Genomic DNA, 288358 nt, shown 5'->3' with positions numbered 1-288358 from the left:
CATCGCAAGACCTCTGCAACTCCCTCGCCTCCTACTTCCACAACAAGATCACAGACATACACAGCAGCTTCAACAACCAACCAACGCACACCACGACCGACCAGCCACCCCCCCCCACCACCACCCTCCACGCCTGGACCCCGATCAGCACCGAAGACACCATCCGCACGATGAACTCAATCCACTCCGGATCACCAACCGACCCCTGCCCTCACCACATCTTCAACAAGGCCGACGCTGTCATCGCACCCCACCTGCGAGACATCATCAACACTTCCTTCGACACCGCCATCTTCCCCGAGAGCTGGAAACACGCCGAACTCAGCGCTCTACTCAAGAAACCAACAGCGGACCCCACCGACCTCAAGAATTACCGCCCCATCTCGCTTCTCCCGTTTCCAGCCAAAGTCATCGAGAAGACCGTCAACAAGCAGATGGCCGCCTTCCTCGAGACGAACGGATCCCTCGACCCCTCACAGTCCGGCTTCCGAGCCAAACACAGCACCGAGACCGCCCTCATCGCCGCCACCGATGACATCCGAGCCCTGATGGACAATGGAGAAACAGCGGCCCTCATCCTCCTAGACCTCTCCGCGGCATTCGACACGGTCTGCCACCGCACCCTAGTACGGCGCCTCAGCAACATCGGCATCCAGGACAAGGCGCTGGAATGGATCATCTCCTTCCTCGACGGAAGAACACAGCGAGTCCGCCTACCACCGTACAAGTCAGAGGCCTCCGAAGTCATCTGCGGCGTCCCCCAAGGATCATCCCTGAGCCCCACCCTCTTCAACGTCTACATGAGCCCCCTCGCGGCCATCGTACGCAAACACCACCTCAGCATCATCTCCTACGCCGACGACACCCAGCTGATCCTCTCCCTGACCAACAACCCCGCCGCCGCCAGAGCCAACCTACACGAAGGGATGAAAGAGGTAGCCGAGTGGATGACGACCAGCCGCCTGAAACTGAACTCGGACAAGACGGAGGTCCTCATCCTGGGCTCCTCTCCCTCCGCCTGGGACGACTCCTGGTGGCCTCCCGCCCTGGGCACCGCACCCAAACCGACAGACCATGCACGAAACCTGGGCTTCATCCTGGACTCCTCCCTCTCCATGACCAGGCAAGTCAGCAGCGTCTCCTCGGCGTGCTTCAACATCCTACGCATGCTACGGAAGATCTTCTGGTGGATCCCCACAGAGACCAGGAAGACCGTCACCCAGGCCCTCGTCACCAGCCGACTGGACTACGGCAACGCCCTCTACGCCGGGACCACCGCCAAGCTCCAGAAGAGACTCCAGCGGATCCAAAACGCCTCAGCCAGACTCATCCTCGACATCCCACGATCCAGCCACATCTCCGGACATCTGAGAGACCTTCACTGGCTCCCCATCAACAAGAGAATCACCTTCCGCCTCCTCACCCACGCACACAAAGCCCTACACGACCAAGGCCCGAGCTACCTCAACAGCCGAGTCAACTTCTACGCTCCCAAACGCCACCTCCGATCAGCCAACCACGCCCTCGCCGCCGTCCCCCGCATCCGAAGAGCGACTACAGGAGGAAGGTCCTTCTCCTACCTGGCCGCCAAGACCTGGAACTGCCTCCCGTCCGACCTGCGCCTGACCCAAGACCACCTCTCCTTCAGGAAGAAGCTGAAGACCTGGCTGTTCGAGCAGTAGCGGCACCCCCCCCCCCCCCCCCAGCGCCTTGAGACCCTATGGGTATGTAGCGCGCTTTATAAGTGTCACTGATTGATTGATTGATTGAGGGTGCTATAGTTCCTCCTTTACCGAATGTTCAATTGCCGGTTGCTGGACAACCTGGTATTCCTGCTCCTGGTCCCCTGAACCAAGCTCCTGTACCACCTGTGGTCAATGTGAATGTTCCTTCAGCACCCCCTCTTCCTGGGGTGCCGGCTTCTTTGCCTATACCTGTATCGCTTATACCTACTGTTTCACAAGCTACCTTACTTGATACTCCTACTGTTCCTATTCTATCTGTTCTAACTGCGACTGTGTTTTCTACATCTGCTAGTATTATGACTCCGCTTTCTGTTCGTCGGAGAATCACTTATTCTGTCTCTAATATTCTGTCTCCTTTCTATAAAACTTTAATTAAGACTCCTGTCTCTGAGTCTGTACAGAGACGTAGTCAGCTTCCAAGCACTGAGGAACGAGGAATCTTAGATTCCACGGCTCTCAGAATACTAGGACAGCCATGGACAGAGAGAGGGAGTAGTATCAGTTCCAGTGGATCAGAGTTGGCCTTATGTCGCAGTAGCAACATCAGGTGTAGTCGAACCGTTTCTGTTGGATACTGGTGCCGCAAAAAGTTCTATCATTCATGCGAAACTCCCTGACGCACCTTTGTCTGGCTTAACAAATGTTTCTGTAGGTTTTTCAGGCGCCCCTGTTTACAATCCAGTATCTGGTCCTTTGCCTATTTCTGTTGGACCGTGTCAATTGAAAGCACCCTTGATTTTGACGACAGGTTGTAATGAAAATCTGCTTGGTTTAGACTTGTTAAAACGCCTATATGCGACATTGTACTGTTCTCCGTCAGGAGTACAGCTTACATTGGGTAAAAAAATCACCTCTCCGATGTACTTGTCAATGGATGCACTCCCGCCAGAGCTGCGTTCACTCCCTGATACTCTTTGGGCGACTGGTCCTAACGATGTAGGCCTTTTGGAAATACCACCATATGTAGTCACTTTGAAAGCTATTGTTAAATTTCCACAAATTCCACAATACAAGATCTCTAGTGAAGGTGAACGTGCGCTTTTATTGATTGTGCAAGACTTGATTAAGAAAGGTGTAGTTGAAGAAACTAGAGGTAATGTCTGTAACAGTCCTGTATTACCAATTCTGAAACGTACTGATCCTTCAAAGCCTCCAGTGTATAGGTTTGTTATCGATCTAAGAGAGGTTAATAAGATTGTGGTTCCGCAGTTTCCTGTGGTTCCAGACATCACTGCATTGTTAACGTTGATTCCTGCTACAGCTACATGGTTTTCAGTTATCGACTTGAAGAATGCCTTTTTCAGCATTCCAATAGCCGAGGAAAGCAGGGATATTTTCGGCTTCTCTCTAGGAGGTCGAAGCTTCAGGTTTAAACTGCTCCACAAGGCTATTGTGAGAGTCCATCCATTTACAGTCAGGCATTAAAAAGTCAGTTAGATTCCTTTGTGCTTCCTCCTGGTTCTGCTCTAGTACAGTATGTAGACGATCTTTTGGTGGCTGCCGATGACAAGGAAACTTGCAAAACAGCTACAATTTCGTTATTGCATCATTTGTCTAATTTGAATCATAAGGTGTCACCTTCGAAAATGCAATACTGCTGCCAAGAAGTAACCTACCTAGGTCATCTCTTGTCAAAGGAGGGAAGGAAGTTGACCCCAGAAAGAATAAAAGAAATTACACAGATGAGTGTTCCCCGCACACAGAGAGAAGTACGTGCCTTTTTAGGTATTACCTCATACTGTAGGCAGTGGATCCCAAATTTTTCTCTTTTAGCAAAACCATTGGTAGCTTTGACTGGGAAAGGTGTTCCGAGTCCGGTGCCATGGTCTGCTGAATGTCAGGAGAGTTTTTCTGAGTTACGAAATGCACTGTGTTCAGCTCCTGTGTTGGGTACACCAGATTACAGTAAACCATTCACGCTCTATGTTCACGAGAGAGAAGGTTGTGCGTTGAGTGTTCTGACACAGAGATTTGGTGATAAACAACGCCCTTGTGCGTATTTTTCATCAACATTAGATCCGGTAGCTAGAGCATTGCCTAGTTGTTTGAGAGCTACAGCGGCAGCTGCAGCTTCCATTCGACAATCTGCTGGTTTGGTGATGAACAACATGCTAGTGGTCATGGTTCCTCATGCTGTGGACACACTCATGAACCGAACCAAGACGCAACACCTTACTAGTGCTAGATTATCAGGTTATGAGCTGACATTATTAGCGAGTCATATTCAAATCAAAAGATGCAATGTATTGAATCCAGCAACATTGTTGCCGACTAATCAAGAGTCGAGTGATTCTGAACCCCATGATTGTTGTTTCAGAACCGAGGAAGAGACTAAAGGACGAATTGATTTGAAAGACACTCCATTGTCAGATCCAGATGGCACGTTGTATGTTGATGGATCATGCTTTAAATTGGAGAATGGTGATGTGACTGCTGCCTATGCAGTAACGACTTTGAGTACGATTGTGGAGACTGCAAGAGTGAGTCAGAATTCTGCCCAAGCTGCAGAATTAATTGCTCTAACGAGAGCGTGTGTTTTAGCAAAGGGAAAGAGAGTAAATGTGTTCACAGATAGTCAGTACGCATTTGGCGTGGCCCATAGTTTTGGCCGTTTGTGGAGAGAAAGAGGTTTCATTACGTCCCATGGGACTAAGATTCAACATGGTCAACTAGTTAACGACTTGTTGGAATCTCTAACCTTGCCGACTGAAGTTGCGATTGTGAAATGCAGTGCTCATAAAGCAATCACGGATGATGTTGGTCGTGGGAATGCTTTTGCTGATGAAACCGCTAAACAGACAGCTAGAAATATGATGAGTAGGATGTATGTTGCAACGTCTGCAAGATGGATTTCCGAGTCTGGAATGTGCGAGGATACAGTGGAAAGTGTGAAAGAGATTCAAAAAGAGGCAACCGAGGAGGAAAAGCGTGCATGGAAAGAGAGTACGGGTAAACTAGACTCGAGTGGATGTTGGATTGATTTGTCGGAGCAACAGCGTTGGATGTTGCCTGATGCGTACGTGCTTGCAGTGGTAACAATGGCACATGGACTAGCACACATTAGTTCTAAAGGAATTTGCAAGATGCTGGCTCCAGTTTGGAAGAATGATGGGATTAGTAAGTGTGCAGAGAGAGTGGTGAAAAATTGTATGGTATGCCTGATGCATAATCCTGGCAAGGGAGTCCCAACTCCTACTGGTCACTTCGCTCCTCCCTCTTGTCCCTTTGAAGTGATTCAGTTAGATTTCATTCACATGGATCGTTGCAACAACCTAAAATACGTCCTGGTGGTAGTTTGTGCTTTCTCCAGATGGATCGAAGCATATCCACTAAAGGACAACACTGCCCTATCAACTGCCAAAATCCTTCTTAAAGAATACTTCCCTAGGTATGGAATGCCACGGATTGTATGGTCAGATAACGGAAGTGAGTTTGTAGGGAAAGTTATGCAGAGTGTGTGTGCCGGTTTAGGGATCAAGCAAAAATTCCACAGTACAAGCCATCCCCAGTCTGCTGGTTTAGTTGAGGGTTACAATGGCACCCTCAAGCTGAAACTTGCTAAAATACAAGCATCCACGGGTTTGTCCTGGCCAGACGCGCTACCCTTGGCTTTGTTATCAACAAGAGCGACTGTACATTCTAGAGTAGGGCTTAGTCCTTACGAAATAGTCTTTGGTCGTCCCGCGAATATTTGGGGAGTGCCAAGGCCGAAAGAATTCTGTTCTCTGGAATATCCAATGTTGATTGATTACCTTTACGACTTGACTGCTAAATTGAGTCTTATTCACCAACAGGTTTTCGACGCATTGCCAAAGCCACCGGAGAGTCCAGGCCATCAGCTGAAACCTGGCGACCACGTTGTGGTACGGAACTTTGCGAGGACGAAGAACCTTCAACCCAGATTTGTTGGCCCCTATCAAGTACTACTAGCAACGAGAACTGCTATCCGAGTGGCTGGACGCAAGAACTGGATCCATACAACGCACATCAAACGTGTGCCTCTGCCGCTTCCTTATGACAACTGGGTGAAGAAGGGAATTGGTGCCTCTGAGTTTGAACGAACGCCCAGGTTTATCCCTTTCAGCGATGCCGAATTGATAACTGACACATCAAACTCTAGCTCTCCTCCTGAAACTACTTCTTTGACTTCTGAACACCTGCCCTCTACATCAGAAGAAACTTTGCCTTCTGCGAACTTGAACATTGTAACCTCTGCTGATGAGACATTGTTTCCAGATCAAACAGCTCCTGCAAAACTGAGATACAATTTACGGTCTCACAATATGGACAAATAAAGCAGGAAACTGCCTATTGTAATATTTGAATTTTGACACTTTTGCCTTCAGCCAGGAAGTTTGCTATTGTTTCTATTGTTTTAAAATTGCCTTGCCGTCTGGGTAGCCGTAGGGTCGTGGCTGTGTGCCTAGTTGAATCTGCGGGGGTCAGACACAAGGTCGATCTTTCTGTTAGTTCTGGGAACTCCCAGGGCTGATAGAGGCATTTTCATCTACGTACACATCATCAGTGGTCGCGAGCGGATTGTAGAAGATGGAGCTTTCTGAGCTGCAACGAGAAAATGTGATTTATGTTCGCAGAAATAGACTGTACAGAATTCTCCACAGCAAATGCTTTTTAATGCAATGTGCTATTACATTTTTAATTGTTTTGATAACATTGGTGGGTGGAATCGTCTTTAGTGTAAATTTGATTTTTATGCCAGTAACTACAGTACCTCCCCTTGATCCTGCTACTTCCACTGTTTCTTCTATGCACTCTTTTCACTCGTTTCCTGAACACGAACAAGCTTGACGCTCAGAATTCATTAATAACACTTTTGTACAGCTCTTGCACCAACACCAACTGGTAGTTAACACTACAGACTGCTGGGTGTGTGGCTTGATACCCCACACTATGGATAAAGGCATTCCCTACCTGGTTTTGCCTTTTAGCTATAATGGATCATTCCAGGCCCTTCAGACCATTTTTGCTTATGCCCTCGAAACCTATCCTCCGCGTCCACCACGTTCCACTAAATATAACTCTGCCAACAAAGCTTTAGTTCAGGGAATTATTGACATGATTAGAGACGTCAATAATACTCCATCTTACCCTAGAGATGAATTACGGGTATATTTGAGTTGGAACTCTTCAGAGTATCGCCTTAGTTTGGGAGAAAGCAAGCGTAAAAGCTCAACTCCAATCTGGGTCGTGCCTCACCGAGGTCAGGTCTGTTTGCAAGGAAATGGGAGAAATCCGAGAGCTCAGCTGGGGAGGAGTGAATGCATTGAGACCTATGTGTTTCCGTCTAACTCTTCCCCTGCCTTCCTTACTGCTAGGGGTACCTACTTCATCTGTCAAGACAGAGCATATACGTGGTTGCCTGCTGACTTTTCAGGCTCATGTTATATTGCTCGATTGTTGCCTCCAACATACACTGCTTCGTCTGATTATCACAAGACCAGAGTAGCAAGAGGTGTTTTCAGCAAGGAAGATACCGCTGGTCAGGAAGCTGGAGACTTCTTCAAAGGTTTCCTTCCGTTCTGGGGGCCTATGGCCAATAGTAGAAACATACGTCAACTAACACGGGTAGTTGAATCTACTATTACCGAAACTGCTGGTGCCCTTAGCAACTTGACAGCTGAGCTTCAGGCGGATCGACTCATGACGTTGCAGAACCGTATGGTTCTAGATGTAATACTTGCAGACCCAGGTGGGGTATGCAGAATGATCCATTCGAGCTGCTGTGTCTTTATTCCCAATAATGCTCCAACTGTTTATGAGGCGATCTCTAAGCTACACAAGATTTCCGACTCTATTCATGTAGACAAGGGAAACTGGTCCTTCATGGAGTGGTTTTGGACTCTGATATCAGCGTGGGGATGGAAGGTTCTGATGGTCATTGGTGTCATCCTAGTATTCCTGTTCTCGTGTTGCCTGATTATCCAGTGTGGTCCCGCTCTGTGTAGTCTTTGTGCTGCAACCTGCTTTAGAAAACCACCTGCGTTTGGAGAAAAGGCGCGAGAAAGGATGATGATACAACAGCATGTCACTGACCTGATGAGCATAGAACTAGATTCTGACATAGACTGAGTAATTGCCTATGTAAGGGCAAAAGGAGGGTCTGAGGTTCCGTGACGATTTGAACCCGTGTTTTCAACATTGTCTTAAATACATAATTTTGGTATCAGTGAACCGCAAATGGTCCATTTAGCATATCCTGGTGTTTTCGCTGTGCTACGAGCAAGAGTACTCCCGTTACAAACACATTTCTGATATACCCATGGCATCCATCTTAGATCATGGTAGCCATTTTGTGTTTCTTGCCCTCACATAGACAATGGACACGCAATGACCTCTGATTTCTTCATTTCGATTAAGGACACGTAAGCTTAGCCAGAGATTCACCTCTCTAGTGACACGTGCACCTTAGAGCAGAACACGCTGTGGCTACGTGACTCGACAAAGGCTGCCTCCTCTGCCTAAGGCCAATCCTGCTATACTGGTTCTCGTGTTCATTGGCCTGATCATGATTAGGCGGCCGAAGCTGGTAGCCTTGCCCATTTACAACCCACAAACATCTCTTATCCTGCTTTTCTATCTCCTACACCTGGCCCTGTTTCTTTCTTTCTGGACCTTTATTAGGGGGAGGTAACGAAATTTACGATGAGGCGGTCCGGCTCTTGAATGAAATGTTGACACGGGATTGTGATGAAATAGTGGGAACCCCTCTTCGTAATGTTTGACACCAGATATTATCGACGATTCCTGTGCAACGCCAAATATTTATTGTTTAGGACACAAAGGTTTGAGAATGTACCAGCATGTAAAGAATTTGCCTGAAGGCCAATATTTAGTATATAAGGAGCAACCCTTCTTGTACAAATCGAACTGGCTCCTGGTTACTGCCCGTGTGTAGTTTCTGTGACTTCTGTGTCCCTGCAGTAATAAACCTTTGGTCTTTGACGCCACCATCGAGAAGCCCGTGTTTCTGTTTATTTGTGCACCGAGACAGGTAGAACTCCGGGGTCTTCGGGTGTTATCCCTGACACCTCTGGACAGAACCAAAAAGTCCAGAACTCACCAGTGCATGTTAAACCGATGCGGGAGGCGGCGCCTTTGTATGTTCCTCCTAAAGGAGGGGGTACTAGTTCAGATAGAGGGTCTCCTGATGCTCAAGGGTATTTCATTTATAACTGGGTTTATACTCCTTGGAATGGAGCTGATGTTATGGCATTAAAGGCGGCATTACCTGATCCACAAAATAATCCCGCAGCCTTTTATGAGGAAGTTGAGGGGGCCCTAAATTCCTGTGCTATGACCCTAGCGGATATTGATTTGTTTTTCGGGCTTATATTACCCCCAGATATGTGGAGATCTATACGAAAGGTAGATGACCTTCAGACATTTAAAATTAAATGGGTGGATCTTAAGGATGAAGATAGAGAAAGGAAACCTGCACAGAAACCGCCCAGTCGATTTTAGACCTTCCTGCTGCTATTTTGACTAAATTAAAAACGCTCATCCCCCCTAAAAAGATTGATTGGACTATGTTAGCATCATGTAAACAGAAAGTAGATGAATCAGTTTCACATTTCTTTACACGAATTGAGGAAACTTTCCATGATTTTAGCGGCCAGTTGCTTACGGACGACACGGGTCGACATATTTTTGTTGATAAATATGTTTCGAATTTATTACCGGGAGTAGCAGCTCGATTGAAAGCGAGTGAAAGCTCTTGGACGACTTTGTCGCCAGCATCCCTCCTGACGATGGCTCAGTATTACGAGCGTCAGGAACTAGAAGCGAAAGGTAGTGAGGAAAAGAAATCTAAAGATTTAAAAACGAAGGTTATGTTAGCGCAAGTGTATGGGCCACCTCGTAGAGGTAATGATAGAGGTGGCAGAAGTTTCCTGGCTTCTTCCTCCTCGGGCCATACTGATGTGGCCCGGGATCAATGTGCATATTGTAGGCAGGGAGGCCATTGGGCGAATGAGTGTCCATTGTTGCGTTCACAGCGGCAAGAGCGGGGGCAGGGATTCACGAGGGGTAGAGGAGGTTCTTCAGGCCCTTGGGGCAATAAGAATGATCGAGTTAGGTTTGATGCTAGTATGCGACCGCGAGATGGGTCCAATGTCTTTGATCGACGAAATCAATACCAAATGTCTGATTACGTACCTCCTGAACAGCATGATTCACAGTATGCATAGGATTGCGTAGGATGGGGTAAGGAATCAGTTGAACTGCCAGTAGATCAGAGGGTTCCTTATGTTACAGCCCATGTTTAGGGTTCTACTGATCGGTTCCTGGTAGATACAGGGGCTACTCGTAGAGCTTTCTCTAAAAAATTGGTTCAGAGGGCTCCCCTGTCTGGCTTAACAATTACCTCAATAGGGTGCGATGGAACGCCTTCTGTTAGCCCACTATCACAACCTCTTGCACTTTATGTAGATCAGTTTGCTGCACCATGTCCATTTTTGCTTTCCACGAACACGCCGGATAACATTGTGGGCCTGGATATGCTCAAGCATTTTCAGGCTACGATACGGTGCTCCCCTGAAGGAGTACGTGTCATCTTAAATGACAATTATCTGACAATGGAGAGGGTGTACACGATTAAAGAAGATGCTGCACTGGCCTCTTTACCTCATACTTTGTGGGCCACTTCGGATACTGATGTGGGACGGATGATGATTCCTCCGGTGCACATTAGTGTAAAGGATGGAGCGATATTGCCGCGCCTGCGTCAGTTCCCAATCTCACAGGAGGGGGAGGAGGCGCTAATACAGATAGTGCACGATCTGCTTAAAGTAGGGGTTGTTGAAGAAGTCCTATACAATGTGTGTAACAGTCCTATACTAACGATTTTGAAGAAGGATACTGACACTAGGATTTATCGATTTATTATCGATTTGAGGGAGGTTAATAAGATAGTGATACCTCAATACCCAGTGGTTTCTGACATTACAACACTTCTTACTTTGGTTCCGCCAACTGCAACAACGCTCTCAGTTATAGACTTGAAGAACGCTTTCTTTTCCTATTCATCCTGACTGCCGATATCTTTTCGGCTCCACCTTCAATAACAGATCGTACAGATTTTGTAGAGTTCCTCAAGGCTATACTGAGAGTCTGAGCATTTATAGTCAAGCGTTGAAAAGACAATTGGATTCCTTTGTTTTACCCGAAGGTGTGGCGCTTATACAATATGTTGATGACATCTTGTTGGTAGCCGACACCCCTGAAGAATGTGAGGACTGTTCGTTGTCTTTGCTCACCTTTTTGGCATCTCACAATCACAAAATATCAAGAAAGAAACTGCAATATTGTAGACCAAAGGTAACCTATTTAGGTCACCTTTTGTCTAAGGAGGTGCGTGCACTTACACCAGATCGTATTCAAGCTATTTTAGACACAACAGCACCCTCCACGCAGAAAGATGTTCGAGCTTTTCTGGGTCTCGCCTCCTTTTGTAGACAATTGATATTAGGGTTTTTGTACATAGTTAAACCACTGTTAGCCCTTTTGACAAAAGATACTCCAGTTCCCCTTCCCTGGACAGATGAATGTGAGAATGCTTTTCAACAATTACGTCAGGCCCTTTGCTCAGCACCAGTGTTAGGCACCCCTGATTACACAAAGCCCTTTACATTGTATGTGCATGAGAGAGATGGATGCGCGTTATCAGTATTAGTGCAGATGCACTGCGATAAACAGCGCCCTTTGGCATACTTTTCGGGAATGCTTGATTCTTTTGCTCGAGCACTGCCAGGTTGTCTTCGCTCAGTTGCAGCAACAGCTGTGTCAATACGCCAGAGTGAAGGGATTGTGTTATCTCAAAAGTTGTTGGTGTTGGCCCCTCATGCTGTGGATGCCCTTTTGAATCAGACAAAGACGTAGCATTTAACCAGTGCTCGTCTGACAGGATATGAGCTGACGCTGTTGGCTCCTCAAATTACATTGAAGAGATGTGCAACACTGAATCCAGCCACGTTGTTGTCTTTCCCAGCAACTCAGCCTGAGGCGCAAGAGACACATGACTGTGTCTTTGTGACTGAGGAACACACAAAGGATCGTATTGACTTGAAAGATACGCCCTTTACAGATCTGGATGGAGAGCTGTGGGTGGATGGGTCTTGCTTGAAGTTACCAGACGGGGCTACCTCAGCAGCATATGCAATTACTACGCTACACACAATAGTGGAGACAGCACGCATACCGCAGAAATCAGCACAAGCAGCAGAACTGATAGCGTTGACACAAGCTTGTGAGCTTAGTGCAGGGTTATGCGTGAATGTATATACGGACAGCCGCTATGCTTTCGGAGTAGTGCACTATTTTCGCCTGCTCTGGAATTAAGGGGCTTTTTGACATCACATGGAGCGCAGATAATGTATGGAGAATTAGTACCAAATCTCTTGACTGCACTCACCTATCCTAAAAAGATAGCTATAGTGAAATGCAGCACACACAAGAAAGTGAAAGATAAAGTGGGACAAGAAAACGCTTTTGAAGATCGAGTTGCGCGTGAAACTGCGATGCAGCCTGGCTCCACTCCAATGTATGTCGTGAAGTCACAAGCTGAGCAGTGGCATGATGCCATGGAAAAGGTGTTAGAGATTCAAAAGACTGCTACTGAGAAAGAACGAGAGCAATGGTCCAAAGATGGAGAATTGGACGATGAAGGCTGCTGGAGGAATAAGCAGATGAATAGGTGGAAATTACCCACAGCCTTCGTACAACCTATGGTTCAGATGGCACATGGGCTAGCACATGTTGGAGCTTCGGCAATTGTGAAATTGCTTACGCAAGTTTGGGAGCATCCAGAGATTGCTAGCACGGCAAAGAGAATAGTACAGATCTGTATGATTTGCCTTAAGTATAATCCAGGAAAAGGAACACGAACTCCAGCCGGAGGATTTGCAACACCAACTGCACCTTTTGAAGTATTGCAAATGGATTATATTCAGCTGGAATGCTGCAATAATCTGAAGTATGTCCTGGTTGTGGTTTGTGCATTTAGTAAATGGATTGAAGCATACCCTACAAAGGACAATACTGCAATGACTACTGCTAAGGTGCTGCTGAAGGAATTCTTTCCACGTTTCGGTGTTTGCAGATTTTTGTGGAGTGACAACGGGCCCCATTTTGTGGCGGACGTTGTTAAGTATGTCCTAAAAGAATTATGCATTGTGCAAAAGTTGCATGCCGTGTTCCACCCGCAATCAGCAGGATTGGTGGAAAAGTACAATGGCACGTTGAAGTTAAAAATAGCGAAAATAAAGGCCTCTACTTCTCTGACTTGGCCAGATGCTTTGCCTTTGGCATTATTGTCTATCAGATCAGTACCGCATTCTCGGACGGGCCTAACGCCCTATGAGATTGTTTTCGGGTGCCCCATGAACATGTGGGGGGTGCCCAAACCGAGCCCTGTGTATGATGTACCTTGTGTTTTAATGAATGACTATTTGACACAATTAACTGATAGCTTGGTTTCCATTCATCAACAGGTTCGAGAAGCACTTCCGGATCGGTCCACAGGAGAAGGCCATAACCTCCGGCCTGATGACTTTGTTCTGGTGACGTCCTTCGAGAGATCGAGTAGTCTGGAGCCGAGGTGGTGCGGTCCCGAACAGGTCCTCCTCGCGACCAGAACGGCAGTGCGGTTGACCAATCAAAAAAATGTAATCCATTCCATTCATTGCCAGAAAGTACAACCTGACCTGGTGGTGCCTGCTGTATTGACCGGCCATCGAGATATCCTGACTACGGAAAGAGGCCGTGCTGTGGTACCAGACGAATCTGAGGAGTTCTTCCCAGACCAGACGACCCCTGGATCAAGAAGATATAATCTGCGACCAAGAAAAGAATCTGCAATTGTGTGAGAAGTTGTCAGAACGGTCCCTAGGTCAGTGAAACGGAGAGCCGATGAGGCAAGGGGGGATCAGCCTTGCATTAGTGTAGTGACACCCGTCTTGGCCCGCTGGTGAAGAAAACAACGGCTACCTAGGGGTAAGAGTTCTGACAACATTTTAGTTTCAGGAAGATACTGTGTACATTTGTTCGAATGGATAAGAAGAAGATTTTTGGTTCTGTAGGGTTCATTATCATCATAGCAGTTATCGCTACAGTCATGTGGTTTGTGGAAGATAAAGCTCCTGCTCGTGAGCTGTATGTTGTTTCCACTCCAGTCCCTAATGAGCACTTTTTCTATACACTCCCATATCAAGAGCTGAAACATCGACAGTCGTATTTGAATAACACTTTCATCCAGATGTTGCATCATACCCACGTTGCTACAAATGCTACAGATTGTTGGATATTTGGGATGATGCCAGCACATCAAAAGAAAGGGGGAACACCGTTCATACCTCTTCCTTTCTCTCATAATGGCTCTTGTAGAGCATGGTACACTTTGCTTTTTGCTACGAGAAAGCCTACAGTAGGAAGATTGCTTTTTAGACTGAATAAAGAATATCATCAAGTTAAAGAAGGCTATCCACAAGCCAACGGAACTATATGGGAGTGGGAAGAGTATCGACCGGACAATGAATCGACACCTTATATTTTCACGAACACTAGAGACGCTGTTGGACAAGAGAAGTTTGTGATTTCAATGGCCCAAGCACAAGCAGATTTATGTGTACAGAGTGTAGGCCATATTCCTGTAGGTGTTAGTGATTGTATTTTCTATATTGAACATTGATGGCCTTAATAATAGGATTTTCCTCGCCTCTCATAACACCTATTTTGTATGCGGAAACAAAGGCTATTATCGATTACCAGCTGGATGGTCTGGAGTATGTTATGTATCATTTTTATTGGCACCTGCATCATATCACAAAGACTTGAAATTATTGAATAATGTGACTGTAAATAGATTCAAACGAACTTTGTCTGGAGATGATATTGACCAGACTGATACTAGTTTGTAGCAGTATATAGATTTCAATTTAGGATTGTTTTTCTTTGTGGGAGCTGCTCTGAATAGCAGAAAGATACAACGATTTACAAGAGTAGTTGAAGCTGTTACCAATCAAACTGCTGCAGCCCTTGGGAATCTTACAGAAGAGCTGCAAATTATCAGGATTGTTGCATTACAGAAACAAATGGTCCTAGACGTCATGTTAGCGGATAGAGGTGGAGCTTGTAGGATTATCGGAAGCAGCTGCTGTGTCTTTATCCCTGAACACACTCCTTCTGTATATAAAGCTATTAACAAACTACATTCAATTGCAGCTGATATACATGTCGAAAACGGATCTTGGACCTTTTCTGGGTGGTTTTGGTCTTTGATTTCTACATGGGGTTGGAAAGTTCTTACTGGACTATGTATAATTGTTGCCATATTATTCACGTGTTGTGTATGTATTCAATGTAGTACAATGATATGTTCTTTGTGTGTTTCATTTTGTGTGCCTAATAAACAATCTGTCGCAGAGGCTACCCATAAGAAAACTATAACTAGGGAGATAGCTGACATGATGAACATCGATATAAACGATGAGTATTTAGAATATCCAAGGAAACTGAATGTCTTCAGCAAATGCTGAAAGGGTCGTCTGTTGTAAATAAAACAGCGATAGTGTTAAGCATTCACTGAAGACATACTATCGTGTCTTTGTCTGTGTTTTCTTGCTCATACTTGAAATACTGCCAGACTCCATTTTGTTTTTTGACGTCCATCTTGTATGATATACATTGCCATGTGCTCGCCACGAGACGAGTCCTACCTCCCTGATCGTCACCCCTGAAGTTTGCCCAGCAACAGGCTATAAATAGTTCTTTGTGCGACTAGCGCATGCCCAGTAGGAGTCGCATTTGTTTTTGATTAGCATAGATTGGAATGTGCATTTGGCGGGTTTCAAGAACCGTTAACTCCACCCATGTATCGATCATGTTCAAGAAATGTCCATATATGGTTGTAAATCATGCTTTGAGCTGTAACCGCCTACTTATGAGCCCCTTCTTTTGTGTATAAAAGGGGACCACATGTCTGAGTTCTTTGTGCTACCTTGTACAATACTGTAGAGTGTTGTGTGAGCTGTAGTACCACCTTTAAAGATTAATTAAACTATGTCTTTGTATTTCCAGTTTCCGTGCCAATTTCTTTTGTAGTCTGAGGACTTCGTGCACAGAAGGTTGAACCCTTTGCTTTCGCAGGCCCTGCTGAGGCTTGAACTCATCACTTCCTGGGCGACGCGCGCGGGTGTGCACCTGGCTAAGCTCAGGCAAAGGGCGGGCAGTCTGAGGCCGTCCGAGGTGGATAGAGGCCATGCTGGGCCCCCTTTCTTTGAGGTACATTACCTGATTCCTCCAGCTTTTTATGTATTGGTAGTGTATATCCAATTATTAGTATGGTGCTGCGATCAGGGAAGGGGAGAAAGGTTACTATATCTACCCCGGGGGGGCTGTCACTGGGACCATGGATTTATTTGCCGGGCTGCGAAAATTTTGGAGAAAGAAATAGCAGATACAGAAAAGCGTTTGTCCCTTGAACTGGTGACGGGCAGGCTCTCCTCGCTGGGCGCTATTGGTGCATCTGTCTCCTCCGTATCTGGGTTGGCAGACCTGGGAACAGCTATAAGTTCGTCATGTAGCCCGAAGCCGCTAGAATCTGGCGCAATTGAATATACCCTAGAGAATACAATATACAGTACACCCATAAGTGGTTCCACACGGTCATCGATTAGCTTTATAACATCCTAATCTCGTCCCACCACCAACGAATACCCAAAATGTAGTAAATAAAACTATCAAAAGGAAACGGGGAGGGAGCCCCCCCCAATGGGGAAACCTGCCAAAATATCTAAAAACTGTTGTCTAACTCCTATCCCTAGTTTATTAAAATACATCTGTGAGGCTTTCAGCCCCTTTTAATATGGTTTCTGAACATACAGGCTAGAGCGACCTTTTAGGAAAAATTGAAATTCTGATGAAATCTTTAAAGCTGCCCCTACTGGAGCGAACACGGATCATTAACTGTAAACTGGATCAGCTCAAAAAGGAAGTGGCAGCTAATAATAATACATAAAAAAAAATGGTTACTAGAACGGAAACAATTGTATCCCCTTACACCAGACTTCTTCAAACTGTGGGGCGCGACCCCAAAGGGGGGCCGTGGAGCCCTGGGAAGAGGGTCGCGCATTCCCCAGCCTTTCAAAAACATTTAATTTGGTTTTGTAAAAGGAGTGCGGTCGATCGTTTGCTTCTGCCGAGTCTGCTGAATCTCCTGTTCCGTGAAAGACGTTTGTGTCAGGGTGCCTGGCCACCTGAAAGATATGCAAATATGCCCAGGGCCAGCTCTAGGGCGGTGTTATCAGTGCCACCCACCGGGCGCTGACTTGGGTTGGGGGCGCTATGTTAATTAAAAAGCACCCGAGATCACCTTCCTTGTCCCAGCAATTTTAAAGCATCAATAAAAATGTCAAAGTGATTCATGTTCTTCCTGGAGAGAGCTTTGTCTGGTAGTAGAAGTTTTGACTCATCGTAATATGCCTACTGCAATGAACGTGTTGCATTCAGATCACAAAGTGCATATACTATAAATAGGTCAATGGGTTATCGTTTTTGTCAGAGAGATTCTTTTGTTGCTTCCAGTTTACAAACTAAAATACTAATACAGACCAGTAAGCTATTTACTGTCATCAAAGTGCCACATACAAACTGCAAGAAAAATATTAAAGCTATGTTTTGTTTTGCGTAGTCTTTCCTTATTCAGATATTGCAAAAACATTTGCGTAGAAACCAATTCTTAATATTAAACAATGGTGTTACATTTCAAATTCTGAATTCATGCTTTTCCAGACCAAAGACCCTTAAACTATACTACATACCTGTATGGATGACATGTGACTCCTACACCTGGATGTCCTCTGTCCAATTTAACATTTCCTGTACACTGATTTACACACGTATGGCTGTCTCCATTCACTGTATGTGTGATGTAAAGTGTTCTGACATTTTAAACAGGTATGAGTGGCACCATAAAACTAAACAAATCAGGGGTTTATAGAGACTTGGGGGGGGATTGTGAAATGATGGTAGTGAGGAAATCCGTGGCGGAGATGGTCTTTGAGGGGGCGATAACTAACATTGTTGCACAGGGCACCACCAGTGCTAAAGCCGGTCCTGGTGCCCCATTATTTAATCTGAAACTGTAAAGGGTGCTTGAGACCGATGAATCACTCCAACCTTTGTGGTGACAAAGTTGTTTTTTTGAGTGGTAGTGCAAAGAAAAAACAACTGGGCTGTGAAGTGTTTGCTTTTAATCATAACTGTTCTTACACAGCCCTTGGAACCCCTAAGGAGGAGTTGAGCGGACAGTTATTTAAAAAAGAAATTGCATTACATAAGCCCTGGGATTCCTGAAATTAAATTTTGGATGAACCATTTTATTTAAAACTATTTATACATTTTGTGTCAGTCTATATTTTTTGCTGTGTGTAATGCAATGCAAGTATAAAATAATGACACATACTCACAGCGCTTTCTGTCACATGCTGTGATCATGTAGCACTAAAAATACACTATTCTCCACTGCACCAACCAAGATTTAATTCGGTGTCTCTCTGGTTACACACAGATCACTGCAGTGCATTAACTAATAGAGGTTTTATAAGGTACTGCAGTGCATTTCCCACTGAGTAACATCTTTTGACATTTATTTTTTATTTACACTGCCCATTATTGTATATGTATGTACCTGATGGTGAAAGACCTAAACAAAACATACAGAATATTTTGGGGATTATTTATGAGAGGCGCGCGCCACCAGAGCACCAGTTTACTTTACGCTCTGTGGGCGCGAGCGTCTCAACCATACCTATGAGCGGCCCAAAGTCACGCTGCATGGCTTTGCATGGCCGCATAGATCTGGAATAAGACAAAGCAGGGCAAGTTGCTGCCTTGCCTAGCACTGCATCAAGGAGGTGTTCCATGTGCGCTGCATGTGTGTTCCCATGCAACACCCATGTATTTTGATGCTGCCCCATATTTTTAAAATCACTTAAACCTGGGGCAACACTAAAAGGAAGGAAGGTGCCCTTCCTGCCCAAAAACAATCTGCCTTTATTGATGCTAGACAGGGGCGTAACGGCTGGGGTTCGTCAGCAGCATGGAAGGGGTTAAATGAAGCCCTTTGTTTTTAGCGACACCTTTGTCCACGCCCCCACGCTCCCTGACCTTTGGTTTGCCAAACACTGTTTAATATTATTTCCCCTCTGTAAAAATCATTTTGTGTGGTAATTGGGGGGCGTTTACGGTTGTCGATGATGAGGAGTACCAGGTTCTAGAAATTTTTATCAGGAGGGGGTCCTTACTCCTAAAAAAGTTTGACAAGTGGGTCTCATCATCAAAAAGTTCGAAGACCTCTGCCTTACACTGAGCCCTTAGAAAACGGCATCAGTACAGATACCCAACCTGAGATAGTAGTCACTAATACCCAGCCAGCGAGAAAAGATGTAACTGGTCCCAAGCCTAGATTCAAGTTAGAATCCCGCGGGGGCTGTGACAGAGATCCAGCTATACCTAAGGCCCCCTTGAAAGCAAAGGAAATTCCGCCTAAGGAAAATGACAGACAGACTAATAACCAGGCAGGGAAAGTTTCATATCCGGATCTCCCGCCGGAAGCATAGCCCTTGGTAGTAGTTCTTACGGGCGTCCCGGCTTTAAAAGAGGAAGTTTATGAATCTTTTGCCTCATTAAAGAACAAAGTGGTAAGCTGGCTTAGTGTGAACAGACCGCTCCCCCCCTTTACATCAAGTGAGAATATTATGGTGAAGGGGACCCCCTGGGTGTGAAAAACGGCCAAATCGATTAACGGTGACTGTATCCTTGTAACCTTTAGAGATCCGAGGGCAGTCACCCACATTTGTGCATGGGAAAATCTTAAGACAGATACAATCATCCAGCCACTTCCCCTAAACTTTTTCTACCCACAAAATTATGACAGAGAACTGACAAGAGGCCCAGGGGAATGGTCTACAGTAGTAAGGAGGAAAAATGACAGGGGGCCCTTGGGTAATAAGGCCCTTTCGTATCCTATTGATGACTGCGCTAGCTATAATCGATTTAATTGTCTAGAAGCAGTAGACTGACTGACCAAGTTCCAGGATGAGCTCGTGAATAATTGTCCCCAGTTCAAGGCGTCAGGTTCACCCCCTAATTATATAGAGTCACCACAGCAAGTGGAGCCCACACTGATAGATCATGCATGGGGGGGGAACAATAGCGGCCCACCCTGCGATGGAAACATGACTTGGGGCGTAGCTACCACTATACTTGATGGACACGGAGGTATTTTGTTTAATACAAACCAACCAAGCCTGCCGGAGAGTCCCTCAATAAGCGTTGATGAAGCCCCCGTTCACAGTACCGAAATAAGTGATAGATGGTTTAATCTTGCCTATTGGAATATGGCCGGCTGGAATAACAAACAAGATAGCTTGGGCTGGAAAGACTTTATGATTAATCATGATATATTATGTTTTCAAGAGACTTGGCAGGTGAATGATATTAATTATGATGGTTTTGTATCTTATAATTTACCAGCCCAGGCCTCGAACATGTGTAGAGCCAAAGGTGGCCTGGTTATCCTACTCTCTGTCAAACTCCCAGTAATGGTTATTTTGCATTTAAATGTTGGTTGTCATTCACAAATTGTGTGGTTGTACCATAAGAATGGATGTAATACATTGTTGATTAAACACTACAATAATGTGTTTGATTCATCCGGCTGCCTGGTGGTAAAGGAACTAGAGAAGGCTTTGGATAAGATTTGTAAGGATTACTGTGTGAACTTCTCAATCATCTGGGGCGGGGATTTTAACATCAATACGTGTACACTATCAGGGACCAAGGTTTGTGGGTAGAAGAATGATAGTGGGGATGGCATTATTCACTTTTCTCACAATGCGTATGGGAAATCATTGAACCTGGTTCTAGCTAGGTTTGTTTTAATTATACTCCAGCCTGCTAAAGACAGCAAGGGCAACTTTGTCCCTACCTTTACGGGGAGGAACTCGGCCGCGATCATTGACCACCTGTTGATCTCTAATGATATTAGCCTCTTTTGTGATGCCCCAGTTGTAAGGGATTTAGCTCTAAGCGACCACAACTTTATTACACTTGTGATCACTTTTTAGAGCCTTAAGCCTTTGCCTAATACTTGTATCATCAACGACATAGTGTCATGTAGACCCAACGGCCATAGGATAAAATGGAGGGGAGATAACTCAGAAAAACCTTTGGTTAAAATTGTGTCGGCTTGCCTCCCGGATCTACAAGATTGCCTGGATGAGAACTCCTCCACTCAGGGAATCTTATCCAGTTTTAATAGGATAAATATTGTAATTAATAATATCCTGACAGCCACCAAGCATGGTAATAACAAACCTATGAACGGTTGGTTCGACCACGCATGCACTGAGTCCCTGAGGAAATTAAAGACAGCATTATCTAGAAGACCAAGGGATAGATCGATTGTCTCAAACTTACGGGCATCTTATAATGAACACCTAAAGATTAGGAAGAGAGAACTACGGGAAGAAGCCTGGGATAGTTTGACTAGAGCAGTTGAGATGTCGGATAGTAAACTCTTTTGAGAAGTGGTTAATCACCCTCTTTTTAAGAGTGAGGACATTCCGGTACTCACTGCCCAGGTCAGCAACGGAAGTTGGATGTCACACTTTGGAAGTATATTTAACTCAGAAGGAATGGCAATCCCAATCGCTAGGAACACTGAACCCTTGCCGGTCACCCAATGGATATTACAGTACAAGAAGTCGAGGTGGCGATCAGGTGTAGTAAGGGCGGGAAGGCGCCCGGTACGGATGGGGTATTGATCGATCTGTATACGACCGACTCAAAATTATGGGGGCCTGTACTGGTTAAAGTTTTGAACGCTGCAGTGGCCGAAAGCATCCTGCTTTCTTGGGGGGAATCGGTGATTATACCTATATACAAAAAGGGAGTTAGGTCAGACTGAAAGAATTATAGACTTATCTCTCTCCTAGATTCTTCCCTCAAGCCAATGAGCCTGGTGTTGCTGGCTAGGCTAGAGGAATGGGCGGAGAGTAACGGAATCCTAGCCTGTTCCCAGTTTGGGTTTAGAAAAGGATTAGGGACGATCGAACAGTGCATAAACTTAGACCTCGTAATAGGGAAGTATACGTGCGCCAAGCAGGGTTCGCTCTTTCTCTGTTTTGCTGATCTAAGCAGCGCGTTCGATCTAGTCTATCATGCCCTACTATGGCCGACATTACTTGAACTGGGTGCACCCTCGGAGATTATTTATTTCCTGGATAGATTATATTCCAATTTATCGGCCCGTATTAGATTTGGCCGGGGCGGGAGTGTACTGATAGTATTGGTGTTAACCTAGGCATAAGGCAAGGGTGCGTTTTGGCACAGCTCCTTTTCTCTCTTTTTATTAATGCCGTTGAGGCTGAGCTTAGGTTAGTTAGCTCCGACGCACCACAAGTAGACGGGCAGGCCATTCCTGTTCTGCTTTATGCCGATGACTCGGTACTTATATCTAGAACCCCCCGAGGCTTGCAGAGATTAATGGATAGGTAAGCTATGTTCATAAAAGCACGCAAACTCAAGAATAATTACAAGAAAACTTTTATTATGATTTGTGGAAGTAAGCCGAGGAAGTCTTGTTCCTCTTTTATCGATGGGCAAAGGATTGAAGTTGTCAACAAATTTTGTTACTTAGGTATAACCTTCAGTAATAATGGCCTGTGGACACAAGAAATATCGAACGTCAAAGCTAAGATGTCCAACAGCGCACATGGAGTCTTTAAGTTTGCAACAAAGCTTGGACAACGTCGTATATACAACATGTTGCAAATACATCCACTAAGATGCACCCCCATAACTTTGAGGCCCTGCAAACGGAAGAGAATTGTTTTCTGAAAAGACTACTGTGTTTACCCCAATCAGCTTCTACACCGATAATACATAATGAGCTAGGGATAGAATATTTGTCCGACTTAATTAGTTTAAGACCTCTGATGGTTTGGAGAACAATTTGGTGTAGAGAAGAAACTAGCTTTACGAGAGACATTATTAATGATTGTCTTCATTTAGACAAGAGGCTCTCGATCCCTTGTATTAATTACGTCGTGACCACAGTAGGAGTATTATTTAATATGGATATTTTGGCCGACCCAGCCAGTCTCTCTGACATCCCTAAAAAGGAGTTAAAATCTTTGTTTTTAGGGAAAAAGGCGGAAGCACTTAGGGAGGCAAATATGTTGTTCACAGTTCCCTAGTACTATTATTCTAATATCGAGACCACTGGTTTTCAGACCTACCTAACTGCGGTCACTCGGCCGTCTCACTGGTACATCTTACCTGGCTAAGACTGGGTATTGCCCATCACCTGGTGGCATTTCCGCATATAAAAATCCATCCCTCTGTACCGTGTACATATGATGGGATTACAAAACAAATCACTGTCCACTTTTTATTTATCTGTGATTTTTATTTGCATCTTCGTGTATTTTATCTAAAACCATTGTTTAAAAAAAGGGCAATAACCACTGTAAAATCAGCTACGCGACTGCTCTTCTCTCTTAATGATCATGAAATTTGTTTTCGTACTGCGGTTTTTATTTCGAAAGCCATTTCTGTGAAGAAAAGTATGCTTTTTTAAACTTATCTCTGAATTATGCAGCTTTAATTTTAACCTGTTGAGTGGAATCTGTAGTAGCGATATATGAATGTTTATTGTCTGCTTTATCTTGTGCTTTTATGATTGTTGTTTTCAATTAATCAAATAAAGCTTTGAAATTTGAAAACTGCTAAATGTGTGAGGGGAGCATTTTCTTTTTTATTTTCATAAAGAAAATCCTGTTTCTGACTTTTCTTTTTTAAATAATTTTAGCAGGTGGCAACTCCATCAGAGTGAAAGAGTAATTTACTCAATCTCTGAGATAGAGAAACGAGGCACCCGCCAACTTTTAAATTAGGTCCTTTGATATCTGAGCAAATCTATTCTTTCTTTGCCTCATTAAAACTTTATTTGGTGACACACTGTTCTCGGTTTCCACAAGTTTAATTCACTTCTTAGCTTAGCTTTAGGGTATTTTCCTTTAGGGGAAAATTAAACTTATTCACATACAGATTATGTTTTATTGCTTATCTATTTGCCTATTATTCCAATGTTTTGATTGACCACTAGTCTGATGTGCAACCATTGACTCCAGCTTTAGAATGCTACTCCCATATATTTCGTTTTTTTGTTCCTACAACTGTTTTCCACACACCCTATAATGTGAAGCGCTCTAAAACCCCATTGGGTCTTGTTCGTGCTATAAAGAAATAAATAAAATGAATTCAATTTCCTTATGACAAATTTAAATAATAGCCTATTTATTCACAGTTTTTCATCACTTTTACTTATGATCATTGATGTATGACCAATATAAATTTGTAATTTTGCTTATTACTGTGGAGAATAATGTACATCACTGTCATTGATATACTGTAGATGAGTTGATGTTAAGCCTCAATTCGAGATCAAGGTCCATCTGCTCAAGTGCAGCCTGTACTTGAATTTGCACCAACGAATTGCACAGTGCAAACCCCATCCCGCTACTTCAAATTACGGTCACCTTAGGGGGCCAAGTATAATAATGCCTTGTTTGATCTCCCATTTCCTTTTGCATATAACACTTTAGGAACTTTTTTTCACATCGTTTTGTGAAGTCTAATGTGGTGTGCTTCATACATGGTTTCATTATGCATAGCTCACTTGAAAGTGTACAATTGGAGAATCCATAAATTGGTTATGTCAAAGTGAATCCTAATTGAATGTGTTTTGTATTATTTTCAAAATATCTCCAGGGAACAAATGTTATCCCACTGCTTGAATCTGTGCTTCATGACAAGTCTCAGTTTGAGAAACCGGAAGAGTTTAACCCTCAGCATTTTCTTGACCCTGAAGGAAAGTTTCTAAGGAAAGATGCATTATTGAATTTTGGAGCAGGAAACTTTTCTCTGTTTACTATTTCATATCTTTTAAGCCAAAATTTTAATTTGTTCTTTAAATAATATAGTGGGTGCCACGAAACCTGCAAAAAGCAACATTATTCTAGACATAAGAGACAGTAAGTTGAAACAAAATCAACGATAGTCAAGGTAATATGTGTATGTTCACATTAATTTACCATCCTTAGAGGGTTTGCTGTTGACTTCAGGGTACAGACAATTTAGTGGTCATAGAAAACCTACTTGAGTCTAAATTTGAATAGCACATAGGGGCGAATATCAACTACTTTTTCAGGCTTTACATGTCTCTTACTCTTGAGTTAAATGCATTTTTCCTTGTTCCATGCATACGGAAATTGTGTCTCACAATGCCTGGAACACATGAATTAAGCATGCCTAATGTACATGTATTGTGTATCATGTGAATGGAAAGTAAAAGAGTACAAGTATCAGATGGGAGAATGAAGATGTGTAATGCTGCAAATAAGCGAGACCCAGATGCGCTATTCCTTACATGTAATGAATATATTTTAAACACATAGGAAATAGTATATGTAACATTAGCCCCCGCATTCCCGAGCTCCATGGGCACCTTCAGCACAGCATAGCACGACACGGATCTCAGACCAACAATCCCAAATCTAAATTAGGTTTTACATGGTCTCATCCCCATACAATATGTATGGGATATATACATTTAAATTTCATCCTAGCTGGAATAAAATCCAATTAAAAAATGTTGATGCGCCGCAGGGGCATGGCCAGCCAGCTAACATGGTGGACGCGGACTGTTAGCGCTCCGACTCACGACCCCTAATTCTCCTGTCATTTCTCCTTCCCAGGTGCCCTGCACGTTCACATCAAGCGGGACTGGGAGGTACTGGAGAGAGAACTCGGCTCTTGAGGCTAAGGCGCGAAAAGTGCTCCGAGAGCTAACGGTTGCCACCGGAGCCTGAGGCGGCACTGTGACAATGTTGGGGGTCCCAAGGATCTAACCCTGTGTTGTGCCGGCGGTGTATGGCATCCTGACGAGGCTGTAAAGGTGGTGCTTTGTGGAGGACTGGCAGGCATCATGGTCCCCTGCTGCCTACGGCCGCCAACCGGAGCTGAGAGGTGTAGCGAGGCTCGGGGCAGGAGGCGGATGCATTGTAGTGTAGTTCCTAGTTTCCCACTAGGCCCTGCGCATTGGAATAACATAAACAGTAGTATCGACGTAGAAGTGCGGATCTTCCAGGCCTCTACTGACTATGCTAAACTTAATTGGGTGTGTTACCAACTAGCTCAGAGGTCACTGGAAACTTTCTTCTCTGCATAGGAAGTGATCAGCTTCCCTGGCACAGACAAGAAGGGATTCAGCTTTCCAACAACCGTGCAACATGACAACTTTGCTCCTCAGATCAAGAGTCAATCTCTAGGGTCGTGTGAAACAATAGACATGTATTTCACTCAGTCAGGTTAGTGCAGTTTGTAAATGTAAATGTAAATGTAAATGTTTTGGCATTTATATAGCGCACTACTTACCCGTAGGGTCCCAAGGCGCTTCGACCGCTGCGAAACCCTTCCTGGCTTCCCTGAGAGATGGTCCCTTAATGGGTATCTCCAGGGTGAGACCAGGCATCCCCGGCGGTCTGGTGGGGCCGTTAGTGAAGATGAGGCAAGCTAATGCCCAGAGTTGCAGAGTGTGATCGCTGATCAGAGTGGGCACCGAGTCGAGAGAATTATCGAGTCCGCTGACCCTGGTCCAGAAACCTGCCGCGCCGGGAATCGAACCCTGGTCCGGGCCGTCCTCTGCTCTCGGGTCTGCCGCCTCTAACCAGTGAGCCACACTACTTCACTTTACTTTCACGAGATGTAGAGAATAGAGAGACGGGCGTTTGTCAATAAAAGGTTAACATTTATTGAACAGTCTTTCTTCTCATACAAGAGAAATGTATTGCCACAATTGCAAGACTTGTTATGATAAAAAGTACGTACAGTAAGATAAGTATTGCAAGATAACACTGTAAAAGCATTGATATGGTTTCTTAGCCATACAATGGTTTAAAAGTAATAAAACATATATACATTCATATATACATTAGGCTAAAATACTCAACTGGTGCTTCTAACTACACCTACCCCGGTGTGCCTGACCTAAGCCTAATACTTGGGAGGGGAGTAAGTAAGTAGCTTCAGTTTAAGTTGGTTTTGCCAATGTTTGCTTCATGAATTCTCAATAAGGGTTTAGTCGACACCATACCTCTGAATAGAATGATGGAGGTCTGGTATCTCCTTCAGGGGGAACTCGGTATCCCAGTCACCCGCGAGGGCAGACTAGAAACGCTGGAGCTGGATTTCTCTGCACGAGAAAGGCAGCGTCTCTTCTTCAGCGCGTCGAGGAGAAGGAGGGGGGACAGCGTCCGCGGGCAGCTTGGGATCTGCTGGGCTCTTCGCAGAGGGACGGCTGTTCAGCTCCTAGTTTCACCACACCATCGTTCGCGCTTTAGCTGCGATAATGGTATCAGCAGCTTCAGGCGACGGGCAGCAGGCTGCAGCAATAGGGTGCTAGCTTTAGCTAACAACGGGGGCAGCAGCAGACAGCTAGCAACAGGCAATTGCTTAAGGCAACGTTGGTAATATTTATACCTGAAAGATGCCTGGTTTGACGTAAGTTTGCTGGACATAAGACGTCAATTAAAGATGTCACTAGGAAGTGATAGCTATCAGTTGCTCATTAGAGTTCCATTACTAATCAAAACACAGCAAGCGGGGATTTCCAGGTTTGCTGAGTTTTTATCTTTTTGAAGAACTCGGAGTGTTAATCTAGGAATCTCAGATAGTGACTTCTGCTCTGTCATTGCACTAATTGGTTGCAAAGGAAGTGGCAGAGAACTATTCTGGAATGTGGCTCTGTTCGTGTGAGGCCAGAGATGACTTTCTGAATATCGCACTTGAACGGTTATGCCAATATAGGGAATAAATGGATTTATAGCCGAATAGGTGCATAAGGTCACAGTATCGATCAGGAACCTAGATAAACACGCAACACCCACTCCACGGGTTCATGTCCATCAAATTACTAAAACTAGAGCAATAAGATGCATGTGTAACATTGCCCACCCCAAAATACATAAATGCATTCGAAATAGGCATATATTGTAATACGTGAAGTTTAGGTACTGTACGTTTTTTGAAGCATAGAAATCATTCAAAAATTATTGCATATGAAATCAATGAACGATTATGCAAAAAGAATTACACATGAAATATCTCTGAAACAGAAGAAGGGCGAGATAAATCATCACATATAAATGCATTGCAATAAATGTGCTAGAGGCTCATGTAAGTTATTATGTCTCTAGATGTGTGTAGAAATAGAAGTTTGAAGCTTCTGTTCTCTAAGAATAGTTTTTACGTTAAGCAAAGAATTGATCGTGCCAAAAAAGGGTCAATATTAAAAAATGTCCAATTCAAAAGAATTAATGCTTGAACGGGGAAATAGAGTTCCAACACTTTTAGCAGTTTTTGTTATCAAAACTGAAGGCGGAATTCAGAGTTCATGGGAACGCTGTGTGTCGGAAAGCTTCTCCAAAGTTATTGTTTCTGTTCGGGTGAGAACATCATATCAGACAGGCTCTCAAAGAATTGGTCTACAAAATCAAGTGACAGTTCAACCAAATTCGATAGTGCTGTAACTTGGCAGGTGTGAGAATGATTGCTGTCATCATAGTCGGGATCAGCAATGCTCACAGAAGGTCGTACCTGGGTGATGTTGCTTTTGTCACTTGCTCCACTGTTACCACCTAGTCGTAGCACAGGAGTCTCAACGAATGCCGTCATCAGGATTGGTAGCCACTGGGGACAACACAATGCATGAGCCTTTATCGGACTGAGCAAAGTATCGACGTCCATTGGTACTGCTGATGGAAGTAAAAGACAGATGTCCAACACGCACTCATCTCCGCATAGCATACATCGTAGTACCGGTAAGCTACAGTTCTGCCATATAGGTCTGAATGAAAGGAACCAGGTCATGTTTAGATCTTTCAGCCTGGCCAATCCAAGGACGTTAGTTATCCTGTCCCGGTAGCGCATTGCTAGGATTGTCTCTTCCATTCCCATGGGAGCTATGTCTGAGTTTCGGCTTGCCATAACGAAGCAGGACGGTCAAAAATAAAATCCCTGCTACAAGTCCCAAAAATAAGGGTATGCCGCCAAAAACAGAGTGTACAAAATTAGGAACGAATCCCAAAATTGCTTGAAAGGGTGTTAGCAGTCTCGTAAAAATCGACTTAAATATGCCTGGGATGCCGGTGGCACTAGACATGTTAAGGAGTTGGCTAAGCATGTCTACGAAATGCACGGGGCAATTTTTTGATAAAAGTTCATGAACTTCAGTAGCTGTCCTTGCAACTAGAAGATCATACGTCTCTTTTGATGACGTTATGGGCACTGTTGTCTGCAAAAGCACAGACTTCATTTTGCCTAAAGTATCAATTCGTATAGAATAGAGATTCAGACGAGGCCAGATGAGAGTCTCTGTGTCTACAGGCCCGCTCGGAAACAATGCCTGCATACAGCATTTGACCATGGATGTTACTCTTACTAGATAACTTTTCCCTGGCACTAGGCCACAACATCTGTGATCCGTTCTAAGAATGTAACTCCCGTTAGCAAGTTGCATAAAGAAGGGCTCTATCTGAGTTGCAGGTGTGACTAGCTGGTGGCATGAAAGGTTGTTAGAATTTCCATCACATGCTCCGTGTAAATGAATACCCTGACACAAAAGTATACCGCTTAGTGAATGTTTACAATTTTCACCACTAAGAAATACATTTTTGTCGCTATCACTATAGCAAGAATGTGTGTATGGTAATTCCCATTCAGATTTTACATATCCTTTACCCAATTGTTCATACTGGCCAGTAGGTATGTATTCAAGGCACTTTTTAAATCGGAAAGTTGTTATCGGAATTGTGATAATTCCGTGTATTATCCATTCAATGACAGGACTTTCTGACATTGTCAATGATAATCTCTCAAGTTTTTCGATGCTCAGGATTGTATAGTCTGCTCCTTTCTGTGCCAAACTGATCTGTTTATCAGTAAGGTTAATAATGGAAAATAATGACGTTGTGTTGATTAAACGCCAAGGCACATAGCCTGAACGAAGATTTTGCAGCGTCCAGCCTAATTGTATAATAGAACGTAATTGCGACTGGCCATGTTGTAACATTAGCAAGTCTCTGTCTATCACATCAAAGGCAGAGGATACAATATTGTCCAACGAATATATTCTGGAAGACAGAGTCATTAACCCATTGTCCACTACAGAAAGTGATTTCTCCAAATTAAAACGATCAATTTCTCGTATTTTTTCAGCTGTTTCAATTTGTTTGACTTTCCAAGCCTCGTTGTAAGCAGCATAGATACTGGTCACTATGAAACGCTTTTGACGCTGTTTGCGTGGTCCGAGAATGAAATCGCGCAAATCAGCACCATCTTTTAGTAAAGACAAGTGTTGCTTAATTTCAGCCAGTGTGGATGATGTTAGCCATTCAAGGCAGAGTTTCCCTACACTGTATGTTGTTATTATCCCTGGATGTTGTCTCTGTGAGTATCTAGGGTCTAGTCTGGTCATTTTTAACCCCTGTGTTTTATTCAGGAATCTATCTTGACAGCTGTTTGTGTCAGTAGGCCAGATTAACCACTTTTTCCAATCAGGATGTGTTCTGTTAAAATGTAAAATTTGTGACACGTCTAACTCAATATCTGCAGTTGCATTTTCAGGTATTGGCTTTGGAATAGACGGTGTTTTAAGGTCTTTGATCTTAGCTAGGCCAAGACAGGATGTTTGGCGTATTGTGTCATTTAAAAACATCATTTGTTCTGGTATCATGCAGGTTCTGAATAGTGCTTCAATGCCTTGTACCTGCCAATCTTTTGTACCCCAAATGGTTTTCGTTTCAATATTATTTTTCCAATAATCAAAACCAAATGTCATCATTTTGTCATAAAATGCTTCTGAATATATCAATTTAGAATTTGTCAGCATTGTTTTCATTCCTGTTTTATCTAACAGTTTGTAATAAAACGTTTCTGCATTACTGGTGTTAAACCCTGAGAAGTATTTGAATTTCTCAAAAAATACTTTAGAACTGCTTTTAGGTGGTGTAGCACAATGTTCCCATTGATTATACATAAAAACATTTCTAGGCTGTGCAGATTTATGCAAGTAATGATCGCCATAATGTGTGTAGCAGAATAATTGCTCATAACTAGATGAACCTTGTAAATAATCATGATCTGTGAATCTAGCTGACATTACTAAATCAGACATCATGTCATTAATACTGTTAAAGTCCCAATCATCAGAGCATGTACTAGGTTTTACAAAGTCACTTAAGGAAACCTTCAGTTGATGAGGATACTTCAGGATTTCGACCGGACCATAGATCTCATAGTCTGTTTTCTCCCATACTACCCCACCAGGTATTGGAATTGCTGTGACATTTACTGTTGACAGTTCTCTTTTCTTCACGTGGGATGATCTGTGTGGTTTCAGGACTAGGTTGATGTTCTGACTTGCTGTGTCCATTGTACTATATTTTCCCTCAATGAATTTTCCCAAACAAAGTACCATGATGAGCCAAAGCAGGAGAAAAAATACACCTAGACCGAACCAGAACTCTAACCAAGGTGAAACAAGGTAGATTTTCTTCAGTTGATTAAAGAGTTCCGTTGCTTTTTCTTTAAAAGTCTTTTTTGTTTCTGGCATCACTTCGGGGTCGTTTTGATCTTCAGAGAAGTTGTCGAAGTTGATGAAATAACCAGAGGCAGTTCTGTCAATTGATGGGATTGTTCTTTCAATCTGTCTTTCGGTAGCATTTTCTGATGCCACATTATTGTAGACTGGTGTTTCTTGACGAACCGTTTCAATCTGTGTCTCAAGAGGCATGAGTTCCATGGCATTATTGCATAGTCCTTCGCTGTGCACTGCAGGCTGATCGAATGTGATTAGTCTTTCAGTTTGAACCTCTTGGATTGTTGCAATTTTGGGTATTCTGTTGTTTCTTGGGAGTCCACTGGGCCTACTGTTGATTATAGGCCACATGCTTGTGGTTTTACCAGGTCAATGGACACGACTCTGTTCTCCTTTTTACCAGCAAGGGGCGGTAGTACCACTGATCTTGTTCCAGTGACTGCCAAGACAGGTACTGCTTTTCTGTAAGAAGGCCCAAATTCCTTCTTCACCGCGATCTTTTCTCTGACTAGATCCCCAATCTTCGGAATCCAGACAGGCCTTGCTGGGGCTGTTGCTTGTGGTGCCTCGTCAGTGGTAGATGGCTGTTGCTTTAACTTTATGTTGCTTAAGGATTTTCTTGTTTCATTCAGTTCCTGTAAAACAGCCAAACGATCTTTGATGTCAAAGTTTGTTGTTTTTTCTTGTACCACTGACATCTGACTATCGAGGTCCTGAATGTTCATTCTAATTCCGAACAATAGTTCGTATGGGCTGAAACCTTTTGGAGAATTTCTTGGCAAGTTATTAAGACTAGTCTGGACACTTATTAAATGTTTGACCCACCCAGCGCCTGAACCTAATACCTTCGCGGTTATAGATCGCTTTATGTCCCGGTTTTTTCTTTCTACCACACTATTCCCTTCGGGGTGCGACGGACAAGAATACCGCAACCCAATTCCCATGCTGGCCATGGCCTCCTTATAAGCTCGAGAGCTAAAAGCAGGACCCTTGTCAGAATGGAACGTGGTAATTGCGTATGTGCCGATAAAGACTCGCAAATCTTTTATAACCGTTCTAGCGTCAGCCGAGCGCTGGAGGCCTCATTTTTTAAGTGTGTTTAGCCTTAAATGATTAATAGGACGCAGGATGGGGTGTAGGCAGCGTTACGCTCTTTCTGATTGGTAGCCGGTAGCATGGTTCACCACTGCGATCCCTGTTGCAGTTTTCACAGTTGCTTGCATATATTTGGTGTTCTACACTCATTCCAGGCCACCAGTATACTGATTGTAATTCAGTCAATGATTCCCTGATCTCTCTGTGCCTAGGACCCAAACCCATATGTGCGTCTGCTATTAAAAATATTCTCCTGTTCGTGTTTGGAATTACTCTGTCCCCCACTCCAGGGATTCGAGCAAAAGGAACGGAGTTTGCATCGATTAGGTATGCATAATTGAGTGGATAGTTCACGGGTAGTGCTGCACAGTCGCCTTTTACGGTCGTCTTTACTGCCAGCATGGTTTCCCCGTCTATGTATTTTTCTGTACGCTTTCTTGTGGCTACGGAAGCCGGGTTAGTTGCTTCCGCTGTGGCTGTATTAGCCAATGAATTCCCTGCAACGTGAACGCCATCACGTTGAAGACTGTGTGCGTGAATCACGTGAGTCTTTTGTAGTTCTTTGTGTAAAAGAGCTACCTGTTTCCAGAGCATTTTATGCTTTATTGTGGCACCTGTGTCATCTTTGTAGTCGTTTTCAATCCACCTCTGCAGTTTATTATTGTAAGAGTTGACGCAAAAATGAGAATCGCACACGATAAGTGTCGGGAATTCACGTTCTGCATTTTCGAGCGCCATCTTTAAACATCTGATTTCAGTTCTCTGAACCGAACAGTTTCTTACAGATTCAGTTTTTGTTACTTTCGGTCTGAATTTACCGCACAGCCAACGACCTTTAATGATCGCACATGCTGCATCGTAGGATTTTCTCTCTACGTTGAAATGCTGTACATATCCATCTGTGTAGATTATACAGGCGTATTGTGGGAGAGGCAGAAGTTCGATTGGCAGAGGATATTCTTCTTCATATTCTAAATCATTCAGTTCTTCAAATTGCGGGGCGAAATAGTATTTCACATCTTCCGCTCCTAGAGAATCTACACACTGTATCCATTTCGGATGCAGTGACACTGTAGGCAGGTTTCCTGGGCTGAATAGCGTCTCGAAGGCGGATTCCGCTGTGAGGATATTAATCCTTTTACCATGTGCTAGTTCTCGTTCATTTGCTAATGCGATTTGCACTGCTTTCACAGTTCTTTCTGTGAGACTGAATGTTTTTTCTACTTGTGTGTACAAGTGTGATTTAATTGAAATTGGTACCTTTTCACCCTCATTAGAGGTCAGGTATGTGAATCCGCATCTTCCTGGGATGACTCGGATTACAAGATCACGTGTGTTGTCACGTGTATCTAATTTAGTTTTTGCTAACTTGTCTGTTTGCAGTGATCTCAAAATTTCTGTGTGTTTTTGAGTCCAATTGATTTGTTTAAAATCAGGTTTAATTAGTTCATAGAGAGGTTTAACCCTCTCTGCGTAATTTAGATTGTTTTTTTTTTTTTTTTTAACATATTTATTAATTTTTCACAATTTTTCGACATATTCCAACATATGTATTACAGCACATACCAATTTCTCAGGTGGTTATATAGTACATATACATTTCACTGTTTTATACAAATTTTCATATCATAAGCAGATATCATAAACCAAAAAACCATCCTCTAATACAAATCAAATCAAGCTTCTGTTTCACTATTCTGGATTTATCCTGCTAGTCTTCCACTTCGTGATTGGTTGCCATATTTTTTTGCCTAAGGCCTTGGCCCTTTTACCTTTCCTGTCGTATATTGCCTTTTCTAAATTATATATAGTAAGGAGGCTAGCAATCCAATCTGCAAATATTGGAGGAGTCTTATTCAGCCAATTCCTTGCTATACAAATTCGGAACACTGCTATTGAAACAAAAATAAACTCTACTGGCGCGGCTTCCATCATGTCGACCACCCCTAAAATGATTAATTCATCTAGAAGCTTAATCTTGATCCTAAGCGTTTTATCAAAAAATTCTTCAATCGCCATTTTTAAAGTAAATAATTGTGGGCACTGCGAAAACATATGTACAATATCTGCTCCGCTCGCATTACATCGTGGGCAAGTTATTCCTGTTGTTCCGCCCCACTGGGCAATTCTAGCCGGTGTATGGTAAAGTGAAAATACTGTTTTGTAGTGTTAAGATTGGAGGGTTGCTGAGCATAGCACCGTTCTACCCAGATCTAGTGACTCCTGAAAGCGTAATTTAGATTGTAAGTTCTTCCGAAATTCGGAAAACCTAGTATGGATTGTAAATTCTTCAGCGTTTTTGGGGCTTGGAGTACAGCGCACTTCTCTAAGAAGTTGTCCGCTAGGCTTTTCCATTCACTTGATAATTCGTACCCTAAAAATAGTACTGTCAGATGGGCAATTCGAGACTTTTTAAAGTTGAATTTGTAACCCTCTGCTGCGAACCCAAGTATAATGGTGTTCACTCTTTTCAAGTGAGTATCCAAGTCGTCGTCTGTGAGATAGATATCATCTACGTAAGATAATGCCTCATCATCATATATTTGTAGTAACTCTGTTACCCTAGCTGAGAATAGTCCTGGGCTGTTCTTGAACCCCTGTGGGAGTCGACAGAATTTTTACTGCGACCCAAATGCTGAGAAAGCGGTCAAATATCTGCTTTCTGGTGCAATGTTTTGACAAAAGAAACCATTAGATATGTCTAATGTCGTTTTATATTTTTTCCTAACTATGTTATTCATTAGGGCTGCACTATGCGAGTTTTGTACTGCAAATGTTTTACAACATGCATTAAGGTGTCTGTAGTCCAAAACTAGACGATATGAATTGTCTGGCTTGGAGACAGGAAACAAAGGATTGTTCATTTGAGAGGTGCATGTTTCAATCACCCCCTGGTATTCAAGTTGATCTAAGATCTCCCTGATCTGTTTTTTAGCTTCTTGCTTAATGGGATACTGCCGTTGGGCAGTTGGTTCACTTTTTAATTGGATTTTGTGAGGAGGAGAGTCCTCATCCCATCCTACATGATTTTTATACAATGCCGGTGCCTGGGCTACTGCCCATTTCCTTGCATATGTATATTTTTTGTGAATCGGAATGTGATTCGAGAAGGCTGGCATAATCACTTCTTCGCCACGAGGGCACTCCCTGACAAACTCTGGGGGCCAATCTCTTTCAGCTAACAGAATATCATAGCCTTTTGGAAGTTTATCCCAAAATAGACCTCTTATTTTCCTAGTCTTATCACCCTCTATACGCAATGTTATTTTGTATATTTTATGGGGCTCGCTAAGTCTGGTGTCGGCAGTTTCAACCTGAATGTATTCATTCGTGTCCACTGTCTCCAGATGACTCATCAAGATCTTGCGCGCTATACTGATTTCTGCTGCACTGTCCAACATTGTCAATGCCCACTCCCCGTTTTTCAATTGTGTCCTCAGTATTCTCGGCATGTTCGATTACTCTAATACTGGCTACCTTCTTTTTTGAAAATTGAGATTTTTTACTCTGAGCAGGTTCCTTGTCTTTGGACTTGGTGTGCTCTCCTGGGTCTGACCGTCCTCTTCTTTCCGATTTCTGTGGAAAAGATCGAGAGGGACGTGTATCAATACTTTGATATCTATCAGGTTTTTTCAGATTATCCCTATTTCTAAGGTTATATCTTTTTTCAGAGGGCTCCCTCTGGGGAGACTGGTGTTCTCGAGTCGGAGTTCTTTCCCTCCGTCGAGGAGACCTTCCTCTGGACTGGAAAACTTTTTCCTTGGGACTGGATTGTTTATTTCCATCCCAGCTCTTTTTAGGAGTGTTTGAATTATTTTTAATAAATAATTTTTCAGGATTTTCGAGCAGTTGGGGCTTAACCGGTTTTCCACCCAAGCTGTCTCTACCTAATTCTTCATAGCATTTTTCTATGATTTTGGCAAGCTCAATTGGATATTTTATATCTGTTTCCTTCAACTTCTGGCGAATCGCCACAGATGCTGCTTCTCCCTTTATGTTGGCTAATAGTATAGCCAAGACCTACTTGAAGTCTTTCAGTAATTTCATACCAAGATTTAAAGCGGGCTCTGGACCGTATTCATTTTGAATCTGTTTTAGCATTTCTGGTATTACCGCCATAGACGGAACACCGTGTGTTTTTGTGTAAATAGAAGCAAAGACTGTACCCCAAGTGTCGCAGTCCTCCACATGTGGTGCGTTTCCCATAGGAAGGCAGATGGTCAAGATTCTGTGTTTCTCTATAGGGGTAGTATCACGAAATACTGCCTCTATTTGAGTGATTTTCTGTGCTAACCAGAAAGGAATTTGTTCCCGTTTTACGGGTGTTTTACCAAGACATGACTGTATGTTCTGTGGTGTAATTTTATTAGTGTTCCCCTGATGAGGGGTCAGCTGTGGTGTATTAACAGCTGGCTGGACTGTGTCAGTCCGCATTACATATTGGACTAATTGCCTATGTATTTTTATTAATGTTTTTAGCTGCACTAACAGCTCTTCTCTAGACATTTTTGCAATGTCAGGATGTGGTGTGTAGCTGGCTAGAACCGGCCACGTTGCTCCTGGTCTACCCAGTGGACCGAGCCTGGTTATGTGATCATTATGTTTTAGGGCGCCATTAAACCAGAGCAGGTGCTCTTGGAATTTTAGTGGGATTTCAGTCTCCTCGAAAGGAGCCTACTCTTCCGGAGGTTCCTCTATTTTGTAATAGTGAAACTCTTTTGTTGTAGCATTTGCTGCTGCAAAGTTTATCCATGAATAGAATACCTCTGTCTGCCGATATTCGTGAGCCTCTATCACGAAAATTACTGTACCACCTTGTGGTGTCAGTCCGTTTTCTATAAGTTTTAAAGTTATAGATTTTCTTAAGTGGACCGGGATGATAATTGCATCCAGGTCAGGCTGTAGGAGACTCGTGTCTTCCTCTATTAGTAGGGCTGCCAGCCTAGCTGCTTCCCTTTCTTCTTCACTGTCTGACATTTTATAAATGCAGGCTTTGCAGCGTAGGTCTCCAAGGAGACAAAGATTAGGTGCACAATATTTTGGAACACTGTATCCTTCAACGTTGAATAAACCAGAGCTTTACATGGGAATCTCTTCCTACTGAGTTCGGGCGGATTTTAACCTTTCACCCACTCCGGACGTCTATTGGAGTATTTACGGGAGAAAGGGGTGTGAAATATGCACGACTGAGTTACTCTAACGTCTTGCGTTAGTTTATCGCCTTACCAAACGTTGGGCGCCATGTAGTGTAGTTCCTAGTTTCCCACTAGGCCCTGCGCATTGGAATAACATAAACAGTAGTATCGACGTAGAAGTGCGGATCTTCCAGGCCTCTACTGACTATGCTAAACTTAATTGGGTGTATTACCAACTAGCTCAGAGGTCACTGGAAACTTTCTTCTCTGCATATGAAGTGATCAGCTTCCCTGGCACAGACAAGAAGGGATTCAGCTTTCCAAAAACCGTGCAACATGACAACTTTGCTCCTCAGATCAAGAGTCAATCTCTAGGGTCGTGTGAAACAATAGACATGTATTTCACTCAGTCAGGTTAGTGCAGTTTACTTTCACGAGATGTAGAGAATAGAGAGACGGGCGTTTGTCAATAAAAGGTTAACATTTATTGAACAGTCTTTCTTCTCATACAAGAGAAATGTATTGCCACAATTGCAAGACTTGTTATGATAAAAAGTACGTACAGTAAGATAAGTATTGCAAGATAATACTGTAAAAGCATTGATATGGTTTCTTAGCCATACAATGGTTTAAAAGTAATAAAACATATATACATTCATATATACATTAGGCTAAAATACTCAACTGGTGCTTCTAACTACACCTACCCCGGTGTGCCTGACCTAAGCCTAATACTTGGGAGGGGAGTAAGTAAGTAGCTTCAGTTTAAGTTGGTTTTGCCAAGGTTTGCTTCAAGAATTCTCAATAAGGGTTTAGTCAACACCATACCTCTGAATAGAATGATGTAGGTCTGGTATCTCCTTCAGGGGGAACTCGGTATCCCAGTCACCCGCGAGGGCAGACTAGAAAAGCTGGAGCTGGATTTCTCTGCATGAGAAAGGCAGCGTCTCTTCTTCAGCGCGTCGAGGAGAAGGAGGGGGGACAGCGTCCGCGGGCAGCTTGGGATCTGCTGGGCTCTTCGCAGAGGGACGGCTGTTCAGCTCCTAGTTTCACCACACCATCGTTCGCGCTTTAGCTGCGATAATGGTATCAGCAGCTTCAGGCGACGGGCAGCAGGCTGCAGCAATAGGGTGCTAGCTTTAGCTAACAACGGGGGCAGCAGCAGACAGCAGCAACAGGCAATTGCTTAAGGCAACGTTGGTAATATTTATACCTGAAAGGTGCCTGGTTTGACGTAAGTTTGCTGGACATAAGACGTCAATTAAAGATGTCACTAGGAAGTGATAGCTATCAGTTGCTCATTAGAGTTCCATTACTAATCAAAAGACAGCAAGCGGGGATTTCCAGGTTTGCTGAGTTTTTATCTTGTTGAAGAACTCGGAGTGTTAATCTAGGAATCTCAGATAGTGACTTCTGCTCTGTCATTGCACTAATTGGTTGCAAAGGAAGTGGCAGAGAACTATTCTGGAGTGTGGCTCTGTTCGTGTGAGGCCAGAGATGACTTTCTGAATATCGCACTTGAACGGTTATGCCAATATAGGGAATAAATGGATTTATAGCCGAATAGGGGCATAAGGTCACAGTATCGATCAGGAACCTAGATAAACACGCAACAGCATGAAGACAGCGGGACACATGTGGAGATGACCTGATCTACGGCCTGAGTCGACTGATGTGGACGCAGCTGAGTGGCCTGGGAGCCGCCAGGGGGCCAAAAGCTAGAGAGCTGTGCATCGCAGACCGGGCCTGGAAAGTGAGCCTGGTGCCTCCGAAGGCGGAGGCTGCTCCTGACACCCGAGGCGAGGGCTCTGGGGGGACTGGCCCTGTGCTGCCCAGGAGCTGAGGCCTGATAAACATTGCGGGCCCATCCTGGACTCTGAGGTGAGGCCCGAGGTCTGGGGCAGGAGGAAGACCCGTGACCACAGCGAGGTACCGGGAGAAGCATCCTGATCTGTGACCTGAGAAGCCCTGCTGAGAGAAGTGAGACTCGGTGGGACGGCTGTCAACTACCTGCCAGTGGGGTGCACACCCCTGGGCGTGAAATGGTAATCTGGTTGGGGAAGAGAGCTTTGGTGCCCCCGGGAGTGACCGCTAATCCTGCAGCCTGAGGCCACACCGTAAGTCTGCTAAGGGAGGACCGGAGTCCGGGCCCTGAGCTGGCTTGGTGCAGTGCTGTGGCCCTGGCGGAACCACGCAGAGGGTGAGCCCCTGTAGCCAGTGCCGACTTGGAGTCCTGTGAGGGCTGGCACAATCAGCGGACAATGTGCTGAGGACCAAGGTGAAATGCCTGGCCGTGTGTAATTCGGGAAAGCCATGAGAAAATGTTCCCAACGTGCAGGCTCACGCACTATGTGAGCAGGACATGAAGAGCGGAGCAGGAGTTTGTCCCCCAAGCTGGTAAGTTAGAGAGGTGCCACGCTGCGCCTGGAGTGCTAGTTAAGGTGCAGTCTTTCAGAACATGGGGAATCGCAAAATAGTTGTGTCTGGAGGGCCCAGAGGCGATGGGGGAATGCAAGTCGGCAGGGCCTGAGAAGCCGTTAGCTACATTGCGATTTGGGTGGCATTTTGAGGGCAGCGCCATTTTGAGCAGGATCGCAGTTGGAGAAGTGTGCCCCTGGCATGAGAGTCGCACAAACTATAGAGGAAATCCTGGACGATTAGAGGTGCCATAGATGAGCTGTGCCCAAAACTCCTGCGAACCCACAGCGATTGTCGGCCAAGTGGGGCTGAACTGAATCTGCCAGGGAGGTGCAAGCAGCGGTGTGGCGCCGTGGCATGTAAGGAAAGTGGGACAATCCCTGAGTTGCAAAGGGAAGGTGTGCTGCTGGCACGTCGGATTTTACCCTTTTCCATACCGATCATCGTAATTAGCCAAGTCTGTTACCTTGCAAAGCCAGACACTTCATGAGATCCAACCTGTGGTCCAAAATCACACTATAGCGCTCCAAGATATGATTGACCGAGTCCATGTGCTTGAAGACTGCATAGAAGATGCGGAAGGGCGATCCCGGCGCAACAATGTCCATGTGGTGGGCGTTCCAGAGGGTGAGGAGGGCAGACACCCAGAGAAGTATGTCAAGGGCTGGTTGTGTGACCTCCTGCCCCAGGGGGTGCTGTCTCAGCTCTTTGTGGTGTAAGGGGCACACAGAATGCCAGCAAAGAAGCTGAGGCCGGGAGTTCGATCTCGCCTGTTTCTTTTCAAACTCCTTAACTATCTGGACAGAGATGTGGTGCTCCGTGAAACCAGGAAATTGAACAACCTGACTGTGGGAAATGGTTGGGTAATGTTCTTCCCGGACTACACAGAAGGAGTGCAGAGACAGAGAAGTACCTATATGGCAGTGAAGCATCAACTTAGTGAGCAGGAGTTGCCTTACTCCCTGCTGTTCCTGTCCCGCCTCAGACTGATCTTGAAGTGGGGTACCGTCGGAAGTGTGGGACTGGCTGGAGGAGTCAGGGCAGTGTACAGGAACAAGGCCCCAAGCTCGGAGGACGGCAGCCAGCTGGAAAGAAGATCAAGGCGACGCAGACAGAGGGGGGCATACCGAGACATGAGGCCGGGCCCAGTGGTGCCCACTCCTTATTCACTTTTATTCCTGTGTGTCTTTCTTTGTTTTGCAACTTTTACCAAAACAAAACTCTAATCACATAATCACAGCAAGTTCATCAGCAGCACTGTCTTCATCTTATATTCCTTATTGATTTGAAGGTGCCGCAGTCTGCATTCCTAGGGTTCACAAGTTCACAACTCAATCATGCTCCTTTGTACTCCTCCTCCAGACTCCCCCTATCCATTTCCCTGAAGGCAGTGGGAAGGATTACCACGAGTCCCCTCAAGTGGGACTGAAATTACAGACTGACTACATGCTTGCTGATTGCTGACAGAGTTACTTCTGACATTGACAGGAGAGGCTGCCCTGTGGGCCCTCACTTTCCGAAGAAGATGCGGACAAAAAGTAGAACATGTAATTAATAATTGAGAAGATGGAATGCACTGGACAGCACTGGCTGTCTGGCTCTGATGAAAACAATTGCCGTTTGTTTTTTGTGCATGAAATGATGATTCATATGTCTTGTCTTAGTTATTATCTAATCTTTCACACAGTAATTGTAACTCATGTCAATGCACAACTCTTTTTTTTACCTTGTTTAATTAAAATTGTACTTCAAATTCAGGGGCCACTATATTGCATTTCACAAAATATGCAAAATGTCCTTGGAGCGGACTACTTGCCAATATACAATGAAGATTGATTAAATAATATATCTTTTTTCTTTACAGTCGCTCACTGGGATGGATGGATCATCAACGTCGATTTACGGAAGAACTATGGCCAATCCGTTAGTGCCAAACAGGTAAACCAGTCTACAACAACTACTACAGCAGGACTACATGTCTGTCTATTTGTGATATGTAGTGGTCGAGGGCGAGGCAGTGTACTGTTGTTGTTATGCCAGGCAGAGTCCACTCCAGACAGCAGTTCATGTAAAATTGGGGCTATGTGGCTTGCTGCATACAATTAGATATGCTTTGTCTGTCTGACAAAGAGCCTAGGTATGCTACATCAGGTTGCTTCACTCAGTGGTGCCTGCTTGACCCTCTGCATGGCACTGCCTCAAGCTTGGGCCAAACATCCGTTATGTTTGCAAAATTTGTTGTTATTCGGTATTGCGCAAATCTCGCAAAAGTACGGAAAAATCGCAAAATCTTGAGCGGGATGGATTTTTGTCCCATGCTTGTGGCAGGGCCATGCAGACGGTTAAGGCAGGCACCACTGAGTGAAGCATCCTCCTGATGTAGCATACCTAGGCTCTTTGACACAGACAGACAAAGCATATCTACGGCTTAGGGTTCAGTGCGTTTTACTAGGGTTTTTGGGTTCAAGTTGGTATGGTTCACGCTGATTCTAGGGCTCTGGCCCTATGCAGGCTCGTTCATAATGATGTTTAGCAATGTTTTAGGGGGGTTTGGTGTTCTTTGGGCCCGTGTGTTTGGGTGAAAACTAAGTGAAAACTAGTCGTAGACCTTCTTCTTCTTCTTCTTCTTCTTCAAAGAGCGCAGTGGTTCGATTTTGTTCTGCCTTGTTTAAATTCTTGTGAATCGCTGGAACAAGTGACTGTATAGGTAAGTTTCAAGAGGATCAAAGTAGTGGAAGTGCTGAAAATAGCAATGTTTTGTGAACAGCGCAATTTGCCATGTTTTGAATATACCAGTATTGCTTGTATTTGGGGGGCTGTTTGGTGGTGTTCTAGATTTGTTGGGGAGGGTGTGGGGGTCTGGAGCACTGCTGGGATAGCATAATTTTCATTGGAAGTGATATGAAGAAAATCCATGGTGGGAAAGAGGAGTTAGGGCCTAGCTGCAGAGCGCCTTTGGACCGGTGTTGACTGGTTGGCTGAAAACGTTCTAAGTATGAGTTATTGCATTTTTGCTTTTTGCCTGTTTAGGGGTGTTCTGCTTTTTTGCGGGTGGCTGCAGGGGTCTGGGGGCATAGCTCAGAAGGTCTAATATCGGAATCAAGTGTTTTGGACCAAATCCATGGTGAAAAAGTTTTTGCGTTTTTGCTTACTTGCCTGTCTTTGGGTGCTGTTTGGGGGGCTTCCAGGTTTTTTTGTGGGTGGGTTTTTGGGTCTGGGACCACTGCTGGCACAGTCTAATGTTGATTGAATTTGTTTTTCAGGAAATCCATGGTGGAAAAGGGGAGTTAGGGCCTAGCTGCACAGCGTATTTGGACTGAATTGAAGGTAGTAGGCCCATTTTTGCTTTTTGCCTGTTTGGGGGTGTTCTGCTTTTTTTGAGGGTGGCTGCAGGGGTCTGAGGGCATAGCTCGGAAGGTCTAATATCGGAATCAAGTGTTTTGGACCAATTCCATGGTGAAAACGTTTTTGCGTTTCTGCTCACTTGCCTGTCTTTCGGTGCTGTTTGGGGGGCTTCCAGGTTTTTGTGGGTGGTTTTGGGGCATGGGAGCACTGCTGGCACAGTCTAATGTTGATTGCATTTGTTTTTCAGGAAATCCATGGTGGAAAAGGGGAGTTAGGGCCTAGCTGCACAGCATATTTGGACTGAATTTAAGGTAGTAGGCCCATTTTTGCTTTTTGCCTGTTTGCCACGCTGGGTATGGATACTTTTGATTGCAAGAGGTTTGAAGAAAATCCATGGTGGCAAAAGGGAGTTAGGGCCTAGCTGCAGAGGGCGCACATCGTGATCTGGGAAATATGCAGAAATATGTCAAAGTGCCCATTTTTCCATTTTTGCTTTTTGGCTGTTTTGGGGGGTTAAACTTGTTTTCGCCTGGGTTGACAGGTCTGGGAGCATTGCTGTCAAGGTCTTATACCGGAAAAAAGTGGTTTGGAGAAAATCGGAGGTGAAAATGTTTTTCCATTTTCAGGAATTTCGCTCACTTTAGCGTTTTCGGGCCTAGCTGCAGAGCCCGCACGGAGTGATTTTGGAAGTAGGGCAAAATATTTTTAAGTCCCTATTTTTGTACCTTTGCTTCTCGCCTATTTGGGGGTGTTAAACTTGTTTCCACCTGGGTTGACGGGTCTGGGGGCATTGCTGTGAAGGTCTAAAACTTGATAAAAGTGGTTTGGACAAACTTTGGAGAAAATCGGAGGTGAAAAAGTTTTTCCATTTTCAGGAATTTTGCTCACTTTAGCGTTTTCGGGGGGCTGTTTGCGGGGGCTCCTGGTGTTTTTGGGTGGGTTTTGGGGTCTTGGAGCAACGCTGGGTATGGATACTTTTCATTGCAAGAGGTTTGACGGAAATCCATGGTGGCAAAGGGGAGTTAGGGCCTAGTTGAAGAAAGCATTTGACACTATTTTAAACTTAGGGTTAGGGTTAGCAGTATTGCATGTGATTGGGGGTGTTCGAGATTTTGGCAACTAGGTTCTGGGGTCTACTCTTTGAGCACTTGTCGAGATATGTCTAATTTTGGTTGCAAGTGGTTTGAAGAAAATCCCTGGTGGGAAAGGGAGGATTTGAGCCTACTTTACTTTCAAAGTACGCTTTGTCTCCATTTTCCACTAGGCCTCAGACAGGTAGCAGTATTGCACGTTTTTTGTGGTCTGATTGGGGGTCTTCTACATTTTAGCGTTGGTGTTTAAGGGTCTGGGAGCACTGCTGGGAAGGTCTAATTTTGTTCTAAAATCGTAGTTTACACTAAACTTAGCTTGAGGGGAAAGATCTGCAAAATTCGCCTATACTTATTTATCCTTCAAAAGGAGACTCAGAGTACGCCCTTTCAAAACTATTGTACTGTCGATTCTGAAACTGAAAGTGTGACTTTTTGCACTACACAGCATACGTACCGTATATTTTTTTCTCAGTGGTGTTTTAATATCACTTCCTGTTTTTGCATCAACATTTACAGGGCGGCCTTCACCCTGTGTTATGGATTACATCCCCGTGCCATTGCTAATAACAACTTTATTGATCACCAGTTAGATCCCAATGCCATTGCTAATGCCACTTTATTGATCATTTGTCACATCCCAGTGCCAATGTCAATACCCACCGACAATTCTAGGTTAAAGAGTTTAATGCTAGGAATGTTCACTTCATCGATGATAACGGCCAGTTTAGGAAATTTTAAGTCTAACTTTTGGGGATTGATCACCGGATACATCCCAGGGAAATTACTAAAGCCACTTTATTGATCACTGGTTATATCCCCATGCCATAGCTAATACCAACTTTATTGATCACTGGTTACATCCCAGTGCAATTACTAATGCTACTTTATTGATCACCGGTTACACCCCAGTGCCATAGCTAATGCCACTTTATTGATCACCAGATTACACCCCAGTGCCATTGCTAATACCCACTTTATTGATCACTGGTCACATGCCAGTGCCATTGCTAATACCCACTTGATTGATTGCAGGTAACATCTAAGTGAATTTGCTAATGCCACTTTATTGATCACAGGTTACATCCTAGTGCCATTGTTAATGCAGTTTATTGATTACCTGTTACATCCCAGTTCCCTTGCTAATGCCCACTTTACTATTCACCGGTTACATCCCAGTGCAATTGCTAATAGCCACTTTATTGATCACCGGTTACATCCCAGTTCCATTGCTATTACCCACTTTATTGATCACCGGTTACATGCCAGTGCCATTGCTAATACCCACTTTATTGATCACCGGTAACATCCCAGTGTCAATGCCAATGCCCACTTTACTGATCACAGGTCACTTTATAGCTAATACCCAATATATTGATCACCGGTTACATCCCACTGACTTTGCTAATATTGCTAATACTTGTTTATTGATCACTGGTTACATCCCAGTGCCATTTCTAATGCCACTTTATTGATCTCCGGTTATATCCCAGTGCCAATGCTAATGCCCACTTTTTTGATCACCAGTTACGTCCCAGTGCTATTGCTAATTCCACTTTAGTGATCAACGGTTACATTCCAGTGCTATTGCCACTTTATTGATCAACGGTTGTATCCCAGTGCATTGCTAAGCCACTTTATTGATCACCAGTTTCATCCCAGTACAATTGATAATACCGACTTTATTGATCATGGGTGTCATGCCAGTGCTATTGCTAATGTCACCTAATTGATCACAAGTTACATACCAGTGTCATTGCTAATACCGATTTATTGATCACTGGTTACATCCCAGTGCCATTGCTAATGCCACTTTAGTGATCAACGGTTACCTCCCATTGCAATTGCTAATACCCACTTTATTTATCATTTGTTACATCCCAGTACAAATACTAATGCCCACTTAATTGATCACCGGTTACATCCCAGGGCCATTGCTAATACCCACTTTATTGATCACCGGTTACATCCCAGTACCATTTGTAATACCCACATTATCGATCATCTGTTACATCCCTGTGCCATTGCTAATATCCACTTTATTGATCACCGTTTACATCTCAGTGTGATTGCTAATAGCCACTTTATTGATCACGGTAACATCCCAGTGCCATTGCTAATGCCATTTAATTGATCACTGGTTACATCCCAGTGACATTGCTAATGCTGACTTTATTGACCACCGGTAACATCCCAGTGCCTTGCTAATGCCACTTTATTGATCAACCGTTACATCCCAGTGCCATTGCTAATGCCACTTTATTGATCACCAGTTTCATCCCAGTACCATTGATAATGCCCACTTTATTGATCACGGGTGACATGCCAGTGCTATTGCTAATGTCACCTTATTGATCACCAATTACATCCCAGTGCCATTGCTAATACCGACTTATTGATCACTGGTTACATCCCAGTGCCATTGCTGATGCCACTTTATTGATCACTGGTTATCTCCCATTTACATTGCTAATGCCACTTTATTGATCAACGGTTACATCCCAGTGCCATTGCTTATACCCTCTTTATTGATCATGGTTACATCCCAGTGGCATTGCTAATACCCACTTTATTGATCACCAGTTACATCTCAGTGCCATTCCTATCAGACACTTTATTGATCACCAGTAACATCCCAGTGCCATTTCTAATGCCACTTAATTGATTACTGGTTACATCCCAGTGCCATTGCTAATGCCACTTTATTGATTACCGGTTACCTCCCAGTGGCATTGCTAATGCCACTTTATTGATCACGGGTTACATGCCAGTGCTATTGCTAATGTCACCTAATTGATTACCAGTTACATCCCAGTGTAATTGCTAATACCGACTTATTGATCACCGGTTACATCCCAGTACCATTTGTAATACCTACTTTATTAATCAAAAGTTACATCCCAGTGCCATTGCTAATATCCACTTTATTGATCACCGTTTACATCTCAGTGCCATTGCTAATGCCACTTAATTGATCACTGGTTACATCCCAGTGCCATTGCTAATGCTGACTTTATTGACCACCGGTAACATCCCAGTGCCTTGCTAATGCCACTTTATTGATCAACCGTTACTTCCCAGTGCATTGCTAAAGCCACTTTATTGATCACCAGTTTCATTCCAGTACCATTGCTAATACCCATTTTACTGATCACGGGTTACATGCCAGTGTTGTTGCTAATGTCACCTGATTGATCACCAGTTACATCCCGGTGTTATTGCTAATACCGACTTATTGATGCCTCGATACATCTCAGTGCCATTGCTAATACCCACATTATCGATCACCGGTTACATCACAGTGCCATTTATAATGCCACTTTATTGATCTCCAGTTACATCCCAATGCCAATGCTAATGCCTCCTTTATTGATCACCAGTTACCTCCCAGTACCATTGCTAATGCCATGTTAGTGATCAACAGTACATTCCAGTGCCACTTTATTGATCACCGGTTACCTCCCATTGCAATTGCTAACACCCACTTTATTTATCATTTGTTACATCCCAGTACTATTACTAATGCCCACTTTATTGATCACCAGTTACATCCCAGTGCCATTGCTAATAGCCACTTTATTGATCACCAGTAACATCCCAGTGCCATTGCTAATGCAAATTTATTGACCACAGGTTACATCCCAGTACCATTGCTAATGCCACTTTATTGATCAACCGTTACATCCCAGTGCATTGCTAAAGCCACTTTATTGATCACCAGTTTCATCCCAGTACCATTGCTAATACCCACTTTATTGATCACAGGTTACATGCCAGTGCTATTGCTAAGGTCACCTAATTGATCTCCAGTTACATTCCAGTGTCATTGCTAATACCGACTTATTGATCACTGGTTACATCCCAGTTCCATTGGTAATACCCATTTTATTTATTACTGGTTACATCCCAGTGCCATTGCTAATGCCAGTTTATTGATCAATGGCTACATCCCAGTGCCATTGTTAATACCCACTTTATTGATAACCAGTTACATCCCAGTCCAATTGCTAATGCCACTTTATTGATCACCGCTTACATCCCAGTGCCATTCCTAATACCCATTGGTTACATCCCAGTGCCATTGCTAATGCCAACTTTATGGATCATTGTTGACATCCCAGTGCCATTGCTAATGCCACTTTATTGATCATCAGTTTCATCCGAGTGCCATTGGAAATGCCACTTTATTGATAGTAGGTTACATCCCAGTGCCAATGCTAATACCCACTTTATTGATCACTTGTTACATCCGAGTGCCATTGCTAATGCCACTTCATTGATCACCGGTTACATCCCAGTGCTATTGCTAATCCCCACTTTATTGATCACTGATTACATCCCAGTGCCATTGCTAAAGCCACTTTATTGATCACCGGTTACAACCTATTGCCATTGCTCATGCCACTTTATTGATCACCGGTTGCATCCCAGTGCCATTGCCAATACCACTTTATTGATCACCGGTTTCATCCCAATGCCTTTGCTAATACCCACTTTATTGATCACCGGTTACATCCGAATGCCTTTGCTAACGCCACTTTATTGATCACCGGTTACATCCCAGTGCCATTGCTAGTCCCCACTTTATTGATCACCAGTTACATACCAGTGCCATTGCTAATGCCACTTTATTGATCACCGGTTACATCCCAATGCCATTGCTAATGCCACTTTATTGATCACCGGTTACATCCCAGTGCCATTGAAAAAGCCACTTTATTGATCACCAGTTACATCCCAATGTTATTGCGAATGCCACTTTATTGATCACCGGTTTCATCCCAATGCCTTTGCTAATTCCAGTTTATTGATCACCGGTTACATCCTAGTGTCATTGCTATTCCCCACTTTATTGATCACCGGTTACATCCCACTGCCTTTGCTAATGCCACTTTATTGATCACCGGTTATATCACATTGCCATTGCTAGTCCCCACTTTATTGATCACCGGTTACAAACCAGTGCCATTGCTAATACCAACTTTATTGATCATCGCTTACATCCTAGTGCCTTTGCTAATGCCAGTTTATTGATCATCGGTTACATCCCAGTGACATTGCTAATACCAACTTTCTTGATCATCGCTTACATCCCAGTGCCATTGCTAATGCCTCTTTATTGATCACTGATTACATCCCAGTGCCATTGCTAAAGCCACTTTATTGATCACCGGTTACATCCCATTGCTATTGCTAATGCCATTTTATTGATCACCGGTTGCATCCCAGTGCCATTGCCAATACCACTTTATTGATCACTGGTTACATCCGAATGCCTTTGCTAATACCCACTGTATTGATCATCGGTTCCATCCCAGTGCCATTGCTAATTCCTCTTTATTGATCACCGGTTAAATTCCAGTGCCATTGCTAATCCCCACTTTATGGATCACCAGTCATATCCCAGTGCCATTGCTAATGCCATATCATTGATCATCGGTTTGCATCCCAGTGCCAATACTAATACCCACTTTGTTGATCACCGGTTACATCGCAGTGCCATTGCTAACGCACATTTATTGATCAATGGTTACATCCCAATTCCATTGCTATTGCCCCGTTATTGATCACCGGTTATATACCATTGCCATGCTAATGCCACTTTGATCACCAGTTACATACCAGTGCAATTGCCAATGCCACTTTATTGATTACTGGTTACATCCCAGTGCCATTGCTGTTACCACTTTATTGATCACCGGTTGCATCCCAGTGCCATTGCCACTTTATTGATCCTCGCTTACAAACCAGTGTCATTGCTAATGCCACTTTATTGATCATCAGTTACATCCCAATGCCATTGTAAATACCCACTTTATTGATCATCGGTTACATCCCAGTGCCATTGCTAATGCCAATTTATTGATCACAGGTTACATCCCAGTCCAATTGCTAATGCCACTTTATTGATCACGGGTTACATCCCAGTGCAATTGCTAATGCCACTTTATTGATCACCGGTTACATCCCAATGCCATTGCTAATCCCCACTTTATTGATCACTGGTTACATCCCAGTGACATTGCTAATGCCACTTTATTGATCACCGGTTACATCCCAGTGCCATTGATAATGCCACTTTATTGAACCTTGGTTACATCCCAGTGCCATTGATAATACCCACTTTATTGATCACCAGTTTCATCCCAGTGCCATTGTTAATGCCACTTTATTGATCATTGGGTACATCCCAGTGCCATTGCTAATGCCAGTTTATTGATTACCGGTTATATCCCAAAGCCATTGCTAATGTCACTTTATTGTTCATTGGTTACATCCCAGTGCCATTGATAATGCCACTTTATTGAACCTTGGTTACATCCCAGTGCCATTGATAATACCGACTTCATTGATCACCGGTTACATCCCAGTGCCATGACTAATTCCCAGTTTATTGATCACTGGCTACATCCCAGTGCCATTGCTAATGCCACTTTATTGATCACCGGTTACATCCCAATGCCATTGCTAATGCCACTTTATTGATCACCGGTTACATCCCAGTGCCATTGAAAAAGCCACTTTATTGATCACCAGTTACATCCCAATGTTATTGCGAATGCCACTTTATTGATCACCGGTTTCATCCCAATGCCTTTGCTAATTCCAGTTTATTGATCACCGGTTACATCCTAGTGTCATTGCTATTCCCCACTTTATTGATCACCGGTTACATCCCACTGCCTTTGCTAATGCCACTTTATTGATCACCGGTTATATCACATTGCCATTGCTAGTCCCCACTTTATTGATCACCGGTTACAAACCAGTGCCATTGCTAATACCAACTTTATTGATCATCGCTTACATCCTAGTGCCTTTGCTAATGCCAGTTTATTGATCATCGGTTACATCCCAGTGACATTGCTAATACCAACTTTCTTGATCATCGCTTACATCCCAGTGCCATTGCTAATGCCTCTTTATTGATCACTGATTACATCCCAGTGCCATTGCTAAAGCCACTTTATTGATCACCGGTTACATCCCATTGCTATTGCTAATGCCATTTTATTGATCACCGGTTGCATCCCAGTGCCATTGCCAATACCACTTTATTGATCACTGGTTACATCCGAATGCCTTTGCTAATACCCACTGTATTGATCATCGGTTCCATCCCAGTGCCATTGCTAATTCCTCTTTATTGATCACCGGTTAAATTCCAGTGCCATTGCTAATCCCCACTTTATGGATCACCAGTCATATCCCAGTGCCATTGCTAATGCCATATCATTGATCATCGGTTTGCATCCCAGTGCCAATACTAATACCCACTTTGTTGATCACCGGTTACATCGCAGTGCCATTGCTAACGCACATTTATTGATCAATGGTTACATCCCAATTCCATTGCTATTGCCCCGTTATTGATCACCGGTTATATACCATTGCCATGCTAATGCCACTTTGATCACCAGTTACATACCAGTGCAATTGCCAATGCCACTTTATTGATTACTGGTTACATCCCAGTGCCATTGCTGTTACCACTTTATTGATCACCGGTTGCATCCCAGTGCCATTGCCACTTTATTGATCCTCGCTTACAAACCAGTGTCATTGCTAATGCCACTCTATTGATCATCAGTTACATCCCAATGCCATTGTAAATACCCACTTTATTGATCATCGGTTACATCCCAGTGCCATTGCTAATGCCAATTTATTGATCACAGGTTACATCCCAGTCCAATTGCTAATGCCACTTTATTGATCACGGGTTACATCCCAGTGCAATTGCTAATGCCACTTTATTGATCACCGGTTACATCCCAATGCCATTGCTAATCCCCACTTTATTGATCACTGGTTACATCCCAGTGACATTGCTAATGCCACTTTATTGATCACCGGTTACATCCCAGTGCCATTGATAATGCCACTTTATTGAACCTTGGTTACATCCCAGTGCCATTGATAATACCCACTTTATTGATCACCAGTTTCATCCCAGTGCCATTGTTAATGCCACTTTATTGATCATTGGGTACATCCCAGTGCCATTGCTAATGCCAGTTTATTGATTACCGGTTATATCCCAAAGCCATTGCTAATGTCACTTTATTGTTCATTGGTTACATCCCAGTGCCATTGATAATGCCACTTTATTGAACCTTGGTTACATCCCAGTGCCATTGATAATACCGACTTCATTGATCACCGGTTACATCCCAGTGCCATGACTAATTCCCAGTTTATTGATCACTGGCTACATCCCAGTGCCATTGCTAATGCCACTTTATTGATCCTCGGTTACATCCCAGTGTCATTACCAATACCCAGCTTATTGATCACCGGTTACATCCCAGTGCCATTGATAATGCCACTTAATTTATTACAAGTTACATCCCAGTGCCATTGCTAATAGCCACTTTATTGATCACCGGTTACATCCCAGTGCCATTGATAATACTGACTTTATTGATCACCGGTTACATCCCAGTGCCATTGCTAAAGCCACTTTATTGATCATTGGTTACATCCCAGTGCCATTGCTAATTCCCACTTTATTGATCATTGGTTACATCCCAGTGCCAGTGCTACTACCCACTTTATTGATCACCAGTTATATTGCATTGCCATTGCTAATGCCACTTTATTGATCACCTATTACATCCCTGTACCATTGCTAATGCTACTTTATTGATCACTGGTTACATCCCAGTGCCATTGCTAATGTCACTTTATTGATTATCAGTTACATCTTAGTGCCGTTGCTAATACCCACTTTATTGATTACCTGTTACTTCCCAATGCCATTGCTAATGTCACTTTATTGATTACCGGTAACATCCCAGTGCCATTGTCAATACCCACTTTATTGATAATTGGTTACATCCCAGTGCCATTGCTAATTCCCACTTTATTGATCACTGGTTACATCCCAGTGCCATTGCTAATGTCACTTTATTGATTATCAGTTACATCCCAGTGCCATTGCTAATGTCACTTTATTGATTACCGGTTACATCCCAGTGCCATTGCTAATGCCACTTTATTGGTTACCAGTTACATCCCAATGTCATTGCTAATGCCACTTCATTGAACTCCGGTTACATCCCTGTGCCATTGTTAATGCCCACTTTATTGATCACCGGTTAAAACCTAGCGGCGTTGCTAATACCCACTTCATTGATCACCGGTTACATCCCAGTGGCATTGCTAATACCCACTTTAATGATCACCGGTTACATTCCAGTGCCGTTGCTAATACCCACTTTATTGATCACCAGTTACATCCCAGTGCCATTGCTAATACCCACTTGCCCATGATCATGCCCTTCAGGGTTCGGTTGAATCTCTCAACCAACCTGTTTCCTTGGGGATGGTAAGGCGTGGTGAACTTGTAGGTTGCACCACACTCTTGCCAAAGGGACTTCATATACTTGGATATGAAGTTGGTCCCCCTGTCGCTCACCACCTCTAGAGGGAATCCTACTCGTGAGAAAATTCCCATCAGTGCACGCCCCACCACGGGGGCCTTCACTGTCCTCAGAGGGATGGCTTCAGGGTACCGGGTGGCATGATCCACCAAGACCAGGATGAACCTGTTGTCCATGGCTGTCTTGGGGTCCAGAGGCCCAACAATGTCAATACCCACTCATTGGAATGGCGTACCGACCACAGGGAAGGGTTGGAGGGGAGCCTTGTTCTTCCCTCCGCTCTTGCCACTTGCCTGGCAAGTTGGACAGGTCCTACAATGAGCATCTGAGCTCTTGTGCATTTGGGGCCTGTAAAAGTGGGTGACAAGCCTGTCATAGGTCTTGTCCATCCCCAAATGTCCTGCTAAAGGCACATCGTGAGCCATTCCCAGTAGGAAGGCTCTGAACTTCTGGGGTACCACCAGCACACGGGCTGACCCAGGTTTAGCAGCCTTAGGCTCTGAATACAGGAGGTCATTCTCCCAGTACACATAATGTGTTTTGGCCTGAACACCATTGGCCTGTTCTGCAGCCTGCTGCCGCATACCCACGAGAGAAGGGCATTCTTTCTGCTCCCTGCAGAATTCCTCCCTGGAAGGGCCTCCTTCTTGCTGCCAATGGGTCAGCTCAGGCAGGTCCCCCAGTTCAGCAATCTGTTCCCCAGTAGGCTCCAGGGCATCCCCCTCAAGGTCTGCTTCCTCCTGGACCGTGGGAACTTCAGGGGCCGGTTTCCCGCGCCCCCTGTGCCTTCTCCCTAAGGCCGGTTCCTAGGCCTCTCCTTCAGGCCCCAGGATCTCTTGATCACCCCTACTGGCTGCCATTGACCGGGTGGTCACGCACGCCCAGTCAGGCAGACCCACCATCCTCAGGTGAGTCGTCTTCTCCACCTTTTCCCAAGGGGAGTGCTCCAAGTCATTCCCTAGCAAACAGTCTACAGGCATGGCCGTTCTCACACAAACCTGCAGAGTACCAGAGACCCCCCCCACTCGAAGGGAACTTGAGCCATCGGACACTGACTCTCTGAATTATCAGCATTGATAACCCTACAGTAGGCATGGGGTACAACCTGCTCTTGAGACACCAGGTGCTGCCTCACTGCAGTCACACTGGCTCCTGTATCTCTAAGAGCCTCAGCTTCCTTACCATTGATGGTCACCACCTGCCCATATTTCTTAGTGTTAGAGGGCAGGTAGTTTGTAGGGACCATCTCACTGTCTCCTAGTGAGACTAGGGTCATCTGAACAGGATCTCCACCCCCCGGGGCCATCACTTCTTCTCCTAAGTGAACACTGGTCACTTGACGGGGCGGAGCACCAGTGGGTGCTGGCTTTCCAAACAGGCGACACTTGGGGTCACTGGATATGTGCCCCGGGTCACCACATTTGAAACAATTGAAGGGCCCCTTTGGAACAGGTCTACCTGTCGGGCCCCATTCTGCTTTGGGGGTGGGGGAGGCTGAGAACCTTTCTGCTGGTCCCCTTGGGGATTACTTTGGGGGCCTTTTTGGAACCCTTTCTGTTTTCCCTTGTCCCCCCCACTCTTCTGCTGGGGACCCTGCCCACCCTTGGCGGAGTCTCCCACTGGACCCTTGTGGACCCTGGTGCTGAGCCAGCGGTCCGCCTCCTCAGCAAGCTTCCTCGGGTTGGATAGCTTGCTATCTATCAGGTGCTGGCGTAACTCAGGAAAACAGTGATCAGACAAGTGCTCCCATGCAATTAAATCAAAGAGACCTTGAAAATCATTCACTTTGTTACCCTTCACCCAACCATCCAGTGCTCTGCAAAACAAAGTCACATACTCCACATACGTATTCCCAGGCCGCTTAGTACACCCCCTAAACTTCTGTCTATACATTACAGGGGTAAGCCCATACCTGTTCATTAAAGCTTCTTTCATGTGGGAATAGGATCTCTGGTTTTCAATGGGCAAATCTAGCAGGGTGTCCCGCCCTTCGCTAAGGAACCTTCCCCACAACCCCGCTCCCCAATCCTTGTCAGGGACCCAGTGGGAGGACATGGCTACCTCATATGCCCTAAACCACTGTCCTATGTCATCCCCCTTAAAGAACTCTTTTACTACATCTTTGGGGATGTGCACTCTTGACTCTACCTGCACCGGCGTTGTGCTGCCACCAGAGGGAGGATGATCCAAGCCTTTCTCTTTTAGACTCATCTCCCTCATTTTCACCTCATAATCCATTTGGTGTTTTCGCTCTTCCAGAGCCAGTCTTTTGCTCTCAAGCTCCAGTTGGCTCTTTACTTTTAATTCTGCCAGCTTCATTTCATGATCCCTGGTTTCCTTCCTGTCTGCCAGCTCCTCTGGCGACAGGCCTCTGCCAAAGCTATGCACGCTGTCTGGTTTTTCAAGATCCACCAGATCCCCAGGTGCATTCTGATCCTCAGGTGCCTCCCTAGATTCAATCCAGGCTTTCAGGGCCTTGTAGAACTCTGGTTTGTTCCTGCACCCTGTGTGTGGAACTTTGAGTTTCTTGCAGAAAAAACTCAGTTGCTTTTTTGTGTAGTCATCCAGCTTGGATGCATCCCATTCAAGCTTCGACGCACCAGAGACTATGGATTCTCCTCCATCAACGCTGTTGGTGCCAGGCATGATTTCAACACTAGGGATCTTCTCTTGGCAAAATTAAAAACAAAGTCTGTGGCTAAGTTACTGGACTGAAATCACTATGCAATGGTCAGTGGCTAAGGTAAAACACTGCAAATGTAAATTCGTGATCCTCACCGCTGCGTCCAAGGTAGGAAGGGGGAGTCTCTAGTTGGCGCAGTGCAGCACTGGCGACAAGCAGGGACTCTCTCTTCCTCGTCAGGGCTGAGGGCTACCTTCAAGACAACCTCTGCTTACCCTCTAGGTAGTGTGGCTTAAGCAGTCTCAGGCTAATCTCTGGGGCACATAGAGTTAAACATTTGCAATATTACACCCTCACAACCAACCCACCACACAATGACATCAAACTGTATTTGTAAAAATATATATTCTTTATATAAATTTCAAGCAGGCTTGTAAATACAGTTGTCAAACTTTCAATAGCGGTTCCAGTTTACTTGGTTTCAAGTTGTCATAGTTCTTTCTAGCAATAAGCAATCTTTTGGGCCTTCTGCCCAGGTTCAGCAAGGTTCAGTGTTTTGTAGCGCCTCAATGTGCTTTCCGCTGTCTCCGCTCGCTTCAGAGGGGAGATCGGGCCCGGCCGGCCAAAGCTCACGCTTCCCGCGTGGGCCTCGAGGACCAAGAGCAGAGCGAGCCTCGGTTTCAGAGGCAGCTCGCGTTGGGAGCAGATAGCGCGGTGCGAGCTCGGGTTGCAGGACGCTCGCACCGTGAGGACACAGCACAGTACCTTTCAAATTCTTGTGTAGCGGGTGGCTTCAAGGGGAGCTGTCCCACGTCGCGTTGCTTCTCCGGGGTCGATGCGCGCTGCGGCTCTCATCCGGGGCGGCGGTGCTTGGTGGCGGCAGGGTCCTTCCTTTGGCGTTCGCTCCGACCCTGGAGGCGGCGGCTGTGTGGTGGCGGCAAGTGGCAGTACGGTCCCCAAGTGCGGGACGTACCCAGCCAAAGTGCCGGTTGCAGCTGTGCGCTCACAGCCGAGCTGTCGGGCAGGGTGCCGACCAGAGGGGGGTTATCACAGGGCGGCTGTCCGTCTTTGCAGGTGGATTGACGGCGCGAGGCACAGTCAATTTGGGTGCTTGGACCGGACGGGTCCTCCTTCACATTGCTCTCGGGGCTCCCGGTACACAGGCAGTCACGGTGCTCGGACCAGCGGCGGCTGGGCCTCACGTTGCTCTTGCTGTTGCTTTGGCCCCGGTCACGGTGTTTGGGGGGATATCGATGCCCTGGATTACGGGGAGCGTGGCAGGGATGCCCAACGCTCCCAGACTCCTCAGTCAGCGCTGCAGCGACAAGCAGCACACACAGTAGCTTTCTTCAGGGTGTAGCGCCCACTGGTCCTGGGGCGCTGGTCAGGGGGCAAGTTCAGCAGCAAGCCCTTGGAGATCTTTCAGCAGAGTTTGGCACAAAGTTCAATAAAAGCAAAAGTCTCTTGGTAGTCTTTTCTTTCCTCTCCTTCTGCAGCAAGGCACCAGACACAGGCCAGAGACAGCACTCCTCCTTGTCCTTCTAGGTCCTTCTCTTCGGGCAGAGTTTCTTCTGTAGCACAAACAGGATCTCATTTACAAGGAGCAGGGCTCCTACTTTTATACCCAGTTTCTTTTGTTCTTACAGGCCAGGGGGGCCTTTGCATAACTGTTCTCAGTCCCTGAGCACTTGTGGTGGGTACTTCTGCTTCTGCATTCAGTGTGAGGGCAGGCACATCAGCCGCTCCCCACGGGGGCGGAGCCGGCATTGTGAAGACAGGGGCAGCTTGAGCACTTTGTTGACAAGCTTCGGTCCTTCCTGGTCCAGGTGCAGGCTGAGTCATCAGTCGCTCCCAAGGAGGGCGGAGCCAGTATTGTGGAGGCAGAGCACAGCCTGATGCATCATTCAGGGGAAACTCCCACCTCCCACTAAGGTGTCATCTTGCTATTCACAACCAGTCAACTCCCAGCCCTGTCACTCACACACCCAGACAGTCAGATACACACAAGAGCAGAGGCGGGCTGAAATGGTTAGACAAGCAAATGCTAACTTTCTAAAAGTAGCATTTGCAAACCCAGGATATTAAAATAAACTTTACTAAAAGAAGTATTTTATTATTCTGAGTTCAGGCACACTAAACATGACTCTCTACCATGTTCCCTGAGCCTGCTGGGATTATAGAGTGTAATAATTCCAGCAGCCCATTCTGGCCTAAGGGGAGCAGGTAGCCTTGCAATAGTGAAAAACGAATTTGGATGTAATTCACTACTAGGACATGCCACACACATCAGGGCTTGTCCTACCTTACACTTACAATGCACCCTGCCCGTAGGTCTACCATAGGGGTGACTAATATGCAGTTAAGGGAAGGTTTAGGGGCTGGCAAGTGGGTGCACGTGCCCAGCCAGCATGACAGTACCAGACTGCACGCAGGTTCTGCAATGGCAGACCCTAGACACATTTTAAGGCTGCTTCTGTGGGTGGCGCAACCAGCGCTGCAGGCCCACTAGCAGTATTGGCATTCACAAGCCCTGGCACTCCTGGTGCACTTTACTAGGGACTAACAGTAAATCCAATGAACCAATCATGGACATCAATCACATGTACAATTTTCAGAAGGGAGCACTTGCACTGCGGCACGGGTTGGCCGTGGCGCAGTGCCCTGAGTAGCGGAAAACCAGCAAAACATCTGAGGCACACCAGCAAAAAGTGGAAGGGAAACTCACGCCAAGGTGCCAGGTCTAACACCACTTCATTGAACTCCGGTTACATCCCTGTGCCATTGCTAATGCCCACTTTATTGATCACCGGTTAAAACCCAGCGGCGTTGCTAATACCCACTTTATTGATCACCGGTTACATTCCAGTGCCGTTGCTAATACCCACTTTATAGATCACCAGTTACATCCCAATGCCATTGCTAATGCCCACTTTATTGATCACCGGTTAAAACCCAGCAGCGTTGCTAATACCCACTTTATTGATCACCGGTTACATCCCAGTGCCATTGCTAATACCCACTTTAATGATCACCGGTTACATTCCAGTGCCGTTGCTAATACCCACTTTATAGATCACCAGTTACATCCCAATGCCATTGCTAATACCCACTTTATTGATCACCAATTTTATCCCAGTGCCATTGCTAATGCCACTTTATTGATTGTGTTGATTATTAAGTCATGCCACTTTATTGATCACCTGTTACATCCCAGTGCCATTGCTAATGCCACTTTATTGATCACCGGTTACATCCCAGTGCCATTGCTAATGCCACTTTGTTGATTGTGTTGATTAGTTATTAATTTCATCTCCCTCTGGGATAGATTTAGGAAATGAGAACTGTATTCGCATTGTCATTGCTATGAATTTGTCTCAAATTATTAATATTAGTCTATGATGAGATATGGCATTGAGTTTGCATTGAATGTTATTTAATATTCAAGGCAGTGGTATTTGACTGCGTGAATAAAATAGTTAGAACTGTATTTCAAGCAATACATTAAAAAAAATAAAAATAAAAAACAGATGTGTCCCTGTGAGATCTGCTTAGTTCAGTATAGAGTGGCCTTTTTCACAAATTGAAGTTTGTCTGGAGTCTGTGTCTCCCCCCTAGCATTCCATTGGTACAGCAGGTGCAGTGGCACCGGGAACAGATCCCTACATTGCTGTTGTATTTCACAGTTAAAACAGAGGTCAAGGTCCCCATTTCCTTTCTTGCTCCTGGGCACGGGACACACTGGCTTGGGGGTCTAGCTTCCATTGGTGCAGCGAGTGCAGTTGTACCAGGGCCCAGAGGCCCTGGTTACTGCTGTATTTCACAGTTCAAGCAGTGTTTAGGTGCCTCATTTCTTTTCTTGCTCCTGGGCCCAGGACACACTGGCGTGGGGGTCGAGTATAGCTTCCATTAGTGCAGCAGGTGCAGTGGCACCGGGCCCAGAAGCCCTGGTGACTGCTCTAATTCACAGTTTAAGCAGTGTTCAGGGTTCCTTTCTCCTGGGCCCAGGACACACTCTCTACGTCACTGCTGCTGGACACGAGGTTCCGATGGTGAATATTCCATAGGAGGCCTCGAGTTTACTCAGGTTGGGGCAACCTCTGACCTCTGCTCCCACTTTCATCTTTTAATCTCAGCGAGATGTTCGTGTTGAAATCAGGTCACTCTCGGTTTCGGAAAGACTGAAAGACACATTGGTTTAACTTGCTTTTAGATAAAGCTGTTTGTTTTTATTGAATAGAATTGCCCTTTTCAGCAGCTTCAAGTGTTTTGACTTTATCGTGACTTCAAAATATCATGAAAAAGAAACAATTTATCACACACCCTTGTTTAGCCTTTGTGTGATTACTGCAGATAAGCATGTATTTGGTACCCAAGGCAGATTAAAGGATATATTTTCTCTGTAAAAGTGGCGGTGTAGGTGTAGAGGTGCTTCTTTGTGTCGGCGTTGTAGAAAGACACCAGCCCCCCCTCGTAGTCTACGAAGAGGCCCACATTGGACAGCACACCAGAAAAACGGTGCTGTCTGTCAGGTCCATCGATAACAGTATACTCTGCCAACCCCTGGATGAGGACCCAGAAGCCGTCTTTGGGGGCAAAAAAGTCATGTACCGTTGTGCTCACTGATGCGCTGGCGACCCCCAGCCTCCATTGGTCCTGCACAATAAATTCATACGGGAACCTCACTGCCGTGTCTATGTTCACCACCCAGTACCACCTCCCAGAGGTGATCCCTGTGGACCCCCGGACACAGCGGCCCATGGCCAGGTTGCGGAGATCCTTCCCGTTACTGCTGATGAGGAAGGTCCTGTTTGCAGCCTTCGGATCCACCGACAGGGGCGCTGCGGAGACAGAGAACATCATCAGGCCACTCACACAACTTGTCAACACTTCCAATAATGTGCAGAATTTACAGGCAGAGAAAAATATATTAAAAACTAAGGGGTTGAATTTCAAGCCTCTTGCACCATCGATGCGTCACTTTTAATGTGGGAAAAAGTAACACTAGCGGCGCAAGAGGCTTGTAAATAAGGCTATAAAAGCACCTGACAATGACTGGTCCCGCACATTAACTGATATCTTCAACATTTGAAGTGTGGGAGAGGGACAAACCTCTTCAGATGAGCGCAGAGCACTGGTGTAGCAGGTGCAGTGGCACCAGGTCCGACCTTCAAAACTGCACCTGCGCTAGTACAGTTTGACCAGCAGCACACCTATCAATGATTCAGAAGGTGCAGTGGCACCGGGCCAGACTGGCGATGCCGCACTTGTACTAGTACAGTGCAAGTGACAGCGTACCTTTCAATGATTCAACGGGCACAGTGGCACCAGACCCAGCTGGCCGCGCTTGTGCAGTGTGAGCAGAGGTGTAGGTCTCAATGGTGCAGAAGGTGCAGAGGCCCTGGGCCTGACCAGCGATGCCACACCTGAACTAGTACAGCGTGAGCAGAGGCGTACCTATCAATGAATCAGTGGGTGTCGTGGCACCGGGCCGGACCAGCGATGCCACCCTTGCACTAGTACTGTGTGAGCAGAGGCATACCTATCATTCAATCAGCAGGTGCAGTGGCACGGGGCCCAGCTGGCTACGCTTGTGCAGTTTGAACAGAGGTGTAGGTCTCAATGGTGCAGCCAGTGTACGATGGCAGGGCAGGGCCAGTGCGCCACTGCTGCCAATGATTGACAGCAGTGAGGAGTGGCCACGTAAGTTTGAACTGAGCATGTTAGCTTGGCTGGCAACATTGCTACGGCCAAACTGACATGTGCGATTCAAACATCTCCAACCCGGCTGTCTTGGAGAGTTGGGTTGGAGAGCTGACACAGGCCTACAGTGCCTTTTGGAGCATAGAACCAGCCTGCTCCAGCCAATCAAGACGCCTTACTCATGCTGCTTAACAGCATGAGAACAGTGTCTTGATTGGATGAGAGAGTTGCCTGTGGGCTTCGCGCTCTGAGGACATGCTACAGAACACAAGGACGTTCTTCAGAAGATCAAGAGGTAGTGTAAGGTAAGTGATTTGTTTAATGTGTATATTTATAATAATATGCATATTATTGCGTATATTAGCCCCTTTGCTGCTGCACAAATTCCACCTTGGTGTGAGAGGGGGCAGGGTTGGGCATGGCACTCATGACTGCTCCCGGCCGTCATAAATTATGGTGGGCATGTGCTCATGATGGCCGGGAGCCGTCATAACTCCACCCACTGAGTAATTCTCCTGCACAGGCAGGGAATTACCAGCGCATGGGCGGAGCGGCAACGTTCTGACATCTCCCGGCCGTCATGAGCACACGCCTACTGTGACACATGACGGCCGGGAGCCTTCATGAGCACTGAAGGATTTAGTATGTGTATTTGTTATGTTTATATTTTTTGCACCCCTCCAATGTGATTTGTCACCAACTGCCCATGAGTGGCGGCTGGTCCAGCCAGTAGCTCTCCAGATTAGTGTGGTAATGTGCGGGCAGATGTACCTCAAGTCTCATGTTACTGTCATGTGAGGGATCGTGTGTTTAGTGGCTAGGAACCCGCCTCAAGCCGCTGCACGCACAGTCTCACCTGATCTCATATTCTGAGATGGTGTCTATCCGCCGTTCTTTCTTCAGTGCAGAGAAAGGCCAAAATAACTAGTTAAGCGGTAAGAAACACTTTTTAAAGATGCCATGGATAAAAAGATGCCCCCCCTTCTGGCCTTTAGACTAGTCTCTCTAGACATGGAGTTTGTAATATAGCTCTTCAGTGTAACAAGTCTCACTTGTTACCTATCTTTTTGCAAACTGTACCTGGCAGGGAGGGGAATAAAGATTTATATTCAAGGATGCGAAAAAACGTATAGATGTACCTCTGAAGTCTGTTGGGTCAAAAACACGACTCTCTGCAAAGATAAAAAAGAAACATAACAAGATATTATTATTTTTTACATTGTTCCTTGATTATTTGCTGGTAATCTTAACATTAATCAGCTGTATTTTTAAGGTCTCCTGAACCACTGACCTTCTCGGAAGGCTTCCAGGGAAGCATTACCGTATTTACCACCCTGTCCACCCGAGATCGAAAAGGAAAAATACACTTCCAGTGGTGTAATGAGACCATAGGCCCCCCCTGCAAGGTTCTGTGAGGGGCCACACATACAAATACTTGGTCACCCGTCTGTGCCCCACCGAACAAAGGAAGCATTACTATATTTACCATATTTACCTCCCACATCTACCTCTCATAACTTCGACAATGAAAGCGAGCACACTACCAAGTTATTTATTAATTCCTTAGAGATGTCCTTCATACTAAGTGGCTTATTTATGACAGGCTAACATCACCTTTTTCTGGCGCTCCTGTGACGCAGGCCTCTCAATCATATCTATGAGGCGATTCTGCAGGGTTAACGTGGCCTCATAGATATGGAGTAAGACGAAGCTGTGCCGGCCGCTACCTTGCCTTACTCTGAACCAAGGAGGCCTTCCATGGCCGTCACAGTGGGTCACAAGGCACCCATGGATTTTGACGCTGCTCCAGATTTACTTAAACACATAACCCTGCACCACACTGCAAGCACGCCTACCTTGGCACTGTGGAGCCAGCACAGGGGAAAAGGCCACAAATGCACAGCATTTCATAAATAAAGTGAAGTCCTGCCCTTTCACATTGGTGTAGGGCAGTGCAGCAAGAAGATGTGCAGCACTGCCCTGCACCAATTCCTTATAAATGAGGCCCTCAGTGGACAAAAATCTTTTGGGTTTTATTAAAAGTCCCCTCGTCCACCAACCTAGTTGGTTGCATGCTTCAATATTGGAATCCCACCGGAGGCGCCTAGCGTATCGAGGGTGCTTCAACGCCTGATCACAGTGGAGCGTTTTTCTTTTTTCTGGGGAGGTTGGTTATCTCACAAAAGGAAAGGGGGAATTTAATTTTTCTTTGGGTTACCCAGCGATGTGATATATTTTTTATAGTTGCAACCTTTGAAAAGTGTTGAAAGCAGTCGTGTATGTGTTCCGAGAAACTCTCACTCCTCAATGAGGATCTATATGTTTTAGCAATAAAGTCTTCCGACATGCTTAGGGGCTTAATTGCAAGCACAGTGCACCATCAGAACATACCTTTAACGGCGTTCCAGTGGCAAATGACCCTGTAGATATGGTGTGAGGCAACGTAGCACAAGTCACTGCTTTGTCTGACACTGTGAAAGGTAGGCATGCCATGGGAATTACGTTTTTACGTCTTTTTTATTAAACATAAACAGGCTTCAGTTCAATACCCGTATACAAGTGGCATTTAAGGAGAGATAGACGAGACAAGTTCACAGTTCTTAAAATGTATCCTGTGGGCGATCCCCACCATGAGACACCCACACTCCTCCACCACAAACCCTAGCATCCTGTCTCCCACATAAACACATATCAGTTCACAGGGCTTGCTTCAAAGTTCTCTATATTCGGCCCATGCACTCCAGATCTATTCCCCTTTACGAGGGCAGCCCTTTTACTCTGGTAGATAACCCGCTCCGCCCCACAACACCAGTCCAGGTCTCTTTTCCAGGCTGTAAGAGTAGGGGCTGTCTCTGCTCCCTTTACTCAGGCAATGTTTCTCTTGGCTACCCCACCCGCAAGGGCCAGCCAGGTCTTAGCCCACTGCAGCCACGTCGTTTCTCCAGTCACCCCCAGGATGAGCCACCTTGGGTCAAGTGGGTCACTCTCGCCCACCACAATTCCCAGATTTACAACATGCTTTAAACTAGGGTGTGTGTCAAAAGCCGCGCCGCACCAAGGGGGGTGTAAGGGTTTTGTGAAGGAAGGTGTCTCTTCCTCTACAAAAACAACTTGATTTCAACACAGACATCCTTGCACCATGACAGTCATTGTGCACCAGCTCTGCAAAAGAGGACATGAATGTGCTGTAACTCAAAACTCTGAGCAGCTTCTGCAAGCTTCTCTCACCCAGAACATTGACGCTATGAGCAGCACCCGTACAAGTCTCTCACTTAACAGACACCGCAGGAGGAGAAGGAGCACTGTAAACACCCCTCACAATCGGGATGCACCATGGAAACCAGGCAGCAATGACACCCACCTTTCAAGAGAGGAGTAGTACAGGTGCTATCTTTAAGAGCCCCTCTCACCAAAACAGGTGGATGCCACAGCAGCAGAGTAACCTTAATTCTGTAAACAGGTGATCCATGTTCAGTGTGAAGGAATAAATGTGCACAGCTGCCAAATGCAACACGTCCAGTGTGATTCTCAGCCCGTCTTGGATTTTTATCCAAAAGCTTGAGTCCTATCCATGTAGGAAAACCCCCCTTGATGACATGGCCATCCCCACTGTTTGCATGCTATTTGATTTTGACTGAAAGTGCAGTGGGTCCCTGCTAATCAGGTCCCCAGTGCCAGATCTCTTTCCCAAAACTGTACAGTTATTTTCCTCAATTGGCAAAACCATTTGTACTTTCTGTGAGTTCCAGTAAATAATACCCCAGACACCTGGGGCATGAGGTACTAAAGAAGGGGTTCTCAGCGATGCAGCACCAATTTTGCCATCTTAAGGGACCAATCAGCAAATGCACACCAAACAACCATTTGCAGGTTGCGTGTTTTGGGACATACAAAAGTAAAAACATAACATGACACACATCCCTCTGTGCCATATCCCCTAACACTGAATTTTGTATTTGTAATTCACCCCTACAGCAGGCCTTACAATCCTACGGCACACTGTTTTTTATTACATGTGAGAGAATACATGCATGAGCAGATATGTCTCTCTGCTGTTCAGCTCCATTAATGCCATCACAAGTGATCAGGGAAGCCATTTTAGAATGTGCTGGAAACTGGTAAAAAGGAATTCCCCAACTACACGATGGCTTCACTGACAATAGGGTTGATTGGTGTCAAACATCTTGCATTAACAAAAACACTTTGATTCCAGTGTTGGATTTATTAATACACGCACCCAGAGGGCACCTTAGAGGTGGCCCTGAAAAGCCACCAGCCCCTGGTGTTTTGTCTGACTGGTTTCTTCCACCAGAGATGAGTGTCTGGCCCCCAAGCATGAGAGACTTTTCTCTCAGAAGTTCAGAAATAAAACTTGCTTGGGAAAGGGCATTTACGTTACGCCCCTCTGCCACAGGATGGCCTGCTGATTAGCGTTCCCAAGCAGATGAACTTCAAATAAGATACCACTTTTGAAATGTGAAACCTGGCTTCCTTCACAGGAGATGAAGCCTACAGTTGTTGTCTAGATGCCTTTATCAACTGAATAGGGGCGAAAAATTAGCTCGTCAGGTAGACTTGCAAACCCCCAGGTTAGTGCAATCCCTAAGCTGGTCTAATATGAGGTGGACATGATTTTTCAGATTTGGCCATCTTTGTGTTGGCAAACTTAGGAACTCTGGGACATGGTTATGCCCACTTCCCACAACAAGTGGTCATATAGGGGTTGTAATTCGCCCAATGGTCATTAGCCCATTGGCTACCACCTTACACTCCCTTGAGACTCCCTTAACATCTGAGTATCAGGAGACCATGGCACCAGATAATCAGATCCTACTGACTTGAAAGAAGATGGGCTTTAAGAGTTGCAAACAGCAAGAAATGAAGATACAATAACTGACTTGGTGACAACCCTACAGGCCTGCCTGCTGACTTGGAGAACTGTGCCAAAAGACGACTTGTCCTGCAGCTGCTGTGTCTCCAGAACCTGGAAGACCTGCCAGTACTTCATCCAGGAACCACGACCTCCTGTGAAGAAGCAAACCTTCCCTGCATCCTGCAGGCACCCAGAAAGAACTGAGAGGACTCCGAGATCGCAAAAACCGTACCCCAAAGGACACCACTGCGCCAATTGCTCTGACTCCATGGGTCAGAGTGGTCTGCCAACCCTCGTGAAACAGAGTCCACTATGTTTCTTCCCTTGTGAACTCTCCCATGTAAGTCACTTTACTGTACCTGAATGCCGTACTTGTCCTTTCTCCCATTGATATGATATTATAATATAAAAATTATTTAAACAGCGCACGTACACCAACGGTTTCTTGAAGCTTACAAGGATGGACTGAGAACACAGCAGTGAGGTGGGGAAAATTAATTGTATGATTGGGAGAATAGCTAGGTCTTAAGTGCCCTCCTGAATATGGGGTAGGAAGGGATGAAACAGAGATTTGGGGGAAGAGAGTTCCATAAAAGAGGGGCCTTCAAGGAAAATTTCAGACCACCATGCTTCTTACGTCTGAAGGTGCATGTGGACAAAAGGCTTGAGCAGGAAGAACGGAGAACCCGAGACGGAATATAGCGATGGATACAAGAAGCAATAAAGGCCGGGCCTTGAAGAGAAAGAGCCTTGTGGATCAGGCCGCTCAATTTAAAAAGGCTGCGCTGGGCCACAGGGAGCCAATGAAGGCTCTTAAGGGGGGGCTTAGTGTGACTAGACTTTGACTGTCCAAAGATGAGTCTGACTGCTTGTTTCTGAATAAGTTGAAGTTGATGGGATTGCATCTTCTGGAAATTGCACTGTGTCAACTTTTTGAATACACAAGAATTTCTATTGAAAAATGTACTTACCTCCCTGGTTCTGGTGCCTAAATATATATAAAGGCACTTGTTATTTTTATAAATTGGTGTGGATCTCCTTATTGAGTTGTATGAATCATTTATTGACTATTGTGTGTTTTTGCATATGTCTTACACTCCTCCCTGATCAGCCTTAGGCTGTTCGACACTTTACCCTCGAGAAGATCACCTTGGAATTGCTGGAGCAAGCCTTGACCACTCATAAGAGAACCTCTGGACTCTTTGCACGATATATCTCATTTTGATGCAGCGTAGATTTCACTGGGTCACTTTTATGGGGCTTCCTTGCGATTGAACGCCCACCCTGCACACATTAAACCTGTAGGTGTAAAAAGGGGTGTGGCCTTAGATCACCTCTCTGCAACGCAGTCCTGTGGCTCTTACTGGAGATACCTGGTGGGCTAGTTGGTCCCCAGGGACCCTCAGGATTGAAGGGGACTTAATCCCCCAACTTAAAACGCGACAGGATGCGTTTGCACATTTGTCAAATCAAGCCACGCCCCCACCGTGCACCACTGTGCAAACACATGCGCAAGTTATAGTGAGTCCAACTAACTATAACGTGGGAATTTCAATGGTTTTATGTCAGTAAAATTTCCAGCTAACGATAACTGGTGTGAAACCTATGGTTTTTTCACTGAATTTAATTGGTTTTTTAAATGCTAATTCCTAACTATAACTGGTGTGAAACCTCTGTTTTTTTCAGGGAATTTCATAGGTTTTTGCCCTGGTGCGCTCCCGGTGTGCGCCCCAGTGTGCGCACCAGAAAGCGCACTTTTCCGGCGCGCCCCGGGGCACGCACCGGTGAGCGTCCCGTTAGCGCTATTGCTGCAAACAAAAACATCATCGTGACGTATTGCGTAGCCACGTCACCGTGATTCGCATGGCGTAAGCGCACCCGGAAGCACTCACACTTTTTTTTGCTCCTGTTGAGCAGTTTTGCATTCCCTGTTTTTGTTTTTGTTCTGAAAAAAACATTAAAAAAAACAGTTCTTTTTAGAACTACCTCCAGTTCTCAAAAAAGAGCTATATTCTCATCAAATTCAAAATGAGTAACTGAAGTGGAGTGCAGTGAGAGAGGAGAGGAAATGAAAATGAGTGAGAAAGCAAAGAAAGGGACGAGAGGGGAAGGGAATTGTAGGCCCATTTGACAGAACGTCTATTGTTACTACGTACGGTATTGTCTGGGATTGCTTTATGTGTGTCATCTTTAGTTTCCATCCCCGATAGGATAGTACTAGAAAAGCTTATTTCAAGAGGGCGATGGTCACTATCTGATCTAGTTTTGACCACCATGTCTATGGCATATGGCCAAAGATCCAGGGAAACAATAATGTAATCAATTTTGCTCTGGCAGTTTTGTCTGTGGAAGGTGGAGGCGTTAGGGCTGTCAGATGGTTAGCGGCCATTGCACGCCCTCATACCGTGACTTACCAATACCCTAGTAACTTGAAGAGCTAAGTTTGTTCCAGCAACTACCCCACTACTAGATAAGGATGGTATACCATTTGCAAGGTCCTCATCCTCGTACAGTTTGTCAATCCCTGTTATGGGTTCAAAGTTACAGTTCATATCCCCACATATGATCCTACTTGATCCTGGATCCAGATCATCTAAAATTGATTCTAGTTTATCAATGCAGGGTGACTCCTTGTAAGAAGGGCAGGGCCTGTTGTACACATTAAATAAGTATATCTCCCGTTTATCGTTAGGAGTCATTTTCAATCCAAGTATGTCTAAGGAGGCGATACTTAGTTTACTAATGGTAATGTTAATGGCCACCTTAACCCATATTATTAACCCTCCAGAGGGACGGCCTCATACGGATGGAACTGCGTCCAGCTGGAAAGTTTTGTATCCTACCCTATGGACCGATTTTGTCGCCCAGGATTCCTGCAAGATGCAAAAGTCACAGCTATTCATGTAGTCGTTCCAGTCGGGATCACTTATTTTTGAGCCCACTCCTGCCACATTCCAAGAAACAAGCTTGATCCTAGGGGGACAGGAGGTTAAGTTATTTCCAACGAGTGAAGGCAGATTGCATATTGTACTATCTGCTCCTACGTTGTTATGGTTACATACACCTCTCTCTGTTGAGTTTGATGGGCCCACTTTGGCCATCAATCCCTTGACATACTCTAAGTCAGGGCTAATCGAACTGTTATCCCCGTGTGGGCAGGGTGATGGCAACCATCGAGCACAACTATCATAACAATACCCAGGTGAGTTACTATTATGAGGAACCACCGGACCAGAAGGGGAGTGTGTGGGTTGAGAAACCTTGTCAAGTGCTCTAAGTCAATCCACTGCCTGTAGTTCACTGACCCTATTATAACATGGTATGAAGGGTGGTACAAACTGAGGGCCCATCCATCCTCCATATTGCTGTGGTCCACCATCTGGAAATCTCCTGGCTCTACGTTGAACCAGGGTCCAGCCATCATCCCTCTCCTCTCCCCAGTTGTTGTAATTCAAATCCCTATACATCTCATGCCCCCTCCCGCCCCTACCATGATTACTGCTTCTGGTCCAGCTCCATCTATTATCAGGCTGTTCCGTTGGCGTATAAAAATACGCCAAGGGACTTGCCACAATTGATGATCCTTCGTTTCTAGGAGTTCCCAAAAGAATATGGTCCACATAGCTACGATCTTCAAAGGTTATAACCACACAGTCCCCCTGCACTCTTTTCCTATTGTAGCCTACCCAGGGAGCTCTCTCGACCATTAGGATATTACTACTTCTTGTTGACGGTAGAGGATGATTGGAATTAAGCCAATAAAACACCTTATTTTTGAGCGCCCCATATGGTTCCGAAGTTGAGGAGCCCAATTCTGGGACCCCCGTCAGTATCACCACATAAGCACATGCCTCTGTGGGTAAATTAATGTTCCTGCGCTTTTCCGTCTTGTCTAATTGAGTTTGATCTGCATTAATAGTTGGTGTATTAATACAGACTGGATTTTTTGCAGTTATCTCAGTTACCGTGGGGAAATTTACACTGGCTTTAGTTACTTCTGGGCAGATTATGCTTGGCACAGGTGGTTTAGGTGCTACCTTTTTACCTTCTACTTCGTTTTTTTGTGTGTCTGCGGTGTAGTGTTGGGGGCAGGTGCACAAATTATTTTTTTTGCTTGACTGGTGTAATGAGTTTTTAAGTCTTTCTGTAGGTTAAGTAATTGATTTTCCATCCCTCTTAGCCTCTCCTCTAAGGGAAGAAGTAGAGTTTTAAGTAATGACGTTAGAGATGACATGAAAAGGTCCTCTTTATCCGTTGTCGTACCTACACTATTGGCTATCGAGTTATCAGGTGGTAGATCAGCTATCAGATCAGCTATAGAGTCATCGAGGTTTGTGTCATCTAACATACATAAGGGTAGGGTTTTCCGTTCTGCCCCCTCTATCTCTGACTCCTGCACGTAAGTATTCGAAGTCTCCCCTTTAGTACCTACATCATTCCTATTAGTACTCTCTATCAAATTCCCTTTTTTAGCAGGGCAGTTATTTTTATGAATTTGCTTACTTTTCTTTTTAGGAATTGCTCCTTCCCTTTTTCCTCTTGTTTGTTGGTTGCTGCTGTCATTCTGCATGACTAGTAGTGGAACAGTAGTAATATTTTCTGTAATATTTCCAGAGTTTACCGGCACCTGTGGATCAATAAGACTCAGGTCCTTGAAGTCAGATTGTCTTGTGAACCTCAGCAATTGTCTGTAGGAGGTTGGAGTGGTTAGCATTATTTAGAGTACATTCTGGAGTGCGCGCTGCAGCGATATGTCCCATTGAAGACCTCTTGGCTAATGCAAGGTCCTGTGAGACCCTTCTCTCCATAAGAACGATTCCCTGGTCTATCAGGGTGTTTGTGCGAACTATAAAATCATCAAGTGTTCCTGTCAATTTTGTGCCACTTGCTGCTGCCTTACTGATTGTTTCACGGGAAACCATTTCTGTATCCTATGTATTTCCCCAGAACAAAGCAATGAAGAAAGAAATAAATAGCTGTTATGTACACAACATCCGGGGGAATGGTTAAGAATAGTAAAGGGTCCGTTTGGTGGGTAGCAGAAGTGTATCTGTGAACAGGTAGCAATTATCAATAAATCAAACAAATAACAGCATAAGGTTGTATTACTATGGAGCTAAACACTATGTAAATAATAAGCTCTAAACACTTAACAATATATCCAAAAGGGGACAGGTTACGTTTAGCAAAATCAGCAGCTTACGGTGTAGGAGTTTGTTAAATCAGTAGTATTGGACAGAATCTCTGGCCCAGACCAGACTCCTCAGGCCTCTGAGGGCCTAAGTGGGCCCGCCCTTTGCCCGGGCTTAGCCTGGCGCTCCTGCAACGCGGGTAATTGCGCCGATTTCTAAGTGCCTCCTGGCGCCTTGTCCCGGGATGCGGCTTCCGGCCGCAAGGTCTGTTGGTGCTTGTGGTCCTCAGCCCCGAGTCTCACCCCCGCTCGGCGGCCGCACTAGTGATGGAAAGGGCGGCGGCGGGGGGTGAGCAACAGCGCCAACACAAAGAGACAGGTCCGCGGGAAAATTGCTTTCACGGCAGGTACAGGTCACAGGGTCCTCCGAAAGTCAAAGCGTCACTTACCCATGCAGTCAGTAAGATATGTTTAATCACTCACTTATAGAGTCAGTCAAGCACCTACTAAATCATCCATTCAGACACTCATACACCCACACATTCTTCAATACACCTTTCCCTATTTACATTAAACATATTTAAACTTTACAGAAACAATCAGTCACTGGATGATGTCATCAGTGATGTCATTTGAGATGTCATCAGTGATGTCACTGACCGTGTCATGAGTGATGTAATATGTGACGTCATCATCAATGCATTGTAGGGGCGCGAGTTATATTTACCTGAACTAACTATTACGGGAGAATTTCTCTGGTTTTGCACAAGTGAAATATCCAACTAAGTATAACTTTCCATAAAACCTATGTTTTTTCAATGAATTTCTAAGGTTTTGTAAATTCTAATTTCTAACTATAACGTGCCTGAAAGCTATGTTTTTTAAGAGAATTTTAAAGGTTTTTAAATGCTAGTTTCTAACTATTGAGGTAATTGGAATTTTTATGGTCAGTTATGTCCCCTAACGAGTACCCCATCGTCTCCATGTACGAGTTAAAGTGCATGTAACTTCCCTCCGCAACCGAATTTGAAGATGCAAATACATTTGCGTCCAACGTTAACATGTCCTCTATCAGATCCACCATGAATGGATTGATAATTCAGTTCCTAAGTATGCCGTGCCACCGTCTTTACATGGTGCACTTTCACGTTTTCCTGGCTCTGCCGAGTTAGGACCTGATTCCTGCCATTGAACCACTTTTCCCGTCTCTGTCTCCGAAATCTGCAATGTGGAGATGAAATGCATCCATGACCTCTGCCTTACTTCCTGCCAAGCGAGCGGTGCCCGGCTCGGCCTGCTCTGCCTGCCAAAAACAGTATTTTGCCTTCAAGTTATCAGCGTAGCCAGCTCAGCCTCCTCGAAAACACATTCCTGTCTAGTAAAATAAGTAAACAGCTCCCCGGCTGCAGAGTAAAGGGTAAAGCCTTCCTGTCCTCCTCATGAAATTCATTGCTCCCGTTACCATGGTAGGCCCTGGCTTCGCGCATCTGCACCTAGACACGCATACATTCAGTGTAGCATAGCCTCTGCCCGAAAGACCTTTTCCTCCAGTATAAACATCCTCCAAACACAAGATATCAGGTATGTTTTAGGAACAGGTCGATCTGACATGCCAGACTTATGTCTCTTCTACTAGTGTTAAAAGTCAGACTCTTAGCTTTCTCCAGACGCACGTCAATCACACGTCATATTAGCTGCGCGCGCATCCTGGCCATAGGATTCAGCTGACTCTGCAAGAATTCACTAAGCATCCACCCACTTATGACACTTTTCTGTGACATTTCTAGTTCACGCCTCTGTGCACACCCATGGTCACGCCTTTTTGCTACGCACGTGTGTTCTTATCATATACATTTCACTAGTCACGCCTACTGTATGAAATGCTATTGTGTCATTTTACTATATATGCCATGTACTGTGAATAAATCGATGACATCTTTCCTGACATCTTCCCTTGCATACCCGAACCCTTGTATTGATGGAATAGATCTCCATTGACTCGAGTCATTTCTGAATTAAAGCCCTTTAAGACTCAGACACCCCGGACTCTGCCTTTCATTTTATTGAGCTATTCTTGTACTTGTAATTATATGGAAAAATGATACGGTAAAATATTTACCACAGAATTTGGCGACCGAATAGGGACCCCTCCCCCACCCCACGCGCCGGTGATGCGTCGCAGGCCTAGCCCCCTGCCACGGCCGTGACGGACCCCAAGCGCATCTGCAGGATTTCCTGTATCTCCCTCAGGCCCACGGAGGTGACGGAGACTGCGGTCGACATCCAGACGAGGCGGTGAGGAGTGCGGAGGATCCCGACCAGAGCCCAGCCGAGAGAGCAGCGTCCGAGGTGTCGAGAGGCCCACCTGTAGTGTCGAGGCGCATGCGTAGCAGAAGCAGTGACGTCAGTCCAGTCCAGTCGAGTTTCCGAGGCCTTCCGTTCCGTGCTTCCCGGTGAGTACCGTTGCTGGGGACGCATCAAGACGGGTGCATTAATTTGTATCCGGTCAAGACGGGTTTGGGTACACAGACCCGGTCTGCACTGTTTTAGCAGTGTATCTGTACTGTTTAGCAGTATATCAAGTAATTCTTGTATTTAACGGTTCAATTTAGTCCTCGTTATTGAATTTGTGGGTAGTCAATATATGTTCGAAATATTTCAATGTGTTTAATGTCGTGGTATGAGTGACTGTTTGTATATTATATTGTGTTCATTGTTTTCGTGTGGCAGCAATGCCTTTGTTCTCCAAGTTACGACAGATAGGGACTAGGAAAGGGATTCTTGAAGAAGCAGTTCCCATCCCACCCAGGGACACTCATGGGCATTTTATGTACCACAAGCACGGCTTAGATGCCATATTATATCTAGATTTGTGGGTGGATTACACGAAGGACTTGTCTGAGAATCAGAGATGGCCTGTTACAGGGACATGGGATGCCGATTGCATCATGTGAGTAGAAGAAGCGTTATGTAAAAAGAAAGCTAGACAATCACAGAAAGATGCCATTGAATTGTGGCGTGAAGAATCACATAGACGGACAGAGAAAGCGTTCAGAAAAGCAGAGAAAAGTAGAGAGGATTCCGAAAAAGCCAAAGAAAAAGAACTAATAGAAGAAGGAGAACAAGTTAAAATGGAACAACACGACAGACAGAGTAATGCCATTGTGACAGGACTGTATCCAGTCCGGGCCGAGGGCCTGCCCAAGGCGACCCCGGAAATACCGAAAGACCTGCCCCCTCCATTGGTTCCGACTAAATTACGTCATAAGACCGCAGCGGACATTTTCCTTTCTTCCTATTTAGACGATGTAGCTCCCGCATATACTAATGCACCTGCCCATGTACCCGTACCACCTGCTGACGTTAACCTACCCCACGATCATCTACCCCCAGGTCCGCAACAGCAAACTCCACCTGCACCACATCCTGCACCTGTCCCCGCACCACTTCCCGCACCTGTTGTCACTTCCCCTGTAGTTCTCCCTGGTGGTATTCATCCACTTAATCCTTTTGTTCAGGGTCCAATCCCGCCACAAATACCGACCCTACAGTCAGGTTATGCACAAGCCTCCGCCTCAGGAGGTGCTAGAGGAGGTTTTCGTACCCCGCCACAGTTACAACGTATGACAATGAGAGATTTTGCAATGTCGCGAACACCTAAAGGAGCCCCAGCCGAAAAACTTCAAGAACAGCTTACTGATTGCAGATATGATACAGTGCCAGGAAAAACAGGGCCCATGTTATTAGCATCCCTACGTTTAAGACGTGTTACCGATTATTTAGTTTTACTGCCAGAAATGCCAGAACATCTAGACAATATGTATCATTTTATTAGAACAGGAGAAAGACCGGAGTGTGTTGGTGAAGCCATGTCACGTCAGAAAGTTGAGACTCAAGGCTTAATAATGCGATTTTTGGTTAATTGTCTGATAAGAGAACAAGATCAGGCCGGTTTTCCAGAAGGAGAAATGAATAGATTGATCAGATGGAGTCAGAATATTGCAGAGGGTAAACATGACAAAGAGAAATGTGTGCATGCTATGGTTAGAAAAATCCGTTCAGAAATAATAGCAATACATGTCCGCCAAGAGTCCGATAGGCAACTCGAGTCAGACGTCGAGAAAACCTCAGATGAGCAAGAACAACCAGAGATTACAGCAGAAACCTCGCAATTACCAAATAGAGACATGATAGCATACGTAGGTAGAGAGAAACTCCCTAGACCATCTCCCCTTGATCGGCCCTTTGACAGACCCATTCGTTTAGAAAACAAGAAACGCTACCTATGTCCGATACCAGAGCGATATTCCCTTGAACATGTATTCCAGAATACTGAAAAGTTACTGAAAGACAGAGTAGGTTATCAAGAACTGAATACCTTACGAGAACAGGAACTAGCCCGGTCCGCAGGACAGTGGGCCGGGGATGACAGCATATACAAAGACGATTCAGTAGTGCACACATTTTTAAGTCTCACTCCAGAAGAACAGCGACTAGCTGGTATATACATGACCCAACACCTTATCATACAGTATGAAAACCAAGCATCTGATCCAGGTCTGTTATACAGTCTGTTGCAAGACTTACTCCTGAGAAGATGGAGAGGCCTAGGTACCGATTTAATCGAAACGATTTTAGAACAACGTCACAAATATAGAACTTTCTTGACTCCACACCTTGTTTCCGTTCCACCCCCAGTCAGGCAGCCATTTAACTTAGACAAACAGAATCCTTTACGTGAAGTACATCCAGTCAGGAAAGCCGATGATACCCTTGAACGCGTGTTCGTTTACACGCCCATAACTAAAATGGAAATATTAGAAATGAAGAAAATAGTACCCAGTCACGATAAAGACCCTGCAGGATTCCACTGTGAAATAAAAGATATGTTACTCATAGGTGACTACACCTATCCCGACATTATGAAAATATTGAAAGTGTTATTGCCTGCCGGTATTTACGAGAAACTCAAAGAAAAAGAATGGGAGGTGGGAGACAAAAAGATTGATTGGGCTGCATTAGAAAACGAAGAAACTGGTCGAACCCCAGGTGTAGGCCTTGGGGAGAAAACTAAAGCATTACCAGGTTTATTAGTACAGGTTTTGCCTAGACTGTTAGCAACTAAAAAGGAGGATTGGGATGCAATCTCAGCCTGCAAACAGAAACCCGACGAAGACACTAGTGATTTTTATTCCAGATTGGAGAAATGTTTTATTATTAATAGTGGCCTGAAAACAAGTAGCGAGTCATACCCACATCTTTTTGTGTCAAAATTAGTCGAGAATTCTCTGCCTCAGGTTAAGAACCGTGTTTTGAAAGTCGAGAGTACATGGCAAGCCAATACGCCATCCCAAATGTTACAAATGTTACAATATCACCAGAACAGAATTAGAGAGGAACATGATCACGAACAGAGACGTATGAAAGACACGAAAATGAAAATGTTAGTTGCTCAGTCAGTTCCAGCAGATGGTCAGAAGAAAGGCGCGACACATTCAAATAATTCAGCGGCTCCCGTTAAAGGGACATGCAACTATTGTAAACAGCCAGGTCACTATGTAAACGATTGCGCAGTTTTGAAACACAATATCTCCACAGGTAAAACCAAAGAGAGACCACGTCCGCCCAGACAGGATCAGGTCCAGCAACATGTTCCACAAAATGTACAACCTATGCATGTTCCACAGCAGGCCGTAGCGGTACTACAGCCCCAACCCATTGCCGCGACTCAGCATGTCACACAACAGATGTACCAGTATGCCCAGTCTGATTACCCCGATTATCAGCAATACACATGAAACAGCCTAGAGAGGGTGGTTGGCTTGCCCCTTATAGAGGTTCCTGTAGATCAAGAGGGTCCTTATGTACATAGTCAGGTATTAGGGAAAGATAGAAAGTTTTTGATTGACACAGGGGCAAGCCGAACAACCATCAGTCATGAAGAGGTTCCAGGGGCACCCCTCTCAGGCTCACAGAATGTTTCCCTTAGATTTTCAGGAAAGCCTATTGTTAATGAAGTATCGAAACCAGTACCCCTTGCAGTTGGTCCATTGTCCTGAACTACTGATTTATTGCTCACAAAATCATGTCCAGAAAACTTGCTTGGCATAAAAACCCTGAAAGCTCTAGGAGCTGTAATATGTTGTTCTCCGGAAGGAGTCAGGCTGTTCCTTCGTGACTTCAAGGGCCATTATGTGTTGAGAGATTTTGATCCCAGGTTACAGAATGTTCCTGCACATTTATGGGCGAAATGGCCCCACTGATGTAGGTTGTATGCACATTACACCGTACCGTGTCACACTCAAGCCAGGAGTTATACTACCACGTATCCGACAATACAAGTTACCATCAGATGCTGTAGTGGCTTTACTGAAAATCATTGACGAGCTCATTGCACAAGGAGTGGTTGTAGAAACCGACTCCTATTCTGTTTAAATGGCCGGAGCTTCAAATTTGCACGCGCACCTCAAGGATTCACAGAAAGCCCCAGCATCTACAGCCAAGCATTGAAACGACAACTTTACGATATTCACATGCCTCCCACTACTGCCCTATTACAGTACGTCGATGATCTCTTGATCACCGCCCGAAGTGAACCAGAATGTGAACAAGCATCACTTACAGTATTGTTTTTCCTGGCGGACAAGGGACACAAGGTGTCTCCTTCAAAGCTACAATTCTGCGCCCAGCAAGTTGTGTACCTTGGGCACTTGCTGTCCAAAGAGGGGAGACAGCTGACACCAGATCGTATACAATTAATTGCACATCTGCCACAACCCAAGACACAGAAAGAAGTACGAGCCTTTATTGGATTCACTTCTTATTGTAGACAATGGATTCCCCAGTATGCATTTCTAGCTAAACCTCTCATACAGCTTACGACACAAGAGGCAGCGTCCTCGACTGTCCTCCCATGGACTCAGGAACATACACAAGCTTTTGACGAATTAAAGAAAGCCTTTTGTCAAGCACCTGTTTTAGCTACACCATGTTACAGCAAACCTTTTACACTTTTTGTCACAGAACGCGATGGCACAGCGTTGTCGGTTCTCACTCAGCTTCAAGCAGACAAACACAGACCGTGTGCTTATTTTTCGAGCACATTAGACCCAGTAGCCCAGGCCTTGCCTGCGTGCTTGAAATCAGTTGCTGCGACAGCTCTAGCAATCAGACAAAGTGATTCCATTGTATTGGGACACCAAATGACAGTACAGGTTCCACACTCTGTGGAAGTTCTCCTAAACCGAACACAGACCCAACACTTGACTATAGCACGACCGACAGGTTATGAACTGACATTATTCCAACCACACATAGAAATCAGACGTTGTAATACACTGAATCCTGCTACACTTTTACCGTCAAGCACAACAGATCCTACTCCACATGACTGCGTAGATGTAGTTGACACAGTTACGAAACCCAGACAAGACTTGACAGATGTCACATTACCCGATCCAGACCTGACACTTTATGTGGATGGTTCATGCATGAGAACAAGTACAGGAGAGCTAGTGGCCGCATAGTGAAGTAGTGTGGCTCACTGGTTAGAGGCGGCAGACCCGAGAGCAGAGGACGGCCCGGGACCAGGGTTCGATTCCCGGCGCGGCAGGTTTCTGGACCAGGGTCAGCGGACTCGATAATTCTCTCGCCTCGGTGCCCACTCTGATCAGCGATCACACTCGGCAACTCTGGGCATTAGCTTGCCTCATCTTCACCAACGGCCCCACCAGACCGCCGGGGATGCCTGGTCTCACCCTGGAGATACCCATTAAGGGACCATCTCTCAGGGAAGCCAGGAAGGGTTTCGCAGCGGTCGAAGTGCCTTGGGACCCTACGGGTAAGTAGTGCGCTATATAAATGCCAATACATTTACATTTACATTTACATTTACATATGCAGTGACCACTGAAACTGAAGTCATAGAAACACATCGCATTGACACCCTGTCAGCCCAAGCAGCAGAGCTCATTGCTCTGACCCAAGCCTGCATACGAGCCAAGAACCTTAAAGTAAACATATACACAGATTCACGTTATGCATTCGGAGTCGTTCACGACTTCGGTGTCCTCTGGCAAGAGAGAGGTTTTCTGACCTCTCACGGAGCCAAAATCCAGCACGGTCCCCTCATTCAAGCACTGTTAGAAGCAATACATTTGCCTACAGCCATAGCCATCATGAAGTGCAAGGCACATACGAAAGTAACAGACAAGATTTCCCAGGGTAACGACTTTGCAGATCAGACAGCGAAATATACAGCACAGACTCATACACAGACGACTGATATGACAAAGACTGATGTATCATCACTGACACACAGCATGACAGTCAGGGACCCCGCACTAGATGTCATTGACATACAGACACATGCTACTCCAGACGAGATCAAGAAATGGGCTGAACAAGGAGGGGTCCAGACAGATCAAGGTTGGATGACGAGGGGAAAAACCACATGGTTCCTCCCCGACTCTATGGTTCAAGTTATCATCAACACTGCACATAGCCCAGCACATTTAGGTGAAAAAGCCATGTTAGACAGTTTACAGAATCTCTGGTTCAACAAGCATTTACGAGCAGCAGCAAAACAGAAAGTGCGTACCTGCATGATCTGTTGTCAGTTCAATCCAGGAAAAGGGATTCCCGTAGAGCAAGGTGGATTTCATCCTCCTGACTATCCTTTTGAAGTCCTCCAGATGGATTATATCCAGATGGACAGATGCCGAGGTTTCAAGTATGTCCTCGTAGTTGTAAGTGCCCTATCCCGATGGACAGAAGCATATCCCGTCCCAGATTACACTGCCCCGACCACTGCCAGGCAGCTGGTTCGTGAATTTTTCCCTCAATACGGTTTGCCCCGTGTTGTGTATTCAGACAACGGTCAGCCATTCTCGTCTGAACTGATGAAGCAGATCTCGCTTCTATTGGGGTACCAGTGGAAGTTTCACTGTGTCCGGCATCCAGAGGCAGCAGGTCTCGTGGAGCGCCACAATCAGACTCTGAAAACTCGCCTTGCAAAAGTGTGTAAAGAGAAAGGCGTAGATTGGATAGTAGCATTACCAGTTGCACTGTTTTATATGAGAATGGTAGCCCATTCTAGGACAGGGCTATCCCCGTATGAGGTGGTCTTCGGTAGACCTCCTAATATGTGGGGGACGCCTCTGCCGAGAAAAATCACCGATGTCGAAAGTACTATGCTGACAGATTACCTTGCTTCCTTGATGTCTGCACTACAATCTTGTCGTTCACAGGTTGCTGCAGCCTTCCCAGACAACACCGAGGTGAAGCCACATGCACTGGTCCCGGGGGATACTGTTGTTGTTCGGAACTTCGATAGGACGAGTCCTTTGGAGCCCCGCTGGAAGGAGCCGAAGATTGCAGTAAAGCTAGAGGGGAGGAAGGGCTGGGTACACTCCAGTCACGTGAAGAAATTTCATGGACTTCCGCCAAACCCTGACTCCCAGAACTCTCAAGTACCAGAGACAGATACCAAACTCCCTTTTCGAGAGAAAACTCCCCAAGAGGAGTACAGACAAAAACTGAGGTCTAGTAAGTCAGACAGTTTAATTGTTTAAGTCCCCCTCGGGTGAAGCGGTTAGGCAGTTTCTGACAATGTTCAAGTTAGACCCAAATAGAGAGAGAGATAGACAGGAGATCATGAAAAGAAATCATTACTGTAAAAATCTCCGTAGTAGGTGCATCTGCACCCTGATTATTATGTTTTTCCTGAGTCTTACGTTAATTGGCATCAGCTTGATGTTGTACCTGTATTTTCCGATTGCACATTCTTTTTCTAATGACACTGCAGAACACACGTTTAGTGAACTACCTCCACACGAACTGTCTTATCGACTTGTGCTGCGCAACAATACATTCATTCGTATGTTACACCATTCTCACCAGATCAACAATGCTACTAACTGTTGGATATGTGGCCGACTCCCACCCTATCAGAACTACAAGGGAGCTCTGCCCCTCTTTCCTTACCCGTTTACACACAATGGTTCCTGTGGTGCATGGTTTAGTTTAATTAATTCTGTAGATGCTGATTCCATAGTTTTCCAGGGCAATTGGGTATGGGGAAATCTGAACACAGTTATGAATAAGGCATGTTTCCCAGACAAGGAGGGTCTTCCCCAAAGGACAGGGACCGACCTAGAAAACGAAGTGTATGGATTAGGCAATTTTACACTCAACCTCATGATTCTAAATGTTCAGTCAGAAACTAGTCCGGACTTGCCATCTATGTCAGTATTACCAGTCAAAGGTGAATTATGTGTCAAAAAGAATGGTTCAGTACACCTAGGTCATAGTGAATGTACTACTGTGATCGAATTCAGTGATAAAGGCAAGTCTACATTCAAAGCTTCCCGACATTCCTACTTCATTTGTGGTCATACAGCTTATGTACGTTTACCTCTAGACTGGGATGGTACCTGTTACATTGCATTCTTATTGCCACCAGTTTTTCTAGCCCCATCTGATTATCACAGAAATTCCCGCCTCAATCTAGTTAGGCACAAAAGAGACCTCCCATTAGTTGATTTTACTGAAACCGCATGGGAACAATATACTGATTTCAATAAAGGATTCTTTCCCTATTTAGGCACAGTGTCCAATAGTAAATTGATACGTAAATTAACCAGAATTCTCGAAGCAGTAGTGAATGAGACTACTTCAGCTTTGGGCAACTTAACAGAAGAGCAGTCTGCTATGAGACTTGTTGTTCTTCAGAACCGCCTTGTCCTTGACGTCATCCTGGCCGATAGGGGCGGGGCTTGTAGAGTCATCGGATCCAGTTGTTGCGTGTTTATTCCTAATAACGCGCCTTCGGTCTATAAGGCCATCACCAGACTTCACGAAATTGCCCATCAGATACACCAGAACCCAGGCTCCTGGACTTGGTCCGGTTGGCTCTGGGGTGTAGTAACAGCCTGGGGATGGAAGCTATTGTCATTCCTAGGGATTATATTGGCTATTGTATTCAGTTGCTGTTTATGTCTTCAATGTGGGCCAGCGATTTGCGGCTTGTGCACCACAGCTTGTATTCCCCACTCAAGTTCACGTTCCCATTCCCGATTAAAGAAAGAAGAACAAATGATGTTATACGAACAAATAGATGGTCTCATGAAAATAGATATATCCTAATGGGTCCATAGGGGACAAGGAGGGAATGAGGTAATTGGAATTTTTATGGTCAGTTATGTCCCCTAACGAGTACCCCATCGTCTCCATGTATGAGTTAAAGTGCATGTAACTTCCCTCCGCAACCGAATTTGAAGACGCAAATACATTTGCGTCCAACGTTAACATGTCCTCTATCAGATCCACCATGAATGGATTGATAATTCAGTTCCTAAGTATGCCTTGCCACCGTCTTTACATGGTGCACTTTCACGTTTTCCTGGCTCTGCCGAGTTAGGCCCTGATTCCTGCCATTGAACCACTTTTCCCGTCTCTGTCTCCGAAATCTGCAACGTGGAGATGAAATGCATCCATGACCTCTGCCTTACTTCCTGCCAAGCGAGCGGTGCCCGGCTCGGCCTGCCCTGCCTGCCAAAAACAGTATTTTGCCTTCAAGTTATCAGCGTAGCCAGCTCAGCCTCCTCGAAAACACATTCCTGTCTAGTAAAATAAGTAAACAGCTCCCCGGCTGCAGAGTAAAGGGTAAAGCCTTCCTGTCCTCCTCATGAAATTCATTGCTCCCGTTACCATGGTAGGCCCTGGCTTCGCGCATCTGCACCTAGACACGCATACATTCAGTGTAGCATAGCCTCTGCCCGAAAGACCTTTTCCTCCAGTATAAACATCCTCCAAACACAAGATATCAGGTATGTTTTAGGAACAGGTCGATCTGACATGCCAGACTTATGTCTCTTCTACTAGTGTTAAAAGTCAGACTCTTAGCTTTCTCCAGACGCACGTCAATCACACGTCATATTAGCTGCGCGCGCATCCTGGCCATAGGTTTCAGCTGACTCTGCAAGAATTCACTAAGCATCCACCCACTTATGACACTTTTCTGTGACGTTTCTAGTTCACGCCTCTGTGCACACCCATGGTCACGCCTTTTTGCTACGCACGTGTGTTCTTATCATATACATTTCACTAGTCACGCCTACTGTATGAAATGCTATTGTGTCATTTTACTATATATGCCATGTACTGTGAATAAATCGTTGACATCTTTCCTGACATCTTCCCTTGCATACCCGAACCCTTGTATTGATGGAATAGATCTCCATTGACTCGAGTCATTTCTGAATTAAAGCCCTTTAAGACTCAGACACCCCGGACTCTGCCTTTCATTTTATTGAGCTATTCTTGTACTTGTAATTATATGGAAAAATGATACGGTAAAATATTTACCACACTATGCCTACAGAGGTAGGACATGTGAAGAAAGTAGAAAAAACACACAGAAAGAAGCAAAACAAATGCAGAAAGAAGCAACAGAAGTCCACAAAGACGAAGAAAAGTGCAGGAAGAAGCAAGACATGTGCAGAAAGAACCAACAGAGGAGCAGAAAGAGGCCTTGCTGCAAAATCATCCTGTACCCACATCTTTTTCAGATGGGTACTGGTGGTAACTGACTCTGACTAACCAGGCCTAGGGCCAGTGCTATGCTAAAAGACACTTAAATAAAGTGAAAACACCTACATACACTAGGGAACACTATGCGTTGGGGTATCCCTGTGATTAGCATGACCTCGTCTGTAAGGCCCTAGTACATAATAGTGGAACCGATAAAGGCTTGGGTCTAGTTGTAACCTGGCCTAGACCCCTCTAACTGGATAAACGACAATAGTTGGCCAGGTACCTATATTCAAAAAATTCGCATTAACACCACACCTGGTCAATAATCCCAAGTTGGCAACGTTTCTTTCAAAACATTCTTTACTTATTTACATTTTTTTTATCTATTTAAAAAATGTGCGAGCAAGAGACATTGTTGTCAAAAAAACATTCAACACCATTAACACATATTACAAACAGTAAACACATGAATAAATGAAATACAATCGGCCAATTGGCGTTGCTGCCAGAAGGAGAACGCAGAAGTAATAGCGAGTTTAGCTGTATCCTTGTTTCAGATCAATTGTTGAATGACGCCGGACATCGAAAACCAGAGCTCACACTGCGACACCTTGTCCCTTTAACTTGACGATACCAGGATTAAAAGCACAGCGCCCCCGTCTGCGATATTATCGCGATCAACCAATGAGAGAGGGATCCCCATCTCAAAGCCAAAACTGCAGCTATAGGGTCCCCAGCCTCCTCTGTGAAGAAGCTACACCAATACAGAAAGGAAGAAATAAAGATTTACAGGCCACCTCCAGTCGCTGTCCTGAGGATAACCTACCAAATGTTATAAGAGTTCGAAACGCGTTGACCCCACGCTGGAATAAGAATTTTCATGGGTGCTGCAGAAAAAAAGTCTAAATCATTTGTTCTTGCTAATGCGACCCTGATATAAATAACATTTTTCCAGTGTGGCTGAGAGGCATGCCCATTAAAAGTACCAATTGGCTGCTTGCCTGTTTATAATATACTAGGACTGGTGCCCCATAAATGCAATAGTTGGAGGCATCTTCTTTTTTCCCCCCTCGTGTCTATTTATGGTGTCTATATGAATGTTTTTCATTTAATGTCTTTCACTTGATGGTTATATGATTCTATTTAATTTATTCATGTGTTTACTGTTTGTAATATGTGCTAATGGTGTTGAATGTTGAATGTCTCTAGCTCGCACTTTTTTTGAATAGATAAAAAATGCAAATAAGTAAAGAATCTTTTGAAAGAAATTTTGCCAACTTGGGATTAATGACCATGTGTTATGTTAATGCGAATTTTTTGAATATAGGTAACTAGCACATAATAGGGCAGGGGGATTAAAACTACCTCTCAAAACGCGCTATGGGGTGTTTTAAGTTGGGGAATTAATTCCCCTTCAATCCTAAGGGCCCTCTGGGGGCCAACTAGCACACTAGGTACCTCCAGTAAGCACCAGAAGCCTGCGTTGCAGAGAGATGTAAAAAGAGGCCTGGCCTCAGGGCTTGTTTGCACACATGTCACTTCAGGGCCCTCCCCCTTCCCACACCACTGTGCAAACGCACCCCGTGGTGTGTTATAAGTTGGGGTATTAAGTCCCCTTGAATCCTGATGGCCCCTAGGGTCCAAATAGCTCACCAGGTACCTCCAGTAAGTGCCACAGAGCTGCATGACAGGTAGGCATTCCTGATATTCACTACATGTCAGAACATCGATAACGCGGCTTTGCGATATCAACAAGGATGCCCCATTCCCACGTTGCGACTGTGAAAGTCGCACAAAGAGCCAATTAACGCTGGTTCCTTACGCCAGATTATTTTGCTGACTTACCCATATTGCCCTATGGGGGTGGATTATCATGCTGAATCACCCAAGGCATATCAACAAGGACTACCCTATCGCTGAAATGTTATTGCTGGATTACCAGCGATGTTGCAGCATTTCGCCGCTATCACTGGATATTTTATCGCTTTGGAGATAGCTATTGTTGATAACGCGCTACCTCAGCGATAATATCCAGTGATAGCGGGTGATAACTTCAATCGCGCTAAGCGCAATTAGTGATATTTATCGTGGTGCCTTATAGATATGCCCCCAAGTTCTTTACATCGACCCGAAACCGGTCCCAGGATGCTTGTTTCTGGTTCAGGGAAAACCTGGCTTGGCAGTTCGGTCTGGACTGTTCCATGAGGCACAGAGTCAAGGCTGATTTGCATATAGCTGGGTCTGAACTGAGGTGGCGGAGTGAGTTAAAGAATGATGTTGGATTCAACGTAGATCTGTGTCTGGGGTTGAGTGTCTGAAAAGTGTCATCACTCCATCCATCATCTCCTTGTGTTTGCACATGTGTGACGCAAACCTCCATGTCAGTTTTTTTAAAGCAATGCAAAGCCACTTTGTGTGGCTCTGAGTGGCTTAAAACATCAGGAGTAGTGAAACACAGCACAAATCGCTGCATTATATTACTCAGCCCTGAGTTGGCATTCCTTGGGCATTACGTGGGTGCTCCCCCTCTTTGTATGTGTGTTGCAGAATGCAGGACACATAGAAAGAGGAATATGCCTCCCAGCACCTCCCTGCACAAAAACAATTCTGAGAGGCGTTTTCATCTTTCGATATGTGCTGCAGAATGCAAAAAATATTTCTCTTCATTCTACCTGCTCTGGAAGGTTTAAATTAGGTAAAAATCTATGGCTGCTGCGTGGGGAAAAAAACACTTCAATTAACGCTTCTTTCTTCCATGATGTCTTTAGCATCATCTTTATATATCTTTTCTCATGACTATGATTGAGTTATTGTATGAAAAACATGCCTAGAGCCTGCTGTTGCTTTTCAATATAGAATTAAAAAACAATCTAAGTTTGAAAAGAAAAAACTAATCTGTTCCAACTCTTGGTTGTGCCTTGAGATGGACACGTCTTTACCTTATAACCTGCACATACTGAAGGGACAGAAGTGACAGGGTCTGATGCTAGATGTAAGTTATCTGCATATAGGGTTATTGCACTAGTTCTCCTTCTACTTGTGTTGCCTTCAAAGACTTTGCAATCTCTGAAGGCAATCTCTGAAGGACATCGCTGGACTCTCCAGCCCTTAATAAATCCAATTCAGTTTGAAAAATTACTTTTCTGCATCAAGTAAGATGAATATTTTCTTGTTTCATTCATTTTCTCATGATTTCTGATAGTAATGCGTTGTTGTTATGACTTGTGCATTTTTTGAATAATCCAACTCTACTGTTTTAATTAGTTTGTGGCTATTGATGGAGTTGAAGGATTGCTGTTGGCTTCTATTACCTGTGCACTGCACTCCACCATCCCACCTGAACGGGCAGCTGTTGACTCCCCAGGCAGCGCGTGGACAATCGAAGAGAGACTTTTCTGCTCCAGTGCACCTGACGTCACTCATCCACACGGGGAAGACGCCACTTCCAAATATGTCATTTCTTGTTTCTGCACTGGATGCTGATCCACAGTTGAGCTGTCTACAGACCACCTCAGCATCCTTCCTGTCCCAGTCGTTATCACAGACCGTCCCCCAGCGATTCTCGTGTTTGATCTCCACTCTCCCACGGCAGGCGTCCCCGGAATTCACCAACCGGACAGAATCAGCTCCCCCTGTGAGCAAAGGACCAGAAGGAACAGGTTAGATTCATTGCAAAGGAATCTAATGTGTGAGAACAATTGTTGTCAATTCTTTTGAATATTCATGTGCCCCCATTGTTATCTCTTTGTGTCTACTGTGGCTTGTGTGCTACCAGATCACACTCAAAAGCTAGTGCTCATAATCAACTCTGAACTCTTTCAGGCTAGCCAGCTGACTTCAGGATGTGTCTATTAACATTTGGGATAGTTTATGATGACTCGTTGACTGACCTGGTGACCAAAACTTGACACAGCCATAGACAGCACAAAATATGTGTGTCCTTTTGGGGGAACTCTTCTTGATGAACCCCCAGATTGATCACCTCCCTACAAACATGTTTAAGAAAAGCACCTCCCTCTCTCCCTCATCAGACCTGCCAGTAGTTCTAGGTGAATCATTAAAATCCAGCACAGAATGTGAAATTGAGTGTATCTGGTGGCCTCAACTCAACTCAGAAATGACAGATTTATGAGGATTCAGAGGGTGGGTTGAGTGATGTTCATGCAAAGGGGTATAAGAACTCAGCTGAGATGGTGGAGTCCACCCTCTGCTATCACAAGCGGTGAACCACCCACCTTATCTAGAGCTCAGTGCCTGCCTGGCAGGGAGAACTGGGCAGCAAGAGGCTCCACCAGATCAGGGGATGCCTCCATGCTGACATGGCCACAGTGCTTCATTCAACCCTCTCAGCATATATTCAGTGCTCACATCTACACTCCCAACGGAGAGTTTATATGGGGCCTTGTTTGTACTCTATCCCTGGGAATGCTAAATTAGTAAAAGTTGCCCCACCTTAGATGGGACGGGGTATCCCTGAAATGTTTTACTTTTAATGTAACTTGGGGCAGGAACCAGCTGTTTATTAGCACCTTACTGCATGTACAGGCTCTTAAACATGGTCGCCATTTTGGTTAATATTAATTAAGTGACATTTTGCTTTTGTGTGAGTCTGCCTTAAGTTCATGAAGGGGCAGATTTACAAGCCCCTTGCAACACATTTACGCTACCGTTGTGACTTATTTATAATGTGACGCATCTAGGGAGATGCGTCACGTTGTAAAGCCCTGCACCACATTAAACCTGCGTCAGGCCACCATATCCTCTGTTTTGACTTACATCTTCAACACTCAGTATGTGATACCACGTCCTGTTTTTTACTTTGGCCTTGAGGTCCATTCACCAATCACTTTCCCCACATCCCTGGAGTCACTTCATGTTTAGTTCCCACTTTCTTCCAAATGAGATCTCCCACTTACTTAGCACCCTGAACCTGTGGTGCGACTCCTCTGGGTCACACCGTTTCACAGTGTGCGCCAATTGTGATATGCTTTACCAAATACACTCATATTTTATGAGTCCTGTTTCGGTCATTTCCAGCCCTGAAGAAGTCTAGGGTTTACACCCCAAAGACGAAACACGTGTTGGCTGGACTTTGTGATGTTTCCGTAATAAAAAGGGAACAAAAGAGCATTTGCATTGAGACTAGACTTGTTTGGCTTTCTACTTTGGATCAGATTTTCCAAACCACACGAACGTGTGTGCACAGCATTTGACCGCTTTGCATTTCGGACCTTGTGGTTCTCATTGGAGGGTTTTAGGGGTTTCTCCCTCACCTGTTGCACCGTTTCACCTCTGTACTAATTGACGAATAATGACACGCCGCAGGTGCTGTAATTTAGTGTGTTAATTAATACCCCCTTCTGGTTACATAAATTCTAATTACACCAGAGTAACCAGACTAATTTCAGTAATTACGCATTACCCTGTGATGCAAAATTATCCAAATTATGCTATTACTCTTGATTTGGGAAAGAATTCCTGCTGCAGAAGCAAAGGAACAACAAACTAAGAAAGAGCGAGTAGTTGTTGGCTACAGCTCTACGTGCCCTGTAGCATATTAGCACAAAATGCATTCTTTACCTCCTCTCCTGAGGGGAAGCCTCTTTGTCACTTGGTGGCCTCACTTCAGGGCTATACTGTGATTCTTCTTCCTCTTCTTCTTTTGCTGTCCTCTTGTGGTTTGCTCTGAGGTGGATTCATTGCACATTCTCCTAAATTCTGTATGACTGCCCTTCCTGGTATGTCATCCAGCATCGGAGTCCAGATGGCCATTTGTTCAATGCTCCCCTTTGGACTCAAGTCAAGTCCAGACCTCACTTGGGGTGGTGAAGTATCTAGTGATACTGCCATCCAGTATGTGGAGCTTGGCCAAGAGCGTCAATGAAAAGCGTAAGTTTAGTTGTTGTCATCTTTCTTGAACTCCAGGGACAATTTGTGTCTCTTTCTGGTCCTCAGTCCAGCCGCAGACCACGCAGGTAAGAGCGGTGGGGCCCTGTAGAGGGATTTTCAACGAGCGACGACCAGGGAAAATTAAATAAATAATTAATTTTCCCTCATCATCGTCCATTCAAATCCCTCCAGGTCGCACCACTCTGACCTGCACGGGCCGCACCTGCCTCAGTCATTAAATCACTAGGTATGCGCACTTTGTACTTCTCAACAGTCCAAGAGCCCTTGCTGTGAGAGACCTGGAGGATTTTGTTTCTATTCTGGTACTTAAACAGCTGCGCAACCCCTGGTTTGAGAGTGGCCTAGGTTTCCCCAGGCAGTGGGGATTATCTAGAGACCCTGCATGCTTGCTCTATGGAGAAGAAGCTGGATTGATTACTGGCTGGCACTGTTGCGGTGCCTTTTTCCAGGTAAAAATCTGTGCTGGGGACATCTACTCTCTCCGGTACCCTGACTTGCGTGCATTATTTCTACAAAAGCGACCATCCGATCGCCTGCTATATCCTTTTTCAGCACCTGAGTTTGTGTCTGCATGACTTGCACTGAAGGTCTCATGGTTGCTATTGCAGATTCATTGATTGCCACTTGATGTTCCGACTATTTTCTGTGATCCACTCTTACTAACCCTAGTTCCAGGGCCACAGCATCTATTTTTTGCTCCAACGTAGACTTAACATCCAATAAGGCTTGCAGGATAGTCTCAAATCTGCAATGTGTTCCTTAAGGAAACTGCATCAGTAGTTGTGGGGGAGTAATTCACCTCCATCACAACCGGATCACTGTCCCCATGTGCCCACCTCTTCTGGACGCTTAGGCTTGCCGATGATTTCTCAGAAACCCAAGGTGGCAATCAATTGACCGTTCTCAAATCAGACCTCCAAATATGGAGGGGGCAGCTATGGTCAGTGCTCTCTCTCTAAAACCAGTATGAATGAATTGACAATCCCAATTAGCAAAGACTTTACCCCTGTTATAAGTTCCTAGTATATCATTCCAGTGGTACCCATGGCATGGGTGGTAAAGGGGTCCCTAGTGCTTCCATTACTGTTGTGCCAACCTGAGTGACCCAAGTAAACTACCTACAGCAGGCCTGCCACTAGAGACCACAGGAGCAGTGTAAACTACTCCATTTCGACTTTGACCTCACCATGTGTGGCAAAATCAATGCACTGCTTTTAATGAACGTCAGTCACCCGTAAGGAAGCCCCTGGAGCCCAGGAGGAGGGGTGCATTATATTAACGTTTTGGGCATGTAAATGCAAGTACATATGTCCCTATAGTGGCCTTTACCATTAAAGCACACTATAAGTGATGATAGGCAGTCCAGGGCATAACATGGACTTGCACCCTGGCAGACCTGGGGCTGGTAGATCCATCATGATACTGCCTAAAACTGGTTAGTTTGGTTACCATCTGAACCCTGACCCCTGACATTATTATCCTGTGAAGGGCGATTCAGCGTACACGCAGGTGGTTAGCTTAGATATTGCCCAACTGGTTGCTCCAGTTCCTCTGTGCTCTGGATGGCTTGCTTCTGTCAAGACAGAATACTGACCTCCTTCAAGACAGTCTGATAACTCCCAGAAGTCAGGAGCATAGGCCTCAGCAGGAATGAGGTCACACATCCTCCCTCCCTGATAGACCTGTGAAGTGGCACCTCAAGGCGGTGAGCTTCAAAGGCTGCCCAGCCTCTGATGTACATCCAGTCTTTCTCCCAGAGGAGTAAACGGCTCTCCTACTGCCCCAGGAACATTTGCACCTGGGCAGTTGGGAAAGTTAGATATCCTTCAAGTGTACATCCCGGGAAGGATACCCACATCTCTACGGTGGGCCGCCTGGCTTTACCATGACGAAGAGCTCTGCCATTTTTAAAAGTGGTAGAAATAGTGGTTTCTGGTTGGAAATGTGACTACAAGCCCAGATATAATCATCTCAGGTGTGGATTACCTGCAAGGGCTAGCAGCCCATTGGCCACTAGTTCTTATATCCCTAACCTCTCCTAAATCTAGGATTTAAGTGACCCCCCAATACCAGAACCTCAAATATGACCCAACTACATCAAAGAGGACACCTGAAGAGACCCATGTTGACGTCAACAGGACTTTTAACAGATACTCTGTCCCTGAAGAAACACACCTGGAAGTACCTCACCAAGACTTGTCCTAAGCAATCTCTTGGATCCCCTGAGGAATTGGAACCCCTGTGAGCACCGGAAGCTCCCTCAGACGCCTTTGAACAAGGGGCTCTAGTCCCCTGCAAACTTCAGGAAAATCAACTCTCTGGATCAGAAAAATGGCTGGCCATCAGGCCCTCAGAGGTGTTGCACAAATCCAGATAGTCTAGTGCATTGTGGGAACTATAGTCCTGCCTTTCCCAAAGTTTTAGACAGTTACTGTGTTCCCCTGGACCACAGGACATCAAAGTAAACATGTGCTCTAGGCTTGTTCCTTGCCAGTTACTCGATGCTGCACCAAGAGGGAACTCCATCATACATTCGTCTGACATCAGCAGTGGCCCCACAATTTATTTTTACATCTTGTTCTCAGCAGCAATGTCAAAGTGGTAAAGGGAGCTCTCAAGGGGCCCCTGTTCAGCACCAAGGACAGCCAGGACACCTCTGCACCGTGGCCCTAGGGGCCAGGGAAAACGGAACCGACTGTTGTGGCTTTACCCAGTAAGGGTTCCAAGCAGCTCGACCAATTTTCTCTAGTGGCTTTTCCCATTGACAGCATAGATGAAGTTTTACTGTGTTATTTTGCACTGATTTTTATTGCTTCTAAAATCCATAACTCTTGCATGTATGCCATCCAAGTTTAAAAAAATATAAATTAAGATAAAACATATAATTTATTTTACTTTTTTTTAATCTGATTTCTATCGAGTCATATCAATGACTTATTGTCCATGTTGATACTCTGAAATGCTTAACACTTGTTCCTCCAGTAACTCCTAACTGCTCTTTGCCACACTACCAGGACCGAACCCACCCACCAACCCCACCGACACAGACGCCGCCGCCCAAAACTTCAGACAGTGGATCGACGACTGCGCCAACACCCTCGCCCCGATCAAGAATCCCTGAACTATGCGCAGGAAGACAGGACCTCGGTGTATAGGGGTGTACCAACCTATAACCTTAGTACCCAAAATCCCCAAACCGACTAGTTTCTTATTCTCATGCGAAAGTCATAAACAGAGTCTTGAAAAAATAAAGTCATGTAGTAACGTGTGCAAAAGCAGCATCATGGTAGCGAAGCCATGTAAAAAGACTCTTTTAATACAACATTTCCGTGGAACACAAATATTGGTCACAATCCTTCCGTAGTTTTTTTTTTTTAACTACCCCTTGGTCCTTCTTCTTGATCCCAGTTTAAACAATATGAGATGGCTCCGCCCTTTTCCCTCTGCAAGATGCCAACACTTCTCTGACTATTTCTTTTGTTTTAACGGAAATACTCCCCCTCTTCCCTGTATCCTCCCTCTTCCCTCAGTCGACACCCTGCAAGTGATAAGCTTACAGAGATGCCAAAGAAAAAGAAGGTGAGATGGAGGAAGGGAAGGAAGAAAGGAAGGAAGTAAGGAAGGACGGAAGGAAGGAAGGAAGGAAGGAAGGAAGGAAGGAGGGAAGGAAGGAAGGAAGGAAAGAAGGAAGGAAGGAAGGAAGGAAGGAAGGAAGAAACGATGGAAGGAAGGAAGGAAGGAAGGAAGGAAGGAAGGAAGGAAGGAAGGAAGGAAGAAGGGATGGAGGGAGGGAAGGAGGGAAGGAGGAAAGGGCGGAGGGAGGGATGGAGGTAGGGTTGAAGGGTAGGAAGGAGGGAAGTGTGGTTTGAGGGAAGTGCGGAGGAAAGGATGGAGGGAATGACAAAGAGAGGGTAGGAAAGAAGTGCATAGGGAGGGAAGTGTGGAGGGAAGGCTGGATGGAGGTAGGGAAGGATGGAGAGACGGATGGAGGGTAGGAAGGAGGAAAGGGTGGAAGGAAGGATGGAGGGAAGGACAAAGAGAGGGTAGGAAGGAAGTGCGGAGGGAGGGAGGTGTAGAGGGAAGGCTGGAGGGAGGGGGAGAAGGGTGGAGGGAAGGATGGAAGGAGGGATGGAGGGTGGGAAGTAGGGAAGGTCTGAGGGAGGGAAGGGCAGTGGGAAGGATGGAGGGAAAACAGAGCAAAAGGTGGGAAGGACAGAGGGAGGATTAGAAGGACGTAGGAAAGGAGGGAGGAAATGACTGGGATGGGAGGGTCAGAGGGAAGGATGGAGAGAGGGATGGAGGGCAGGAGGGAAGGATGGAGACAAGGATAGAAGGAAGGAGAAAGAGAATAAGGGAGGGTGGGAAGGATGGAAGGGTACAGGAAAGGCAGGATGGAGGAAGGGAAGGATGGAGGAAGGAGGAAGGGAATGAGAGAGGGTAGAAGGGATGGACACAGGTAAGGATGGAGGGAAGGACAGAGGGTCAGAAGGGAGGCGGGATGGATGGTGGGAAGGTGAAGGGAATGAGGGAGGGAGGGAGGATGAGGGAAGGAAGAAGGGAGGGAAGGACAGAGGGAAGGATAGAGGCAAGAATGGAGACAAGGATGCAATGAAAGAGGAAGAGAATGAGGGAGGGCAGGAGGGAAGGATGGGGAAGGATGGGAGGGCAGAGGGAAGGCAGGATGGAGGGCTGAAAGATGGAGAGAAGGAGAAAGGGAATAAGTGAGGGTGGGAGGGATGGACACAGGTAAGGATGGAGGGAAGGAGGGTGGGAAGGAGGGAGGGAAGGATGGAGGGAAAGAGGTTAAAGGGAAGGACAAAGGAAAGGATGGAGGATGGGAAGGAGGGAGGGAAGGATGTGGAAGGAGGAACGGAATGAGCGAGGGTGGGAGGGATGGACATAGGTAAGGATGAGGGAAGGACAGAGGTTCACAGGGAAGGCAGGATAGAGGGGGGAAGAATAGAGGGAAAGATGAATGGAATGAGCAAGGGCGAGAGGGATGGAGGGAGGGAGGATGGAGGGAAGGACAGAATGAAGGACGGAGGCTGGAAAGGAGGGAGGGGGACTGTGATTGGGAAGGCTAGAGTGCAGGGTAGTGGACATTGTCACTAAGTCTTAGGATCATTGCTAAGTGCTTAAAATTAAAAAAACGACTCAGTGGATGGTGCAGACTAGACTCAGGCAAGAAAAATCATAATGTCTGCTTCTAGGTGGCTCGACAGCGGGCAGGGATTGGCTTGTGAAACTCTCCTTCTCCCGAAGGAGTCATAACCATTGGGAAGATGCAAAGAGCAGAAACAAGCAGCAAGCACACAGGCAGGAAGGGGGGTTGCAAGTTCCCCCTTGGCTCCAGAGTGCATAATTATCTGCTTGAAAATATTTCATGAAGGGTCTTAAGGGTTCATCCGGACCCACCTGATGAAGTGCTTGCCATCAGAGGTCACTATTGTATTTTGACAGAAGTGAATAATGTCTTCATTATGCAATGAAGCTTGTTTTTACACTCAGCTTACACTTCTTACCTGCACAGGTAACTCCAGCATTCCTCCCAGTTGGACAGGTATTAACATTCCAGCCTCGCTGTGCACATTTCCACAGGGCAGACTCATCTCCTTGGCATTGGACATTACTCATCAGAACTGGCAGAGGGCTGATCCCGAATGATGAATTGTACTGATAGCTTTGTACAGCTCCACATCCAAGCTGTCTGCAGACCACCGACGCGTCCTTCTGATCCCAGGCGTCATCACAGACTTTACCCCACACACCATTGTGTCTGACCTCCACTCTTCCAGCACAGAGAGAGGGGCCGTTCACCAACCGGACCTGATCAGGACCTGGGAAGAGATTAAAAAGGCATTGGAAAGGAATGCCAACAAAAGGAACTAAGAAAATATAACGTCTTTTTGATAAATAATAAGGTAGTTTCAGTGACAAATGACGTGCTGTGGTAACAAACATGTGAACGTTCTCTTTCCAGTCTCTCAGCAGATGTGTTGACCGCATCTTCCACTACTCCTTCCCCACATGGATGTAATTGGCCAATGGGATCTAAGCCATGTGAGAGAGTCCATGATCGATACATTGGGCGCCTCGTTGGACACAGCTGCACTCATCAGCTTTTTACCACGGTGGCCACAGTAATACAACCCTTCCGACACGTACATTGGTAGTCGGTCAGAGATTATTCCATTTAAACCCTCACACTTCTAAGACATCTCAACCGTGAGGTTCTAAAATATGTCCATACGGCCCTGAGAATAAACCTTTCTGATTGACTTTGAATGTGGAGTCAAGTAGGCTTTACCAGAGTGTAAGTGTTTGCTGTCCTGCCTCTATCTTGTCTTTCAATCTTTACTCAATCCTTGGTGAATGTGAGTTCTTCAGTCCTTGATACCTGTTATAAGCAGATGAGACTTATCATCAACAGGAGACTCTCACTGTGATGATTCACCCTCGATCAGCAATAAATATCATGAGACACACATCTCACCTCTCTCTCCTGCCTCAAGGCTGTTGCTGTATGATGCAACACAACTATATAAGACAAGATTCTGATTTATTTATTTATAAGTTCTAAAGCATACATATGTGTGTTTTTTTATCACTAGGACTACTGTAGGTGCATGGGAAGGTACAGTAAGAATAAAGGTATTGTTTTTAACTTTAATGCTGATCAGGAGTGTGGGGGAGGTGATGGTGGCTAGCCTCTGAGGATCCCAGAATCATTTAGGTATGATCTGGGGAATTTTGTGATGTGAAAATTTCAAGGAATACTTAAGATGATGCCATTATACTTCCTCATGTAAACGAGACGTCAATTTGGGTAAAAAATGCTCTGCTGCAAGCATGAAAATAATGTGTTTAATGTGTGGTAACAATGTTAGTGTCCTGAATGCAAGTAACATTTCTTAAATGTGGTCACCAATAAAATTACATATATTAATGATAAATATTAGGTAGTAAACAGATTTTAAAAAACCTCATAAAATCTCTGATGACATCTCAAAAGACTTCACTGATGGCATCACTGATAAAATCATTGAGGGTACGTATTTTTAAGAGATTATGAGTGTTAACCACAATATACTAACTATTACAAAAGTTAGATAAGTTATACTTCCTCTAAGATATGTGATATGAATGCCTGCATGACTGCCTGTGTCAGTATTAAATGGGTGTCTGAGCGGGTGTGTGAGTGGGTACAAGAGTGGCTCTATGGGTGAGTGAGTAGGTTTATGACAAGGCTCTCTGGGTGCATGGGCATTTGTGTGAGTGGTTGTAATAATAATAATAATACTGAGCTTATATAGCACCTGGTTACACTAGCCAGTGTGTCCCCACGCTTCCAGTGGACCAAGTACTCCCAACCAAACTACTGACCCCAGAGCACACTAAACCCTAGGGAACAGCAGAGTTTTGAGCTCCATCCTGAAGGCTGACTCCACAGGTTCCATACGGAGCCTGAGAGGAAGAGTATTCCAGGTCCGCGCCGCCAAATATCGGAAAAATCTGCCTCCTATTCTCGCCCTTCTGATCTTGGGGACCTGTAGCAGAGCGGCACCCTGCGACCTCAGTAGTCTAGTGGGCTCATACGGTGTTAACAGGCTGTGCAGGAAGCTGGACCAGTTCCCTGAACAATTTTGTGACTAATGCATAGGGCCTTAAACTCGATCTGCTCTTTGATAGGCAGCCAGTGTAGTGCCCCCAGTGCCTGTTTTGTAGAGCTTCTCCTAGGGATCATCAGTATCAGGCGTGCAGCAGCATTCTGTATGTACTGCAGTCTCTGGAGACACCTCGTGCTTGCTCCTAGAGAGAGGGCATTCCCATAGTCCAGCCTGGAGGTCACCAAGGCATGGACCAGGGCCCTCCTAGCTGACATAGGGAGCATGTTGAGTGTTTTCCTCAGACTGCGAAGAATGCCAAAGCAGGTGCCTGCCACACGTATAGGTGTATGGGTGGGCGTCTGTGTGGTTGTATGGGTGTGTGAATGGATTTGGGGGTGTGAGTAGCTCTATGGGTGTGTAAGTAGGTATGTGTGGCTGTATGGGTATATATGTGTATGTTTGAGTGGCCAAATGGGTGTATGAGTGGGTGTACAAGTATGTGAGTAAGTGTGTCAGTGACTCTATGGGTGAGTGATTGGCTTTGTGAGTGTAGTAGTAGTAGTAGTAGTAGTAAAAGTATGTTTATTAGACCATTGGTCTCCAAACAAAATACATATTGCAATAAATAGTTTAAAACATGTATAAAAAATGCCACAAATACTTTAAAAGAGACAAATGTTCATACAGCACTACACCCAATATTGAAATCAGCAATACGGTGAAGCTTTAACTTAGGGATAGCGTTCCACCCTAGACACAATTTTCTAGAGCGTGTCCTACTATTTCTTCATGCCAATTTCTATCCAACTATATTTGGATCCAACAGAGTCCTTTTTACCGCCTACATATATTTTGCCATGGCGATTGCTATATCAAGATTTGGCATGTCGGTAAGTAGGTTAATTGCTAAGAGGCGCTCAGTTATACCATATTTTAAAAACGAGGGTCGCAAAAAACAGTTTCCGCCGTGACACCCATTTTTGACAGTCTAGTAAGATATGTAGATTATCACACTTGGTACCTAATCCACAGCGGCATTTACCATCCGGTTGTACCAATTCTGCTTTTCTGTTTCTCTGAGATACCCAACAGTTAATCCCTATTCTCCATCGGAGTACCTCGGCTCTTAATCCAGCATTAGGTAGTGTATCCAAATAGGGATACCAGGTATCATTCTCCCAGCTATTTATCATATAATGGACTGACACTTTCTTTTTCAAATATATCATATCATTTTGCCTGGATATTTCTCTTTCTGTTGTTCTATGTTCCGCATTTGAGGCTTCAACCGACAGTGTCGCCTGGTCAAATTTTACATTTAAGTTTTTACACAGTGCACACAATTTCATTCTGAGCCTGCTGGCCCAATTTAATTTGCTGTGCAAGATCTCCTCTTTACACCATTGTGACACTTTTGTGACTTCCTCGGATCCCAATCTTTTCCAAAATCTTAAAAGGGCCACTTGTACCTGTATGTTCCATGAGGTCACGCCTAATTCCAAGCAGATTGCCTAAATCATGGAGGAGCCGGATAGTGACATCAAAGGTTTTACACATTTCCCCTCCTCAATGTCCCAATTATTCTTCCCGCTCAAATATAGAACTTCGGCTCCATACTGCACTTGTGGGGGTATCATTGCCTTATAGGCTTTCAGTAATGGTCTATCAGCCTGATTCATCATTCTCCCGTTTTGCGAGCCCCTAATAGCGATTCATAGCGAATCGCTATTAAGGACTCGCAAAACGGGATTCATGTAGAAATTGCATAAAGAAATGCGATTCCTACATAATCCTTATTTGCGATTAGCAAATTGCTAATCGCAAATAAGGAATAACTCACCATTCATTCCTATGTGCCAAAAGGCCCATAGGAATGAATGGGGAGTATTCCTTATTTGCGATTAGCAATTAGCTAATCGCAAATGAGATAGCGATTTGAAGGGTGACAGGGGTGTCCAAAGGATACCCTGTAGCACCCCTCAAATGAAATTTTACATAGGTGTTGCACACACACATGTCCAAAGGACATGTGTGTGTGTAACATGCAACTCAGAAAAATGCATTTAAAAGCATTTTTCTGAGTTTTCGCAATTTACCACGAGGTCTGACCTCGCGGTAAATTGCGGCCAGAAATTGCGAATTCGCAAAACAAAATTGGATGATGAATTGCATTTAAGGAATCTCAAATAGAGATTCCTTAAATGTAATTCCTCGCAAAATTGCGAGATCGCAATTAGCGATTTTTATATTTGGGATGCTGAATCCCAAATGCAAAAATCGCACACGCAAAGGGCCAGATTCTCAGAATCTGGCCCTTTGCGAGCGCAATTTTGTTTGATGAATCGGGCGGTATGTGACATATCCCCGTAAACTTGGCTAAATATCCTTAGGCCGCACCCTGATGTATGGGCTTTGTCAGTCTGGGCTACTAAATGGATATCCCATTTTAAAGACTTTTCAAACCAAATACCAAGGTATCTGTATTCATTCACAATTTCTAGTTTAGTAGTTTCCAGATACTAATTTAAATTCAGGGTTTTCTTCCCAAAACATAGAATTTTAGTTTTATCCATATTTACCGTCAGGCGTTTACCCAAGCAATATTTGTTGAAGGAGCTAACTTCCTTTGCAATCCGATTTCTGTTAGGTCAAAGATGACCAAATCATCGGCATACAGCAGACAGGACAGATGTTTCCCATGCATTTTGGTGTTAGCACTTCTACTCACTTCTAGAATAGATGGGAGATCAGCCAGGTATATTGCAAATAATAAGGGGGCTAACACACATCCCTGTCTTAGGCCATTCTTAATCAATATTTTAGGAGTCAAGGCTCCGTCTACATCTTTAATGACTTGCGCCCAGTTATGTTTATGTAACTCCTGGATAATTTTCAAGAGCCCCTCGGGATATTAAGTTTTCTTAGGGACTCCCTCAGGCAATTCCTGTCTACTAAGTCGAATGCCGCGCGGAAGTCTACGAAACAGCAGCATAACTTCCCCTGCTTTTCCACAGACTTCCTCGCAACCGCCCACAGTGCGAAGCAGTGATCGATCGTGGAGTGCCCCTTCTTGAAGCCTCCTTGCTCCACTAGCACGATCGACCACCGCTCCGCCCAGTCATTCAAACTGCCCAAAACTATTTTGGAGAATACCTTTTCATCCAGCAAATTAATGAGTCTATAATTTGTGGGCGCTTTTCTATCGCCCTTCTTGTGGATCGGTCTGATTACTGCTCCCCTCCACTTTTCGGGGATCATGCCTGACTCCAATATAGCCAGAAACATGTAGGAGAAAAATTGCGCCCACCAATCTTGCTGGGATTTTATAATAATTGCTGGCAGGTTATCAGGACCTGCAGCACAGGTTAGGTTTAAGTTTCTTATGATTGAATATACCTTTTCTGTTGTAAACAAAGGTTTTAAATCTACTACCGCCTCCATCCAAGGACCAATATCCCCACCTTCTTCTTCAGCGTATGTTCCATATAACTCACCTAGATATTCTTCCCAAGCCGCTTCCTCTACTACACAGGGCATAGCCCCGTTAGTCTGTCCGGATGCTTCCTTTATCAAATTCCAAAACGTACGCAAATTTTTAGATTCAAAAGTTTCCAGCATTTCTATTTGAATACCCTCTTCAGGTTTCTAACTAACATTTTATAATCCTTCCTCATTTCACTTAGATTTTTATGCCTTATTGGATCCTATTTTTTCCTCAGGGTTCATTCTTCTCTTCTTATTTCTCTTTTCTTATGTAGACACTCCTCATTTTACCAACTTGGCTGTTTACCTTGCTTTGATTGTTTAGTAGTGGTATATGAGTTCCTGCTTTTTAGGTCTACCTTAAGGCACTGCGCCGTTTCTTTTATCTTTTTCTCTAACCACTGCACTTTCTTAGTCCTAGCATCTTCCAAACCCACTTTATGTTGGAATCCTGTGTGAGTGGCAATATGGAGGAGTGAGTAGTTGTGCAAGAACTTGCTTTTTGAGTGGGTATTGGAGATGTTGTATATGGGTATGAGTGGGTGTTTGAGTGGTTCTGTGGCTGATATCATCTGTGATGTTATCAGTGATGTTAATTTAGAAACCATCAGCAATATCACTGACAATGTTATGAGTGATTTAATATGTCAGGTCATAAACAGTGCACTGTTGGGGCATACGTTATAGTTTGCTCAGTTAACTATAACTGCTGAATTGAAATAGTTTCGTACAAGTGAAGTCTGAGCCTAACTTTAATGTCCCAGTAATCTTTGCTTTTTTTAGTGAATTTCTATGTTTTTTTAATGTGATTTCCTAACTATAATGTCCTGTAACCTTTGGTAGTTTAAGTGAATTTCTAAGGTTCAAAAATAAAAGAAATCCTAGCTGTAACTTGTTACCTTTGAGACGGATTATGCGAGTGAGCGCATGACTGTCTTAATGGATCGGTCGTTGGGGTGAGATTGTCTGAGTTGGTCTGTTAGTGGGTGTGTGAGTGTCAATCAACCGTTTGGGAGGTTTGAAGCGCACTACTCACCCATGAGGGTCTCAAGGCACTAGGGGTGCAGCTCCAGATCAGCCAAAGAGCCAGGTCTCGAGGCTCTTTATGAAGGTGTACAGAGTAGAGGAGCATCTGATGCCGACTGGAAGCTCGCTCCAAGCTTTGGCTATGATGTAGGAGAAGGCTTTTCAACCCGCTCTGATTCTGCGAATGTGTGGGGTTACTGCCAGGGAGAGGTTGGTGGAGCAGAGGTTCCTTGTGGCTGTTCAGAAGGAGGCTCTTTGATTTAGGCACTTGGGTCTGTTGTTGTGGAGGGATTTGTAGGTGTAGGTGAGTAGCTTGAAGGTTAGTCTCTTCTTGAAGGAGAGCCTGTGGAGTTCTTCTAGGTGTTTATTGATGTTGTCATGTCGTGGGATTCTGAGGTCGAGTCTGGCTACGGTGTTCTGGATGGTCTGAAGTTTGCGTAGCATGGATTTGTTGATTCCAACTTAGAGGTCGTTTCTGTAGTCAAATCTGCTAGTTATGAGTGTGTGGGTAACAGTCTTTCTGGCATCAAGGGGGATCCACTTAAAAGTATTGCAGAGGATGTTGAGTGAGGAGTCTAGTACGATGCTGAGGTTTCGAGCATGGTCAGAGGGTGTATTGGGTGCCGAGTGCTGAGGGACATCAGGAATTGTTCTATGCAGCTGTGAAAATTTGGCAGAGATCGCTGTTATTATGTAGCTAAAGCCATCTTACTTCTGGCAGCCATCTTACTGGCCAGGTGCTTGCCATGTGCTTTTTTCCCTCTTCACTGTTGCTTGCCCTTGTGATGTGCTCAAGAACTGGCTATACTTAGCCCCTGCTACTCTGCACATGCTCAAAAGAGTCTGTAGCTGCCCTTGCACCTGCTCTAGTCTGTAACTGTCAGGTTGTTTTTACAAAAGTCAGCAACTCATTGCTCTTCCTTCTTTGTTGACAGTGCATTCTCTGTATGACCATCTATGTATGTAACTTTCCTATGTGTGCTTGTACCTCCTTCCTTTGAGCTGCTGTGTGGGTATAAGAGACTCACAGTTCTTCTACTCCTTGTGCTACTTCATACACTGCAGAAGGGTGTTGTGCGAATGTAGTTCTACCTCATGAGGTTAATAAAATATCTTTTTACTATTTCAGTTCCATTCCAACTTCTATTTTCTGGTATGAGGACTTGTGTGCAGAGAAGAGCAAACCCCTAACTCTGGTAGGCCTTGCTGTTGTAATTTGGCAGCGGCTAGATTAAGCATTAGCAGAAGACATGCTGTATTCAGCAACTATTGTAACATTGTGCAGACTCCATTTTGTATTTGTGGCAGCCATTTAGTCTGCCACATTTTGCCATGTGCTCATCATGTGCTCTGTCCTACCTTCCTGTTAACTGCTCTTGAAATTTGCCCAGAGACAAGATAAATTTAGACCTTTCCTGTTCTGCACATGCTCAGTTGAGCTTGGAGCTGTTGGCAATTTATATCTGTCAGGATGTGTTTACTAGAAACTGGACACTGTTAGCTCCTCCTACTTGTCGACCCTGCATTTTCTGTATGACCTTATATGTACCTAAACCCAACACTCTGTGTTTGTACCGCCTTCTTTTGAGCCCCTGTGTGGGTATAAAAGGACCATGCTCTTTCCATTCAGTGTGCTACTTCATACAGTTGCCGAAGGGTGCTGTGTGTATATAGTACCACCTCTTGAGGTTAATAAACTCTGTTTTTTCTATTCCAGTTTCTGTGCCAACTTCTTCTTATTTGTCTGAGGACTCTGTGCAGAGAAGGGAGAACCCCTAGCACTGGTAGGCCCTGCTGAGGCTCACCACTACATTGCTGAGGTCCACCTCTACAGATTGGCGCCCAACCAGTGGAGCTCATTGGCGACTCAGATGCCCAAAATAGTGGTCGAAACGGAGGATTGGAATCTTGCTACGCACAGTAACTGCCCGAGGAGACCCGCTTCTTGGCACCCACAGCATTTTTTCCTCTCTAGCTGATCTGACCCTCCAGACGGTGCCGGTCCTCGACTGAGATCCCTTTCGGTGTTCGCCGTGAAGAGACCATTTGGTCGTCGATTCAGAACTTGGCACTTGGAATCTGTAGACTTTTGCTTGGTAAGGTCGTTTGATGCGACAGTTTGTCTATGGAAGGTAGCCAATATTTGAAATTTGTTTGGATATATATAAATTGCAATTTAAATAGGCAGGTAATGAGGGGATTTTTCTCCAACCTTTGAATAATTGGTAACGGCGCATATTGTGTTAAGTGCCACTGCTGTATAGTATTGTATATGGTACAATATTTTTGGCATGCCTGTAAACTCAAGTCTGATAAGATTGGGCTGAATGAAGACATTCCTTGGATGTCACTCTAAAGATAGTGGACAGAGAGTATACTTGTTTTCTAACTCTTTAAGACTCTTGTAGCCTGAGACCTGATTATGACATCACGGCAAAAGTTTGTATGTGTAGAGCCACTCATGAGGAATACCATGACAGTAGTTTCATAGGATGAGACATAGATCACATAGCGTAAAGAAATTAAACTATATAAGCTATGACATTTGGAGCGTAATTGCTCTTGAAAGGGTTTACTTTTATCAAATCCCTGATCCTGCTTGATATTAAAGAGTTCCGTAATGACATGAACGTGAACTTTGACTTATGATCATCAACTATACGGAGATCATTTCCGAACTTAACAAAGGGGTTAAAACAGACCTGGGTCTGCGGGAAGCACAGGTAGGATGCACTTTGGGCAGAACACAATACCCCAGCACTGCATGTGCTATGCAGTTTAGCTTTAAGCGCGATGGCCTGACTGTAACAACATGACATCCTTTTCTTTCAATAACAGACCCGGTGACTGTGACGCATCGCAAGCCCAATAAAATCAGTAACTATACGGGATTCATGTCCGAACCTAACAAAGGGGTTAAAAAGAAAAAATAAACTTGGATCTGGGAAAAGTACACGTATGGTGCGCTTTGGGCATAACGCAAGATCCCTGCATTGCATGTGTTATGCAGCTTAGCTGGAAATGAGTCGCTGCTGCCTGACCGTAACAAATTGACATTTCTTACATTTTTAATAGACCCGGTGACAGCGAGTCTGTTGATATTCCGTGAGTCCAATACAGCCCACTGAATAGAGTGCATCATATTTCCCATAGTTGTTTGATATCGCAGGTTTGTGTTGCTAAGAAATCAAACAACAATGTTAGCACCGATTGCGCTGTATACTGATCTAACGGGGCCATGGACTACAATTCCCAGAGGCCCTGGGCGTCGCATGCCTCTGAGGCGACGCTGAAGCAATGGAAACCAAAGATAACGCTTCCCTGCACGCCGCGTTGGTACCTCGCACAACAGCCAGAGGGACACCCGGGGTACCGACAGACAGGTGAGTGCGGGAAGCAAGCCGGACAGCAAACCGTGGTTTGTGTGGGTTAACTCAGCTTTGCCTCTTCTATTAGCCACTAGTTACCAATAACCACGCTAGTGCAAAAACGCCGTAAACCCCTGACGATGCTGGCAATGTGGACATTAGAACTACCATTGTCCAGGTTCCTGCTAGTATATCTAGTTTTGCCTGTAATATCTAGCTCTTAAGCTATTAGCGACCGCTTTTGGTTAACAGGAAAGTCATACTCCCCAGACGATATTGCAATTATAGGCACCGGAATAACTATCGGTGTCCACTCGTCCTTAGCTCGCTGGGCCGACATTCTTTTGCGAGCCATTTACATATGGAGATGCCACATTTTTGTATAACGGCTCAAATATGTATACTTGAGCACACTGGCTGGCACATACATAAGGTTGAACAGTTTAACTTAGCGGTTGAAAATATTTGCTTTTAATAAGAAAAAGTCAACTATTCGGCGCTTGGAATGCCATCTTACCGCACAATTGCTTTCTACCTAACAAGGGTTGAGATGCTTCTTTGACATGAATAGTATTGGCATTATTTGAGTGGTTGAACAATTGATGGTTGTGTGATGACAGTAGCGACACGCTTGTATGTCATAACTCCCATTTCATCTATGTTTGCTATATAGAGCGGTGCTCCGTTTACCTGCGCTGCAGCCAGGTGAGGTGGGGCTTTTCTCTCCTGCCACTTAGGTAAGTGAGCGTCTATACTTGATGTATTGTAGGCTAATGTGATCTATCTATCAATTGAAGATACAAACACATTGGTTATAAATAAGATTACTGTTTTTATAAGATATTTTCTAAAAAACGGTGATCTAATCATGATTATCTATATTGTGCTTTTTTTCTATGTATGTGTTTCTTTGGGAATGGTCTGACATCCAGTTGAATCATGAAGTCAGGAGAAGGATGATATCACTAAGACTCAGGTGACATTTTACCTTTTTAATATGTTCACTAAGCAGTAGCGTTAATGGTACTGAGGAAGCAGCAAGATACCAGCTGGATCTAGTCAGTCTGCAGAAACATGTCGACCTTCCATTCTTTATAGTGGTTATTTGTTTAGGCCACTTCGCACTTTTTATTAGGTTTGGATTTAAGAGGAGTATATTAAATTTTCTTTCCCCTTCTCTACCCAATTTTATCGTTGTCCACACTTCACTTATTGACTCACTTTATTTATCACATTTATTGCACTGCTTTCCAGTTTCCTTCGGTTACAGCACTTTAAATTTAAATCACTGGGTCCCAAAAGTTAGTCTAGGCTTTTACATCTGCCAGTCTGCTGTGGGTATACTACTCTACCTTCATGGTGTGAAGGATCCAAGATGATGAAGGGCAGATTGGAGTGGTGACTGATGGGAATCTTTTCACAAAGAAGGGATACCCTAGGCATGACTTTATCAGCACACATTATTAGTTAAGCTTCTCCTTCACCTTTACATAGTTAATAGCCTTTTTTGCTCTTTTGTTGACTTCTTGCTACTCTTTGTTAGTTTAACTGTTTACGTAGGGATATTAGCATTGGTAGGTCATTAAACTTTCCCTGGGACCCTTTCCTCCCCTGTTGTGTTTATGCCTGTTTCAAGCACACTTCGTAGAATGTGTTGCTTCTTTGGAGGTACCAATGTGAATATCGAGCGGAATCTGCTGGCACCCCACGATGGGACACCTGATAGGGACATGTATATTAAAAATGGTATTTCTTCTATAATGTACATGTAATGTAAATATACTAGCATGGATCCTGAGTTGCGGTGGCCTATACATGGGACATTTGATCTTAGAAAAATTCAGTATGTGGAACAATGTTATGTTTAAGCGCAAAAGTAGACAAGATATGAATGTGGGAAAAAGAAGCTTGTGAACAAGTGAGAAGAGAGCAAGATTTGATAGAACAAGAACAATGCAAAAATATCCATGTGAAAGCGCTGGAACAAAAAAATAAAGAAATGAAGGCGATTAAAGAGAGCGAGGATAGGAGCGCCGTTTACAGGTAAATGACTAATACCCTATCCAACGCCCCCTTTACCCTCTACTAGAGAATGATTCAATTTTGTTAGATCGTTCCCTGGCTCCATATACTTTTCCCTCTGCCCCTGAAGTTGATTCTGATGATGACACTTCTCCTTTAGATCAGGATAACTTAGGATTGAATGCTCAGTGAGAGACTCGTTCTTTTCTGACGGCTGATCGTGCATCCACTCTTAGATCTGTTGCCCGTAAAGCCGCCTGTGATATTAATTCTGCTTCAGATCTTGTAGCCGATGTACAACAATGGCAGTATAGAGAGCAGTTATATTTTGTAGAAATGTTTACCACATAAGTAATTGCATGTTTAGAAAGCATTCCACAGAGTTAGAGCTTGTTGATATAACAAGCGATAATAAACAATTGCGCTGCGGTATTTTTCTCCCTTCTCAGGTGGCTGACTTAATTAGTTGTTTGGTTAAACTACGAGCTGATGCACTCTGTTTGCGGGAGGAGAAAAAGTGTGCTGCTGCAGCTGAACAAAAAATTCAGACCACAGTGCTGCGGGATGACGCTTCAGGGACAGATAGGATTATTGTGGTTCATGCGAAACCCATGCTGGAAGCCGCTCTTTGTATGTCCCTCCTAGGGGCACCGGAACAGATGATAATAAAAATTCCACTGATGCGAAGTGTTATTTTATCTATTATTGGTTCTTTACTCGTTGGAGTAGAGCAGACATTAAGGCTCTTAAAGCTGCTTTGCCTGACCCGCGTAAAAATACGGCCACTTTTCTATGAAGAAGTTGAAGGATCCATTAGCTCTTGTACCATGACTTTATCTGATATTGATATGTTTTTTGGGCTTATTTTACCCCCTGATATGTGGAGATCTATTCATAAAGTCGATGATTATACAACTTTTGGGGCTGTTTGCTAGGAACTAGAAAGGATTGCTGCAGAAAGGGAAACCGCACAGAAACCACAACAAGAAATGTTATACCTTTCAAAAGCTATACTAGTTAAATTGAAAACTATCATTCCTCCTAAAAAGATAGATTAGACTATGTTAGCATCCTGCAAGCAAAAGGCAGATGAATCGGTCTCCGTCATTTCTTCACACATTGTGAGGAGGCATTCCACGACTTTAGTGACCAGTCATTGACAGATGACACATTCAGGCATCTGTTTACCGATAAATTTGGCACAAACATGTTGCCAGGAATAGCTAGTCGCCTAAAAGCCAGCGAGAGTTCATGAACCACGTCTTCCCCCAGTCTCTTTTTCGACTATGGGCTAGGATTATGAACATCATGAATTAGAAGCTAAGCGCAATGAGGATAAAAATAAGAAGGAGCTGAAAATAAAGGTTATGATTGCTCAGGTTTATGGCCCATCTAATGGAAGTGGTGGTAGAGGCGGAAGTGCAGTGTTTCGCCTAGGCACACCCTCTTTTTCCCGAGCGACATTGTCTTCTGATCAGTGCGCTTACTGCATGGAGACTGGACATTGGGTTTTTTAATATCCTCATTTGTGTACTCGGCAGTATCAGCGTGGTCTGGGACAAATGAGAAACCGCCCGGGGAATCCAGGACATAGGGGAGGTATGGATGATCGTGCTAGATTTGAGACTGTTGGGCATCCTTCAAATTCTTTGAATACATTTGATAGGCGTAACCAATATTAAATATCTGATTATTTGAATTTGGATTTGAAGGACTTTGCTTATCCATAGGAATGCCTTGGATGGGGTGAGGAATCAGTTGAAGTCCCAGTAGATCAGAAGGGTACCTATGTTCAAGCACATTTTTGGGGTTTTACTGATCGATTTCTGGTTGATACAGGAGCTACTTGTAGCGCCTTGTCTAAACAATTGGTTCCAAGAGCTCCCCTCTCTGGCTTAACCATTACATCAATAGGTTTCGATGGGACACCTTCCCTTAGCCTGCTGTCACAGCCACTTGCATTCCATGTTGATAAATTTTCGGCTCCATGTCCGTTTTTGCTTTCCCCTAACACACCAGCCAATATTGTGGGTCTTGATAGGCTCAAGTATTTTAGGGCTACAATACGTTGTTCCCCAGAAGGGGTGCATGTTATTTTGAATGATAACAATCCGGTGACTGAGAAGTCCTGCCTCATTAGAGAGGATATTGCTTTGGCTTCACTCCCTAGTACTTTGAGGGCTACTTCAGACACTGAAGTGGGGCAAATGGTTATTCCACCAGTGCATATTCATGTAAAGGAGGGACCTTCTTTGCCTCGATTGCCTTAACACAGAATTTCTCGAGAAGGTGAAGAAGCAATTGTTCGCATTGTTCATGATCCGATTGAAGTGGAGGTTGTGGAAGAAGTCCCTTACAATATTTGCAATAGCTCTATCCTTCCTGTTCTGAAGAAAGACACAGATATTAAAATCTACAGGTTTATCATTGATTTACCAGAAGTGGTGCCTCAATATGCAGTAGTCTCTGACATCACAACACTCCTTACCTTGGTTCCTCCAACTGCTACCATATTCAAAGTGATTGATTTTAAGAATGCTTTCTTTTCCATCCCTATTCATCCTGACAGCCGCTATTTGTTGGGCTTCACTTTGAATAACCAATCCTTTAGATTCTGTAGAGCTCCCCAAGAGTATACACATATACATGACCAAGTGGAGACTACCCACAGCCTATTTACAACCTGTGATTCATATGGCACATGGGCCGGCACATGTTGGAGCCTCCTCGATAACGAAATTGCTTACGCAAGTTTGGAAGCACCCAGAAATTGCCGGCACAGCTAAAAAGATAGTGAAGTCCTGCTTGATTTGTCTCCAGTACAAGCCTGGAAAAGGGACACAAACTCCTATAGGAGGGTGTACTACACCAACTCACCTTTTAAAGTTTTTCAAATGGATTACAGCCCACTCGGGGTGAAAATTGCAAAAAACACAGTTGATGGACAGAATGCAGAACAATGTCTTACATTCACCCCAGTACAAATATCTGGGCCTAAATCCATCATTTTTTTGCACTCCAAACCACCCTACGTCAGACAAGGTCTATATGCAAATCACATAAACAAAAAGATTCTATCAAAAAAAGTGCAAGTGTTAAATTTATGGGTTTTTTAAAAGTTTTTTTTTAAATAAAAGGTGTAGAAAAAGGCTCTTCCTCAGATTGGTGAGATGAAGGCACTATGTGCTTTTTAAAATATCTCTCACACACTAAGAATCCCTTAGTGTCATGCTTCATCATGGGGTTCTTCCCGTCCCTCTACGGGGCAGGGCGTGCTACGACCTACGAGCTACGCGGGAGCACTATTTTGGTGATGAAAGACTATGTGTTAGTGCACTGTGAATGGAATTGGTGAAGTGTAGGGACCTTGTGATGTGAATAAAAATGTTAAAAATTCCCTGGCTAGTGGAAAAAATTATTTTATTTGCTTCCCTGGCTGGGAATGTTAAAAAGGGGTTGTGAGGTAGGGCTTGACCCTGTGCCTCATGGGAACAGTCCAACCCGAACTACCAAGCCATGTCTTTCCTAGACCGGAATCAAGCATCCGAGGACCGGTATCTGGCTATCAGCCTTCTTCAGCCTGGATAGCTTGACTCCAGTGATGTGGAGAGCCTGGGACTCACATCTGAGCATACCCAGCCCACTCGGGGTGAAAATTGCAGCACTGGTTGTGCCACCCACAGAAGCAACCTGTAAAAGTGTATCTAAGGTCTGCCATTGCAGAGCCTGTGTGCAGTCTGGTACTGCCATGCTGACTGGGCAAGTGCACCCACTTGCCAGCCCCTAAACCTTCCCTTTTCTTCATATCAGATACCCCTATGGTAGGCCCAAGGGCAGGGTGCATTGTAAGTATAATATAGGACATGCCCTGGTGTGTGTGGCATATCCTAATCGTAAATTACAGCCATTTTCATTTTTCACTATTGCTAGGCTACCTGTTCTCCATAGGCCAAAATGGACAGTTAGATTATTACATTTTATAATCCTAACTGACTCAAGGAACATGGTAGAAATTCGAGTTTAGTATGCTTGAACACAGAATGATCAAATACATCTTTTATTGAAGTTGGCTTTAACATTCTGTGTTTGAAAACACCAATTATAGAAAGTAGGTATTTTCTCGTCTAACAATCCAAGCCTGCCTCTGCTAGGTTGTGTATTCCTTTTCTGGAGTTTGAGTGACAGGGCTGGGGGATTCCAGGAGACAGGGTGAGTCCACCCAGTGGTGAATAGAGAGATCTGTATCTAGATGGGAGGGAGGAGTTGCACCTGGGACCTGAATAGGACTCTGTCTGCCGCCCACTTTGCTGGCTTCACCCCCTGTAGTATGTCTGATGCCTCTGCCCTGCACTGTGAAAGGAGAGACGGAATCATGTCAACAGCGTGCTCCAGGGCTGTGCCTTCCCTCCACAATGCCGGCTCCACCTCCTGTGAGGTGTCTGATGTTTCTGCCCTGCAGTTTGAAAGAAAAGAAGGAGTCAAGTAAACAGAGTGCTCCAGAACTGGTTTGAACTAGGCAAAGGCCCCTCTTCCCTCAGAGGACAAAGTATTTTGAGGTATAAATATTGGGACCCTGATCCCAAACAAATTAGATCACTTTTGGACTGCATAAAGAAACATTTGCTGAGGAGAGGAACCTTAAGAAACTGAGGAGAGACTATCCCTAAGCTGAAGTGCTCCTTAGGGGATTGGCCTGCAGTGGTTGCCTGACTGCCAAAGAGAGGAGAAAGGGACTTTGAGTACTTTGAGTATACAAAACCTGTGTGGTGTTGTTCTATAGTGTTGTCACTTGATTACTGTATGCAAATGCTTTAGCGCCATGAAACCGCTGGGTGAACGTGCGCTCTAGAAATATTTTTAAATTCAAATTCAATTCACTGCCTCTGAGCTAAGCCTGTCTGCACGTGCCAAGCTACCAAGGGGGTGATCAGGAGTTATTTTAGGAGTGTACCCCCTTACCCTGACTAGAGGCAAGGGGCCCTATTTGTCACAAGTACCTACCTGTGCCGGTATACACCTGTTACAACGCATTTGTTACAACGCAATACTGTTACAACGCGACTTTTACAACGCATACCATTACAACGCATTGCGCTGGGGGGCGCTCTAGGATAGGAAATAAGTATAATTTACTATCCAACACCTTCCCTAGGGTCCTCGGGGACTGGAGTTTAGAATAGTAAATTATACTTACCACTATCCAGCACCTCAAAGCGCTATGCGTTGTAATGGTATGCGTTGTAATGGTCGCGTTGTAACAGTAGGTAGTTGTAATGGTATGCGTTGTAACATGGTACATCCACCTGTGCCTATTAGAGACCCCCAAATCTAACAGGAAAAATGCCAGCTCATCAGAAAAATTGAGGAACACCTTTCATTCCTCTTCCCTTCTCCCATAACAGTTCTTGTCAAGTCTGCTTTGCACTGGTATTGGCTTCTCAAGTGGCTAATATTACTGAAATGGGTGTAGGGAGATTAAACTACCTTCTTAATAAAGCATGTTATCCGGATGAAGAAGATGACTTGCAAGCTGCAGAAACTATATGGGAAATGGAGAAGTACAGACAAGGAAATGCTTCTGCACAATATTTTTACCCAAATTCCCGAACTGCTAAGGGTAATGGACCTCCTGTTATAGCTGCCACTAGAGCCCGAGCAGATTTATGTGTGAGTAGTGAGGGGAAAATTCCAGTGGGAAGAAGCAAATGTACCCTGGTTTTGAACATTGCTGGCACCAACAACAGTAGTTTCGCTTCTTCACATAAAGCGTATTTTATCTGTTGAAATATGGTCTGGAGTCTGCTATGTTTCCTTTTTATTGCCACCTGTATTTCTGGCGCCTGCATCATATCACAAGGATTATCAACTGTTTAATGACATTTCTAACAACAGATACAAAATAATAAGTAATGATTAGGTGGATCAGACTGACACCGCACTGCAGCAATATTTTGATTTTAATTTGGGGCTGTTCTTTGTTGGTGCTGCTTTCAACAGTAGGAAAATCAGACGTTTGACTTGTGTCGCAGAAGCTGTAACCAACCAGACAGCTATGGCACTTGGAAGCATCACAGAGGAACTACAGATTGCGAGGATCGTGGCGCTCCAAAACTGTATGGTCTTGGACGTGGTTCTGGCTGATCGAGGAGGTGCATGTTGCATCATCCGAAGTAGTTGTTGCTTGTACATTCCAGATCATGCCCATTCAGTTTTTGATGCAATATCCAAGCTACACAAAATAACTGCTGAGATTCACCCTGCTACTGGCACATGGACTTTGGCCAGCTGGTTTTGGACATTGATCTCTACCTGGGGCTGGAAACTATTGACAGTGCTGTGTATATTACTTGCAATTCTACTGACATGCTGCCTATGTATACAATGTGGTTCAATGCTTTGCCCCATCTGTATCACCGCTTGTACAACTACTACCAGACGTGATGTTAAGCAAATTAATGCCTATTGTGTACTACATAAAGAGATTGACGAAATGATGAGAATGAACATAAATGATGTATAACTCCTCTAGATTATAGATGTCTTCTGCTAACGCTAAAAGGGTTGTCTGTGGAAATTAGGCAGAAATTGCTGTTAGCGTTTAGCTGAAGCCATCTTGCTTCCGGCAGCCATCTTACTGGCCAGGTGCTCGCCATGTGCTTTTTTTCCCTCTTCACTGTTGCTTGCCCTTGTGATGTGCTCAAGAACTGGCTATACTTAGCACCTGCTACTCTGCACATGCTCAGAAGAGTCTGTAGCTGCCCATGCACCTGCTCTAAGCTGTAACTTTAGGGTTGTATTTACCGAAGTCAGCAACTCATTGTTCCTCCTTCTTTGTTGACTGTGCATTCTCTGTATGAGCATCTACGTATGTAATTCTCCTATGTGCGCTGTATCGCCTTCTTTTGAGCTCCTTCGCTGGGAGTGTAGTGTTTGCTTTTGCTTGGTGAGAGCTGTCAAAGCCCCATCCAAGCAAAAGCGAACTGCTATATATATGTTAGGTAAGAACGCTTTTAGGTATTAGGGAGGGTGTAGGTTTTTTGTTGAAATGCAATTTTTCAGGGTGTGGGTGGGTATGGGTTTTTGGGTGGCAATTGATTTGTTTTGGTTTGGCAAGGGATTTTATTTTATTTATTTCTGTTTAAGCTATGTATAGCGCTAACAAGACCCAAAGGTATTGGAGTGTTTTACCGGCTATGAGACTACGTCTACTCGAAATGAACATAAGGGAATCTGTGTGGGTGGGGTCAGTTATAAAAATGGTAAAAAACAAAAGCATACATCATGAAGGTATTAGAAGATAGTCTCCCAGGATATATACCAATATAGCATTAAGGTAATGTCTTTAAGATAGATGATAGACAAGTTAAAACTGCCTCTGAAGATCAGGTTGAAGTGGGTTTAAAGTTGTATTTCAGATTATGTGGGTGTTGGAATAGTTGTTCAGCAGCAGAGATTTAAGGTCCCTCTTTGAAGCAGCAGAAAGGGAGGTCACAGCAGAGATTTTTGGGGAGCAAATTCCAGATCCTAGAGCATTGCCTGAGAAGGAGTGTGCCTGGGAGGATTTCCTATTTAGTTTGGGAGGTATGAAAAGAAGAGAGTTGTAGCTTCTCAGTGCCCAGTCTCTTCTTGCTCTAGAAAGTTTGGTTTAAAGGTATTTGAATTTTTTGTATAAAGGGCTTTGTGAGTGATACAAGAGCTGTGTTGAAGAAGTATCTTCCTTCAGTGGGAAGCCAGTTGAGACTCTTGAGGCCTGGTGAGATGAGATCAAATAATGTGGTGCCTGTGAGGAGTCTGGCAGCCACATTGAGGACTGCTCTTAGAGGGGCAAGGTGGCTTTCAGGGTTCCTATGATGATGGCGTTGCTCTAGTCAAGTTTTGAGAAGACTTGTGATTGTGCTACCATTTTAAGATCATCAGAGGGAATGAACGGTTTGATTATGTTGAGATGTTTCAATTTGTTCAGATGTTTCAGTATGAAGAGAGCTCCTTTGGCTGAGTTGTTGAGGTGCTGCTTCTTTGGCATGTTTTTGTCCAAAGTGATATCCAAGGACTTTACAGAGTTTGATATTGAGAGAGAACAGTTTAGAGCATTCAGATTTCTGAGCCATTCTTAAATTAGTAAGGGTTTGTTTTAGGGGACAAGTGTAGTAGTTCTGTCTTTTGGGGGTTGAGCTTTATATTATTGTACTTGAGTCAGGTTTGTATCTTACTTGGTATGTCAGTCAGTCAGTCAAAACACTTTTATTCGATTATTTAAAATCATAAAAAGACACAAGTACTAACAATTCATATCATATATACAGTTAACAATAAACGCCACAGTTTAAAATCCTATAAATTCATCTAATACAGGGGAACACATCATGAGACTACAAATAAAATCTCCATTTAAGAAGGATAAGATCATACAAGGTTATTCAGGGCACATAAACTCTTAGTCTTAATCCGCACCGCAGCCACTAAAAAACGTACAACATGGAATATGTCGCGAGCACTTCTTAGCATCTGCAGATGGATGAGGGAAGGCATAGCCTGTATAAAACCCGCCTCCCTCAAAATAGGTAACAAAAATGTTTTCCGAATGTCTGAGTAGTGCTCGCAGAACATAATAAAATGTGTCCAGTGCAGAAAAGTTATCACACTTACAGGGGTTAGAATTTTCTGGTTTACCCCGTGTTGGGAAAAAACCCAGTGTTAAGTGGATTACATTGAAACAAAATCTAATCAAAAGATACCTATGGAAAGGTATAGTTACTATTTTTAAATAAGGCTCAAGTGCAGGAGAAGTTACTAATACATAATTAGCTTTTAAAGAGGTTTTTTCAATTTGTGCTCCTCCCTTTCCCGTGCTACCATATTTAAAAAACTAGTTTTAGTCCAACTCACATCCTCTCTTTTAATACAATCCAGGAAAGAATAAAGCTCAGGGGGCCCTAGTCTTGTAAACATGGTTTTGATATAGGCCAACCAAGGAATCTTGCTGGCTTTATCCAGGGATAAATAATCCTCTAAGATCCAATGATTCAGAGTAATTTCCTGGTTAAGCCAGGTCTTTAGCCAGCAAGTCAATTCTGCAATTTTCAATAGGTCTGTCACGTAACCCAGCCCCAATTCAGTGTGAATTGAGAAAGTCGGGGTGGACTGGGGCACTGATAAAAGAGATCTTAAAAACTTATTTTCCGCAACTTGAATCCTGTCTTGCGATATATGGCCCCCAAATAGCGGAGCCATATGTAGCTATTGCTAGGCATTTAGACCATTTTGCAAATCCCATAAGGGCCGAGGTAGACCTAGCTACCATGTTACTTTTACACTTCTGCTGTGGGCCCCACGTACCTCTTTCGTCGAAAAGGACCCCTGGATATGTAAAGATGGACACCATCTTGACCACAGCACCACTACAAAAAGAGGATTTCAGTTTCAATTTTCTACTTTTCTCCCCTACAATCATAACAAGTGATTTTTTGTGTTTATTTTCAAATCCAAGGATGCCATAAAATTGCCAAAAGAGTCCAGAAGCTTTTGTAATCCTTGCCCAATAGGACTGCATCGTCCGCGTATAGGAGAACCGGAATTACAGTATCTCCCACACGCGGAACATCCAAAGAGGCCTCGCCTAAAGATATCTCCAGGGCATTTATATATAGTGTAAAGAGTAGGGGGGCCAAAATTCACCCTTGTCTGACCCCCTTCTCTGTGCTAAAGTGACTGGTGCAGCTACCCTCCTGTGTAACCCTAACTGACCGACGCTAAAAGACCCCGATGTAGGTCGGCTAAATAATTAACCAGAGGAGGATCAATACCCAAATCCAGTCAAATTTGCCATAGCTTTGACCTGTTAACCAGGTCAAAAGCTGTGGAGAGGTCCATAAAACCCATATATAGGGACCCCTCCTTGGCTATTGTATATTTACTTATTAAAAGTTGTAGGTTCAGGCACTGATCAAGAGCACTTCTCTTCGGTCTAAACCCATAGTGGAGGTTAGAGAGGACCCCTCTGCCATCCAACCACTCCATAAGTTTGTGCAAGATGACTCTGCCCAAGATTTTAACTGCTGAGTCTATCAAGGACATTGGTCTATAGCAAGAGGGGTCCCCTCTCTGCCCCTTTTTAAAAACCGGGATAATGGTTGATGTAGCCCATGATGCGGGGAACCCATTTGATCTTGACACGTTATAGACATTTGTCAGGATCTTAGCCCAAAATTTGGGAGCACTCTTATACAAATCCGCCGGCACCCCATCCGGGCCCGGCACCCCATCCGGGCCTGGCACCCCATCCAGGCCCGGCACTTTGTTCTTTGACATCTCTAAAATTGCTCTTTCTACGTCAGACGCCTCAAAAGTTATAGAGGAGACTGACTGCATAGGAGGTATGTCAACTAAAGAGGTCTTCTGGCCCTGTTTGCCATAAATGGCCCTAAAATGTGCTAACCACTGTTCATCTGGAATATTACATTCCAGATTATTCTCTGACCCAGAGAAAAAATTATGGTTAACAGTTGACCAACATTTATCACCGTCCCGCAGGACTTCATCTGATAAAAGTTTGTTCCAGGCTTCATCTTTAATCTGCTGTTTACTTTGTAGGATAGCTTGTTTATTCCATTTTCTTAAACTGGCGATCCGTTCCCTGTTTCTTGGTTTTACTTTCAGGGCTTGAAGCAAGGAGGACTGTGCCCGGGAACAGCTACTGTCAAACCATCTTTCACCTTGACAGAGTCTAGATTTGGTTTTAACCTTCAAATCATTTGTTATCTGGCTACATATGGCATCAAAAGCGTCAAATATCTTCAAACTTGGTGCGGAATTATCTAAGCATATGGCTACGTTGGTTTCAACCTTGGTTAACAGGTCCTGTGGGAAGGTTTCCGGGACCACCTTTGACCATTGAAGCCTCCTCCACTGCTCTTTTGTAATCAGGTGACTGACTCCCAGAATCAAACTTTCCTTGAAACCCAGAGCAGCCCCTGAATCCACCTCTAAAATCACAGGGTTATGATCACTAAAAACGGACACTACAACCTTATATGACAAAATCCTAGATAAAACAAAAGGTGACTAAAAGATATAATCGATAACAGTACCCGTGTCTTTCCCTTTAAATGTGGGGACCCTCACCTCACCATCATCACACCCTGATTCAAAGAGAATAATGGTGGCCAAAAAATTCTCCAAGGTCTCACCTTGTTTCGTATGTTCAAAGTGTGGAGTCACAGAATAGGGGGGCCCTTGCTTTTCTTCTATGTTACAATCCCAACTACAGGGGTGAATATTAAAATCGCCCATCAGAATGACATCGAATGTAGTGTTTTGTTTCAGTCTATATTCCAATAAAAAATCCTCCATGGAAACTAAATGTTGATTAATAAAATCACTCTCATCTGATTTATAAAAATTAATAAATAACGTTTTTAATGTTTTAGACACGGAGGACTCAACTATTATCAATTACAAGATCCTGACTCCAGCTGCCTAAATGTACCATTCAATTTAAGTGAAAAAAGGAGAACTAGACCTCCCTTTGCCCTACCTGCCAGCCCTGGGACTGCAGGTATGCTGAATTGACTATACCCATCTAGAAAAAAATTATTTGTAATGTCCCATGTTTCCTGTAAGGCTATTATATCATACAAATTTAAAAATGCCACCCAGTTCTCATCATCCCTCTTTGACATTATTCCTGCAATATTCCAACTAAGAGTCTTCCAGGGGGTAACTTGGTTATGCTCAATCGCTCTCTCCCTTGGGGGCTGAATTGTGTCTTCTAGTCAGTCATTCTCCTCCAAATGGGATATGGGAGAAAAGTAGTTAGTCAATCCATAACCTGAGGACTTAGGAACCCAGAATGTATTTGTGGAACCACTTCTAGGCCATCGGAGCTCTGACAAAACTGACCTACAAGTTGAGGAGAAACAGAACTTTGGGCAGTACTAGGAGTCAGCTTCCGCTTCCATATCGGCAAGGATGGGAATGTAGAGCGTGCATTTCTCTGTACATCTAGAGGTGGATAAAAATAACCCAGAGGCATTGGTCTAATTCCAATATTCGTTAGGTCAGATGCGTCCCGTCTATTGAAATTTACAACAATACAATCCCCTTCCATACACTTAGGGCGATGTCCAATCCATCCTACCCTTCTAGCCATGATGATACTTGAGGAGATATCTATGTCCCCCCTAGAGTACTGCCTGCGCCAATTTCTGGACTGTCTTAAAAGCTCCTGTGTAGACTCTGTGCAGTTTTCTTCGAGTGGAGGTACTCCTATAAGTACGACCACCAAGGGGACTGCTTCAGGAGGGAGATGCAACCTAATCTCACAGGGCTTTAGTGACTTCTTATTAGGATTAGGGCACCTTATAAATTTCTTTTGCTCTGCTATAATACAGGAACAGCACAAGAGGGAAGATTACCAAAGTCACATTGTTGAACAATCACGTTCAAACCACTATTATTTAGTGTTGGAGTAGATTGCTCCTGAATTAAAGTTGGCCTGATATTGAGGGAATAACTCTCCTTGCGCCCTGCATTAGCTCTATGCGCTTACTGGGCTTGTATTACTAAACCGTGCTCCTCTCTATAATCCTTAACAAAGGAATCAATAAGGTCACATCTCTTTAAAAGACCAGCAACACATAAATTAAGAGTATCCACAATGTCTTTAGCGATACCAACCAAAACAGGCTCTAAACGTGAACTAAACATATCCTCTACCATATCACTCTGTTTTTTAAATATAACAGAGTCACTAATACTGAGTGGACCAGATGCAGATTTTGTCTTCCTTGTACATTTCTTTGTGCTTCGTTTTCGTACATGTTGTTGTACAGTTGCCCCAGGGCGATCTTCTGGGAGAAACTGGACATCCAGAGTTCCCTCACCAGCCATCTCCACTATAGGGTTCCATTCCTCTATAACATTCGTAGCATTAGTTAACACTGTCATTGTTTCCAAATGTGCTACAGGAGTGGGCATATCAATCATCACAGCCCCTTTGATCGCAGTTAAGGGGAGGCCCAATCCCAGCTCCGTCTCTGCATTAGCGATCTCTTTACTTATGGCACCCACAGCTAAGGTGAAATATGAAATAATAGAATCTGACTTCCTTGGTACTTTTGCCTTTTGGCCCCCCTGATCCCCATTACTCAGTTGTTTGCGCTTACCCATTTGCAGTGCTTCGAGGGATGGCCCGGCCCGGCCTCCTCTGGCCTCTGATGGCCACAGACGGCCCGCCCTTTGCCCGGGCTTAGCCCGGCGCCCTGCGCGCGCCCGTCCCGCAGGAAGGACTGATTGTTTTTATTTGTTTTGTTTGTTTTGTTTTTTTAGGTCTTTTATAGCGCACGGCTACTCGAAAGGAGTGTCCCGGAGCTTTATATTTCATGACCTGAAAAAAAAAACAGACAAACATAACAATATAAGTTAAGAAGGAAGGCTCACGAATTTTAGAAACTAAAACAGGAAATCCCTAGTGGTTAAAGAGCCAAGTCTTTAAGCCCTTCCTGAACGCCAGCAGATTAGATGTAGAGCGCAGGGTCAAAGGTAGGGAGTTCCACAGCTGCGGAGCTAGCAGCCTGTACGAGCGCCCTCCAATGCGGGCTTTTTTTACTCGGGGCATCACAGCCAGGAAGAGGGACTCCGATCTCAAGGATCATGCCGGATGGTAAAAGGCGAGCCTCCTTTGCAAATATTGGGCTCCCGAGGCATGCAAAGCCTTGTGGGCCAATGTCATGGCCTTGAATGCTATTCGCTTCCGGATAGGTAGCAAATGGAGCAACTGTAATAGGCTAGAGGCACTGGCCCGCCTGTGGAGGCCGAAGATGGCTTGTGCAGCCGTGTTCTGGGCCACCTGCAGGCGTTGCAGGAGGTACTCCGGCAGGCCAAGATATAGGATGTTCGAATAATCCAATCTTGAGCTGATTAAGGCCTGAACTGTTGTCCTCCTATGCTCCTCAGAGAGCAAAGGGAAGAACTTCCGGAGCATCCTGAGGATGCCGAAGCAAGTTCCTGTGAGAGCCAGAACCTGGGATTTAAGCGTCAGCCCGTTATCGATTTTAATTACCAAGTTCTTGGCTGACTGCGACGAATGAGCTGGGGGGAACATATCGGCGGGCCACCACCCATGCCAGTCCGGATCAGATGGATAGCCGAAGAAGAGTATCTCAGATTAATCTGAGTTGCACTTGAGGCTGTTTAGCTGGAACCATTTAAAAACAGCCCCAAGGCACTCACGGATACTCTCTCCATCGAAATCTTCTCCCTTCCGACAGGTGAAGAGAAGCTGGGTATCATCGGCATAGGATACGATCTGGGCCCAGAAAGATTCCACCAGTGTCGCCAATGGGGTCATGAAGATGTTAAATAGAGTCGGGCTCAACACGGAGCCCTGAGGAACTCCGACTCCCAGTGGCGACATCTCGACGGAGCCGGGGGAGGCCCAGACCGTTTGTTGGCGGTCGGCTAGAAATGGACGAAACCAGCTGAGCACCGCCCCCCTCAGACCAATTTCATGGAGTCTTGCGAGGAGACCCTCGTGGGGGACGGTGTCGAAGGCCGCCGACAAATCGAGCATGACCAGCATAGCTTTGCCACCTGAATCCTGCCGCTCCTTGATGGCCTCCGATACCTCCAACAGCGCCGTCTCGGTGCTTAAATTGGGGCAGAAGCCAGATTGAGAGGCATGTAATAGCTCGTGAGACTCCAAAAAATTGGAGCGCACACCATGTACATGCTTCTCCAGGATCTTAGCCAATGCAGGACGAAGTGAGATGGGCCTGTAATTGGCAGGGACTTCCGGGGCAAGGCTCGGTTTCTTAAGGAGGGGGATGACCATAGCCTGCTTCCATGTCTGCGGAATTACCCCCTGACTCAGGGAAAGGTTCAAAAGTGGGTTGGCCAGAGGATTGACAATAGCTGCCATTTTAGCTAGGAATTTGGCCGGGCAAGGATCAAGGGGTGAGCCCGATTTAAGATTTGTCATGAGTGTCAGCGACAAAGGTATCGAGAGTGACGGGAAAACTGCCAGGACCTGGCCTGATGTGATGGGATGGACTGACCCATCAAGGAGGCTCGGATAAACATCAACCGGTCTAGTAGGAAAGGAGTCCTGTATCAACCTGATTTTAGTGGTGAAAAAGTTGTCAAGGGTGGCAGCCCATGTCTCAGAGGGCGCAGCCTGAGCTGAGTTAGGGCACAGGGTTGTAAATTCCCTAACAATCGAGAAAATCTCCTTACAGGAGTTTGCTGCATCCTCAATTCTCCAAGCAAAATAGCATTTTTTCTCCTGGAGAATTTCCCAATGGTAGGCTTTGACCATAGGCAAGCCTCGCCTCAGCATCGTACTGAGACCGCCACGCCCTTTCGGCAACTTTACACTGTCTACGGGAGTGCGCCAGCACTTCGGTGAACCAAGGGGCCGAGACTCGTTTCAAAGTGGTACTCATGGGGAGCGACAGGGGCTAGCTCATTCAACCTATCTGTAAACCACATCTGCAGGGTTTAAAGATCTTTATCCAGATCACCGGTAAAGGAGATGGGATGGTCCTGTAAGGCCTGGGCCAGCATCTCCGGGGTCACCCGATGATACGCCCTTGAAGCTGTTCCCTGATATCTCACAGTAGTGGTTGCTGGTTTCTTTGTGCCTAGTATATAAAAGTAGGCTAGCCGATGGTCGGACCATAATACCGGCAACACTGCTGTCACCTCAACCGGGGATGTAGAGAAAACCTGATCCAGAGTGTGGCCTTTATCGTGAGTTGGTCCATAAAGATAGGGGAACAGGCCTAGAGAAGCTGTGATATCGATCATTTTGGATGTATCCGGGTCAGAGCTGTCTTCCATATGGAAATTAAAATCTCCGGCCAGTACACAGTGCTCCGCTCTTAAGGTCAACGTCGAAATTATCGACTGAAGCTCCTCGAAGAAGGATCCTGCCGGGCCAGGGGGCCTATAGACTACGAGCCCCTTTAAAGATTGTTGGGATGACAGGGATATGGAGAAAGCAAGGGATTCAGCGCCCGTGATGGCCTCCGTGTGGATGATGGAACAGGTAAAGGCTTTTTGCACCGCGAGAGCCACACCCCCCCCCTCTTCCTATCACTCTGTCCTGCCTGAAGATGTTATATTCAGGGGGGATCGCAGTAGCAATATCGGGGTGTGATAACTCACCTAACCATGTCTCTGTCAACATCAGGCATACATTTAGACCTTCCGGTTGAAGGGGAGAGGCACGAGGTGTCCGGTGCCCCACAGCGTCCTGGGCCCTGTAGTCCTGCTCCTATCCCAACACAATCGTGGCAATACGAAGCGTCTCCCCTGGTATAAAATTCAGATACCAGATGTCACTGGGTGATTTGATTTTGTAGTAGAGTTGACCGTTGTCATATATAAGTGATATTTCAATCCTATTTGGTTTATAAAAATTGTGAAGGGTTCCTTGAAGAGAATAATGAGAGATGGGGAGAGGATTGATCCTTGACGTATACCTTGTGGAACTGGTGCCAGCTTTGAAAGGTGGTTGTTGATATTTATTTTTTGCAAGCAGCGCTACAGCTAGAATGTGAACCATTTCAGTGCTGTGCCGTTGATACCTATGTCTTGCATAAAACTGGGTGATTTACAGTATCAAATGCTGCAGGTAAATCAAGTAGGGTTAGGAGGCAGGAGTCACCTTCATCCAAGGATCTGTGAATGTCATCTCTTATATTCAGCATAGTGTTTTCAGTGCTGGAGCCTTTTCTGAATCCTGATTGTAATGTGTCATGGAGGTTGAATTCATTTATGTGTTGCTTGAGTTGTAGCAGAATATATTTTTCCAGTGTTTTAACTAGGAAAGCAAGTTTGGTGATATTTCTGAGATTATTGACGCTGTTTGGGTCCTTACTTGATTTTTTTCAAAATGGGTGTGACCTGGCCTAGTTGGAGAGAGTCAGGTACACGGCAGCATGAAATAGTGGTTTTAATGACTTTAGTCGAAAACAGGGATCTGATATGGTTGAGGTTGTGTACCCCGGTGGAGCGGAGGGGATCAGCGGTATGGGATGTGGTCTTCAAGTGTGCAATTATATTGAAGATGTCATAGGCTTGAAGTCCATCTACTTATCATTGTTTTTAAATGGTTGGTGATCATTGTTGTCATTGTCTTTATTTGGGGAGGGGGCACTCCAGACTATAGTTAGGTGTTGGGGCAGAGTATCTATGGTATCCTGAGAGACAATGGAGCAAGTGGTCTGGGTTGGGAAATATGTGTCTTGGATAAGAAATAGTTGAATTTTTCACAGCATTGGATGGTGGCTATTGTTCCATGTATGGAGATATGGGTGGTTTGTTGTTTGATTATACTTAAGAGCTCCCTATGTCTGTTCTTCGAGCGATCAAGTTGGTGCCTTTTTCCCTAAAGATGTGTTTCTTGCAGGAGGACCGTTTGACTCTTAGGAGTGAGCGTTATGCTGGAGAGGGTTTTTTCCTCCATAATCTTTCAATCAGTCTAAGCTGTCTCCTCTCTGTGTTAAGATCTGCATTGTACCAGCATCTAGATTGGATTTTTCTGGATTGCTTTAGATTGAGGGCTGCCACTTGGTCAAGAACATCATTCATCGCTGAGCTATATTGGGCCGTGAGGTAACCTATGGTGCGATGGAGAGGTTGCAAATGTAATTGGGTGCTGATTGTGGATTCCAGCTCAGTTAGTGGCAGTTGTTTGATGTTCCTTGCCCAGTATGGAGGTTTACTGGATCGGGCTGAGTTGGAAGTGGGGTGGGATGGGCAGTGTGATTGAACAGTTTTAGAAGGTGTTTTGTCCTATCAATCGGTATGATGGATCGAATGGAGACAAGGCCACTTCTGGTAAATATGGCATCTGGGGTAGAGCCTTTATTGCTGGTCTGTTCATTGCAGACCTGCATGAGTTTAATTATTTCAAGAAGGTTTGTAAGGTTACGTGGTATCCTTTGTGTTGTTCTACTGCATGTTGAAGTTGCCTAGGAGCACATTGTTGGAGTCAGTTAGGGAGAAGTGTGATATTAGGCCAGTTAGTTCTTCAGTGAAGAGTATGCCACCACCAGGGGGTCGATAGATGGTGTGGAGTTTGGTAGCAGTGGTGTCTTTAGTTATGATTTTAACTCTGAGGTATTTGAGGGTCAAGTAGTTTGTAGACTCTAAGGTGTAAAATTGGGTTTCATCCCTGTGGATGATAGTTAGCCAATCACCTATTAACCCTGATCTGTCATTACTAATGATGGAGCAGCCTGGTGGTGTGATCAAGTCTGGTATAGGAGTTAAATCAATCAATCAGTAATCTTATAACGCTCATCCACTCCCCCGCGTGGGTCTCATTGCACTGAGTTGAGTGATCATCGAGACAGGTTTCCCCTAGGAATGCAATGTAACAATGCAACAAGAATAGTTCCAGCTATGTATTTATGTAGTGTATTCAGCCACTGATATACAGTTAAGGAGCATGCAGGTTAGGGAGTTATGTCTATTGTTTGTTGAGCGTTTGTATGGTGTTGTATTAAGCGGCAGTTCTGAGCGATATGTTCGTTCAGGAGAGTCCTTTTGTACCTATGATTCCATGACTTCAGGGTGGAGACTTGTGGTCCATTTGTGGGGTACCTGTAATGTGAGATTTGCTGAGTAACATTGCTTCCATAGGGGTTAGAAGGTGTGGGCTCGCTGAAGTCTGTGGGACAGGCAGCTCAAGCGAATGGAGGTCTAGCAGGTGGGCTGTCTGAGACTTGAATGTCCCTTATAAGTGGCTTTTTTCACTAATCTCGGATTGAAATTATGTATTCATTTAGTCTGGATTGCAAGGTCACTTTTTATGTGTGAAACGTCATTAATTAGAGAATCACATTTTTGTTCTATTCGTCACAGGAACAGTATAAGCATGTTGAAGGGGCATCTTGCGCTGCATGTAGGTGGATAGGTGTCGGGTTGGGTGTTAGTAGGAGGCAAGTGATCAAAAGTAGAGGGGAACACAATGGTGCTGTTGGGTTGGAAATTAAGGTGGTTTGTTTGGGCAAGATGGGATCTACATTGGGTGTCCGCATTGTCTTTGAAGGGAGCTCAGTGGTTGAAGATGTTGAGTTAGGGCTGGAGCCATTATGCCCAACGTGGGCATCATGGGGCTATGTTTCAGTGTGAGCGCTAGTTAGGGTGGGTGCAGTGGTAGTTGGACAAGTGTTTTCTTGGTAAGGGCATGTTTCTGGGATAGCAGTAGAGTCCTGGAGCTGACTAGACACTTGGTTGATGGCCTGAGGCAGAAAGGAGGGGGTGTTTGGGAAACAGGACCATCTGTTAAAGAATTTAGAGGTTATGCGAAGCGTCAATCAAAGGTAGTGTGGTGTTGATCTGCCACATGAATTAGTATTTTCCCTGTCCTTAAGATGGATATGAAGATTGCCCCTTTGAATATTTTGAAGGGTGCAGTGGTGAGTTTAGTTCCATCGGTGATTTTTATTGTCTTTGTAACTTGAAGGTGGAGAAGGAATATAATTCTCCATTTTGCAGGGTCTCTAGAGTAGAAAATGGAGTCTGTTTTCTTATTGCCATTGCACGCACTGTAGTTGGTATGGGCTATTTGTTTTTCTGGAAGCTGTTTGAGTAGGTCGCTTTTGAGGTGTTAGTTGCATTAGTAGATAGATTTGTGGATATTTAATTCTCCATGAGTTGGGGCCGAATCTCTTGGGTGCAATGTCGCATGGATTTGGAAGATTGATTGTGGCTTTTCCTAGTAATTGAGTCACTGTCGGGATGGGGCAGATTACTGCATATTATATTGCAAATGACGGGGTTAAAGAGTCAGTGTTCTAGGGAGGCTGTAGTCTGCTGAATGATTGGAGTAGTATGTCAGGGAAATTGGATAAGAGTTTTCCTGGGAGTGGTATGAAGCATGGCTAGACCTCTTTTTGTTTAGGTTGATTTGGGGTCAAGTCCTCTATTGCAGTCCAGACCTTAGGGAAGGAGGAAGGGGAGGTGTCCAACTCCATGATGCAACATGTTCCCGGGACTTAGAACCTTACACATTGTTAATCTGGTGGGTACTTTATATATAAAATACCTAATATGATCACTATTATCAACACAGAGCTCAAACAATTACTGTATCTATGAGCAAGTTTGTAAATTCAGATAGGTATGTGATGTGCAAAGGGCCATGAACGGGCATTGATCAAAGTGCGGGTGTGTCACTTGACCTTTTAGTCTAAATCTTTGCAATGATGGCACACTCAGTGGAGAGTGTTGCCTCTCATGTGCCCTTTCTCATCCAGCCCTTACCTTACTAAGTGCCATGAGCTGCCATCAAAGAAGCACTTGGATGCCTAAGAATTACAAGGTGGCCTCAGCTGCATCCTTTCTCATATGGGCAGAAATGAAATTATTCTTGAATTTTGTCCTTTTGTAAGTAGGTTGTGGTATCCTTTAGAGACGGAACCTAACACGCAAATTAACAGGTATGCAGGCAGGAGCAGTCAAATGCTAGAAAGGGTGTTTCTATTAGGCAGACAAGAGTGACATGTTCACTGTGCTCCCCCTAAGGAAATGTTCTAAAGAAGAGTGCTACTGTGATTATTGATTTGCTTGTGCTACAGAAATGCTGACCCTGATCTAATAAGAGATTAGTTCTTGCCTAATGAGATGCTCAACCTTGCATGATGAAAGCCTCTAGTTGACCCTAATTAAATGTTCTACACCGGGTTAATGCCCTGTTTCTTGAATGTCTCTTCCATGGCTTCTTTTGCAGGTGCTGACTAGGAGCAAGGCTGATGCCAGGCCAAAATGTACTTAATATTTAATATTTATTTATTTAAGTATTTATGGCCGAGTAATGCCGAAGATGTGTTTTCAATTGCTCTAATCCTGATCTCAGATAAAACCTATTTATTTGAAACAATCATACTGGTGTGGACTTAGTTACTGCGTGCACTTATTGACTCAGTGGATGCGTATGCTGTGAAGTCACTTAACACCTAAGCTTTCGGGTGCCTACCTGCTCGTGCCAGGCTACCCCACGGGAACTGGTGACCCCAGTTCTTACATTGTTGGCAAGCAGTGGGATCAGGACCTGTGACTATACAGCACCCTCCAGTGGGACAGAGTGCGCTGCAATTAGACTAGATACCTATCGTGCATGCAAGCCTATTCAATTGACCCCCACTGTCAAACATGAGTGTGTAGAGACATATTTGAGCCAATGCTGTTACCTACGTCCTAGTGCTTTCCCTTTATTTTATCTGGGTCCTCACCTGGGAAAATGGAGTTCCAGCTAGCCGATCTGGAAGAGTATACAGTGGTGCAGCTAAGGGAATTTTGTCAGGGGATGGGGGTACTGGTTGGGCAGAGAGCCACAAAGGAGGAACTCCATACCGCTTTGAGGGCATCGGTAAGGGCCCACCCAGAGGGGAGAGGGGAAGGGGGACAGGAGGGGCAGGACACAGCAGGGGAGGCGGTCACCCAAGAAGAGCTAGACCTACTGGGTATTGATGTTACTAAAAATGTGTTGCAAGGAAGTCGTTCGAGTGCAGGCAGTAGTTGAACTAGAATGAGTGGGTCATCAGAAGAATATGAGGACAGGAGGGAGGAAAGGCAATTGAGATGGGAGCTTGCCAAGCTAGAGCACGAGAGGGAAGGGGAAAGATTAGCTTTGGAAGAGAGGAAGTTGGCACACAAGCTTCAGCTTAAAGAATTGGAGCTGAGAGCCCTGCAATTGGGTGCGCCAACAAGTCCCAATGGTGGCAGCATACCAGGGGCTCAACAAGAGCCTAGGTTTTGGTTACCCAAGGAGGTGATAGCGAGTTACACTCAGGGGGATGATATTGCCAAGTGGTTGGAGGCATATGAAGTGGCCTTAACAGCCCATGGGGTGCCTGAGAAACACTGGGGAGGTGGCCTGTATCGTTATATACCTCCCAACGTCAGGGACACCCTCATGTACCTTGATAAGGCAGATCAGTTCAGATATTCCCCCATGAAGGAGGCGCTCCTTAAAAAGTTTGGCCTCAACCCTGAAAGGTATTGCCAAAAGTTCAGTGGCAGCCATAAGCTGTCCACACAGAATTGGGTGGATTTCTTTGACTATGCTCGTAAGGCTCCTCAATGGTTGGGTGCGTGGTAGCGAGGTGCATGATTATGAGGGCCTGTACAATTTATTTTTGAGAGAGCACCTCTTGGATAAATGTTTTCCAGAGCTACGCCAACATCTGGTGGACCGCAAGCTAACTGATCCCCGTGAGCTTGCAGAGGAGGGGGATACTTGGGTTAGCACCCGGGTGTCACACAAGGGCCCCGGGGGAGATGGCCCAAAAGGCGGACAGGGCGTCCCCAGAAGAAAGAGGGGGGAGATAAAAAGAAGGAGTTACCACGAGGCCCACAAACTAGACAGTTTGGGAGAGGAGTAAGAACCCCACCTCCTAACCGTTCCCCAAAACCCACTTACCCTGACAAGAGTCAGCAGCCAAAAGTGGTCCGGTACTATGAGTGTGGAGAGGTCGGACACTACAAGGGAGATGCCCAGTGTCGCAAACGACCCCCAGCCCCCACAGGAGTCAAGAGTCCCGGGGTGGCTAGTGTAGCGCTTGGGGTGGAGCTGCCCCTAGATAGGGAAGGGGAGTGGACAGGCCTGACCCTGGTTTTAATCGGGGTCAGAGGGTTGGTCCCAGTGACGTCCTTACCATCAAACACTGCTAAGTACCAGCAGAGGGTGAAGGTTAACAGGGGGGAGGTGGAGGCTCTGAGGGACACAGGTGCCAGCAGGACCACCGTAGTGAGGCGGCTGTTGCCTCCTAAGCAAGTAGTACCTGATGTGTTCCATCCGGCCGTGTTGGCTGACGGCAGTCCGAGCTACTATCCCATGGCTCAGGTTCCCTTCGAGTGGGGAGGAGTGAAAGGCCTGTTGAGAGTGGTGATAAGCCCTGCCTTGCCTGTGGACTGTCTGCTAGGAAACGACCTGGAAGGAATGGAGTTTAAGGCCCACACTGAGATGCTGGGATTATCAGGATGGACTTGTGTGGTCACGAGGTCCATGGTTGGCTAGCAAGGAACTCAACCTGGGTTGGAGCCTGAGACATGCTGATCCTGAATAGGAGAGTGTTGTGGAGGAGGCACCCCATGTGATGGATGGGGAGCCTGTGGAGGTACCCCCGGAGTCTGTGGAGGTGGATGTTGTTCCCTTGGGGGACTTGCCGAACCTTGCTGAGTGGCATGTGGAAGGAGTGTTGTGAACGTATCTAGGACCCTAATTAAATATTAACGATTAATGCCCTTATGTGGTTATAACAAATCATACCCTTATAAAGGCATAAGAATCATATCCATATTCAGTCATAGCCAATGCAGTCCAAATACGGCAAGGCTACTTCCCTAGACTCCTATAAAGTACAACGCGTTCTTTAAACAAACCAAGCGTCCAGTAGCCTGGGAATTCCCTCTGCTTCTGTGTTGATTTGTCCTAGAACTCCTGAGAGTCCTGAAAGAACTGAAAGTTGTTAGTGACGTCTTATGTCCAACCTTACGTCAAACTCGGCACCTTCCAGGTATAAGTATACCAGCATTTGCCTTAAGCAAACACACAGTGGTTTGGAGCTTACCCAAAGTCCAGCTGATGCGAGTGCCGAAGGAAGCCGACCCTCCCATTTGACGAACTGAGAAAGACGCTGTCTTTTCTCCTGCCGAGAAATCCAGCTCCAGTGTTTCCAGTCACCCTTGCGGGTTGCTAGGAGATCAAGTTCTGGGAAAGAGATACAAGACCTCCTTCATTCTAAAACCAAGGTACGGAGCTGATTAAATCCTTAGAGAATTCTTGATTCAGATTCTTGGCAAAACTAACTCAACTTAAACTGCAGCTCACTTACTCCTTCCCTCGTACTAGGCTTAGGTTAGGTACACCGGGATAGGCGTATTTTAGAAGCACCAGTTGAGTACGTTTAGTCAACTTTTATCATTGTATGTATTGTATTTATTTTATCAGTTTTAAGTATCATATGGCTCATAATACTCCTTTTACTGTACGCACTTTACTTTAGGATAAGTATTGATATTGTGGCAATTCACTTCTCTTGCATGAGAAAGAAGACTGCTAAATAAATAACAACTTTTATTGAAAACGCCCGTCTCTCAATTTCTCTGCACTCTGGTGAAACTAAGCATGCACAATTGACTGAGTGAAATAGCTATCTATTGTTTTCACATGACTCTGGAGATATACTCCTTATTCTGGAGGGAGCAAAGTTGTCATGTTTATGCGGTTATCAGAAGCTAATCCCTTCTTGTCTATTCAGGAAAGTTAACTCATTCCTGTTCACTCGAGAACGTTTCTAGTGACCTCTGAGCTAGCTGGCACACATAATTAAGTCTAACATATTCAGTAGAGACCTAGTCAACCTCAGTCCTACGTCTAAACTATCGTTTATGTTATTCGAATGCGGAGAGCCTATTGGGAATATAGGAACTACACTACATGGCGCCCAACGTTTGGTAAGGCGATAATCGAACGCAAGATACTAGAGTAACTCAGTCATGCTTTTCACACAGACCCCTTTTCCCGTAAAAACTCCAATGGACGTCTGGAGTGGGTAAAAGGTTAAAATCCACCAGAACTTAGTAGGAAGAGATTCCTATGTATTAGTTTTTTGGTTTAGTCAACGTTGAAGGATACAGTGTCCCAAAATATTGTGCACCTAATCTTTGTTTCCTTGAAACTTGCTCTGTAAACTTTCTGACAGTAAAAATGTCAGATAGTGAGGAAGAAAGGGAGAGAGCTAAATTAGCAGCTTAACTCATTTAATCACAATTATCCAAAATGACGACCCGAATGCTATAATCATCCCGGTCATTATAAGAAAAACAATAACTATGAAACTTATAAAAAATGGAGTATCATCAAGAGGTTGTTGCGGGAATTCCGTTCTCCTACAGAACTGTGCATATTGATCTGGAACCTCTGTGAATTAGGATGGCCCAAAACTCACCTCAGTACCCAAAATCCCTTTACCGAGCTAGCTACAGTGTCTCATTGGTCATAACAAACTCCCAATGCTTAGACAGACCAGAACATGAACTTAGAATACCTCAGGTATCGTGGAACACATGAACACTCTTTCGCTATATAATCATTACAAACCAGAACGTGGAGTAAATGAGGACACGTGCATATTTGAAATATTTATTTACCAATGCAGTGTTCTCAAACGCAGTATCTTATATAATACAAGCAAACATATCATAAGAAACAAAGTTATCAGCATAGTTACTAGTCCATAGAAAGCGAATGGTGACAGCATACTAAGATGCTGAAATGAAAAGGAATTAACAACGCCTATTTCTCACCCTCCCCAATTAGCATAGTATATTATATCTTTTGCGTTTTAGCAGGGTGGGCCCATACCTCAAAATCTCTGTGGCAGAGGATCACATCATCTCTCACCAGCTCTCTGCATGCGAAGCACCATCAAGTGTATTACATGTGTTTTCGGCAAAGCAATATAAAACCCGCTTCGAGCCAGATTCTGGCAGCAGCTGCATTTGTGTTATGTCTAGAAAGGTGCGAAGATCAGACCTCACAACAACACTGTGTTGAGTTATCCTTGGAAGCTTCAGCACTCACTGTGCAGACAGTGTACCAAGCAAAGCTGATATCAGAGCAATAACATATTATTTCTCAAGTAAATCACAACGCTCTTCTAGGTTGAAAGCTAAAATAACAATTATGTGTTGTGTGCAACATGAAGCAAAAGGAAATAATTGTGTTTAAACATTTAATAAGCTCATGCTAACTTAACACAGTATATAGAAAAGAAGTAGCTATATGACACCCCCCAATGATCCGAGCACGGTCAAAAATAAGGTAAGGTAAGACCAGAATAGGGGCATAATCATGAAAGCAAAGTTCAATAATAATGAGCTAAGGTAATATTCAAAAGCAGATGTGAAGGCCTTACAGCGGCCAAACCAAAAAATCCTAAACTTTTCAAATCAAGGCCCACATACATCCAAGTCAATTTGCTTGGGGCTTGAAAAAATTGTTAGTACGCAAAAAGTACCCCCTAAAAAAACACCAATGCAATCAGGAACGTGCCAGTAGCAAAGGTTCTGAAGGCTTCTCAGGACAGGACTGAATATGCAAAATATGCAGCAACAGCTTCCAGCATGAAATCACTGTCATCATCCGAAAACAGTGCAGAATAGCTGAATGCTCAGGCAGCCAGCATGATTTGGAAAAAGTTGGTTGTATCAAAGTATACAAAGGCTTGATACGCTGGGCATATTCCGGAATGTATGTCAAGAAGCCCAGTAAAGATTGTAATTTTTTCAGTGTTGTTGGAGCGCGCAGCTGTGCGCATTTCTCCAGGAAGTGAGGAGCCAAACCTTTCCTTTCATTGTTGAGCTCGTAGCCCAGAAACAACACTGTGTACTCTGCAATGTGCGGTTTTGCAAAGTTAAATTTGTAACCCATATTTGCAAAGGTACAAATTATTTCGTTGACTTGACACAGATGCTACCAAAGTTCTTCGTCTGTGAGATATATGTCATCCACATAAGAACAAGCATCTCGGTAGATTCTCTCCAAAAGAGAAACTATGCGGGCAGTAAACATCCCAGGACTATTCTCATAGCCCATAGGCAAACGTCGAAACTGTTTCATGACACCGCCGCAAGTAAAGGAGGTCCATTGGGAACTTAGACCATCCAATCTATGGGCATAAAAACCATTGGAAATCTCAAGCATGGTTTTAAACCGTTTACGCACAAGACTATTCACTAGGGCAGAGCCGTGAGTATTCTGTACTGCACAGTTACGGCAATGCGAGTTTAAATGCCGGTAATCCAACACCAAATGATATGAACCGTCCGGCTTGTTTACAGTAAAAATAGGGTTATTCATCGACGACACACATGTTTCAATTACACTTTGATATTCCAATTGTTCAAGGATTGCCGCGACGGAAGCTTTGGCTTCATGTCGTATGGGATATTGAGAATGAGGCTGCGGCTGAGACCGTAAAGGAATCTCGTGGCACGGGGACAATTTATCCCAACCACATTGATTGCGGTACACAGCCAGCGCTAGAGCCAGAGCCCCCTCTTCTGCAAAATGCAGCGCATCCTCTTTCGAGACTGTGTTCACGAAACTGGGTAGGATTACCTCCTCCCCTCGCGGTGCTGCGAGAACAAAAGGTGGGGGCCAGTCAGCCTCAGAAAGCAAAATGTCATACGTAGATGAAAGATTTTCCCAAAATACCCCTTTTATGGTTTGCTGTATGTCACCTTCGATAAACAGGACAATTTCAAAAAGTCTATCAGGGGGTGCAACTCTTGTATCAGCTGTTTCTATCACAACATAAGTATCAGTCGCTGTCACCTTCAGTAGTGGACGGAGCGCCTCTCTCACTATGGTAATCTCCGCCGCGCTGTCCAGCAAGGTCAGAGCCCACGTCAGATTCCGAAGCCGCGTTCTCACAATCTGTGGCATATCGATGTGCTGTTAAAGCCGCGACTTAATTTTTTGCAAACTGTGGTCTCCTCGGTGTCGAGCCGTCCTGCTTTCCTGCACTGTCTTTTGGGCGGGGCTAATCATGTCCTTGTTGGCCACCCTGACCCCTGCCGCCCCCTCCACCACCGGTCAACGAGGCCAATGAGTCCTGAAAGGAACGAGGGGAGCGTTGATAAGAAACCTGAAATCGATCAGAGGTTTTAATTGTCGCGCAATCGTGCAAGTCATAAACACGTTCTGTTTGCGCAGGCAACGGAGACGCAGGGTGTGAAACCTGTGTTTGTTGTTGTTGCTGTTGCTTTCTCTGTTTTAGTTTTTTAGGCCAATTCTGTTTTTTGGACTTGGGCTGAACTTCTGTTTCAGAAGCTTGTCCCTGGGGTTGCTTTTTCTCCTTAACAGAAAAAGGCCTAAGACCCTTACTATTGCGACCCACGGTTTTATAGGCCGCCACAATAATTCTTGCTAACTGTCGGGGTTTCTCGGCCTCGGGAAGTACAGCCAAAGCATTCGCTACCTGAAAGTTCGCTGCATCTCCCTTGACATTAGCAAGGATCAGATCGCAAACCACATCAAAGGAGCCACACAGGCGCATACCCAACTCAACCGCAGACTCCGGTCCGTGATCATCCTGAACACGTTTAAGGACCGTAGGCAGGACAGACATAGATGGAGTGCCGTAGCACCTCGCATAGACCGCTGCAAAAGTCTTACCCCAGGTCTCACAGTCAACGAGCTCAGGGGCCAAATCTTTCGGCAAACTAAGCGTTAGGATCCTGTGTTTCTCACCAGGAGTCGTATTAGGAAATACAGCTTCCAGCTGGTCAAATTTCTCGGCAAGCCAGAAAGAAAAATCATCCTTATCCTGGGGCTTCTTGCCCAATACAGCATTGACCATCACGGGACTGAGTTTCAAACCACCCTGTCTGGCTTTAAGTGCCGCACCCTCCGGTGGTCCAACCGGAGGATTACGGCCCTTATAGTGCACTAAGGCTCTAATCACGGCAATGGAGACCACATGTAGTCTCCGAAGTTCAGCTACGTTACAATTGCCGTGTAGAGGATGAGGAGTAAATCCAGCCAAAATAGGCCAACTTGCGCCTGGAATGGACAAAGGACCCAACCTTGTAGCGGTCAAAGTATGGGGTAGGGCGCCACCAAACTAAACTTGATGCTGCCAAACATCAATAGGAGTTTCCTGTGCCCTGTACGGAGTATATTCATTCGGTAAACCAGAGGGAGTGTACGAGTGGAACACACTAGAGTTAGCGTCCACCGCCGGAAATGTCACCCACGAATGAAACAGTTCGTATGGGTAAGCAGCATCCGCACTCACCACCATTATCACGGCCAAGCCTTCCAAAGGTACATTGTAAATCCGCAAATGATCGCGCACCGCAATGCGACTCTGCTGCGGAATGTCCACGGCATTGGCAATGACAGCACAGGAAAGTAGAAAAACAAAGTAAACTTTGTAGCACAACTGGGTAGTAATTCAAGGAAACCGTTTTAGTAAGATTCAAGTTTGAAAAGACCTATTTCACAAATAGGTAGGTTTGGTCCGACACCACCGTTTTCCGGAAATGACAGTGAAGGGGTTAAGGATTGAATGATATACTACTCGAGTGTCATGATATAAGGCCTACAACGTATGGGCTATATGACAAGGTGGTACGGTCATATTTGTGGTAGAGGCCCATGAATATCGGCAGTCAGAGGTATTCTATACCTGGATACATTTTCCAGCAGCACAAGCTGTGACACGCGAGTTTCACTACTACAAAATAGAGGAATCTCCAAAGGAATACGCCCCTTCCGAGGACGTTGAAATTCCACTAACATACCAAGACCACCAGCTCTGGTTTAATGGTGCCCTAAAACATCAAAATCACATTACCAGGCTCGGTCCACTAGGTAGACCAGGAGCTACATGGCCGGTTCTAGCCAGCTATACACCACATCCCGACATTGAAAAAATGTCAAGCGAAGAACTCTTAGTTAAAATAAAAGAATGAACAAAAGCATATAGAGATTTAGTTCAATTAACAGTTGACGGTACAACCTACCGACTAAATACAATAACTGAAAATCCTAAAAAGGCTTTCATCAAAAAAAATGTAATTACTCAAAAGAAGAAGTGGGAGTGTAGTAAACAAACCTCTCCCAGAGAAAAACAGTTTCTGTCCAGAGGAAGGTCTCCTCAACGAAGGGATAGATCTCCAGAAGGAGGAGGCAAGTCTCCCCAAAGGGAGCCCTCTAAAAAAAGGTACAACCTTAGAAATAGGGACAACTTGAGAAAACCTGACAGATATCAAGATATTGATACACGTACCTCTCGATCTTTTCAGACTTCCTCACAGAAATCGTAAAGAAGAGGACGGTCAGAACATAAAGAAGAGCACGTCAAGTCCAAAGACAAGGAACCTGCTCATCAAAGTAAATAATTACAATTTCCCAGAAAGAAGGTAGCCAGTATTAAAGTAAAACATGCCAAGAATTCTGAGGACACAACTGAAAAACAGAGAGTGGGCCCAGACAATGCTAGACAGCTTAGCAGAAGTGAGCATAGCTCGCAAGATCCTGATGAATCTTCTGGAGACAGTGGACACGAATGAATAACTTCAAGTGGAAACTGCAGACACCAGAGTTAGCGTGCCCCATAAACTATATAAAATTACATTGCGTATAGAGGGGGACAAAACTTGGAAAACAAGAGGTCTCTTTTGGGAGAATCTATCTAAAGGCTATGATATCCTTCTAGCAGAGAAAGACTGGCCACCAGAGTTTTGTCAGGGAGTGCCCACATGGCGAAGAAATGATTATGCCTGCCTTCTCAAATCACATTCCAATTCATAAAAAATACACATTTGCTAGGAAATGGGCAGTGGCCCAAGCACCTGCATTATATGAAAATCATGTAGGGTGGGATGAGGATTCTCCTCACCATGAAATCCAGTTAAAAAATCAACCTACTGCACAGAGGCAGTATCCTGTTAAGCAAGAAGCTAAAAAACAAGTCAGAGAAATCTTATATCAACTTGAATATCAGGGGGTGATTGAAACATGCACCTCACAAATAAACAATTCTTTGTTTCCTGTATCCAAGCCAGAAGATTCATATTGTCTAGTTTTGGACTACAGACACCTAAACTCTTGTTGCAAAACATTTGCAGTACAAAACTCACACAGTGCAGCACTAATGAATAACATTGTGCGCAAGAAATATGAAACGACATTAGATATTTCAAATGGTTTCTTCTGTCAAAACATAGCACTAGAAAGCAGATATTTGACCGCTTTCTACAGCATGGGGACCCAGAAACAATTTTGTCGTCTCCCACAGGGATCAAGAATAGCCCAGGATTATTTTCAGCCAGGGTAACAGAGTTACTACAGATATATGATGATGGGGCATTATCTTATGTCGACGACATCTATCTTACAGACGATGACCTGGAGACACACTTGAAAATAGTGAACACCATTATACTTGGGTTCGCATCTGAAGGGTACAAATTTAACTTTAAAAAGTCACGGATTGCCCACCACACTGTCCTATTTTTAGGATATGAATTATCAAGTGAGGGCATAAGCCTAGCAGACAACTTCTTAGAAAAGTGTGCAGTACTCCAAGCTCCAAAAACACTGAAAAACTTGCAATCAATTCTAGGTTTTCTGAATTTTGGAAGAACACACATTCTAAATTATGCAGAGAGGGTGAAACCTCTCTACGAACTAATAAAACCTGATTTTAAACCAAATAATTGGACTCAAAAACACACAGAAATTTTATGATCGTTACAAACATACATGTTAACTAAAACAAAACTGCAAACACGCACAAACAAATGCAACCTTGTAATACGAGTCATCCCAGGAAGATGCGGATTCACATACCTGACCTCTAATGAGAGAAAAACTGTACCAATAGCTTATAAATCACACTTGTACACACAAGCTGAAATAAAATTCCGTTCTACTGATAGAATGCTGACTGTGGTTTAAACTGCTGTAGCAAAGGAAAAAGCCCTAGCCCAAGGGAAGAGCATATCTGAACTAACAGCAGTATCAGCCCTTGAGGCAGTAACAAGACCAGGCATACTAAATGCTAAAGCTCTAGATCCAAAATGGATACTAAGGGAAAATTCTCTTGCAACAGAAGACGTGAAACACGCATTTGAACCAAAAATGAAAAAAACTAGAATATCTGGAATATGAAAATGAATGTCCTCTGTCAATCGAAATTCAGCCTCTCGAACAGTACACCTGTGTTATCTACACGGACAGATTTGCACAACACTACGTTGTAGAAAAACAAATTTACAAAGCTGCGTGCATGATTGTTAAAGGTCGCTGGCGCTTAGGTAAATTTAGACCGATGGTCACTAAAACTGAATCAATCAGAAAATGTACAGCTCAGCGAGCTGAACTACTAACTTTGAAGATGGCGCTTGAAAATGCTGATCGTGAATTCCCCACACTAATAGTGTGCGATTTGTATTACTGCGTCGAATCTTACAATAATTCTATGCAGACCTGGATTGAAAACGGTTACAAAGATGAGACAGGTGCCACAATACCATATAAAAAACTATGGGAACAAGTAGCTCTTTTGCAGAAAGAACTACGAAAGACTCACGTGATACATATGCAGAGTCTTCAACGGGATGGCCTTTACGTTGCAGGGAATTTATTGGCTAACAAAGCCTCGGCGGCAGCTTTTCAATCGGCTTCCGTAGCTACAAAAAAGCGTACAAAAAAGAAATAGACGGTGAAACGCTGCTAGCAGTAAAAGCCTCATTGAAAGGCAACTATGCAACATTACCTCTAAATCATCCAATCGGTAATACATACATAATTGATGCGAACTCCGTTCCTTTTGCTCAAATCCCTGGAGTGGGGGATAGAGCAATTCCAAACACGAACCGGAGAGTCTTCTTGATTCAGGAAGCACACATGGGATTGGGTCTGAGGCACCTAGAGATCCTAAAATCTCTAATAGAATTACAATCACGATACTGGTGGCCGGGAATGAGCGTGCAAGTTTATAACTTTGCAATGGAGTGTCAGGACTGCAATAGAGATTGCAGTTAGGAACCGGACCAGATATCTGACTCTAACACAGTAAGACCAGCCCAGACACCTCTATTAGACAGCATTAGACTATCTACATGCAGGCGTCCGACCGGACAAATGCGGTCCCATAAATATTAAGACGAGATTCATTTGGATGTGGCCCCAGCGCTTGGCTGACGCTAGAACTGGTATAAAAGATTTTCGAGTCTTTATCGGCACATACGCAATTGGTATGCTACATTCTGACCAGGGTCCTGCGTTTAGTTCTCGGGCTTACAAGGAGGCCATGGTCAGCATAGGCATAGCATTGCGGTATTCTAGTCCATTCCATCCCGAGGGAAATGCGAAAGTGGAGAGAAAAAACGTGACATAAAGCAATCTATAACAGCAAGAGTATTAGGTTCGGGTGATGGGTGGATCAAACATCTAATAAGTGTCCAACGTAGTCTTAATATTCTGCCAAGAAATTCTCTAGGAGGTATCACTACGTACGAAATTTTGTTTGGTACAAGAATGATCATTCATGATCTTGATTGTCACACTTCTGTGGTGAATCCAAAAACCTTTGATATCAAAGATCGTTTGGCTGTTTTACAGGACTTGAATGAAACAAGAAGGAGTCTAAGTAACACAAAGCTAGAGCCAAAGACCACTGAAGATAAACCACATGTCCCAGCAAGACTTGTCTGGATTCCAAAGATTGTGGATCTGGTCAGAGAAAAGATCGCACTGAAGATGGAATTTGGGCCTGTTTACAGAAATGCAGTAACTGTCTTAGCTGTCAGCGGAACAAGATCAGTAGTTCTACCGCCCCTTGCTGGTAAAAAGGAGAACCGAGTTGTATCAATCGACCTGGTAAAACCACAATCATGTGGCCAATCATATGTAGTAGTAGGCCCAGTGGAATCCCAAGAAATAGCAGAAGACCAAATCTTGCTACAATTCAAGTGGTTCAAACTGAAAGATTAATCACTTTTGATAAACCTGCAGTGAATAAAAAAGGACTATGCAACAAAGCCATGGAACTTGTTCCTCTTGAAACCCAAATTGCAACAGTTCGTCAAGAAACACCTGTCTACAATGATGTAGCCTTGGACTATGCTAATATGAAAAAGGAAGAAGCAACTACAAAGATTAATAGCAATCCTGATGCCATCCAAACAATTGACAGAACTACATCTGGCTACTTCATCAATTTTGATGACTTTTCTGATGATCCAAGTGAACACGGAGACAAGCCAATAAACAAAACTTTCAAAAAGAAAATTACAGAACTCTTTCATCAACTCAGAGAAACATATCTGATTTCACCATGGATTGAACTATGGATTGTGTTAGGCGTACCTTTCCTCCTTCTATGGCTCATCTTGGTTTTAAGTTTGGGTAGATTTATTGATGGAAAATATAGTACAATGGACACAGCAAGTCAGAACATCAACTTGGTCCTGAAACCACACAGATCTTCTCACATCGAAAAAAGAGAACTATCATCAGTGAACATCACAGCCATCCCTATACCTGGTGGTATAGCATGGGACAAACCTGATTATGAAATCTATGGCCCGGTTGAACTCTTGAAATATCCACATCAATTCAAGATCTCTTTAAGTGACTTTGTATCACCTAGTACTTTCTCTGATGATTGAGACTTTGAAAATATTAATAATATGATGTCAGATATAGAAATGTCAGCAAAATTTACAGAACATGATTATTTACAGGGTTCTTCGAATTATGAAGAAATGTATTTCTTCAATCACTTTGGGCATCATTATCTGCATAAATCTGCTAATCCTTACAATGTTTTCAGTTATAATCAGTGGGAACATTGTCCAACTCCGCCAAAAGGCAGGGCAAAAACATTTTATGACAAATTCCCATACTTCTCAGGGTTTAATATCACTAATCCAGAAACGTTTTATTTCAAAATGTTAAATAAGACAGGAATGAAAAACATGTTGACAAATACTAAACTGATTTATTCTGAAAAATTTTATGAAAAAATGTCTACATTTGGTTTTGAATTTTGGAAAAATATCATTGAGACAAAAACCATCTGGTGTACAAAAGAGTGGCAGGTACAAGGTTTAGAATCATTATTTAGAGCCTGCATGATCCCAGAACAAAAAATGATCCTGAATGGCACCATTCAACAGGCAACCTGACTTGGCCTAGCCAAGCTAAAAGATGTAAACAACCCGTCTATACCAAAGCCTATGCCTGATTAAAATAAAACTACAGATGAGGAGTTAGAAGTGTCCAATATTTTACAATAAAACAGAACTAATTATGATTGGAACAAATGGTTGATCTGGCCCACAGACACTAATAACTGTCAAGATAGATTCCTGAACAAAACCCAGGGGTTCAAACAGAACAGGCCAGACCCAAGATATTCCCAGAGATAACATCCAGGGATAACTACAACATATAGTGTAGGAAAACTATGCCTCGAATGGCTACAGAAATCCATACTACCCGAAATTAAGCAACACTTAACTTTACTTAAAGAAGGTGCTGACTTGCAAGATTTCATAATGGGACCTCGCACACAGCGTCAAAAACGTTTCATATACGCCGGTATATACGCAGCTTACAATGAAGCTTGGAAGTTAACACAAATTGAAACTGCAGAAAAAATACGAGAAATTGATCATATTCATTTGGAAAAATCACTTTCTGTAGTGGACAATGGGTAACGACTCTGTCCTCCAGAATTTATTCACTGGACAGCACTGCATCATCTGCTATTGATATAATGGAGCAGGATATGCTATTACAACATGGCCAGTCCCAATTACGTTCTATTGTACAGTTAGGCTGGACGTTACAAAACCTCAGTTCAAGCTACGTGCCATGGCGTCTAATCAACACAACATCATTATTTTCTATGTTTAACCTTACTGATAAACAAATCTCGTTGGCACAAAAAGGAGCAGACTATACGGTGCTGAGCATTGAAAAACTAGAAAGATTACCATTGACAATGTCAGAAAGACCTGTCATTGAATGGATAAGACATGGCACCATTACAATCTCGATAACAACTTTTCCGTTTCAATACTGCCAAAAGTATATACCAGCAGGCTTGTATGAAAGGTTGGGTAAAGGATACATCAAGTCAACCTGGAATTTGCCTTATACACATAGATGTTGGAGTGGGGGCAAGAAAGAAGTATTTCTTAGTGTTAACAATTGTAAAAAATCACTAAGCGGTACACTTCTGTGTCAAGGAATTAACTTGCATGGAGCCTGCGAAGGTTCATCAAACAACCTTTCATGTCATCTGCACGGCACCCCTGCTACACAGATAAAGCCCTTTTTCAGACAACTTTCCAACGGTAGCTACGTTATGATAAGTGACCACAGCTGTTGTGGCATGATGCCAGGAAAAGCCTATCTCGTGAGCATTACTTCCAGGGTCATTTGTTGTATGCAAGTATTGTATCCAAACAGTAATCCAGACATGGAGGCAGCAATATGGCCTTCTGTGAATATCTCTTCTATTCGAATTGATACTTTAAGCAGAATGAAGTCTATTCTTATACAGACAACTGTGCCTTTAACCTTGTCCAAAGAGGCGTATGATCTGCAAGTTGCAAGGACAGCGGCAGAGATACATACCCTATTATCGACAAATTGCCCCGTGCATTTCGTAGAAATGTTAAGCCAGATCTTAAACATGTCAGATACCAGTGGCATTGCACATGTATTTAAGACAATTTTTTCGGGACTGTTAGCACCCTTTGAAACAGTTCTGGGCATCTTCCCGAATTTTGTGCATTCTTTATTCGGTGGCCTGGCTCTTATTTTGGGACTCGTAGCAGGTATTTTATTTTTGTTCCTCCTGCTCGATATGGCAAGCCAAGTCACAGACAAAACTCATGCTACGATGGAAGAAACGATCCTAGCAATACGATACCGAGAATGGATCACTGCAGTCCTCAGATTGGCATGAGATCTGAATACTACCTGGTTTCATTCATTCAGACCAATCTGGCAAGATTGCATCCTACCTGTGCTTCGATGTCTGCTATACGGAGAAGAATGCATGTTGGACGTCTGTCTTACAGTACCATCAGCAGTACCAATGGATATCAATGCTTTGCTTGGTCCGGTAACGACTCATGCAACGTGTTGTCCCCAGCGGCTACCTATTCTGATGACGGCATTGTTGAGACTTTACCATTACGATTAGGTGACGGTAAAGTACGAGATGAAAGCGGCACCACACAGGTACAACCGTCTGTGACCATTGCTGAAATAAACACCGATGATGGCAATGCATCGCATGTATGCACTATTTCCACTTTTTCGGAGTTGGCCCAACTTTCACCTACTGTTGTAGACACATATTTTGCCGGCCTATCTGAGGTAATGTTCTCTCCTAACAACGGGAATAATATTTGAAATAGCGAGCACACAGCGTCCCCTGAACTTTGAATTTGGTCGTCAGTTTTGATAAACAGAATTTCTAAAAAACATTTGGAACTATTTTCTTCCCGAAAGCAAAATTATTTTTCTCCAGTTCCCAAAATATTTACTTTTTTTTGGCACATGGTACTCTGCTTAAAGAAGAACTATTCTTCGAGAACAGAGCTACTATTTTTAGAGACGCTAGAGACAATATTTTGAATCAGCCTCTAGCACATGTACCATCTTGTTTGAATATGTAATCAAAAGGTCTTGACCTTCTCTTCTGCATTAAGAGCCATTTCATAAATGTAACTTTCATGATTCATTCAGTGAAGATTATAATGCACTACAAAAAATATTATCTGAATGATACCACTGCCTGAAAAACGTACAGTATAATACTCGTTTTTTCGTGTATCTATACCATTTCAAATGGATTTTATGTATTTTGGGGTGGGCTTGAAAACACATGCATACTTATATGTTTATATATTGCTTAGTATTTAGTAAGGATGGACATTATATGTGGAGTGTGTGTTGTGAACGTATCTAGGACCCTAATTAAATATTCCCGATTCATGCCCTTATGTGGTTATAACAAATTATATCCTTATAAAGGCATGAGAATCATATCCATATTCAGTCATAGACAATGCAGTTCAAATACGGCAAGGCTACTTCCCAAGACTCCTAGAAAGTACAACGCGTTCTTTAAACAGGTTGCTGGGAGATCGAGTCCTGAGAAAGAGATACAAGACCTCCTTCATTCTAAAACCAAGGTACGGAGCTGATTAAATCCTTAGAGAATTCTTGATTCAGATTCTTGGCAAAACTAACTTAACTTAAACTGCAGCTCACTTACTCCTTCCCTTGTACTAGGCTTAGGTTAGGTACACCGGGATAGGCGTATTTTAGAAGCACCAGTTGAGTACGTTTAGTCAACTTTTATCATTGTATGTATTGTATATATTTTATCTGTTTTAAGTATCATATGCCTCAGAAACCATATAAATGCTTTTACAGTATTATTTCATAATACTCCTTTTATTGTATGCACTTTACTTTATGACAAGTATTGCAATTATGGCAATTCACTTCTCTTGCATGAGAAAGAAGACTGCTCAATAAATAATAACTTTTATTGAAAACGCCCATCTCTCTATTTCTCTGCACTCTGGTGAAACTAAGCATGCACGATTCACTGAGTGAAATAGCTATCTATTGTTTTCACACGACTCTGGAGATATACTCCTTATTCTGGAGGGAGCAAAGTTGTCATTTTTATGCGGTTGTCAGAAGCTAATCCCTTCTTGTCTATTCAGGAAAGTTAACTCATTCCTGTTCACTCGAGAACGTTTCTAGTGACCTCTGAGCTAGCTGGCAAACATAATTAAGTCTAACATATTCAATAGAGAGCTAGTCAACCTCAGTCCTACATCTAAACTATCGTTTATGTTATTCCAATGTGCAGAGCCTATTGGGAATATAGGAACTACACTACAGGAGGGCCTACCGGGGAGGAATTTTGTCGGGCGCAGAAGGAGTGCCCCACGCTTAAAGGCATGCGGTGACAGGCCGAAGCCCAAGCGACTGATCAGGAGACCGGCAGTTTTCACATGTACTGGGAGGATGGCCTCCTTTACAGTGAGCCTAAGGTTCCGGTGCATGGATCCTTGAGGGGATTAGTGGTTCCCCAATGCTACCGGGCCTTCTTATTAGAATTGGCACATGAAATTCCTTTGGCTAGACACCTGGGCCAGGACAAAACCTTTGAGCGGTTGGTCCCGCATTTTTATTGGCCCAGGGTGAGGGTTGCTTCTGACACCTACTGTAAGACCTGCAAGACTTGCCAAGCCAGTGGTAAGACTGGGACTAAAGTGAAGGTCCCTTTGGAACCGCTCCCGGTTGTCTGAACCCCTTTTAAGCGGGTCGGAATCGACATCGTTGGGCCATTGGATCCTCCGACCTCTGCGGGACACCGGTTCATCTTGGTGTTAGTGGACCACGCCACTTGGTACCCGGAGGCTATTCCTCTGAGGACCGTCACTGCACCTGTGGTGGCGCAGGCCCTGATGGGGATATTTACCAGAGTGGGATTCCCCAAGGTCGTGGTGTTAGACAGGGGCACGAACTTTATGTCGGCCTACTTGCAGGCCATGTGGAAGGAGTGCGGGGAGACCTATCGGTTCTCCACTGCTTACCACCCCCAAACTAACGGGCTTGTAGAGCGCTTCAATAAGACCTTGAAGGGTATGATCCAGAGGCTGCCAGAAGACTTGAGGCAGAAATGGGACTTCCTCCTCCCTTGCCTGCAGTTTTCGTACCGCGAGGTGCCACAGAAGGGAGTCGGGTTCTGCCCCTTCGAACTGCTCTATGGCCATCCTGTTAGAGGGCCCCTCAGCCTTGTCAAGGAGGGGTGGGAGACGACTTCGAAGAAGCTTCCCAGTGATGTCGTCAGCTACATGCTGGCGTTCCGCAGCCAGATGGCCAAGCTGTGGAAGGAAGCCTCAGACAACTTGGAGGTTAGCCAAGCCGTCATGAAGGAGTGGTATCACCGCAACGCTCAGATGGTGGAGTTGGGCGCTGGACAGAAGGTGTGGGTCATGGAGCCTGGGGAGCTTAGTGCCCTCCAGGACCAGTGGACTGGTCCGTAAAAAATTGTGTAGCATCAAGGCCAGACCACCTATGTCGTTGACTTGAAGACCTCCTGTCAGCCTCATAGGGTGCTCCATGTCAACTGCCGAAGCCTCACTATGAGCGATCTGAGTTTGCTCTCCTCATGGTGACGGATGAGAGCGAGGAGGAAGAGAGTGAACCTCTTACTGACCTTCTGGCGGCCCACAAGAAGGATGGTTCAGTGGAGGGAGTTTTCCTCTCCCCATCCTTGACCCGAGAGCAACAGAGGGACTGCCGCCAGGTGTTGGAGCAGTACGCCTTGTTGTTCTCCCTCACACCTGGAATTACACATATGTGTACCCATGATGTGGACACAGGGGACAGTCTGCCTGTAAAAACCAAGTCTTACCGGCTGTCCGATAAAGTTAAGAACAGCATCCAGGGTGAGGTGACCAAAATGCTGGAGCTGGGGGTGATCGAACCTTCCAGCAGCCCTTGGGCTAGTCCGGTTGTGTTGGTGCCGAAAGCGGCCCCACTGGGCACCACACCAGAACTTCGGTTCTGTGTGGACTATCGGGGATTGAACTCTGTCACCAAGACAGATGCTCACCCTATCCCACGGGCAGATGAGCTGATTGACCGCTGGGAGCAGCCCGGTACCTCAGCACCATTGATCTAACATCAGGTTACTGGCAGATTGCCATGGCCGATGGAGCAAAGAGAAAACAGCGTTCTCCACTCCTGAGGGCCACTTCTAATTCAGAGTGATGCCATTCGGACTGAAGAAGGCTCCGGCCACTTTCCAGCGGTTGGTGAACCAGGTGCTGTCTGGCCTGGAGTCCTTCTCAGTGGCGTACCTGGATGATATAGCTGTCTTCAGTAGCACCTGGGAGGACCATCTGCAGCATCTCCAGGAGGTGCTGCAGGCTTTGCTGCGTGCTGGATCTGTCGTCTACCTAGGACACTTGTTGGGCGGGGGTAAGGTGCAACCCCTCCAGGCCAAAATTGAGACCATCTTGGCCTGGGAGCCCCCCAAAACTCAGACTGAGGTCCGAGCTTTCCTTGGCCTCACTGGCTATTACCGCTGGTTCGTCAAGGGATATGGTACCATTGTAGCCCCCTTGACTGAGTTGACGTCCAAGAGCAGCCACGAAAAGTGATCTGGACTGCTGCTTGCCAAGAGGCATTCGAGACAATGAAGCACGCGATGCACACCGCCGTGGTGCTTGAAACACCTGACTTCTCGAAGGAATTCATCGTGCAGATGGACGTCTCTGAGCACGGCATAGGCACTGTGCTTTTGCAACTACCCTCTTGAGTATGGAGGTGCCCTGCTTGTCTGCAATCACCGCCGGCAAGTGATCAGTGTCACTGAAGCCGCCGGGGCGGGTGACAAGCGGACGGGAGATGGCGCTGACAGATCCGGCGCGGGTGATAGAGTGCGTGCTGGCACCTAGAACGGCTCCGGTTTGCCCTGTCCGTGTGTATTTTGGGCAGCGTTCCGGCGGGAGGCTGTGGAGCAACGAGAACGGAGCAATGGGCATCTAGAGCGGCTCTGGTGTTCCCTGTCTGTGTGTTTTGGCGGCGTTCCGGCGGGAGGCTTCCCCCCCCCCTCCCAGTGGAGCAATGAGATCGGGTTAATGTGTAGCTAGAGCGGCTCCGGTGTGCCCTGTCTGTGTGCATTGGGCAACGTTCCGGCGGGAGGCTTCCCCCTCTCCCCCCTCCCAGTGGATCAGCGAGAATGGAGCAATTGGCATCTGGAGCAGCTCCGGTGTTCCCTGTCTGTTTGTGTGTTTTGGGCAACCACTACGCAACTCTGGAGGTGCCTGATCTGAGCAGCAGCGTCAGTGACGACTCGGAAGGTAACTGAATGCATAGCTATCATTCTAAATACTCACGCCGATTTTTCACTCCCTGCATACTGCACGCAAAACTACTTGAGCAGCGGCGGGGCGACTCGGAAGGTAACTGCACGCAAATCCTTCATCTTAATTACTCATGTCGGTTTCTCGCTTGCTGCCCTGAATTATGCATGGAAAAATGCTACTTTAAACACACATGCCGGTTTTTACCCTATGCCCGGAATTTCAAGCTGATATCTGTGTAATTTGTATTTTTCGTTGGCATTGCGGTGGCTACACTCTCCATTGGCTAATATGGCTGGGGCCATAAACTAGAGCCATAAATCGCCTCCCTGCCCACCAGATGACCATGAGGCTACATACCAACGAGGTCAGGGATCAGCAAAACAGAGATAAGCCTCTCTCCTCACCAGCTAGCAGCATAGAAGCTGAACTCTATCCTCCCCTTCAAGCAACATGGAAGATGGACTAACTCGACCTACCCAGAGTAGAAAGGGAAACTAAACTCTATAACCACTACAACTTGGCGGCCATTTTAGACTGGTCTCTTTCTCTCTCTCTTTGTCGGCCATCATGGACTAGTCTTTTTCACTATTTGACCACACTCTAAGAACTGGCCTCTTTAGACTATTTTCAACTAGCGAATGTCTGCCGTTTATTACAGTATTATACCTCTACTTGAATTTAATGCACCGATCATTAGCTCATATATTTCTGGCTGCTATTTAGTCTCATTTTTGACTCATTTAGCTCTTTGGTTGAACCTGTATTTTGTTCCAGTTTATCATTAGCATTATACTTTATACATTATACTTCTACCTGTATACTGTACAAATGTTATAAGTTGCACCCATTTCACTTTCTATTTTTGTATTGCACCGATTACCACCTCATATTTTATATATTTATATATATATCTTTTTCTTTTTGTAAGCTGCACCCATTTCACTTTTATCCCTGGAATGCACCAATTGCTACCTCCTATATTTTGATTATGTTGAATGCTCTCTAGTGTCACTTCTGTTTCCATGTAACTTACTGGTTGCTTCTATTTTTGTATCGCACCGATTACTACCTCATATTTCTGTATAGTTATATATATATCTTTTTCTTTTGTAAGCTGCACCCATTTCACTCTTATCCCTGGACTGCACCAACTGCTACCTCCTATATTTTGATTATGTTGGCTGCTCACTAGTGTCACTTCTGTTCCCATGTAACTCATGTTTGCATCTATTTTTGGCACACGTGTACCATTTTAGTTCATCCTCACATATCCACCTAAACCGCCATCTCAACATGGATCTCATCGGCAAGCACACCTATAAAATAAACTACCCATCCACACTCACCAAAAAGCCGCTAAACGCTTTAAACACAACTTCCTGAGGTCCCACCCTGAAACCCCCTATGCCGAAACCTACTTCTCACCGGTCAATGGATCTCTGAACACCGATATCATCTTCCACACCACACGAAGAGCTCAATGGAGAAAAACGTTCCTCACCTTACTCACCGTCTCCACCACCAGGAAATCCGCTCATGGTCTAACTCTCTCCATCACACCATCCCGACTCTTCCCAGGCAGAGCCACCATCACTATTTACAATAACGGGATGGTCCTAACTCAATCCACAGACAGGAACCTGGACCTACTGGACAACCTGTTACCCACTTTCAAAGAGCACCCCTCCAATCCGCGGACCGACACTCAGATTTCCCCCAGTCCTACCTCCCCTGAATTCACAGCCCCCACCACCCACAACCCTGCTAACCTAGCTAGCACCAGGTAGCTACTACACACTCATCAGTCAGAGACACACCTACCACCCCTGACTTCTCAGTTCCCACCCACAACCCTACTACCCCAGTTCAGCAGCAGGTAGCGACCAATCACGCCTCAAACACAGACACAGATCTTTCCACCTCATACACCACTCCTCCTACAGGCCCTCGGACCTCCTCGCATATCATTAACACTCCTCTCACCCCTGACAGAACAACTCCCACCCACAACACATCTAACCTAGTTCTGCACCAGTACGACACGCACAACGACAAATCCCACCCTCTATCCCCCCCCACTCTCAGTCCCCACCTCCCTCTAACTAACCATGCAGAACACACCACCTCTCTTAATTTAACTCCCCCTCCCCACAACAGGACCTTCTCCAATTCCATTTCCCCATCCACTCTCAGCCCCCATTACCCTTCCTGTACCCCCATCTCCACTAACAGACACCCATCCGCCGCTTTGATCTCTCTCCGCCCACTACCAATGCCCTCACACATACCACCAACCTCCTCCCTACCTCATCCACACTCCTCCCACCCAAACCCTCTCTCCTCCCTAATGCCATCTCAAACACCAACACAACGGAGCCCTGCAATAACACCAACACAACGGAGCCCTGCACCAACACCAGCCCACTCCCCCACCTGCACGCCAACTCCCTGGTCAATCATTCACCTTTGACTTCCACCCCCAACACCTACCCCACGCTGGACATGATTATGGCCACCCTCATCCAGATCAAAGGAGACATGCACATCCTCAAAGAACTACTCTCCACACACCATATACACCCCTCACCCACCTCCACCTCCACCTCCCCTCCCAACATGTCCCCTAACCTTCTGGTTGACTCTCTCACTCAACACTCCACACACCGGACTTCAATCCCTGTTCGTAATAGAATCAACCGCCCTCGTCGCCACTGCAACCCGCCACCCACCTCCACCTCCCCTACCAACATGTCCCCCACCCTTTCAAATGACTCTCTCACTCAACACTCCCTACACTGGACTTCAATCCCTGCTAGCAATCGCAACAACCACCCTCGTCGCCCTTGCAACCCTCTATCGGACCTCGATACACTCACTCTTCTCCACTCATACGACCCAGCCCCCCAAAATCACACATCCACTGCACACCTCGCCATTCCCACTATACACCCTAATCTCCTTAGACCCCCCACACTAAAGAGCAGAATCTCCATCCCCAATAACCTTAGAAAAGTCCCTCTCTCTCTAGAACGCTCTACCGCCCTCAACACACCCGGTCTTAAATGCACTCTCCTCAACTGCAGATCGGCCTCGAAGCATCCCTGCTAGCAATCGCAATAACCACCCTCGTCGCCCTTGCAACCCTCTATCGGACCTCGATACACTCACTTTCCTCCACTCATACAACCCAGCCCCCCAAAATCACACATCCACTGCACACCTCGCCATTCCCACTATACACCCTAATCTCCTTAGACCCCCCACACTAAAGAGCAGAATCTCCATCCCCAATAACCTTAGAAAAGTCCCTCTCTCTCTAGAACGCTCTACCGCCCTCAACACACCCGGTCTTAAATGCACTCTCCTCAACAGCAGATCGGCCTCGAAGCATTCCGCCGCCATCGCTGATCTCCTCTTAACGCTGGACCTTGACCTAATCATTCTGACTAAAACCTGGCTATCTGAAACCTCATCGCCTATAATGGACATTCTGGTTCCACCCATTTACCACATCATTAGACTTGACAGGTCAGGCAAAAAAGGTGGTGGAATCGCATGCATCTACAGGAACAACCTCTCCGTTCTGAAAGGCAAGTCCACCTCCCTATCAGCCCCAACATCCTGGGAATACATCTGCCTCGACATTATTAGTGGGGGCAAACCGATTTGCTCTCTACACTGCATTTACCACCCACCCAGAGACAACCCCACCTTCTCCCAACAAATCATGGATCTGATCTCAACCAATTCGGGACGGCAGCTCACCCAAATATACCTTGGCGACTTCAATCTCCACTGGAATGATCGCAATGACGCAGTGGTAAATAGTCTTAACATTTTTCTCAATGCCCTTGACCTCACCCAAATATGCAACAGCCCGACCCATGAGAAAGGCTCTATACTCGACCTTAACGCTGGGCATCCCCCAAGGATCCTCCCTATCCCCAACTCTGTTCAAACTAGTTATGGAACCTCTCACCACCTTGTTACAGGCATCCAATTTACACTTTCACATATACGCCGATGACACCCAACTTTATCTCAAAATACAATCCCCCAAAGACATTTTGCTCCTGAAATCAACGATCAGAAGCACCCAGTCCTGGCTGGCTGATAATCATCTCAAACTCAATGCTCTGAAAACAGAGTTCCTTCTGATCTCACCTCCAGCGAAGGTCTCCACCACTCAAACTTGGCTTAAACACCTAACCGCACTCAATGTCCAGCCCACCATAGTGGACTCAGCAAAATCTTTAGGCATAACCCTCGACACCAATCTCAGCATGAAGCAGCATATCAGCAAGGCAACTAAGGGAGCGAACTTCCAAATCAACACCCTGAGGAAACTTAAACCTTTCCTCCCAGCCAAAGACTTCCAAACCGCAGTACAAGCACTAGTCATCCCTCGAATAGAATATGGCAGCGTCGCCCTCTGCGGACTCCCCCTAACTACTACCGCACCCCTAAGAGCTTCTCTAAATGCTGCAGCGAGACTCATCACCGGGTCCCCTAATATGGCTGCCACTGACCCCTGCTACTGCAGCGTGGTATTTTAGGCACACTCTAGTAGCCAGGAGCTGGCTGGAACCCTTAAACAATGTTGCAATGCCAGCCTGCCAGCCTGCCCATAGCTAGAGTGAGGGAAGCTCCTGGAACCTTCCAGAACAGGGGAGTGGACACCAACTACCACTGCCAACTGCCAACTGGCACTATATAAGGAAAAGGAGGGAAGCCTTTTAGTCAGTTGGGGCATCACTGACCTGGGAAACCTACGCAGGAGATGTAGGTGGTAGGGCCAAGTCAGGTACCTATACCACTGGGGGTAAAGGGGTTAAGGCACTGTCCACCAAGCTGTGCGAGGAACATTGAACTAGCCCACTGATCTGGCCCAGTGGGAGGGGACCCAGGGACCACCTGAAGTGACCTGCTGAGGAAAGCCTTCAACTCAACCCCCCCCTCCTTGAGAAACCAAGAGACTGTAACCTAACAAGGGCGCAGGAACCAACAAGCGCCAAAAACAAACCTAACCAGGACTACTGTGGAACCAGCTCTGGTCATCTGCGCTGCCTGGACTGTGACCCTACCCTGCGCTGTCCTGAGTGAACTGCCTGGCCTTTACTGACTGAATTGCCTGTCCTGCCTCCCTCGAATTGTGGTGCCGCTCCAGCGCTCCCCTCCGTGCCCTTGGAGAAGCGCTGGACCCCTGCCACCTGTGCCTGCTACAGTGGTGCTGCCCCTGAGCGCTGTAACCTGGGTAGCGCTGTGGGCTGCCGTGAGGCGCCTAGAAGCACCTTGTCCCTCCAAAGCACCGCGAGGACCGAGCGTTCCACCAGTGAGGCACCTCTTCACTGAATTCACCCCCCTTCTGTTTGAGAGTGCCTCCGCCGTCTTCCTTGTCCCCTCGGTGGCCCCTGGAGCCAGGAGAGGGTCGCCACAACGTCTGGTAGGCCGCGCTGGGCACCCCTCGACCAATCACCTCAGCGGCCCAAGAAACTCAGCTGCTGCTTCCCGCCGCGGCCCAACTTCAAGGAGGACTGCCGTGGGATTCCAAGAGGCTGCGCTAGGCGTCAGAAGCCGCGGAGACTCCTGTCATGTGGTGGGGGAGGAAACGCTAGCCGCGTCACCAGCTTCCCTCCCATTAGATTCGCCCGGCTGCTGAGAGTGAGGCCTACACGCCCTTGCAGGCCGCGCTGCTATTGGCGGCTGCGGGCGCGCCTCCTTCCTGCTGCCTCCCCGGTGTTCCTGGGGCCTTGAAAGCATCGGGGGGCCTGGGACCTCTGCCGGACCAACACTGGCGGCTCCTCGACGAAGGAGAGCCCCCCATCCACCGGTACCAACTCCAACAGCTGTAGGCACCGACGGAGGGCGCTGTACAGAGCGCACGCCTTCCTGGGTGTCACTCCAGCCAAGAGAATCTCCTCAAGGGCTCCCCGAGGAGCCGAACAAGAGAGGTAAATCCCTGGGGAGGAGGGCGGATGACCAGAGGAGGCCCGAGTCCGCCCCTCCCCTGGAGGAGACTGTAGCTGGGCCCCGTTGGCCCCCTGGTTGTTTTGGAAGTGTGACTGCAGGCCTAACAGGTCCCTAAAACGTACGCTAGCATTGTGAAGGCACAAATAACTTTTAAGCCAGAGGAGTAAACCCCTGGTATGGTATTGGCTTGTGTGGCCTGTGAATATAAAATGTTTATTCTGGCCTAAAGGAAGGTTTGTTTACCTGAAAAAGGTGGTAGTTCTTGCCTAAATGAACTGATCCAATTTTACCTGATGTAATGTTTATGCATAACTAAGGAAAGACTGGTTTTACAAGATTGACATGTTCCCTGTGCTCCCCCTAAGGAAATGTTTTAAAGAAGAGTGCTACTGTGATTATTGATTTGCTTGTGCTACAGAAATGCTGACCCTGATATAATGAGATTAGTTCTTGCCTAATGAGATGCTCAACCTTGCATGATGAAAGCCTCTAGTTGACCCTAATGAAATGTTCTAAACCGGGTTAATGCCCTGTTTCTTGAATGTCTCTTCCATGGCTTCTTTTGCAGGTGCTGACTAGGAGCAAGGCTGATGCCAGGCCTAAAGTTATTTAATATTTAATATATATTTAGTTAAGTATTGATGGCCGAGTAATGCCGAAGATGTGTTTTTAAGGGAAAGTAACAAGTTATGCCTACTGTGATTCTCAATTGCTCTAATCCTGATCTCAGATAAAACGTATTTATTTGAAACAACCATACTGGTGTGGACTCAGTCTCTGCGTGCACTTATTGACTCAGTGGATGCGTGCGCTGTGTAGTCACTTAACACCTAAGCTTTCGGGTGCCTACCTGCTCGTGCCAGGCTACCCCAGAGTAACTGGTGACCCCAGTTCTTACACACTCATACACTCATTATAACAGACATGCACTTCTCTTGCACTCAAGCAGTCATCCATACATTTTTCACACACATATTGCAACATCCATGCCCCTTTGATGCACTATTTAATGCACTACTCATGCACTTATGCAATAATCCATGCACTAGTCTAATACACATTGTGTGCACCTCGCATACACTCAATCAATCATGCATGCACCAAGCATGCACTCATTCTATCATCCATGTACAGCGCTCATACACTCATGTAGTCATAAATGTACCACTGCTGCTCTCATTAAATCATCGATACACTAGTGATGCATTCATTTTAAAATCCATGCACCACTCATGCACTTATTGTAGCATCCATGCACCACTCATGCACTTATTTTAACATCCCTGAACCTCCCATGTACTTATTGTAACATCCCTGAACCTCCCATGTACTCATTCATGCACCACTTATACACTCATTAAATCATCCAGACACTACTCATGCACTCATTGTAACATCAATACACCATTCATGCACTTATTGTAGCATCCATGCACCTTTCATTTACTCAATAAACCATCCATGCACCACTCATGCACTCATTCTAACATCCATGCACCACTCGTACACTTGTTGTAACATCTGTGAACCTTTTGTGCACTCAATCTATCATCCATGTACCACTCATGCACTCATTCTAGCATATGTATACCTCTCATGCACTCATTCAATCATTCATATAGAACTCATGCACTCAATCAATCATCCATGCACCACTCATGGCCTCATTGTAACATTTATTACTCACTCATCCAATAATTCATGCACCATTCAAACACTCTTTCATTCATGCACACACTACTCATGCATGCACTCATTTAATCATCCATGTATCCCTCGTGTGCTCATTCTAATATCCATGCTCCACTCATGCATTCATTAAATCATCCATGCATCATTAATGCACTCATTCAATTACCCATTCAAAAGTCATCAATCAATCATCAATGCACAACTCACACATACGTTCTAAAATCCATGTACCACTTGTGCACTCATTCTAACAACCATACAACTTTTATGCACTTAATCCTCCATGCATCACTCATTACTTATTGTAACATCCCTGCACATCACATGGTCTCATTCTTGCACCACTCATGTACTCATGCAATTATCCATACACTATGCATGCATCCATCCTAGCAGCAATGCACCACGCATGCACTTATTCTAACATCCATGCACCTCTCATGCACTCATTCAATTGATCATTTACCCCTCATACACTCAATTAATCATCCATGCACCACGTGTTCCCATAGTCTAACATCAATGACCTCTCATGCACTCATTCAATCATCCATACAATACTTATAAACATCCAGGTACCACTCATGCACTCGTTGTAATACCTATGACCCTCTCATACACTCAATCAATGATCCATGCACCACTCATGCACTCATTCTAACACCCAGGAATCTCTCATGCACTCAATCAATCAATCATGCACCACACATGCCCTTAAAAAAATCATCAACACACACTCATGCACTTATTGTAACATCCATGCATGACTCATTAACTCATTTATGCACCATTCATTCAATCATGAATGCACTGCTTATATACTCTTAGTTCATGCATGCACCCCATTTGCACTCATTCCAATAGCCATGCATAACTTATACTCTCATTTAATCACCCATGCAATACTAATGCACTCATTAAATTACCCATTTAAAAGTCATGCACCTATTCAATCATTCATGCACTACTCATGTACTCGGTCAGTCATCCATGCACCTGCCATGCACTTATTCAATCATCCATACAACACTCATTCAATCATCCATATTTGCAACATTCATGCGCTCACTGAATCATCTGTGCACCACTCAAGCACTCATTCTAACATTCATGTCACCCTTATACACTCATTCAGTCATCCATGTACCACTCATGCAGTCATTGTAACATCCATGTACCACTCATATTCATTCAATCATTCTCCACTCATACACACAATCAATCATCCATACAATACTTATATACTCATTGTAACATCCATGCACCTCCCATACATTCAATCATTCAATCATTCAATCATTCCTCCATGCACCATGCACATACTTATCATAACATCCTTGTACCACTCATGCACTCATTTTTCATGCATTCATTGTAACATCCATGCACTTCTCATGCACATATTCAATCATCATTGCAAAGCTCATGCACTAAACTTAACTTCCATGCATCTCTCATGCACTCAATCATTCATCCATTAACCACTCATACACTGATTTTAACATCCCAGCACCTCCTCTGCACTCACCCATACAATACTGATACACTCATTCTAACATCCATGCACCTTTCATGCACGCATTGTAATATCAGTGCACCTCGCATAACATAACAGGGGTATTTGTAAAGCCAATGATTACCCAACTCAATGGTATTCATATTATCAACCTCAAATGGATGAAAGGCTGAGTGGACCCGCCGGAATTAGAACCTGTGACCATGAGATTGAACACAGGCCCCTAGAGTGGCTGCTTTAGTCCACTGAGCCACCAGACCCAGCTCAATTAATCACCCATGCAAAACTCATGCACTCATTCTAACACCTGTGCACCACTCATGCACTTATTTATTCATGCATATGGTAATCAGATACTCATTCTAACATCCATGCACTACCCATGCACTCATTGTAATATCCAAATGTCTCTCATGCGATCAATCAATCATCCATACACTACGAATGTACTCAGTCTAACATCCATGTACCTTTCATGCACCTTATTCATGGAGTTCTGGACTTTTATTAAGGTCCGGAGGTGTCAGGGACAACACCCGAAGACCCCTGAGTTCTACCTGTCTCGGTGAACAAATAAACAGAAACACGGGCTTCTCGATGGTGGCATCAAAGACCAAAGGTTTATTACTGCAGGGACACAGAAGTCACAGAAACTACACATGGGCAGATTCTAGGAGCCTGTTCGATTTGCACAAAGTGGGTTGCTCCTTAAATACAAATTATTTAGCTGGGGCAACATTCTCCACATACTAGTACGTTTCTTAACCATTATGTCCTAAACAATAAATATTTGGCGTTACACAGGAATCTTCAACAATATCTGATGTCAAAACATTACGAACGAGGGGTTCCCACTGTTCCATCATAATCCCATGTCAACTTTTCATTCAAGAGCCGGACCGCCTCATCGTAAATTTCGTTACATCCCCCTAATAAAGGCCCAGAAGGAAAGGAGCAGAGCCAGGTGCAGAAGATAGAAAAACAGGATAAGAGATGTTTGTGGGTCGTAAATGGGCAAGGCTACCAGCTTCGGCCACCTAATCATGATCAGGCCAACGAACACGAGAACCAGTATAGCAGGACTGGCCTCAGGCTGGGGAGGCAGCTTTTGCCGAGTCATGCGGCCACAGCGTTTCTGTCCTAAGGTGTACGTGTCACTAGCAAGGTGAATCGCCGGCTAAAGCTTACGTGTTCATTAGGTCAGTGATATGTTGTTGTATCATCATCCTTTCTCGTACCTTGTCTCCAAACACAGGTGGTTTTCTAAAATAGGTTGCAGCACAGAGGCTACACAAAGCGAGACCACATTGGATAATAAGGCAGCACGAGAACAGGAACACTAGGATAATACCAACGGCCATCAGAACCTTCCATCCCCCTTTGACAAGAGATGACCTAGATAGGTCACTTCTTGACAACAGTATTGCATTTTGGAAGGTGACACCTTGCGATTTAAATTAGACAAATGATGCAATAGGGAAATTGTAGCTGCTTTGCAAGTTTCCTTGTCATCGGCAGCCACTAGAAGATCATCGACATATTGCACTAAAGCAGAACCAGGAGGAAGTACAAAGGAATCTAACTGACTTTTTAATGCCTGACTGTAGATGGATGGGCTTTCACAATAGCCTTGTGGAGCACGTTTAAACCTGAAGCTTCGGCCTCCTAAAGAGAAGCCGAAAATATCTCTGCTTTCTTCGGCTATCGGAATGCTGAAAAAGGCATTCTTCAAGTCGATAACTGAGAACCATGTGTCTGTAGCAGGAATCAACGTTAACAATGCAGTAATGTCTGGAACCACAGGGAACTGTGGGATCACAATTTTGTTAACCTCTCTAAGGTCGATTACAAATCTATAGACTGGAGGCTTAGAAGGATCAGTGCGTTTTAGAATTAGCAGTACAGGACTGTTACAGACATTTCCTCTAGTTTCTTCTATTACGTCTTTCTTGATCAAATCTTGCACGATCAATAAGAGCGCACGTTCACCTTTACTAGAGATTTTGTATTGTGGGATTCGTGGAAATTTGACATTTGCTTTCAAAGTGACTACATATGGTGGAATTTCCAAAAGACCAACGTCGTTAGGACCAGTCGCCCAAAGAGTATCAGGGAGAGAACGCAGCTCCAGTGGGAGCGCATCCATTGATAAGTACATCGGAGAGATGATTCTCTTACCCAATGTAAGCTGTACTCCTGACGGAGAACAGTACAAAGTCGCGTACAGGCGTTTTAACAAGTCTAAACCAAGCAGATTTTCATTACAACCAGTCGTCAAAATCAGGGGTGCTTTCAATTGACGAGGTCCAACAGAAATAGACAAAGGACCAGATACGGGGTTGTGAACAGGGGTGCATGAAAAACCTACTGAAACATTTGTTAAGCCAGACAAAGGTGCGCCAGGGAGTTTCGCATGTATGATAGAACTTTTTGCTGCACCAGTATCCAACAGAAACGGTTCGACTACACCTGATGTTGCTACTGCGACATAAGGCCCACTCTGATCTACTGGAACTGATACTACTCCCTCTCTTTGTCCATGGCTGTCCTAGTACTCATTTTGCTGAAATTCCTCACTAACTTCACAGTAGTCCTCAACGTGATACTGTTGAGATCTAGTTGGTTGTGCAGATTGTCCATTTCGCTGATCAAAATAATTAGAAGTTCGATCATTCGTTTGTGGAGGCATAGCATCTTGTCCTCGACCTCTAGAATTTTGCGTAGAACCACCACGACCTCTCTGAGCTGCAGCAGCATTATTTTGTGCTAGTACTGGACACTCATTCTTATAATGACCTTCCTTTTTGCAGTAAGCACACTGATTCCATTGGTATTGCAGCCTCTGAGAACCATAGTCGGTCCTCTGATATGGCCCTTGCTGTGTATTTGTCTGATTCGTGCGAGGCGGATATGCCTGCTGCAAAAGGACTTTAGTTTTTAAATCTTTTGTTTTCTTATCTGACTTTTCCTTCTCTTCTTTATCCCTATTTTCATAATACTGGGCAGTTGCAAGTATTCGCGCAGTCGTAGAGACAGCCCACGCACTTTCAGAATCTTTTAATTTATTACTGAGCTCTGGTAACAGATTGTGCACAAATTTATCAACAAATAATCTCTGTCCTCCTTCCGTGCTCATATCCTGACCACTGTGATCTACGAAAGTTTCTTCAAACCTTGTGAAAAAGTCGGAGACACTTTCGTCCTTCTTCTGCCTGCATGCGGACAATTTGTCCCAGTTAACGCGCAATGCTGGCATCAGAGTTTTCATTAAATCGATTATTCTACCAGGCAAATCAGCAATTAGAGGTTCGGGTTTAGAACCACCTATTTGTTGACCATCTGCCGCTATTATAGCTGCCCAATCACCACCTAGGGCAACTGGATGATTTTCTTTACAAATTTTTGCCCAAATTGGTTGCGGTACTACATTACCAAATAACATGTCAATGTCCGCTAAATTCATTACGCAAGCTTCAACTGTTTGCGCCAACTCTTTGTAATATCCAGCTGGATTTTTACGCGGATCTGGCAAGGCCTGTTTTACTGCTAACACTTCAGCTCGTTTCCAAGGAATGTGTATCCACACTCTCTGGAATTGGGCCGGAGCGGCTGCAATACCATGGACCGCATCAGCTTGCGCAGCTTCGCGCCAAATTGGAGGAACTTCTCTCATAGGATATTGACGACCTTGTTTCGTACTACGTTTTTCTAGATCTCTTGGTGAGCGAAGGGAAGGATCGAATCTAAAATCTAAAATTAATTCCATTGCTTCTTTTACTTCTTGACCAACTATCATACCTGCAGCAAATTTTTGTTGAACTTGGATTAATTCATCCGGTACTTGTTCAGATTCACTCTCCTCCCACTCTTCACGTAAAAGAGAACACATGACATCAAACACATAGCGTTGTGTCGGTTCATTCCATTGCATGAATGTATCTAATACATCTCGTACATTATACCTTCCAACTTTCAAAATCCACCTAAGGGCAGTAGAATCTAATAGTCCCCGTTCTTCACTACTAGGAAGCTGACTACGTCTCTGAACAGATTCAGAGGCAGGGCTCCTCATCAGAGTTTTGTAAAAGGGAGATAGAATGTTAGTGACAGAATCAGTGATTCTCTGACGAACAGAAAGCGGCGTCACATAGCTTGCAGAAGTTTGAAGTAAAGTAGTAGTCGGAACAGAGGAAACAGCAATAGTAGGGGTAGCAGGCAAAGTGGCTTGTGAAACAACAGGTATCAGGGGTACAGGCGCAGGCAGAGGAGCTGGCAATCCCGGAAGAGGGGGTGCCGGAGGAATATTGTTAACCACAGGAAGTACAACAGCTTGATTCAGAGGAGCAGCAGCAGGTATACCAGGCTGTCCAGCAACCGGTAACAAAGCATTCGGTAAAGGTGGAGCCGTAGCACCATGTGCATACGGTGGGGGTGACCTCAACAAGTAAGACAACAGGGGATCCTTTTCAGGGTCCTCTACTATCTTAGCTGTACTCGATGGCAAGGCAGGATAGCACTTGTCTATCGCTAAATTACGCTCTCTATTGGCCACCTCTATCGCTTTCTCAGATTCATTGAGTTGCAGCTGCTTGGCAGACTGTTCTAAAGTCAACTCTTGATCTTTTTGCTCTTTCTTCAACTTTTTAGTTTCTCTCTGTTTGGATTCTTTTCGCCAATAACGGAAAGAATCAAACATTGCCGGCCGGGCTTTCTTCTTAAACAATTTCATTTCTAAATTATCAAGAATTTCGGGTTCAAAACTACCATGCAGTGGCCAACTAAGGACACCATCTTTCTCCGTGTATCGGATCCACACCTCATTATAAGATATAGGACCCACACCGAACTTACAATACAGATCATAAAGAGGAGTTCCAATCGGAGGAACCAGACATGAGTCCTCCAACCGGGAATCCCTGTTGCAACCAAAACACGACAACATACAATTTTTCCGACTTACCATTTTATAAACCGGAACACAGAACAAACACAAACAAAGGTGCGCACTCGAACTAAGAACTTAGGCCTACCAAAGTGAACAATTGTATCGATACCCAAACTAAACCAAAAGATTATCGTAACTAGAACAACCAGTTATAATCTTACGAAACCAAACCAAACCAAGGAACTAAAGGGATTATCCAAACAGGAGCAAACCCTTACTAAGTAACCAAACAACTAGCAACCACTTAATACTTAACTGAGGCACTGAAGACGTCACCAAGGAGAAACCCGTCTCGTCTCGCCGTAATAAGGTCTGCACCTCGGGTCCAAGACTGGGCGACAGTCAAGGCAGCAGACCACTGCAGCCGTCCGAACGGGAACCCTCGTGGAAGAGAACGTCGGGCCACTTTTGCGATATGCCGGGATCAATGAAGTGGGGCGCCTCCCTCTGGAATCTTCACACGAAGCTTCTCGAACTCTTCAGGCGCCAAATGGAGTTCTGGACTTTTATTAAGGTCCAGAGGTGTCAGGGACAACACCCGAAGACCCCTGAGTTCTACCTGTCTCGGTGCACAAATAAACAGAAACACGGGCTTCTCGATGGTGGCGTCAAAGACCAAAGGTTTATTACTGCAGGGACACAGAAGTCACAGAAACTACACACGGCCAGATTCTAGGAGCCTGTTCGATTTGCACAAAGTGGGTTGCTCCTTAAATACAAATTATTTAGCTGGGGGCAACATTCTCCACATACTAGTACGTTTCTTAACCTTTATGTCCTAAAAAATAAATATTTGGCGTTACACAGGAATCGTCAACAATATCTGATGTCAAAACATTACGAACGAGGGGTTCCCACTGTTCCATCATAATCCCATGTCAACTTTTCATTCAAGAGCCGGACAGCCTCATCGTAAATTTCGTTACATCCCCCTAATAAAGGCCCAGAAGGAAAGGAGCAGAGCCAGGTGCAGAAGATAGAAAAACAGGATAAGAGATGTTTGTGGGTCGTAAATGGGCAAGGCTACCATCTTCGGCCGCCTAATCATGATCAGGCCAACGAACACGAGAACCAGTATAGCAGGACTGGCCTCAGGCCGGGGAGGCAGCTTTTGCCGAGTCATGCGGCCACAGCGTTTCTGTCCTAAGGTGTACGTGTCACTAGCAAGGTGAATCGCCGGCTAAAGCTTACGTGTCCTTAAGTGAAATGAATTGATCAGAGGTCACTGTGTGTCCATTGACTATGTGAGGGCAAGAATACAAAATGGTTGCCATAATCTAAAATGGATGCTATGGGTGAATCAGAAATGTGGTTATAACAAGAGTGCTCTTGCTCGTTGCTTAGCGAAAACACCAGGATATGCTAAATGGATCATTTGCGGTTCACTGGTACCGAAATTATGAGTTCACGACAATGTTGAAAACACGGGTTCAAATCGTCACGGAACCTCATTCATCATCCATGCACCTTTTACACATGCATTTTTATATCATCCATGCACCTCTGATGCACTCATTCATGCACTACTAAATGCACTCATGTACTTGTTGCAACATCCTTGAACCTCTCATGCACTCATTCAAATATCTGTGCACCAATCATGCATGCACCACTCATGCACCTATTGTAACATATCTGCATCTCCCATACACTCATCCATACACTACTCCTACACACCTTCTAACATCCATGCAACTCTCATGAACTCATAGTAACATCCATGTACCTCTCATTCATTCAATCCATCATCCATTCACCGTTCATGCACTCATTCTAGCACTCATGTACCTCTCATGCACTCATTTAATTATTCATGCACCAAGCATGCACTTGTTTAATCATGTATACAGTACTCATGCACTCATTCTACCATCCATGCACTCATTGTAACATCCACACGCCTCTCATGCACTCAATCATCTATTCGCCACTCATGCACTCATTCTAATATCCATGAACCACTCAAACACTCATTGTAAAATCCATGCATCTCTCATGCACTCCATCAATCATCCATGCGCCACTTGTGCACTCATTGCAACGTCCATGAACCTCTGTTGCACTCAATCAATCATTTATGCCCCACTCATGCACTCATTCTAAAATCCATCAACTCAATAAATCATCCATGTACCGTTCATACACTCAATCAACCATCCATGCACTACTCATGCACTTATTGTAACAACCATGCAATGCTCATGCACTCATTCTAACATCCATGCACCAGTCATGCACTCATTATCACACCTATGCACCGCTCATGCACTCATTCTAAAATCCATCAACTCAATAAATCATCCATATACCATTCATACACTCAATCAATCATCCATGCACTACTCATGCACTTATTGTAACATCCATGCACCAATAATACTCTCATTCTGATATCCTTACACCTCTCATGCACTCATTCTAACATCCAGGCATCTTTGATGCAATTAATGAATCATCAATGCACCACTCATTCAATAACCCATTCACCACTCATGCACTCATTCAATCATGCAACTTATCATTTTTAACCAAGAAAACCGGTTCTGAAAAAAAAAACATTTTTTGTTGAACTTTTTTTGTGTTTTTTGAACATTTTATATTTTTGGGGTGTTTTTTCCAGAAAGAGTCTGCAAGAAGGGGAGGAAAACTTCAAACAAGCCATACAAACAAGCTGCAAAAAATAAGTTACAAAAATGTATATATATATATCATTTGTGCTACTTTTCTGCATCTCGGATTGCAGCAATTGACTGCTCCCAAGCAGTGGCTATAGATGTGCAGTCAAAGCAGAACATTGCCATCTGACGCAATTCAGGGGCAAACTCCACATGACAACTTTCACCTTGTGAGGGGCTTTTTTTTCTGGTACAGGTGCTGCAGACCTAGATGATGATTGTCCTACAGCTTCTCTGTCCTTCCTGGCTCTTTTCAAGTCATTGGAGTACTCAGTTTTTGAAATGGTACAACATAGAATTTGTACCGCAGGAATACCTTTTAATGAACAATCTTGTTAGAGTTTTCCCCCCAAAGAGAACACTTAACGAATTTCGTAACCGTCTCGGACTCCCCAGACTCTATGCTGAAGAACTCCCATGCAACCCTGGCCTTTTTTGTTGAGGCTCTTCATCTGCAGGATCTTATTCCTCCACCTCCTCAATGTCCTGCTCCGCCTGATGTTACACCTGATCTTCCTGTACACCTCCTATTGCCGTTATTTCTCCCAAACATTCAAGACACCCAAGGCCTAATCAGAGTACTGCACTGCAGACATCATACCTGCTCAGAATAATCCCAACATGAATGGAACTTTCAGGAAAGAAAATACTTGAAAAGTGTCTTATCCAATAACATCACTTTTCTTTTTTTTTTTTTTTACATTTTTTTATTGAGCAGGTTCGAGAAATACATAATTAGATACATAACCAAAAAGTAATATTGTATTATACATAACCAAAGGCAAAAAGATAGCAAAATTCATAATGGTGGATATATAAAGATCAGCAAAAGGTACATTCATTTTTCAAATCTTTAAAACCATAACATATTATGAAAATAAAATGTACATGCATTATACTAATGTAAACTAAATTTTGATTTTAATCCCTCTGTTGCTCATACCAATTGGATACTGGTGACCAAATTAGTTCCCCAAGTGATTGAGATTTTTTCCCTCTGGTTCTGTAGATGGCCACTTCTTGTTTATATATAGCTAGAAGTCTATTGAGCCATCCCTGAAATGCTGGGGCCTCAGGGTCCTTCCATCTGGCTGCTAGGATAATTCTATAGATAGCAGTGCCTATGTAAGTAGTTAAAATTTCTGGGTTGCTTAGATCTAGAGAGCTATCATAGCCTAGCAGGAATAAAGTTGTTGATGTTCTAATTTCATGGCCAAAAATCTCAGCCCAGTATTTTGTAATGCTTTTCTTGATTTGATCTAATGTGGGACAGTCAGAGAACATATGTATCAAATTTGCAGGTCCAAGTGTACATCTGGGCCATTTATCCTGAGCGATCTTACCCCATATAAACAGTTTGGAGGGTGTATAATATAAGTTGCATATAGTTTTGTAAATTTGGGCCTTTGGATTACTTGCTAATATAACTTTAGAGGATAATTGTAAAGACATATCTATCTCGACATTAGGATTATTTAATTTATTGGCCCAGCTAGTTTCTATAGTTTCTAGGTGGTCAGGGTGATTACTCAAGAAAATGTTGTATATATCACTTACCCTGGTTGTTTGTTTTTGTATGAGATCCATGAGTGGTATGGATTTTAAGTGTATATTTGAAATATATTGTCTCAGTGATGTGTAGATTTGAATAAACTTTAGGTAATCTGTAGAGTAGATATGATATTTAACATGTAATTCGTCAAATGTTGTTCTACCATCTATATTTAAGAAGTCGCCGATAGTGATTAGGCCTAAATTCTCCCACCGTTTAGTTATATTGTCGTTAAGATATTGGGGTATTACTGGACTGTGCCATGGTGGTGTATATTTGGTGTATTTAGGAATTGTCATTAATTTAGTAGTTCTAGTCCAGGTTTTAAAGGCATCTGTAATGATTTTGAATTTAATCTTTTTAAAATAGGACGGTTCAATTTGTCTTAATAGTAGACCTCTAGCTGTACTTCCCAGTGTTAATTCATAGATGGATGGTATGTGTTGTGGTGATTCATTATGGTCATTGTGACTGGATGTAAGCAGGAATGTCATTTGCTGTAAGATGGTTGCCCATAAATAGTATGTTAAATTTGGGACCGCAAGACCACCTCTGGAAACTGGTAATACTAACTTAGGTAGGGCTCTTCTTATCTTCCCATAATTCCAGATAAATGAGGATATTGCTTGGTTCAACATTTTCATAGAAGTATTATTGATTAAAAGGGGAATTGCTCGAAACAAATATAATATCTTTGGGAATATTGTCATTTTAACGTAATTGCTTCTACCAATTATGGACAGGTGAAGGTTGTTTACTCTGAGTAGATCAGCTTTTATTTTTTTAATTAGAGGATCTTAATTTAGTGTATTAATATCATTGGTATTTGACGAGATATTCACTCCTAGGTATTTTGCATTTTTTACTCTGTATGGGCTTAAAAATGATGTATTCTCGGTGCATATAACCATAGTTTTATCTTGGTTCAAAGAGTATCCAGAATAGTGCCCGAAAGATTTGGTGGTTTCTTCTATTTCGATTATTGCCTCTGTAGGGTTAGCTGTTACAACCGCTACGTCATCGGCATATGCAAGGACTTTAGTGTTGTAGATGCCGATTTTAATTGGTACGATCACTGGCGATGTTAATAGTTTAATAATTAAGGGATTGATATAGAGTGCGAATAACAATGGAGAGCACGGGCATCCCTGTCGCGTGCCTCTCTGAATGTTTATATTTTCGGATTCGCAACCACCAGTCAGAATTCTTGCTTTTGGATCAACATAAAGGGCTTTTATTGATTTTATGAATACCGGGCCGATGTTATTGATGGCTAATATTTCCCAATAAAACTGCCAGGAAACCAGGTCAAAAGCCTTTTCTGCATCCAACAAGATCATCGACATCTGACCCCTCTCTACTTTCATGATGTCAAAAAGAGATATTACTCTGCGTGTATGATCTGTGGTGCTTTTGCCTGGTATAAACCCGTGTTGCAAGGGAGACACTAGATGTTCAATGATCTTACCAAGGCGGTTGGCAAAGATTTTAGCGTATGTTTTGGAATCTGAGTTGATCAGTGAGATTGGCCGGTATGATGTTGTTAATTCCGGTGGTTTATCCTTTTTCCTGAAAATAGCTATATTGGTTTGTTTCCACGATTCAGGGGGTTTTCCATGCCACTGAATCCCTAAAAAGAGATCATACAGGAATGGGATAATTACTTTACCCAATATTTTATATAGGTCTAGGGGTATCTTGTCTGGTCCCGCTGCTTTCCCTGCAGCTAATTCAGCTATTGCCAGCTCTACTTCTATTCTGGAGATTTCTTTCTCTAACTCTTTCTTTGTGTCTTCATCGAGGGTTTCTGCCATATTTGTCTCTCTGAGCCAGTTAGATAGAAACTCTTTGGTTTCATCGATCAATCGTTTATCTTCATTCTGATATAGTTTTTGGTAATAATCCTGAAAACATATAGCTATATCTTCCTGGGTGGTATATTTCTGGCCACCATAGTCAATACCTTGTATGAAGTTATGAGATTGAATTTGCCGAGTACTTAAAGCAAGGTGTCTCCCTACATTTTCCCCTGTCTCATAGATTTTATTTCGGTTGGCTTGGAGAGTATCCGCTGCTTTTTGAGTTAAATCATTATTTATCTCGGCTTTAAGTATTAAGATCTTCCTCAGAGTATCATCAGCCTGTGCACCATGATGTAATTGGTTGGCATGTAAGTGTTCTAAATTTATTAGTCTGTTAGTTAGCTGGGTATGTATCTTTCTTTGTTCTTTTTTATGGCTGACAACAAAAGTGGCTGTCTCCCCCCTTAATGCAGCCTTGAAGCTGTCCCATACAATCATGCGTGAAGCACTATATTGATTTATATCGAAGAATTATTTGGTCCATTGAGTAATATGTACTATGTATTCTTGATTGACCAGTAGTTTTCGATCGAATGTCCATTGTGGATAAACCCGATTATATCCAGGAGCCTCGAATGTAATATGGAGAGAGTTATGGTCTGAGATTGTCTTGGGGGCTTTAAAAATAAGAGCATTCAGGGCAATATCCATGGTTGTAAATATATAATCTATGCGTACATATTTTCTATGAGGATACGAAAAGTAAGTGTATCCCGGATCACTTATATTTTTTAAGGACCATATGTCTCGAAGATTATGACTACGAATCAAATTTAGTACTGCCCTGAATACTCTCGGTTTTCGGCCTGTGTAGTTGTAATGACTCTGATGGCATTGTGGTTGATTAAATGTTAAGTTAAAATCCCCACAGAGAATTAAAGTGCCTGACCATGATGCTAATTCTAATTCCAATTCGATATATAGTGCAGGGTCATCGAGATTAGGGCCGTAGATGGAGCAAATAGTAATGCCCATATCTAGTTGAGCAATGGCCCATCTACCATGGATATCAGCTTTTTTACGTATTGGGGTGCCTAGTCTTGTTCTTGCTAAGATTGTAACTCCTCTGGTTTTCGAGGTTTGTGTAGTTGTAACCAATAAATTAAAGCCTGGTATTTTTAGATGGCTTATCTCTCCTATGGGAATATGGGTTTCCTGTATACAGATGATGTCCCAGGAGCTTTGGACCATTAGTTGGGAAAATTGGGCCCTTTTTCCTCTGTCATTAAGACCTGCCACATTCCAGCATCCTAAGTTTAGCTTCCCCATTTAATTATTTTATGTTTTGGACGGTATTTGCGAACCTTACATAGTATTGTGTTATTCCTCAATATTCCTTTAGTAATCTCGAGCCTGCTCATTTTACATTGCTTTTTTCCCCCCACCCTGTCCACCCTGTTTCCCACCCAGCACCCTTCACTGACCCCCCCCCTTGTGCCCCCTGACTTCCCAAAAAGGGCAATAAGACTCCATAAGAGTCTATAGTGATGGAATAGCATATTCCAACCCGAGTCCGCGAAGCATGCAATCCAAAGTGCGTAGCAAAAACAGAACAATATAACAAAAATAGAAGAAAGGAAAAATATAGCAAAAGAAAGAAAAGATAATATTATAAACCATGTCTTAACTAATTCGTAAGTAGCTATTTGGGCCCACAGAAAAAATTACAGAAATCCAGTAATATCTCCACATCATTGGCTAATTGAGCTTGATGTATTGTTTAAGAATCTTTCATAAGCTCTCTAGATATTCTTTAGCCTTGATCTCAGATGTGAAAAATTTTGTTTGACCCTCTTAAATTACTTTTAGCTTGGCTGGATTGTTCAAGTATACTACAGCCTTCTTTTCTTGAAAAGGCTTGATAAGCTGTCTGAGTCGCCATCTCCTTTCAACTGTCCAATGGCAGAAGTCAGGACGTACGAAGTAGGATATAGAATCCTAACATCACTTTTCAAAAGTAAATACTCAAACAAAAGTTTGACATTCATGTCAATGAGCACCTTCCGTCAAACATACTATAGAGTATCTCTATATATGTTTTTAAACTTTTTGTAAAATGGCCGTAGTCACAGTTACCAATATCATAGCGACGACTGGCTTTACCGTAAAATTGGAAGCTAGAATGCAAAAGTAGTTTTCTATAAAGTAAGCAGAAAAATACCAGTTTCAATGTTATACTAGTAAACCACTATTGTTGAACACACTGTAGAATGTGTTTATGTCTGTAGTTTATACTTTTTATAAGGACGCGGTTGTCACGATTACCGACATCATTGCAACGTCCTCTCTCAAAGTGAAAATAGAAAATACACTGCAAAGATGATTTTTAAATACAATAGGTTCAAAAACACAAGTTTAAACATTATATTAGTAATCCCCAATTGTCGAGCACACTGTAGAATGCGTGTATAAGTTTTACACTTTTTTTAAAAGACGCTGTCATTGCAATTACGGACAACATTGCAACACTTGGCTTTGCCGCAAAAATTGAAAAAAAACACTGCAAACATGTTTTTTTAATGCAAATATGTGCAAAAACATAAGTGTAAGAATTCTACTAGTAAACACCTATTGTTAAACATACAATATAGAATATGTGTGTATTACCCTATTTTGAACAGTGCAGTTTCTGGAGCATCTCAGCAGAGATCGTGGAGACGTTGCAACTACAATTTTTTTTCAAACCTTCAAATTATTAATAAAGTAAAAGAAATGAAAATGATTCACACCCACACACACTCATTACACGGTAGTCCATTAAATACTTCTAATCTATAATATCAAATAATAAAAAAACTTAGAAATGCACTCAAAAAACAAAGGTTACAGGGATTTATAGTTAGTAAATAAATAGAAATCCACTGAAAAAACAAAGTCTACAGGGACATTATAGTTCCACTCAGATTTCTCTCGTACAAACCCGGAGAAATTCAGCAGTTATTTTTAGCTGTGCTAACTATAACTTATGACCCCACAATGCACTGCTTATGACCTTACACATTACATCACTTATCACATGGTCATTGACTTCACTGATGACATCATACATGACACCTCAAATAACATAACCTTTGTGTTGTGTAGCGTTTTTCTTCCTGTTGCAGGAAGGTCAATTAGAGTGGGCTCGGGAACATTATTAACTTGTAAAAGACCTCTGTGAGATGGGCCATTTCACAAGTAAACGTACCTTAGAACTGAGAAAAAACCCACTTAATCCAAGTTGGCCCAAAACACGGTAGGAGGTAAGAGTCCCTTTTTCTGTTTTAGTGGGGTTGGTTATTCCCCGTTCATCAATGGAGATGACTCTGAGATGCGGTCCACAATAGGCCCCACACGACCTCGTGTGCTATGTTCGTCCAAGTCTGCAGCAGGAGGGATGGCCTAGAACAGTCTTAAACACCTGTAGAATCTTAAAAATCTGTTAACTGTGGAGAAGCGTGGCTCAATGGTTAGAGCGGCAGACCCTGATGCAGAGATCTGGCCCGGGACAAGGGTTCAATTCCCGCCTCGGCGGCTCTTGGACTCAATTTCCCCGGACCTGATAATTCTCGCCTCGGTGCCTAGTCTAATCATGGGTCCCACTCTGTGACTCTGGGCAATAGCTTGCTTAATCTCCACAACGGCCCCAGCAGCGCTGTGGATGCCTGGCTTCACCTTGGGGGTGCCCAGGAGTGGACATTTCACAGGAAAGCCAGGATGGGTTCCACAGCGGTATGAATACAGCGCTACGAGGCCTCCGGGTAGAAGTGCGCTATATAAAATACACTACATTTACATTTACATCTACATTTACATTTAACTCACTTGGCACGTGGCGAGCCTGCTTGTGCAAGCCGCTTATGCAATGTTTGTTTTTGGCACAACTGTGGACAATTTTTTAACTTTACCAACCTGCATTTTGCTCGGCTGAGCTCTTCAAAGCAGACAAGCAGTTGCCGCTACCTAGCAATGGAGTGCTGGACTCGCCCCTCCCTCCCGCCTCGTTCTGACGCTGGTGACTAGCACCGTTCGAGCAGAGGGCGTGGAGGGTCCGAGCCAGACACTTCGGGCAGATACCTGCAGCGCTCTAGTTGTTGGGACGCTGGGGGGGATATAAGGCGGATGTGTTGCAGGCAGCGCAGCGGACGAGCGCAGCGATCGCGACGATGGCGCGCCGAAGTTGCGCCTAAGTTAAGCCCGTCTGCGCCTGTCAGCGGCCGACTGCGGCCCAGGGCCAGTCCCCCTGCCCCTCCATCAGAGCATGTCAGCTGGAGTCGAGAGGATCTACTTCTCCTCCGCAGTGAGCATTTAAGACCTTGCTCACACAGTTTGGAAGTGGAAAACAACGTGGGCTGCAGCCACTGCAGCTTCACCTTTCGTAAAGGTGATGCTGAAATCGGAGAGCAACATAATTTGGTATGTGGTCTGCTGAATGTACGATCCTTACGCAAGCACTGCCTTGATATGCATGACCTCCTTAGTGGGAAGCAATGGGATCTGCTCTTCCTCACGGAAACATGGTTAGATCAGGACTCCATGCCGGAGATTATTGAAGCTATCCCAGAGGGCTACTCCCTGCAGAGGCTAGACAGAGCACTAGGCAGAGGGGGTGGCATAGCCATAGTAGCTAAACAGGACTACCAATGCCAGCTAGAACGAATCACAATTGAGGATAGTGAAGCCGGAACCTTCTCTATCTTGATAAATGGCAACTTCACCTTGAAGGGCCTTCTGATCTATCGCCCGCCTGGCTCGACAGCAACATTTATCGAGAAGTTAGTAGAAGGCGTCACAGAGGCGGCATTAAGTGCTGACAAATATTTAGTTCTGGGTGACCTGAACGTACACCTAGATACCCCTACGGACAAGGTGGCGAGGGATTTCTGTCAAGTAACGGCAGGACTGAAGTTTGAACAGAAAGTAAAGCACCCCACCCACCAACTGGGACACCTACTTGACCCGATTTTCGCAAATTGGGAACAAGTGGTAGCTCAGAACCCAGTCCCTATCCCATGGTCGGACCACCATCTCATCCCGTTCACTATTGAGTTGTTGGGAGCACGACCGACTGAACCTCCTGCTGATAAACACCCCAGGCGGAGATGGGCGGCGTTCTCTCAAGCCAAATTTAATCAGGCGCTCACTGAGAAGGGCTACCCTGGGGGTGAGGGAGCAGAAGAAATCAACTCCAACTTAGCCCAGCGTATCACAGAAGCACTGGACTTGGTGGCCCCACTCGGCGTGGCAAAAGTGGGAGGCCGCGCTCAGAGATCGGCTCCATGGTATAATGAGGACATGCGGGTGGCCAAAGCAGCATGTAAACGCGCTTAAAGGCAATGGAGGATTGCCTACACGGCCCACGCTAAAGCAGAGTACATAGACTGTAGGCGTAGCTATCACAAACTGATAAGAACGGCTAAGACTTTGTATTTCTGCAATAAGATTGAAGAAGCAGAACAGTCCACTAAGGAACTCTTCTCAATCTATAAATCAATCGCGGTAGGGAAGCCTGCTGTGGCGCCCAAGAAACTGTGCACAACGGAGGGCTGTGATCATATTGCGGAATTTTTTGCAAACAAGGTAGCAAACATCTACAGCTCCTTCCCTCAGCAGGCTGACAACAGCCCTACGCGCTTGGAAACCACTAAAATCAAAGGGGAACAGCGACTAACCACCTTTGTCACCCCTCCGACTGAGGAACTTCTCCGCATTTGCGGGTCGATAAAATCTGGCTCTCCAAGAGACCCAACTACTCCTAGTCGGTTGAAAGGCAGTCTGCAAGTACTTGAACCCTATGTTCGCCATCTACTAGATGCCTCCTTCAAGTCCCAGACTGTTCCCAATGCTTGGAAGCAAGCAGTTGTACTTCCTCTGCAGAAAAAAGCGAATGTCAGCTTCGAAAAACTTGACAATCTTTGCCCAATCTCCCTCCTGCCCTATATGGCTAAAGTGGGGTAAAAAATAGCCAACCTACAACTTATTCATTTTGTGGAGGAGGCATCTCTACTCCATGACTCGCAGTTCTGCTTCCGCCCCCGTCATTCGACGGAGTCAGCGCTACTCATTGCGGTCGAAACTCTACGACAGGGTGTGGATGAGGGCCAAACCATGGCTTTGATCATACTTGATCTAAGCGCAGCATTCGACACTGTAGCACATTCCACCTTGCTACAGTGTCTGAATGAAGGAGGGGTATCAGGAGAAGCGCTTGGCTGGATCAAATCTTTCCTGTCAGATTGGGGTTTTCAGGTCCGATTGGGCGACTGTTACTCGAGGGAGATTAGGCTGGGCCAGGGCGTGCCTCAGGGCTCGTCCCTGAGCCCAACCCTATTTAATATCTATGTCTCCCCCCTAGCAGCCATTGTGGAAGGATACAGTCTACGCCTGGTGTCCTATGCCGATGACACGCAGCTGGTCATCTCCCTCTCGCGTGCACCCGGCCTTGCAGCGGACATCTTCAAGGATTGCATGCAAGACCTGGCAACCTGGATGTCTGCAAACTGTTTAAAGTTGAACGGTAGCAAGACCGAGGTGCTCGTAGTGGGGGGAGGGCCGTCTGCTTGGTCGTCGGCATGGTGGCCGCCCTGCCTGGGTGAAGTCCCCGTCCCCTGCCGGGAGGCCAGGGACCTCGGTGTGTGGCTGGATACGGATCTTGCCTTTGGTGCCCAGGTCAGCCGGGTGACGGGGGTGTGTTTTGGTGTTCTGAGAGCCTTAAGGAAAGTATTAGACCTCCTCCCTATTGCGGCTCGAAGGACGCTGGTGCACGCCCTGGTCACCTCGCGACTTGATTATGGGAACTTGTTATATCTGGGGGCCACGGGCAAGGTCTTGGGCCGCCTTCAAGTGCTCCAAAATGCCGCGGTGCGGCTTGTACTCAGGCTCCCCAGGAGGTCACCCTCTAAACCAGCTCTACAGGCCCTCCACTGGCTCCCTGTGGGGAAGAGGGTGGAGTTCAAAGCCCTTTCCACATGCCACCGCATTTTGAGCGGCAAAGCTCCTGCTCCGCTCCAGAGTCTGGTGACCTGTTATGAGCCCACACGCAATCTACGGTCCTCGCGGACTGGACTGCTAAAGGTTCCCAGAGTAAGGAAGGCACGCATGGGAGGAAGATCTTTTAGATACCTCGCTCCAAGATGCTGGAATGCCCTGCCTTTAGAACTGTGACTGGAATCGTCTGAAATCCTGTTCAGGAAGAAACTTAAAACCCACTTGTTTAGCAGGTAGCTTTCTGTGGGAGGGGGGGGCAGCCACTCCACTTATCATAGCGCGGGGACACGCCGGTGGCGTAACCAGGCGCTCTACAAATGTCCAATAATAATAATAATAATATGGCAACCATCAATCACAGATGGCCTGGGTTGCACCAGTGCTGACTCCAGTTTCTTAATGTTGTGGGTCCACAATCGCTCCCAGTCATTCTTAGATGATGCATCACCCTTTTCCCCCCTTCAAACGACCCAATTTGGTGTCAATTTTCATTGCACAGCTCCTAAGTTCACGGGGATCCAGAACAACAGCTCTGACTTCATGGTGGTGCATTCACATGTGAGGAGCTGAGTTTAGACTGCACACATCTGACAGTCTTTCATTCATAGCACGCGCCCCTGTTGGCTCACAAGTGGCCACAGACCTGGACACACACATGGGCGGTGGCCTGCAGTTTACTGTTCAGTTGGGAACCCATGTATCATAACTACGCAAATTTACATAAAAAATATGCAAAACAATGCACAATAGAGAAAAATGTGTCACACACTTAAGAAATTATCTGAACGGGTCATTCAGCTAAAAACTAGAATTTGATTTGAGTCAACTATGCCACTTGCATTCGGATGTATAATTTTGAGCAAGAAAATGAGTCCGGTAAAAAATCTGCCTGAAAAGTTTTTTAACCTCCCACTTTAAAGGAATTATTGTTGATGTTCAAAACACTGTGGGTCTGTGGGGTGGTGGAGAAGCAGACCAGGATACGCGAGTATCTTTTATAGTGGATTTATTGTCAACAAGATGTTACGGGATAAGTCTGGAGCCTTATCAACAAAAGTCTTTAAAACAAGGTTAAGCACTCTTTCCGGTGCAAGGGCTTCTGGTACGTGTAGTTCGGCTTCAGCGCCTCTCTTTTACTTGCAGTGTGGCTGGGGTCTTGAGTGTCAAGGTAGGTGGCCGTTGCTCCCCGATACCAGAAAGGAAATAAGAAAGAAAAATAACCCTGTAAGGGGGTGGTTCACAGTCTACTGGCTTTGACGCAGGGAATCAGGGGAAGTGTGGGGAACTGTCACCTTTACCGCCACCAGTGGTTCATGCTGCACTGCTTTATTACGCTGAGGAAGGCCCCGTTTCTAGATCTCCCGCTTTTTCCCCGCCCTTGGTTCCCTCTAGTCTGCCGCCCCAGACCGAGGAAATGCGCCCCCGTACCTTGTGGAGCCACATCCCTCCGGGGCCGTGGCTCGAGTTGTCGCGTTGCCAGGTAGGGTCTGGCTGCCCGTCTGTTCTGTCCTCGGGTTCTGCTCTGCTCCGGACCTTCTCTGACGACGAGTCTGCTTCCTCCTCGTATAGTCTTCCTGCTCTGTCCCACGGCAGCACCGAAAACATCTCAGCAAGCGTCCTCTCCTCGCGTTCTCCGTCCGTTGGTCCCAGGGAATGACTGCTTCCCTCGACGGCATCCCCATTGAAGAACTCCACCCCACGTGACCTGTACGATTCCTCCGGGTAGCCTGACGCCTTAAAGGGCCAGCGGTCCCCGGTTAAGCTCTGAAAAAAACATGAGAGAAGACGGGGAAAGGTAATGGGGGAAATGTTTCAATGCTGGCGATCCGGACTGTGAATCCTGCTCCTCACAGGGTCATTGTCGGATTTGTGGCTTTGATATAAACAATTACCCAAATGGTCCCTGTGTAGGCACAAATAGGCCGATGACATTGAAGCACTCGTATGCGATAGCCCATACCTCTCAGTGTCCCTCTTACTGCGTTCACTGATGTTGAAACAGACAGTGTCCCACGCTTCACAGGAGCCCCCTTTCTGATGTACAGCAGTTGTTGACTTGGTGCCCACACAGACTGTGGGCTGCCAACTTTGGCATGTGGACCACACACCAGCAATGGTCTCAATCCGATTGTATATCTCAAACATTGTTCACCGCTATTCCCTTTTGAAGATTTCTGTTCGATTTTGCTCCCCCAGGTTTTTCAAAGAAAAAGAGAGGGACCCAACTGTCAAAGGAGTAGGGTATTAGAAAGTGCTACTTAATCTGAAATGAAGAAGGTGTTGGCCAAATACTAGTGCCCACTGAAGAGCGTCGAGATGCAATGAGATGAAAGTCTATATGGCCGGGATGCCTGTCAACCCCCCCCAACACAATCCCCAAGGATGGGAAGACGGCCGCAGTTCTGAACTTTTGGAAGGCGGGAGGGAGTTACCCTCCCGGCCGTATTTATTAAAATATGAAACAAAATTAAAACATTAAAATAACAGTTTCATATCATGTACAATTTTCATTTATTACATTACGATGAAGACACGTTCATTGGCTAACCTTAACAAATCTCTAGTACAAAGGTTTACCTAGCCGAGTCTAACATCCTGCAAATGCATACTTTCTAAATTAAAATTGTACATCCTAGCATTACGGGCCAACGGCAAGGTCGCAACCGGTGTCAGATCTCTACTACCAGAACTCCCCCCTCACGGTGTGAGGGCGGGCGCACAGAGGACTGTACCTCTGTGCCAACTCCAATTTCCCTTGTCTTTGCGGGGGTCCCCTATTTAACTCGACGCCATCTTAATGGTCGTCCGAGGACTCGTGTGAGGTGTCTAGAAGGTAGCGTGGACCCCCCTCCCACCCCACACTGTTTATCACATCCGCCGTCGCGGAATCCGGGCCCCGGGAAATTCGTAGGAGGGGCATCCAGCCGCCTCCTCCCCTGGAAGGGGCCTATGACCGCCTTCCCTTAGGCGACCCCATACTTAGTGGGTGCCGCCTCCCCATGTGAGGGGCCAATGGCCGCCTCCCCCCGGGCGCTCCCATCCATAATGGGCGGCGCCCCCCCTCTAGGGACCTTGAAATTACTGCTCACCGATCATGACCTTACCGCCCGACCAAAAAATAAATACGACGTTTGTTTACCTACTAAGAGAGAAAATCAACTGTCCATTGCAATATTTACCCTATTACTTATACATTCATCACATCATTAAACTAGTCAAGTCAAGTCAAGTCATAAAATTTGTATAGCGCACTACATACCCAGAGGGTTTCAAGGCGCTTAGGAAGGGGAGGAGGATTATTTGTCAAATATCCACGTTTTAAGCTGTTTTCTGAAAGCTAGGTGGTTCTGGGTGAGGCGAAGGTAGGCGGGGAGTGAGTTCCATGTTTTAGCAGCCAGGTATGAAAAGGATCTGCCTTCCATGGTGGTCTTGTTGATGCGAGGTACAGTGGCGAGGGCTTGGTTGGAAGAACGTAGTTGGCGGGAGGGGGTGTAGAAGGACAGTCGAGAGTTGAGGCAATCTGGTCCGATGTCGTAAAGTGATTTGTGTGCGTGGGTGAGCAGTTGGAAAGTGATCCTCTTATTGACGGGTAGCCAGTGGAGGTCTTTAAGGTGACCAGAGATGTGTTCGTTGCGTGGGATGTCTAATATGAGCCTGGCTGAGGCGTTTTGGATTCGTTGGAGTTTCTTCTGGAGTTTAGCGGTGGTACCTGCGTAGAGGGTGTTTCCGTAGTCCAGTCGGCTCGTGACCAGAGCGTGGGTGACTGTTTTCCTTGTTTCGGAGGGGATCCAGCGAAATGTTTTTCTGAGCATGCGAAGAATGTTGAAGCAGGAAGAGGATACGGCGTTGACTTGTTTGTTCATTGAGAGTGAGGAATCCAGGATGACGCCAAGGTTCCGTGCGTGGTCTGTCGAGATGGGTGCTTTTCCGAGGGCTTCCGGCCACCAGGAGTCGTCCCAAGCAGAGGGGGATGTGCCTAGGATGAGGACTTCTGTTTTGTCTGAGTTCAGTTTCAGACGGCTTTGTTTCATCCATTCGGCGACTTCTTTCATTCCTTCGTGCAGGCTAGTTTTGGCGGTGCTGGGGTCATTGGTGAGGGAGAGGATCAGTTGAGTGTCGTCCGCGTAAGAGATGATGTTGAGGTTGTGTTGGCGTGCGATGGCCGCGAGGGGGCTCATGTATACGTTGAAGAGGGTGGGACTGAGTGATGATCCTTGAGGTACGCCGCAGATGACTTCAGAGGCCTCGGACTTGAATGGAGGAAGGCGGACTCTCTGGGTTCTTCCGGTGAGGAACGAGGTGATCCATTCAAGTGCTTTTCCTTGGATTCCGATGTTATTGAGGCGATGTAGGAGGGTGCTGTGGCAGACTGTGTCGAAGGCTGCAGAGAGGTCGAGGAGGATGAGGGCATCTGTGTCTCCATTGTCCAGTAGAGTGCGAATGTTATCTGTTGCTGCGATGAGGGCGGTCTCAGTGCTGTGTTTTGCTCGGAAGCCAGATTGTGAGGGGTCGAGGGATTTGTTGGCTTCGAGGAAGGCGGCGAGCTGGTTGTTGACGGCTTTCTCGATGACTTTGGCCGGGAATGGAAGAAGCGAGATTGGGCGGTAATTTTTGAGTTCGGTGGGGTCCGCTGTTGGTTTTTTCAGAAGGGCGGTGAGTTCAGCGTGTTTCCAGTCTTCTGGGAAGGTAGCGGAGTTGAAGGAGCAGTTGATGACGTCTCGGAGGTGCGGTGCTATGATGGAGTCAGCTTTGTTGAAGATGTGGTGAGGGCATGGGTCTGTGGGTGATCCTGAGTGGATGGAGTTCATCAGGCGGATGGTGTCCTCAGTGGAGATTGGGTTCCAGTCGTTAAGGGTGTTCACGGGGGGGAGATGGACAGCAGAAGGTAGGGTGGGTTGGTTTCCGGGTTGGTTGTCAAAGCTGTTGTGGATGTCTGCAATCTTGTTGTGGAAAAAAGAGGCTAGGGAGTCGCATAGGGTTTGAGAGGGGGTGATGTCGTTGGAGTTGGCCGAGGGATTGGAAAATTCCTTGACGATGTTGAAAAGTTCCTTGCTGTTGTGAGCGTTGTTGTCGAGTCGATCCTTGAATGCTGCTTTCTTGGCTTTTCGGATTAGTTGGTGGTGAGTGCGGGTGGCGTTTTTGAAGGCGTCCTTGGTGCTGGTGGTTGGATCTTTTTTCCAGGCCTTTTCAAGGGAGCGGCATCGTTTCTTGGATTTCTTGAGATCATCGTTGAACCATGAGGCCTTCTTGCTGCCAGGTTTGTTTTGACGTTTTTTCAGTGGTGCTAAGGTGTCGGCGGTGTTGGATAACCATAGGGTGAGGTTAGCGGCGGCTTCGTTAGCGTTGGAAGAGGGGGCTGGGGTGTGTTGAAGGAGCGATGCGGAGATTTGGTCCGTGGTGATTTTGTTCCAGTTCCTTTTCAGGGTAGGTTGGAGGTGGATGCTGGGTTTTGGTTTGTTGTAGGTGAAGTGAACGCAGCTGTGGTCAGTCCAGAGGAGGTCCGTAGTGTGGCTGAAGGAGACATGGTTGCTGGAGGTGAAGATGGGGTCGAGTGTGTGACCTGCGATGTGGGTGGGGGAAGTGACTAGTTGTTTAAGTCCTAGGTTGGTGAGGTTGTCCACAAGGGTGGCGGTGTTGTGGTCGTTGATCTTATCGAGGTGAAAGTTGAGGTCTCCCAGAAGGATGTAGTCTTTGGAGGTGAGCGCGTGTGGGGTGATGAAGTCTGTGATGTCTTCACTGAATTTTGCGCGGGGTCCTGGTGGTCTGTAGAGGAGGGTGCCTCTGAGTGTGGTCTTGGGGTCGATGTGGATCTGGAAGTGAAGGTGTTCGGAGTTAGCGAGGTTGGCGTCAGAGCTGGTTGAGATGCGGATTGATTTCTTATGGACGATAGCGATTCCTCCTCCTGTGTGGCTGGTGCGGTCCTTGCGTGTGTCTTATAATCTTCAGGGATGGCAATGGTGATGTCTGGGGCGGAGGAAGCATTCATCCAGGTTTCCGTTAGGAAGGCGATGTCCGGAGAAATGGTGTCTAGTAGGTTCCATAGGTCAATGGCGTGCCTGTGGACTGATCGGGTGTTGAGAAGGATGCATTGTAGGTGGTTGGGGTCGGGAATCTGAGGTGTGGTCGTAGAGGAGATGTTGTCGGTGCCGATGAATTTGCAGGAGTAGCAAGAGAAAGGTCCATGGGTGTGTCCAGGGGCGGCTTGGACACAGTTGGGTATGAAGCAAATCACTTTATTGCAGTACTAACATTGACATTTTATTAACCACTAAACCAGGAGAGAAAAGAGGTTATCAAAGCAAACCATTTTATTGCCGTACTAACGTTGCCATAAGGGGCTGGTGGGCGGGTCAAAATTGCTCCTTGTTCCGTCGAGGGCTCACGTGCAACGAGAGGGTGCAGCTTCCAAGCACAGGAACAAAAGGATGCTTCTTCGGATTGCTGCTCTTTTTATTCCTCTTTGGGAGGGCGTGTACCCTCCTCCGGTATGCCTACGGGGCGTGGCCAACGGTGTAGGTGTCTAGGACAACCCTTCTTGGGCGGGAAAAGGCGCGCCCCGGCTACGCCGCTTCGGGCATACCAGCCGTGACACGCCCCCCGCCCAAAATGGTTTCCCGGGGGGATCCGGGCCCCCTACCATACGTTCGGGGGGACCGAGTGGTCGGCCCTTTCCATATGGCCGGGATGCCTGTCACCCCCTCCCAACACAATCCCCAAGGATGGGAAGACGGACGCAGTTCTGAACTTTTGGAAGGCGGGAGGGAGTTACCCTCCCGGCCGTATTTATTAAAATATGAAACAAAATGAAAACATTAAAATAACAGTTTCATATCATGTACAATTTTCATTTATTACATTACGATGAAGACACGTTCATTGGCTAACCTTAACAAATCTGTAGTACAAAGGTTTACCTAGCCGAGTCTAACATCCTGCAAATGCATACTTTCTAAATTAAAATTGTACATCCTAGCATTACGGGCCAACGGCAAGGTCGCAACCGGTGTCAGATCCCTACTACCAGAACTCCCCCCTCACGGTGTGAGGGCGGGCGCACAGAGGACTGTACCTCTATGCCAACTCCAATTTCCCTTGTCTTTGCGGGGGCCCCCTATTTAACTCAACGCCATCTTAATGGTCGTCCGAGGACTCGTGTGAGGTGTCTAGAAGGTAGCGTGGACCCCCCTCCCACCCCACACTGTTTATCACATCCGCTGTCGCGGATATCCGGGCCCCGGGAAATTTGTAGGAGGGGCATCCAGCCGCCTCCTCCCCTGGAAGGGGCCTATGACCGCCTTCCCTTAGGCGACCCCATACTTAGTGGGTGCTGCCTCCCCGTGTGAGGGGCCAATGGCCGCCTCCCCCCGGGCGCTCCCATCCATAATGGGTGCGCCCCCCTTCTAGGGACCTTGAAATTACTGTTCACCGATCATGGCCTTACCACCACAGGCCGGATAGTTGACCGGCTATCCGGCCCCCCCACAAACTCCTGCTAAAGATCATGCTTTTACAAACCCCTTAACCATGCTATGAAGTCTCCTATGAGTAAGACGTTCCCCTCCCGGGACAAATGGACCCCGTCCTCGAGATACATTTGGTCCCCCCGAATACATCCATGCAGAATACAGTGCAACTGCGCCGAGCAAAAAAACCTACCAAGTTTGTTATTGACCTTCTTCACCGAATGGTTCAGTGCTGACACAGAGAGGCCCCCCCGCCACACCTTCCTGGGAATCATGTGGGACCATGCTATCGTGCACCCCGCGAACCTTCTCGCCAGCCAGCTAACAGTAGATAGAACTCGCTCGAGTAGTACTCGCCGACCGAGTGTCACCAAGTCATTGCCCCCCAGGTGTACTATGATTACAGACGGCGGTGACCTTGTCCACCCTAACAGTTCCTCGACAAAACATTGAAACTGGTCAATACAGAGCCCGCCCCTTCCGTGGAAGGTCACCCTGTACCCGTATTCCCCAGCTGCGTGAGTCATGTCACCTGCTTTGAATACGTCCCCGGCCCGCCTCACGTATGAGTGGCCCACTACCCACACCACTCTTTCCTCAGCCGGTGATCTTTGACCGCTGGTCCCCAGGTGCCGGGTCGACTGCACAGTCCGCCCCACAAAGCATGCTCGCGAAACTGTAAACCAAACAGAAGACAAGAAGCGTGAGTGCATGACATTGACTTCACAACATGTGCAACCGCACATACCTTTTATAACAGTTCGAGGACCATCGTCCCAGTTGTTTCACCTTTTCAACACTCTGACCCCTGGCTGTAGCCTCTGTAGCAGCCCCTATCCTAAAGGAATGGGTCCCGAAATCACCCGGGTCCAAGCCTGCCGCTGTGATTGCCATAGTTAGCACCCTCTGAAACTGAAACCTTGTCAGTGGGGTGGCGTCAATGTGTCTCAGCAGGCTTCCCCCCCATGCAGCCACCCGTCGCGCCAAATATTCCTCAACGCACTCCACCGGGCACATGGGGGACCCTCGCATGCGCTGGACAACAATACTGTCTCCCATAGCACCCTGGTCGGTCTTGGACCTGGCTATTGTGACCACCATTGAATCACCCTTGATCAGAATGTGATCCCGACACAGACCCCCCTCCACATCGTTCTTATTTCTTGCAACCAGCTCGCTCACCCGCATAGCCCCATGGAACGCTAATGCGAAAGTGGCCCGGAACAGCACTGCCTCGAACTGGGAGGAACATGTCGTGGGGAGTATCGACATCAGCAGGGACAACCTCTCTAACCCAATCGGGCGCCTTTCGTTTACTCTACGACCCTCAAGGCGTTGCCAACCACAAAGGGCCTTTTTCACCAAAAAGGACGATGTGGGGTCCTTGATGCCATGCGCCTGCGCCATGAATGAAATGGCGGCCCGGTGCCTGTTGGCCGTTGCCGCTGATCGGCCTGCACTGTGCAGTGCTACTAGAAACTTCAGGACATATTCCTCCTGACCCCAATTGTCCCCTCCTGCCGGACCCAAAAATGCACAATAGGAACGAAACGCTCCTTCGTATACCTTCCTTGTCCTGGGGGCTAGGCTTGCTGCCACGAGGTCTTGTAATCCGGGGCACCGAGTAGCCAGAGTGCTTCGGAAAATGGTGCCGCCCGCTAGGTCCGCGGAAGGTAGATAACCCCTGAAAGCCTGCATGTGTGAACGAGAGAGTGCATCAGCCGCCTGGTTCAGTACACCTGGCACATGCTTCGCCCTGAATTGTACGTTCAGTCTCATGCAAAGTAGTACAATTTCCTTCAGTAATCTCAATATCCACTTGCAGCGTGCTGCCTGATTATTTATGCATTCAACTACAGTCATATTATCGGACCAAAACACCACAGAGCGATCTCGGAACTCATCCGGCCATGCCTTCAGAGCCACAAAAATGGGGAACAACTCGAGAAACCCAATGTTAACTGTGAGACCGCTGGTGTGCCACCACGTAGGCCATGTTTGCGCCGACCATTGATTACCAAAGATGGCGCCAAATCCCACGCTCCCCGCCGAGTCGGTCCACAAACCCAGCTCGTCCGAGGACGCTGGCGGCTTGTTCCACACCACTCGACCGTTGATATCCGCCAGAAATGCCAACCATATGCGCATGTCCTGGCGAACCTCTGCAGACAGTCTCGTGCGATGGTGTCCTTCCTTGAGATCAACCATGGCTTGTGCAATTGAGCGGGAAAAGGGGCGGGCCATTGGTATCACTCTTAGGGCAAAGTTAAGCTGGCCCACTGCTTGTTGCACTGATGGAGAGTAACTTTCTCTTTGCTAATGCACAGTTCCAGGGAAGCCCTGAACTTCGCTACTTTCCTCACTGGCAAACGGAAACATCCCTCCACAGAATCGAGCTCAATTCCAAGAAACTCGCGCGATGTAGATGGCCCAACCGTCTTACCTGGTGCCAATGGCACCCCGAACCCCTGCATGAGAGTGCAAAATTCCTGCAACGCCTGCGCACATTGTGTGTCGCCGGCTGCCCCCAAGAACAAAAAATCATCTAGGTAATGCATAACCTGAGCATGGCCAGTGGCTTTGCTGAACGCCCATTGAAGAAAACAACTGAATTTCTCAAAATAAGCACAAGAGATGGAGCAACCCATTGACATACATCTATCCATGTAGTAACATCCTTGGAACACAAAACCTAACAGACACTGATCCCGTGGGTGTACCGGGAGCAGCCGGAACGCTGACTCGATATCCGACTTCGCCATCAGCGCTCCGGGCCCCAGGCGATTCAACATGGTGGCGGCATCATCGAAGGATGCGTACCGCACCGAACAAACTCCCGGGTCAATCGCATTGTTCACCGAAAGACCCCTCGGAGCTGACAAGTTATGGATCAGCCTTAATTCCCCCGGGCCCTTCTTGGGAACTACTCCCAACGGGGAACAGATGAAATTAGTCACTGGCGGGTGCCTATATGGGCCAGCAACCCGGCCAAGGGCAACCTCCTTTGCAATCTTCCTCTCTACCACCGCTGGATTATGCTGAGCCGACAGTTGGTTTCTACAAAGTGGTTCCCCACGAAAATCCCCCGCCGGGATGTGGAAACCATATAAGAAGCCGTTCCTCAACACCCCAGCGGAGACATGATATGGGTATTCGTTTAGCCAGGGGATCATTGCCATGATATGTACGGGGGTAGGTAGCGGTACACAATGGACCCCCTCAGACCTGTTTGGCCCCTCCTCTACCTCCTGTATCACCATTCTTGGCTCTGCACGAACTCTCGAGGTGCGACGAATTTCCGCAACCTGCACACTCATGTCTGAACTTACATGTCCCTTGTGGCCTTGTGCACTTGCCCCTGTTAAAATTCCAACAGACCCCTTTCTTACCCCCATTCCCACCATTCCTTGGTTGGTGGTCACCAGTGGGGCCTGCTCGAAAGGGCACCGCAGGCTGATGGCGGGAAGGCCCTGACCTATTCCCGCCAAGCGAGGACGACTTCGTCGTGCCCGGCAGGAGCTGCTTCTGCCAAGAGATCGAGTCGAGACAATCCCACGTCAGAGATGAATCGTACTCCTTGGCCTTACGAAACTTCATATCGTAACCCATCCACTCATCGCCCTCATACGTTTCTTAAAAATCCATTATTCGTGCCTGATAGAAGGACAATTCGGTCAAAACCTCGGGCTTACGTTCCCCAATAATTGCAGAAAACATCGCAAATGCCTTGGCCCAATTTGAGATTGTCTCGTCAACCCTGAATCCCGCCATTTTGGCTCGCCATACACTCGGGTGCCACAAATCCTTCTGTGTCTTAACATACTCCATCTCGCGATGGTCAGTTAGCAGGGAAAACATATTCACATACTTATCAGCCCATATCAATTCTTTCGTGGCCAACGGTATATGCTAGACCACCTTTTCCCGTCTTGAGGGCAAAGACCCCTCCCTTGCCATTGGCAATGCTTGCTTACCCGGCTCCATTGCTGTTCCCGTTGTTTTTTCGACACCAGCTGCCGGTCCTTCCGAGGTCACCTGTGGGGGGAGAAGAGGGAGATTCGCCTTCGCAGCATCTTGCGACTGCCGCAACTGCTGCATTAGTAACTTGGCCTCTTCGGCCGTGTCTCCCGGTGCCGTAGCACCCCCCGTTTTTCTGCCAAGCCATGCGGCTAACTGGGCGGCTAATTCGGGAGGCATGTCCTCCTCGCTGGCGGGCGTAACAACAACCGGAATCGGTTGACCTGCGTCAGGGATTGGTACCGGAGCCTCGACTGGAATGACCGGGCTTGCCGGGGGTAACTCGGGAACCGGGACCTCCTCCCCCGCCATCCTATTCCTGACCCTTTTCCCCCTCCCCGCGGGGACAACTCCCGGCAATGCCGGGCCTATAACTTTCTTCGGTTTACCCGTATTGTTCATCGCAGCCATCTGCTTCTTCATACTCGCCATATCTTTTATCAGCATGCGAAGCATCTGATCAGTCCCGGATTTCTTTCCCGCCTGCTTGCCAGGCATCGTTAACGGATATTCAATCCCCGTTGCTCAACACGGTCCTGGACCCTTAGGCTCGAAGTCCTGACAGAGAAACACAAAAATTACAAGTTCTCAAAATTGCTCCTTGTTCCGTCGAGGGCTCACGTGCAACGAGAGGGTGCAGCTTCCAAGCACAGGAACAAGAGGATGCTTCTTCGGATTGCTGCTCTTTTTATTCCTCTTCGGGAGGGCGTGTACCCTCCTCCGGTACGCCTACGGGGGATGGCCAACGGTGTAGGTGTCTAGGACAGCCCTTCTTGGGCGGGAAAAGGCGCGCCCCGGCTACGCCGCTTCGGGCATACCAGCCGTGACACGCCCCCGCCCAAAATGGTTTCCCGGGGGGATCCGGGCCCCCTACCATACGTTCGGGGGGACCGAGTGGTCGCCCCTTTCCATATAGTCTATATAGTCTGTTTCCAGCGCCAGAACACCTCCGGGTAACAGAGCGCTCTACAAATGTGCCAAATAAATAAATAAATAAAATATTAAATGTTTATGAACTGTACTAAATTCTTTAGGCGGACACAGTAATACAGCAACATAGGACCCCTGGGGACACCTGTGGGTATATATATATATATACATCATATCTTACTTAGACAGACAGAGGAGACCATGACTTCCCGGATGACACACTGACCAGAGATGCTGAAGTTCCTGCATGCAGATACTCCAACTCACAGTGGTCTAACATCCCTCATGGGGTGTCCAACTTGAGACCAGGACAGGGTCCCATATTCTCTCCATTCTCAGGTAATGGGGTTGACTAGACCTTAGAAGGATACTTGGCATAACCGACACCGATGCTAGATACATTTAGGTACATCTAGTTAGGGAGCCCTTGTGGGAGTACGCACTTTCTTATAATGTGTTCTTTCATGTAACAACCGAAGACATTAGGTCCCCCAAGACTCAGATGGGAGCTTGAGGTACCGACGGATAGTGCGGGGCCTCATAGAACCTGAGCAAGGTCCAGGTGAGGTGAGGTCCATTCCCCTACCATGAAGGAATTTGTATTCCCCAATTGACATGGAGGGCTAATGACTTTGGTTGTTAAAGGTTGTACCGTATTCAACCATTTTTACTTTTCCCACTTTGGTGGTGGTGGTGTTTCTTTTGTTTCATTATTACTAAGTGCAACTATTGAAAGAACAGAGGCCCTGACGAATGCTATGGGATTAAATACCCGATAGGCAGAAACATGTTGGCCCGTTATAAGACAGATATTTTTTGACTGTCTCTCTTGCACTGTTCTAGGTTTTTAATTAGGAGGTGTGGTTCGGCCGCAGAATAAAGTTATTAGTAGGGGGACACTCCATCCTATTTTAAAGTCACTATATTTTCTGTTGCACTGTTATTCATTTGACCATCAAAGAGCAGCCATCATTGACGGTTCGTTTGTGTTGGTGGACCAAATACTTTACCAGCAACAATAGGTGTGGCGCTTGATGTCCCAATGATCAGGGGACTAACCTGACTTGCATCTGGGTTTGGCCAGATGATAGGACTGATCATTGAGTCAATTTAATGGTAACCCATTGCTATATGTTTTGGATTTGTCAACCATAGGCACAAACTTTGCCACAGCTGAGTAGGCAAAAAATCCGATTTATTAGCTGTTGGTTAATCAAGCTTGAAAAACACGGTGTTCTGAAATTGTGTATAAGCACATTTTCTTAGTTCCCTTTGAAAAATTCTTCTTTTCAAAATGACTGAGACAGAAGGTGACCTAAGAGTAAAACTACACCTCTCAGGGGAAGAAGATACAGACGGAAATCCAATTGCAGAAAAAGTTCAGACATACAGTCACCCTGAAATGGTTGGAAAATGGTTTATCAGGCAGGGGTGGCTTAGTAGTTTTCGTGATTGAGGCACACAAGTCAAACAAAACAGAGGTATTTTATTTGTGGGTTACATTCCCAGCAGCAGATGTGAGAACGCAGACAATTCACTCTTACACAGAAGGAGATGCACCAGTGGAATATGGTCCGTTAGAGTACATAGAGATTCCACTCACGTACCAGGAAGACTTATAGTGGTTTTAAAGGCGCCCAACCCCACATAAAAGGAAGAGTAAGATTAGGCCCACTCGGAGGAAAAGGGGCAACATGGCGGCCTACACACCACATTCTGACATTGACACAAAGCAACCGGGCCACCTACTCATGCAACACAAAGATTTAATTAAAATCTATAGAAACATGGCACAATTCGTCATGAGTACTTTCACAGTCCAACCAGTGATAGTTGCAACCAGAGACAGTTGCAACAAATGGAACTCAATCTCAGGGTACAGCAACTAAAATCACACTGCAATCATTACATGCAGTGATGAGCAAAATGCCCACAAAACGTGAACTAATGCCATTCTGGGTAGCTTAGAAAAAAACACAGTTAGAGGCAGTATTTCTGAATACTATCCTGTATGAAAAACACAGAATGCTAATAATCTGCTTGCCCATGGTGATAACACCACAAGTAGAAGATTGTACCAGTTGGGGTACAGTCTTTGCTCCCATATATACCAGGACTCATGGTATTCCTTCATTTGTGGTGATACCAGATGTATTGAGACAATTACTAAACGAGTACAGAGCAGAGCCTGCTCTGAACTTAGGGATGAAATTACTAGGTAATTATGCCCAGATATCAGCCATAAGTGTAGCTAATATTAAAAGGAAAGCAGCATCGGTGGCTATCCGCCAACGCCTGAGGGAGTTCATTCTTTTAGAACAGGAGAATGAACTACCAAAAATAATTGAAACTGCTAATGCAAAATTAGGCAGAGACAGTTTGAGTGGGAAAGCTATAAAACCACAACTAATGGGCAGTCCTGAAAAGGACAATTCAAAGCAGACACCTGCTTCTTCTAAAAAGAAGTGGGATAATAAAAAACAACAAACGTTTAAAGGAAACAGATCTCAATCCAGAGGTAGATGTTCTGAACAGGAGCCCTCCGAATAGATGTATGACCTAAGGAATAGGGATAATATTAGGAAACCTGACAGGTATCAGGATACTGCTACACGTTCCTCTTGTTCCTTCCAGGGTTCATTGGAAAACTCCGAGAGGGAAGGACGGTCAGAAATACAAGCAGAGCGTACAAAGTCCAGAGACAAGCAGCATTCTCAAGATTACACTTCTAAGAAAGAAGTAAAGCCAAAGCAAACTCCACAGTTCAAAAGAAGAAAGTTGCAGGACTAAAGATCATACATTCCCAGAATTCTGAGGACTCCACTACTGACAGGGGAATGGGCTCTGACGATGCTAGACAGTGCGGCAGAAGTAACAATAGCTCACCAGAACCTGATGGAATTTCTGGTGACACCGGACTTGAATGATTATATCACGGTGGAAACACCTGATACAAGAGTAAGTGTCCCACATAAATTGAATGAATAACGCTCCAAATGGAGGGGGATAAGTGTACAAAAGTGAGAGGTCTCTTTTGAGAGAACCTTACGTTTGGCTATGACCTTTTATTAGCTGAACAAGATTGGCCACCAGAATTTGTAATGGATTGTCCTAAAGGAGAAACAGTAATTTTACCAGCATTCTTAGGCCATATCCACAGGCACTTAAAACACACATCCGTACAGGAGTGGACGGTAGCCCAAGCATCAGCATTTTACAAAAACCATGTTGGATGGGATGAAGATTCAAATCATCACATAATTCCTTTAAAAAATACTCCAACTGCACAAAGACTATATATAATAAAGCAAGAAGCTAAAAAAACAGGTCTGGGACATCTTAGATCCTCGTGAATACCAAGGGGTGATTGAAACTTGCACCTCTCAAATTAACAATCCTTTGCTTTCTGTCATGAAACCTGTCAATACATATCATCTAGTTTTAGATTACAGACATTTAAAAACTTGCACTAAGACATTGGCAGTCCAAAATGCACACAGTTCTGCATTAATGAATAACATTGTGCGGAAAAATACAAAACAACACTTGATATCTCAAATGGATTTTTCTGCCCAAAAATAGCGCCTGGAAGCAGGGATTTATCAGCATTCTCAGCGCAAGGGTCCCAGAAGCAATTTCAATGACTCCCCCAAGGGTAATAGGACAGCCCGGGGTTGTTTTCAGCCAGAGTAACACATTTACTTAAAAAATTGGATGATGAGGCATTGTCCTATGTGGATGATATTTATCTGACAGACAATGACCTAGATGAACACTCGAACAGGGTGAATACCATAGTTTTGAGATCTGCATTTGAGGGCTTGAAATTTAAATTGAAAAAATCAACAAAAAAAACCTCAGTGTCCTTTTTTTAGAATATGAGCTTTCAAGTAAAGGAAAAAGCCTGGCAGCAAATTTTTTTAGAAAAATGTGCGCTGCTCCAACCTCAAAATCATTAAAAAATCTACAATTAATACTGGGAATCCTACATTGTGGTAGAGCATACCTTTTGGATTATGCAGAAAGATTAAAACCTTTCTACAACTTAATAAAGCCTGATTTCTTGGCAAGAAACTGGACACAGGAACACAGATACACTTTATTCCTTACAAGCTGATATGATAGATTCAAAACACTTACAGACACGCGAAAACGTACGCAACCTGGGGATCTGTATAATTACGGGTCAATCAGGGTACACCTATCTAACATAAAATGAAGGTGAAACTGTACCAATTGCATACAATTCACATTTGTACACAAATGCTGAGATGCGCTTCGCATCCACTGAAAAGATTATAACATCAGTACAGACTGTTGTAGTGAGAGAAAGAGCACTGGCTCAGGGGAAACAAATAATAGGAGTGACTAAGGTTCCAGCCTTAGAGGCTGCGACAAAGGCCAGTGTTCCTAACGCTAAAGCATTCCATCCGAGATGGATACAATGGGCTAATTCTCTCACTGCAACACATGTAGAATACAGGTATGACCCAAATTTAAAGACACAAGCATTCCTGCAATATAAACAAGAATATCCTCTACCTAATGAAATATTGCCTCTGGATCAGTATGGATATATTATTTACACTGACTGATCTGCTCAACTAGCCATAGGGAGTAAGCAACAATACAGCGCGGCATGTCCTATCGTTAAGGGTCACATGCGGGATGGAAATTTCTATCCGAGTTGCACTAAAAGGCAATCACTAGGAGACTGCATGGCACAGTTGGCAGAGTTCAAATCACTGATACTGGCACTTGTAAATTCGTATCAAGAATTCCCCACAATAATTGTGTGCGATTCCTTTTACTGTGTACAGTCATATCATGAATACTTGCACTACTGGGTTCAATGGGTTCAAAGACGCAAAAGGTGGCACAATTAAGTATAAAAATGCTAAGAGAATAGTTAGTGGAATTAAAATCTGAACTACCAAAGACTCACATGATACATATGCTGAGTCATCAGCGTGATGGCGTTCACATTTAAGGGACTTCATTGGCTGCTCAAGCCGCGAAAGGGGCTGTACGTATGGCTTCCGTCGCTGCAATCACTTTTTCTAAAAGGAGAATAGATGGTGAGATTATGGTGGCTGTTATTGCTTCATGCAAAAACTGCGGTGCAGTACCAAAAAGTTTTCCACTCAAGTACTCCTACAAGTTAGATGCCAATAACATGCCATTTCCTCAGATTCCTGGAGTGTGGATAGAGTAATTCCAAATATGGATGTAGGTTAGGTTTAATACTAGCAGCACACAAAGGGATTAGTTCTGCACATGCAGGAGTTACAGTGCCAGGTTCATTGTTGTAACAACACTATTAGTGGCCTGGTTTAACAACTCAGACTAAAGACTATGTCTTGAAATGCAACATCTGTCAGAAGATGAAAGGTTCTACTGTAATACGTCTTGCGGAGACACTGTTGTTAATAGTTGACAAACCACTAGCTTGTATTTACCTGGACCACTGCGGCCCCTTAAAAAGGGATGGGACTAAAAGATATATGATGGTAGAAATGAATTCCTGCCCGAGGTTCCTATTGGTGTGGCCCCAGCGCTCGGATGACGCTCGAACTGTTATAAAAGATTTGTGAGTCTTCATAGGGACATACTCAATTTGCACATTACATTCTGACCAGTGCCCTGCATTTAGCTCTCGGGCTTACAAGGAGACAATGGGAAGTTTGGGTGTAGCATTGCCGTACTCATCTCCGTACCATCTTGAGTGAAAATCGGTAGCGGAGAGAAAAAACAAAGGTTATCTTTAACAGCTAGTTTTATAGGCATGGCCAAAAGTTGAGTAAAACATCTTTATGGAGTCCAGCGGGCTCTCAATATCATGCCAAGAAGTTCTCTAGAGGGGCTCCACCACAGGATTTTCCCGGTTGTTGTGGAGGGAGTGAAGGCGGCAGAGTCATCACAATCTGTGTTAGAGGGCAGAGAGCAGGACTACTCTCAGCCAGACTATTTAGTGAGCACATGAAGGTGACGCGCAGCGGACGCGCGCTAAGATAGAGGCACTAGCACTGAAGCTTATATTACCGATGTTTTACTGAACAGGCAAAAGTATTGATTTTAAAAAACAGTTTCTTTTAAGTACTTTGTTCTTTTCTCTTGTTGAGAGGTTTTCTTGTACACGTACCGTACCCACCTGCTTCTCTGACACCCGCTGTTTAACCGCCAACTCCCTGGTCCACCACAGGTTTTTCCCGGTTGTTGTGGAGGGAGTGAAGGTGGCAAAGTCATCACAATCCAGGTTAGAGGGCAGGGGGCGGGACTACTCTCAGCCAGACTCTTTAGTGAGCACATGAAGGCGACGGGCAGCGGACGCTCTCTAAGATAGAGGCACTAGCGCTGAAGCTTATCTTTCTGATGTTGTACTGAACAGGCAAAAGTATTGATTTAAAAAAAACTGTTTCTTTTAAGTACTTTATTCTTTTCTCTTGTTGAGAGCTTTTCTTGTACACGTACCAAACTCACCTGCCTCTCTGATACCCGCTGTTTAAACGCCAACTCCCCGGGCCACCATGGGTTTTTTCTGGTTGTTGTGGAGGGAGTAAATGTGGCAGAGTCATCACAATCCAGGTTAGAGGGCAGGACTACTCTCAGCCGGACTATTTAGTGAGCACATTAAGGCGATGCCCGAACAGGGCCAGGGGCCTACCCCCTGTGCAAAATCATAAGGTTCCCCATATATATTCCCAAGAAGATCTTAGTAGGCTTCGTCCTTATCATCAACAGAACTGTACAGTGATGACATTGGAGAATCTGTCTCTCCTTGCCCCTGTTGCAATTTTTCCTTCTACTGTAGACCTCAAACTCATGGATCTGGATCTGACACCACGGTCCATAGCGATTCTACTTCCCATGCGGAGCATATTAGGAAACATTCACTAAAGACTTTCTGTTCTTTAGCATTAACTGCAGGTCTCTGCCAAAACATAAAGAAGATATTTCTGACTTATTAAGAAACTTCAGGCCTGATGCCATCTTCCATGACAGCTCAGGACCTGAGATTGCCATAGCAATACCTCAGAATTGCACGATCCTTAGGATGGATTGCGCGAATAAAATAGGAGGAGGCATTGGAATCTTTTTTTGGCGATTTAAATTTACATCTCGATGACCATAACTGTTCCATTAGCTCTACGCTAATTTCAGACCTAGCTGCTCTGAATATGCATCTATGCAATTCAGGCCCACGCATGAAGCAGAACACATTTTAGATCCTATTTTTTCCGACATAAATAATATCACATGCAAACCCACATTATCTCTACTTTGGTCGGACCATTATTTAGTTCTATTTAAGCTTAAGCAGGTGGTGAAAACAGGAGCCACCATTGGCCACAGCTGATGCAAGTTGGTCCAGAAATTGGAAAAAACGTAATATGGATCATTTAAATACCCGGCTGTTAGACTCTAGACCAGATCTAAAGTCAGTCAGCACCACGGATACGGATACCATTCATTACTGGCTAACTGCGTCTACAGACATTCTGATCCCGTTAATGAAATAGAAACTAAGAACCATCGTCTGCCAGCTCCATGGTTCTCAGAAAAACTTAAAGCAGGAAAAACTAAATATAAGGTGCTGGAGAGGCAGTGGAGGAAACACTACACACCGGCCGAAAGGCGGTCTTACAAACAGGCCATTAAAGTCTATCAGGCATTATGCAAAGCAGCGCGAGCTGAATACACTAAAAATAATATTCTGTCAGCCCAAAATAATCCTAAACTACTTTTTAAGGTGGTACAGTTTCCTGCCGATAAAACGGCGATAATTTTAACACCGGTCCTTAATAATATGCCCCTATACTTCTACTGCCTCTTGCCGGAAAAAAAAGAGAAAAGATTTGTCTCAATCGACCTAATCAAACCACACTATGTGGCTGATACTAAGCAGTAGGCCACATGGTCTCCAAGGTAGCAGACGCCCTAATCTCACTACAATCCAAGAAGTTCAAACTGAAAGACTCATCACGTTTGATGAGTCACCTATATGGAATGATGGACTATACCACAATGCTATAGAACTCGTTCCTCTTGAACCTGAAGTTCGACATCAAAATGAAACTCAAATAACGCACATGTTGCTATTCGACCGAATACAGACGTCTACGTCAACATGCCTCGACAAGAGCAAAGAACGATTTTAACAAATCCTGATGCAATTCCAACAATTGATCGAACTGCTTCTGGCGACTTCATGAACTTTGATACGTTTTCTTTGGATCCAAGTGAACCTGAAATGACTCCAGCCCAAAACCATGCAAGCAGCAAGCTAAAGACTTTCTGAACTTTCTTAAAGGAACATACCAGGTATCACCGTGGGTAGAACTATGGATAATTACTTGGGTAATTTTCTTTCTTTTCTGGTTAGGCTTATTAATAGTTTTTAACATGCGTAATAATGGACAATACATTTGGCAAAGCTCTTCAGCCCAAAATGTGAATATAATTTGACAGGACATAATGGATCACGGGGCAATCTTTTTGAGAAAGAACAACAATGGATATATCGTTTGTCATCCCATCGTTCAGGATTGAACGATGATATCCCCTGGAGGACAGTCATGAAAAAGTAGTGAACATTGTGAACACATGACACCTTCCAAACATCATTGATATATTGTGGCTTACAATAAATGTTCAAAATAGTACCCCAATCTTATCTGTTCTGTTTTGTTGAAAAAACACAGCGTTAAAGGTCTTTTTTGGTTGAGCATGGAAATGTGCTTCAATTTCTAATAAATGTATTCCCATGTCAAAGTGGTTTTGCGAATGAAATATCTAATGACTTTTGAACTCATCAGGTCCCACTGAACACATTTTACTCCTGAAGCGACAGTTGTGGGATTTATAATAAGATATGATGAGGACTAGAATGGTACATACTAGCCCAATAAAGAGAGAATAAATATCGCCCCCCCTTTTTCTATCTTTATTCAAAATGATTGTTTATCTGAAAATGACTTTTAAGTAATGTTAGCAAACTAACATTGTTCCGTAACAACAACCAATCGCCTAGATAGGCGTAATTTTTTTCCATAATGATGTTCGCACCAAAGTTTTCAATAAAGTTGGTAGGCTTAGGAAAAACTAACGGGCGAGCTTATGTGAGAAAAAATAAATACTACGTAATGAGGCTATATGCGTAGTTTGGGACACATGACCTAGATCACGTGATCCGCAGTACCGCCTCCGCGCCAATGCCTTTTAACTTCTGCGTCCTACACATGAGATAACATTCGGGCCGCGGATGTGTACGAATTAGATATCAAGCGGGGAGTTGACTAGGGAGAAGTAAGTCCATTTCTTAACTCCATTCTTTTCCTGGTAGCCCAGATTCTTTAAAACAGGGGTGGTGTTTCATTAAGCAGTTTCTGGCTATACGATATTTGACACTGGGCGCATCAGGCTCTGACAGCTCACATATTGTTCCTCACGCATGGAAATGACTGACTGTTAACGAGATGGATGTGTCATTTTCTATTACTTGTATCAACTAGTAACGGAGGGGTATATTTTACGGTTTCTTAACAGATTATCCAAGTCGTGAAGAATACCCCTGCCGCAGTGCCCAGGGAACACTACCCTTATGTATGAAGGTAAGTCGCCCTTTCTCGTATGAAAGTCCTTTCTAGTTAAAACTTTTTAATGTCCTCCATGTTTCGGCGTAGTGCTAGACGATTAAAACTTTCCTTTTTCATTCTGAATTAGGTAATCAGAGATTAACAGTTTTTTCCATCTCTGGTTAGACTACCACGATGGTTGAACCCATGAGTTTGTTTGGGGCTATCATCTCTGCATGTGGTGGGGGAAAATAACCGGAATAAGAATCAAAGTCGAATTAAGGCTGCAACATTTGCAGGGCATAATCTGCCTCACTGCATTAAGGAAATGACGGGATCGGCTGGTCATGTCGATATACCCTTAATTAAAAAACCAGGGGTATTTGTACATAAATCTGATGGGCATTACATATGGCACAGGAAGCGTATGGTTTGCTTTAAACTCATGAAAAATGAATGTTTGTTTGCTTAGATCTGATTTGATATTTAAACCTTTCAAGATAGCTGATTTGGAGTTAAAATTTGCATTATATGCTGATGATCTACTTACGTTTACTCCAAATCCGGTAGATGCCCTTCCCAGATTAGTCGATCTAGCTGAGGAGTTCGGAGAGGTCTCGGGATATACCATCAATAGAGATAAAACCGATATCATAGAGTGGAATCAAGAAATAGGGTAGTGGGAGCAAAGACCAGAATGAGATATCTGGGGGTATACCTGGCCCAAAAAATTGAACATATCCCAAAAATTAACCTAGATAGAGTCTCAAAGGATGTTTGTGCCCTCCTTCAAATATGGTCATCCCTCCCTTTAAACATCTTTGGGAGAGTAAACTTAATTAAGATGATCATCCTTCCGAAAATCACGTTCCTATTCAACTCTTTTCCTCTATTACTTCATACACCATCCACTAAAAAACTACAGGGTAAACTTGGATCTTTCATCTGGAACTCTAAATCGCCAAGAATATCTTGGAAAAAGCTCAGGAGGACCCTAAAAACAGGAGGGCTGGCCCTTCCAGATTTACTTGTCTATTGCCACGCTTTTCACTTTAAAAATGTTAGACCACTCACGGGTAAAACTGATTTATCGTCTTTAGGGTTATTATTTAAAGCACTATTGCAAGACATACCACAGGGTGAAGCTTACTTTCTTTTCAAGTACGGGGATCCGAAATTTAAAAAAAAAGTCAGACTCAAGACTCTAGGGGCTGCCTTAATAAACTGGGTATTTATTAGGCAGAGACTGGATATTCCTTACTATGCAGCGCAGGCCCCCATTTGGAATCCCCTGGAACGCCGATTTGTCTCGACGACCAGCTATGACGGCCCCTGAGGATGGCAGGGCTGGAATGTTGGGGGGACCTGCAGGAACATTCACAGCTTCTAAGCTGGGAGGCCCTATCCAGTTTAACCAGAGGAACAGTCACCAGATTTAAATATTATCAGTTGTCTGGATGGTGGTCAATGAGATCATGGAACCTTAATAATCCCAATCTAAAATTCGATCTAATCCTTAAGAGTGGCAAGTGGAAAAATCAGATTTCGTATTGGTATACAGCCATGTTAGACGCTGAGAACATTACAGAGGTAGAGCTACAAAAACTCTGGAACAATGCACTAAATCCAGACAGCGATATCACAGAAGTTCTGTTGACAGACTCTTTTACCATCCTTCAGGCGGTGGTCAAGCCCGCCGCATTAAAGCGAAACCATCTCTATACTATGTATAAAGCATATATAACTCCCAAAAAATTAGTAAAATTTTCCAACTTAGAATACTATTGCCTAAGATGCAGACACCCTGCTGCAGATGATGTACACCTGTTTGCTGTCTGTCCCGAGATAAGAGACTATTGGGCTAAGATACAAGATTTTTTGGAAGATGTTCTCCAGTCATAGCTGGAAACTACCACTAGAACTATTCTCTTTGGATTGAGTCATGGCTATAGTGTTAATGACCCCCACACACAATTTATTTTTTATGTTATGCTTCTTGCCAGGCGTGAAATATGCAGAGCTTAAAAGGACCCTGTCCCTCCTACCTTCGAATTGTCTAAAACACATTAGTCTTACTAGTAAATCTGACATGACATGCGATCCCACAAGTTTTGTTAAAATCTGGGCGCCTCTTGTGGCTTGGCAAGATAGGTGAAAGCAGAAAGGTCTTCCTATGATTTATCCTGGGCCCTGTTGGTCTCCCTTATCTCCTAAGTAACACAGGGTGCAAGCTAAGGTGTGAACGGGAGTGGATTGGGAAAGCAGTGGCAACCTGAGGGACCTGGCACGTTCCGACACGATTTTGGTCTTTAACATTAGGACTGGAACAGGCTGACCAAATCGGAAGGAGCAGCCTAGTTTCCCTTCAGAAATTTCCAGATTGGTATATGAGGAAAACCATAAAAAAAAAAAAACGACTGGCATTGTCCACCTATTTAAGACCATAGGTTATGGACTTCTAAGCACCTTTCAGACGGTACTTGGAGTTATACCAAACTTCATACACTCCGTATTCGGAAGCATATTAGGAGGACTACTGCTAATCCTGTTTCTAATAGCAGGTATCCTATAGAAACACAACAAACTGAAGGACCACATGTTCCTGACTGTCCAGTTAGCCATTCTCAACTGTGTCAGCAGGTGGCCATTCTCAACTTGGTCAGCACTGGTCCTAGTTTATCACCTTTACTGAAATGCCCTAAAAGCTCTAAGACCCTCCCGTGAAGCATGGTACCCTTTGGTAAAGAGTTGAAGAAAAGGGAGTTACACCTGCAACATTTGGATGTTTAGAAAAAATTCTGACTCCAAGCTGCTGGAGGACTGTCACCAACCATCAGAGTCGACCTAGAAAAGATGCAATCTTGCTGGCCTAAAGAAACAGATTCCTCCCACTTTGAGCTTTTCGGCAGCAGCAAATCCTGTCAGTGGGCCCTCGACAGTAAGGTTTTTGAGTCCTTTGGCCCTACTAAGACACAGCATACTGCCTTATCCAGAAGGAAAAATCTAAGCTGTTAAACTTGATCTTTCTGGACACAGCCTACTGCAAGATTTTAATTCCATTTTGGAAACTAAGGGGGCTATTAGCAAGAAATAGCGATATTTATCGGTAAATGCGCTTAGTGACTTTTTTTTATCACTGCCTATCGCTGGATATTTTAGCGGAGAACACATGCTATTAGCAACGTTTTTCTACATTGTGCTAAAATATCCAGCGATAGCGGCAAAATATGAGAATATATCTGGAAATCCAGCGATATTCTCGCATTAACGCCAATGGGGGCTTAATCTGATAATCCACCCCCCCCATTGACTAAACAGGTAAGTCAACTTTTTAGCAGACGTTAGATTATAGCGATAATCGCGCTTAGCGTGATTTTTTTTTATCGCCTCGCCTGCCTTGCTAATAGGCGATAGCTGTGTTAGCGACTGTTTTCAGCCTCTAACAGTTTGGGTACGCCCACTGTGCATGTCATTAGTGATAAATATCACTGACATGCAAAGCGGGCCCCAAACCGGTCGCTATCGCCTAAAAGCCGTCGCTAACTGCTGTTAGCGACAGCTTGTTAATAGGGCGATAACAATATAGCTGCTTTAGCATGAAAAAGTCCTGCTAAAGCGGTGATATTGCCCTTGCTAATAAGCCCCTAAGAGCCTGATTTAGATCTTAGTAGATAAGTTACTTCATCACAAACATGACAGATATTCCACGTCCCTAACTTAAACTGCATTATATCCTATAGTTCTTGTAATTAAGCAGATGGGATATCCATCTGTCAAACTCTAACAGAGGCCCTAAATCCGAATATATAATTCCTAACCGGGATGTCCCTTTTGTTGTATACGCCCTCGGTATCCACCTTGCTTTGCCCAAAAGTGTGGTTAGCTTCTGGTCTACTTTGGCCAAAGACTTAGTGCTTTTTCATCAAGTTATATCTATTGTTCTCCTTATTAGATTATTGATATTATGAACACATTCTTTTTTACTAACATCGACTCTATTGTTCACATTCAGTTTTGACTTTTTATTCTTTGTTGTTTAGACTTTATAACTCTTTTGATACTGCATAAATACTTTATACATTGCTCTAACTTGAACTTCTCTGCTCGGTGACAGCTACAATCGGGTTGAGATCAGGTTAGTTCAGTTGCCTTTGAATTTATCCTGAGAAGCTACTTTAATTATTGCTTGAGATGGGTGACTGCCCACCCAAAATATGAATCCCCTCTGTTCGTACTTGCAGTGTGGAGCTGCAGCTGGAAATACACACACATTATTCAAAGTTTTTAATTATAAAAGAAAGACTGCCTCCTTTCCGGTCTTGTCTGTGATCTTGACACAGTGGGGCATATTCTCAAGAACGTGTGATAACCATTGCAAAAGTAACTTAGCGCAACTGCCAACATCACAGTCTGTCGCGGGAAAATTACGCTGTGATAACGGAGCATTCATGCGATAATCCCCAGATAATGCGTCAATTTACCATGTTAAAACCAAGACCACACCGCAAATATGCGAAGCACAAACGCAAAAAATCCTGCAATGAGGCCAATCGCAGAACAAAAAGCAACATAAACCAGCGACAGGCCTGCAAACCCACGCGTAGCAACATGGATGCGCCCTGACTAAGTACAGAGGCCAACGCAAAAGCCATAACCCCCACAGACCTCCAGCAAGGTACAACATGGACGGCCAAGGAGAAGAGGGAGAGGAAGACGAGGTGCAGTCCACCTCAAAACCAGATCAGCATCACAGAGGTGACAGAACACTACCAGTAACTGGCCCACATGTAGACCTCCGGAAATGCAGTCGGAGTGTCGATGAGGCAAAACGAGGAGGCCATGAGGCGCAAGCATGAAGTGAGAAACTAAACCAGGCACAAACCTGCTGCCAACAGGAAGGAAGCAACCGTGACAGGAGGTGGGAGTCCTGCACCACAGGAGTAGCTGGAGGAGATGGTGGCCACAGTCAACGATGCAAGGAGTTGGGAGTACAAACACAGCTCGAGAGGACCTAACACAACATCAACAGGGTGAGTAATGACCAGGGACTGGGGGGACAGGGGTGATGTGCACAATGGCACACATGCACAACAATGTGTAGCACACTGCACACCCACAATGACCATGGATCATGTCCCTGATCCTCGTGGCACGCTCCAGCACACACACACAGCAGGAACAGCACATCCACATTGACAACAATGTGGCACAATGTACAAACCCGTCACTGCAGAACAGAGGACACAACTGGCTCCGCACACACTCAAGTAGGCTTATTACATCTGACAGATCTGGAAACTGTGAAATGGAAATGTACGCATCCAAACTCACATCCGTCATGAAGTCCAAATGTACCCGGTCCTGCATCCAAATCCTGCATCTCCCAAACAGTCACATTGTACATTGTCCTAAAGGCAGCATGTAAACAAGTACAATGCGCCAACATCCAGGATTGTCAACACAATGTCTACATGCATCTCCCCTTCACATTGCAGAGGGACACACAACACCCCCAGCAGAGCACAGAAGACCACACATCAGTGATGCCGGAGAGGACCACCACACCTTCGATACTCACGCCCTACAACAGCCCATGGAAATCCCATGCAACTCACAACCAGGACGAGAGCAGCCAAGCCACTTATAGCAGAGCACAGAACCTGCAACAGGCCACACAGCACGAAGCACCCGCTAGCACGGCTAGCTCACAATACTTCACCAACCCACACATGGCAGTCCAATGCCAAATGTCAGAACACCAAAAGTGGGTGGTCGAAGAGGTGCGGGTGGAGTCTGAACCCATGGAAGGCGAACTAGATCACATACGTTGGTGTTAAATATCCTTCAGGGACCACCTACACTCCAGAAAGGAGACGCACACTGCCATAGTGACACATGGAGATGCACATTCCCAATAAAGAACCACGCACGCAAATATCAGTCGCACACCCACGTTGGTTCTGTGTATGATGGCCCAGGCCACTTCCCTTATGAATTGAGTGGGTGACGACAAAGCTAAATGTCCAAGGTCTAACCCGCTGCCTGCAGTGTCATGTCTGCACCCGCTGTACACAGCATAATGTCGTAGAGCCCAGTGCCCTCATGCATGCAACAGGACCACAGCGACACACACAGATATTATGTCGAACTGTCTACAGGCACGTGCGCCGGCCCCTTTATTGGCAGGGCCACATGTACAGTGGCTCCTGTGCTGGATGTGTATGGGGTGAGTGTAAGCCAACCCGCACGGAGTGCATGGTGCTGGCAACAATGTGAACAGTGAACACCATTAAAACGAAAACTGAAAACAAAAGCATTACAGAGACAACTGCTGAGCAACATGGAGGGAGCCGGAGCAAGTACAGAGGGCACCCAACATGCAAACAGAAGTGTCCGTGAGTTGCAGTCCACTGAGGTTGGGGCACTTGAGCTTAGGGCACACATGTGATGAAAATGACTAGGATTGTGTCCATTTGTGAGATCCCTGATGCTGATGCAGTGGGGTGTGTTAGACCTGCATCATCTTCCTCATCAACGTCCCAGGTCTCCCACAATGCTGAAGGTGACATTGCCGCACAACCTCTCCACAGCACAAAACTCAATCAGCAATGGTCCATGGGCTGCGGTGCACTGAATCAGTGGCACCTGGAGTGCTGAGCAGGGAATCAGGCAGATGATGGCATACACTACAGGTGTGAGCAACTTCCTCAGTCTGCCAGTACCACCGTTTTGACTCTGGCAGATGGCAGTTGGAGGTGGTTCTGCCGATGGTGGCATGTGCCTCCTGTGGTGATGCCACATCCAGACCAGTCTGGAGTTGTCATGTTTATATCTAGGACCCTAATTCGATATTCCAGATTTATGCCCTTGTAAGGTTATAATCAATATTATCCTGATAAAGGCATAAGAATCAGATCCATATTCAGTAATAGCCCATGCAGTCCAAAGCGCAGCACGGCTACTCCCATCGACTCATAGAAAGCACAACGCGTTCTTTAAACAAACCAAGCCTCCAGCTGCACGGGAAAAATCCTATGAAGAGCTAGGAAGAGATGGTTTGGGTGGGAAACTGGTAAAACCCCAACTAACTGAAAATCATGAAAGAACATTTATTAAAAATTAATTTAAAAACTCCAAAAAAGAGTTGGGATGGTAATAAGCAATCCACTCCCAGGTCAAAGCATTTCCAGTCCAGAGGAAGGTCTCCTCAGCGTAGAGAGAGATCTCCAGGACAAGAAGACAAATCTCCCCAAAGGGAGCCCTCTGAAAAAAGATATAATCTTAGAGATAGGGATAAAAAAAGAAAACCGGACAGATATCAAGATGTTGATACACGTCCCTCTCGATCCTTCTCACTCAATCTTTCTCGATCTTCCTCACAGAAATCGGAAAGAAGAGGATGGTCAGAACACAGAGAAGAGCCTGTCAAGTCCAAAGACAAGGAACCTGCTCATCAAAGTAAGAAATTACAATTTCCCAGAAAGAAGGTAGCAAGTATTACGATTAAACATGCAGAGAATTCTTAGGACAAAACTGAAAAACGGAGAGTGGGCCCAGACAGTGCTAGACAGCGCAGCAGAAGTGAGCATAGCTCGCAAGACCGTGATGAATCTTCTGGAAACAGTGGACACGAATGCGTACATTCAGCTGGAAACTGCAGACACGCGAGTTATTGTGCCCCATAAACTATATGAAATAACATTACGTATAGAGGGAGATAAAACTAGGGAAATAAAAGGTCTCTTTTGGGAAACACTTTCAAAAGGCTATGACATTCTGTTAGCAGAGAAAGACTGGCCACCAGAGTTTGTCAGGGAGTGCCCTCATGGCGAAGAAATTATTATGTCTGCCTTCTCGAATCATATCCCGATTCATAAAAAATACACATTGGCAAGAAAATGGGCAGTGGCCCAAGCTCCTGCTTTATACAAAAATCATGTAGAATGGGATGAGGATTCACCTCACCCCAAGATCCAGTTAAAAAATCAACCCACTGCACAAAGGCAGTACCCAGTTAAACAAGAAGCTAAAAAGGATGTCAGGGAGATCTTAGATCAACTTGAATATCAGGGGGTGATTGAAACATGCATCTCTCAAATGAACAATCCTTTGTTTCCTGTCTCCAAGCCAGACGATTCATATCGTCTAGTTTTAGACAACAGACACCTTAACTCCTGATGAAAAACATTTGCAGTACAAAACTCACATAGTGCAGCACTAATGAATAAAATTGTACGTACAAAATATAAAACAACATTACACATCTCTAATGGATTCTTTTGTCAAAACATTGCACCTGAAAGCAGGTATTTGACCGCTTTCTCAATAATGGGGTCACAAAAACACTTCTGTTGACTCCAACAGGGATTCAAGAACAGCCCAGGATTATTCCCAGCAAAAGTAACAGAGTTACTACAAATATACGATGATGAGGCATTATCCTATGTGGATGACATCTATTGAACAGATGATGACCTGGAGACTCACTTGAAAAGAGTGAACACCATAATACTTGGGTTCAATTCAGAGGGTTACAAATTCAACTTTAAAAAGTCACGAATTGCCCATCTAACAGTCCTGTTTTTAGGATACAAATTATCAAGTGAAGGCAAGAGCCTAGCCAACAATTTCTTAGAGAAATGTGCTATACTCCAAGCACCAAAAACGCTGAAGAATTTACAATCAATATTAGGTTTCCTGAATTTCGGAAGAACATACATACTAAATTATGCAGAGAGAGTTAAACCTCTCTATAAATTAATAAGACCTGATTTCAAACAAACCAATTGGACTCAGAAACACACTGAAATTTTAAGATCTCTACAAACAGACATGTTAACTGAAACAAAATTGCAAACATGTGAAAACTCACGCAATCTTGTAATCCGAGTCATCCCAGGAAGATGCGGATTCAAATACCTGACCTCTAATGAGGGAGAAACGGTACCTTAGCTTACAAATCACACCTGTGCACTAAAACTGAAATGAAATCCAGTTCTACAGAGAAGACTCTGTTAGCAGTTCAAACTGCTGTAGCAAAAGAAAGAGCCCAAGGCAGACGGATATCTGTTTTTACAGCAGAATCAGCCCTTGAGGCATTAACGTGCACACGCAACTTAAATGCTGTGGTATTAGATCCAGAATGGATACAATGGAGAATTCTCTTGCTGCAGAAGACGTAAAATACTATTTTGACCCAAAACTGAAAAAACTAGATGATCTAGAGTATGAACAAGAATATCCTCTGCCAATCGAAATTCTACCTCTAGAAAAGTACACTTGTGTAATCTACATGGACAGATTTGCACAACACTACAATTTAGTGGAAAACTCGTACAAAGCAGCGTGCGCGATTGTTAAAGGTCGCTGGCGCTCTGGTAAATTCAGACAGATGATTACCAAAACTGAATCAATCAGGAACTGTTCAGCTGAACGGGCTGAAATAAGATCTTTAAATATGGCGCTTGAAAATGCCGATCGCGAATTCCCCACACTAATAGTGTGCGATTCGTATTTCTGCGTCAAATCATACAACAGTGACATGCAGACATGGATCAAAAACGGTTACAAAGATGACACAGGTGCCACAATAAAGCATAAATCACTTTGGGAACAGGTAGTTCTTTTAACGAAAGAACTACGGAGGACTCACGTGATACACGCACTGAGTCATCAACGTGATGGTGTTCACGTTGCAGGGAATTTATTAGCTAACACAGCCACAGCGAAAGCGGTTCAACCGGCTTCCATAGCCACTGAAAAGCGTACAGAAAAACACATAGATGGGGAAACGATGCTGGCAGTAAAAGCCTCACTAAAAGGCGATTATGCAGCATTACCTCTCGACTATCCACTCAGTAATACATATATAATTGATGCAAACTCCGTTCCTTTTGCTAAAATCCCTGGAGTTGGGGATAGAGTAATTCCAAACATGAACAGGAGAGTCTTCCTGATTGAAGACGCACACATGGGACTAGGTCCGAGGCACCAACAGATCTTGAAATCTTTAATGGAATTACAATCAGAGTACTGGTGGCCGGGAATGAGCTTGCAAATTTACAAATTTGAAATGGATTGTCCAGACTGCAACAGAGATCGCAGCTGTAAACCAGACCAGGATACTGCCCGGACATCTTTGTTGGAAAGCTTCAGGCATTCTATGATACAGAAATCCAACCAGAGGAATGCGTCCCAATAATTATTAAGACAAATTAACTTGATTATGTAGACTACCAGCACTCGGCTTATGCCAGAACTGTTATAAAAGATTTGCGAGTCTTTATCGGCACATACGCAATTGGCAAGCTACATTCTGATCAGGGTCCTGCGGTTAGCTCCCGAGCTTACAAAGAGGCCATGAACAGCACGGGCATCGCATTGTGGTACTCTTCTCCCTTCCATCCTGAGGGAAATGCGGTTGTAAAAAGAAAAAACCGGGACATAAAGCAATCTATAACGGCGAGGGTATTAGGTTTGGGTGATGGGGGGGTCAAACATTTAACAAGTGTCCAACGTAGTCTTAATAATCTGCCAAGAAATTCTCTAAAAGGTCTCACTCCATACGAACTATTGTTCAGGACTAGAATGCTTATTCAGGACTTAGATAGTCAGACTTCAGTGGTAGATGATAAATCCTTTGATATCAAAGATCGTTTGGCTGTTTTACAGGATTTAAATGAAACAAGAAAAAACCTGAGTAACATAATGTTGACACTACAGCCGACAGCTACTGAAGAAAACCCCCCTGTCCCAGCAAGACCTGTCTGGATTCCAAAGATTGGGGATCTGGTCAGAGAAAAGATCGCAGTAAAGAAGGAATTTGGGCCTTCTTACAGAAAAGCAGTACCTGTCTTAGCTGTCAGTGGAACAAGATCAGTTGTACTACCGCCCCTTGCAGGTAAAAAGGAGAACAGAGATTTATCCATTGACCTGGTAAAACCAAAATCATGTGGCCAATAATAAGTAGTAGGCCAAGACGACTCCCAAGAAATAGCAGAATATCGAAATTTGCTACAATCTAAGAGGGTCATACTGAGAAACTAATCACATTTGATTAACCTGCAGTGAATAACAAAGGATTATGCAATAATGCCATGGAACTAGTGCCTCGTGAAACCCAAATAATGACAGTTCAACAAGAAACACCTGTCTACAACGATGTAGCCTCTGACTATTCTAATGAAACAAAGAAAAATGCAAAAGCAAATGAAAATCTGGATAAAATCCCAACAATTGACAGAACTGCATCTGGCTACTTCATCAACTTCGATGACTTCTCTGAAGATCCGAGTGAGCATGAAGAAACGCCTCCAACAAAAACTTTCAAAGACAAAGTAATTGAACTTTTTCATCAACTAAAAGAAACATATCTGATTTCACCATGGATTGAAGTTTGGATTGTGTTAGGTGTACTTACGCTCCTGCTTTGGGTCGTCATGGTTCTCTGTTTGGGAAAATTCATTGATGGAAAATATAGTACAATGGACACAGCAAGTCAGAACATCAACTTGGTCCTAAAGCCTCACACATCCTCTCACATCGAGAAAAGAGAACTGACATCTGTAAACATCTCAGCCAAATTAATACCCAGTGGGGTAGCATGGGACAGAACTTATTATGACATTTTTGGCCAGGTTAAGCTCTTGAAGTATCCACACCAGTTCAAGGTTTTTATTAAGTGACTTTGTAACACCAAGTACTTTCTCTGATGACTGGGACTTTGAAAACAATAATAATATGATGTCAGATTTAGTAATGTCAGCCAAATTTACAGAACAAGATTACTTTCAGGGTTCATCGAATTATGAAGAGTTATACTGTTACAACCATTATGGTGATCACTGTTTGCATAAAAGTGCTCAGCCTAGAAATGTTTTAACTTATAACCAGTGGGAACACTGTCCAACTCCACCAAAAGGCAGCACAAAAACATTTTATGAGAAATTCCAGTACTTCTCAGGGTTTAATAACAGTGATCCAGAAACGTTTATTTAAAAATTTTAAGTAGGACAGGAATGAAAACAATGTTGACAAATACTAAAGTGATTTATTCTGAAATATTTTATGACAAAATGTCTACATTTGGTTTCGAATTTTGGAAAAACACCATTGAAACAGAAACAATCTGGGGTTCCAAAGATTGGCAAGTACAAGGTCTAGAAGCACTATTTAGGGTCTGCATGATCCCAGAACAAATAATATTCTTGAATGACACAATTCAACAAACTACTTGTCTTGGCCTAGCTAAGATAAAAGATTTAAATACACCGTCTATTCCGAAACCCATAACTGATAGTGACAGCTCTACAGATGTGGAGATAGACGTATCCCATATTTTACACCAAAACAGAACACATCCTGATTAGAAGAAGTTGTTGATCTGGCCAACAGACACGAATAACTGTCAAGTTAGATTCCTGAACAGAACACAGGGGTTGAAAATGACCAGACCAGACCCTACATACTCCCAGAGACAACATCCAGGGATAGTTACAACATACAGCGTAGGGAAACTATGCCTTGAGTGGCTAGAGAAATCCACACTGGATGAAATTAAGCAACACTTGACTTTACTTAAAGACGGTGCTGACTTGCGTGATTTCATAATGGGAACACGCAAACAGCATCAAAAACGTTGCGTAGCGGCCGGTATATACGTTGCGTACAATGAAGCATAGAAAGTAATGCAAATTGAGAGAGCAGAAAAAATACAAGAAATTGATTGTATAAATTTGGAAAAATCACTTTCTGCTGTGGGCAATGGGTTAACGACTCTGTCCTCCAGAATATATTCACTGGACAGCATTGTATCATCTGCTTTTGATATAATAGAGCAGGACTTACTAATGTTACAACATGGTCAGTCTCAAATACGTTCTATTGTACAGCTTGGTTGGACGTTGCAAAATCTGCGTTCAGGCTACGTACCATAGCGTTTAATCAACACAACGTCTTTTTTCAGTGTCTTTAACCTTACTGATAAACAAATCAGTTTGGCACAAAAAGGAGCAGATTACCATTGACAATGTCAGAGAGACCTGTCATTAAATGGATAATACATTGAACAATTACAATTCCGATAACAACTTTCCAGTTTAAATACTATCAAGAGTATATACCTGCAGGCCAGTATGAAAGGCTGGGTAAAGAATACATCAAATCAACCTGGGATTTACCTTATACACACATATGTTATAGTGAAGAGAACAAGAAGGTATTTCTTAGTGGTAAAAATTAGTGGCAGATTGCCAGAAACTGGTCCTCGGAAGCTTGTTTCCGGTCCAGGAAAGGCATGGCTTGGCAGTTCGGGCTGGACTGTTCCCATGAGGCACAGGGTCAGACTGATTTGCATTTAGCCATGTCTGAACTGGGGTGGCAGAGTAGGCTAAAGAACAGTGATGGATTAAACCCAGATCCTTTGACTGGGTGTGAGTGTTTGATTGATTCAGATGCTCCGTCCATCACACCCCCTTTTGTACCGCATTTGTGGCCGGAGGCAGTGGACAGCACAGGGCCACAAACACATGGCATGATGACCCCACACCATCGGCTCAGAGGGCATACAATATCTCAGCAGAAGGGGTCCCGACCTGACCAGCACAGAGTTAGTGGCCCCGGATGCACAATAGCCGGCACTGGCACCCCGCAACAGGACGGTGACTTGCGGTCCACTGAGGTGGGGCCATGTGAACTGAGTGTGTCCTAGTTGAGGTCCAAGGGTAATATGGTGGGGGTTGTGGGGAACAGTGAAAGGTGTCCTCCAAGGCATGACGCAGAGGTCTGATCTCATCCGGAAACAGCAAATGGGGAAGTGGAATGCGACTGCCTCGTTGCCACCACCAACTTGGTGTCAGCTGTATGAGGATGAAAACCACCCCCTAGTCCATAGACTCAGACTCCACCAAGGTTTGACCAGAGGGTGTCTGTAGGAACTTGGGTCACCAGTTCCCCGGGAGGTAGCTTGGGTCGAGCTGGTAGGCACCCGAAGCTTAGGTATAAAGTGACCACCCAGCACACACATCCACTGAGACAGGTAACACACACAATGACTGAGACCACACCAGTGAGATTGAATAAAACAATGTACTTTTATCTGGATTAAGGGCACGGCTGATATACCATTCGGGGCAATCAGGTAATCAAGATAGCATTAAATCCATTCACATTTCCTTGAAAGAGTATACTTTTCATTTCTCAGCCATAAATAGATAAGATACATAAATAATAAATAGTAAATAACTGTAGGTCTGGCATCAGCCTTGCTCCTAGTCAGCACCTGTAAGAAAATACATGATAATACCCTCTTTGTCAAAATTATATCGTATCACCGCCTGCAAGGAATTCACTAGTGGGAACCTCCAACAATATTGCATTTAGCAGGGGTAGATCTGGTGCATGAGGTCACAATCAGCTTCTCAATAAATAAGCAGTATGAGCATTACATCAGGCCAGGATAGACATTTCCATTAAAGACTAGGCAACATCCTTAAATCAGCATGAACCTCCTCTTATGGCAGGTATAAACATTTCCTTACTCAGGAGTAACTTTATGTAAGGCAATCACCACACTCCTGGTAGTAGGGTCTAACAGTCGCCTGTAACCAACTACTTTCCCCAACCAGGGTTTAACTTGGACCAACTTAGGCCTCAAAGGTGTCTCCCGGTTATTTACTATTTATTATTTATTTATTTATCTATTCATGGCTGAGAAATGAAAAGTATACTCTTTCAAGGAAATGCAAATTGAGTTAATGCTATCTTGATTACCTGATCGCCCCAAATGGTCTATCAGCCGTGACCTTAATCCAGATAAAAGTACATTGTTTTAATCAATCTCACTGGTGTGGTCTCAGTCATTGTGTGTGTTACCAGTCTCAGTGGATGTGTGTGCTGTGTGGTCACTTTACACCTAAGCTTCGGGTGCCTACCTGCTCGAGCCAAGCTACCCCCGGGGAACTGTTGACCCCAGTTCCTACATTGGTGGCGAGAGGTGTGATCAGGACCTGTGACTATACCGCACCCTCCAGTGGGACAGAGTGCACCGCAATTAGACTAGACACCTATCGTGCATGCAAGCCTACTCAATTGACCCCCCACTGTCTAACCTGAGTGTGTCCTGTTTTGACCCAATCCTGTTACCTACGTCCTAGTATCATTCCCTTGATTTATCTGGGTCCCCACCTGTCAAAATGGAGTTCCAGCTAGCTGACCAGGAAGGGTACACAGTGGTGCAGCTAAGGGAATTTTGTCAGGGGATGGGGGTGCCGGTTGGGTGGAGAGCTGCAAAGGAGGAGCTCCATACCGCTTTGAGGGCATGGGTAAGGTCCCACCCAGAGGAGAGAGGGTATGGGGAAGAGGAGGGGCAGGTCACACAAGAGGAGGTGGTTCCTTCAGGAGAACTAGACCTACTAAACATTGATGTGTCTGAAAATGTGTTGCCAGGAAGACAATCCAGGGCAAGTAGTAGTGGGTCTAGAAGGAGTATGTCGTCACAGGAATATGAGGACAGGAGGGAGGAGAGGCAATTGAAGTGGGAGCTTTCCAAGCTAGAGCACGAGAGGGAGAGAGAAAGGTAAGATAAAAAGTTTGCATTGGAAGAGAGGAAGCTGGCGCACAAGCTTCACCTGAAGGAGTTGGAGCTGAGAGCCTTGCAATTGAGTGTACCAGGAAGTCCCAATGGTGGCAGAGTACAGGGGCACAACACAAGCCTAGGTTTTGGTTACCCAAAGAGGTGATAGCGAGTTACATTCAGGGGGATGACATTGCCAAGTGGTTGGAGGCGTATGAAGTGGCCTTGACAGCCCATGGGGTGCCTGAAAGCCACTAGGGAGGTGGTTTGTATTGATACATACCCCAAAATGTCCGGGACACCCTCCTGTACCTTGATAAGGCCGACCAGTTCAGGTATCCCCCATGAAGGAGGCACTACTTAAAAAGTTTGGCCTCAACCCCGAAAGGCTCTGGATGGTTGGGTGCGTGGCAGCGAGGTGCATGATTACGAGGGCCTGTACAATCTTTTTTTGAGAGAGCACCTCTTGGATAAGTGTTTTCCGGAGCTGCGCCAACATCTGGTTCACCGCAAGCTGACTGATCCCCGTGAGCTTGCGGAGGAGGCGGATATTTGGGTTAGCACCTGGGTGTCTCACAATGCCCTGAGGGAGATGGCCTGAAAGGCGGACAGGGTTTCCCCCAGAAGAAAGAGGGGGGAGATAAAAAGAAGGAGTTCTCACAAGGCCCACAAAACAGACAGTTTGGGAAAGGAGTAGGTACCCCACCTCAGTCCAGTTCTCCAAAGCCCACTTACCCTGTCAAGAGTCAGCAGCCAAGAATTATCCGGTGCTATGAATGCGGGGAGGTTGGACACTACAAGGAATATGCCCAGTGTCGCAACCCATAATGCCTCAGTGGATTCTCACAATGGCTGGGCTTTATGTTATAGCCAGAAGGCTGCACATTCAACAGGCTGAAGAGGGAAGGAGACGCCAGGAGAGGATCTACAGGACACACATCACCCTCTTCCAACGCACTGAGGAGGACATCCATGTGCACTACAGGCTGCATCCAGAAAGTATCCTGGAGCTGATAGAGGAGCTGACACCCATGCTTGAGCACCCCACATATAGGGCCCACACCATTCCCACATACATACAGGTGTTGTGCTCACTGCACCTCCTAGCTTCAGGGAGTTTCCAGGGGGTAATTGCCTCAGTGGGAGGGGTGTCCCAGAGTGCACTATCACGCTTTTTCCATGCTTTTCTCAATGCTATGATGCAGAGGACGCACAACCACATTAACTTTCCAAGCACACAGCAGGAACTTGACCAAACAAAACAGGATTTTTATCAAATTGCCCAATTTCCCCACGTGATTGGCTGTGTAGATGGAACACATGTCGCACTGTCCCCTCATCACACAATGAGTATGTTTTCAGAAACAGAAAATCATACCATTTGTTAGAACTGGCTATTTCGGGTTGGCTAAGGCTGACGCCAAAGCTAGGCAGAAAACACCATTCTAGTCAGGGCAAGGGAGTCACATGCCAAGATAACCCCTGCTCACCCCCTTGGTAGCTTGGCACGAGCAGTAAGGCTAAACAGGGAGGCAATGTGTAAAGCATTTGCACCAGCACACAACAGCAACAACATCCTAGGCACACCACAAAAGGGACTCCACACAAGGTTATTATAAAATAACATTTGTATTGTAAAAACACATCAGATAGTATCACACATGTACATTGTGCCAACTGGCACGGGCAATATTCACAAGGGATTATGTACACAAGACAGGGCCACATGGGCCACTGTCAGAATTAGAAATAGCACTTCTAGAATAAAGAATAATAAAGAATAAAAATCATAGTAGCACAAATTAGCAACTATGGCACACAACCAGTAACCACTGGTAACAGGAACCAGGACCTCACCAGGACCACCTGTACTAAAAAGAACAACCACCTAAGAATAAAATACATTTAGGGGTATAAACAAGAACACATTACCCATGATGCATGAAACACATTCAGAGGAGTAGTAAAGGAAAAACACATGATGCCTAAAAACATTCAGAGTTGTAAGACAAGGGAAACACATGATGCATAAACCTACACATTCAGCGGTGTTCAGAACAAAGCACATGATGCAATCAAATACATTCAGAGGTGCAGCGCAAGAAGACACATGATGCCTAAAACATTCAGAGGTGCAGCGCAGGGAAAAGGAAGACACATGATGCCTAAAAACATTCAGAGGTGCCCCAACACAACTCAATAGCGCAAAAACACACAGTAGGCAATTACCATCTTAAACATAGCAGGTAACCACATTGCGCAAAACTCACATTAGCAATTACTATTAAAAACATAGAAATCACATTGCGCAGAAATCACATACCAGCCCCCATTTAATAAAGGGACTAAAGAGCCCTGTGTCCAGAATGTCAGGGTGCGCTGCCATGCAGCGCCAGTCAGGGGTGCGCCACTGGCGCAAAACCTAAACGTAGCAGGTGCCCACTACTTGCTGGGCACCTGGGAACCACACCAGACCTAAACGGTGCAGCTGCCCACTAATTGCTGGGCAGCTGTGAATCCAAACTGCGACAGGGTCCTCACTGACCCTAAGGCGTGAACTGCGCCCACTGCTGGAGCCACACAGGCTCTGAAAACACACGTTGGAGCCACACAGGCTCTTAAACAATTATGGCCCCGTCGTTGGAGCCATCTGGGCTCGGGAAACACACCTTCCCTCAGGGAGCCTCTCGGGGCTCTAGCCAACATACCCCCAGGGAGCCTTCTCAATCTCAGGGCTCTACAATGTTGGGGCGACCCGCTGCCAATCGGGGCCGCCCTGGCTCTGTGCCTCTCAACCGGCACCCCTCGGCTTCCTCTGCTCCCAAGGGGAGCGAAAACAGATATGCCCCTTCAGAGCCTCTCTGGGCTCTACCTCCACGTTGGGGCGACCCTCTGCCAACCGGGGCCGCCCTTGAAGCCCTCCTGGCTTCATACTGACAATTAGCACGAGCTTGCGCTACTGGGGGGATGGACACCGATAATGTGTCCCGGCGCTCCTCCCTTCTCTTCTGCCCCACTCTGCCCGGCCCAGCCCAAACTCACCGACTGCTCGCGGTCCTGCTGCGGGGTTCTCCTCGCAGTACGGAGGCCTCGCGGCTCGGGCAGTCGGTCTTCTCTCTCTCCCTGGGGCTCTCCCTTCACTCAGGGGCCCTGGGGCAGACATGGCAGGCGGCTTCCTTCTTCCCCGGTCTCCCTCACAATCACAGGAGACCGGCAACATCGTCCATGGCACCAGCAGGGCTCTCCCAGGCTCCCGGGAGCCCCGCAATGGCCGCCTCGCTCATCTTCTCTTCTCTCCTTGGCCGGCAGCCAATCACGGGGCGGCCCGGGGAGACATCCTCAAAGAATCTCGGGCCGGTCAGCCAATGGCAGCGCGGCCCACCGGGACGGCCCCCAAACAGCGGCCCAATACCAGCGAGGCCCTTCGGTGCTTCGTCCCAAGCAGCGGCGAGGAATTCAACGCGGGGCAATGCCGGGTGGGCACCGGTCTCAATTAAATATGGAAATAAAAGTGCTACTAAGCGCTTGGGCAAAGTAAAGCACTCCTAGCACCAGAAAACAGGCAGAGTGCTCCCAGGCACTCAGGGGGAAGCACAGCGCTTCCAGGCGCTAGAAACACAAATCAAGCGCTCGCTGCAGAAAAATGCAGCTTCTCCATGCTGCCAAAGGTCCCAGGGATTCCCAGGGGGGCAAAGCAAAGTCCCCCCAATCAGCCCAGGCAAGGCAGAGGGGTCCCCCAGAAGTCCTCCCGGCATCTAGGAAAGTCCATCAGGTGTCCAGGGGCTGGGCAGGGCTCAGGGATTCCCCTGGGCCCAAGCAGCAGCACGCCCCTGGCAGGATTCAAGTCCAAAAACAAGAACAAATTGGAAGGGGACACAGCCTCTTCTTATACAGAGAAAAGTCTTTGAAGTCTTTGTGCAGGCAGTGTGAGAACCAGCTAGAACTGGTTTTAGGGAACTCTCTTCAGTGTCAGGGACAGAGGTGACAGTCGCCCAGCAGGAGGTGGAGCCAGCATTGTGGTCAGGCAGGCACAGCCCTAGTCATTCCCAGGTGCCATCTCCTCCCACTTCCCTGGCAGCAGATGCAGCCTTTCATCCATGGGCTGACTCAGACAACCTCCTGGGGCTCCCCAGCCCCTGCCATTCTCAAACCAGATAGCCAATCCACAAGCAGGCCCAGGCACTCCTGGGCCAGGCTCACCAGCCAATCACGTGCCAGACACAAATTACACAAATATGCCAACCTCTAAAAGTGGCAATTCTCCACTAGACACAATCATGCCGCATACATCATTAAGCAGCATTCAATCTTACAAGTTTGCACATACCAAACTCGACCCTGCACTCCCCACACATCAGGAACTACCATGGGCATACATATTCCCTATTCATTCCTATGGGAGGGCACGTCACTCACCACACAAACAGAGAGCTCCAGCACTTTACACTGCACCACAGTGGTAAGAAGGCCGTCCTGATTTTATTAGATCTGTCGGCGGCCTTCGACACTGTGTCACACGCCATCCTGATTAACAGACTTGAAACCTCTGGCATTTCTGGCACAGTGTTGGAATGGATCAAAAACTTCCTGAGTGACAGGAGACAAGTAGTTACTCTCGGAGAATTTTCCTCCAAGGAAAAACTGATAAAGATGGGCGTTCCACAGGGCTCAAGCCTCAGCCCAACACTGTTTAATGTCTACACCGCCCCTTTAATTAAACTAATATCGTCATTTGGAATTGATGTAGTCGCCTATGCCGACGATACTCAATTGATATTGGTTTTGGACAAAGACACACAGGAATGGGAAGAAAAACTGAAAAGCTGCCTCACGGCAACCTTTGATTGGATGAAACTCAATCATCTAAAATGCAACACAGGCAAGACAGAAATCGTGCCAATGGGCCCAAATAACAACTTCACGCCCAATACCTGGTGGCCAGAAAAGGCAGAAATCCCACCGAACACAACTCAATCGGCACGAAACCTAGGGATTACATTTGACAGCAATCTCTCGTTCAAGCAGCAAGCCTTGAAAGTGGCAGGTAACTGCTTTGCCATCATTAAAGGACTCAGGAAGTTTTTCGACCTCCTTCCACTAGAGGCTAGGAAGACGGTAACAGTCGCTTTGGTGACGTCGCAGATAGACTATTGTAATAGTCTATATGCAGGTACTACGAAAACCACCACACATAAACTTCAAATGGTGCAGAATGCCGCAGCTAGGTTAGTCCTTAAATGGCCGAAGAAATCCTCTGCATCATCTGCACTAAATACTCTACATTGGCTCCCAATAAACAAGAGAGTCCTATTCAAAATACTGATTATCACCTTTAGAGCCACCCATGCTTTGGGACCAAAATATCTACAGCAGAGATTCGCCAGATACCATCCCTCTCGCAATCTCCGTTCATCTAGCTCTAATTTCCTGTCAGTACCTAGGTTTAGGCTCAGCACGAGAGGTGGTAAATCCCTACCAGTACTCGGAGAAAAAGCGTGGAACACTCTTCCCCCCGCCCTTCGTGCTCTAGACAAGGAAAAAGACTTCAGAAAGGGACTGAAAACCTGGATTTTCAAGCTACAGGACTCCTGCGTTAGAGCACTAGTGTAACAGTTGGGTGAGTTTCCATCCACTCCCTACCTGTTTCCTTCATCTCTGAATCAGTATCTGGCGCCTTGATGCTCCCTGGAGTGACTGCAGCGCGGTACAAATGCTATTTTACATCACATTACATTACAGTGAAAAAGTGCGCAGAGGCCTAAAATCACCACCACCAGGTTCCAGAAACAGGCTAGGAAAAAGCAAAATGTCTTGGGGTGAACGTGCCAAAAGGGCCGGGTCCAACACCATTCAATTATCTTCCAGGTAGTTTGCAGTGCTAAAAATCTCATCACTGATATTGTGTCCAAATTTCCAGGGAGCACTCATGATTTCTTCATTTTTAGACACTGTTCTTTACATCGTAGACTTTCAAATGGCGATTTTGGGGAGGGATACCTGCTAGGTAATTAAATGGCACACATAAACAGTAGTATGTAATGTTGAAACTGTGGACATCTCACTGGCATTCAACATTCTTCTTTCATGCAGGAGACAGTGCATATGCTGTGCATGACTATATACTCACACTCTACCTGAATCCAACCACAGCTGCTGAGCGGAGATACAACACTGCCCACAGAGCCACAAGAGCCACCATTGATAGAACCTTTGGAATCCTGAAAAACCATTTCCGCTGCCTCCACAAGAGTGGAGGCACTCTACAGTACAGTCCAGAAACATGTTGCAAGATAGTGGTGGCCTGCGCTATGCTACATAATATTGCCATAAAGAAGGGCACCCCAGTGGATCTGACTGACTCCGACACATCCGATGAGGAGGAAACAGCCCCCCAACGCAGACGCGCAGGAGGAGCTGGGGCAGCCACAGGGCGAATGCAACGTGATGACATTACACAAAACTACTTGTAGGTAAGAGAATTAACCACAAAGACCAAGGTATTTGTTCAAAAAAGTTTTAATTCCTTAGATGCAGGATATGCTATGCCACTCAGTGTGACTGTAAGTCAGAAAGGTGCACGTGTTAATGGCCACACAGTGACCAAATATCAGTAACTTTAGTCCTCATGGGATTTGTTTCTCCACAACCTCCCATTGAGCATTCTGCCCCTTCACCTTCTACGTGAACGCCCTGATGCACCCCCATCAGCCTGTTCAGTATTGTTTGTCTGGTTATCCACACCTCTGCCCTGACGGCCACTCCTGCGGCATTCAGCTGGTATTGGTGGAGTAGGTGTGCTTCGGCTCGACTGGTCATCTGTCTCAATGCTACCCGGAGTAGCAATCCCCCCAGTTACAGCAGCACGCAGCTGATCCAGTGAATGGGTCACCTGCACCAGGCCCCTAGCAACATCCTGACAGCAGTGTGACATTTCATGTGGCATGCTCACTATTCTTCTGCAAAGCATGGAAATGGCAGTAGATTGACGGCTCACAGCCCTTGCAAATTGGTCTAGCCGTGTAGATAGACGTATTTGATCCCTGTGCTGGGCTTGCCGTGCAATCCTGGCTTCATTTAAATGTGCCTCTGTTGCTATTGCGATTTGTTTTATATTTACTCTCATCTCTGCCATGTGTCGATTGTGTTTGGCCATCTGACGCTGGATTGATGCAATTCCTTTGCTTTGTAGGCGCTGCACGTGCAACATTTGGCCCTCCAGCCCAGCAAACACAGACTCAGTACCTGTTGTGGCACTGCAGGTGTTGTTCCGTGCCCTCTGTCTGGCTCCACTGCCAGTCATGTTGGATGTGGGTGTTTGGGATCTGCCTGAGCTGTGCTAGGTGAAGCCTCTGCCTGTGTCTCGTCCTCCACATCTGTGGACCCAGATTGCATTTGTACTAATGCTGGTACTGTTTTGTGCCGTTTTGAAAGCACAGTAAGTGTGTCAGTGGTTGCACCCTGCCTCTCCTGGCCTGCATGCTCCTCTGTTGGAGGTGACTCTCCCAGTGCAGTAACAGTGTCCTGTGTTGTTGCTCCATCTGCAACAACAAAAAATTCACACATGAGTTGTGTGTAATTTTTTTTCATCAATAAAGTTTTTTCACTACACTATTTAAATGACTGATGGTCTACATTGCACAAATTGCATTTACCTATTGAGGATGTTCCCTATATGCCCTATGTATGTGTATAGGCACATATTTACATGACATGGGACTACATTTCCCAAGATGCTTCACTGGGTATTACTATGTACATGAACCGGAACATGCATGTGGATTATGGAGTTTGGGTGGGATGGGAATGCATTGGGTGATTTTGGCATGCATCTTACCTTCTGTGTTGTCTCTGGTTACGGAGCTGTCCAAGTCAGCCACGCCCAACACTGCCTCAGGCATTAAGGTTGCCTCCACGAACTCCTCCATGGGTGTCGGCTCAGGTGTAGTGGAGCTCCCACCTCCAGTTAGTTTGGCTTCTGCCGATCTCGTGGCCACCCTTTCTTTAGATCTTTGCCTCATGTCGTACCACCGCTTCCTGAGGTCATCGGTGGTACTGTGGGTGACTCCAATAGCATTCCCCTTCTCCTGTATATCTGCCCAAATTCTCCTCTTCCTGGCTTCAGGCATGCGTAGTGAGTCTTTTCCAAAGAGAAGGCCATGTTGTCTCATCACCTCTTCTGTTAAAACCTTCAACTCCCTCTCAGAGAATTTCTGCTTCCTTTTTCTGCCTTGTTCCTCTGCCTGTTTCTGTCCTCCTTCCTTTTCTGAACCCTGGGATTTCATTTTGCAGTGTTTCCAGTCAGAGCCAAATCATACTCCCTCCACTCTGTCTCTCAGCCAGCAACTGCCTCTGGAACAGGTGCAGGCAAGTAGGTGCAGCATTCAGACTCACACTTCCTGGTTGTGATGTCATCATTCTGCACCTGAATTGCTCTTTCCCGTTTTTGCGATTCCTTAATAGCAAATTCGCTAATAAGGAATCGCTATTTGAGTAATCACATAAATATTCTGCAAATTTATGAGAATCGCAAAATATTAGCGATTTTTTTACCTACATTCGATTTTGCAATTAGGAAATTGCGATTCGCTGAAAATCACATTTTCTGAATCACAAAATCAGATTTACCTACATATGCCCCTATATATCATAAATATATGACTGGACACAAAGGGAGGAAGAGGAAAAGGAGTTGGAATTATTTCAACATTCAGACCTAGATCCCTTAGGGTTGATGTAACTCATTCATCAACCCCATAGAGATGGCCAATTTTTTGCAGAATCTGAGTCTGGGTTCAAAAATGCAAAAACTTTTAATATAAACTTCACTTTTTGAATCTATAGTGTATGATCACTATTGGTAAAGATATTGCAAACCAGTTTTCAGAAGGAAAAAACATGTTTTAAGAGGGCACAAAATGTAAGGACAATAACCGGGAGAGCCAGAGCTTTATTGCCAACTGAATAACTTTCCTCCAGGTTAGAATTCGGGAAGTGAAAGAGAATGAAGAGTTTGTGTAGAACAAACCCAAGAAACTCATTCAAAAGTGTACAATTTACTCCAATAGCTTTTCACCCACATTTTGAATGTCTGATTTGTCATAATTACTTTGTGAGATCTGACACAATTCTTACCTGTGCAGTGTACGGACGCATCCCTTCTTTGGTAACAAGATGCTGGTGGGATGGAGCTGTAGGAACACTTTAAGACGCTGGACTCATCCCCTCTGCAGCCCACATTGTATATTCTAGGAGGCCTGTGCAGGGTGGCTCCAAAGACAGACCCTCCAGGCGCTGAGATTGCTGCTCCGCACCCCAGCTGTCTGCAGACCACTGCGGCATCGTTCATATCCCAAGACCAGTCACAAATTGTTCCTTCTGTGTTATTTATCTGAACCAGCACAACCCCAGCACAAGGATCCGCAGCATTAGAGAGGCGAACAACATCTGTATCCACTGCAAAGAAACAGAGAGAAATCAAACGATTACTGTATTTCAAACCATAAATGTATACATTAAGTGCAACTCCCAGCACAGTGCCCTCAAATCAATCTCACCCAATCACAGGGAGGCAGGGAGGAGGGCGAGAGAAAGAGAAAGTGGAAGAGAAAGAGAAAGATAAAGATAGAGCAAGAGGTGGAGAAAGAGAGAATAAGAGTAAGCAGGAGAAAAAAGAGGGTGAGACCAAGAAAGAAATAGAAAGAATGACAGAAATTGGGAAGAGAACAAAGAAAGAGAGAAAGAGAGAGGATAAGAGAAGCTGGGGTGAGAAAAAGATAGAGACGGTGAGAGAACAGGTAAGACAGAGAGATGGAAATGGAGTAAGAGAGAGGTAAAGAGGCGAACAGGGATGAAGAGACAGAGGAAGAAAGGGAATCAAGAACACAAGAGAGGGAGTGAGAACAAGAGAAATGGAAGGCAAGAAAAAGATGAAGAGACAGAAAGAGATGAGATAAAGAACAAGAGAAGGAAATAGTGAGTGAAATATATAAAATATGAAGGGAGAGAGAGAAAGGGAGTGGAAGAAAAAGAAAGAGAATTAGTGGCAGATCAAGAGAGAAAAAACAGAAGTGTGAAACAGGGAGAGAACAGAATGCGAATCATTGAGAGTGTGAGAGAAGAAAGAGGGTGAAATAGAAAAAGTGAGGGAGATAGAAAGAAGAGAGATAGTGAGAGAAAGAGAGAGGGACAGAGAGCAAGAGACAAGTGGAGCAAAGAAGAGAGAGCAAACATGAACAATAGATAAGGCAGAATAAGAGAGAGAAAGGGAGAGAGAGAATTAGTTAGAAGGGGAGAGGCCATGAGAGAAAGAGAATGATTGGGAAGGGTTTGGAAAATAAACCTTTACTGGTCACAATACTAAGAGACAGAATGTGAATGTCATGGATGAAGAGACCAGAATATTTAATACAGTTCATGATAGGTTTTGCATTCCCTCCCCATAATTCACTCAACATGATGACGTATAAGTTAGCATAATGTGTCTAATCGAATGATGTGTTGCATATGTATTTAGGGCTAATTGGTTATTTTCGTATCCCAGTTAGCAATTCCTTGATTTAGCTCCTGTGTCGCCATCTTGGGAATATGTCTCCGTGACAAGACTGCAATGCCCCCTCCCTCATGAGCATAAAAATCCCTGGTCTCAGCGTTTCTCGCATTGAGTTAGTATCTGCAGAAAAAAACGAACAACGAGAATGTGTTTCTTTGCTATCAGTAATGTTCCCATGCCTGGAGGAGCGGAGTCTCAGCTCCGTTGCCTTGGGGTGATAACAGAGCCATCCTCCCGCAGATGCAGCGGCTTCATGTGTGCGCCCATTGTTCACTATTTCCCCAGTCTTGTAGTTTTCCATTAGGGGCGTGACTAATGTTGCTGTAACGTGTTATAATGTATCCTCGTTTTGAGAACCGTCGGTCCTCTCTGCGCACACCTCAGAGTGGAGTCTAGACAGAGCCACTCTATAAAGGAACTAATGGCCTAATAAATATTTTCTAATTCTTCTCCACTGTCTGGCTGGCTTATTTTATGGGAATGATATCTGAGTGAGGTAACTTTGTTCAGGTGGTTTTGAGCCACTCTTATCAGATGGCTCCCAAACAGGGACCCCGCAATAAGGATCTTTCTTGCCCATAGGTGGGTTGTAGAAGGCCGGGGACCGTCTGGTCGGCACGGTGGGTCTGGGTAGGCATTTGATGCCGGGCTTGGTTCTCACAGCGCTGCCCCACCCTGCTGAACGGGAGAGGTCCCGGCTTATGATCCTCCGCCGGGGTCCAGAAGGCGATCCTTTGGGAGCTGACCAAGTTGGTCTAAGCAGCCGGTGGTGGAGAACAGTCGATGTCGGGTTCTGCGAACAGGAGGTGAGTGGTCCAACCGATGATTGGAGGCGCTAGGGTGCTCCGTGGGGCTAGAGTTCCCCGGGGAACTCAGAGTGCATGAGACGCTCTGACAGACTGCTTGTGGTTTGGTGGAGGTTCGGGGGGCGCCTGATGTTCCTATGTTGTGGAGTATCTGGGCGGACGGTACTCGGACGGCGTAGCGGTTGATCTTGGTGAAACACTGGGAAAGGACCTAAGCCTAACCCAAAAGGGGGGGCTTGATGCAAGGGTTCCAGGTCTCCCGGGGTGCATCCATGTAGTGGTCCGTAGTGCCACCCGTGTGGCTGACCTGTCTTCGGTCTCCGGAACAGTATCTGCACTGTTCAGTGTTTATTAAGTCTGCGGTAGGGTCTGGTTCCCCAGGACTTGATCGACGGGCCTTGTCCCATTGTGGTAACACGTGCTTGGCATGGTGATTCAATGTATGCCATAAGAAGTATGTGTGTGTAAGGACATGAGTGGTTGCTTGTGGGAATAGCTGTTGTGTCCTTTTTGTGTCTGGGTGCATGTGAGCTCTTCGGCGGTGTCTGATTGTGTGAGCAAGATGCCGCGTTTCAGTAAGTTGAGATGTTTTGAGTGTTGTTGTCGTTCAACTGATGCTAGATTGGCTGAGAGTCAGCCTGCTCCTTTAGAAGGCACTCCCAATTTTGAGATGTATGTGAAATATGGACTTACCCCGATTTTGTTTAATACTTCGTGGCATCGGTACACCGAGAGTAATGTGGATTTGCAATGGCCGTTGACCGGTTAATTCGATACAGCTAAGTTAGATTACCTGCAGGATAGATTGTTGGTAGGCGCAGTCGCCAGATCATGTTTGATTCTTTAAGGAAGTGGCAAAAAGAGGTTCGGCAAAGACAGATGAGAGATGAGAAGATGGCCCAGAAGAAAGCTATCCAGTCAATGGTACAGAACGTGAGAACCTATACTAAAGCGGAGACAGAGGCAGGGATTGAGCGCGCAGATAGGCTTCATAGGTTGCAAACAGATAAGAGTTATGTGGTAAGAGCGGAAGAGAAGGATGAGATAGAGGACCTTTTGGATGCCCGATCCCCGCCCTCTTATGCACCGCAATCGATATATCCAGCGCTATCTACTTCTCCGACTGTTCTGTTGGCTTCTGACTCTTCACATGCACCCTCTTCCTCTGACCCTCCCGCTATGCTAGCCTCTGCTTCTATTGTTTTGAAAGGTGTTGAAGCTGCATTGACTTCTGTAACCTCGCCCCTCGTTTCTCTATTGTCGGCGGGAACCTCAGTCCCGTCTGCCCCCTCGTGGCTACACCGCTACCTGCATCTGGGTTACCCACGCCTTTGGTGAGTGATAACACTCAGACTATACTTAAGACTCCGACTCAGGGTCGAGGGGGGTTGGATGGGCGTATGATATTTGACCATGTACGTAAATTGCTCACACGTTCTAATGTGGGTATGGAAGAGAAAGAGGTTGAGGCCAATCAAGCATGTAAATGGGCTCGGAATGCTACTTATACAGTGGAAGATATTTGGTCTACGATGAAAGATTATGAACCTTTGAGGCAGCAGCATGCTTTGTGGCATATGTCAGTGACGTTGATAGGGTTGTGGCAGCAGTGCCACGGGAACCTGGTGCCCCAGATTCTCTATGATATCAGAGACAGAGCTTACAAGGCCAATACTAGTTTGGGAGAGGTTTATGGAAATGTGCGTACATTAGTTGGCTACAGAAATTAATGACAGTCTTCGGGTCCCTCTACGTCTGGGGTACACCCCATGCGTGAGGTTCACCCGGTCTTTCACCCTGAAATACCTGAATTGGTGGATCAAGTGACAAACGCAGTGACTAGGGCGCGGGTAGAGGCTCGCTTTCAGGACCAATGGGTTTATGTCCCCTGGAAGAGGAGTGAGGTGTTTGCACTGAAGGGACGGTTACCTGACTCTTAAAATAATCCGACTGCCTATTATAAGGAATCGACGGTCATGACATTTGCAGACATAGAGTTATTCTTTGGCTTATTGGTTCCAGTGGACGTATGGAGACAAGTGAGTGGTACTGATCATGCAGACGAGTTGGGGGGCACATGGCAGGAGTATAAGGAGTGGGATAAAGAAAGGAAGCCAGGGGATAAACCGAGACAGGAAATTTTAGCCCTGCCTGAACGTATCATTAAGTACATGCACTCCCTACTCCCACCGAAGAAAGTGGATTGGGATAAGTTGACTGCATGTCGTCAGAAGAAAGAGGAGGGTGTGTTTGACTTCTTTACCCGCTTTGAGGAGGCATTCTTGGATTTCAGTGGTCAGGATTTGTGTCAGGATGGTGGGGTGCGACTTTTTGTGAACAGATTTGTGCATAATTTGTTACTGGAAATATCGGCCCGGATGCAGGCTTCGCAGAGTACGTGCACGACGTCCACCCCCTCTGGCATTTTGAGTATGGCTCAGTACTATGAAGATAGGGAGAATGAGAGTAAAGATAAAGCAGAGAAGAAAGCAAAGGACCTGGAAACGAGAGTGTTGTTGCAGCAAGTAGCCAGAGGACGGGGACGGGGACGTGGGGCCCCGCCCACTGCGGCCGGGCAAGGTGGAGTTGGATATGGTAGTGGAGGACGGCAGAGTTCAGCATTAGGGGAAAATCAGTGTGCTAATTGTAAGAAGGAGGGTCACTGGTGGCGGGAGTGCCCGGAGCCGCTGGAGTTATACAGAGGAAGGGGCAGAGGCAGAGGTCGTGGGGAAGTACGTAGGGATGACTGCCAACATAGTGAGGGTCTGCAGACAGGTGGGAACGGAACTACTTCGATGGTGACAGGGACAGACAACATTACCGAGGAGATTGTGACGGGGAGCGGGACAGACAGTATTACCAAGATGACTATGATGTAGACGAAGTGACAGGTTTTTCCCACAATTAGGACAGCGTAGGGCAGAGTAAGAGACCAGTGTCATTGCAGGTAGATCAGCGAGGGCCCTATGTCACTGCGGACTTTGCTGTGGTCCACCAAGAGGTTTTTAGTGGATATGAGAGCTATGAAGAGTTCCGTTGCACTTTCCATGGTCCCTGGGTCGGCTCTGTCTGGCCAGAATAACATTTCCGTCGGGTTTTCATGCACAGGGGTGATTAGCCCCATTTATAAACTACTCTCACTTACGTTTGGTCCTTTTACTGTTGATTCTCCGTTCCTTCTCACGTCCCATTGTGGTGAAAATCTTTTAGGTCTAGATTTGTTGAAGAGATTGCATGCTACGATCTACTGTTCGTCGGATGGTGTTTATGTTACCTTGGGCCCCTCTGTTGCACGGGCTCAGCAATGCTTTTCTAAGGACGAACCTCTCCCACTGGAGCTTAAGGAGGTGCCAGAAGCTTTGTGGGCAAGTAATGACACTGATTTGGGCGAATTGGATATTGCACCCGTCTCCATTAAGGTCAAGCAGGGAGCTTGTTTACCGCGTCTTCCCCAGTATAAGATTTCACAGGAGGGTGAAAAGGCTCTCTTACAGTTCATTCACAATTTGATACAATCTGGAGTGGTGGAGGAGACGGTTTCCAATTTGTGCAATAGTCCTATACTTCTGATTCTTAAGAAGCCTCCTGCTGAAGCTAGTTGTGATCAACAAGATGTTTATAGATTTGTAATTGATTTAAGGCAGATTAATAAAGTAGTTGAGCCACAATACCTGGTGGTTTCTGATATAACTACAATTTTGACAACAATTCCTCCCACGGCCAAGTATTTCTCAGTTTTGGACCTTAAGAAATGCATTTTTCAGAATTCCTCTTCATCCTGATAGCCGCCATCTTTTCGGATTTTCGTTATCTAGCCGTAGTTTCAGATTTTATAGAATTCCCCAGGGCTATACTGAGTGCCCTAGTATTTACAGTCAAGCATTGAAAACGCAATTGGATGATTTGGAATTCCCTGTGGGTAATGTGTTGTTGCAATGTGTAGATGACTTGTTGATTGCGTCTGACATGAGAGAAGGTTGTAAGGTGGCCACTGTCCGACTTTTGCATCATTTGGCACGTGATGGGCATAAGGTGTCACTCTCTAAGTTTCAGTATTGTCGACAGGAGGGTACCTACCTAGGTCATCTCCTATCGAAGGAGGGGAGGAGGTTGACGCTGGAGCGTGTTATGGCGATAACTAATATGTCTGTTCCTAAGACCCAACAAGAGGTGCGCGTGTTCTTGAGCATAACATCGTATTGTCGCCAGTGGATACCTAACTATGCTTTACTAACCAAGCCCCTCCTTCAGTTGACTACTAAGGAGGTGCATGAGCCTTTGCCTTGGACCCCCGCATGTCAGGAAGCTTTTGAGTTGTTGAAAACTGCTCTGAGTTCTGCACCTGTGCTTGGCACCCCTGATTACCAGTAGCCTTTTGTGCTTTATGTGCATGAGGCGTGCTCTCGGTTTTAACCCAGGGGAAGCAGAGACCCTGTGCGTATTTTTCAGTTACACTTGACAATGTGGCAAGAGTGTGGCTGAGCTGTCTTAGAGCCACAGTGGCTGCTGCAGTGTCAATTAGACAATCGGCAGGGCTCGTCCTTGGCACTGATCTCACAGTGATGGTACCGCACTCTGTGGACACCCTATTGAATAAGACACAGACACAGCATTTAACTAGTGTTCGTCTCACGGGCTATGAGTTGACGTTGTTTGCCCCTCATATTACAATTAAAAGATGTGCCACTCTGAATCCAGCCACATTACTAACCCTCCCTTGGGACGAAAAGGACAATGACGTCCATAATTGTTTGTTTCGGACTGAGGAAGAAACGAAGGGACGGATAGACTTGACAGACACTCCTCTAATTGAGCCCCAAGGGGAATTGTTTGTCGATGGCTCGTGTTTTAAACTTCCAGATGGCACTACGACCGCAGCCTATGCCATAACAACATTGCAGAAGGTTGTGGAGACATCTAGGGTCCCTTATCAGTCAGCACAAGCTGCGGAGTTGGTAGCCTTGTTACGAGCGTGTGAATTGAGTGAGGGACTGGATGTGAATATTTATACTGACAGCCAATACGGCTTCGGCGTGGCTCATAGTTATGGGTGATTATGGGCACAAAGGGGTTTCTTGACATCACATGGACAGAAGACACAGCATGGCCTATTTATACTATGATTGTTAACAGCATTAACGCTTCCCAAAAGACTGGCTATAATCAAATGTAGTGCACACAAAGCAGTGATGGACGATGTGGGCCGGGGTAATGCATTTGCAGATCAGACAGCTAAGGAAACTGCCAAGACAAAACTCCCACGTATGTTTGTGGCAGGACCGGCTAGGTGGGTACCGGACAATGACATGTTTATGAGTACTGTGGAGAGTGTACGGGATATTCAGACGGGGGCAACAGAGGACGAGTTGAAGATGTGGAAGGAGAGTGCGGGGCTACTGGATTCGGAAGATTGTTGGACAGACTTATCAGATAAACAAAGGTGGTTGCTCCCATATGTTCTTCCTGTGGTCACAATGGCTCATGAACCAGCACATGTTAGCCCCAAGGGGATTTGTAAATTACTGACGCAATCAACACGTCATCTACATATTGCAACAACACATTACCCGCAGGGAGTAGCGACACATTTAGTACAACATTGTATGGTCTGTTTGCGATACAATCCTGAGAGGGGGACACCTGTTCTCCCCGGTAATTTTGCACTTCCTTCTTTCCCTTTTGAGGTGATACAGATGGATTACATTGAGATGGAAAGGGTAAACAATTCAAAGTATGTCTTGGTGGTGGTGTGTTCTTGTAGTAGATGGGTGGATGCTTTTCCAAAAAAAGAATGCACAGCTATGGCAACAGCAAAGGTGTTGATTAAGGAATATTTTTCTAGATACGGATTGCCTCGGGTGATCTGGAGTGACAACGGGACACACTTTAATGCCAGATTGATAAAACTGATATGTAAGGGACTGCAAATTCAGCAGAAACTTCATGCAGCACAACATCCCCAATCTGCAGGCTTGGTAGAGAGATATAATGGGACTTTGAAGTTAAAGTTGGCTAAAATCCAAGAGAGTACAGGGCTGCAATGGCCAGATGCCCTCCCTTTAGCTCTGCTTTCTACTCAGGTGACAATTAACTCCACGACAGGTATCCCCCCGTATGATTTGATTTGATTTGATTTGTCCATTTCTAAAGCGCGCGAATGCCCGGGGGTGTCTTGGCGCTATGACTGGTGCACTGGAAGAGGTGCTGAGTGAGGGAAATAGGACTAAAGTGAGAGAAGTAGGGCAGGACTATAGATTGAGCCCTGGTGCACTAGCCGAGACATAGTTACGAGAACATTAGGTCGTGTCTGGGCCCCGATTAAGTGCTCCTCTAAGTTGTGAAGCTGTGCAACTCCGATGTGGGAGTTATGGTATGAACAATAGTAGCCTGCCTGTGAGGCTCTAACGGACACAGGGAGAAGATCCCCTCTGGTTTTCTTCAGTGTGAACTGACCCTCTATTTTAGTTTATTTTTGGACTCATAGCTAGGTGAATATGTACCCTTTTGACCGTCCCATTCCTGAGGAGGAGCAGCCCTTTGCGGCTCCTCGCAGAGCTGAACCTGATTCATCCTGGTCATCATTATCCAGGAACGCAAAAATTGTTGTCATAGTAGTGATCATCATTGCATTCATAATAGTTCTTGGGATTCTATTCTTCCTTGATGAAAAGTACCAGGTACACCAATTCATGTCTACCACTACCCCGACACCTGCCGGTACCTGACGGAGGAGGACGTCGTATTGCATGCTGATCTAGGAACCAGGGGATCCTTTAGCTCACTTTATTAAGAGTGCCCAAGCAGGAGGATTAACATATATTTCCCCTACAACAAGCAAATAATAATAGACAGACAGAACCTTCATTCCATGCTTACTACCCTGGTTCCAGCACTATTTGGACTATCATCCATACTTTGATGAGACTTATAGGCACAATATTGAAATACCTCTCAATTCATGAGTGTATTGGCTGAACGTGACTACAAATAGATACACACCACCTATTGACAAGAACGGCTCTGACAGATCAGATTCCTCCACTGAGAATTGTTTGTCAAACAGGATGCCCCTTTTACCATAATAGAACTCCACGGATATACCCACGTGCCTAATAACCACGGGAGAAGACCTAAGAACATTATCTTATGATTAATTTTGCCCTGAAGAAGTCCCAAGAGGACGAAACGCGTCGGCTGTAGCTCCTGTGTGTGCTTTTCACTTTCAACTGAATTGAATAAAAGAACTCTGAAAGAACATAAGTAATAGCTGATGTGATTATTTCTGTCAACCTTATCAAAGTTAACAGTTCCTGCAAACATTGAAGTGGTGCACCTTGACCTTGTTTAAAGTATCCCTTAGTCCCCATTGCTGTGGTGGGTCCTCAGTCTCCATTCTGCATTCTAGGAAGAGGACCTATAAAGGTTGGTAACAGTTCCTGTAATGTGACCTTTTCAATATGATTGTCCATCAGCCCCTCGCTAGTCCCTCCACCGAATATCTATTTCTCTTGTCGTGAGAATGGATACCTTTGGTTACTTGAGGGGTGGGGGGGTGTCTACCATTTAGCCTATATTCTACCCCTTCTGATTACCATAAGACCCATTGTTGGTCCCCAGTGGTTCCCGGGCAGAGGGGAAGGTGGGAACTTCAAGCAGATGACGTTGACCAGACTGATACTTCTTTACAGCAATGGAAGGACATTACCCGGGGGTTGTTACCATTTTGGGGTACCATGTTCAATAGTAGGGCTATTAGGAGACTATCTAGGGTCAAGGAGAAGGTGGTCAATACAGAAGCTGACATTGTGACCAATATGACTGTTGAGATTCAGGCTAGGAGACTTTTCACTTAACAGAACAGGATGGTTCTTGATGTCATCCTGGCTGATAGGGGTGGAGCCTGTCACGTCATTGGGACCTCCTGTTGTGTTTACATACCTGATTCCGCTCCCACTGTTAATCTGGCTGTACTAAAACTTCATCGATTGGCTGCTGAGTTATATCAGGACACTGGCACCTGGTCATTGAGTGGGTGGTTATGGGGTGCTTTCACTTCCTGGGGTTGGAAGATCTTGATGGGGATAGTGGGAGTTTTGGGGTTTATCTTGATTTGCTGATTTTGTGTTTTTTGCCTTCCTCCTTGTTGCTCGCTTTGCGCCAATACTATGACCTCCTCTAAACATCAATCTCGACAATATCCAGTTTTGAATAATGTGATACACAAAGAGATCCAACTACTTATGGCTATTAATGAGAGCATCTTTGAGGATTGAGGATATATTAGTTAGTCGCTTTTCCATAGTTATTGAAAAAGGCACTCCTTTTGCCAATAAAGGCTGCGCTCATGTTAGCCACATAATGCTAAAAGGAGGGTCTGATAGGTTTTGCATTCCCACCCCATAATTCACTCAACATGATGACGTATAAGTTAGCATAATGTGTCTATCGAATGATGTGTTGCATATGTATTTAGGACTAATTGGTTATTTTTGTGTCCCAGTTAGCAATTTCTTAACTTAGCTCCTGTGTCGCCATCTTGGGAATATGTTTCCGTGACAAGACTGCAATGCCCCCTCCCTCATGAGCAGAAAAATCCCTGGTCTCAGCGTTTCTCGCATTGAGTTAGTATCTGCTGAAAAAAACTAACAACGAGAATGTATTTCTTTGCTATCAGTAATGTTCCCATGCCTGGAGGAGCGGAGTCTCGGCTCCGTGGCCTTGGGGTGATAACAGAGCCATCCTCCCGCAGGTGCAGCGGTTTTATGTGTGCGCCCATTGTTCACTATTTCTCCAGTCCTGTAGTTTTCCATTAGGGGCGTGACTAATGTTGCTGTAACGTGTTATTATGTATTATTGTTTTGAGAACCGTCATTCCTCTCGGCGCACTCCTCGGAGTGGAGTCTAGACAGGGCCACTCTATAGAGGAACCAATGGCCTAATAAATATTTTCTAATTCTTCTCCACTGTCTGGCTGGCTTATTTTATGGGAATGATATCTGAGTGAGGTAAGTTTTCTCAGGTGGTTTTGAGCCACACTTATCAGTTCATATTCATGATTGTATTTTGAGTTTTGTGATATTTACACAAGCAAGCACTGAGGGGAATAACAAACAGACATAATGCATCGACTCAGTGTTTTACGTCACATGCCCATACTTTTTAGCCTCTGCGCATTATTTCCGATGGCTCTATTCCTTCCTCATTTTTTCTCCCCTCCCTAACAGGTTGGATATTTATATATATATATGTATATATATATATATATATATATATATATATATATGGCTATATCAAACAGTGTATAGATATCACAAGTATTGTACATATACCTCCCACTGGAGCATACTTACCTATCCGTAGGTGTAATAATGCTGAGTATATTCACTATGGGCATTGAGTAATGTAAGGTGTACTGCACCATTACAAGATGGCGCTTGCGAAAGTTGGGAGAGTTCTAGTCCTCTGTTGATGTTGACTTAGAGGTGTAACCTTTGTACGTTGTTAAGATCAATAAATGTACCGGTTGAATGTGTGGACACACACACTGACAAAGGCCAAGTGCCGAAACGCATCTGTGGCTAGCTTGTAGTTGAATAAACTACTTTGTGACTGAAGGTGCCCCCCGAGTGCTGTCATTTCTTTCCAGGGGATCTACATGGTTGTGACGAGCGCAATATATATATATATATATATATATATATATATATATATATTCACTGAAAAAACCATAGGTTATAGACCATATATAGTTAGGAATTCGCATTTACAAAACCTTAATTTACTCACACAAAACCATTGAAATTCCATATATAGTTAGTTGCACTAACTATATATCGCGCACCCGCAATCCACTGCTGATGATGTCACATATTACATCATTCATGACATGGTCAGTGACATCACTGATGACATCTCAAATGACATCACTGATGACATCACTGATGACAACATCCAGTGACTGTATGTTTCTGTAAAGTTAAAATATGTCTTACATATTGAAGAATGAGTGGATATATAAGTGTCTGGATGAAAGATTTAGTAGGTGCATGACTGACTGTATGAGTGAGTGATTAAATGTGTCTCACTGAGTGCATGGGTTAGTGACTAAACTGTCTTAATTTGTGCATCATTATGTCTGTTGTTCTGTAAACTGTTGCATGTGTTGATAAGTAGCTATATGAGTAACTATATGGGTTATTGATTGGTTGCCCAAGTATTTGTATGGGAGACTGAGTGTGTGTGTGGGTGGCTGGGAGGTGTATGACTCTGTGCATAGATGTGTGAGCAGTTGATTCACTAGATGTATGGTTTCAAAAGTGCATGTGGAAACAGCTGTATGGGCGGTTGACTGTGTGCATGAGTGTATTGTTGAGTGAATGGATATCTCAGTGCTACATGTCAAAGTAAGTAGATATGTAAAACACAGTACATGTGAGAGTTGACATATATAAATAACTGTGCATAAGAGCAAGTGAATGTGTGAGTGGCTGTATGGATCATTGTGAACTTGTATCAGGGATTGTATAAGAGAGTAAATATGTGTTAGTATATGTTTGAATAAGTAAAGTTTGTAGAACTGTATAGTTGAGGAAATGGAGTTGTGATTGATTCTTTGCATGACTGACTAGGTGTGTGAGTAACTCCATGGATGAATGACAGTCTGTGAGTGTCTGTTTACACTGATTGTATCTAAGGTTATATTAGAGTCTGAAGAGGTTCATCGTATTATCACATGAATGATATCATCAGTGATGTGATCAGTAATGTCAAATGAGATGTCATCAGTGATGTCATCAGTGATGTCATTTGAGATGTCATCAGTGATGTCATTTGAGATGTCATCAGTTATGTCATCAGTGATGTCACTGACCATGTCATGAATGATGTAATATGTGACATCATCAGCAGTGGATTGCGGGTGCGCGATATATAGTTAGTGCAACTAACTATATATGGAATTTCAATGGTTTTGTGTGAGTAAAATAAGGTTTTGTAAATGCGAATTCCTAACTATATATGGTCTATAACCTATGGTTTTTTCAGTGAATTGTCAAGGTTTTGTAAATGCTAATTCCTAACTATATATGGTCTATAACCTATGTTTTTTTCAGTGAATTTTCAAGGTTTTGTAAATGCTAATTCCTAACTATATATGGTCTATAACCTATGGTTTTTTCAGTGAATATATATATATACATACATATATAAACATATATCATCTGTATATCTATATAAATACAAACATAAATGCATGCATACATATACTTATATGCATACAGATGCATGTTATTTACATGAAAGTTGAAAAAACACTAATAAAAGCAAAGCTAAAAAGCCACCTCATTACAAACAGAATGGCTTTAACTTAAACGAGGGCGAGATCTATTGCATTTTCAATGCTTGTTTACTTTGGTTCCATCAAGAAGGCATTCAGATGTGTCACACATTTGCCATAAATTCTGAATGTTAGCACTCTAGTTGCACATTAGATCACTGTAGTAAAGCTACTGCTCACCAGGGACGTCTGCTGCTGGTATTCAAAGTGCATGTTTCAGTCTGCATGTCAGAATTTTTTTAATGAAATAGAAGAGGATTTGAGAAGTCACTCAAAATGATCCCTAATTTTTCTTTCTGAAGCACTAATCATACTTTCTATGGCAAAATTAACCCCCTCATGTTGTTCCTTTTTAAATTGAGTGTTTTCAGACTTACCACTTCATTCCAATCAAGATGGCTTCTGGTGTGCCATACTTTTGTCATAAGTAAGACTGTTAGCGCTCTAGTTGTTCTTTAGAACACTCTGGGACATTCTGTCATTGGGCTATACTTGGGGTACATCTGGGTGATATTTGGGCTACATTTAGGCTCTTTTGTCTCTGGTGGCCATCTTGGGAGACTGTATGTCAGAATTTTTTAATGAAATTGAAGAGGGTTTGAGAAGTCACTCAAAATGTGCCCTAATTTTTCTTTCTGCAGCACTAATCATAATTCATATGGCAAAATATACCCCCTCATTTTGTTCCTTTTTAAATTAAATGTTTTAAGAGTTACCACTTTATTCCCATCACGATGGCTCCAGGTGTGCTATACCTTTGTAATAAGTAGGACTGTTAGCGCTCTAGTTGTTCTTTAGAACACTCTGGGACATTCTGTCATTGGGCTATACTTGGGCTACATCTGGGTGATATTTGGGCTACATTTGGGCTCTTTTGTCTCTGGTGGCCATTTTGGGAGACTGCATATCAGAATGTTTTAATGAAATAGAAAAGGATTTGAGAAGTCACTCAAAATGTGCCCTAATTTTTCATTCTGCAGCACTAATCATACTTTCCATGGCAAAATATACCCCCTCATGTTGTTTCTTTTTAAATTAAATGTTTTAAGAGTTACCACTTTATTCCAATCAAGATGGCTCCAGGTGTGCCATACCTTTGTAATAAGTAGGACTGTAAGCCCTCTAGTTGTTCTTTAGAACACTCTAGGAGGCTGCAGTAGAACACAAAGGAATCAACTGACAGTCTCTGTCCTTGTTGGATGTACATGTTTTACTGAGAATGTCAGACTTCATTTTCACATGACTGAGAAAGATAATGTAAATTTACAGAAAATCTGCTTTCAGTTTAGCTTATAGATCCCCTTCCAAACCACTGTGGGAAAATCATGAGATATTAGTTTTCTTTCAAACAATATTCATGATATCACAGCAGAAGGTTTTTTCACATGGTAAAATCACCTTAGAACCCACCACAATTCCTAAAACGAGTATGGTACCATCAACAAATGATTTATAATGTAACTAAAGTCCTAAAACCCTCTATTAACTACAATGCTTTTTAATGAGGTGCTATCATGTATATTGGTCCCAAGATGGCTGCCAACACTTCTTGGATGAAGTGCTGACAGCCAATCAGATCAGATGTGTGGTTAGGCTCCACCCAGATATATATCTATTTTTGAACCTAAATTACTCAAAATCCACTGGAGCACATATATTGAGACCTAGCAAAGGCACATCGGGCTAACAGTCCCTACAATTTTGCCAAGTTTTGTGCAAATCCATTCAGCCGTTCGAGCTAAAAGTGAGGCCAACTGCCCTATGGAAATTTGATTATATGTATCAGTGTTTCACTTTGTGAATAACTGGTTGCATGGATTGATGAGTACCTACATGTGTAGGTATTTGGGTTCTTAGATGTTTTTTTAGTATCAGTATGAGTGTTTCTATGGTTTTATGGGGGTATTACTAATCACATAGATGCATGAATGACTAACTCTCTTTTTGTATGTGTTTTGAAGACACCATATGTGCAGGACTGTATGGGTGGTTGAGTGTGTATAGTTTTATATGCAAATAAATGGATGTTCAATAGTTTATTTGCATGTGTGAGTATGTGTGTGAGTTACTTTTGGATGATTGTCGGTGTGTTACAGGATGTATAGGTGTATCACTACATATGATGAGTGAGTATATGTATGAGTAACTATATAGAACTGTTGGTAAATGAGAGAATGTGTATATAGATGGTGGAATTACTGAATTGGTTGTTGTAACTGGTATGGGTATCTCCATTTTTTTCAAAATGTTAATTTCAATTTTCCAATATGTGTTTTAAGGGTTACCTTACACTGAAAGGAGGTCTGTCACTCTGTCACAAAGATGGTGTCATCAGTGATGTCATGAGTGATGTAATATGTAATGTCATCAGCAGTGCATTACAAGCGCAAGTTAAAGTGAGTCCAACTAACTATAACGTGGAATTTCATTGGTTTTATGTCAGTAAAATTTCCAGCTAACTATAACTGGTGTCAAACCTATGGTTTTTTCAGTGAATTTCATAGGTTTTTCAAATGCTACTTCCTAACTATAACATGTGTAAAACCTATGTTTTTTTCAGTGAATTTCATAGTTTTTTTGAATGCTAGTTCCTAAGTATGTAATCACATTCGTAACTAGATAGTATCACCGCCTACACGTCCTGAGAAGCGCATGTAAAGTCATGTGACTTGAAAACAAGACTTCCAATTGGTTCTTAGTAGTTTCTGTTCTGGAATTTACACGCAGCACTCCACCCACTTTCCTCACAATCTTTTCTACTCTCAAGAGACAACAACGTCGAGCATCTTCCGGAAGACTTTGCTGAAATGGCTGCCCTACCAGATTCATCTTCCGAATCTGAAGGAAATGAGCGACCACCGTTAAGAAGAAAAAAGGAATCTTTCATTTGGCAATTTTTCACTTATCCTGAAGATCAAAAGAAAGTGAATGCGCCAAAAGTAACCTGCACGATATGCAATTCGGAGCTGTCAAGGGGAAATCCAAATAAAAAATATTCCTTTTCTGCACACACCATGCAGTGGCATGTTAAACAAAGGCATCCTGAGCATTATGCAAAAGCATCGACAAGAGCCCTGGCCACGCTATTACCATCAGAGGTGGCCAGCACATCTTCTGGTGGACGACCTGTATCTCCATCGAGTGCTGAGATGGACTTGAGACCATATCTTGCGAAGGTGCATATGAAATGCAACGAGTGTGGAGAAATTCTTTTGTATGGAGAGCAGAGCCTCGTTCTTATTAAACTGAAAATTGAAAGTCACAAATGCCCCAAGAAAAGATACATTTCTTCACTTCATTTTCAAACTATTACATACTGAAAAATGTAGTAGCAACTTTAAGAAATCGAAAGCATTATAACACTTCTTTCCCCCCCCCCAAAAAAAAAAAAAAAAAGTTCTTTTCAGAACTAACTCCTTCCACCAAAACATGCTCGAAGAGCATATTATAAGATGTTTTTTCGCCGCTTTATTTTAGTGCGAGACCGGGTGCGCGCACCCTTCTATCGCGTACAGGACCTGACACTCCCATGTGAAGTCATGTGACTTCTAAACAACACTTCTAATTGGTTCTTGGTAGTTTCTATTCTGCAATTTACACGCAGCACTCCACCCACTACCATCACTTTCTTTTCTACTCTCAAGAGACAACAACGTCGAACATCTTCCCGAAGACTTCGGTACAATGGCTACCGTTCCGCATTCATCTTCCGAATCTGATGAAAATGAGCGACCACCTTTGACAGGAAAAACGGAGGCCACGCTATTACCATCAGAAGTAATCAACACATCTTCCGGTGGACGACCTGTATCTCCATCGAGTACTGAGATGGACTTGAGACCATATCTGGCGAACGTGCACATGAAATGCACGAACTGTGGAGAACTTCTTGTATACGGAGAGCAAAGCTTTACTCTAATTAAACAAATAATTGAGAGTCATAAATTCTCCAAGAAAAGTTAAATTTCTTCACTTTATTTGGATAGTATGACATACTGAAAAATGTCGTCGCAACTTTAAGAAATCAAAAGCATCATAACACTTGTTTCCAAAAAAAAAAAAAAAGTTCTTTTCAGAATTAACTCTTTGTACCGAAACAAGCTTGAAGAGCATAGTAGCTGATATTTTCTCGCCGCTTTCTTATAGTGCGCGACCGGGTGCGCGCACCCACCTATCGCGTTGAGACGCGCATTTGCAGTCATGTGACTTGAAAACAACACTTCCAATTGGTTCTTACTACTTTCTATTCTGCAATTTACACGGAACACTCCACCCACTTCCCTAGAAAACCAGTTTATCGTAAAACTTTTAAAGCCTCCTCTTATGAAATATTCAACATCAATCACATAGCAGAGTACTAAATAGCACTATATACACTCCGTCCCTTAATTATAAGAGACGTATTGCTATGTAAAAGCAACTTTTGTTTTCCAAGATAATGTAAAATGCTGAGCCTATTACATAATTTTTTTTCACATATATGTTACTAGTCTCCTTCGAGTACTAACACCGTAGAAAATACCGCCAATAGCGGTGATATTTTTTACACCGAGAACGGGCGATTTCTATCGCTTACAGCCCTTACAATTATAAAGTTTCATTTCCTAAGTCTCTGATCTCCAACTGTGCAACGTAGGTCCCCTGTGTGTCGCAATAAGGTCCATAAACAAAAACTACAGAGCCAGCATTATAAACATACACAGAACCACAAAACGACAAGAGCCACCATGCTAATATATATGCTTAATATAATAAACCTCTGAGAATAAATACATATTTCCGTGGCAGCCCATAACACAAATGTGGCGTCCTCTGACTCTGCTCCATTACCAAACACCGTAACTCCCCGCCCCCCTCACTTTTCACTAAACTCCGCACTCCACCCCAGCCGAACCCCCTATTACAAACCCCCAACCTACCCTCCCTGCCCAAACCCACCATGAACCTCAAACCGCCCCTAGAAAACGTATAAGACACAGGATTACTAAAACTCAAAGAATACGCAACAGGCACATAATGTAAATAGTACATAAAGGCACATATTTTTTCCAAAATACTATTTAAAAACATGTTCTATTTTTAATAAATCTATCATGCATCTGACCCTCTAGAACTGCTTTCAAAACGTGAACTATAAACCTCTACTTTTCATTTTCAAACCATACACTTTCTTCTGACCCTCTAGAACTGCTTTCAAAACATGAACTATAAACCTCTACTTTTCATTTTCAAACCATACACTTTCAATTACATTATTTTTTTTACACAATTCATGTAATGTTACAAACCTTTTCTAAAATACACCAGTCCGTATCATTTATAAGGATTTATTTTCAGTCTTCATCAGTGACACTTTCTTCACATATAATAGAAATCACTGTAACTTTTTAAACGACAATGCTAACGCGGTAAAAATAACCCTTCATTTGCTTTCCTTTAAGAATGCACACTTTGTACCCCACGCATGCGTTTCTTAATCTTTGTATTTGGCAGCGAATACCGACCTTGAATCGGAAGACATGAACAAGACCGCCATTGTCACATTTAAAACTGAACGTTGCATCTGCTCACACACATATCTTTCACTAAGCTAACATTCACAGAAAACAGCATTGATGTAAAAAAAAATTGACCTTGATTTACAACTCCCTCAAATCACTCCCTTATTTTTTAACGCATCCTCCAGTTCAAAAAAGCTACTTTTTTAATAACCACTAAGCAATATATAAGTGACTAAACTCTTAGAAAATGTATCAAGTCATTCTGCTTCTCTCCACTGCATAGCCGGCGACCTAATTCTGTGGAGTTGCTATACAACCAGCGGTGCTGCGCCGTTTCCTTTACCATCTTGGGAAATTCAAAATGGATGTCCCTCCTGCCTTCGCAAACGAGCCGGGCCACTTAGAACTATTTCACCAGAGGATGCTTGACTACTACGGCATCTTACCACTCTCGACTTTGAATGCATCATATCGGTTATCATTTCGATATTCGTATTTCACCTGTGTGCAGCCTGTATTTCATTGCCTGAGCTGTGATTTCACGTGGGCCCTGGATTTATGTCGCTGCAATTTGGTACCTCCTGAACCGAATTACAATCACCTCATGAATCCGTTACTTGATCATGAACAGCTTTGTTACAACGGAGGGTTTATGGCCTTTGCAGCGATACAAGGAGTTCTGGGTCATTGGAATATATTCGCAGCGGCGCATGTTTTCCTAACAGAGAGCTACATTGAAAACCCACCGAGCTGCCCAATGATGGTAAAAGACGCTCCAATAATGACAGATCATGAATGCTCCTTTGATCTTCTCAATTGGATGGCTGACATGTTTTCAGATGATAACAGTGATTTCATGTTAGAGGCACTTGCTGCATACTTTGCCTACACAATGGACAATTAACTCTTTCCTAACAGCGAGCTACATCGAAAACCCACCGACCTGCACTCTGATGGTAAAAGAGGCTCCGATTATAAGAGATTATCAGTACTGCTTTACTCTTTTCCATTGGATAGCTGACATAATTTCAAATGATAAAACTGATTTCCTGTTACAAGCAGAAACTACCTATTTTGCCTAAACAATGTTTCAATAACTCTCAAACAACCCATTGACGTCCTCATTTCCTTTTGGTTTTCTATATTCTTCACGTTATTTTCCATATTTACTTTTGAAGAACAGACCTATTTGCTTTACTAACAATGGACATTATGATTTCGTGTTGTTTGACAGCTGATTCATAAAGTAATGATGTATAACCACTTGCATTTTCATATATCGTTCCTATCTGTAGGGTCGTTCGAAAATCAGTGTTGAGAACAACTACTGTATTGAGATATCTTTTGAAGGTTTCAGTACTCGATGTGAGATACAGCTCGATAAGCAAGGCTAACATCAGTGTAACAACATATTTTTCTCGTATGAATCGAAAATATTTCAGTAGGCAGAAAAGTAAAGCAGCAGATGTGTATCAGGCGCAAATAAGCAGCAGAAAGGGAAAATGGCGTTTAAACTTATTAAAAAACTCATGCTAACTTTACACACTAATCAGGGCACATTTAACCATATATTACCCTGCCTTGCTCCGAGTACGTTTCAAATAAGATAAGATAAGATAAGCAACTGAATTGTTGAAATTAGAGTTCAATTAAATGTTTATTTCGAAATCGAGCAGGTGAGGAAAAAAAATGTAGTCCACATAAAACACGAAAATCTGACCTGCACAAAATTGTAATGTCCACTGTTAGTAAAGCCAATAGGTCTGTTTATGTAAAAAAAGAAGTCCAAAAAAACGTGAGAAAGATAGGGAGGGGAAAAAAATGAAGACGTTAATGGCTTGCATAAAAGTCATCCTACAACTGAGTAGGCGAAATAAGCAGCAACCGCTTCTAAAAGGAAGTCACTGTTATCATCCGAAAACAAGTCAGCCATCCTATTGAAAAGAGAAAAAGAACATACATGGTCTTGAATTACCGGAGCCTCTAGTACCATCAGAGGGCAACTTGGTGTCTTTTCTATGTAGCTGTGTGCCAAGAAATCTTGCGCCACTGCGAATATATTCCAATGACCCAGATCTCCTTGTATCGCATGCAAAGGCCATAAACCCTCCGTTGGAACAAAGCTGTTCATGATCAATTAACGGATTCATGAGATGATTGTAATTCACTTCAGGAGATACCAAGTTTCAGAGACATAAGTCCAGGGCCCACATGAAATCACAGTTCAGGCAATGAAATACAGGCTGCACACAGGTGAAATAGGAAAATCGAAATGATAATCCATATGATGCACTCAAAGTCGCGAGTGGCAGGATGCCATAGTACTCAAGCATCCTTTGGCGAAACAGTTCTAAGTGCTCTGGCTCGTTTGCGAAGACAGGACGGACATCCATTTTGTAATAACCAAAATAGGAACACAAAAGCAGCAGCCAGTGGTAGTAGAACAGGAAGTCCACAAAAATAAGTCGGAGAATATGGAGTGAAGAGTAGCAGAATGACTTCAAATAATTTCTGGGAAAGAAGTCACTAAACCATTGTTCAGTACTTATAAAAAAAAATAGGCCAGCCCTGAAGTGGAGGATGCGTTAAAGATTATGGGAGTCACCTCAGCAAATTGTAAAGGAAGGTCACTATTTAATAAGGTATGCACTTCTCTGCAAGTGTTAGCTAAGTGAAGGAGATATGTTTGTGAACAGATGCTAGGGTAACTTGTTTTTGTGACAATAAGGCTCTTGTTCATGTCTTGTGATTGAACTTTGAATTCAAGGCCGGAATTCACGGCCAGATGGAAACATCAAGTTTCCCATGCGGGGGTGGATAAACTACATTCTTACAGGGAAGCATATGCAGAGTGACTATTACAGCGTAACGTTTGTCATTTAATAACTCATAGCAATTCTCATTGCTTGAAAATAAATGACCAATAAGGTAAAAGTCGGCATTATATCAGGCACCGGTGTACCTTTGAAAACACTTGCAACATTACAGTGGTTCTGGTTACATAACTCATGCAATTGGAAGTGCCTGGATGTGAACGACTAATCCCATGTTTCAGTACACTCATCTCTATACAGATATAATTTTTTGCTGTCTCTAAGGCACTTGTAAGTGAAAGGGAGCGACTTGGGTTCATGCCAGTAGGAGGTACTGAGCCGCTCGTATCTATTTATGTGAAAAAGAATTATGGAATTGGAACACTGACAAAGCGCGAAAGATAGACTAATTAATTTGTGGATAAGCCATGTTACAGCTGCAGCTTCTGATACAAAAAAGGGTAAAGTGTCTAGGCGTTGAATGTGGAACACCGAAAAAGAAGCGTGTGTCATGGTAAGCAAACGTGGTTTGAAAGTCAAATTTAAAGGTCCAAAGAGAGAGGAGACATTAAGATTTCAGGGCTTTATGTTGGCCGGGTCTCTTCGGGTCTCAGCACAGGCAGTTTCTTAAAGGTAGGCTCTGTGTCTATCGGGCTTCACTTTTGAGCCCTGGCCTAGGCAGACTGTTTTTTTTTGCCAGCCTGTAGTGACAGCCTGCTGTTGCAGTAGTTCATGAAAAAGTGGCAGAGCAAAAAACAGAGCCCGATACAGACACGTTCAGAAACTGCAGATAGATTATGTGTGGTTTTATAGTCCAGCGAAGGGTTGTTAGTATTCAGAAATGAATGGCGCACAACATGTAGTGGTTGAGTAGTAATGAAACAGTATTGTTGTTTGGTGCTGCTTGTTCAGAGAGAACCCTGTAAACTCTGAAACCAAAGGGTGAGAAGGCTGACCCTTATGTTAAATGAACTGCCAAGTCAAGCGCACACAACTGGTATACTAATTTGAGTAATCAAGGTAAAAGGTTTCAAGGATAAGATCGCACACGAATGTTCTTTGTATTTCTTTTTTAATTGTTTATGTGATTGGTTCTCCTATTCAAAGGAATCCATAAAGAAAGAAACCAGCCGATACGTGTTTTGTCAATAAGGGCGTTAACCCAATGACTCTTCAGGGCTGAAAAAGAGCGGGATATCGTGTTATCGGGGGACCGGTGATAATTCCAACACGGTCCGAATCGGGTTTAAGAGCCTCAATGTGCATGAGTTCGCACACGATATTAAGTGGACCAGGATATTTAGAAGCGAAAAGGACAAAAAGGCGGGTAATGCCTAGTGTCCAAAACAACGACGGCGTGGTGCCGTGAGGTGATGAGGAGGGTATTTCCGGATGCCGGATACAGCCCTGAAGAGTCATTGGGTTAACACCCTTATTGACGAAACACTTGTCGGCTGGTTTCTTTCTTTATGGATTCCTTTGAATAGGAGAACCAATCACATAAACAATTAAAAAAGAAATAGAAAGAACATTCATGTGCGATCTTATCCTTGAAACACTTTACCTTGATTACTCAAATCAGTATACTAGTTGTGTGCGCTTGACTTGGCAGTTCAGATTATGTGTGGTATTGATACTTTTGACACTGCCTAGTTGTGACTAGTGGAGAAGTGACGCAATGAGATCATGGTAGGTGAGTGTAGTAAAGGAAGGGAAATTCTTTAAAGAGAGTCATTTTTAGTGTGGATTTCCCTTCTTTTTCTGAAACTCAGGTACTAGAATATCGTTGTGGTGTCACCCGGGATGTAAATTGAAGTTTTCTGAAAATTATTGAGAGGTCAAAATGTATGTTTATTTAACTTGTGGAGCTATGAATCTGTGTCAAAGGCAATAGTTCTCAGTTGCTGTAGGTATGATGTTACCTGTTGTACCATACCTACATGCAATGATATGGAGGGCAAAATTTACAGTGTGGTTTGTGGCCGAGGGCTGCAGTGGTGGGTGAGAGGTCAGAGAGGAAAGGGTTGGGGCTAAAGGGAAACAAAGAGTTGTGGCTATGAGGTTATGCAGAAGTTCCTGCAGCTGATGCCTTCATGCACTAAGTTAGTGGAGTCAGCATACATATATCTGTGTTTCTGCTTCCCTTTTCTCAACATCTCTGTCTTTGTGCTGCTTACTTCATATATTTCAGTGTGTCCGGTTAGCCCTTCGTATCTCTGTCTATTGTGCAGTTTCTCTCCATGTTGCTTACCCTCTGATTTCTACCCTTCCTGTCTCTCATAATTTTTCTCTCTATCCTGTTCTTGTTCTCCCTCACTCTGTGTCCTATTCTTTCTGTTTGTCTTGCTCTCCCTCTCTTTGTTGTCCTTTTTACTATTCTTTTTTTCCCTTCTGTCCTTCTTTTTCTTTCTGGCCTGAATCACGCTCTTGCCTTCCCTCTCCCTTGTGATCTCTCTCTCCTTCCCACGCTTGTTTTGTATCTCTCTCTGTCTCCTGCTCTCAGTCTTTCTCCTGCATTGTCTCTATGGTGGTGTCTCTCTCTACCTCCTATTCACCTTCCTTCTCTCCATCTCCCTTTCCCTTCTGATCTGCTTTTCCATCTCTGCGTTCCTTCTGCGCTCTCTCTCCCTATTGTACTGTTTGCCTGCTGTCCTCTCTCTCCCTGTGCCTCCTGCCGTTTGTCTCCTTTGTGCCCTGTCTGTTGTTTCTACTCTGTGACTCCCTGTCTATGTTCATCTTTTTCTTTTTTGTACCTTCCCTATCTTTCTTGACCTCCTCTGCTCCTGATATTTTTCTCTCTTTCCATTTGTGCTTTCAATGCTGGTCTCTCTCTACATGTTCCTCTCCCTGCTACTGTCTCTCTCTCCTGTGGTCTGTGTCCCTCCTGTCCTGTCTCTTTCCTACTCTACATCTGTCTCCATCTCTGTCATTAGTTTTGATCAACTAGTGATTGTCAAAATGTAGGAAAGAAAATAAATCACAATAATTAGCAGAATCTAAACATAAAACTCGAAAGCAAATTATTCACCCAAAATTATGTAAAAAGGAGCTTTATTCACGTGTGATGTTGGTGTTCCATGGTGATTTATTTTGGCAAGTAAGATTGGTAACAGATATGCTAAGTAAGATTGTCTAGCAGTGCAAATCATAAAGATTGCATGTAATATCTTGGAAATGTGTGGGAGATTTCACTGTAAATGAAGTTTGATTTTAAAAAAATCTGGGTGAAAAATTTGGTTATTTGATGTTTTTTAAAAACAATTATTGAACTTAGTTAGGCATTAGGATATCTAATGGTAGAGAATCTTAGGCAATTTATCTGTTATGCTTGTTATTTGCTTGTTATATGTTGTGTAATAAATATGTGTGTAATATGTTAATAAAATTTGAGTATTTTTCTATTTTATAGTGTTTGGTGCAGAAAAGCAACAACCTGTCTTCTACTTGATAGACTTCTCAACGATCTAATTCTTTTTTACAGGTGAGTTGATATTTTTTAAAGGCAACTTTTTTTTTTGCAGAATAAAATAATAAGCAAGATTTTTTAGAATGTTTGCACTGTTTCTCTTTTGTTGGATGATTGTTTCTTCTATTTTTGCCATGTCTGTATCTGCTTGCACTAGATATGTATTTTGACATAGTTTTCCACTGTCTGTTGGCACTATCTTTTTATGGGCCTGGTCTATGTGTTCTTTTCGATGCAGTTCTGGTTCATCTATCCTTTGACTGTAACAGTTTGCTGTTTGCGTGGATTAATTCTTGCTAAGTCTTCATTATCTCTCTAACTCATGCTGTATCATCTGTGTGCAGTCGTTTTTCTTCATTTACAGAGGTGTATTATGAAACGGCTGTTAGTGTGATGGGCATCTTTTCTGCATATCTGTGACTGTACTATCTGTCTGCACCCTTTTACATGCATTTGCAGAGCTTTATTATGATGTGGTTCCTCATGGTTAGCATGAACTTTTGTACATGCTATGAAATTCACATGCTGCATATGCTGTTGAAACGTAAAAGCAACTGCCTCTGTGGGAAGTAGTAATCTGTTTAGTGAATGTTTTGATTTGTACATTGTGAGCCTCCCCTTCAGGCTGTATATAGTTTGAATAGCAGTTTGTAGTGGTGAACTCAGAAAATGGATCCCTAAAAATAAATTATAAAGTCTATCAATAGTTCTACAGTCCAGAAAACATAAAAACAAATTTCACAGTAAGATGTCTTTTTACAGCAGTAATTATTTAAAAAAATTAAAAGGGATAGTGTTAATGTCTAGGATCATAGTGTCAGTTTGTTTTCAAACAAGAGGAGGGTGCTATCTTAATCTATTGTCATATGGTTACTACGTTTCTATATATTGTGTTAAGTTAGCATGAGCTTATTAAATGTTTAAACGCAATATTTTCTTTCAGCTTGAGTTTGCACACGACACCTAATTGTTATTGTAGCTTTCAACCTAGACAAAAGATGTGATTTATTTGAGAATAATATGTTATTGCTCTAGTATCAGTCGTGCTTGGTACACTTGGTACAACTGTCTGCACACCGAGAACTGCACACTCTAAGAATAACCTAACACAAGGTTGCTGAAGGCCTGATCCTCGTACCACGTTAGACATAATACAAATAATGTTGCTGCCAACATTTGGCTCTACGCGGGTTTAAGATAGAGTTACAGGGAATACATCGACACACTTGATGCTTCGCATGCAGAGAGCTGGTAGCTGTTGATGTGATCTACTCCTACTGAGAATTAGAGGTATGGGCCCGCCCAGCTAGAACCCAAACGAGACCTTCTTAGATATAATATAATATACTGAATAGGGTGCGCGAAATATAGGTGATACAGAATTCTATAGATTTTTGCATCATAACATGCTATCACCTTTTGCTTATTATGGATTAGTGACTATGCTGCTAACTCTGATTTTTATAATATGTATGTTGGTATTATACAAGATACTGCGTTTGAGAACTTTGCATTGAAAAATAAACATTTCAAACTTGCACGTGTGTTCTTTGCCTCCCAGTTTCGGTTTGTAATGATTATATAACGAAAAAGTGTTCATGTGTTCCACGATACCTGAGGTACCCTAAGTTCATGTTCTGGATTGTCTAAGTCATTGGGAAGTTATTACTACCGATGAGACACTGTAGCTAGCTTGGTAAGGGGATTTCTGAAACAAAGGTGAGTTTTGGGTCACCCTAACTCACCCAGGTTCTAGATCTCTGTACACAGTTCTGTGGGAGAACGGAAACCCTGCTACATGGCGCCCATACATTGATTGGCCTTATATCATGACACTCGAGTAGTATATCATTCAAACCTTAACCCCTTCATTCCCGTTTCCGGAAAACGGCAGTGTCGGAAAAACCTACCTATTTTTGAAATAGGTCTTTTTTCAAGCTTGAATCTATCTAAAAACGGTTTCTTTGAATTACTACCCAGTTGTGCTACAAAGTAATCTTTGTTTATTCACTTTCCTGTGCTGACATGGCACAAGCCGTGGACATCCCGCAGCATAGTCGCATTGCGGTGCGTGACCATTTGAGGGCTTATAATGTCCCGATGGAAGTATGGAAGTCTTGGCTGTTGTTCTAGTGGTGAATGTGGAACATGCTTACCCGTACGAACTATTTTATATGTGGGTGACATTTCCGGCGGTGAACGCCAATTCTGGTGTTTTCCACACCTACACTGCTACGGCTGTACCGGCTGCGTATGCTCCGTACAGAGCGCTGGAGGTTCCTGTTGACGCTTGGCAGCATGGAGTTTGGTTTGGTGGCGCCCTACCACACGCTTTAACCTTTCCGAGGTTGGGTCCTTTGTCCATACCGGGCACACCTTGGCCCGCTTTGGCTGGATTCACTCCTCACCCTAATCGCGCCACTTGTGGCATAGCTGATCTGCGGCAACTTCATGAAGTTGCAGTGGAAGTGATTAGAGCGCTTGTTCATTACACTAGCCGTAATGTTCAGGACGTAGCCCCTAGGGGCGCACAGCTTCGTGCAGAACAGGCTGCTTTGAAAATCAATCCTGTCATGGTGAATTCCGTGATGGGCAAAAAGCCGCAGGACAAGGATGATTTTCCGTTCTGGCTTGCAGAGAAATTCGGCCAGCTAGAAGCTGTGTTTCCTAATACGAATCCCGGTGATAAACACCGGATTCTTACACTAAGTTTACCGAAAGATTTGGCACCTGAGCTTGTTGACTGTGAGACCTGGGGTAAGACTTTTGCAGCGGTCTATTCGAGGTGCTGCGGCACCTCGTCTGTGACCAATCTGGGTGCGGTCCTTAAACGTGTTCAGGATGAACACGGACCGGAGTCGGCGGTCGAATTGGGTATGCGCCTGTGTGGCTCCTTTGATGTAGTTTGCGATCTAATCCTTGCAAATGTCAAGGGAGATGCAGTGAACTTTCAGGTTGCTAACGCTTTAGCGTTAATTCCCGAGGCCGAGAGACCCCGTCAGTTGGCAAGGATCATTGTGGCTGCTTATAAAACGGTTGGCCGCAATGCGAAGGGGCTTAAGGCTTTTCCTGATAAAGAGAAAAAGCAGCCCCAGGGTCCGACATCGGAAACTAGTGGTCAACAAAAGTCCAAGAAACAAAATTGGCCTAAAAAGCAGAATCAGGGTAAGCAACAACAACAACAAACACAGGTTTCTGCTCCTGCGTCTCCGTTGCCTGCGCAGTCGGATTGTGTTTATGATTTGCGCGACCGCGCGATGATTAAATCGCCTGAAGGGTTTCAGGCTTCTGACCAATGCTCTCCTCGTTCCTTTCAAGACTCATCGGCTCCGTCAACCGGTGGTGGATGGGGCGGCAGGGGCCGGGGTGGCCAGCAAGGACGTGGTCAGCCCCGCCCGCGTACCGGTGGAGATCAGCAGGAAGGCTCTACGCCCAAGAGACCACAGTTTGCTACGAAGAAAGTCGCCGCCCTGACAGCGCATCGTTATGCCCCAGATAGTGGGAACGCGGCTTCGAAATCTGACGTGGGCTCTGACCTTGCTGGACAGCGCGGTGGAGATTACCATAGTGAGAGAGGCCCTCCGTCCACTGTTGAAGGTGACAGCGACTGACACTTATGTTGTGATTGAAACTTCTGATACGCATGTTGCTCCCCCTGAACGTCTTTTTGAAATTGTCCTGTTAATTGAAGGTGACATGCAGCGAACTGTAAAAGGGGTATTTTGGGAAAACCTCTCGTCTACGTATGACGTTTTGCTATCGGAGGCTGACTGGCCCCCACCTTTTGTTCTCGCAGCTCTGCGAGGGGAGGAGGTAATCCTGCCCAGTTTCGCGCACACTGTACCGAGAGTGGAAGCGCTGCATTTTGCAGAAGAGTGAGCTCTGGCGCTTGCGCCGGCTGTGTACCGCAATCAGTGTGGCTGGGATAAATTGTCACCAAGCCACGAGATTCCTTTACGGTCTCAACCGCAGCCTCAACCTCAATATCCCATACGGCGTGAAGCCAAAGCTTCAGTCGTGGCTATCCTTGAACAATTGGAATATCAAGGTGTAATTGAAATGTGTGTGTCACCGATGAATAACCCCCTTTTTACTGTAAACAAGCCAGACGGCTCATATCGTTTGGTTTTGGATTATAGGCATTTAAACTCACATTGCCGTAACTGCGCAGTACAGAATACTCAAGGCTCTGCTTTAGTGAATAGTCTTGAGCGTAAACGGTTCAAAACCACGCTTGACATTTCCAATGGTTTTTATGCACATAGATTAGACGGTCTCAGTTCCCAATGGACCAGTTTTACATGCGGCGGTGTGCAAAAAATGTTTTGGCGTCTCCCAATGGGCTATAAGAACAGTCCAGGAGTATTCTCCGCCCGCATTGTCTCTCTTCTAGAGGGCATCGACCCGGTTGCTTGTTCGTATGTGGATGACATTTATCTCACAGACGACGATCTTTGGGAGCATCTGTGTCGAGTAAATAGCATAATTTGTAACTTTGATGACATCGGTTACAAGTTTAACTTTGCAAAGTCGCACATTGCAGAGTACACAGTGTTGTTTCTCGGTTACGAACTTAACAACGAGGGAAAAGGGTTAGCCCCTCACTTCCTGGAGAAATGCGCACAATTGCGCTCTCCGACAACACTGAAAAAATTACAGTCTTTGCTGGGATTTTTTAATTTCGGGAGAACTTACATTCCGGAATATGCCCAGCGTATCAAGCCTTTGTATGCTTTGATACAACCATCTTTCTCCAAATCATGCTGGCTGCCTGAGCATTCAGCCATTCTGCAGTCTTTGCAGGCTGATTTGCTCTCTTCTGAATACTTACAGACTCGTGATAACCAGACCAACCTGGTGATAAGAATTATCCCTGGGGCGGTGGGGTTCACATACCTGACTTTTAATGAAGGAGATGCAGTACCTATAGCTTACAAGTCACACTTGTACACATCGGCTGAATTGCGTTTTTCCACTGTGGAGAAAGTTTTGACGGCTGTACAGATGGCAATTCTTAAAGAACGTGCCCTGTCATAAGGAAAGCGCATGTTGGTTGTTACCCCGTGTCCTGCCTTAGAGGCGGTTACGAAAGCCAGTGTACCTAATTCCAAAGCCTTGCACCCTCGGTGGGCTGCATCCTTGACGTCACAAGATGTCAAGTTTATTTTTGACGCCACTTTACGGTCGTAGGAGTATTTACAGTATGAATTTGTTCATCCTGCTCCTTTAGCAATGCGGCCGTTGGAGGATTTCCATTGCATCATTTACACTGATGGTTCGGCGCAGGTTGCGCATGGCTCTAAACATGCCTACGTTTCCGCTTGCGCCATTGTGGTCGGTGCCATGGTGAACGATGAGTTCAAGTCCAGTGTCGTGCACACGCAGACGCTTGGGGACTGCACCGCACAATTAGCAGAGCTTCGTGCTCTGATGCTTGCATTGGAGTACGCTGATCCTAGTGTGACGACTTTGATCGTAAGTGACTCTTACTACTGTGTCCAGTCTTACAATGAAAACTTGTTCTTTTGGATTCAGAATGAATTTCGTGATTCCAAAGGTAGCACAATAAAACATAAAATGATCTGGGTCCGAGTGGCGGAACTTAAAGAGAAGTTGCCACTCGTGTTTGTGATTCATACTCTCGGTCATCAGCGCGTGGGGGTCCACGCTGTTGGCAATTCGCTTGCTGATGAAGCAGCGAAGTCAGCGGTATCAAAATACTTAGTTGCAGCGGTCACGAGGTCCAAAAGCAAGATAGATGATGACATCTTGGCAGCAGTTGCTGCAACAGAGAAGGGAAGTAAATATCCTGCGGGGTTCCCTTCTAAATACACATACCACTTAAGTCCTGATAAGGTTCCTTATGTGAAAATCCCTGATGTTGGCGAACGTCTAGTTCCCAACTCGGATCGCAGGGCTGCTTTGATTACAGTGGCTCATGAAGGTGTGGCGTCTGCGCATGCGGGCGTCTCAGCCACTGTAACTCAGCTAGAACAGAGGTTCTGGTGGCGGGGACTGTACAAACAGACGCGCGATTATGTCCTTCAATGTGACATTTGCCAGCAGATTAAGCCTTCAACTGCTGCGCGTCCGCCTCAGACACAGTTGTACATCTCGAATAAACCGCTTGGATGCGTTTATTTAGATCACTGCGGTCCCTTTTCTTCTGATACTGCGTACAAGTACATCTTAGTAGCAGTTGATTCATGCACACGCTTTGTGTGGGTATGGCCCTATCGGAGCGCTGATTCACGTACTGTCATTAAGGATTTGCGAGTCTTTGTGGGAATTTTTGCCTGTGGTACCTTCCATTCGGATCAGGGTCCGGCTTTCGCCTCTAAGGCGTATAAGGATGCTATGGTTTCGTTGGGGGTCCAAGTCAAATTTTCGAGTCCCTACAGGCCCGAGAGCAATAGTGTAGTTGAACGAATGAACCGCGACTTAAAGCAATCTTTGACAGCTCGAGTTATAGGCACTGGCAGAAACTGGTTAGCCCACCTCATAGGCGTGCCGCGTGCGCTTAATAATCTCCCTAGAAGGTCTCTGGGTGGGCGGACCCCATACGAAATGCTCTTTGGTATCAAGATGTATGTCCCTGACCTCGATGGGCTAGACTGCAAGGCCCAGGCCACGGCCTTTGACGTAGATGAACATTGCAATGTTTTACAGAATCTACAAAAGACCAGAGACAGTCTTGCAAAGGAACATTTGCCCTCCACATCGGATGATGCGCTGCAGATCCCGGTAGTTGGCTGGCTACCCCAAGTTGGAGAACTGGTTCAAGAGAAGATCGATAACAAGAAAGAGTTCGGTCCCTCATATCGAGCACCGGTTCGAGTTCTTGGAGTGAAGGGCACAAGAACAGTCATTTTACCACCACTTCCAGGTCGTAAGGAAAACAGATTTATTTCTATTGACAATGTCAAGACACACAGGGTGGCCGGTTCTTCATAGCATGACACCGGCTGTTTCCTGTCCTTCCATGGTGAGGCACTCTGTGCTGGCTATTACATCTGGTGCAGAACAGAGATGTCTCTCGAGATGCCTGCCATATCCAGTCCTTTATTAAATACTGTTCCTGTTACTAACATTGATGAGCTGACCTACACCTATCCTGCTGATTTATCAATGCCTGATTTACAGACTCGTTTGGCCGACCAGTCCAGATTCTCCTTTGACTCTGTTTCGGAACCTTCAAAGAAACCCTCAACTATTGCAAGATATGCCACGTTGTTTAAAAAACATTTTTTAATTCCCCCTTGGACATACATTTGGTTGACCCTATTTTCATTTTATCTTTTTATGTGAATTGGTTTTGTGTATTATTTTTTCCGCCTGATCGATGGTCACTACGTTAAAGAAAGAACAGGAATTCGGTACCTTAATGGAACATTGGCCCCTCTTTCCTCTTCACATTCAGCGCACAGACTGAAACGAAACTTAAATACAGTTAACATTACTGCTTGGCCTGTCCTTGATGGGATTGTGTGGGATGCGGTTAGGTTTCAGATACATGGGCATCACTGAAGTGATTAATGTTCCAAATGTGCTCTGAGTAAACATGGGAGATGTGATTTAACAAAATATACGTTCTGATGATTGGGATATTCAGGCCGTAGAAGCATTATTCTCTGATTTGAAGTATTATTCTGCCTTCGATGCTGAGGATCTGTATTTAGATTCTATTAATTATGGTGATTTGTTTTGTTTTCAACACTATGGTAATAATTTTTTGCATAAGACAAATTCAAGGAGGGTTGCTGTAAATTATACACAATGGGAACATTGCCCTGCTCCATTAGGAGGCAGCTCCAATACATTTCTGAAAAAATACACTTAATTCACAGACTTCAATCAATCGAATCCTGAGTCATTTTATTTTAAAATGACACAAAAGTCCATGTCCAAAGTTAGACTTACTGATACAAAATTACTGTATTCGAAGTCCTTTCTAGACAGGTTGGCTGTAGATGGCTACGAGTTTTGGAAAGGAACAATTGACCTTAAATCGGTTTGGGGTACCAAGGATTGGCAGGTACAAGGCACTGAGGCTTTGCACCGTGCATGTCTCATCCCGAATCACATGTTGTTTTTAAATTCATCGATTTTCCAAACAAAATGCTTTGGATTGGCTACTTCTAAAAAATTAAATACACCGACCATCCCAGATTTAGAGGAATACTCAGGTTGGGGTAACTTTACTGAATTGTCCATTCATGAGTTGCAAGCTCTATTGCACAATTCATCCTTTAACGTTTCCAGTTTGGATTCCAAGGGTTGGCTGATGTGGCATAGGAGTGCTGATTCTTGCCAACGTCGTTTTCTGGGTTTGGCTGAAGGGTTCACAGAAGTCAGACCCGATCCCTGTTTTGAAGAAGATTATACTGTCACAACTTATTCTGTGGGGAAGCTGTGTCAGAATTGGTTGCAACATTCCACATTAGCTGCAGTTAAACTACATCTGTCTCAATTAAGTGATAATGTGGATTTGAATGATTTTATAAAAGGCCCAGCTAAAGGTAGATCTAAACGGTGGCTTTATGCGATTTACACTGAAATTTGGAAAGTTTCCCAAATTGAGGCTGCTAAGCGCCTGAGGGCTATTGATCAAGCAAATTTAGAAAAAGTCCTTGCAGTTGTCGATAACAGTATTAACACGCTTTCTTCCCGAATTTACACGTTGAACGATATTGTGTCTTCTGTTGTTGACATTGTACATGATGAAGTGTCCGTATTATATCATGGTCAAAATCAATTGCGTTCTGTGATGCAGTTTGCTTGGACACTACAGACTCTGAAGTCTGGTCGAGTGCCTTGGAATTTTATGAACGTCTCATTACTATTTGCCCCATTTAATTTGACTGAGAAACAGCGCAGGCTTTCAATGAGAAATGCATCATTTTCTATGTTACACATTGAAAAATTAGAATCTTTGCCCTTCTCTGTGGCTGAGGCGGCTGCTGCTACATGGCTTATCCATGGTGTTATTACCTTAGCTTTTGCTCTGTATACATTTACAAATTGTATGCAATATATGGCTATAGGGCGATATGAACCATTCGGCAGTGCTTTCCTCCATGAGACATGGTCTTTACCATACACTTACAGATGCCTAAAGGAGGGGAATGAAGTGAATCTGAATGGTGAAGAATGTACACAGTCACCTGACCGCTCACTAATATGCAGACACATCCAGTTGCATGGTTCTTGTAATCAGGACGAGCCTAATTTGGCCTGTGTTTTGAAGGGGACACCGGTTTCTGCAATAGTTCCCACGTTCACTTTATTGTCCAACGGTAGTTATTTACTTTTGAATAACGAACTGTGTTGTGGGTTACAGGTCGGTATCGCTTATGTGGTAACCGTTTCAGAGAGGGTGGTTTGTTGCAAGAATGTGTTATATCCATCCACGCATGGGAATTCAGATGTTTCACTTTGGCCACGAATACCTACCTTGAAAGCCGAGTTCAATGGTTTAAGCCGTATAAGAGCCCTATTGTCTCAGAAGCAAGTGGCCCTGAGCTCTGCCCGCAAAACTTATGTCCTTCACATAGCTAACAAACGCAAAGAGGTGCAGGCACTTTTAAATACTGATTTGCCGTTTCATTTCTCCGAGCTGGTTCATCAAATCTTCAATGCCTCCTCCACAACAGGCCTGGCACATTTTTTTAAATTGGTTAGCAGTGGTCTCGTGACTACATTTGAAAAAGTATTTGGTATTATCCCTGCGTTCTTTCATTCTATATTTGCAAGCCTGTTTGGCGGATTTCCTGTTTTGCTGGCTTTGGCTGCAGGCGTTCTGGTGATATTTTGCTTTCTAAAACATGGATGCCCATCCTGCGCAAGGAAACGCTCAGCCCCTACTGATGCAGTTTCGCAACCGGATGCTTGATTACTATGGCTCCTTGCCGCTTGCGACTTTAAGCACGGCTTTTGGATTATCGTTCACATTTTCCTATTTCACATGTGTCCAGCCCGTGTTTCATTGCCTGAGCTGTGATTTCGACTGGGCCATTGATTTGTGTCTCTGCTTACCGACTTCTCCTGACGTCAATTTTGATCAGCTGATGAGCCCCGTAGTTGCTCACGAGTTGGTTTGTTCTGGCGAAAGGGTTATGGCTGTGGCAGAGATGCATGGACTAATGGGTCAGTGGGACATATTCGCAGCGGCGCATGACTTTCTGGCACATAGCGTTCTCGAGAACCCAGTGAGTTGTCCTCTGATGTTGCTAGAGGAATCGGTGTTGGAGGAGCACATATGTTCTTTCCCATTGCTTAATTGGATGGTTGAACTGTTTTCGGATGATGACAGTGATTTCATGTTGGAAGCTGTTGCTACCTATTTTGCATATTCATTCAACCCATGAGTGACTTTGAAGACTTTCATTATTATGGCACGTGACTTTTTAGTAATTCTGAATGGTGCCTTTTTTAATACGAACATTTGACTTTCATATGTTCTGGGCCTATAAACTGGGAGTAGGCCTTAAGTTCGACTTTTATATTTTGTGTGGCCACTATAGGCATTCATACATATTTTTGTTTTTAATTTTTTATATACATTTGCATACATTTAGCTTGGCTCAATATCATTGAACTCTGCTTTCATGTTTTACCTCTCATATGGTATTAGCTTATGTTTTCTCTTTTTTAACCGTCCTCGGATCATTGGGGGGGTGTCATATGGTTACTACGTTTCTATATATTGTGTTAAGTTAGCATGAGCTTATTAAATGTTTAAACGCAATATTGTCTTTCAGCGTGAGTTTGCACACGACACATAATTGTTATTGTAGCTTTCAACCTAGAGGAAAGATGGGATTTATTTGAGAATAATATGTTATTGCTCTAGTATCAGTCGTGCTTGGTACACTTGGTACAACTGTCTGCACACCGAGAACTGCACACTCTAAGAATAACCTAACACAAGGTTGCTGAAGGCCTGATCCTCGCACCACGTTAGACATAACACAAATAATGTTGCTGCCAACATTGGGCTCTACGCGGGTTTAAGATAGAGTTACAGGGAATGAATCAACACACTTGATGCTTTGCATGCAGAGAGCTGGTAGCTGTTGATGTGATCTACTCCTACTGAGAATTAGAGGTATGGGCCCGCCCAGCTAGAACCCAAACAAGACCTTCTTAGATATAATATAATATACTGAATAGGGTGCGCGAAATATAGGTGATACAGAATTCTATAGATTTTTGCATCATAACATGCTATCACCTTTTGCTTATTATGGATTAGTGACTATGCTGCTAACTCTGATTTTTATAATATGTATGTTGGTATTATACAAGATACTGCGTTTGGGAACTTTGCATTGAAAAATAAACATTTCAAACTTGCACGTGTGTTCTTTGCCTCCCAGTTTCGGTTTGTAATGATTATATAACGAAAGAGTGTTCATGTGTTCCACAATACCTGAGGTACCCTAAGTTCATGTTCTGGATTGTCTAAGTCATTGGGAAGTTATTACTACCGATGAGACACTGTAGCTAGCTTGGTAAGGGGATTTCTGAAACAAAGGTGAGTTTTGGGTCACCCTAACTCACCCAGGTTCTAGATCTCTGTGCACAGTTCTGTGGGAGAACAGAAACCCTGCTACACTATGTAGTTAACGTGTTACAAAGTATGAAAATGTATGTAGTTTTAAAATTAGTAAAGGTAGTTTTTAGTTATCTTTTCATGAAAAGATATAATTTAGTCTTTATATTTTTTTAAAAGGATACAGAAGAAAAAGAAAGATTCCAAAAATGGAAAATTACTCTGAGAACACTGAATTAAATTTTGAAACTGCTACTGAATTAATCAAGCAATTACTAGATGGAGTATTTGAGGAGGAAATTGAGTCAGAAAATGAGGACTTTATGGACAATACTTTTGACAGTGCTTATTTAGAAATGGTGGAAGGGGAAGAACAGAATTTGGATAATGAAAATTTTGATTATGAAGAAGTACCTGATGAAATTATGCTACAAGTCCTTTTAGAATATGAATTTTTAAATGAATAAAATTATTTTTGATACTAAAACATTCTTGAAGACAGTTTTCTTGTACTATTCGTCGTTAATCTGCTTTCTGAGAGTGAGAATAAATGTTTTCATGAAGTGTATAAGAGATTATAGTTACAAAATTTAAAAGCACTAGGATCACCTACAGTGCTTGTAAATCAGTGTACTGTTCATATGCCTGAAAAATTAGAATCAGAAAATACGTCTATAATGCTGAAACAGCTATGGGCTGTCATAAATTTAGAACCACCATTCACTACAGGTTTTCCTACTCTGTTCAGAGACTGTTTCTTTGTCGTTATTCTACTTATAAAATAAACCAGTTGTTATAATTTGTATGTTATATGCTAGTAGAGGTCTATAATATTTTTTATGTTTTTTTCTTAACAGATTGTCTTTTTTATCAGAAACATAAATCAGTATGCTGAATCGAAATGAAAAAAGAAAGCTGTATAAACGGACATAGCATTTGAAGAGGAAAGAATTAGAAGAATTACCTAATCAACAAAGGACGGATAAAAACAAGAGTTCTTCTGGTAAGAGAAGCAAGGATTTCATAAAAAATATGTCTCAAAGGAAAAGTAAATTGGATAATGTTCAAAAGGAAAAACAGTTGTCAGTATCTACAAGGAGAAAAGTGAGAAAAAAGAAAAATGTTTCTGAAATCAGCGGTGAGGAAATTATGTACAGTAAAAGACGTACTAACTAGTTTACGGAAATCAGGAAGCGTATGTTTTATAACAGAGTAGTTTTGAATTTATTAAAAAAGGAAACAGTTTCTAAAAGGATATCTGCTTTTTATAAGAAGAAAAAATATATAGAGGATGTTGTTGACCGTGCGTTTGAGACAAAACCAAATTATTTATTTTAGTAATTAATAGAATAAATACACTGAATAAGGCAATCAGAGTTTTAAAAGCTAAGAGTAAATGGAAGAAACACATAAATAGAAGTAATTTTTGTAAAGTGTTTTCTGGGAAATGGATGCATACTTCAACTTCTGAGCCATTTTTTAATCAAGAGAGTTTCTTTCAAAGTAACGATTTGTTGCATGCAGTTGACACCAGTGGTCGAGCATATGAGGTGAAGGATGGTTGTCCTATTGAGAAAGAGAAAATTGTGGTTAGAAATGCAGAAGAGGTGATAGCTGGAGAAGTTTTAGAGGGACGTCCTAATGTTCCTGTTTACAGTTGGAATTTTAGTAGTATTTGCATTGTACGACAGGATTCAATTGATTTCTTTCGCAATTTCTTATGTAAGTACACTAAGGAAAGTCTAAAAAAAAAGATTGTAATGTTGCAAGAATTAGACCGTTGCAGAGTGAGAGAAAAAACAGGTCTGCCAGGCAATTCTCTGGCTTGTCTTTCTAAAAAAATATGCCAGAGTGTTTTTCATCACATCAGGATGTTAGCAGTGCATCATACCAAAATGAGAAAATTAGTGAGAAAGTTGTATTAGGCAAAAAGTCCAGCACTTAAACTTAGACAGTTAAATACTGCTCTTTTGCATGGATCTCATTTAGATGTTAAGAAGATTTGTGCAGAAATTGAGGTAAGTTATTTTGGTCCAGATGAAGACAATACAGAAACTGATGTAGTTATAGAAGGAAATGTGTTAGAAAATGCCGGAAATGTTAATACTGAAAATTTTGAACAAGAAATAACAAAGTTTAAGGTAATTGCAGGTGAAAAACCAAATTTTCCTTGTGTGTGTTGTCAATGCATTCATTTCAAAAGTCAAACTAGGTTAGTTGATTTATATTTGAAAAGTGAAGATGAAAATAATAGTCAGTGGAAAGATTTTGCGACTTATTTGTTGGTAGAAAACTATTTTGATTTGGGTTTTGAGCAACGTATTTGTAAATATTGTTGTAATAAATGAAATGAAAATAGAATGCCTGCTAGAGCTGTACATAATAATCTTGAGTTGATAAATATTCCATCGGAAATGATGGATTTAAATACTTATGAGACTATTCTGATTCAATGTGTACATCCTTTTCAGGCTATTGTTCATATGGAGCCTAAGACTGGCAAATTAAATCCTTCAGATTTACAAAGAGGATTAAAGGGTAGAGTTGTATATTTGCCACTTGATTAAAAAAAATATGGAGACAATTGGTGTTGAAAATGTAGAAGAGGAACCTCTAGTTATTCTAGTTAATGGTGTACCTACAAAGAGTAGGAAAATCTGGCAAGATTTAGTGGATGTTAGAAAAGTCAAAAAGGCAACGTTGTATTTAGTCAAAAATAATAAATACTATAAAAATGTGTACGTAGAAGAAGAGGAAGTAAGTGAAGAAGAGGATAATGATTTGTCTATTGGACAAATTGAAAAAGTCGACTTGTCTAGAAGTGAAGAAATTTATGAACATTACAGTGTTCATCCACTGCATTCCAAAGAAGCAATGGGGAAACAACGACAAATTATTTCAAATGAAAAAAGCAAAAGGAAGTCCTATTAGTGTCTGGGAAGAAAGTTTGGAAGGTTGTTGTTTCCCACAGTTATTCCCTACAGGTCAAGGTGCAAGATATGATGATCGACCTATGCAGATTCCTGCATCTGAGTACCGGACAACAAGATTATATGCAGAAGATCCGAGATTTCGTCAATGTACTCCATATTTGTTTCATCTTCTGTTTGAGAGTGACTTATCTGGTCTTTCTTATGCAGTAAACCATATCTTAAAAAGTGGAGTGCATCTGCAATATGTTTCAGCAAAGGAATTTATGGATAAAGTGCAACAGAAAGACAGTGTTTTGGATTCTCACCTAATTAATTTAATGGCATGTCAGCGTGGTACTAATGAGTATTGGTACCGTTGTCATGGAGATTTGAAATGCATGCTAAGAAACTTAGGAGCACCTACATGGTTTTTAACTCTAAGCTGTGCAGAGTATGCTTGGGAAGATTTACTTGAATGTCTTTGGAAGGTAAATGCAAATATAGAAAATATAAACTACAAGACACCTGGAGAACTGTGTTCATTGCATCCGGTTAATGTTTGCAGATATTTTAATCATAGATTTGAAGCTATGATGTCTTTTATTACAAACAAGAAAAATCCACCTCTTGGTGAAGTTCTGGATTTCTTTTTGAGAGAAGAGTATCAAGCGAGAGGTGCTCCTCATATTCATATGCTATTATGGATCAAGGATGCTCCCAAATTTGGAACAGACTCGGATGACACTGTACTGTCTTTTATTGAACAATATGCCACTTGTGAGATACCTAATAGTACAACTGATAAGGACTTAAGAGGAAAAGTGTTATGATTTCAAAGCCATCGTTGTGGAAAATATTGTCGGCGAAAATTCAAATCAAAGAATAAATTCTACACCAAATGTCATCTTTGCGACATAATATCACAAGATGATCACCCAAAAATACCTACAATTTAAGAAGCCCAGTCATTTTGTCCATGTGGAATGCTAACATGGATATACAATATGTTGCAGACAATTCTATTGCTGTGGCTCGATATGTAACATCTTACATCACCAAATCTGAAAATACGGAACTGAAGGAGATGTGGGAAGACATTTCTCATGAAAAAAGCCTAAGCAAGAAATTGTATACGTACAGTTTGAAGATGCTATCTCATCGAGAAATTGGAGCATATGAAGGTTGTGATCGATTATCATCAGCAAGTTTTTAAGCTAAATCTAGAACTATCCTGTGCGTGAGTTTAGGTCTTGCAGGAACACAAAACCGTGTTTTGAAACCTGTGCAAGAAATTGAATAATTAGCACAGAAAGAACTCAACAGTACAGACATTCTGAAAACAAATATTTCGTATACATACTATCCAAATAGAAGTACTCTGCTTGAAAACATTTGTCTGTATGAAATACTTCAAAACTACAGTTTTAAAAGGAATATTACAGAGAATATTGATAAAGGTGTATACGCTGTAATTGGACATGAAGGATGTCTGGTCAAACAAAGAAAAGGACACTTGATTAATCACCGAAAACTGAGTTGCGAAACTCCTGACAAAAGAGAATTTTACTATTTAGCTCTTTTGCAACTCTTTAAACCATGGCGTACAGAAGAGGAACTACTGGGTGACTTTGAGAGTAATGAAGATGCATTTAACGCATATAAAAGTAGTATAGAATTAGGGGTGGGCGGCAAGCTACGCTCCGTGCACGGAGTGTGCGTAGTGCCGCCTACTCCGCATTTTGCGGAGCGGGCGTAGCCAGGCGGCACTACGCACGCTCCGCAGACGGAGCGTAGCTGGTCGCCACCCGCCTCCCTCCCGCCCTCCCTAAATACTTTCAATTAAAGGAATCAAACAATTTAAAACGCACTTACCTTGCCCGCCGCTACCCGCCGCGTCCCCGGGGCTCGCTATCTTCCGTCTTCTGTCTTCTTTACTAATGCGCATGCGCGGGCGGCCGCGCATGCGCATTTTCTCATGAGAAATGCGCATGCGCGGCCGCCCGCGCATGCGCATTAGTAAAGAAGAAGGAAGACGGAAGATAGCGAGCCCCGGGGACGCGGCGGGCAGCGGCGGGCAAGGTAAGTGCGTTTTAAATTATTTGACTCCTTTAATTTAAAGTATTTAGGGAGGGCGGGAGGGAGGCGGGTGGCGGGGCTGGCGGCCAGTGGTGTTTGCGGAGTGGGGCTACGCGGAGTGCGGAGGTGGGCGTAGTTTCTCGCCCACTTCGCGTAGCTCCGCGAAGCCCCACTCCGCCAACTCCGCCCAGGGTTATATAGAATGTCCTGTTTTTAGTAATTATCTCCAAATGTTGAACGACAAAATAGAGCAAGAAGCAATAATTGCAGCGGAGGTTGCTAGAGACAGTTCTCAAGATAGTCAAAGTTCTGCTTCGTGAAGTCAAGATCCACTGGGACAACCAATTATCCAAAATGAAGCAGCCACTGCCATGGATGAGGTGGAAGAGTCCTGCAAGCACCCTACCCATATTTAGCCTGTATTGAGCATCTGGTAAATGTGCTACCTGAATGCCCTGATATCTAAAATAATCCACTTTCCAAGTCAGTCCCCTCAGGAAGGTCCAGAGGTGCACCCCCTCATGAGGGCAGCCAGGGGGAACAGTATTGATTTCCGATGATTGATGTAGAGACCAGAGGCAGCACCAAAGGAGGGCAGCGTCTTCAGAATTACCGGGATCACCTCCTTCAGCTGTCTAATGCATAGGAGCGCATCTTCTGCATAAAATGAAATCATGTGTTTTACGGCCATCTATAACTACACCTCAAGGTGCCATGCCACTCCTCAGTCTCACAGCCAGGGGTTCCATCACCAGTGCAAAAAGCAGTGGCGACCCCTGTTGCGTGCCTCGTACAATTTTTAAAATCTCCTATACCTGACCTCCATTTCGCACTCTGGCTCTCTGCTTTTTGTAAAGCAGTTTAACAGACAAAATATATTTCTTTCTAAAACCCATTCTTCTCAGCACCTCCCATAGATATTTCCACCGTGGTGTATCAAATGCTTTTTCAATATCCAGAGCAACAACTGCCGCCCGGATGTTGCTGTTAGCCACTGAATGAAAGACATGAGACAACCGGCATGTATTCATGTGCATACCCGTTCCAGGTACGAATCCACACTGATCTTCATGAACCAGTGAGGTCACAACTCTGCTCAATCTTTTGGCCAGGACTTTAGAGAGCAATTTAGCATCTACCCCCAGGATGGATGAAGGTGTATATGAGCACGGGTCCTCTATGTTCTGGCCAGTCTTAGGTAGCATAATTATCTGAGCCTCCCTCATGGACCACGGTAGACACCCATCTTGTTTAGCCTCCTGTAAGGTTTCTAATAGGTCTGGAAGCAAAACGTCGGCATGCGTCTTGTAGAATTTCACAGGAATTCCATCTGGTCCTGGTGACTTAAGGCAGACCATGGCCTGCAACGCATCCTGCAGTTCCTCTAGATCGCTGCCTCCAAATCTTCCTTCTACTCTCCCATGAGGCATGGGAGGGGGACACCTGGGAGATACCCCCTATCTACAGGCTGTTCCATCTCTGGCATCTCACTATATATTTGCGACAGGGGTTGGAATAGCACCTGGGTGAGTAATATTGACCTGTGTAGTTGCCATATCGCCGACACGGCAGAGCAATGTCAATATAAGTGGGGGTGGGCGCTCCCGCTTCAATAACAACACCAACAGTCTCTCAAATCGGTCACCCTCTCTATGTAAAAGTTAGCAATATTCCCAGTGAACTAAACAGTCCAACCTATCCCAAATCTCTTTGACCCGGTGTTGTGCCTGCAGGAGTGAACCATGATCCTGTCCTGACACTCTCTACCCTTGTTGTATCGAAGCCAGCCTATCCTTGGCATTTGCCAATTCTGACGCCAGTCTCTTCCTGGTGATACCCACCATGCACAAAGGGTCCCCTCTGGTAACCACCTTGAATGTATCCTATTCAACACCCCTAGCACTTGTGGTCAACCAATTAGAGGTGAAATAACCCACAATGACCTCTCTGAGCTCCTCTTTAAATAACAGATTGTGTAGCATAGTTGAATGCAAATGCCACAGCGGACCTCTCGGCCTATGTCTCTCCGGTCCCCACTCCAACAATACCAGAGCATGGTCCGATAAAAAATGGCCCAACATCGTAGTCTATACTAGCTCACCATATGCCTCCCGAGAGAGCAGAAAATGGTTGACTCAGCTATACACCTCATGGGCCGGCGTATAATAAGTATAGCCTCAGTCACCCATGTGTGTTTAGCACCATATATATCCACACAGTTGAACCTACTCATCACCTCACTCAAGGAGTTCAACAAGTGGGTTTTAGTATGGTGTTTTGGCAGCGGTTTATCCAATAAGCCATCTAAAACGCAATTAAAATCACCAGCTCATGTTAGAGGGTTCACAATATACGGAAGGAGCAGACTCTCCGTGGCACCAAAGAAATCACCATCATCAGTGTTGGGGGCATACATATTTACCATACATACCTCCAAACCAGCTCTCCATACACAATTAGATATCTGCCCTCCATGTCCGCCAAATAGGTGCGTAATTTAAACGGAACTTGTGGGGCCACCCAGATAGCCTCTCCCATAGCAGAAGTAGAGTAGGTAGATGTGACCAACTACCCTCTCCATTTCTTGTGAAGTGTTTGTGTCTCAGCGTGTAATAAATGCATTTCCTGCCGCATAGTGATATGGGCGCCCTGACGCCACAGATATGTTTATACCCCATATCGCTTAACAAACGAGTTTAGCCACCTCACATTCCATGTTATAATTTTGCATTGTCCCATGTCATCCAGCCCATACCTGTCCTATTCAATATGTGTACGGCCTGTGTACTGCGCAAACTGCAGAATACAAAGTTCCCCAGGGAAAGTGTAACAGAGTGGAGAAAAGAGTTGGTATCACAAGAAATGTGACTGGAAGGGTTCCCTTGTCGTAACTTAGAGAGCCTCACACACCCAGAGTATTAGGTGTGAAACACACCCTGACTGGAGGGTGTCCAGTATCATCATCGACTCACTGCCCTTCGACAGACCAGTGCTGCAATGTCTGACGGAGTACCCAAAGGCACTCTTTTGGCGGGGTTCTTTTGTTCCTTGCCGATGGTGGGTGTGAGTGAGGATGGAAGAAAGTGTAGTTGGTGCAAACGTGAGTGAAAGTTAAAAAGGGTGATCAATCCACACTTTTATTAACATGGCTGATTCCCTGGTTAAAAGGGGTGAGAGGGGAGCTAGAGACCGTATAGGTATACAGAAAACTAACTCAACCCCCTGGTGTGGTCAACATGTTTCTCGCCAACCAGCGATTCGTCAGGACCTCAACAAAGTACTACACAAAAACACATATGAATTAGATGCTCATTCAATTTGAAGAAGGCAGATACAACCTCTCTGGGTCGGAGGTAAAGAGGCCCACGGGGTCCTGCTCTATTTAGGCGACCCTAAGGGAAGTGATTAGGGCCTCGCAGCATACTCCCATGAGGCCAGCGCTGTTAGGTTAGATGAACCTTTAGTCAGGCGCTGGATCGGCGGGACACCTACCCCTCACGCTCACAGCCCCTGGTCAGGGAGGCCTGTGTCCTGCCCTCAATGCTGCTACACAGAAGTATAGACAGAACATTCAATTAACCCACTCCCCGGGTAGACACTGTAAGAACAAAACGTGCATCCCCACATGATCTTCAGACTGACACTTCTTGCCCTTATTCACTATCAATAAACAAACCTCTGTCCAAGATATCAATTACTTTCCTTAAGAAAAACATTAATAATACACATAATCTCCTCCTTTATTTCCCAACTCTCATCTCAATAGTACTCTTACCTCATGCAATCATCCGATATGTGCCTGTTACCAAGGCCGGGGACGGCACCCCCAGATACAAACTGCGTCCAACAGGTTCACCAACCCAACCCTGTTGATTGGAATATAGAAATAATGATTGGGTGTGCTCGGGCGTAGTGGACATAAGGTCTCATAATCTGTGTGTGCCCTCACGTTGCATCGGACCACTGCCACCAGCACTGCTGAGACTTCTCCTCACTCCGACAACACCACAAACCGGAACGGAGCAGGGCCAGAGATGTGAGCGTGTTCCTGTACTGCAACAGCACCCAATATCTTAGCCTGTCCCAGCCACCACCGGAGGGTGCGTCTCCATCCCTGAGCGCAGGTTGATTCCTCAGGCCTGAGGATCAAAGCAGAACTAGACGATCCTAGGTCTCGTAGACTTCAAGCGCACCTTCACCCAACTAGCCGGCAAGTCTCCAACACCATTTCCGGGCAGGTAGTCCGCGTTCCTCCAGTGTACAGCCTCCATCTGCGCAAGTGTAGGGAGCAAGATTTGAAGCGGAGAGGCAGTAAAGAATATTCACAGCCCCCACCCCATCAATCAGAGGAGAGGAGTCTAGCAGTCCCGTCCCATGGTCAGATGGCCACCGCTATGCCCTCAGTCATGCCTCAGTTTGCTACGCGCCCTGGGAAGTGCAGGCCCAACATCACCCAATACCATGTCCAGCCTGCAGCAGGTTGCCGCTCAAGCCCTCGATGTTTGTGTTTATTTTTCCGCACAGCTGGATAACTCATTTAGGAGAATACGGACCCGGGCAGGCAGGATAATTCAGAAGTATTGCATGGGCGGCCATAGAGCTCCGTAAAACAGCGTCCGCTCCAGTCGCCATCTTGGCCAGGCAAAGTACAAAGTACAAAGTAGTTTCTTATGTTGATTATTTAAAATCTTACAATATTACACATCAAGAAAAACTGTAAAAGCTATATTCATGTATAAAACCACTTAGAATGACATTGCATCAGCTTTGTAGTCTGTTACATATTTACAGTCGGTACAAATCCTAGTTTCCTTTTAACTATATTTAGAAACTTTACAAAGGTAGCATTTAAAATGATATCCTTCGCGTGCAGGCTCTTAATCAGGGCCTGCCTGCATGTCCTTATGCATCGTGCCTTGAAAAGAAACTTAAGCTATGCTTTTCTCTCCTGCAAGAGTTCAGGGCAAGTACATAGAAGATGAAGAATATCTTCGTAACCACTATTGCACAGTCTACATTGCGTTTGGGTTACCGATCTCTCCCACGGTGGAAGGTGACACAGGTGACACAGGTGACCTGGCGTTATTCCAAATCTGGCTTTAAGGAGCACCAGATATTGTTGAATTTCCTTCTTTTTATAACCATCTTGGCCATGCCCCCATGTCAGACACATTAAGTTAAAGTCCAAATCGGGTAGGTATATACAGTGACGTGTTCCATCCTCAGATGTGATCAAAACATTTTAGGATGTATTCATCATTTTGTGCTATACATATATAAATATATATTCACTGAAAAAACCATAGGTTTCAGCCAGGATATAGTTATGAATTAGCATTTAAAAAACCTTAGAGATTCAATGAAAAAACCATAGGTTTCACACATGTTATAGTTAGCTGGACATTTCACTCATACAAAACCATTGAAATTTCCCCTTATAGTTAGTTCAGCTAACTATAACTCGTGTGCCCGCAATGCATTGGTGATGACGTCACATATTACATCACAATTCGTCTGTTTACATTTCCGGCCTGTGCTTCACACAGGTGAAAGAGCGCATGTCACACACAGCGCTGGCGAGAGCAGGAGGAGGCCAGAAGGTGGTGTGACTCCGCATGTGAAAGGGGCGTCGCTATTCACTCACATTCACAAACCATTAGGTATGCTGCGCATGCCTAGTGCACTGCAGGTGGCTGGAGATAGGCTCCTGCTCCAGCGGTGACGCATTTTTCACACAGTCGCCCCATGCCCTGTCAAATGCCAGGATATAGCCGGGTCAGCCACCCCCAGTCACATAAGTTTTCTGATTTGGCAATATCAGCACGTGATCATTCTCAAAACGTCTCCCGCGATGCTCGCACTGTTTTGCAATGCTCATAGTCTAAAGAGCAGCACTCAGTGCACGTGGATTTCTGTAACTCCAAGTTCGGGTTTTTATTTCATGTCAATCATCATGAGCAGGCCTCTCGAATGCTAGGGGACCCAGCAGGGCCGCAGCGGGAACCAACAGGCGGGTGAACGTTGCGGCCTCGGATGGCCCGTTAGAAGTAATTAGTAGTAACAGACACTAGAAAGTGATGACAAACACTAATAAGTGTCAAAACACACAAAAAAGCGATGGAAAGCAATAACAAGTTCTCCTCCTCTGCCGAGCGATGCGCGTTTTAAAGCTGCTGCACTATAAACAAAAGACTTCACAGTGTTTCCAGTAGAGTGACTGTGGCACTTGTGGTGATGGGGCCCTAGGCCCACATGGTAGGTAAAGAAGGGACGCAGGACACCAGTTGGTAGATAGTTATTCCGGCCATAAGCACATGCTCTCGGCCTCTTTTATTAGCAGTGTCACCTGACCCAGTGACGTCTGTGGTGGATGGATGCACAGTGTGAGGTCACATGAAAACAACTAGACTGTGTCCTTGCAGGACACTACATCCCTTCCAAAGATCAATTAAAGGAAAACAAAATGTCCAATCTCAAGAAAATAGAATAACAACAATTTACAGCCCCAGCAGATTTTTTTCAGGCGCTCGGCTGGGAGAATGTTGAAAGTTCCTGGATTACAACGTCAGTCAGATGAGCTTCACCTCAGCTGTGTACTTCAGATCATCCTGGTCTTGCGCTTATGTACATTGTTCAACACTTGGGGTATCTGGAGCAGAATAGGATTGACCCTTGAGGTGTCTCGCCGGTGTTCCGAGTCCAGTGAATGACAATGCGTGTTGGTTGTTGGAGACGACTGCGGCACAAGAGGTCTATCTTTGGATTTGCTGATCTTGATGCTTTCACTCCTCCTGCTGGCCAAGCAACATTCAACTTGACTTTCTTGCCTGACTCCTCTCTCACTGGAGCCTGGAAGATTGGCCTCTCCTGCTTGGACTCTTCTCTCACTAGAGTCGCTGGGAGGACCCTCTTGCTGGACACGATGGGACCCGGTGGACCGTGCGGGGCTTTGCATGAACCGCGCAAAGGCGTCGCTGAGGAACTGCCAACGGACTCACCGCCAAGTCTCTCATGTTGCCCTCGGGGTGTTGATGTCACCCGCCAGGATGGACTTTCCGTTAGGACATGGGTTCAGTGCCTTCTTCAGACCGTTTCTCGGTGCCAGGTGTTGACCTGGGGCCTTCGTGCTTCCTGTTGCCGCTGCTGCACCTCTCCCATACGGATTCCTCTCTCACAGGAATTCCTCCGAGGCCCTTGTCCCCTGGACTGCCACGTGACCGTGTGGGCTGTGCGGGTCACTGTGGAACTTCGGACAGGGCCACAATCAAGTCTTGTGTAGTCCACAAGGGTGGATTGTCTAGTGCTCGGGTATGCTCTGCTTCGGCAAGCTCCAGGTTCACGGAACATACATACGGTGGTTAGCCTCCTCAAATGCAGGTTGTCGGGATTGCTGGGATCCACACGGATGTTGCGATGTGCCAAAGGTAAGCCCGTTTACGCCCGTCCACGCCTGGACCGCACCCAGCACCAGACCCCCTGGCCTCCGTACCTCCCGCCCCTTCCGCATCACATACGATGCCACCACCCTCTTAGCCCTAAACCCCGGCCGACTCCCCAACTACGCCCAAGCCGCTCCTGGACACACCCATGGACCCTTCTCTTGCAACTCCTGCAAGTTCGACGCCACCAAGAACAACTCCTCATCCACGAACACAAAACAGATATCTGACACCAACAACCTACAATGCATCCTGCTCAACACCCGCTCGATCCACAGACACGCCATCGACCTTTGAATCTACTAGACACCATCTCTCCGGACGTCGCCTTCCTAACAGAAACATGTATGAACGCCTCCTCTGCCCCAGACATCACCATTGCCATATCGGACGGTTACAAGATCATCCGTAAGGACTGCACCAAACAAACAGGAGGAGGCATCGCTATCGTCCATAAGAATTCCATCCGCATCTCAACCAGCTCAGACGCCAACCTTACCAGCGCCGAACACCTTCACTTCCAGATCCACACCGACCCCAACACCACACTCAGAGGCACCCTCCTCTACCGGCCTCCAGGACCCCGTGCACAATTCAGTGACAACATCACTGACTTTATCATCCCACACGCCCTCCCCTCCGAGGAATTCATTCTATTGGGAGACCTCAATTTTCACCTGGAAAGAGCAATGACAGCAACGCCACCACCCTTCTGGACAATCTCGCCAACCTCGGACTCAAACAACTTGTCAATACCCCCACCCACAATGCAGGTCACACACTTGACCCTATCTTCACCTCCAGCAAACATGTCTCCTTCAGTCACACCACAGCTCTCCATTGGACGGACCACAGCTGCGTTCACTTTATCTACAAAAAGACCACAACCCACAACCATCCTCAACCTACTCTGCGAAGAAACTGGAACAAAATCACCATCGACCAGATCTCCTCATCGCTTCTTCAAAACTCCCCTGCCCACTCCTCAAACCCCAACCAAGCAGCCATTAACCTCACCCAATGGCTAACCAACAGCGCCGACAACCTTGCACCGTTGAAAAAACATCAAATCAGACTAGGCAGCAAAAACACCTCCTGGTTCAACGATGATCTTAAGAAATCCAAGAAACTCTGTCGCTCCCTCGAGAAGGCATGGAAAAAAGACCCAAACACCAGCACCAGGGACGCCTTCAAAAACGCCACCCGCATACACCACCAACTAATCCGATCTGCCAAGAAAGCCGCATTCAAAGACCGACTAGATAACAACGCACACAACAGCAAGGAATTATTCAACATCGTCAAAGAATTTACTAACCCCTCAGCCAACTCCAACGACATCACCCCCTCTCAAGTCCTCTGCGACTCCCTAGCTTCATTCTTCCACAACAAAATCGCAGACATCCACAACAGCTTCGACAACCAACCCGGAGACCAACCCATTCAACCTTCGGCAGTACCTTCACTCCCCTGGAACATCCTTAATTACTGGAACCCAATCTCCACTGAGGACACCATCCGCCTGATGAACTCCATCCACTCAGGATCCCCCACAGACCCATGCCCTCACCACATCTTCAACAAAGCAGACTCCATCATAGCACCACACCTCCGAGACGTCATCAACTGCTCCCTCAACTCAGCCACCATCCCGGAAAGCTGGAAACAAGCAGAACTCAGCGCCCTTCTGAAAAAACCCACAGCTGACCCCACCGAACTCAAAAACTACCGCCCCATCTCGCTCCTTCTATTCCCGGCCAAAGTCATCGAGAAAGCTGTCAACAATCAGCTCGCCGCCTTCCTCAAACCAACAAATCCCTCGACTCCTCACAGTCCGGCTTCCGAGCCAAACACAGCACTGAGACCGCCCTCATCGCAGCTATGACGACATTCGAACTCTACTGGACAATGGAGACACAGTCGCCCTCATCCTCCTCGACCTCTCCGCAGCCTTCGACACAGTCTGTCATAGCACACTTCTACAACGCCTCAGAAACATCAGAGTCCAAGGAAAAGCATTTAACTGGATCACCTCGTTCCTCACCGGAAGAACTCAAAGAGTCCACCTCCCACCATTCAAATCAGAGGCCTCTGGAGTCATTTGCGGCGTACCACAAGGATCCTCACTAAGCCCCACCCTCTTCAACGTATACATGAGCCCCCTCGCGGAAATCGCACGCCAACAGAACCTCAACATCATCTCCTATGCTGATGACACTCAACTGATCCTCTCACTCACCAATGACCCGAACACCGCCAAAACCAACCTACATGAAGGAATGAAAAAAGTAGCCGAGTGGATGAAGCACAGCCGTCTTAAACTGAACTCAGACAAAACAGAAGTCCTTATCTTAGGTACCTCCCCCTCCACCTGGGATGACTCTTGGTGGCCAGAAGCCCTTGGAAAAGCACCCATCCCGACGGACCACGCACGAAACCTGGGCGTCATCCTGGACTCCTCACTCTCAATGAACAGACAAGTCAACGCCGTTTCATCATCTTGCTTCAACATCCTTCGCATGCTCAAAAAAACATTTCGCTGGATCCCCACCGAAACTAGAAAAACGGTCACCCACGCACTGGTCACGAGCCGCCTGGACTACGGAAACACCCTATACGCCGGTACCACCGCAAAACTCCAGAAAAAACTACAACGCATCCAGAACGCTTCAGCCAGACTTATACTAGACATCCCGCGTAAGACCACATCTCTGGTCACCTGAAAAACCTCCACTGGCTCCCCGTCAATAAGAGGATTACATTCCGCCTCCTAACCCACGCACACAAAGCACTTTACGAACTTGGACCCGAATGCCTCAACTCACGACTTTCCTTCTACACGCCTTCCCGCCAGCTACGATCCTCCAACCAAGCCCTTGCTACTGTACCTCGCATCAACAAAACCACCATGGGAGGAAGATCCTTCTCCTACCTGGCAGCTAAAACATGGAACTCACTCCCCACTCACCTTCGCCTCACTCAGAACCACCTAGCATTCAGAAAGCAACTTAAAACTTGGATATTCAACAAGTAATTCCCCACCCTACTTCAAGCGCCTTGAGACCCTCTGGGTATGTAGCGCGCTATATAAATTATTTGACTTGACTTGACTTGACTTGATGCTCCTTGGACAGCACCGATGTTCCTGTGTGCTGAATGTGGTTCTCTCTCTTCCCCTTGTGGAGTGATGTTGTGTTACTCCATTCTTCCTCTTCGTTCTCTTTCTCTACGCGGTCCAGTCTTCCTTCTTGCTTGCTTATTCTAACCAGGCTTCTCCATGTAGCGGGCCCTCTACATTTATTTCCCCTGGTCTTGTCCATGATGTGGGACACTGTCTTCACTTGTCTTGGTGACTAGACCTGCCGTCGTATCTTCCCTTTTCTTGATCACTTCTTTTGCTTTTCATCAGGAAACTCTTCCTTGGTCGTCGGGTTTCTTTGGCTCTACGGTTTTGTCTTCAGTGGCACTTCTGCAATTCTCTGGCGAATTGGCTTCTTGTCTTCTTCCCTTTCTTTCTGGCGTCGACTTCATCTTCGACATGAGTCTTCATGCTTTTAGCGGTGGCGTGCTTCGTTAGCGCTGTGGAGGGTTACGTCACCACTCCTTGTACCTTCACTTGGGCATGCCGTCATGCTTGTTGATGGTGGTGCTCTGGTTACTGTGAGATGTCGCTGCCTCTCTCTGGGACCTTTGTGCACTGTCCTGTGGTGTTAGCGTGTTGCTGTGCAGCGTCACTCTGGCGCTCCTGATTTCTGGCGCTCCTGGCACGTCTTGGCGCAGTGCTGGCTGTCCTGGCATGCGGGTGTGGAGTTCTTGCACTCCTGGCGCATCCCTCATGCCGTGCTTCTGCGCTTCTTGTCCTCAGGAGGTTGCGTACTAACGGGCGTCATTCGGGCGTGGCTGTGTTCTTGTGGTTTGTCTGTTCTCCTAGTCTCAGGGTAGTGTCATGGCATCACTGCGGTCGGCATTTCAGGACATTCCCTGGAGCATCCTTGGCTGTATGTGGTTGTGTTTGTCACTCTCCTCACCAACACACTTATGGAGCTGCACTCTGCAGGCACTGTGATGCTGACTTGCGTGGCTGTATGGGCGCTTCGCCGCCGGGTGTCCTCTGCGGGGAGTCTGCTGTCTTCTGGCACACTTGGATCTGCTAGGGCAATGCTGCAGTGATCACACTCCTTGTTGCAGGCTTAACTGGAAGCTGCCTTTTCCCTTTCACTGCAGTGGCACCAAAGGGCCACTAGATGGCAGTGTCTTTTCTGGTTGGATCCGGCAGCAGCCTTTGTACTGTTGGCTTTGTGCTCAGGCTTGACTTTCCCCTGAGGCCTCACTGCCTAGTCGTCCTCCCGGGACACACGTGGGTGGCCGTGGGCCACAGGAGAACTCCGTCTCTCCTCCGGTGAGTTGTGCTCCTGTAATGAACGGAAAGAAGTCCAAATCTTTACAGGTCCCTTCTTGCCTCCTCCCACTGCGGGTGTAATGTTGTGCCTTTATCTCTTGACCTCGCGGCGCTGGCTGTGCACGGATTTTCCAGGCTTTTTCCCCACCCCTTGCTGCAGGCTCTCAGCACTTGGACTGCGCGGGGGTGGTTTTGCGTGGAGCTGCTGTCGGGCTCTCAGTTCTTCGCCGGCCCGTCTCTTCTCTGCTTGAAGCGCTTTGGTGTGGACCTCACCGGGCCGAGTTGCAGGCACTAATGGGCGAAATTCCTCCCCGATGGCTCCTGCCCAAAGACACGCATACAGCCGGACGCCACTGCAAGCTTTCCTTCTTCTTTGTGGTGAGTTGCTCCAACACCTCCAACACCTCCACGCTCCTCACAAGAGTCGTTTTCTGTCCACGGGCGGCGCATGGGGTGTTTGCGCTGCTCCGCTTCTCTCTTGTGCTCTCCACACATGCCACGCCGGGTGGGGGAGGTTTGTGCTGCAGGATAACAATGGGAGAGATAGGGAAGTTCAAGAACACTCTCTTAGTCCCCAATTATAAGCCAATAAACAAAAGATCGTCGGGGTCCGGTTTGAGGAAGTACTAGGTGTACAAGCGGGCTGAGGGCGATGTGCCAGGGACACTCCAACCCCCCTCCTGAGACCCATGGTGCAGATAGCGCCATACTTTAAAGTGCTGATATACTCCATAACTAGGAGTTTTTTTTTTGAATGAGCACCCCGCTCTTCCATTTTTATGCACTTTATCACTTTTTTATTAATTTTTCACTTTCACGCCCCCAGGTTAGGGTGGACGATTAGAGAGTCCATACCGACGGGGTTTATTATTGTCCTGACGAATGCCTAGGTAAATTAAAACCACCCCTAAGGCTGAAACATGTTGACTAAATTAAATCTGAATTTAACCATCCATTACCTTTGGCACTAAAATTCAGACACATAGAACCTTTTACCTGTGTCCTAGGGATCATTAATAAACTTTTTTTAGATACCCTTTAGACACTTTTAATTTTAAGCTAACCTCACAACACACCCATTTCACACAACCAGCTCTGCAGTCTCCTGGCGTCGCAGCACACTGAAAAGGCATTAGGTCTCTTCGGTGGGGCCCGATGATGAAGCATGACACTGACCAGGTCGGTGTGTGAGGGCTTTCTTTTCAAACCCAAATAGGGTGCGAACTCCGTGAGTCGTTTGGCTCCATCTAAGTGGCTTATAAGAGACTTCAACCTATCTTCTTTTGTTTATTGGGAGGTTTGTGCTGCATCAGGGGCTGCTTACGTTCAGGAGGATTGGGAAGTGGCTCGCCTTCTATCCCAGATGCGGGGTGAGCTCCGATGGGCCGGCTGGTTAGGCTGGGCAGAGGGGTGGGGGGTGGGGAGTCAACGCCTCTTCTGGCGGCCGCGGGACACATTTTTCACCTGTTTCACTTATGGCACACATTTGCGTGGGTGGGCTCCGCTTTCACGAACAGTCCTCTGGTGAGGTCACTGCAGACTCGCGAGGCCCCTCCAGCCTCTAGTGCCCGAGCTCATTTGCCCTGCGCGGCAGGGATCAGGGGTAGCTGCGGCAGGCCGCGGGTGGGCTCTGCTGTTCCTGCTTCAATGTCTAATGTTTATTGTTGGCCGCTCGACACAGCGCCATGGTCATGCGGGTGGGCTCCGCATGGCTCTCTCTTCGCCCCAGGTGGGGGGAAGGGCACACGCTGGGCACGGGAGGTGCAGGGTAGGCTCCCAGTCACCTCCTGCTTTCTGTTCTCGGCCCGGGCCTCAGCACATGCCCCGGGGACCTCCGCTAATTGTCACTTGCTGCAGGGGGGGTAATCCTCACATGGCAGCATTCTCTCCTCCTTTTACCTCCAGAAGTAGCCACTGTGGCACGCGTGGCACAGCGTTACCACCTTGTCGCCAATGTGGTGATGGGGCCCTAGGCCCGCATGGTAGGTAAAGAAGGGACGCAGGACGCCAGTTGGTAGATGGTTATTCTGGCCATGAGCACATGCGCTTGGCCTCTTTTATTAGCAGCGTCACCTGACCCAGTGACGTCTGTGGTGGGTGGATGCACAGTGTGAGGTCACATAAAAACAACTAAACTGTATCCTTGCAGGACACTACAGCACTGACAGGTTCCATCTTTCTGCCTCTGGCCAGTGAGCCTCGCGGGCCCGACCCTGTCTGACCCTTCATTCCTGCCCACCACCTCACTGACTGCCCAGAGAGAGCCCGGGGTCTATTCCTGAGCACAATATCTAGAATAATGCATTTCATCTATGCCGTTCACGAATCAGTTTAATGTGTCCCTAAATGATCTGGCATTTATTTCACCATGCACGTAATGCTTCCGCGCATGCAGCAATTACAAACATATGCAGAAAAAGCCCCGGTGGTAAAAATGGCATAATTCCAGTAGTCCTGCCATTAGACCAGTAGACCAGCCTCTCCTGCCCAGTCAAGCTTTGTGAAGGGCTCCCTCTCTATTAACGAGTTCGTGTTTGGCACAAAAGCCGCCAATAAAAGTGGTCTTGGCTTGAAGTGCTGAAGTGAATGAGAAATGTTGCATGATCATGCTCTGATATCAAGTATCCCTTCCGGAAAACAAACCGACGGGCTGGCCACAGACCATTTGCAACAAGAGTCTACATTTGCAGGTTTGCAGGTCTTTAACCTGGAAGGCCGGTGACACAACTTATGGGTGACTGGACAGGTCTGTCTGTAAAATAGGAAACATTAACATGTAAAACGCAGCAATGACCATATAGCCATGGACGAAGGGGGTTAGTCTGTTCAGCTCTATATTTCCTGAATCAACCAGACCGATAGGTTCATGAATTAAGCTCTCGTTGCTGCATCTGAAGGTAGCTCAAGGTCACGAATCCGGATTCCAGGCAGGGCAAGCTGAGCTCTTCATCCATCTGAGATCAGTAAAATGAACAGGGGTAAAGTGACCAGGAGTGACACCTGTTAAATACAGTTAAAAGAACTGCCCTAAAACTACAGCGTCAACATGATTACCAACCAATGGCTGAAGGATGGGGTTTGGGGCAGTCTGCTGGACAAAGTAAAAGGTCCACCACTATGAAAACTTGAAAAAGCTTAATTTAATGGTTGTGAGGGACGTGAGAGCTGGGAATGACGTCCCCCATCTCACACAGCAACTGGCTGGGAAGCCTGGCTGAGCGGAGCTACAAGAAACCAGCAGCACAGCGCACTCAGCATTTCAAGGGCACTTACGAAAACAGAGGATTGCTCTGTATACCTGTACCGACAGGGGGCCTGTCTTTGGGGATATTGAATGAACCTGAGGCTGCGCGTGATCCAGAGTGTAGAGACGCTGAGCAGAGGGGGGTAAGGTTTCTTTATTTTAATTACCACCCCCCTACTGTAGTCTGTTCCAGGCAATGTCAGGCCTAGACAGGCTTTAATAAATTGAACCGATTGAGTGCAGTGCAGCGAAGGGGGAGTGATGCCTGTGTGAGAGCAGGTTGAGCAGTGTGCCTGTGTGACTCCAGGGTGAGTGATGTGGTGAGGATGGGTGAATTCTGGCTTAGTGATCTGTCAGGGAAGGGTGAGTAATGGGTCTATGAGAGCAGGGTGACTGTGCCTATGTGAATGCAGGGAGAGCGAGGTATCTGTGCAAGTACAAAGAGACTTCTCTGGCTACTCCCAGAGATGTGTTCGCCAAGCCACCTATTTCTCAAATGTGCTTGACAATGCACCGTTTGCCCACTAGGTGGTTTGGGATCGCACCACTGTACTCACTCGCCACTGTGCAGCATTTACGCCGCACCACTTTCAAATGTCACCAGCCGCCACTGAGTGTCTATAAGGGTTAATAGTTGTTTTTTTTAGTATCAGTATGAGTGTCTGTATGGTATGGTGGGGGGTATTACTTAGCGCACAGATGCATGAATGGGTGACTCACTGTTTGTATGTGTTTTGAAGAGAGCATGTGCACAGGAGTGTATGGGTGGAGGAGTGTGTGTATGGGTGTGTATGGGAATCTACTATTCCTTAGCCTAGAGCGCCCTCCAGCGCAAGTCGTGGTAACGACTTGCGTTGTAAAACCAGCGTTGTAATGGTAGTGCGGTGTAAACACCACATTATAATGGATGTTCCCCGTCTCAATAGTATCTTCATGAGTAACTTCTTATGTTTTAAAGTAATATATATATGAGTATTGATGTATATAAGTGAGTGTATGTGAGAGTGAGAGATTGGAAGAGTTCCTGTATAAATAAGTATGTGTTTCTATAAGTGATTGTTTAAGAGAGTAAGTATGTGTACGTTTATGTTGAAGTAAGTGTAGTGGTGTGTGGATAGCTGTATTTGCAAGTAAATTGATGTTTGATTGTTTATTTGCATGTGTGAGTATGTGTGTGAGTAACTATATGGATTAGTATCAGTGTGTAACAGGATGTAAAGGTGTATGAGTACATATGATGAGTTAGTACATGTATGAGTGACTATATAGAACTGTTGGTGAATGAGAGGGTGTGTATGTAGATGGTGGAATTACTGAACAGGTTGTTGTAACTGGTATTGGTATCTCCATTTGTTTGAAAATGTTAGTTTCTATTTTTGAATGTGTGTATCAAAGGTTGTATTAGGGTGAGAGGAGGTCTGCCAGTCTTTCACAAGGATGATGTCATCAGTGATGTCATTTGAGATGTCATCATTGATGTATGAGTGATGTCACGGACCATGTCATGAGTGATGTAATATGTGACGTCATCAGCAGTGCATTGCGGGCGCGCAAGTTATAGTTAACTGAACTAAATATAACGGCGGAATTTCAATGCTTTTGATACATAGTGGACATCATTAGAATGTATTAACCCCTTCGCTGCTCATGACGAGCTCAGCTCGTCATGCAGTACACTGGTCGTGTGCTTATGACGAGCTGAGCTCGTCATGAAATAAAGTATTTCAAGCTTCTCCAGCACAGAGGGGGAATTGCCTTAGCAGTCATGTGGTTAAGCTGATTCGTACAGTACACACAAAACATATAAAAGAGTCCAAATGTTGGACACAAGTAAAAGTCTGAGTCGGGTGTGTGTATACAGTGACGTGTCCCATCCTCAGATGTGATTAAAAGATTTTAAGATGGAATCATGTATCAATCAATTTGTGCTTTTTATTCATATAACTTCGACTTCCTATTTACTTCACAAGATGAGCACAGTCTGAGGGACCAATCAGAAAAAAAAGAGACAAGAAAAACTGATTGATAACGGAAGAAAGAGAAAGGGAAAAAAAACGAGAACAGTCTGAGATCACGATTTAGAGCAACAGGTGATATAAGTATCCAAATGTCTGCCTTGACTTCATCGCCTGACACACCTTCCATTGCTTTATGGACTAAAGACCTGGAAAACAGGGGCACCGTACAACAGCGGGCACCGGAGTAATTGTGCGCAGGACAATTCACAAACAAACTAGCGTGAGGGGCAGATGGGAACGTTTGGTGTTGGGCTCTGTTCTATTGATAACTTTAATAGGTATTGGTCCAATCTTCATGATGGCACCTTTTCGTACTCAGTGCAACATTACCTTTATGATATGAAATGATATAGATGAGTTTTACACATTTTAGATTGTGGGATAGTCTTAATAATTAATTATGGTACTGAATCAGCAGTTATTGACATGTGGGAGTATCTCTGTATTTATTGACCAGCAACAATTGTAATATAAGCATAATTTACATGAATTATACTGCAATTTGCATGAATGTTAAGGTTTTTTAACATATTTATGACAGAAGGATGTTGATTGTCGTCATATGCTTTATGGATGTTTTGTAACTTTGGTGGTAAAGAAACTGAATAAAAGATTCTTGATTACTTGTGCCCTCCTTCATGCACTGCTTATGACCTCACATATTGCATAAGTCATGACGTGTTCTAAGACATCATTTACGACATCACTGATGATATCTCAAACTACATCATTGATGACCTCACTGATGATCTCATCCAATGTGTGTGCTAGTTTGTTTCATAGTTTACATATCGGCAGGTAAATCCCATTGTACTTTTCTACGTGATTTTGTTCAGCCTGGGTCCAGCTAATGGGTGTGAGTGTGTGGGATCATTGAATATGTTTTATTTTTGCATTGAAGGCAACCCTATATGACGGTGACGATTTGTGTTCACTATGTTCCACCCAAGTTTCTTTGGTACAGCAGAAAAATGTTTTTAAATTGTTTTAAGCAGCCTTGAGCTATTCAACAGAATTGTCTCATTTAGACCATGTCTACTTAACATAGGACTGTGTGTGATGTTATAAATGATGTCATCAGTGATGTATTATGTGAGGTCATATGCAGTGCATGGTGGGGGTGGAAGTCACTGACATATTCACCTAACTATAACATCCCTTTAACCTTTGTTTCTTTCAGTGAATATGTATATCGATACCTATGTATTATAATACATTATATTATGTCATTGCAATATAATGTAATGTTATTCTGTGCTGTGGTATGTTGTTATGGTAAGTCATAATGTGTCATGCAATATTACGTCACACCAGCGTGTTTTACCTTACTGTCCTAGAGTCATTGAACACTCGTCCTGATTATTTTGGTGCCCGGCAGAGGACGACAGGTGACAAATGCTTTTGCTGCACAAAACTAACAATACAAACATACAGACAGTAGAGCCTCACTTTATTCTTGCACTTAAAGCTGTACAGGTACAAATCATCAGACAGTGGCAGTGACCTGCCAGACAAACAGCACTCAACTCACCACAGTCAGGGCAGAACACCGCAGATGCCCTCAGGACAAGAAGCAGGAACACAATGTACCCCAACATTTGAAGATCTGAAAGAGAGGGCGCACGTTGGCAATGTTAGTGAGAATGTCGCAGTTTGCACCTGTGTCTTAGCGACTCTCGATTGGGGAAGTCATAGATTGAATAATTGTGGTTATCATTCATATAAAGGTACACACTGCACCTCTCCTGCCTTTGTACAATCCTAGTGACATGGAAGCATGAGGTGCCGGTCAGAGTGCCAGTGCTGTGTGAGATGAGCCTCAGCACTTCAAGTCCATGGTTCATGTCTGTCCTTGGACTCTGAGATTTGAGATTGAGCCAAGGACTACATGGGTCCACAAGACAAGCACGAAGCCGAGGCATACATGCACACTACAGATACCAAGGCGAATTGACAACTTGGGTGTGTGTAGGTATAAGGGGTAAGAAGGTGGGTGTTTTCTAGGTTTAAGTTGTGAGAGTATGAGGTAGCCATTAGTTATATGTACATAGGTGTTTGTAGGGGTAAATTGCTTATAAATATGTTATAATAGCAGCTAATACATGTATGATTTATTAGAACACACCGGCTCACCATATGCTGGGATATAATGTCGAGTCCTACCGCTAGCATATCTTGCTCACAGAGTTAAATGTCAGGGACTTAATTTCCTGCTCTCTCCAAAGCACTGCAGTCACTGCGGTCACCACTCCGAGAGAATACAGCAACTCACTTTGCAGGAATCTCCTGTGCTGTCCATTTCTCTGTTGTTGCTTAATCGAAGAGATACATGGACCATACTCAGGGCCAGATGTAGGTAATAGCTGTTTAGCAAGTTCCTAACATTGATTTTTAGGGAATCGCTATTAAGGACTCACAAAATACTATGTAGGTAGGAATCGCAATCATTTTTGTGATTCCTACATATTTCTTATTTGCGACTCGCAAATTGCGAGTCACAAAGAAGGAATGGCTTCCTATTCATTCCATGGACCAAGAGGCCCATTGGAATGAATGAGAATTGTGTGCCCACTTTCAAGGGTGCAAGGGTTCCAAACGGAAACCCTGTTTCACCCCTGAATTGGGCGAATGTGTGCCACATGTCACATTGAAAAAAGCAAATAAGTGCTTTTTGAAAGCAAATCGCAACTTACCACCAACTTGAAGTTTGTGGTAATTTGCGATTTCTTAAGGCATTATCGCAATTTGTGATGCCAATTAGCATAGAATTTAGGGAATTGCAAATTGCGATTCTCTAAATGCTTGCGCAAAATGAGGAAGCACAATTTTTGCCATTCCTTATTTTGAAAGTAGGTATTTACCTACATAGCACACAGCTAAATTGCGATCACAAACGCTGATATTCTGTGAATGTCAGCATTTTCGATTGCTATTTCACTTCTACATCTGACCCTACATCTGTTATTCTGCAGGGTAAACACCTCCTACTCACTATGCTGTCTTTCCCTTAGAAGTTAAGTACCTCCTACTCGCTATGCTGTTTCTCCCACAGAGAAGTAAAGAACTCCCACTCACTCTCCTATTGCTCCTGCAGAGAGGTACATAACTCTTACACACTGTGTGGGAATCTGCATAATCTCAGGCACTTCCATTTCTTTGCAAAGAGTTAAAATACCCCTACTTGATGTCTCAAATCCACAATAATGCATACCACTTGTTTATCCATTTTTCAGGGAGTGTAAGAAAAGAACAACTGCTGTTCAGGTTGGACTCAATGGTGCTAAATGTGTGCTGTGTCCTGTCCTGTATCTACAATTGACCTGTTTTTCTGCGGAAGTTAAATGGCACAAACCCACTGTCTCTAATCTACTCTGATATATCCAACTCTTCCATCTCTTCATATTGAGTTAAATGCCTCATTTCCACTGACTCTCTTCTCTTGTTTCCCATACTTACTGTATTGAGTCTCTTGTACCCCAAACTGACTGTCTATAATCTCCTTCACTGCCTGCAATATTCCCATTTCTTATCATATTATATACCCCAAGCTCACTGCCTCTAATCTCTTATACCCCATACTCACTATCTGTAATCTTCTGCACTAATCCCAATGCTATCATCTCTTCCCTATTGAGTCAAATACCCCATACTCACAGTTTCTATTCTCCTCTACCCCGTACTCATGTTCCCTACACTCTTGTACTCCCTAGTCATTATTTGAAATGTCCTATACCGACTGTTTCCAATCTCTTGTATCCCATACTCACTGGCTGTAATCTCCTGCACTGCCTCCAATGCTGTCATCTCTTCCTTATTGTTTTAAATACCCAATACTTACTCTCTCTACTCGATACCCCATATTCACTGTATCTAATCTCCTGTATCTCATACTCGCTATCCCTAGGCTGCTGTACGCCAAATTCACTGCCTGTAATCTCTTATACCACATACTTACTGTCACTAATGTTTTGTACCCTGTACTCACTGTCTTTGATCTTGTGCACTTCTTCCAAAACTGCCATCTCTTTCTTATCAGGTTAAATACCCCATACTCAGTGCCTCTAATCTGGTTTCAGTACGGAGACGGCGCTTTTGGAAGTCTCTGAGACCATTCGGAAGTGTGTGGATAGGGGAGAGGAGGCCATGCTGGTCCTCCTCGACCTATCCGCCGCTTTCGATACGGTGTCCCATAGGATACTTTTAGATCGATTGGAGCAGATTGGACTGGGCGGTTCTGCTTTTTCGTGGATCAGCTCCTTTCTTCAAGGACGAACGCAGAGGGTTCTCCTTAGACCTTTTCAATCTGATCGTAAGCCCCTTGTCTGTGGAGTTCCACAGGGCTCCGCCTTGAGCCCACTGTTTTTCAATGTTTACTTGGCCCCTCTGGCTAAGGTGGTCGAGTCGTGTGGGGTCAGAGTGATCTCTTATGCTGATGATACACAGCTAATGTTTTCTTTCAGAGATCACTCTGACTCTAGCCTCGCCAGCTTTCGCCACTGTTTGGGCAAAGTATGCTCCTGGATTGCTGCCAACCATCTTCGGCTCAACACCGATAAGACGGAGGTCTTGTTTTTCAATCAAAAAATCACAATACCTTCTACCTTGTGGTGGCCGACTGTGCTTAATAATAATAATAATACAGAAATTTCTAAAGCGCGAACAGCTACCTCGCAAGGAGGTGTCCTGGCGCTATGTGAGCAGCTCGAGTAAACAATAAGTAAAGCCGGTGGATCAGATCTTTTGATTAAAAAGCCAAGTTTTTAAATGTTTCCTGAAACCAACCTCTGATGTTGCCGACTGAATGGCAGGCGGTAGGGCGTTCCACAGCTTCACCGTGTTTGCTGAAAAGGTCCTGCCTCCCAAACGCGTCTTTCTGACTCGTGGGACGTGTAGCTGGAGCAGGGAGTTTGACCGTAAGAGTCTCGCCTATTCATATCTAGGGAGTCTTGCTTTAAGATAGCTAGGACAAATGCCATGGAAAGCTCTAAAAGCCAGTGTTAGCGCCTTAAATTTAATTCTACTTGCCACCGGAAGCCAGTGCAGCTCGCGCAATTCAGGAGAGACTGCTGTTTAAAAGGAATATGTTTTATCAGCCTCACAGCCGCATTCTGCACGGTCTGCGGACGTTGAATCAAATATTTGGGTAGGCCCAAATATAAGCCATTTGCATAGTCCAGCTTCGAGGTGACCATCGCATGGACTACCATTTTTCTGCAGTCTTCTGGAAGCAGCACAAGGAACTTGCGCAAATTCCTCAGCTTGCTTAAGCACCCTGTTGTCACTTTCTGAATGTGGGCAGAGAAGGCCAAGCTCTCATCCCACATTACCCCCAAGTTTTTAGCCTTTGTGCTGGGGGAAGGCGCAGAGCCCATCTCAGATGGCCACCACAGATCCGGGGAAGGGCGAAGGCCTTTCCCAAAGAAGATCACCTCCGTCTTGCCAGCATTCAACTTTAATTTATTGGTGTTCATCCAGCTGACTACATCGTGGAGGCACCCCTTAAATTTACCGAAGGCTGCCTCCAACACTTCTGAGTAGGGGAAGACGAGCTGGGTATCGTATGTGTATGAGATTGCTGTGACCCCCCATTTGGCAATCATAGTAAAAATTGGTGCCAGATAAATATTAAAGAGTAGCGGGCTAAGTGCCGATCCCTGAGGGACCCCACACCCCAGTCGCTTAGGTTTGGAGGAAAAAGAGCCCAACGCCACCTTCTGTGACCGGTTGGTCAAATAGGAATGAAGTCACCCAAGTGCTTTATCCTGAAGGCCAATGTCTTCTAGGCACTGCAGAAGTCTGCCGTGGTCAATCGTATCAAATGCGGCCGAT

At 44.8% G+C, this 288358-nt stretch overlaps 1 protein-coding gene across 1 annotated transcript; it reads right to left on the bottom strand.

The window, feature by feature from the left end:
* Nucleotides 1-60913: 60913 nt before the first annotated feature.
* On the bottom strand, nucleotides 60914-284127 carry LOC147725203 (CD5 antigen-like). Its single transcript, XM_086967130.1, has 6 exons — nucleotides 284061-284127; nucleotides 223550-223870; nucleotides 96243-96557; nucleotides 88122-88442; nucleotides 63412-63444; nucleotides 60914-61410 (listed from the first exon to the last, which is right to left on the bottom strand). Exons 1-6 carry the CDS (start codon nucleotides 284125-284127, stop codon nucleotides 60914-60916), a joined length of 1554 nt encoding a protein of 517 aa, XP_086823256.1.
* Nucleotides 284128-288358: the final 4231 nt, after the last annotated feature.

The sequence above is a fragment of the Lissotriton vulgaris genome, chromosome 4_1 (genome assembly GCF_964263255.1).
Source record: "Lissotriton vulgaris chromosome 4_1, aLisVul1.2, whole genome shotgun sequence".
Taxonomy (NCBI): Eukaryota; Metazoa; Chordata; class Amphibia; order Caudata; family Salamandridae; genus Lissotriton; species Lissotriton vulgaris.
This window is presented reverse-complemented; position numbering and strand designations above follow the sequence as displayed.

Bases quoted from the DNA above. Each gene is read 5' to 3' on its own strand.
- LOC147725203 (XM_086967130.1), bottom strand. From the start codon at position 284,127: ATGTTGGGGTACATTGTGTTCCTGCTTCTTGTCCTGAGGGCATCTGCG. The intron at 63,445-88,121 runs GTAATAGAAGCC...TTATCTTTGCAG, and splicing joins TGGTGGAGTGCAGTGCACAG to AGAGTCGTGTTTTTGACCCA. The intron at 61,411-63,411 runs GTACATCTATAC...CTGTCTCCGCAG, and splicing joins TGACCCAACAGACTTCAGAG to CGCCCCTGTCGGTGGATCCG.